Raw genomic sequence first — 243793 nt, 5'->3', positions numbered from 1 at the left:
TGGACTTTTGGAATGACTTCTCTTTAGGATATAGCTCAACAAATGGAGCAGTACACTGAAGTGTACTCTATTTCTGGAAGAGACCAAGAGACCAAGGAAAAATTCGTATTTCAAGAAACTATAGGTCATTTCCAACATCACCATATGAAAGAAAGCCTCAACGAATCCACCAAAAAGAGAAAAAGGAAGAAAAAGTCCTAGCACATGGAAATACTTTTTAAGCCAAATTCTAATATGGAAAGCTCAATTGAACATCGTTTTCACAATACAAAAACTAAAGAAATTGCTTTCTGAAGCTAGAGAGACCACAAATATCGCGGTCCCACTAAGGAAAATAACCAAATTTTAGATTGGGCTGCTATCAAAATACTCATATCAAGTCTATACATATCGGAGTGCCGCAGGGATCAATTCTGGGCCCTAACTTATGGAATGTGCTATAAAAAAAGTAACTATTGAAAAGGTTGATCACAAAAAGAAATACCATAAATGGTAGTAATGATTTATTTTATTCATGGTGTATTACAAATAAGAACTTAATATTCTTTCTCTTCCAGTGGATATTTCTTGAGATCCGGAGGACATGAATTAGCTTTATCTCTAACTAGTTGTTGAAAACTACCTTTTATTGTATCTATTTGCGAAACCATTCTTAAATTTACATTGAATCGTTTTAGGACATTCTTGAAAATAGGATAAAGGTGCTCCAATTGTCCATGGTCTAGAGTAGGGAAAAAGTGATGCAAAGCATGATCACCAAAATTAGTTAAGACTAAGAAATGAGAACCAGTCACCTCCTTACGATCCATCAAAGCATCGAGTTGGCCTAGTCCCCAATCATATTTTTCAGATCTGAAAAGCGACAAGCGACAATATAAATTGTTTGTTCCATTAAAGTTTCTACCCAAGCAAGCACCAGATCATCAATGGTGATTCATTCACATTTAAAATTACCCTAATTGAACAAAAAACAGAGCTTTAATGTGAAGGTAAGGAATTATATATCCACAGTGTGATGTACTATCAATTTGGAAATCCTGTCTTCCTCCAAATTGCCTTCTCACCCTTACCCGAGCACTGTACACCCATAGTGTCTCTCAACCAGATCAGATCCTCCATACATTTTGTATCTTGGTGAAATCTTTCAACTTGTCCCTCACTAATGTCGCCTAAATTATCAGAAAATGTTGGACAACTGAAACAAATGAATTCCAGACTTTTTGTTCAATCTCAATCATTGAATTTATCAAGTCAGGGTCTTTGATCAGCTGTCTTATTTGTGGGCCATCAAATATTCCTGCTTCAATTTTTCAATATATGCAAAGCATGATCCATTCTTATCAAGAGCCTTTACAACCTGCTGCATTAGACCCAGCTTGATATGCAGTGGTGGAAAGATGATTTTCTCTCCCCAACATCCATGTTTTCTCTCCTAGGCCGCTATTTTCTAACCCAGTACTGCGTTTTGTCTCTGCTATCCCAGAGGCACAAGAAACAAGGATACTTGGTATGGTCACTTTGTTGTCCAAGGAGAAATCTACACAAATCACCCATTGGTGCTAAACCAAAGCTATTCATTTTCGTTGAGTGAGCTTAGCCTTATTTGTTCCCATTGTGTCGAAGAACACATTTCAAACTTCGCTTTGAGCTGTCAATAAATAGGCGCCAATCATCCGGAAAATATTCAGGAAGATCTACTTTTACCAGGAGTTCTCTAATAGCATGGCAAAATACAAGATTTTGTTCTTCAGAAAAAAAAGGTAGCAGATCTTTCTCCCTTGTGCGATCAAATGTAATTTTCGTTCCTGGTTCAAGTAAATTTTTTTCCTTCAACCTGAAAGCCAGTAATTCAGAAGCTTCTTTCGACAGTTTGAGATCTCTGGTGTTAACTCATCTTGGTTGAAACATTGAGGAATTGATGATATCGTTTAAAACTCACTGTCACCTTCAGTAGTCTCAGAATTCTGATCAGAGAAACAATTTGTGTCCTCACAGAGTTCTGGTAGCTGGTGAAAAGTTGGAATTGGCACTTCTTCTGAGTAAGGGGCGTCTTTTTCACCAGGAGTTCTCTAATAGCATGGAAAAATACAAGATTTTGTTCTTCAGAGTAAAAAGGTAGCAGATCTTACTCCCTTGTGCGATCAAATGTAATTTTCGTTCCTGGTTCAAGTAAATTTTTTTCCTTCAACCTGGAAGCCAGTAATTCAGGTTGAGATCTCTGGTGTTAACTCATCTTGGTTGAAACATTGAGGAATTGATGATATCGTTTAAAACTCACTGTCACCTTCAGTAGTCTCAGAATTCTGATCAGAGAAACAATTTGTGTCTTCACAGAGTTCTGGTAGCTGGTGAAAAGTTGGAATTGGCACTTCTTCTGAGTAAGGGGCGTCTTTTTCACCAGGAGTTCTCTAATAGCATGGCAAAATACAAGATTTTGTTCTTCAGAGTAAAAAGGTAGCAGATCTTACACCCTTGTGCGATCAAATGTAATTTTCGTTCCTGGTTCAAGTAAATTTTTTTCCTTCAACCTGAAAGCCAGTAATTCAGGTTGAGATCTCTGGTGTTAACTCATCTTGGTTGAAACATTGAGGAATTGATGATATCGTTTAAAACTCACTGTCACCTTCAGTAGTCTCAGAATTCTGATCAGAGAAACAATTTGTGTCTTCACAGAGTTCTGGTAGCTGGTGAAAAGTTGGAATTGGCACTTCTTCTGAGTAAGGGGCGTCTTTTTCACCAGGAGTTCTCTAATAGCATGGCAAAATACAAGATTTTGTTCTTCAGAGTAAAAAGGTAGCAGATCTTACACCCTTGTGCGATCAAATGTAATTTTCGTTCCTGGTTCAAGTAAATTTTTTTCCTTCAACCTGAAAGCCAGTAATTCAGGTTGAGATCTCTGGTGTTAACTCATCTTGGTTGAAACATTGAGGAATTGATGATATCGTTTAAAACTCACTGTCACCTTCAGTAGTGTCAGAATTCTGATCAGAGAAACAATTTGTGTCTTCACAGAGTTCTGGTAGCTGGTGAAAAGTTGGAATTGGCACTTCTTCTGAGTAAGGGGCGTCTTGCAGAGACTAAATCTGGTTCACTTGTTGTTAGGCAGAAATAACAGTCATCGAAGTGATGCTTTGTACAAGTTTTACAGACAATATGTGGTGCCCAGGTTTCATCCTGATCACCAAGCTTAACACCAAAATATCCAAGATAAGCAATCCCCCTTTACAAAGTCACTTAGCCGGTTAAATGTTATAAAAGTTTTGAATTTTGTGAAGCTCATGTTTTTTTCGTATCCATATACCCCTTAGGAACAACTAAACTTCAGGGAATTCGATTAATTTAAACGTTCCAAATCTTACTGGTTAATAATAACAGTGAAAGTGTTAAAATACCTAGGAGTGTCTCCATCATGAAACACCTCGGGATGATGATGTCCTGCATTGAGGCCTACAAAACCTAAATATGTCGAGCCACACGCAATAATAAAATTCCACATTACGAAGGTGTCCAGAAACGATTGTCTTCCAAAAAGATATATGACTAATGGTAAAATTAACCAACTCAAATCCGTAAATTTGAATGTTTTTCTTGACATATGTATCCACCTAAAACGTACGAAAGTATATATGTAGCATATTATATTGATATTCGACCTTGGCCTCAAATATAAATAAATAAACGGTTTCTTGTTGGGAACGTGGCAATGAAACACCACTAAAGTGGACTAACTTTAATATATTTTCCGAGCTTTCGAATACTTTCGAATGTATTCATCGTTTGGGAAGTTATATCCAAATATGCAAACAGGTTTGTGTAAGATTGATTAGCATCTAGGCAACGTTCCTGTCCATACTGGTACTGCTGTAAAAATTTTCTACTGAATATGAAGTTAAAATTCTTGTCTTTTGCCATTAAGGAAAAGCATTCACGATTCAGCAGTGACAATGGAATCTATGAAGATCCAAAGCAGTGCTGACCAGAATTTTTTGATGAATGGTTTTATGGAGTTTAACAAATTCAATTCTACTAAGCATATTTGTATAGTTTAGATTCTAGTACAGTTGTTGCGGTTTCAATTTTGCTTTTTCTTCAAATAAAATATTTAATAATAAAAATTATATATTGTAAACTACTTACGTTCGAAACAAGGACGAATGGAAAAGTGTGGCCCATACGATTGGAGCAGAAAGAACGGACAGAGCTTTCTTCAACGGAGTCTTTTTTATTGGCAAATATTGTAATATTGGCTCGAACATTATTATCTCCAAATCAATGATTGTATTTGTATAAAGGTGATGACTCAACGCATGGCTTATTCTCCAATCTCTGAATAAAACATTACATATAAGATCAGCCATCATAAAACTATTGGTCGTCCTAGATTTTCGTGAAAATCGATTCAAAAAATTGTTCTAAACATTCTAAACACGATCTACCATTTGTATAATATACCAATTTGGAACCAAAAAATTTAATGTTCAGCATTTATTTCATTTTAAACTTAAAACTATATGTTTGGGCGAGATGTATGACTCGATTCGCATCGTTTAATTGTTTTACAAAAACATTATTTGAGAAATTTAATAATTGAAACGCGAACTCAAATAATAATTAAGGTATCGAAACAATAGAAAGTTTCCATTTCTACGAAGACAAATATTTATACGATGCAGGAGTTTTAAGTGTAAAACTATGTCAACATTAACTCCCAAAGGTTGTTATAGACCGACCAACATAGTTTTGCCTCTGAGATGCGCAAACTATAAACAGAGAGGGTTATTGTGCGACGAAGACCGTACAGTACAATCGTTTAGTCGAAACCGTTGATTGAATGCAGTACCTGAATCAACGTCGAAACAAATTTGGTATCCTAGTCGAAATTCATTTAAATAAAAGTATTAAAACATATCGGATTATGAGCAAGTGTTTGGGATAAATGGATAACCTTTAAATTGATGATTATTTAACAATTTTGAAGAATTTTTTGAGTACTATTGCCTATAGATTATAATACGACTGTTGACACATTCTCAGATTGGTTTTCGTCAGGTAGTTCTTCGTTTCCGGATAGATTACAATCTTCATCTTCCTGTTCTGATTCAGTGTCGCTATCCTCACCATTTAAATTGGGTTCATTCCTCATGAAATCCTCCTCAAACTTCCTCGCTCTTTTGCTTACAGATTTCCACTGCTCTGGAGAAAAATCTTTGAAAAAATCGTCGCAATGTTCCATAACATCGTTGAAATTTGAGTACGGTTCACACCGATTCGATTGGATTCAAATCCGGATGATATTGTGGTAGTCGCACAACGTTAGGATTTCATACCGCTTATATTTCGGCTTACAGTTCTTTCAGAGGGCATTTAATCCTTTATCCTTTATAATCCTTTAGTCAACACACCTTTTGGTATGAACGTTTAATTAGCCCTTCTGCAGAACTCTAGTATATCGGTGTGATAGGTGTCACATCATTGGAAGGGCGTTTTTAATAAGCTCTGTCTTCTCCACGTTCGACAAAGCTACCATCTAGCTTTCTCAGTGCCATTGTTGTATTGATTGTGAAGTGTAGAGCAGAACTCTGATATATCCACCCCACTTCAAACTGTTCCAGCTAAGGCAGATCAAACGTAACCGTTTAACACGTGCTTAGCCATCGCTGCAGCTTCTATCGCTACTCTACTATGTCTCTCTTTTCTCTCCCTTTTTTTTGAGACCGGTGTGATAGGTGTCACATCATTGGAAGGGCGTGTCTTCTCCACGTTCGACAAAGCTACCATCTGGCTCAGTGCCAATGTTGTATTGATTCTTTATAAAGACTTTATGATGTCGCAAGTGTAGAATCAGTATCCCCACAGAATATCCTAAAACTTTGCCACTTTACTATTCTAATGTCTTTGTTTTAGGTAGTGAATAGCTCTGCCAGTCTCAAATACACTCTCCTCGTGTCTAGAATGTTAACTTCCAAGGAGTATCGCCACATTTTTCGGTTTTTTTGTATGAGGCAATCGTGTATCCAGATTCAGTTGGTGTCTAGCCGTTCTGGTCTGTTATTTGCACATTTCTTGATACATTTCTCAATCTCTCTAGTTTGAACATGATTATTACACGATATTAATATTTTCTTGAGCGCTGTAGGTATCCTGCGCCTTGAAGTTATCTGTAGTGGAATCAGGAATATCTTCCATTTCTTCATCTAGAAGATCTTCATCATTTTCCCAACCATCTACGTTTATGTCGCTCAAATGATCAGCCAGATCTTGAATTTCTCTGTCTAGAAGCGTTTTCTTGTTGCATATTTTTGTAACCAGCAAAAAATTAGTGTGAGGGAGTAGGAATGAGCCAAGGGGGAATTTTGCCTGCGTATCTTCCACGATTTTAACGGAATTGTAATTCTAGTAGAACTTAACTTAATAAATGAATCGATTTATCTACAGAATGATACTATTTTCTAAAAATTTATAACAATTGAACATACCTGACTAGCAAGGTCGAAAATTGGAAGTAGTACATCCTGATATTATCCTTCATGTGGAAATAATTATGTCCAGCTACAGTTAACATGCCAAGAAATAATCCAGCTAACATTCCCATGCCGAAACTCCACATTTTTACCGCTAATATTGATAATACAAATGTTAATACTAGTAATGAATCGGTGAAGAAATTCGTGTTGTTGTAAGACTGTTTAGGTAAACTTTTTAAAATTGGTTGAACTTCTCTTCTTAAAGTTCTATAAAAACCGTCGTCTTCGAATGTAAACGGCATATTTCTTTTAGTTTTCGCTTGCCTCACAAAAAACTTTTTCAGCATATCCTTTGGAAAGTCCGATAAATGATGAACTTCAAAAGCTTCAGTTATATCAGTACCCTGTGGATAACATGAATATCATCAATAGATTTTCTAAGTTTCGTACGTAAAGTTCTGTTTATATTTTAAGCATTTCTTCCCAGTAATTAATTAAAAGTTAAAACACAAGATTGAGTAATCTTTGGACATTATTTCTGTATTTAACATCTGTGCATATGTCCTCGAAGCAAAGCATCTGTGTAGATCTTCCTTAGCATTGTCGGTGTTGTGACAACATTGGTCTAAAGCTGGTAAAAAAACTTCAAAAAAGTTCAAAAAACCTCAGAAACCAACTAAGTTTATAAACGATCCACCATACATCCCTGTTTTGCAGGGCCGGATTAATCTAGGGGCTTGGGGGGCTGTAGCTCCGAGCCCCAGGTCCAAGAGGGCCCCATCATTTGGAAATCATTCTGTATTTTTTGATGTGTCGATACTACAAATCTAATATCTAGCGTATTGTAATTATTTTTTTAGTTTTTCCATACAAAAGTGGACCCCGTCATTATTTTAGCACCGGGTCTTGTAAATCTTACTCCGGCTCCGCTGTTTTGGGACCCAATACCTTCTCTTTGTTCGCTTACAGCAACAATAAATGAATTGGTTTTAAATACTGCTTAAAGCCATTTTTGGTTTCAATACACAAATAGATCCGTCAGAAATGGAAAAAGTGATTCGAAAACGGGTTTATACGCATAGAAAAAGTGTAATGCAACTAGAAAATTCATATTTGGGAATAGAAATATCTGGAAATGAAGGTAAAAGAGTGTCGACAGCAGTAGCATACCTAAACAGCACTTTCTGGTGTATTAAACCTACTCCGACTGACACGAATCAGACCAGATAAAAATCCTGCAGCAAAAGCTCGCCAGCATAACAGAATATCAGGTTTCAGTAATGGAAATAATTCGAAAGAAAGCAAATTTATGGCCGCCACGACTGCGCTTACAGGACCATATCCTTTTCATGAAATTTTTCGTAACCAAATTGCAAAGCGGCTGCCCTATGTCCTCGATAGTCTCACGAATTCCATCTTTGAGGTCTTGAATCGATGCTGGACCTCATCTTTCACGTGGCCCCAAAGCAAAAATTTTTCCCGTAAAAGATCGATGATTTCGTTGCTTGTGTGGCACGTAGCGCCGTCTTGTTGAAAGTAAACGTTGTCCAAATCAATACCATCCAATTCCGGCCATAAAAAATCATTAATCATCTCTCGATAGCGCAATCCATTCACCGTAACTGTTGCTCCAGCCTCATTTTCGAAAAAGTAAGGTCCAATGACACCATAAACCGCACCAAACAGTCCCGCGTTGAGGTGGGAGAGGATTTTCAACAATAACTCTTGGGTTTTCCGAGCCCCAGATTCGACAATTTTGTTTATTGACGTAACCACCAAGGTGGAAATGGGTCTCATCAGTTAAGATGATTTTCATGCTTTTCAAGGACCCAATCAGCAAAGACACGACGTTGTTGATGATCGGCCGGCTTGAGTTCTTGTATTAACTGAACTTTATAGGCCTTAAGACCCAAGTCTTTATCCAAAATACGGTGTAATGACGTTTGTGGAATGGCTAATTCCAAAGAACGACGAGGAATGAACAAATATGGGTTTTCTTCAACACTTTGGGCTACAGCAGCAATATTCTCAGTTGTTCTTGAGCGACGCGTGCACGGGTTTTATTCTTCGCGTCACTAACTTGCCCCAACAGCTCAAATTTTTCCACCAATTTCTGTATTGCGGTCCGAGAAGGTGCTTCACGTCGACCCAAAAATGTTTTAGTTTTACGAACCGTCTCTGCCAAACTTTCACCATTTTCATAGTGTATTTTAATAATTTCAATGCGTTGTTGAACGCATTTTCATTAATGGCGTAGTTTCTACTTGTCAAATGTCAAAAACTGACAACTTCAAAAGTGACATTTACCGAAATAGCGGGCTGTTCAAAATAACACCTCTTATTTGAAAACCCTGTAGAAGTAGCATGTAGAGAATGCAGCAGACAAGGCTGACTATGTTATGGGACGAAAAAGGTGGGGTCTAGCTATTCCATTTATCAGTTTCTGACTTATATATATTAGTATAAATGACGATGGTTAACTCTAGTCTGTCATCGTACCAGGTAATTTACTCTCAGAATATTGTATAACATTACAGTGGTCAAAAATCCTTGGAAATCTTCATTATAATGAGCTTTGATCAAACTTGAGCCAGAGATGCATCAGATAACTCACGTATAATCCTTTAGCCAGTATTTGGTATTTTTCAGTATTCTCCAGATTCATAATTCACATTATGTCCTTCATGGTAGATATGAGTCGCTAATAATCTGCTATCACTCTTGTGAGAAGTTATCTGACTGATCAGTGACCTTTTCGACTGACCAATGTACTTTTTGTCCCAATTTAAACAAGGTTTTAATATATTTTGTTAGGCAATTTATTGATTAGTGTTTGATGTTTTATTTTAGTAAAAAAATATTGAATATTAAGGTTTGGACTGTACGCCATTTGTGTTGTTTAAATATTCCAGAAAGTTTAGGATTTCATGTATAGTGATGCAATATAAATGACGTTTAAAAATAATGATTCAACGTTCGTGTCAATGTCAAATGAATTATACAAAATTCTTCTTCTTATAAATTTAAAATCAAGAAAAGGTAACGCAGGATCGAAACTATTGAAGTAAAATAATAAATAGAATAGAAAAAATCTTGACGTTTTGACATATTGGGTTTTTATGGAAATAAATTAAAAATTACCTTTGTTAAAGTCAGCCATTCAGATCCTCCAGGATGCTTGTGTACAAATTCAGTCAAATCATAAATCCCATCGTGGATTCTCCAATAGCCTTCCGCTCCATCAGTCTTTTTTCTTTCCTCCAACCATAAACCAGTACTCAAAGTCCCCCCTTTAGCCCTAGAAGCTATAGGATTAATACCTAACGTAGATTTAACGACAAAGTTTGTATTCGGTGGCATCGCTTACTATCTGTTATTGACTAAAGACTTCGTTATAAACAATTTTCGAAATCTATAATACGCAAAAAACGTGTAGTTATCTATGAGGTTCGTAGGTTATTATGAGCGATAGTATATTTTTAATTCACAACTTAGTTATCTCTTCTATTCTTTGCGATCTAATTTCTTATCTTGTTAAAATTATTTATAATTTGTTATTAACAATAATTCTTTATAAAGGAATTATTCTACAGATTCAAAATAATCGCAAGTTGGGTTCAACAACAAATGAAACTACACAAAACAACAATTAATCAAATATGGAGTATTTATTATGAAAATACCAGATATACAGAGGGAAACTCTGGATATCTCTGTATATCTTAACTCTTTTGAGTTAATTCAATACCTCGAATGAAGTTGTGAATGAATTATTCCCTAATAAAGTCATTTCGCGAAGGGGTAACATCAACCGGCCTCCCAGAAGCCCCGACCTTAGCCCGCTCGACTATTTTGTATGGGGATACCTTGCAAGTAAGGTTTATCAAAATAATCCAACGAACCTAACCCAATTGAAGGATAACATCAGGTCAGAAATGGCAGCAATACAGAGGGAAACCGGAGTTTGATGCCACTCCTTTAAGTTAATTCAATACCTCGAATGACTCGATGGAAGTTGTGAATGAATTATTCCCTAATAAAGTCATTTCGCGAAGGGGTAACATCAACCGGCCTCCCAGAAGCCCCGACCTTAGCCCGCTCGACTATTTTGTATGGGGATACCTTGCAAGTAAGGTTTATCAAAATAATCCAATTCCAATTCATATGGTATCAAAAAATACCCTTTCTGGACACCTTGTACTGGAATATATGCCATACAAATATACTATCATGAAATTAAATCAATTAAGATGCCAAATTCGCTTTGACTCACACTGTATACTATGATGCTAACTCATAATTTATGAATGATGCCTCTATTTTTGAAATAATATATTTAACAATACTAATGCAGGAATTTTTAAAAAATTTTTAAACTATCAGAGCAGATTTAATTAAACGTTATTTAAATTTATAATTTATTGTGTTTTGTAAAATAAAAATTGCTGACCTCATTGCTATAAATTGAAAACTAAAGATAGATAAATAATCTTATATCGTCATACAGTTTATTAAATTATTGCATATACAACAACAACATTGTTAAAAGCTTGATACCTATAGAATATTTTGAAAAGATGATTTCATTTAATATATTGTTAAGATTATTATTTTAAATTTAAATACCATCCACTTGCCATTCACAAAAATATTGAGTAATATCATACAAGATAAATAACTTAATTAACAGCATCTTAAATACAATTTATTACCATGATATATAAATGAATGAAGTGGTTTTATTAATCTGACTACTGTTCTCGATGGATGTCCAGACTATTAAGAACACACTATGCGTGTTTACGCTATCTTAAATACCAATATTATTGTATACATAACCTATAATTAATTTATGGTCGTTAGTGTCATGAGTAAATGAAACTACAAGTGTCTAAGGTACATATGGAACCGTTTAAGTAAGACGTTGAGGACAGTCATTTTACAATAACGAATCCAATAAGTTAACTAACTAAGTAAGTTAACTAGGTAGATTTATGCTTCTTCACAGTCACATTACTTAAAGAAATCTAGGATGGTAAGAATGTTTTGGCTCCTCATACTCAATGGGACAACGTTAAACATTTCAAAGTGTTTGGTCGCTTCGATAAGATGCTGATCTTCTAGAGAGTGGTAGAAATTTTTAGATCCCGTTCAATAAAACATACTGTGTACTCCAGGTTGCCCTCATGCTTTGAAGGAAATTTGGATAATAAAATCATATATTCTGGAAAGGTACCGGGTTGAGTTTTCGGCTTAAATAAATATTTCGAGCAAGGAAGAAAAGTATTGACATCAATAACTTCAATATTATTTTAAATGTTTGTGGAAGTTGCAGCATTATAGCTTTAGAAGTTTGGGTTATACATTTTTTATTTTTATTTCTTATTAAAGAGTTCAATTGGGTTCTAACCATAGAAAAAATAATGTTGAACACATTCTTTTCGAGGATATATTTCAAAGAGCACACCCCTTTTAGTCAACTTAATAAATATTTAAAGATTTCAAAAACTCAAATTGTTAGTTTGCATGCATTTTTTTGTGGTAATAACAAGATTGAAAATAGACAGTGTATAATTTTATAAAGTATATTCAAACATCTATACAAAAATAATTATCACAATTAATACATAAGCTCAGCATAATAAAATAATAAATGAAAGTGTCTTATATTGTACCGCCTGAAAAACTGCACCATCTTGATATCTGGAAACCTCTACATGGGGAGCTATGTCCAATCTAAAATACGGCGTACGGTCTATAATCAAGCAGACTGCAAGAGTTTTTGTGAAGTAGTGAAGTTAAAAAATATAAAAAAGTGAAGTTTTGCATGTTTCATATAAACTGTCTACAATAATTGAGTGGAATTCAGTGTTGGTTTGATTATTTTTAACCATGGATTGCTAAATTTGTACCATTCCAATGATATTATGTCTGCCAAAAAAATACAAACATTAGAGCCGAAGAAGAAGTTTGAATACAACCATGATTGTCTGTGCAAATGCTGTTGGATAGTATGTGGCACCAATGATCATATTTAGTAAAAAAATACCATGAACTCAACACGGCAGCCTCACCTGGTTTTTTCCTGGAGTTATCGAATACTGGTTATATATAAACATAAGAGATATTCGACAATAAAGTGCAGTTGGTCTCGAATGGCTGTTGCTGAGCAAACATACTAAGTATTCCTTGGTATTGGTAATGTAGTTAATACATTTAGAAAATGTACCAATGGATATTTCTGATACATTCGTTAGTATTAGTGGAATTCCACTATCTGAAGATAGTGAAGTGTCTTAAAAATAATACTTCCTACGCTTACTCGCAAAAGATTCCAGAAATAAATATAAAATGCTCAATACCTCAAGACGGGTCAATAAGGAATTGGAAGCCCCAAAACCTACTCTAACATAAATAAAGAAAAACACTAATCGAGTCATTGAACTAAACGAAAATGATTGGGTTACGGTGAAACATATATAGTTGAAAATATGATTCAATGTAGGACCTAGAATACTCAAATATCCATTCTCTGCAGTTATTGGTGGTGACTTTTAGATAAGGAAATATAACTAGAGCCAGTATAAGTGGATATATAATGAAGTGATTATCCCCCTTTAATGACTAGAAGTTTTGCAGATCAGATCATCCCTATCTGAAGACCAAATTAGGAACTGGTTATCTGAAATTGATCAATTCATAAAAGACAATCAATTGAATAAAATTTGTAGTACCAAAGACGAATATATAACTGTAATGAGTCTGGAATTTTTCCAATCGTCCTACTATAACAGGCCCGTTTGAGTTCCATTGGATTCAGCGGTTGACCACTCAGATTCAAGATGAATAGCAAGAAACTTCTTTTCCAAATATATACTCATGTTTTTTCTATCGTTGTAAATCGAATAGAATTGTCTGTAGTACTTTTTGTTGACGGCCATAGCTCCTACAAAACTTTACATTTTAGTGAATTTTTTTATCAATCTTGTTTATAATGAGAAACATGCAATCCCTCGTTGAAGTATTAATCAAACTCCTACAACGAAGGCTGTGTTAACAGAGAGAAAAGATTTTGCTTTCCACTTTTAGAAAAAGCTCTCAAATTTGAAACGACACCGTTCAGGCTAAGCTGCTTAGTTTTTAAATGTGTTATTTTGACAAGTGGTACAATTTATGAGACTAACCCTATAAAATAAGTGAGCAAATTACCCCTGTTTCCTTATAAATTGGATAGATATCCAATCATTTGTTTTCATTGTTAAAGAATTTCATGACACCGATAATAATTTGAATTCTGCTACTAAATTGATGATTGGATATATACCTTTTCGTCTTGAGTAAATATTTTTAATTATAACCATGACTTAGAAATCATTTAAAAAATTCCCCACATTGAACTAAGGTACAATCTAAAATATGAACTCATGGATACTTCGAAACTTTGGAGTACCAGATATAAATTGGTTCAATGGGGTACTGGAATATCTAAGATCTAAAGCACCTGTAAGTTTAGAAAAACCGAAATATTTGCCTTTGATAGAAACTAATTAATATGAAATCTGTAGAAACAAATTTCATATTTAACTGAAGGTATGAATATATCAGAGAACCACATGGCATTTTTTTTTTCAATTAATTTATATTTTATATTGTGAAAATTGTCTTTCAGATCCAATGAAAATTAATGGAACCCTTTCGTATTTTTCTAAACATGAGGAACTGTAGGCAATTCACATTATTTTTGAAATTGTTTTCCATCGAACAAAAAATAATGATCTGGCACAGTTTGAAACATTTCAATAAGCTTATAAATGCACAAATTAGGTACATGCTACATTCAAAGCTCCATTATTTTCTACATCATTATATTTAATCTGTAGGTCAATGGGGGTCAGCAAATATTTCTATACATAATTTTTGCGGTAATGAAACGATAGAAATTGAAATTAAGATAGTGTAACCAGTAGTATTACATGTAAATTATCACAGTTAGTAGTAACTATCACGTAAGCTAATAAGGACTGGGAAAGAGGACAAACACAACTTAGAAGTTAACCTTTGCTACAGGTTTGAAGTATCAAGAATATAAGCGGCAATACTGAAAAGTACATTAAAATTTAATTGGAATATCACTTCTTATCATCATGAAATACAGAAATCAAATCTCATATAATGTTAAACAACTGCTCTAGTAGAACTAAACTGATAAAAACAAAAAATCAAATTTTATTTGAAAGGATGTTTAAATGAAGGAGACCTGCGATACTACAATGTATCCAACCTGTTATTGGATCAAGTTGAATCCTGATGAGTTCAAGACAATATTGACATGTGGATAAAACCAAAGAATATTTGAATATTTGAAATGTGAGAAGAAAAAAAAAGGAAAATATTGTTTAAAGGGAGGGGGATTGTAGACAATGAAATATATGGAGGAGTTACAAAAGGTGAAGGATAATGGAGAATACGAAAATAATGAGAAAGCTTTTGTGAAAAGTATTTTTGGAAAAATAAATAATAGGAACAAAGATTATTTTATAACTTATATGATTTTACTCATATTAATTTGACGTAGAAAACAAAGGTCTTTGAACATTAATATATTTCTAAATAAACAATTATGGGTGGTGTCCTTAAACGGCAATGGCGTGGTCAATATTTAAAAACTGCAGCTTTTTCTAAGAACTGTTGTCTTCTATTAGCTTTCTCTTCTTCGAGGCGCTTTCTTTCTTCCTGTTCTAAGCGAATTTCGTCTTCAAATTTACTCTTTTTCGCCAGTTCGACAATCTAAACAAAAAAAAATTATGATCATTAGAAAATAGACAATGTATTGTAAAGAAGTGTTTGCCAGCTATATTATAATTGTTTTTTGATCTGATTCCATCTCAGTCATTATACTCAGTAATTGGTCTACCTTGTCTTCCTTTTATTTCTTCCTTCTTGCTGGCGATTTTACTACTTTTTCAAATTGATATTTTTTATGATTCTTTTGATGATCTTCTTTATCTTTTATCTGTTGAGTAATCATCGTCCGAATCCATTTGCTAACGGCATTCTGAGTTCAGTTATGTCAACCCAAATCTCAGACTGGTCCTTTTGTTTATGTGTGTGTGTGTACCTTAAACTGGTTAATGGAGTACAGTTATTGTACAAAATGTAACTCTTCCGTAACCAATTCTGTTGTTATCCTCCAAACTTAACAAAAATAAAGTTGAAACAGTAATTAACTCGCACTGTCCGATAGAGCTAAACATTATTAATAATGCCCGTATGAATCACTTGGTCCATAACATGTACAAATTTCAATGAATCAACTATTAAAAATTCTCCTCAGATTGCTTGTGTTTTACAAACAAAACAGCTAGAAATGGAGCTAAATGTGACTTACTTTAGCTTCAAAGAATTCTTTGGCACCATTAACGCCGACTTTTTCAACATCGATTTCCGTAAGTTTAGCTAACTGTGCTAAACCAGAGTCTTCTTCGAGTTCTCCTGCCCGAGCTTTGCGAAATACTAGCATGAACTCGTGGAAGGATAAACGACCATCTCCATCTTCATCTACTTCCTTAATCATCGCTTTCAGTCCTAAATGTGTTTGTGGAGCTCCCAAGACTTCCATCATACGTTTCAGCTCATCTATACTCAGGTAACCGTCTTTGTTTGTGTTAAACCTATAACAAAGATTTCTGTTATTTGTGGCTTTGCGCTCAGAATATTTTTTTCAATGTGATCATTATAGTTATCTATGTATCAAGGGTACAAAATAGAAGTCATACCAGTTCGTTTTGAATTCAATTTGATTCACCAATTTTTCATTTTCACCTTGACATTATTATGGTCTGCGTTTTTGTTACTGGGGAGATAAGTACTAAAATATTTCATGTGATGTCAAAAAAGATTTGAAATTCCCGACAAAATCGCAAGAACGGCTGAAAAGGCAAAACAACCAATGACCCATTTGTAAAATACATGTCGTAAAATAATAACGAAACTGCCTAACCTCTCTGTGACCTAAATACTCGATGATGTTTGATAATCAATAAGAATATTTGTATTTTCACAAATTAAATGAGTGTCTAAAGCAAATGTTATTAAAAGGGTAACAACAACCAAAAAATCCTAAAATTTATTTATGCGGCATCAAATGAAACATCATCTGGATTTCTTACAATGAATGACAATTAATGACAATGAATGATGAGTCATATGCTGCCGGAAAATAGCTTCCAGTAATACCAATTCTAAATTCATGTTGTGTTATTTGTGTTATAAATAGATTAATGTCAAGATTCTAAAGGCGTGTGATATTCAATACTAATCGTTATAATTTATTGATCAGATTAAAAAAATCTATTATAAATCATCCTGTATAGCGTTTCGCTAATTAACATCAGTCTAACGTCGCGTCGCACACAAGCGAAAAATCGAGAAAAGTCAAAAGACAAAACTCTAAATTGAAAAAGTCAATTAATTAAAATTGCTCTTAGTTTTTTCTATTTTTCAATGACTTCTCTCTATAAACGCGGCCCTTTTTGTGTTTTTTCCGACTTTGTATATAAAAACTATTTTCAACTATTGTGTATATAAAATGGATTGCCTTCCTGGAAGTGTGAATGTGTTTTTTTATTTGTATAAATTTAATTTTATGGTTGAAATAAATTATTGCAATGTTTTAATTTATTTTTTTATTATTTGTCTATGTATGTAGATAAAGTGAATGATCCTGTTAGATCTTGGCTTAAAGTTGTATTTCTACGTGAATTTGCACTTTTTACTTAATAAAAAAACAATAGAGTGCAAACTGTCCTACAGGTAGATGATTTGTCTGTTGAAAGCAAGCATTTGCTGAGTCGATTAATCTCGGAATAAAAATCCGGGTTATTAGCATCTCATAGGAATTTTGTACGTTTTAACGAAAAAAACAAAACTTGGATTGAACAAAACATCAGCTTTCCTATTGCAAAACCTATTCGGAAGAGCAGAGAATGTGGAGGACGCCCCTTGAAACCTTTTGAGGATTGCACTAATCACACTAAACGTCGAAATACGGAGGTTATCCGAAAAGAACTTTTAGTTTATATAATTTTTTTGCCCAAGTAACTTTACTACTGATATAAATAATCATAGAGAGAAAAAACCTACGTGACTGTCTTCAATTATGATACCCACTTTTTGATACAACGTGAAATCCATCACGTTTTGTTATTTACCTCCACTCCAATGATTCATCTTATTGATAAATTTGCGAAAATAATCATTTAAAGCATTTATCCCTTCCTTATTATTGGTCCACGTCAATTATGCTTATTCAGCTGACCACAAGTACACTCATTTTAAAAGAAAAATTGGCCCACATTCTCATATAGGTAAAAAATGAGAGTTTCTATCAGTGTTGTACAGATAGCAATTGGATAACATCTTGAATTCAATTGAAATGTACAAAAAAACAATCAGTTATTTCGATTCCTACAACACCGTTGTCAAGTTACCAAATTACATTACTTTGAAAACAATCAACGGCTTCGAAATAGTGGTATTACATTAGATAATGTAACTAGCCAAAGTTTCGATTTGTTTTCAAAAAAAAATTTCATTGAAAGTTCTTCCAATTAACTGATATTTTAAACATAATTATTATATTATAATTTTTTGATAGACATTTTTTATATTAAATTCAAACCAGTATTAGAAAATTAATAGATTATGAAGAACGGAAAATATACATAGAGTCGTACTATTTTAAAAAAATATGACAACAGGTTAATTGGGGATAAGTGTGAACCCTGTATACTTCTAATCAAATTATTCAAATAGCCTGAATTATTTGAAAACAATTCAAGTCAATATTTTCAGGTTACTTTATGAAACCGCTGTATGAAATATAATTAATTTATTATTTTCTAGTTGAGATAAGCGTTTAAAGCTTCAGTTATTTGATAATTCAGACATAAAAGTCGACTTTCCTTCAAGTTGTATCATTTATAAACTAAATCATAAAAAGATGTTTTCAAGTATTCAATTTACATCCGGCAACGTCGAATAAATAGATAAACAGAACGATGGATAGAATATCCGGCTTACTAAATGCGTCAGAGTATAAAGTTGAACTTGACACTTCACAGCTGATCATACGTGTACTTTATAGCAGTAAATATATGAATTAGTGTTTGTTGATTACCTCTGTTTTAGAATCGAAATAGTTTACTGAGAGTTTAGTCGCGATGATAATAAATAATGGTGATGAATAGTGTATATAGAGTAATTATTAGTACTTTAGTGTTGAATCAGTGCATAGCATACTTCAATGTTGATAATCATGATGAATGTTTTTGTCAATTATCCGGTAACATTGATGAATGTACATGTAACATTGATACAGTGGATCATTTTAATAATGTTAAAATCTACCCCAGGCTGAAAAGTTTACTTCTAAAAGACTATTTCAGATTGTATAAGGTAATCTTTTAAGCTATTTTAAATGTAATTTTGGAGAAAGTGTGTTACACTCATAACCCAAAAAAGATAATGTATGTCATGCCTACTAATTATTTTCATGTAAACGGCACTTACTATTCTTATTGGAGGGTATGAATATATAAATTATGCATTATGTTAAGTAAGTAAATAAGATATCTCACTATTGAATATTGAAAATTCAAAAAATTACTTATAACCTTTTAGTATACAATAAAAACAATATATTTAAGTCATATAAAATGAATAAAAAAACTGAAAGTTGGTCAAAAATGAGGATTTTAAGTGTTAAGTGTGAAAATATCTATGTCATTGTGAAAAATTGGCAACTTTTGTAATATTTGAAAAATTGAGAATACTTTCATACAATTCTATGTCAATTATTTATTCAAAACACTAACGTTTTTACTGGTTCTCAATCACAATTTTTTGTCATTAATTCTTTCCTAGATTGACACAGATATTATCTTAATTAGTTTTTATGTATATGTGTGTCTGGTACATTTAACACTTTTATCATTCTTCAACAATGGTTGTTACAGTTCGTTTCATTTTTTATATATTCATCAATGCCATTATTTTTCACAATTGTTGTGTACATTGTGTTCAAGCAAAAAACGGAAATACTTTTCATTGGAATATATTAGAAAAAGTAGAAGAATGTCAGTCAAAAATTGAAAATGTACATAACTTTAATAGTATTGAATTGTATCCTACCTTGAGAAAACTTCTTAGTAAAGATTTCTTCAGATTTTATGAAGTGAGTAGACAACATTTACACTTTTATTTATTTTCATGTCATTTATTGTCCAGTTATAAAATTCATAAACAAAAATCAAATTTGTCCCAAAATAATCAAACTTAAATCTTCATTATCAAATTGTGAGGTTTACAGAAAAAATATCAAATACCTTTTTCGTAGAGCATTGAATTTTGTTCGATTTGACTGGAAAAAAAAATAGAAAAAAAGGAATGCAAGGATCATCCTATCAATATTAAGAGCTCATATTTGGTGAGAAATATTTTAAGGTATCTAGCAACCCATTTTTTCTTGTCACTTGTTAAAAAAAAGTTATTGAAGTTTTTTTGACCCACCTAAGACAGCATGTTATTTTTGGCAATATTTTGTTCCTGTTTATTTTCCTGTTTCTGTAATTGAGGAATTTACAGAATTATTATAATATAAATAGAAAAGAATATAAAGAATGGGTGGAAGTGAAGATACCTAATCTGATGTCTGAAAAGGCCTCAAAAGAAGAGGTTTTTCAATTTCTTAATAAGAAATAATTTTGTACTCCAAATGTACTTCAATGATATAATTATATTTTTAGGTGAATTTAAAAAGGCCATGTCCATTTTGGTTAGACGATAGTAGATGTGCAATGAAAGACTGCCATGTGAAACCTTGCCCACCTGAGGAGATTCCTGAAGGACTCAAAGAAGATATGCAACCAAAAGTAGTACATGTAGGTAAGTAATAATACTATAATACCTTACTCATCACTAGTAATGATACAACATTTTTCCAACATTTTTTATAGAACAATTTTACTTTCACCACAAAATAATCTGTTGGAAATATGACTTTCTATAGCTCAAAACACAAAGTTCATAATCAATTCAAGATACAAGTTTCATCCATGCTCAGAAAGACACAAAATGTATTGTGAATGTATCTAAACAGCTCCAAGCTGCGCTCTGAATCATCAATGGTTTTTGTTTCGTACCATTGTGAGGAAATATAGCATACATTTGAAAAGAAGCTCTTTACGATACCTACTCTGTCATTTCCACTTTGCAGTTTTCCATCATGATTTTCAAGACTCTTTTTTGTTTCTGATGTAATCGCATTTTTTTTCTTCCTTATTGTTGAACATCAGCGGTGCTTGTGGCCAAGTTTTATGATATAAATTTATATTGAAGAACTAGGCATCATACAATAATAAATGCCTTAAACAACTTTATGGAAGGAAAATTTATGACAATATTTTTATTTGTCAAGAAAATATTAAACATGAAGACATATGGGGCAGAAGGGTACTAAGAGGAATCTACAGGGGAGATGTACCGAACAGGACTTAATAAGACCTAATCGAAAATTGGAGGAAATCTATAAACCTAAAATAAGTATGTTTATTAGAGAAAAAAATTATATGGCAGCTGGGACATGTCTATATAAAGATCAGATACCAAAATAGTGCTACAGATAGCAAGAGGAGACCAGAATTGGATAGAAAAGGTTGTAAAAAGTAAAGAATGGAGAAACATAGTTTGGATGGTTGAAAGCTAAGAATTTAGGTTGCCAATTTAAGAGAGGAAACTTTTTAGTATACATTTATTATTTTTTATAATATTGCCTTTTTGCCCTATGCCTTAACGACCTAAGGAGAATACTAAAAAAGACTAATGTTGCTGATTTATTCACTTTTTGTGTTGATTCTATGTTATATACTAGTTTCAATGACGATTGTGCCTATGCTGCGAGTCTTTATTACGATAACATTTGTCTTGTTTCTACTAATTAGGTATTGACCGCTTATAAATTTTTGTAACCTATAACTGTACCTTTTACATCAAATTTTTTTACTATCTAATTCACAACTAAAATGAATAGTGAGGTACGTGAAATTCCTTCTTGATTTATGCTTTTTTTTCATGAAATAGAAATTATTCTGTTTTATGCCTTTTTTCATAAAGTAAAAATTCTCATAAAATCTATGATTCAATGTCAAGTATTGAAAAATATTTCAGATCCCCAACCCAAAAGAAAATATTCAAAAATGGTAAATGAAGACTGCGCAACACATCACAACGATTTGGATTATTTGAATAAGACCATTTCTGAAAAACTACAAAAAGACTTGCAAATGTGGGAGGCACATGATGATGCTCTAGACAACTTTTGTGATATTGATGATGATGATGAAAATGCTGAATATGTGGATTTACTACTTAATCCGGAGAGGTATACAGGGTAAGTGAAGTCTTCGAGTGTAGTGCTTAACTTGGAAAAGAAAATAGTTATTTTTGTATTCAGTGCATAAAATTAATGTTTAATCGAATCTTGAATATATGAAATACAAACATTTTTTGGACAGGACATTATAGTGCCCATAAGAACACTCCAGATTATTTCATAACTACATAGACATGTAATCAATAGTGGAATTATATGGGAAAAAAGTATAACTTGACCAATAAAATAACCTGTCTAGCCTCTTTATATACTTTTATCAATTTTATATCATCTGTCCACTACAATTTGTAGGTTTTTTTGCGAACTGTGATCGGATTAACCCAATCATTATCTGAATGTGCGGAAACTAATCCAGTTCATGTCCAATGTTGTTTGGAAACCAATCGAAGTAATCGGGTTACGATCATATGACAGGATCCCTTGTACCTTAGTAAATAACCAAAAAAATCCTGGCTGATAATGACTAATTTTCTGGAAAAATCTAGCTACTTTTTTTATTTACAATACCAGAAAAATACTTCTTGCAAAAAATGGAAGCTTTTGATTGAATAAAGGAGTAAATAGCTTTATTTTAATTTGTACCATCTAATAATGCCAAATTTGCTATTTGAACCCCTCTAAAAACCGGTGAATAAGAGGGTAATAGTGATCAGCTCACGGGTTGTTGTTTGTTTATTGTTTTTAAATTGAAAATATTATTAACTCCCCTCATATGGTTATATATGATTGATTCTTGCGAACACCATAATGGATAAGTTGAGCTGTTCATACATTTTGGAATTTCAATATAAAAATAGCTCATTCTAAAATCTGTATGAGTGGGTAAATCTTTGATAATCGCTTATTAACAATTTGGAATCTATTATACAAATGAAAAAGTTTCATGGAAAAATGGAAGCACAAAAAAGTAATAAAAATTGAAGGTGTTTGTAGTTCAAGTTTCAAATTTCGTTCAGAAACTGTGATAAAAATTTCGTTCAAGGTTAGGATCCGCAATCAGCTGATAGTTGATCAGGACCGGATTAAGATTTATAATATAATTTTTGATAATTTTTTTTTCTTTATAAATATTGATCAAAGAATTAAAAAAAATTATAATAAAAGTTTTATATAAACTATCGAAAACTTTTTTTCTCAAACCATGTAAGTCCCCTATTGGGCAGTAGACTGGACCTAACCCAACAAATCCAAATTGTTCGTTTTGAATCTAAACATAGTTTCTGTCTAGAGACATTATATGATACTTGTTCACGCCAGAATTAATTCAAAACTCATGAAAACTGGCAACGCTGTCCGACCAACCGACTACTGAGCGAATGGAAGAAATGAGATATATAATAAGTTCTGTTGTTAAAGCTATGTAAAAAATTTTCTTACAAATAAATGTTAATGTGAACGTGTTAATAATAACTATAATACAAAACATGGTCCTTACGAGCGGATTATAAACAAAACCAGTGAAAATTCGCAATAAACAATATATTATTAACAACTATAACCCAAAAACAATTTACCACGTGCTGCAAGCAACTATCAACGAGTGCAAAGTGATCGACCAAACAAGTAGTCGATACAATATCACGGCGACCAAACATCAACTCAACTGGCCGACTAGTTCAATTGCAAGAATCAGGCAGTTCGACCGAAATCAGAGTGAGTTTGTTCCAAATTATTTATTCCCGAATTTTTCTTTCCATTTGCGATTTCAAAGCTTCTCTGTTTGTGCTTGAACAATTTGATAATATAAAATGGCAGAACTTGGCAAACTAATAAAGAAAAGAGGTGTAATTAAAGCTCAGTTAACTATTTTCACAAAAGCGGTAAATGAATTTGCAACTATATCTAATTTAAGCCAAACAGAAGTTACAAAATTAAAAGATAGGTTACGTGATGCCGAAAATTATCTTGACGAATTCAAATCATATCAATTAGAAATAGAGTTACAGGATGATATAAATTTAGATGAGCAATTAATCGAACGAGAGAGATTTGAAAATTCATATTATGATGCAATCGCTGTTGCTAAAAACATTTTACAAAGCTACAATAATCACGATAATGATACAAATCTTAGCGTGATTTCAGACAAAGCTTGTTGTAAAAACGAGGGTATAAAGCTTCCGGATATATCACTTCCTAAATTCAGTGGAAACTTTGAAGATTGGTTAGAATTCAGGGACACATATAAATGCCTTATTCATGATAGTAAAAAATTAGATAATATTCAAAAATTTTATTACTTGCGAAGTGCACTAGGAGGAACAGCAGCGGCGTCCATTTCCAAAATCAAATATACGGCCGACAATTATGAAGTGGCATGGGCCACAATTTCAAAAAGATTTGACAATACTAAAAAATTAATATATGAACATATTAGAGCTATTTTTTCATTAGAAAATATACAAAAACCGACAGCTGAAAAACTACAAAATTTAGCTGACGATATTCACAAACATTTGGGATCTATTGAACAATTGGGGCAAAATATAACTAATTGGGATCCTCTACTAATTTTTTGGATTACTAATAAATTAGATACTAGCTCAAACCTTGAATGGGAAAGGGAAAATAGAGATCAGGAAGAATTGCCAAAGTTAGATAAATTCCTACAATTTTTACAAAAACGTTCCAATTTTCTTAATATGTTAGAATCAAAGAACAGTCTCAGTTTAAATAAATCAGATTCAAAATTTAGTAATGAGGAAAATAAATTCAATAAACAAAGTAGAGTAAGGTCATTGACCTCAAGTACATATACATGCTCCTATTGCAAGAAAGAGCATTCAATATATCGTTGTGCAGAGTTTCTCGGATTAACAATAACACAAAAAAAAGATTTTGTCAAAAAATCAAATCTTTGCCATAACTGTTTGCGTTCGGGTCACTCTGTCAAACAGTGTAAATTAGGGCCTTGCAAAGTGTGTAAAGCTTGGCACAATACAATTTTGCATGAAAAACTCGAGATAGCGGACAACGCGAGCTCAAGTTCCGCAGCACTAAGCAGTGGCGTAGTGGTACCAGCGGCGGGGCAGGTGCTATTATCTACCGCCTGTTTACTCATTTCAGACAATTTCAATAATTTTCACAAAGCAAGAGCGTTATTAGATTGTGGTTCTCAAACTTCCTTTATAACGGAGGATTTGCAAAAGCGTTTGAATATTGCGACACATAAAACAGATCTTTCAATTTTCGGAATTTCAAACAATATTTCAAAGGTCAGTAAAAGGTGTAAGGTTTCATTTAAATCTATACATACCAATTTTAAAGCGCATGGCAATTGTTATATTCTAAAAGAGATTACAAGTGTGATGCCGTGTTGTCGAATCAACACGCAATCTTGGGCGATTCCAGGTGATCTAAAGCTAGCTGATCCACAATTCAACATTCCCGGACCAGTAGACATGCTCATTGGCGCGGACCTATTTTGGACAATTTTAAGCAATAACAAAATTTCGTTAGGAAAAAATATGCCGCTATTAATTGATACAGTGCTAGGTTGGGTTGTATCTGGGCAAATAAGTACTAACAACGTTGAAAAGGCTTCTTGTAATTTAAGTATAAACCAGGAATTATTAAATTCAATAGCCAAATTTTGGGAAATCGAGGAAATATCTAGCACGCGACAACTTTCTCCAGATGAACAATTTTGCGAGGACAATTTCATCAAAACTACTACCAGAGACGCGAACGGACGTTTTACAGTCACTATACCTTTGAAGCAACAACCTTCTAGTTTAGGTGAGTCGAAAGCTCAAGCCGAAAAACGTTTCTATGCATTAGAACGAAAATTCAGGAGAGATCCAATGCTGCACAGCAGATATATACAATTTATGAACGAGTATAAAGAGCTAGGCCATATGACAATTTGTAACGGCAATGATTCAAGCTTCGAATATTTCATGCCGCATCACGGAGTTTTGAGAGAAGAGAGTTTGACCACAAAACTACGGGTAGTTTTCGATGCATCAGCGCCCTCTAGCAACGGTCTATCCTTCAACAATATTCAAGTCATTGGACCCGTTTTACAAGACGATTTACTATCAATAGTCTTAAGGTTTAGGAAATATAACTATGTAGTTTCGGCAGACATAGTTAAAATGTACCGGCAAATTTCAATAACGCCCGAGCAAAGGCATTTGCAAAAAATTGTATGGCGCGAAAATCCGAGTGATAACCTGGAAGTCTACCAGCTAAATACCGTTACATACGGGCAAGCCTCTGCCAGTTATCTTGCAATACGCTGTTTAGCTAAACTCGCTGAGGATATTCAAGAAATGAACCCGGAAATAGCCGAAATCATTAAGCACGACTTTTATGTAGATGACCTGTTAACAGGTGCACCTACACTTGAGCATGCGCAATACATATGTAAAGCGATAAGTGACACTCTTAAATCGGGATGTTTCGCACTCCGAAAATGGTGCTCTAACGACACCAACGCGCTCAAAAATATAAGTTCAAATGATTTAAAATCCGATATACTAGAATTTGCGCATGATGGCAAAACAAAAACATTAGGCTTGATATGGGTTTGCAATAACGATAAGCTTCAATATAAAATTCATACCAATCCTATAGGTACAAAGGTCACAAAACGCACAATTTTATCTACTATATCAAAAATATTCGACATCCTTGGTTTACTAAGCCCATGTACTATTATCGCAAAAATGATAATGCAAAAATTATGGGAAAATAAATTAGCCTGGGATGACGCTATTCCAAAAGCTATATCTGAAAATTGGGTAAGGTTGGAGAAGGAGCTTCTTATTTTGAACGATCTTGAGTTAAACAGACAAGCTATTTGCAAGAATGCTGTTGAATTACAACTGCATGGTTTCGCTGACGCTTCGGAAAAGGCTTACGGAGCCTGTGTTTATTTGAGAAGTATTGATTCCGATCAAAAGGTTCATGTATCCCTGTTATGCGCCAAAGCAAAGGTGGCACCTATAAAAACAATACCAATCCCGCGGTTGGAATTATGCGCAGCATTGCTTCTAGCCCGCCTAACAGATAAAGCTAAAACTGCTTTAAAAATTCAATTCAAATCTTTCACACTTTGGTCGGACTCAACTATAACTCTAGCTTGGGTACGCACAAGCCCGAATCTGCTAAAAACATTCACGGCCCATAGAGTGGCAGAAATTCAGTCTCTCACTAAACACGCCGATTGGAGGCACATCCCCACCCACGATAATCCAGCAGATATTGCTTCAAGGGGAATATATCCTAGTCAAATTTTAAACTCTGATTTGTGGTGGCGCGGCCCTACTTGGCTAGCTAAGGACCCAAGTTTTTGGCCCAATGACAAGCTGGAGGTGGTTCATGATTTACCTGAACTTAAATCCAGTCTTCTGACCAATGTTGCGCCCCCTACTCTGAGTTTTCCCTTTGAACGTTTCTCAAATTTCTCAAGAATGCAACGAACAATGGCATACATTTTACGATTTAAGGATAATTGTCTTCAGAGAAATCGCAGAAGAGGCGGTTCTCTTACAGTACAGGAGTTAAGTGATTCTCTAAAATGTCTCATTCGAATTTGTCAATCTCAATCGTATTCTACCGAAATTGAAACATTGAAAAATAACAAGCCTTTGAGCTCCCATAGTAATCTATTAAGTCTTAGTCCCTTTCTAGAACCCGATGGTTTGCTACGCGTAGGAGGGCGACTAAAACATTCAAATTACTCCTTTGACAAAAGGCATCCAATTTTGATCAATTCAAAGCATCATTTTTCAAAGCTACTATTTTTACAAGAACATGAACGCCTATTGCATGGCGGCCCTCAGCTGCTCTTAAGCACTATAAGAGAAAATTACTGGGTTATATCCGGTAGAAATCTTGCACGAAAGACTGTTAAGAATTGTGTGAAATGCTTCAAATTCAATGCTAAAACCATACAGCCAATTATGGCCAACTTACCGCGCGATAGAACTAATCCTTCTAGTGCATTTTCAATAGTGGGAGTTGATTACGCGGGGCCATTTATGATTAACGATAAGAAAGGTAGAGGTTGTCGTTTAAGTAAATGTTATATTGGCGTATTTATTTGTTTATCAACTAAAGCAGTCCCTTTGGAATTGATTTCTAGCCTTTCTTCAGAATCATTCATTCAAGCGCTATATCGTTTTGTCTCTAGACGAGGCAAACCATCAAAAATATTGTCCGACAATGGAACAAGCTTCGTCGGGGCACAGCGAGAGCTAAAGGATTTTCTAAAACATGGCAGCAACACTATAATCGAGAAATGTAGCTCTCAGAATATAGAGTGGAGGTTTATACCACCCTACTCTCCTCATTTCGGAGGTTTGTGGGAAGCAGCTGTCAAAAGCGTAAAGCACCATTTAAGGCGCGTTTTGACCCAAGTTCATTTATCATTTGAAGAATTTGCCACAGTTCTCGCACAAATCGAGGCGATTTTGAATTCGCGTCCTTTATGCCCACTGAGCTCTGATCCCAACGATTTTGGACCTCTTACCCCAGCTCACTTCTTGATTGGAAGACCAATAATTGCAGCACCTGATCAAGATGTCACCGACATAAAAATGAATCGACTTTCCAGATTTCAGCTCGTACAACAATTAGCACAGCACTTCTGGAACAGATGGAAATCTGAGTACATTGCGGAGCTCCAAAGACGCACCAAATGTAAGTCCAACCAAGGCCATCTAGTAGAAGATTCTCTCGTTTTAGTGAAAGGCGAGAACACTATGCCCACTCAGTGGTTATTAGGTAGAATCAGCAAGCTCCATAGAGGCCCTGACGGTATCGCTAGGGTCGCTTCTATAAGAACTCCCTCTGGAGAAATCATCAAAAGAAGCTTTCAAAAAATCTGCCCCCTTCCAGTTGACCTTTGAAAGCCATCCTTATGCTTTCAACGCGGGGAGTATGTTCACGCCAGAATTAATTCAAAACTCATGAAAACTGGCAACGCTGTCCGACCAACCGACTACTGAGCGAATGGAAGAAATGAGATATATAATAAGTTCTGTTGTTAAAGCTATGTAAAAAATTTTCTTACAAATAAATGTTAATGTGAACGTGTTAATAATAACTATAATACAAAACAATACTACAACCGCTTCTTCGACTTATTCGTTTGTTCCGAAATTTTATGGGATCAGTAATGTATTAATGAAGCTCTATTTTTATTGTAGATATGCTGGACCCTCGGCTCATAGAGTATGGAAAAGTATTTATCTTGAAAACTGTTTCAGGCCGAAGAAATCATTTAATTTTAATCCATACATCCAGAGCAACAAATTAAATGAACTTTGTTTAGAAGGTAAATATTTTAATTGAATATTTAGTATCCTATTTAAACATAGTTTCATCTAACTTATTATTGCTCATCATATATTGATAAAATTTTGTATATATCTCAATATAAATCATTATTTTTCGACTTTATAAAAACTTTTTTGGTATTTGAACTTACAATTTTAAGGTATTTAATAATGTATGAAGCAGCTATTATTTATTGATTAAATTTTTCTTATCAGTGGCTTTGTCTACCAAAAAAAAGTCTCCTATCAGAATTGCTATCAGCTCCAATTAAATATTGTATTGTATTTTAAGATCATGTACAAATTCTGTATTTAGATGCTTTTGTCTTCATACTTTTACTCAGATCCGTATATTCATTAGATGAAAGTTCCGAAGGAACTTTTTGGAATAAGTCCAGGAAGAATTTACCAAAAATTCTATTCTAGATTCTCCATTCTCCTGAAACTTCTTGTCGGTGAATTTTTTAATGCACGATTTAATGGAGACAATGTAATTGATTAATTTTTGTAACTAATGAGAAAGTAGGGCCTTTGTGTATGAACCACATATTTCTTTAAGTGTATAAGTCATATAAAAGTGATGAAAGGTTATTTTGTAAATATTTTAAGTATATAAAACAACAACGTAATGGTTCTATCTCGATTTTAAAATACTATTATCACAATTAATAACTATTAAAAATTAAATTAAATTAATCAAATTTATTTTATATTAGAACGAGTCTTCTATAGATCAATTTCCGGTCTGCACGCCAGCATCAACACTCATTTGTCTGCTATTTATTTGTTATCAAAAAACAACGGGTTTGTTCTCGGAAAAGATGAGGAAAAGTGGGGACCAAATCTGGAAGAATTCCTAAAAAGGTTTTCTCCTGAAACTACCAACGGAGAAGGTCCAAATTGGTTGAGAAACTTATATTTTATTTATTTAGTTGAATTAAGAGCGCTTGCCAAAGCAGCACCCTATTTAGAAAACGAAGAATATTATACTGGTGAGTTTACAAGATATTTAATATTTATGAAACAGATAAGATACGATGTGTGTTCACAGAATATGGTGAATTATTTTATTAAAAATAAAATATGCAGGTACTATAAAATTTGAGTAAATTCACAGTTTTGATCTTGAAATGAGTTTATTTGTGTGGTCTTAGGGTTTCAATGTCAATTTGAATAAATATGATACTGTTGAATTGATTCCAGTTCTCTGAATCTGAAGAAGATAAGCTTGCACCAAGTACTTTAAAATAACTGGAAAACTAGCTACTCAATTGAATTAACAAGACCCATAAGAATCCTTACTAGTAGTACCTCATTTTACAGAAACTTATGTACTTTTCAATTTTCTATGCTTTAAATTGGTTACGAAAAATAAAAGCACTTAATAAAATCGTTTTACTAGAGGTATTTCTCTCAGAAAATCTCTTCGTAAGCTCCAGCACTAGCGAACCTTCATATGGTGATGCCATGTCATTTATATCGTTATAGTTTTTATATATCGGTGGAATTTGTTCTTCATTCCAATTTCCTAGGTTACCAGAATTTTGACTCTACTTTTAGAATCTTCCATAGCTTTCATATTTCATATAAAATTCTCAACAACTAAATTTTTCCATGAAAAATGCATGGTTTCAACTATGTATACAGAGACTAGGTATCAATATTAAGAAAATCTTGAGAACCAGTGTCAATTAAAAAAAAATGAATTATAGTCATTATATCTCATTATATCATTTGATCTTAGTTTCAACATGTACTAATTTTCTGTATTTTTTAGGTAATGATTCCAATGACTGGGATACACAAATGGCTATGAAAGATCTTCTGCATATCATCAGATCATTTCCGGATCACTTCGATGAAACATCTATGTTTAGAAATAGCGAACAAGCAGATAAACTCAAATACGAATTTAAACAACACTTTAGGAATATAACAAGAATCATGGACTGCGTGGGATGCGACAAATGTCGTTTATGGGGAAAGCTCCAAACTCAAGGTCTGGGTACAGCTTTAAAAATACTCTTCAGTGGAAAATTTGATGGTATAACGCAATTTGAAACATTAGATTCACACAACAAAAAAGAATTTCAATTGCAAAGGAATGAAATTGTATCATTAGTTAATGCGTTTGGTAGATTGTCAAATAGCCTGTACAAATTAGACGATTTTAGACAAATGATGAGAGAGCGCATGTGATGTATAGAGAAAATTAATATTTCATAATATTATTCACTATTTTATATCTATTTTTTAGTTGAAATCAATGTTGACATAACCATTTCGACAATTTTTACTTAAAAGGATGAAATTACTCAACTTTCAACAATTATGTCAAGAATACTGTATATTAACAGAAAAGTTTTAAATTGATTTTTAAAAATTTTAAATTATATCTGCATCTATTTTCTACTATTAATTAATATGTTTAAGTAAAACTTATTTATCTGTTGATATTGTTATCACCAAATATTTCCAATTAAATATTCATTATTTGATGTATAAGTACTAAAAAAACTTTGGTTAGAACTGAATTTTATCAATATATTGTATTAGTGTGACAGAAAGTTGATGTCTGGGTTCCAAACAAATATATTATAACCCTTAGCTACTGAATACATAATTTTGTCATGTAACGACTATTGACTGAGAACAGTGATCCCACAAACTGATTAAATAACAACAAATAAGTGGTTAAGAATAACTATTAAAGGTCAATTTTCTGGAACTGTTGGTGAAATTGAATATACACATATACACTGTCAGACATATGTTTTGCGACCACTTTTCTTCCCCTGGATGGCTCACCTTTTTGATGTAGGGACATTTTATTCAAATGTTGAAGGTATTTTAAGTAGAATTTTGAGCATATTGGCTATAGCACTTCTTAATCGATTCGTACATTTCTACTTATCAAGTTTCCAGGAATGACCACTCAAATTTAGCCCTGCAGAGTAATATTTCCTATATCTATGCCAAACCTAATAAATCCCTTTCTCCACATGAATAATGGCCTCATCCAAACCACAAAGAAACCAAGAATGTCTATCTCTTTCTCTCCTCTCAAATAATTGGTAAAGGAATATCCATGCTACAATGGTTTGTGATAATTTTCATATTCCTAGTTACATAGTTATGATGGGAGTTTTGTAATTCACTTTAACATTTATCGAGCAGATCTATATCCAGTTTCAGTGGGTCATTCAGACCGTTGTAGTTTAAGGTATACATTCATAATAAACTGAAAGTGTCATACAAGAACATTATTGAAATAAGCTTTATATAATATTAACTTTTTAATAAGTCACCTGATTACTAGAAATGTTATTTTGCTTCAGTATTTGTCTAAAAGATCCAACATTGTTTTGAATTTGTTTTTTGTACAATATCAAGCTAATAATAAGTTTACTTCTCATTTGTAAATCTAAAAATATTATTAACTTTTTTATCATCCCAGTGATTTTATTTATATCTGTTATTTCATATTATTCTTAATGGAAATTTAAATTGTATAATTTACTAATTTATTAAAATTATGTACTGTACTGTAATTTTGTACTTACAAATTTGTCAATACAAGATTGTTATATAATATTCTATTATTTGTATCTTCCACAACTTTTCCTTCATTTAAATTATGGCCTCTGAAATATTATTAACTTTTTTATCATCCCAGTGATTTTATTTATATCTGTTATTTCATATTATTCTTAATGGAAATTTAAATTGTATAATTTACTAATTTATTAAAATTATGTACTGTACTGTAATTTTGTACTTACAAATTTGTCAATACAAGATTGTTATATAATATTCTATTATTTGTATCTTCCACAACTTTTCCTTCATTTAAATTATGGCCTCTGAAATATACTTAAAAAAACTTACATGCAGATAAAAGGAGTTCTAAAATTTGTATAAAAAATTCAACGTTTTCAAATCAGTAGTTTTCATTACAATGAATCTCAAATGAATATAAACAGTTGCCACATAACATGTGTTAAAGCAATAGTCATCATAAACCATAACCCTAGTTTATTTTCAAATAAGGTCTTTGACTGATTTTAGCTTTTTTTGAAATTTCAACTTGAATCCTCAGGAAAAAATATTTCAGATACCGTCCTTGGTTACTTCATTGTTTGTTTACGGGAGTAAATAAGAAGAATTAAAAGTAAGCATTTCTTCAGAATATCCTGTGGAGGCAATCGCTGACAAACAAAAATGTTTATAAACACTCAGATGTTGCTTCATATCTATCAATATTTTTTTTATTCAATTCAAAAACATTGAGAAAATATGTTCAATATCACAAAAGAGATGAATAATTATTAGTTTGGATGATGTGCTATCCAACTATCGATTCCTGAATTTAGAAGCATAGCTATTAAAGAAAACCGAGAAAGTAATTATACTGAGAAAATTATAAATAAATTTAAAAGAAGGATAAACAAATCTATGATGATAATTAATAAGGAACAGAACAGAACCTTAACATCACTATATGTTAAGGTTCTATTAAGGTAAATGATAAAAAAATGATTCGATATCCTCGAACTGTTACGAAGGCAACAACGCTATGGACCTTGTACAAAGGTAGTTTTGTTCTTGCTCTGGGAAATCACCATGTTCGACCGAAGTTTGCCCTTGTAAATAAGCCAATTTAATACCGATACTGAGTTTTGTTTTTTTTATTGAATTTCTGAAATGAGAGATAAATTTCTGAGCGATTTCCGTTATGAATCGTCTATCTTTTTTTTTCATTAAAGAAAAGTTTAAGATCTGTAGAAGTTCAAGCTGCATAAACTGATGTTTTAAATATAAAAAGTTAAATTGTCTCAATAAAGATGATTCATTAATTTTGATTCATAAAAATAGTTGAGAGTTTTTTTCTTTATCAGCATTTAATTTATTATAAATAAATAACTTTTTAATGAATTTAGTTCATTCAATGAATTATAGTTAATTCGCTTGTGAAATTAATTTTGTTCATTCAACTCTATAAGATTATTGCAATTTTGAGTTTAATGATTTTATGGACTATCGTTTTAATAAGACATCTAAGTGGAAATTTTAATAAAAAAACTGACGATGGACAATGATAATAGAAACTAAGAAGAACAGCTTAACCAAAATAAATATGGGGAAATTTCAGATATTGGTTCTATATCCACAGAGCACACAAAAGTATTCAGTTAAAATTTGAATCATCCCAAGTCTATCCAAATCAATTTCATACACCCAAATTAAAAAAAAAATAATACTCATTTTAAAAAATTTTAATATTAATACCAACAAAACTAATTGTCACCGCTGTCGATTGGTTAAATATTTCTTGAGCAATTGGCTGTTACCTGATTCTGCCAGGCGTCGCAATCAGTCGTAGAAGCATGCACGATCTTATACACACACACACACACGTCTTTCGAAATGTTTTCAGCATTTCTTTGCATCAATCGACACGAGCTTTTTTGATCGATTTTCAAATTATTCAGTATCCAACGTGAACAAATCTTTTTGACAACCAAACGTTCATGCAATATTGAGTGGAATTAATGCCCAAGTTTGCCTTCATATGCCACATGACGATCTTGCAATATTTGGTTATGTTTGTCGTTTTCTGGTACAACAGCCGCTTTTGGACGACCTTCACGAAAATCATTCGGTAGTGGACGGTGACCTCGAGTGAATTCGGAAAACCAGCGAAACACGGTGGTTCGAAATGGTGCTTTATCACCAGATTTATCCGCACATTGGTGTTGGTTTAATCTCCGTCGAAAATCGCACGAAAATGTTCGCGATTTAATTCCGTTTTTTGACAAAGATTAATGTTTCAAGAGAACAACTCAAATAGCACTCGTACAACAACAATTTCTGGGTACGTTCACCATTAAAAATGTGCAATATCAGTGTTGCCATATTTCCAAACTAGAAAAAGATTCTATTTTTCAAATCAGTGGCTGTTAAACAAAAACTAAAAATTGCAAATATCTGATTGGTCCAATTATACGTACTTCGAAAAGATTTGTGTGCCATGTAACGATATTGTTGAGTTGCGCGCTTCAGTGTTCGAGAGATTTATGGTCATATCCCACACTCTACATTTAGGTCAGTAATTACATATGAAAAATCATCGAGTAAGTTTTCACGGCAGTTCGGACCTGTTATGTTTGTCTAAGGTTATCAATGTTATGTTTTATTTCTTAACACCATACATAGAACTATATAAACATATGGCGTTAATTTTACGAAGAAACTATTCATTACTCGGAATCTGACATCACACTCAATAAAACACGTGTTTACCACACGCTGCTAATTGATATACACATTTAATTTATACGCATAACTTCACAGGGTATTTATAGTATAGAATATTTCTGAAATTCCACGGGGATAATAATATGGGGGGTAGTCATTCAATTTTTAACTTATCTGTCACATAAAGTGGAAATCTACAATAATACTTGTGATTCGATTTTTGTTTTTTTTGCATTAGGTGGCCTCTAGATGGCATCTGAGTAATATTAATATTGTTGAAGAAAAAACGGACACCATCCGTTGTTCAGAACTGATAATTTTTAAAATGCATGTTTAACATGGAGTAAATTTGACACCTACAATATTTTTTCTAAGTAAAAAATAAAATCTGTCTGATTTTAATGACGAAATCGTATGTGGTACGGACATATTCTTTTTTTATAACAACTTTTACAAAACTACTTTTTTATGTAGGCGGGTTGACACTTTTTGCTAGTTGTCAGGCATCAACTAAATTGATTTGATAAAAAATTGTCGTAAATTTTATCAAAATGTATGAAAATAAAGGATTTCTACTACTAACCTATGATACAACTTCGAAATTCAATATTTAGAAAATGTATCCGATACAGATCTTATATATTAAAAAAATTGATGATTTCCATTCCGAGTCCGGAGTCAGGCGTTCTACCCAACCGATTTGCTTAATTTTTTTTTCAATGAAAGGTATTGATGCACAGATCAGCCATCAACCATCGGATTTCATCTAATTTTTACAATTCTCAAGTTATTTCCCACTGCACATTACTTATGGGAGTTTTTCACATACACACGTTCTATCCTCAATATCTCAGGTTCTATTCAAGATAGAGACTTCGTTTTGGTTTAAGAACACTCGCTGAAACATCCTCTTTCTTTTGAGTTTTTGAACACTTAAATCGGTTGAGTTGGAGAGGAGCTAGGCGCGGACATTCAATGTGGAGTTATGGATTTTTGTAGGTTTTTGGCATACACACGTTCTATCCTCAATATCTCAGGTTCTATTCAAGATGGAAACTTCGTTTTGGTTTAAGAACACTCGCTGAAACATCCTCTTTCTTTTGAGTTTTTGAACACTTAAATCGGTTGAGTCGGAGAGGAGCTAGGCGCGGACATTCAATGTGGAGTTATGGATTTTTGTAGGTTTTTGGCATACACACGTTCTATCCTCAATATCTCAGGTTCTATTCAAGATGGAAACTTCGTTTTGGTTTAAGAACACTCGCTGAAACATCCTCTTTCTTTTGAGTTTTTGAACACTTAAATCGGTCGAGTTGGAGAGGAGCTAGGCGCGGACATTCAATGTGGAGTTATGGATTTTCGTAGGTTTTTGGCATACACACGTTCTATCCTCAATATCTCAGGTTCTATTCAAGATGGAAACTTCGTTTTGGTTTAAGAACACTCCCTAAAACACCTTCTTTCTTTTGAGCTTTTCAACACTTAAATCGGTTGAGTTGAAGAGGAGCTAGGCGCGGACATTCAATGTGGAGTTATGGATTTTCGTAGGTTTTTGGCATACACACGTTCTATCCTCAATATCTCAGGTTCTATTCAAGATGGAAACTTCGTTTTGGTTTAAGAACACTCCCTAAAACACCTTCTTTCTTTTGAGCTTTTCAACACTTAAATCGGTTGAGTTGAAGAGGAGCTAGGCGCGGACATTCAATGTGGAGTTATGGATTTTCGTAGGTTTTTGGCAATTTTTCTACATTCAAAGATCTATATCTCAGGTTCTAATATAGCTACAGAGTTCGTTCTTTTCTATTATAATGATTTCTGATACTTTTTTAACGCATTAAAATATGAAGAGGTTTTAACTTCGGTAAACTAGAGATTCTCAATACGTCACCAAGGCTTTTAAGGGTTCAACCAAGGATAATATGTTGTCAAGCTACAGAGCTGCTTCTAATAGTTTTTCTACGTAGTTTACAACACACTCTACACACTTTCGCCACCTCCGCATTGATTTCGAATCCCAGTCCACCTCTTTCAATGGACCAAACAAGTATAAGTCTTGCAAAGTTTCCTTTATTAATAAAATACTGCCCGCTGGAATTAATTTTCGCGGGAGGTGGCTCATTGGTGGGAAAATTTAGTATAAAACAGGTAAATCAACTTATTAGATTTTACCTTCAGTCTCTGAAGACGATAACTTGGTTATCGAAACGCTTGATCTATTTAAAACCAAATATTGGAACCGATTTAAGTGATTAATGGGTGTTTTGAGGGATTGAATTTTTATAGATGTAAAAATTTATGCAATTTAATGCAAAATATTCGAAAAATCTGTCACTACTGACAAGCAATTCTCTCAGATTTTAACAATGTCGGGCGCCATAAGAAAGAAACTTTTTTGTCTATCTGTTTTTATTAAATAGTCACCGATTTAATAACTTAATTTAAAAAAAAAAACAATAATTAAACAAAATCGTACATAGGCGTTAACTATTTGTGTCATAACTATCTACTTGTTTATAAATAACTATAGCGGAATGTCCAAAAGACATAACAATGATAATGAGACTGATAAAAGTCAGTTTAACGATGAATATGGACTACAGGATGTCCGTTTGGAAACTATAGAGCTTGGCGTAATTATAAAAAAAATCAGGAAGTTAGACCAAAACCGACAATTCGAATAAAATAATCACTGCAATGAATTTAATATAATAATAACGTATCTGTAAAGCATTATTTTTAGTTTACAGTTTAGTTAAGTTATACGAGGGCCGTTCTTTAACTACCGATCGCTCGGTGCGGATGGGCATGCGCTGTAGGCGACTGCGAAGCCATTGTTGACATTCAGACGTCAGTCGGCGTTGTGCTACAGCCACGTAAACATGTCCGCCAAGTGTAATCTACCGATAGCAACTAAAATTATTTTGTATTATTATTATTGTATATTGAGTCGCATCGTGGATGTTGCCTAAGTGTCGATGAAGAAAATGGAAGCCTCCGAGATGCGGTGGGCGTTGAAGAAGGACAAAGTTGGTGTTTTTGGGTAACATAAAATATGAAATTCGATTTGACTCGGTGCAACTAATCCTTCAAGGCGAAATATTCGCATATAGAGGACCGGAACGGCGAAGAAACTTTTGTTTTCGAAACGTCACGCAATGATTGACCTCGCCGTGTTAGGGAAAACACACAGATCATCCCTCGTAAGTGTGCGTAACTTTAAATCAATCCTCCTGTTGGAAGGTGCAAAAAGTATGTTTCCAAGTATTTTTGTTCGAGTAATAGAGGGTCCGATCAGTTTATATAGAAAATATATGAGGTGTAAACCTGATCTGAAAACAAATAATTTTTCACGTATACAATGATTCAATTCGCGATGAAAACATGAATAATTAATATCCTGGTTTTGTTAATATTTAAAATAGAATATATTCAGTCATTTTTTTGTACTAAACAAACATCTGTTCAATCCAAGATGTTCTAATGAACTGCAGAAAAAGTAAGTGATTATTTTAAAGTTATTTTATTATTACAACCTGAGCCAAAGTTTTATGAAACTTCAGTTAAAGATTAATGAGTAACATTATTTCTAAATGTAGTTATGAATAATGTTGAGATAAAGTTTGAAAATGTTTGTTTAATTTTTTCAAACAACGAAAACAAATTCATCTTTCGTTTTTGTTTAGATTCAAATATAAAAACTTCTAAAATATATTTTCAATTTAAATTCCCAAAAAGTTTTTCCCATTTTTCTAGAAAACGGTAATTTTTAGGTTAAACCAAAATTGTACTGTACAAAAATCATTTTTTCCCATACGACTCGCCGTTCGTGAGTTATAGCGCCGTCCAAATTATACAGGGGGAAGTTCCCTTGAAACGGACAATTTAATTTGTTTGTGGATACATTTTTCCAAAAAAAAAAACTAGTCACTCGAAAAAATGAGTCTAAGTCGCCCATTTCATGGGATATTGCCCTTGTTATGGACAATAATTCCCATGAAGTGGACAATGGTACAAAAACATAAGAACAGGTAAAATAAAAGTGAATAAAAATTGAAAAACACTTCTTGCGGAAGAAATTTAAATTTCCAATTATACCGCAAGATTTGTGAGCCCACTGGTTACACAAACGGCACTGATAAATTATCTTTCTTCTCTTCGACAATTGAAGCATCAAGTTCTTGTTCCATTTGACTAAAATAGTCTTTAAGATCCCGTGGAGGTGGAGATTCAACATGGCGTTGGCCGTACCATAAGTTTATATATCGGACGGCCCGCGTCGCACGCACCGCGTTTACATAATTTGTCATTCTGTCAATTTTTTGAAAATTTATCTCTGTCGCCCCAAATCGCCCTCGTATATAAGAAACGTCAACCTTTTTTTCTGGTGTTTTAGCATCGGTTAATAACAGTATTTGATTAATTTACTGTTTTAATTACATTAAACTTTTGAATGATGAATGAAATTTTAATTAGTTCATTATTGTAGCAATTTGAGCGATTTCTTCTTTAAAATATTGCTTAATTAGATACGTATTTGCATGCGAAACTAATTATACGAAATAAAAATACAGAGTGACCCAAATATGTAGATAAGGGCAGTATTTGTATCAGTATATGTGGTCTACTGCAGGGGTTATCCAACCTACGGCCCGAGGGCCACATCCGGCCCGCGGAGAGCTAACGTACATAGCGAATTAAATTTAGTTTACTCAAGTATTCTAATTTTATGTTGAATGATTATTAAAAGAGATTTAAGATGAGTTAATTTAGATCTGTAAACATATTTTGTGAACTGAAGGTCTTCTCACACAAATGAGTAGTACCAAAAACAGAAAACAGCCCACGAGCAAATTTACAACGATGAGTTTTGATATTTGTTCTTAATTATATCGCCGCACTGTAGATCAATCATTTCCATTTGAAGTTCCGATTCTAGGGTTTCAATGTCACAATCAAGGATTTTGGAAAAGTTTAATTTGATTCGCAACGGCATCAAAGTCCGAGAAACTTGTATCAAAATTTATTTTCAAAGCACTCAAAGTTTCGATTGCAGGGTGTGGCTGAATATTTCACATGTTTTAAAATGCGAAAAACATTTTATTTCGTAGTTTCAATTTCTTCGGGAATGATTTGATATTAGTGTATAAATCAGGAAGATTTGTGGCTGGTTTTCTCCTTGCAATCTCAAAACCAGTGTCAATTCAGTAAGAGGGCGATGCTTTTCATTCAAAAAAATTTCGACCACTGCTCGAAGCTCAAAAAGCGCCGAAGGACTTTTCCACAACTAATCCAACGTACGGCAGTATGATAAGGTAAGTCTTTTTGATAAAATTAACAGTTGATATGACTGGTTTCAGAACTTCAGACTTATCCAAACATTTTCCGCAAAGATTGTTGATGAATGATACAATGTAAGACTGATGGTTTTGAACCACCGTCATTTTCTACAGCCTTTGACGCAAGAGCGACCGCTCCTTTATCTTTCCCACTCAGGTTTTCGTCTTCATCAGTTGTAATACATTTCAAGTCCTTTAAAAATATCTGTACCAGCAGTTGTGCAAGTTCTACAAGTTGGGGTTAAGAAAAATCTATTTCATTATATATCATTCTAAACGTACGTCCAATATAGTCTACAGATGCCCAATAAGAGCTCTAACTCTAACTTACAGGCTTCCATACGCAGACTGTTGGTGATGGAATTTCTTTCTGGCATTATATATTATGACTTATACTTTAATAGAATTTAGGGTAGGCCACATAGGGCTGCCAGAAGGGGCTTTTCGGCATCTGTAGGTACTAAATTTGACTGTGAAAAGTTTCCAGACTACCTAAAATTGGTCACCGGCTCTTGGTCTAGTAGATTCAACCACTTTATAGCGGTGGATGATTCCACAGGAAACTGACGACAATCATTTACTAATTAATGTTGCATTGAATCGTCTTAGAACCTTCAAAACACAATAAATTATTCACTAACTCTATTATATGAAAAACTGCGCTCAACATCAGCGTTGCTATGAAGCAAGACGATTTAAATTCTCAAAATACGGTGCATTTCTTCAGACACCTTTTCAATGATAAAAATTTCATGCAGGATAATATCCAGTCGATTTTTCTGTATATCAAAAGTTTTCAACACTGTCTCTTGATACTAATTTTTTTAATTTGTCAGCGTGCAAAGCATTCAGACGATTTTCTTCCACTGAATATGCGAGTGAGGTTTCTGCACGTCTTTTAGATTGGTTCCCGCGTAACATTACCAATGGTGAAAAACAAGCAGCTCCCTCCAATAATTTAGATGACGGAGGTGCTTTTTGTAGGAGCATTTGACGCATCGGCATTATTCAATGTCGAAAGTGTAGTTTTTGTTGCAATACCAACTCTTTCCATCATTGTTCCTTAAAAATGGAACCATCGGCTAATCCGCCTGATATTTTGTTAAAAAGGGCCCCAATTCAATAGTAAAAAACGAATTTTCGACCTGAGAAATACATTTTCCAAAGAAGCTTTTATCATTTTGATATTAATTAATTTATCAGTACAATTTGCCCCATCACCGTCTTCGTCATCTTTTACAGTTTCAAAGTATTTTGTTAAATCATCTAAAATATCATCAGCTCTTTAAAAGGCTTTCGAATTTTCCAAAAATCGAGTGGCACAATATTTTTCGGACTAAACTTTGAACTTAGTGCATTTTGTACCTCGTCGAGATGGAACGTTCTTGAAATTATTGTACGACTAATGTCGTTACCGATATGTAAAATGCAAGTACCTACGTCTAATAATTTTGTAGCGTCATCACTGACGTTCAAATAAACAGCGAAATCATTTTATTAACGCCTGGACCATCCAACGAACCCTGAAACAACTTTTTCATAACAAGCAGCAAACAAGTCGGCTGCTGCGACACGTTCCAAGAAATTCGAAGTCGAGTATCGCGTATCAGCTTTGTTTTCATGCCAGAAGCGTGCAACAACGTCCGTTTGTCCTTTTTGGGCAACTTTATTCAGACTCTAGTCGAAAGATGGCGTAAAAAATTCACAGTTTATAATTTCGTTCGCTAATTCGCTCCGAAAGTGAGGTCCTAATCCATACGTTATCGAGTAACGCAATTTATCTTTTTTCATCTGAAATTTCTTAGCAATATCACTATCAGGAAACATGTATCCAAATAATTCCCTTTTTTTACCGTCAGAAGTTTTTTCATGTGCCCAAATAATCTCCGCCTTTGACACACTTTCTTTCGACGCATAATTAATTATTTATCGGTTTGATTAAATCATTTTGACCGCACTTGTCATACAGGTTACAGTTTAATGAGTTTTCCGAGCTAAGAATAGCTTCTGCTGGCGCGTTTTGCGAGGGAGACGTCGTTGAAAGTAAAGTCTGAACATTCCGACTTGTATTTTTTGCGATTACACGTTCATCGTGTTCAAAGCACAAACACCCGTGTGAGGTATGTCAACAACCGTATTACATAGTCCACAGTCCGCTTCAGAATCAATTTTTGTCTTTTCTACCCAGAAAAATTCAGGATGTAACTCCTTACTGACACGAGACGCTTGATCCTCCTCGAATTCGAACGAGTATTGTGTTTGCATTTCGTTAGAATCAAGCCGACGCAAGTCCACCCGAATGTCACGTGTTTTGACACGTGTACGCTCGGCACATTTTCCGAGAATCGACAAAAAAACGTTGTTTACAGTTTTGTATTGTGAATTCTCCGAAATCGAACCGGAGTTTTTTCAAAATATTTTATGGAAAGAGATTTTCAAGGATGCTTCGAAGAAATCGAGGATATTTCCAGGTTTTCCAGGGTAAAATTGAAAATCAAAGACATTTCAAGGTTTTCAAGGTGCGCTAGAGACCCTGGTTCTGTTCTTCAATGTTTTTTTCTTCAATTCCTATTCTACTCAATCTTCCTACACTTTTTTTTAAGAATTTTTATCTGGACCTTCCCCTTCTTCTGTCTTCTGCGTTACTATGTTATCGACTGGCTTTCTACAAACGTCCCACTCATTTTTTCTTTGCGTTTTTCTTCTTCCAAATATATCTAAGCACACCCTCGCTTAGTAGTATTATTTTACCCTCATTAAACTGTATCAAGATCAACGTTACATTTTGATAATTAAGGTGGAACAAATGAATTATATTGATTAACGCGGATCTATACAATTATATAAAATGAAAGTTACAATTTACAGGAAATGAAAGAAAATCTATTATTGCTTATTGTAAACGGCAAATACAGTGTAAATAATTGCGATATAAAAATAAATTTTACGGAGAAAGTATTGCGTGTAGTACTTTTAATAGTCCGGTCAATTTAGATATTCGAAGTTACATTAATTCACAATAAGCTGAAAATCGGCGAAATCGTTCAAAATATGATTATTAACAAAATTGGAAAGTTCCCCATCCCTCCACTTCATGCAAAAAATTTTTATTCAAGGTCAAAGGTCGAAAAAATGAGTTTTTTGCGATTTTTAGCAAAACGGTGGGTTTTATCATAAAAATACCTCAGACATAAATTGTAGATCATAAAATTATCTATAAAAAATGTATAAATAATTTTTTCCTACCAGCCACCGTTTCTGAGATATAACGATTCAAAAAATTGTAAAAGTTGCAATTTACATGCACCTCGAATGAAAACGAAAAACACGAAAAAGAAGAACAAGAAGAAGAATTTGAAAGCTAAGAATCTGATAATTAAACTTCACTATTTTGTTTTAACTTACAACGCATTTATCTTTGCCAGTCTTTGTCGGATTTTCATTATTTTGCAATAGTTTCAAATTAAACTGACTCGTGGAATGGGCCTATTTTTGGAAACCACGTTGAAAAAAACGCGTTAAGTACACTACCTCATAGGTGGCGTGGAAACGAGTGTATATTATGACGATTACAACTTTTACAACTTTTTGAATCGTTATATCTCAGAAACGGTGGCTGGTAGGAAAAAATTATTTATACATTTTTTAAAGATAATTTTATGCTCTACAATTTATGTCTAAGGTATTTTTATGATAAAACCTACAGTTTTGCTGAAAATCGCAAAAAACTCATTTTTTCGACCTTTGACCTTGAATAAAAATTTTTTGCATGAAGTGGAGGGATGGGGAACTTTCCAATTTTGTTAATAATCATATTTTGAACGATTTCGCCGATTTTCAGCTTATTGTCAATTGATGTAACTTCACTCTTATTTTTTGGTCTAATTTGACCGGACTATAAGTATATAAACACAAGAATGTGACGTTTTATTGGAAACATTTTATTTGTCATGGCTGGGCCGCATTTATGTAGCAAAATTCTATTTATTAAGCCCACATATAAATTTGTAAATTTTATGAGGTATAGTAAAGTAAATAATTGCTCTAATATACAGAGATTGTTGAAATATTATTTTTTGATATGCCTGCATACAAGGACTAGGATTTCCAATCGCGATTTTTCATTCCGCGACCCATTTCAGTTGGCCCACTTAGAAAAATTCGAAATTATTAAACTTTATTTTGAAATGCCAAAAAGTAACTTTTAGTAAAATGTTTCAAACTTCCAGTTTTACGTCTAAAATATGTTTTGGATTAATCAAATATTTTGAATGATATTTTTTATGCATATACAAGGGTTCATTGTTTCCAAAATCATATTTTCACAAAATGTTTTTCTAAATGACGGATTAGGCCAAGGAAAAGCCACTATTGGGTTTAAATGGGCCAAAATGAGCCATAAAAATTGAAATTTTGAACAATGGACCTGTATACATACATATACATCCTTGACGATTCGGTTATTGCTATCCGTTTATTCAGTTTTTTGCGTTTAAAACCACATGCTGACAAAACTTGACGCAATGTTTCCAAACTGGTATAAATGTATTCCGGATAATCTGCTACCTTTTGCTGTATTATTTCTAATGTTGCAACAGTGTTTTTCTTATATAAACTATAAATTGTCGTACGTATAAAATCTTGAGTAGCTTTGTCAACCGATTCACGTTTTTCCCGTCTGCGAATGATACACAACAACCCCTTTCGTGACAACTCGATAAATGAAAAATTTATTTACTCCAGTCAATTCAGCAATTCTTATTATCAGATTTTCCTTTTTTAAACATTCGAATATATTCAAAATAACTTGCTTGTGTTTGTATACCTGAATCTTTATTAATTTCTTAGACCTTCCGATATTTTAATGCATCTAAATGATTTTGATTTTAGCTCTCTCTGTTTTAAAATTAGTTTTTTTTAATAATTTTTGGAAGATGCATTGCACTGTGTAATGTCATTGTCTTCATTCGCCCATGGTCTAGATCGGGTATGGGGAAACTACGGCCCGCGGGCCATCTCCGGCCCGCGAAGCGTTGAAATTCGGCCCGCGACCAGCAAACAAAAGTTAAGTACAATTTGAGGCAACTATATATAGTTTCCCACGTCCAGAAAATAATTGCTACGTTTGCTACAAGCTATTTGTGCGAACAAACGTTTTCAATAATGAAACTAAGCAAAAATTGTCTTCGTAATAGGCTTTTTTCATCGTTAAAAATTCCAGCATCACAAATTTTTCGGCTTATGATGAAGTCATGCAGAAACAAAAACAGTTCCACGTGTCACACATCCCTGATCTAAAGAATCGTTTTTTTATATTATTTATTATTATTTATACATTCATTTTTATATTTTTTTCAATCCGATCTTAAGTTTCATAATTTACAACTCAATATCTATGATCATTATTAAAAAAAATGGTACTGGAATTATCGAATTAATTCCAATTCATGGCAATAAAATACATTTTTATACACGTTAATAAACATTTCATTTTAAAATTTCGCTTCCTTATTATTTCCTCCCTAGAGTAAAAGTTTTATGAATCATCACGTGCGTCGCATGAATCAGGTGGCAGACCACAATTTAGTCATCGTTTTAAATCATTAGAGACCGGTAAAAAGATTAATGTAACATCAACGTTATCAAATAATGTTATTATTATCAATATTTGATTTAATACTACGTATGTTACGTTTTTATGTATTATACTGTGTGTTTATTCATGTTTAATTATATATTACGTACAATAGAACTAGTTGAGGTGTACCATGTGGTCGAAGGCTAAGGCCCCTTTCACACCAAACGAATCCGAATCAATCCGGATCACTCCGAATTAAGTTGAATCCGATTCGCCATCTCCACTCTTTCACACCAGCTGAATCAACCTGAATAATTCTTCGCCATCTGACAGGTTGAATAAGTACGACCTCGAATCAAACCTGATTGAACCAGATTCGTCCGGTCTGAAGGCGGGAAAAGAGCCGAATCTCGGTCAATCAGATTCAACTTGATTCGGGCCTAAACCCGGAAAAATTCACAAAATAATATCAATACGTTGGATTTGTGGTATCAACACATCAAAAAATACAGAATGATGGGCCCCTCTTGGACCTAGGGCCAGGGGCTATGGCTCCTTCCAAGCCGCTAGCTTAATCCGGCCCTGCACATTGCAATCTCAAAAAGTTTGTTGTTTGTTAAACTTGAACGCAACAGTTGAAACTTATGTTCAAAAAATTTAAGAACAAAACAGACTCCTAAATTTTGTAAATTGCTTGAAAGCTTACTTGCAGATTGGCTGAAAAAAAACTGGTTCAGCTGTATCAGTCTCACTGAAACAGACCCAGAAAGTATCTTTGGAGTCTTTTTAATACCAAGAAACAAAAAAAACACTACAAAACAACTCTCACTACCGGAAAAACCAAAAAAAGTTAACACTGATACATACGAGAAAATTGTTTACCCCACGGCCGCCATTATGTCGTAGATCAGATGTTTTCTTAAATGCCTGTTTTTTTTTGTTCTTATATTATTATTTAGTATGGTTTAAAATAGATTTTAATTTTGTCAAAAAATCGGGACAATGTAACAACAAAACCATAAAAAATGTTTAAGAAGACAAAAATAAAGATATGTATATATACATTTTAAAGTTTTTCAATAACTTAATTGCATACACAAAAAGTTTTGTAAAAAATGCAATCAAAAATAAATTATAAACGTCCACTATTATGATCATTAATTTTATACTTTCAAATACCCATAATTCTCAGTAATATTTAAATTAATCATTTGTTTGAAGTATGTATACAACAAGTAAACAGAATGTAAGTAAATACTGATATAATATACTAAAGTAAATGTCGACTTACTTTTTAAAAGTTGCCTCGTAACTTTTGATTTCTTTCCTAGTAAATTCATGAAATTCGGTGTACACATTCACCACTCTATATTTGATTTTCACCTTCTCACCATTGTCGAGGGCATCATTAATTTCTTGTCTTCTTACCAAAACTTGATTCAATTCTTGCTCGGCCGACATGTTTATGTTCAAAATGAATTTATTCTTTTCGTAATTAATGAAAAAATCGATCGAAAAAGATCACACAACACTAACAATTTTGATATGCGAAACGACAAAAAAAACGTATACACGTGAAAGGCGAATTAAAGACAGACGTCAACTTAGTTGCGATGCAACATAAACTGTGATTTCAAAACGAATAATACAAGTACGTTTCAAGTGATTGTGGTAGAACCATGCCGAGATTTAAAAATTGCGCACGCGCCAATATTAGCGGATCGCTGCATTCTCACGTGCTCACGTGCATTTGGAATTTTTGATAAACACGTTTTGGTTTCGTTTTCTAATCGACTCTCAGATCGGACTAGGGTGCGGGAATGCCGATTAAAGAGAAACTTATTATTATTGTCCAGGCGTGCAGGTGAGATGTTAGGTTAGGTTAGATACACAAAAAAAAAACAAAATTTCATATAGTCTTAAATGCATTTTTATTATTATTTAAACTACCTTTATTTGCTATTATTTGAAGAAATTTAATTTTTTACTTATTCATTCGTTGTTCAAAACTGTAAAAAGTTATATTCCTTTTTTAATACCTGATTATTTTTAGTTAAAAAACTAATAACTTTTTATGGAGATAAAATGAAACAATTATTCATAATCTCAATTTCAAACAAAAATGTATTACAATAATAACAAAATTGGCAAATTGGCAATGGAAATAAAAATAATATAACATTGAAAAACTTGTCTTTGAGAATAAATCTGGATGGGAATTGAATGATTTCTGCCTCAGCTTAAATTCTATTCGATTATTGTTTCGAATTCTAAGGATTTCATATTAAAAAATCGATAGGATTCAAAACAGGTGATCTAGGAGGCCAACAATTGGGTCCACCCCTATCAAGTAATTCCTTGCCGCTGCAGCAAAATGAACAGATGCCCCATCGCATTGAAACCACATGTGATGTCTAATATTTAACGGTACAATTCAACAACAACAATCCATCCAACATTTCTTCCAGAAAACGCGTATAAATTGCTCCATTTAATTCATTTGGTAAAATGTAAGGCCCTATTAACAGTGGCGGCGCTAGCTGGCGGATTTTCTTCAACACCGTTCATTTTAGCTTCATTAAAGGTTATTAGTTTTTCAACTAAAAATAATCGGGCAATTTAAAACAAAATTATAAAAGGTATTTGCTCCAGTGGTGTAAAAAATAGGGGGGTAAAAGTGACAACTAACCCTAACAGCGCGCCATTGGTTAAATATTTCCAAAGTTTGTTTTTGTCAGAATATTACTTTATCAAGGTCATCAAATTTGAAAATTTTAAACATCTTATTTATCAGCATCTAGGTTCTGTAAGGGTTTGTATTCCTATATCAAAATAATAAAAAAAAAACAACAATACAGGTAAAAAATGATAAATGGGGTTGATTTTTGTCTTCGACTCTATTAAGTTTACAACTTTAGATCGATTAAACTTACGAGCAGCGAGTTAAAGCGACACGAACGACAAGAGGCGCGTCTAGGAGTTTATGAATTACCTAAGTGAAAGAAACCGTCTGCCGACGTGCGCTTGCGGTGGCAACTACTTCAATCTCCGTCTGAAAATGTGTATAGGTATTATGTGGAATTGAAATAAACTTGCGTCTCGGGGCAAGAGCCAGGGAGTCTGAATCGGATGGCGCCGGCAGTTGTCGGTACCTGTCGGCTCAGATCTGTCTGGCGCGCACTAACTCAGATGAAAGGAGGTACGGCTGGTTGTCTGCGTGCAGGGGACTTTGACACTTTTTGACTTGAAAATTATTTCCCTTCACATTTTTTGTAGACTTAGGACTGCCATCCTGCTAAGTTGCGGTTGCCGTGGAGAGGTCTGTCTGTAGAAATGGAATAGCTAAGTCATTAGATACTTTAAAACAATCGATAATAGATCTCGAAGAAGCGACGAAGATTTCTATTCAAATCAGTCAGTAGACTTTCCACAACTGACGATCGGTATCCGAATTATAAATTTTAGGGAGGGTGACCAGATTATTACCTTGTAAACGCGGGACTTTTAAATAATACCTTTATTTATGAATGCTTCATGAATTGTGGAATAGCCTAAATGAAAATTGTGATAAGTACAAAATGCAGTTCAATTGTTCGATTAGAAATAAACATTTTAGAGTCAAATTTCATGAATGCAACGAATGTTTCATGGAATAATTCGTAAGTATTCTTAGAGTTCATGAGATGTTAAAATTTTCTGAATAAAGGCATTGTTTTCGCACTTCTTTTAACGGCAACTTTTCAAAAAGTAATTTCGCAGTAAAACTGGAGATAATAATGTCTAAAATCGATCAAATAAGTTCACAAACTTATTTGTTTATCCCGCGGTAACCATTAGTCAAATCTCGCACTTAATAAATCTTCTAGATAGTGTAGACTCTTCAGGATACCCTATAGAAGGAGATGGACAAATTGTGGAAAAAAGATTTTTCTCGGTAAAAAAGTATGTCCTATATTTAAAAACCAAAAATGTATGAATTTTTGACTGAATTATAGACACACTGCATCTAAAGGCCACTTCAATTTAACTCCCTCAAATACGGCTCTAATCCAAATACCAACGGCGTGTGCACCTGGATCCGGATAATTTTTATCTCGTTTCGTCATATTAACCGTTTCTTCACAACATTGCACTGCATTACCAAAAGCTACGAGGGGGTGGCTGCAATTTTCTAGTTCTTGCTTGGCGGTTTCACAAAATTTGCATATCGGGTCGTAAAGCGTACCGTCGCCATATTTTATGTTTCCATACCTGAAAATTATCATTTACAAGATTTGCCCGAAAGTATTCAATATATGCGCGTCGAAGTTTCAGGAGTCGGGACGTTTAGAACGCCAATGACCTTCGTTATTTACGTTCGTCCAATTTTTTGTAAGAAATTTCTTAGAAACGAAAACATAGACACGAAAAAACAAACTTTATGATAGAAAAGACGATTAAAAATTGAATATTGAGTTTTGAACAAAATTTTTTACAAAAATACGATTCAAAACCACCGAGAATCTTGATTCCCGGGCGATGAATACATAAATATCCGAAAACTCGGAAAATATATTAAAGTTAGTCCACTTTGGTGTTTCATTGCCACGTTCCCAGTAAGAAACCGCCGGTAATATAGCAGCTACAGTGTTTGAAGCGGAAAGTAAAATTTCCGGCATCTGTGATGGTGTGGGGCTCGATATCTGCAAGAGGAGTGGGAAAACTGCATTTCATAAACGGAATTGTCAGTACTGAAAAGTACCTGGATATTTTAGAAGAATTATTGTTGCCAACAAGAGAAGTTTAACCCCTGGGAAAGCCTTTACTTTTCATCGAGTAGTAGTAGTCCAGATTTATCACCAAATAGAAAGACTTTGGCATGAAATGAAAAAGCAGCTAGAACTGTCATGGAATTAAAAGAAATTTGGGATGATTTTACTCCCGATTACTGCTCAAAACCACCGAGAATCCTGATTCCCGGGCGATGAATACATAAATATCCGAAAACTCGGAAAATATATTAAAGTTAGTCCACTTTGGTGTTTCATTGCCACGTTCCCAATAAGAAACCGCCGGTAATATAGCAGCTACAGTGTTTGAAGCGGAAAGTGAAATTTCCGGCATCTGTGATGGTGTGGGGCTCGATATCTGCAAGAGGAGTGGGAAAACTGCATTCCATAAACGGAATTGTCAGTACTGAAAAGTACCTGGATATTTTAGAAGAATTATTGTTGCCAACAAGAGAAGTTTAACCCCTGGGAAAGCCTTTACTTTTCATCGAGTAGTAGTAGTCCAGATTTATCACCAAATAGAAAGACTTTGGCATGAAATGAAAAAGCAGCTAGAACTGTCATGGAATTAAAAGAAATTTGAGATGATTTTACTCCCGATTACTGCTCAAAACCACCGAGAATCCTGATTCCCGGGCGATGAATACATAAATATCCGAAAACTCGGAAAATATATTAAAGTTAGTCCACTTTGGTGTTTCATTGCCACGTTCCCAATGAGAAACCGCCGGTAATATAGCAGCTACAGTGTTTGAAGCGGAAAGTGAAATTTCCGGCATCTGTGATGGTGTGGGGCTCGATATCTGCAAGAGGAGTGGGAAAACTGCATTTCATAAACGGAATTGTCAGTACTGAAAAGTACCTGGATATTTTAGAAGAATTATTGTTGCCAACAAGAGAAGTTTAACCCCTGGGAAAGCCTTTACTTTTCATCGAGTAGTAGTAGTCCAGATTTATCACCAAATAGAAAGACTTTGGCATGAAATGAAAAAGCAGCTAGAACTGTCATGGAATTAAAAGAAATTTGGGTTGATTTTACTCCCGAATACTGCCAGAATTTAATAGACACCATGCCTCAAAGAATTACGGCTGTTATTAAAAATAAAGGGGATCCATGGAAATAAGAAAGGAACTAGTGGAACTTTTAGTAACCGCCCATAAACATAAAGACGATTTTGTTACCGAAACGTACGAGTCTAATGAAATTACTTTTTTAGTGCGGCTCCGGCTGCTTCGAATGATTCCAACCACATCTCCGGCGTTACATCCAAACTATTGTATTCTCCAAATTTATTGGCAGCCGCCTCGAATAAAATGCTATATACACAACCGCTCGTGCCGCCAAGACTTTTTTCCAAAAAGTTACTCATAGTCTCAAAAAATGTGAAGGGATATTTCAACAGTAACTTATCTTGTTTCATTCGCTTTACTAAAAGTTCTGCGACTGTTTTCATTCTTGTTCCGGTATCACCATCATCTGTAAATGACAAAGTAGATGACAACTAATCTAGGAGGTGTGCTACTCAAGTTTTGAATATTCTTCATTACTATCAACGCGTTTGAACTAATTATCGAAGCATTTTTTCCATTCGGATAAATTGAACGCGTCAAACAATCGTTGGGTGTTTTGAATGTTGACGACTGATCCATGGGAGCTCGCATTGCACCGCGATCGGTTTCCCTGATTCTTTCGAACGCATCTGGCAAACAAATGCTGGTGTGCCGTTCAGACTTAACCGTTCTACGTTGCTCTAAGGGAAATTTTTCAGCATTTCTTTGCTCCAAACGATTCGAGCCTCCGAGGATGCCTGGATCTCGGGGTATGTCATCATTCATCGTACGGCCAAGTGCGATCGCGACTGGATTAAGAAAACTAGCGAAATAGGGCGACTCAAGATGGTACTGCGTAATCAAAAGTCGAAGCGATTTGATCGGTACACTCTGTTGGATAATGGAGTATCCATAGCGACAGAAAAATTGTTCTTCCATTGCCAGAAAGTCTTCTTTGGTATCAGTCTATAATCTAAGGAGCAACAACGACGGTTCCAAATAGAGCATCGGTTCTAATATTGGAGAACTCGATGAAGATACATTTGGAAAATTGTCAGACAGGTTCTATTCGGCAATAGAACTAAATCCAGATTGTCCGTTCTTCTTTTCCTCCTCCAACTTGGTTTCAGATTATATGATTACGTAGTTTTCCGAAAAGTATTTTTAATCTACTAGGATACGGTTTTTGTAAAAGGGGATCCGTAAGGAAGACGGTATAAAAAATGGTAATGAATCGCTAAAAGAAAAACGAAGCGACCGAGCGCGCTCAAAAATTTTGACAAACCTCTTTCTGAATCAATAACGTTTAGTTGTTTCTCGCATGCAATCAACGCATCGCAAGCGAACTGTATTGCGAAATATAAAGTATTGGTAGCTCGCTCGCTCAGCTGCGGTCCTCGAATGGGCGGTTCCAAGCGATTTTTCCTCCTCAAATTGCCCGTTATGTTAGTTTCAGTCGTTAAGGAGGATCTTGAATTTTGATTCACATTCGGCCAACCTAAAGATATATAAAATCAAAGAATAATATTTTAATTAATAATTAACAACTTTTTTTTGAGATAAAGAGTTGAAAATTGAAGAATACATGAAGATATTTGAATCAGCTTGTAGATTTCGACACAGTAATGGAAAAAATAACTCGTGTAAAGTTCAGGATATTGTAGGCGTTTTAGGAAAGTTTGGAGCTTCACATAATTTTCCAGATGGATTTTATGGTGAATCAAGTATTGGAAATTAATGAAATTATCCCAGATTTTTTAATTGTGAACAGAACAGCGCGTAGTTAACATAGCAATCAAGATGAATTCATTACCTACAACTTCGCTATTTAACTTTTTCCATAGAACTTGTAATTTTCGACCTCAGATTATTTTCCCTTCATTTTTTATTATATCCTCCTCCTTTACCAATGGATTTCATCCTACTATTATTTTTATTCTATTCATTTTATCATTTTTAAAGGCTTCTACCCTGGGAAAGTGGTGAATCAAACCGACATTCAACAATATTACGAGGCAATCTTCTGAATTCATGACACTGAAGTGAACCTGGACCCTATAGGACAGGAATCCAAGTCAAACATCAGGAGTTATGGTCCGACAGAAATGATTGCGCGAAACACTCAATCCAGAAGACCAATGGAGTAATCTCTGAACATGGTACTGCTGGAACAACACTTCAGAAAGGTGTGACGGAGAAGAAGAGCCGGTTTGGCATCTTATAAACCTTGCCCGTACTAACCTAACCTAACAAAAATGAATTTTTGGGAAAACAAAGAAACAAGAAACAAACAGATACATGATATTAATTTATTCGATACTAACGGTTACAAAACTATGTATAATCAATACAACTAGTTAGAGTAACCTCTTTAGGCTGTTAATAATAAATTCTTTTTGTAGATCCTGTGCTAGTGATGAAAATGGGGTTATCGATGAGTGAAAGACGATAAAAATATTAATGGAAGATATAACTACAAGTTCTTTTAGAAATTTTAGAAAAAATAAAGGTGAAAAATATTTCAGACCATCTATTTTTCCACACAAATAATTAAGACATCTATAACTGACAAAATGTATGATAGTCCATCATAGATTATTGCCTACAACACGATCTCAGTGCCAAAATGAAAAGAAATAACTTTGATATTACATATAATGATTAAATTAAGAACCAAGTAGATAAATCGATACATATTATAAATACAACAATCTATTATTCGCTCCTCAAAATGAACAAAGTATTTCCAAAAAAAGAATTCACCTTAGCCTGCATTCTCCAATCAAAGTAACTCAAATTTTTATTTTGATGTAAATGGTAGCAAATGATTACACACATCAGGTGCTTGCGTCGTAAACATCAATCTTAATACATAAAAATTCAGTGTCCGTGTGTACGTTCCGAATGAATTCAAAAACGAGTCAACTGATATCCATAAAAGTTGGCATTTATATGTTATTAATCGTAGTTTCCATAAGTCTGGAACAGATGGCGACTTAAGCGAATTTCTCTACAGAGAACTGTAGGTCTCTATGAGGTCCTTTGCACCTCATAGATAGCGCCACACTTTAATGTGATAAATTTTGTTAGACTACACACTACACATTTGTCTTATTTTGCTTAAACGTCGCTTCTTTCAAATCATTCTTCATTTTGCCATCGTAGCGTACATTACTTCGAATATATTTTTTTTACTTCTATAGTTTTACGAACCGTCTCTGCCAAACTTTTAACCATTTTCATAGTGAATTTTAATAATTTCAGTACGTTGTTGAAGCGTGTATCGTTCCATTTTCATTAATGGCGTAGTTTCTACTTGTCAAATGTCAAAAACTGACAGCTTCAAAAGTGACATTTACCAAAATAGCGGGCTGTTTAAAATAACACCTCTTATTGGAAAACCCTTTAAGTTATTGTTCGTTGCTATGGTAACTCAATATTTTGTTTATGCATGTTACTGATCTAGGCTAACTAGATATCAATACCTCATGGTATATTTGTTTTTCCAGATGAGGTACCGCAGATAGCCAGAGATTCTTGGGACCTTATTTACTTGGGTTCGTACCTATTGTGATAAGTGTCTGACGATTGTAATCTCGACTTCTAAGTATGTACATTGTATACACTGGTGAATGGGGTTATCGTCCACAGCTATTTCAAATTCTCTACTAGCTCTTTTGGTAAACTGACATGTAGTGGGACCAAACCTTTTTCTGGATGATAATCTTTATGATTAGAGAGATAGGTATGTCATTTAGCCTACCATAGAGTGGCTCTACTTAAACAATTACCTAAATGAAATATTGAATAAAAAACTGGAAAGGGAAATGTTATTATTTTAAAGGTTTAGATGGGCGCCTGATCATTATGGAAGCATCTTGACTGGACTCACCTGGTATACTTCCGTAATGAGCATCCAAATACGTCAAAACATTTTTATCTTCAATTTTCATTAGGGTGATAGTTAACAATGCATTCTCATGGCATTTTATAAAATTTCCCACGTAAAATCTCACAACGTTTATATTCAATGCTATTAAATAATCTAAAATATCTTTAACGCAAATATTTTCTTCAGTTTTAGAGATAACTGCGTTATTGTTCAATAAAATAACCAATTTATCCCCACGTTGAAGTTCCAATTTTGTATCATCGATACCCTTCCTATAGTCGATTCTGTAGTTACTCTCGTTCACAATTATGCTTATTAAATTTGCCAAGGGTACCTACAAACAACGATATTTTAATAAATGTTTTACAAACCAATAAGAATCAACTAAAAAGAGAAAATTTTCGGCAACCCCCACGCATTCAACATTCTAAACAGTTAGAATGGATTTCGTACTGCCACCTCTTTTGCCCCCTGTTTCATCGATATTTTCACTTATTTATTAAAATTACACCAGCCACAGGCCGATTGTAAAATCTAATAACTTGACTTACCTGTTTTATACTAAATTTTCCCACCAATAAGCCATAAGTGGTAATTGTAAGCCATAAGTATATTGGGCAGACTAAGTGATCCGTTGTTGTCCGGTTTAAAGAGCACATAGATCATTTGAAATACGGACGGACCGGAAAATAAGGTATTGCCAGTCACAATCATTGCATAAGAGTAGCTTAAATAAGGACAAAGGGCCAATTCCTTACAACCCATTCTTTAGTTTAGTAGCCAAAGAATAAACACGAATATTCCCGCCGGAATTAATTTTTTCGCGGGAGGTGGCTTATTGGGGGGAAAATTTAGTATAAAACAGGTAAATCATTAGATTTTAGTTTACATTCAGTCTCTGAAGACGATAACTTGGTTATGGAAACGCGCGTCAGACAGTATAAGTGTTAGTATTAGTGTAAACAGTATATTCAGTATGAATATCGCCAAATGGTTCCAGAAATTTCAACTTAGTATTAGGTCTTGTCGTTCAAATTAACATATGAAAAGCCCACATTCATCCAAGGGTGCAATCACCCCCAAAGAGCTTCGAAACTACCCCAATAGGCACATTTTCTTGAATATGGTTGGGTTTTTGCAAATAAATAGCTATGTAAATGAAAAATAATAAAATTATCTACAAACTGATGTATGTTTGTAATTAAAATAACTCTAATTAATTTTAAGGGGCCTTGTAGTCGGTCAAATTTGTTTGTCAAACTTCATATTTTCATCAAACCAATAGATTAAATGGATTTGTTAAACTTGCCCCACGCTCGTATGTTGTTATCATCTTCTGTCGTTATTAATACAGATAAGGCGTTTTTGGCATTGACACTAGCCCTGTGTATGAAGAAAAAGGTCGTCAATGGTCTAGAGTGTGGTCGAAATTACGGGATAAATATACGCACAAAAATTTGTCACGGGAAATAGTGCGATCAGAACCAAATGACTATGCAAACTTCCTGCTTATGGACCATAAAACATTTGAAGATTTATTAACATTGCCAAGTCCTCGCATAGCAAAGCAGGATACCGTTACGCATAAATCTATACCAGCTTCTCAAAGATTATCCATAACCTTGAGGTACCTGGCTAGTGGCGCCGATTTTGAAGACCTAAAATTTCAAGCCAGCATTACACCACGTACCCTCAGCGGCATTATCATTTCAAAATTACAAAATATATAATTTAAAGTGAATAAAAGCTGTTAACAAATTGTAGGAGTGTTGGCTGAGACGGATCAATAAAGGTTTCCATCTTCTTCTCCTTCAAAGAGTATTTCGTTGCCAGTCTTCTTTGTTCTACAGACATGGGCTCTAGTTTAAAGGCACAGTTTCTTGCCATCACTTGATATTCATTTTCAGGTTTTCTGAAATGGTCCCTGGCTAATTATTATCATTAAGTCATGTTGCAAGTCCTCCTTTTTCTTCTTTTTTATTCGTACAGGAATAATAGATGCTGAAGGTGTCAAAGGTGATTGTGTTGATGTTGGTAGTTTTGATGACGATTCCTACAAACCAAAACAATAAATATAAACATATTACATAATAATAATGAGTATTTTTATGTTTCAGATACCCGAAACACAAGAAAGTTGGAAAATATTGGGACGACAATTTGGAAATTCGTGAAACTTTGATAATTGCATTGGAGCTGTAGATGGAAAGCATATCACAAATATTTGACAAATAATTTGACCGTGTACAGGGCCCTTAAGAAATAAGAAATTAAAGAAATTTATATATATAATTAAGTCAGTGTCCAATTAAGTCGGAACCATATGGGAAACGTTTTTATTCTTAGTTTTATTTAAGAATAGTTATTCTTCATAAAAAGTTGTGCATGGTTCAAAACCTCGAATGCACTCATCAGATATAAAAATTTGTTAGTTGTATACGAGGTATGTAAAAATATAAATTTTTTCTCAAGAGTAAAATTTCTTCATTTAGTCCACTTTGGTGTTTCCTTGCCACGTTCCCAATAAAAAACTACTCATAATATAGATACGTCCTCATTAATCGAACTATATTATTACATACTTAATGTTAGGAGGTTATTTGTAGACCGAATTCGACTTACCTTAATTGTTTCATGTGAATGGTCTGATCTTACCGTAGTTGGTTGATCACTACCAAATGGGTCATCAATACAAATACACGTTGCATTGGGCGTGATATTAGGATGAGGTAACTCTATTTCCATACTTTGCACATATTGACATATCTTATTACAATAGTCATATATTTCGCACAAGGACTTTTTAGCTGCCGCCATCGCTCCTGCTATTTTATATATCAAAACTACCGCAGATAATGTTCTTTGCGACATCTTCGATTGCTGGTTATTAAAAAAATCATCGGAAACCGTCAACATTTTGACTACTATGTCGTCATTTAGTGCTCTTTCAATTGCCAAACCGAAGTTTAAAGTACATCCCGAAGAAGCTGGTACTATCACTAGACTTCCCATAATATGGTTATTGGAGAGTTCTCGTAGAGTGCGTAATATAATGCTAGATGCTGGAGCTGTGAAATTGTCACCTATAGCAAATTAGAAAGACATAGGTCTTCTCAATGACCTCAGAGAATAGGTAACTGCATTTAGTGGTGATTATAACAAACTATATAGTATACGTTAGACTAATAAAAATATAAAAATAATAAATTCTTTTGAAATTTAACTTTACTTCTCGCCTCCCTCTACTTTTTCGATTGACTTCTTTTTTTCAACTATCGCAAAGCGTTTATATTTTTTAGGACTCATGACTTATAACTAATACAAACTTTTATTTAATCTGTATTCAACAATTGACGCTGATAAGTTCGAATAAACCAGCCGTTTTGTTGTGTTGTGTTGATCTTTTTGTTCAAATTACCAAGTGCATAAAAATGTATTGATTTGGTTCGAAATATAAAATACCACATGTTGGTGTATGGATGAAAATGTTTTTAGAAAGTCATTGTTACTTATGAGGCAGTCTATTATTTTTTTTTGTCGTTTTCATAACTGTCAAATGTTAATTTTATGTACAAGACTGTCTGGAAAAATTGCGAAAATTTTCAGCTCTGTAACTTAATAACCAAATTTTTTATAGCAAAATTCCGGTTTATATTTGATCCTCCCTGGTATATTAATTTTTTCTCCAAAAAAATTGCTGAGGATATCCAAATATATTATATGAAACTTTCAAATCTACAATCCCTAGAGAGCCTCAAAAAAGCTCATCCTAAATACAAGTTTAAAAGATTATTCTGAAAAATTGCTTTTTGAAATTAAAATAACTCTCAACTAAATCATACCTTGAAAACTCCAAAAAAATAGAATAACTATGAAGATGTTAAAATCTGAAGAAAACATTTCTAAAAAAATGATACTATTTTTATTAACTTAGCTTGGAATAGAAATGGACTAAAAACTTATGACTTGTATCAATATAGTACTGATAAGTACAGACAAAAATGAATTAAAATCAAATTATTAATTTTGTCAGAACAAAGGACAAGAAAAGAATAATGCTAATTGGTGTAACATTTTGGCAAAATGTCCAAAACTGATATATGTAAAAGTACCACAGTAAATAACATCATAGATAAAATAGCAAAGCTTAAATGGCAGTGGTGGCACACATGGCATGGTAAAATGCTACTTACAGCACCAATTTGGAGCCCTTGATAAATTAAAAAATCAGAAAAATCATAAAGAAATTGGAATACTGTATTGTCACTGCACTCAAACACAAAAAAGAATAAGAAGCACTACTCCAGTTATTCTTTTAGAATGATTGCTCAGGGTACACAATGATTCTAGTGATAGTATTTATAATAAACTTCAAAAAATTTCAAGATGAAATTAATTGATAAATTTGGTCGAGTTATATATTAAATTTCAAGTTATTGATGATTTGGATTATTGCATATAATAGATCATTTACCTTGAATTGCAGCAGTTAACATTCCTTTCCCAACAAAGTCGCCAATATAATAAGGACCTCCTGAAATAATGCGTACACAATCGTTATCTGTGTAGTCTTTTTGAACAATTACATTTCCAAAGTTAAATAATCCTACTTCCTGATTTAAACTCGTTGCTCCAACTAGACTATTTCTTATTTTTAAAGATGCTCCGTGACTGCTAAGAACTTTAAAATCCATATTTGAATGAAGAAATTTTGCCGTATATTTTGATTAGTTTAAAATTTGAATTATAAGATGTCTTCTTCTTTTTCTATTTTGAAAAAGTTGGGTAGTTCATACGTGTTTATCACAGATATGTAAGACTGTGCTCACGGATCACCGAAAGTAGGTGGTTTGTTTATTGAAATTGGTTTGATCCAGTATTATATATAAACCACGATCTTACATATAGGTTTGTCTTAAAGAGAGACCAATCTCTATAGAGTGGTGTGGTTCTCATTTTGTCTGAGTTTTAAGTGTTTGAAATAATCATGACGCGGCCCTGCTATCTAGGAATGGACGTGGGTAGAGTCTCAGAGCAACTAACTAACAAAACATATCTTAGATTATGTTCTATGTACAACCTAAAATCGACGAGCGCTTTATACAGTGTCCCTTATCTCTCTTTACACTATTCTGAATAAGAGCTGCGAAGGAGGGTATTGATAAGTTTTAATAGAGAATAGAAAGATATATATATATATATATATATATATATATATATATATATATATATATATATATATATATATATATATATAGGTAAACCTATATATGTAATACAAATGTCTAATACGATTACAAAAATAGGTAAACAGATGTCTTTCACTCTCTTTCATTCCACTTTATATTTTCAATATTAAGTCTATGGGCAATACATAATCATATATTTGACATATGTCATCTGATTTGCAAATCACAGAATTTGTTTAAAAATTTTCATACAGATTGAGTTTGAGTTTATGATTTAACTTTCAATTAACTATATTTAATTAGTGGTTAAATTAGTAAAAAAGATTGAGACAATTGTATAACCATTTATACAATAGAAACAACAGAAAATATGTGCAGTAAAGCTATAAATTTGCGTGTGCAGTTACAAGGAATAATAGCTTCAGGAGGATCTCACAAAGATCAGGCTGAAAAGTATGTACACAATATAATTGTAAGGTTTTCATGTGTATACTTTTATTAATTTATATTTCAGGTACAGAGCAACTCTGGATACAATTTTCAAAGAAAGTGATGATGACTTAGTTGATTGTTTACAAACTTTTATAGAAGCTAGTATGTACAGTTTTTATACAGTAAATTAAGAGCTTAGAAATTATTAATTCTGTGCGGTTACTTTGAATATAGATGTAATATATATTTTAGTTGTCAATGAGAATGTGAGCTTGGTAATATCCCGCCAGATTCTGACAGAAATTAGTATGCATTTGATGAAACTTCCTGATGATGTATCAAAACCAGTGTCACATTTTATGTTAGAAAAGGTACAGCCTAGAGTAATATCTTTTGAAGAACAGGTAGCTAGTATTAGACAACACTTAGCACATATATATGAAAGGAATCAAATGTGGAAGGAGGCTGCAATTGTTTTGGGTAAGTTTCATTAAGATTCTTACATAATACACCACACCACAGTGGGCCTGAAACATAAATAAATAGTTCAAAATTTGGGAGACTTTGTTACTAGTTACTTACCAAAAAATGTATTTTTGTGTTATTAGCATCCTAGACTCTGCCCGTTGATCCCATAGCTTTAAGGACCGTTTACTATAAACTTCATGGTTTTTACGGCATATGCTCAGCTGAAGGGGATGATCACATCGGAATGAATAATTCGCCAACAACCAATTAGAAAGAGTAATAGCCATTATTTTACTGCTGATTCATCTAGGAGAAATTTTTAGATATTTGGACGCCTAGGGGAACTAGAATTATCACCATGTATTTTTATGACGTGTATCTCAGAACTGAAATCTATATATTTTCCAATAAAATAGACAATGATATATCTTTTTTTTTTTAGTTGGCATACCTTTGGAAACAGGGCAGAAGCAGTATCCAATTGATTATAAACTTGAAACATACTTAAAAATTGCCAGACTGTATTTAGAAAATGATGATCCAGTACAAGCTGAAGCATTTATAAATAGAGCTTCACTTCTTCAAGCCGAATCTCGTAATGAGCAACTTCAAATTTATTATAAAGTATGCTATGCTCGAGTTTTGGATTACCGTAGAAAATTTATAGAAGCTGCACAAAGATATAATGAATTATCTTATAGGACCATTGTTCATGAAGATGAAAGAATGACTGCTCTAAGAAATGCTTTGGTATGCACCGTTTTGGCATCTGCAGGTCAACAAAGATCTAGAATGTTGGCTACATTGTTTAAAGATGAAAGATGTCAACAATTGCCAGCGGTCGCTATTTTAGAAAAAATGTATCTGGAACGAATAATCAGAAGGTAAAGTTATCAATATTGTTAGTATATTTATGTCATATATATCATAATGAATGTAAAAATATAGTATAGTACTAGACAAAAAGCATTTTCTAATATATATGAGTCCAAATTATTTCACCCCAAATCATAATTTTTGAACTGAATATACAAATAATTTTTTTTAGATCTGAACTCAGAGATTTTGAAGCTTTACTTCAACCGCATCAAAAAGCTTCTACCATTGACGGTTCTACAATACTGGATAGAGCTGTTATTGAACATAATTTACTGTCGGCTAGCAAATTATACAATAATATAAGTTTTGAGGAATTGGGAGCACTATTAGAAATTGTTCCTTCTAAAGCCGAAAAAATTGCTAGTCAGATGATTACAGAAGGAAGAATGAATGGTTACATAGATCAGATAGATTCAATTGTTCATTTTGAAAGTAAGTATTCAAAGTTGATTATTCCACTCATTTCATTTTTCCTGTAATTTTCACACAAACTATTGACAAACAACCATTTATGTGCAATTGCGAAACTTAAAAGCAGTAGCGATGAAGTCGTGTAGACGCAAATTATTAATTTTATTTATTTTTTACAATTCTTTTATTTCCATATAAAGCCATAGCAACAAAAACATAAACATACCTATAACTCCCTAGGTAGAATTTCTAACTTCCTCTGATAATAATTATTGATTGATGAATTGCACACAATAATGATGCAGTTATCAACTTGTCCCAAAACGAATTCCTAACCCATTCAAAAAGCAGTATTCTAAATCCATATTTAAAACATCAGTTGTTTCAATTATATGTTCTATAATCAAGTCTTTCTTTCTGCTTCATGATTTCCACGCCTAAAAATTTGAAATTCTCCACTTGTTCCAACTGTATTTCATTTTTATTTTGAGGTCTTTTTTCCGAACTTTTTGTCTTCTATGAATAATTATTTTTCTTCGCCTGGTTCCTCCCCTCATATATACATTTGATATTGATTATCAATCTGTTTCAAACTCCTCTTTGTTATGAGCTTTAGATATTTGATTTATGCAAGTATGAAAACTGGTACATTAAATCATTCATTTTTTTTGTTTCAATAAAAAGTAAATCTTTGTTCCTTTAACTTTTGTCAGTAAAAATAATTTTTAAAAAAGTATATATTTTTACTCTTTACATTAACTTGCGCATCAGAAAGTCTTGATTGTTTTTGTCACCATGAATTATGAAATTCTAAATCAGCCTTAATAATATATCTATTTTCTTTTATAGCACGCGAGACGCTTCCTCAATGGGATAAACAGATTCAATCTTTGTGCTATCAAGTAAATTCTATCATTGAAAGTATATCAAAACATCATCCAGAATGGATGTTGAAAGTCATGGATGAACAAATGGTGTCTTAATTATTGTTATTTTCGATTGTGGATGTATGAAACTTATTTAAATGCTACTCTATTTGTAAATTAAAATACTGCACTTTAATATGGAGCTTAAAATGATTGTAATTTTATTTTTTTTTTCTCTTATAATTAAACTTGTAATTTCTAGATAGAAAAATTGTAAAATACCTCAAGTACTTACTTGTAACTCTAGAGGTGTTGGTCTACTACAGTGATGAAATTAGAAGATTATTTAATATTTGGGAAACTTTACAAAAGTTTTTTATTAGGTGTATTCTAAATGATGGATATTTTGACCTTTGAAGACTTCTTATTGATTTGTTTCGATTTTTATTTATTTACTATTGTAACTTGAGCAAATTATCATAAATTCAGAAGCATTGAGGTTTTTAAAAGCAAATAACTTGAGATCTTATCTAATCAGGTGAGGCAAAGTTTTTCTGGGTGTATCAGCTAAATAGACATGATTTTGGTGACAGTTCAAACAATTACCACTTTTAAATATGTTCTTTTTTATTCGCAAATAGTAAATGATTAGCGTTAAATTGGTCTGTATTTATAAACAGAATGATTTATAGCAAGTTCAGTATAATTACTGACAAAAATTGGCAAGTCACACGCACGGAAGTTGCTTCATTTTTCCTAGCAGGTTTTGTTATATTTGTGGAGAATTGATGGTAAGTGTTCCTTGTGAGTTCCTAAGATGATGCAGGGTTTTAAGAGTGTACTGGGGTAACCAAGAAAGACGTCGAAGATTTTTTATGTTCAGAATGCAACTAAAGGCCTACTAAAAATTATTGGACTTCTACTAATTGCATGTTGAACCTAATTTTTGTTAATAGGTAGTTTCGTTATTTAGATTTAAGTTTTGCTAGGTCTAAGATGGTCCACAGTACAATTTATGACAAAAAAAGGAAGTGTAACAGACTGATTAGCTAGTATGTAAGTATGTTTATTGTTTTGATAGCAATAATAAATTACTAACATCTGGCCATGATAAGCACTTATGTTCCCAAAAAGGCCCACCTAGAATGAAAGAAATATGGAACATGTTCATTTAAATGTTGATTTTATTCATAAATTAATTAGGAATATTATGATATTGATTATGATACTTGTATTAAAAAAATAAATATCTCATTTTGATATAATTATTTTATTACCAAAACAAGAAATGTCAATTAGAAATCACAAATCTAATTAACATATAACAATTACATATATGTTTTTGATATAGTGCCAAATGTTCTGGCACTAATTTTTCTCGATGTTAACAACTGGATGATTCTAAAAGTTTTTTATCCTGTCCTTCATCCCCTAGTTTATTTGTAAAATTATCAGGTTTATCTTTTACATTTTCTAATGCATGTTTTTCTTGTCCACCATCTTCTAATTTATTTGGCATATTGTCTTGTTCAACAATAGACATCAAATTATATTTTTTATATTTAATAAAGTCAGGAATAACACCAATTAATGCAATCCCTCTTATAACCTCAATAATTATGGATACATTCGCATTCTTCAAGTCTACTTTATTTTCAGAATTTGTTTCAGTCACTATTGCACCTACTGCCTGTACTAACTCAATCCTATTTATATTGTCGTTATTTCGGTGATTATAGACTATGGAGTATGTAGTGGGCTCATCTTTGAAATATTTTTGTGAAAGAGGTTTGAATGCAATACTAATGTCTTTTACATATGCTTTACATGTCACTTCTATAGGAATAAGTCTTATTAAAAAACGTGTCTGATTAGCGCCACTAGATTTAATATCTGCCATAATTTTCTGTGCCAATTCCACGGGATTTTCTAATGTCGTCTTTATAAATAAAAAATTTTTTGCACCAGATTCCACTTGTTGAAATCTCTTTTCAGATTTCAATCCAGATATTTCCATCTGCAATTCATCTTCTATTGACAATTCTGCATTATTTAATACTTTGGAATTGTTAGAATAAAGTAATTCTGCGTATTTGTTTAATAAATTGTAAGCTTCTCGTACACATTCTTTTTCTCTGTTGTTGCAACTGCATAGAAAGCCTTTCAAGTTAACATCTATACTAGCCTTACTATTTTTACGATAAAACTTCTTATATTTTGATTTTTGAATTGAACTCATATCTCTGAACAACTTTTAAAGCTGTTTATTGTCAATAACCTCAACTTTTCTCTTCTACTTCTTTTTTTTGGGTAAATTCTTAAAGGAAAGAGATAATTTATCGATCCTTCCAGTGCAAATATACTAATCTCTGAATACGTATTTTTAAGAAATTTATCTTATTATTTGTTAAAAAATTCTAGATCACTAGTGAGTTTTTATTTTATTTCATTGTTATATTTCTTGAACCTTAACACTAGCATAGAATCTAGAATCTTCAGCTTCTCGCTTTAACCTTTTTTAACCTTCAAAACCCTAGTACATTATTTTTCTGTGCTGCTATCTATTATCAGGTGTCACAACTGTCTTCATCTTTATTTTATATTTATATAAATTTTTATTTTCTAACAACTGCAGAAATTTGGGAAATTAGCATGTACGGATTCTTTAAACTCATGAACCACTCCGAATTTAAATTTTATATTGGCTCCATTAAGAGTTCACGGCGTATGGGGAAATACATTTTTGGGCGTTCCATATAGTGACGACGAACGTTGTGATCGCGGTGAGAACGTCACTCATGACTAACGTTCACGACGACTTTCGTCGTGTATGTTGTGCGTTTTTATCTATATACTAAGAAATGGCAAAACAGAAAAACTCAAGCAACGCTTATTGCGAGCATGAGAATCTATTCACACAATTTAAAACACGTGAAACATTTAGCCACACCACAGATACTAAATTTCCCGTAGTCGAAACTTCGAGTGCTTTAAGATAAATTTCGATACTCGTTTTTCAGACTTCGCTGTAATGGCGAATAAAATTAAACTTTTCCAAAATCCTTTTGATTGTGACATTGAAATCCTGGCAAAGGAACTCCAAATGGAAATTTTCGATTCACATAGCAGATACATGTTTAAAAACAGATATTAAAATTCATTTTGGTTGGAATTTTATAAAATTTGCTCGTGGGTTATTTTCAGTTTTTGATACAACGTATTTGCGCGAGAAAACGTTTTCCAAGATGATTTTCTCAAAGACTGTTTACAGGTCTAAATTGACCGATGAGCATCTTAAATCTTTTAATAAGTACAAGTAAAATTAATCCACAAATACAAACATAAATGTCATTAGTTTTTTTTTTGGTTTTTTGATTTTGTTTTATTCGTTGGGATTAATTTCATATTTGTTTTTTATTAGTTATAAATATATTCAGGCTTAGATACTTTAGTTGAGTTTTCTGCGTCATCGAAATTTTACCTTGTAAGTAAATAAAACTGGGTAATTATCATTGGGTTTTTATTTTCTTCCATTAAACTTACCACAGCAATAGTAACAGCAGTAAAATATTGGATGTCACGGGCCAGATTGATGACATTAATTTTATACCGTCGCGGGCCAGATTGATGGCACTGTCGGGCTGTAGTTTGGAGACCCCTGTTCTAGAATAGCTTCTCAGGATACTATCTGGACAAGTTAAAATGGCTTCCTCGTTCGGAGTCTGTAATAAACAGAAGATGACCCTACACACACCTTCGTTTAACCCGTAACTCCAACAATGCGCCACAATATTTCGGAAAGAAAAGTCTTCTCTTCACTTTAGGTCTATCTGTCTTCCTTTTAGCTGCTTATAGGTTCAAATAGAAATAATATACTATTTAATGCAAAACAGTAAACATTAAATTTTTCCATCAAATATAATAAAAACAAAATGGTGGTTTAAAAGTATATATTGAAGGTGTAATAATTCAGTATTACAATTCGTATTTTCTGGTACATTCAATTTGAAACAAAACTCTCACAAAATGAAAACAGCCAATGAGGTGACATATAGTAAATTTGCCAAAACTACTCCCACGGACCAACAATGACGCGCACCAGGAGCAAAAAAAAAATAAAAATTTGTTTTTATTATTAAATAGACATATTTTATTGTGAGTCATTAAAAAATGATAAAAGGTATGTTCCATAATGTAATTTACACCCGTGAAAATTTATCAACTAGAATAATCTAAAATGTTATGTATATATCAGGATAAAAAGAAAATAAAAATTTTTACTCGATATACAAGAACATTAAAGACTACACTATCCACAATGTTATTTTTTTTTGTTGAGTTTAATAATAAAAACAATGTATTTTTTCTATATCGACATAAATTGTTCCAAATTGTTTCCGATGTAGGTAAAAAAGTGTGTGAGTTGGATGAAACTGATAAAAATCAACGAGAGTACAGAATACAACACTAGTCTCGTTTAAATAATTATTATCTACAATATAGCATTCTTAAATATATTTATTGGGCGCTAATATGTATTATGGAACAGGATTTAATACATTTAAGCCTCCAAGTCCAAGGCCAATCCAATTTTGTGACCTCCTTGGTTAAAGTTCTTTCCATCGATGAGTGTAGACAAAGTGAGGGTGACTCCTGAAATAGATTAATTATTTTATGTTTAATCATAATTTTCCTGAACGCAAAGCATTATAACAAAAATTGTATTTTATTTCAAATAAAAAGAATACAATCTTATGTGACTTATCCCAAGAAAAAAACTCGACCAATAACTACTTACTGCCCTAAATCAAACTACAATTTTTACATAAAAAAAGGAGCTTCAAGTAAATTTGTACTCCACATCCTCCGTATTTGGTCATTAGACCTTTTTTCCAAACATTTTGTAATCTTGGCATCGGGTTTGGCAATTTCTCGAGTGTTTCATTAAATAAGCCGTGCATGAGCTTGCAAGAATTCCTTGGAATCGATGGGTTAGCGTTTTTTCAAACCCATTCCCAAATCAAGAATGAACTTCCTATTATTATTTTTCTCTGTTTGAAGTTTGATGAGCGTGTTATCTCAAGAAATGGACCAGTAGATTGGCCGCTTCGTTCGTGCGATTTAACGCCACTAGATTTTTTTCTTTAGGGCTATGTCATGTCATTGGTCTATGGTCTTATTACTTCAAAAATCTATCTGTCATTTGAAAAAAAACATTTTGTGAAAATATGATTTTGGAAACAATGAACCCTTGTATATGCATAAAAAATTATTATCCGCAACACCTATTTCCATCATATTAAATACCATTCAAAATATTTGACAATATTTCATCACAAACCTATTTTAGAGGTAAAACTAAAAATTTGAAACATTTTACTAATGGAACGGCTACTTTTTGTCAACTGAAATGGGACGGGGCTCGTATATTATTATATATATAAATAACCAACTTACCGTCACGCAGTTTTTGTTGATAACCTAAGCCGATCTGGCTGGCATTATTGATTTTGGCGCGAACTGAAGCATCGCTGTCCAACTCGTATCTACATCCCAATCCAAAGTCGGTTTTTTCTCCACTGGCAGCCCAATTTAAATTAACTGCAGTTTCCAATTTTGGATTGATTTTTTGGTAAATGGAACCTCCAAATGTTTGACCGTCGTCACTGTCATGTTCACTAAATATTAGAATAAATTACTTTAAAATGTGCCTAATAAATATGATTTTGTCACTTAGGAGCTCTAAATATATATTATATTTTATGTAGTATTCTACAGAATGTAATTTTAAAAGTCTAAAGGACTGTCAATATTATTTGTTTAAGTGTAATTTAGGAGCAACAATCTTTGTATGCAATTCTCGTAGCATTTCCATATCCCCTATTACTCTAGTAGGTTGCGGTAGGCTGTCTATCATATTTTGGATTATTCATTGGCCAAGGTATGAGTATTGTGCATTATTCCTCCCCTGGAAGGGTGCAACAACATTTTTTAGTTTATGTCCACACCCTGGCTCTCCCGAAACCCTTATTCAGTAGTTACTCTTAGTAAACCAATCCTCGTGACATTATAAAAACCAAATTCCTTCCTGTATTGTGTATTTTAATGCGAAAATGCTTTATTGATCTTGACAAAGTTTTTTGTTGCCCCTTTTTGTGGTATCTACTTTCTTAACAGTATAAATATTGAAAGGAACAAATACATATTCAGTTTATAATCTTAATTCGCCAATTTGTTGGGGTATTAATAAATTTATACTTTCATATTTCTGTTTACTGGTGTTATACTTACACACATGTATGAAGAACAAAATCTGAAGTTGAGAATCCTAAAGCAAAATTGCTCTTGGCCAATTTGGAATTCTGAACATCAAAGGCTGCTTGGTAACCGGCCAGCCAGCCTTGATAGGCCACAACAGCAGACCCTTTGACAATAGGACCATTAGAATTTAGATCAAAATCAGCATTGAGAGCGACTCTTTCATTGGCGAACGCAGTCTTTATGAGCCCAGCTTGGTATCTAAAAATTGATAAAATAATATTTAGCGGGTTTTTGTAACTACCAGAGATACAAACAATGTTTTTATAAATAATACGTCCAAAATCAACTATTTTTTTTTATATTCACAAAATTAAATATATACAAAGATAGAAATCAATGCTTCTCAGTGTTTGTAGCTCTTTTTCTCCTGAAAAAAATCAATGTATTTAAAAAAAGGGAGACTACCATATGTAGAAGTTAAATTTTTGAAATTTGGAGCTCAAATAGTATGATATTTCAATTTTATATTGAAGACATTTGATGGGGAAATATTGTTAGACCCGTCACAGTATTTTTATATAAAGAAAAAACTTGAATATATTGAAGTATTGAGATTCTTAGTTTAGACAGGTGTAGTAGTAAATTCACTAGAGATATAAACAATCTCTAGGATTCTTCACCTTCAATTCAAACAGTATCCAACATTATCCACATGAAGAACGTCAAAAAAGACATCGATGCCAGAAAACATAATATGATTATCTCATTGGACATTGGACAATATTTTGGCTCAAGTCTTCGGTTATAGAAAAATCTTCGCAAAATGGGTTCTGCTTTTGTTACCCGGAACAATAACACACTCGTATTTGGAGCTTTTTAGAAAATATAAAATTTATTACTACCACCAAAACACCGAATTAGTGGCCAAGGAGTGGTTCTAAATATTTGGCATATATCAGGTAGTCTTAATTGGGATTCAAACGAAAGTTTTATTTTGGATTACCTCTATACTGGTGAAAAAACAAACTCTGGATGTAAAAATTGGTGAAAAAACTTTGGTTCGCACAAGAAAAATAGCATTTTTCGTCAAGATAACGCACAGCATAGCTCAAAAATCTCTCACGAAAATCATTGAAGAATTAAACTGTTGTAACTTCTGCTATTTTCCATGTATCAAAAAATTACAATTGACAATCTTACAATTTGGGGATAAAATTCACAAATTAGAACACAATATTTTTCAAAGCGTAAAATTGAGGTTCTTAACGAACGACAAAAAATAAAATAAACCAAAGGCTTAGTATGAATCTATTGATATAATAACAAAAGGTTTATAAAACATAATTTCATTCTATTTATTGACAAAACTAGCTGAAAAAACGTGTTACAAATGCCATTCTCAAGCTTTAGTAAAGAGAAAAAAAAAGCATAATACTATTATAAGTAAACTTACCCTTCTTGCGGAGAGAAATCAACATTAGCAGACAATTTAAGGCCTTGAATACCTTGATCGGCTACGGCGATCTCAGTTCCCAAAGTATTGTTGGTATTCCATTTTTCGGTAAATGTGAGACCGTAATCTTTGACATTGTATTTACTTTCCAAAGAACCAGAAACTTTGCCCGATTCTTGGTCAGACGTTCCACCGGTGCTGAATTGTACACCACTAGCTGTTTGTGTTTTACAATTTAATTTAATCAAGCCGAAGTGGTAACCGTTGCCGAATACATCTCTAGCCCTTTTGCCGAGATCAGAATATGGAGGTGGAGCCATTTCCTAAAAAAATCAAAAATATTGCTTACTACGGACGTATAATTATGCTCTCGACATCGATAGTTTGGAGAATGTTGCCAAATGTAAAATTACTTAAATAAATAAAATGTTTTCGCCTAGGTAGTCATTAGATTGATGGAAATGAAAAATGATATTTAGCATGAATACTTCAAGATTCCCAACAAAAATTTGACCAAACTCAAAATACCCAAATTTGTGTGAACAAAACTTTATTATGGCCTCAAAAGGATACAGCTGGACGGTAATTTCAATAATCATTTTTAACACATCATTCAAGTGATAACTTCCATTATCAATGCACTTAAAGTCGATGGTAATACAAAGATTGTTCTCCACAAATTATACCATCTTGAAGTACAGATGCATGCTTGCTGGCAGAATGCTGAAGAGACTTAAAGGTCGATTTTCGGATACGGTCAATGTTTTCTCGAAGTAGGGATATTGCTCTGTCCAAGCCAGTAGGTAAGTCTCGTCTCTTATTTAATATTTTATTAAAACTGTTGAATTATTTATTCGAATTTATTTTATTTGCAATTCGTTATGGCCAAAATAGTTGTTCTAATGAAATTTACACACAAGCTGGGATTAAGTGGGTTAGAGATTTTCCACCGAGACTTCTAAGTTCCGCGATAATTTTCCAATAATTTTTTCGGAACCACCGTATAAAAAACAAAATATTAAAGTTCTTAATCAAACTCTATTGAGTTTAAAACACTTACTTTTGTAAGAAAATTTACAGGATAATGAGCCAAAACTTTACGAGTATTATGAATTTTAAGCAATTCATAGATGCAACTGAATAGAAACACAGCTTCCGAGAGTTGTAACATTGGTTCTCACTCTTTTGAGTTCGAGCACAAACGATTGTTGTTTATCAATATTTCGATACAAAACTGACAGCTTTCATTCAAAGTCATTTATTTGACAAGTATCAAATAATAGTTTCAAGAAATCCCTTTGGATCTCAGTCGAGACAAATCAATTCTAATCAGAAAAATCAACATCATCTATCATCTATATTTTTTAAACATGACAAATACAATGTAAATCTAATAGCATAAGATGTTGAATTGGAATGGACGAATATAATTACCCCCAAGAAACAATTTTAATTTTAGTTCTCGGATAGTCCCCAAGCTCGAAATGTTAAAAGTAGAATGAAACTTGAAACATTCGTCAAAAAAGAGAAAGGTAACTGTAATGCCAGTTTCTATTTTTAAAACAAATATTTCGATGGAGCAAGATGGATACAAATTAAGAAATTAGCATAACAATTTAGTCATCGTGAGTTTGGTACTGAGCTCTAAGCTCTATAAGTTACTTTTTTTGAATTGGTCTTGAGATTTGCTGTTATATTGAAGAAAAAAAAAAGATTTTTTGTGGTGAATTGTCTTGATTTCAAGCCTCTTGATAAAAAATCGATTTCAAAATAAAATAAAAGTTTGACGTTTCGAGTTATTTCGGTCTTTCATCAAAATATGACTTGATATTGACAATTTGCGTAGTTACATTAATCAAAAGATCACCTACAATATGTTGTTGCCACAACTCAAAATTGTAGCAGCCATCAAGTTTAAATTATACGTAGTAGTAGTACTAATAAACTGAGATGTATACTCAAAGTAAATTGGTCAAAACACAATTTGTTACTTTAAACTGATTTTTTATCAAAAGAGACCTAAAATCAAGACAATCCATCACGAAAAAGCCGAAGAAAAAAACAGTACACCGCCTAATTTGCAATGGTACGAAAACTAGCACTAAGATTATATTTTCAAAAGCCCATAAGTATTGGGATTAAGCTAATTTTCGAATTAGGTTAACAATTTTTCAACGGTGTCATAATTTATGAGGTAATTAGTGGTTTGTGATAAAAATATTTCTTAAATATATAAAATAAACAGAATCTCAATAAAGTGAGCCATATTTCAGTAGAATCTATTGATCTGTAATGATTTTATTCAATGTACCTATTTGAATTCCCCGTCGTTCTTAATTTACTTTAGTAATCGTTTTTGTTGAAAAAAATTTCGTGAAATAAACCGCCAAATTAACAATTTAAACATTTCAAATATAATAATTTGATAGAGTTTAGAAGAAAAAGTTTGTAACATAGCCATAAATTTTATTGAATTAAACAAAGAGTAGTTTTTTGTTAAAAATTGATTTAAAAATTAAAAAGACTCCAGGTCGGAAACAATTGACAAGATTTTTTTCCTATTCACCAACTGGTCTGAAAAGGCCCTTTTGTTGGACAAAAACTAGCTGAGGAGTACTGATGTGCTTACTGAACACAGCTACCACCTAAAGAACATTGGAGATAGCTCTTGTCGCTTCTGTATAGAACTAATGGACCTAGGACCTTACGTCCCAGTTAATCGAATCTAATTTGTGTTCGATTTATTTAAAATTAAATGTTTAAATAGATTTTATTGAAATTATTATACTTCTGTAACAATAAAACTAATCTCTATTCAAGCAGTCACCTAAAAATAATAATCCCAATATCTTAAAGCACTCCCCAATTATACATTTTCTTAATTTACTCCTTCCAATGATTATCATAACTTCCCTATTATTCAGTTTTAGGAAAACATGTACATGAAGATATATCATTAATTTTGGACATAGTATGATCTCTAGGAATTACTGCACATAATTCGGAACAACTTTGTTATAATGAATACAATATTGAAAAGAATTTCTGTAACCAATATTTTTCAGTAGTATGCTGAAAATTACGATGAGGAAAGCAGCACTTATATTTGCAAAAAAGATTACAGCTAGGGGAATCTACACAGAAAATTTTGTTTCAAGAAAACAAAGAGCAAAACAAGAATGATTACATGGAGCGAACACAAAATTAATAAAAAAACCGAATCATCTAATAATAACAAATGGAAAAACTCGTAAACTTGCAGTTGAAGAATTATATATTTTTTTAGGAGTTGAAAAATCTAGTAAAAATAATTCAAACAAAAGAAAAAATATTTTAGACCTATAGCAGCAAGTGCCAGATTAACACAAAAAATAGTGTAAATAAGTAGAATGATATTAAAAAAATGATCAAGATAGTAGAAGAAATGCAACTCAGAAAACTCGATATAATAGCAGTAATATTTCATCAAAAAGTAGATTAAAAGGTTATAGAATGTGGACCAGAATAACAGTGTTATCCATTAATATAGAAACTAACAAAAAAAGGAAAACATTTACCTGAATACTTAAATAGAAAGAAGTGATTAAAATTACAAAGTCGCAAAGGCAATGCTAACTTTTAATAAAGTTTAGGTTATTTTCACCACAAATAAATTTTTACCAAAAATATTGAATGTCACATAGGACTTTATAACTATTCTTATCAGTCTGCTAGTAATTCATTAGTAAGTGAAAATACCTAGTCTAAAAATACCGAGGAACAAGGTTCCACCTATTCTAGTTTATAATCTTGGGGTCACGCCATGTCACAAGTTACGGCAACATGGCTGCAATGTCTTACGAAATAATTCTTTAATTTCTTTTATGAAATATAAAATTTCGATATATTGGACTGTAATGTGAATAAGAAATATACACAAATACCATAGGTACATAGTCAAGCTTCAAACTATAAATCAATGCAACATCGAAAAATTACATAACACCATTACGAAGATCTTTCCATTATTTTTAAAAAATGGATTTTTTACAGAAACAAAGAAGATATGGCAATTTTTATAACTATTAAAATCACAGTTAGTCTTGAAAACAAAAGCCTCAACTCAATTTTTAACCAATGTTAAATTCAAGGAGCCGGTTCCTATGATTATTCTATTATATATTATCGAAAATATGTAGTACTTACGATTTAAAAAAAGTATCAATATAATTAAAAATGAAGTACGATTTCTCTTCAGTTCTCTACTCACACGAGAATTTAGGGCTTTTCCGTCCGATTTCGTTAATGACGAATTACGTGACGAAATACGAATGAATGAAACGTGTACTCTCGAGAATTTTGTTCCATGAACACCTTAATTTTACATTGTTGTCAAATCGTAAAATTGTAGCTGTACTTAGAACCAATAATATGTCCAAAGTGAAGTATCAGTGAAAATGAAAACGAACGAACCTCTGGTAAATAGTTTACAATCGACAAGTCCTTCTTACCGAAGTACCTATACGTTTTTTCCATTTATTGTTTTGAATTAAAATTTTTCAAAATATGGTTTGAGTATACCTATACCTGGTATGTTACGCTTCAAATGCAAGACACAAAATTAAGAAATAATGCAGAATTCACTAAAAATTATGTACTATTGACGTATATTAGAAGAGAAACAGTGCCTATCCCACTTAAGACAAGTTCTGAACACATTGCTTACTACCGCTACATCACTCACAATTACACTGATTCTTACTACGTGACGTCAGCACGAAATAGCATCTTCAGTGATATTAACTACCATACACTCACACCCACTATTACACTAAAAATGCAATATCGTAATGTGGTACGAACCAGGTGGTTGATCTGGGATACGAACAACACCAGAATGCCATCTGACGTCAAATTTAAAGAGCATCAAGCGTTAAAAATAAACATCACCGTCACTTTTTCACCTTTTTTCCTTTTAAAATAATTTTCAATTCGTCAAAATTGTGCCCAGTTTTTTTTTTGTAAATGTAAAATTTTTGATACTTTTGATGCACTACCGTCATAATTCTTTAAGTCAAATAATTTAAACGTGAAAAGTACAGAATTAAATGAAAATCCACCAAATTTAATTTTTTCCTAAGGCACATATAAGCTGACAACACTGTTCAATTCCATTATAACTTTCTTTGGCGACATCTGTTATTGATTTTAAACAATGCTAAATCGCAAAACTAAAGCTAGTTTTAGTTCTGAGACATAAAGACGAGAATAAAGATGAAAGAATATGATAGAGGGTGACGTTATGTCGGAAGCATATTTTCACTCACGATCTATTTTATTAGTTTTTAGTTTCAAGTGCTTGAAAATACAAATTATAGCAGTTTTTATATTAGATAAAATAGATAATTAGAACTGTTAGACTCCAATTACTATCTTACTAACTATTTTGGGGAGTAATTATTTTGACATAACCAATTTTTTATCGAATATTTTTAATATGAGGCTTACCAATAATTCCGGTTCCAGTGGATCCACTTTCTTGAAAAAGCCTCCCAATCCATTTTTCTTAGCACAATCAATTTGTTTTAAATCTGTCTTACCACTTCCATCAGAAACATCATTTGCGGTGCGCGGATAACTATATACCTTTTCTTGTATTTGAATTTTACACGGATTTTCCATCTTTCATGAAATAAACGTTTCTTTTATGGACTTTTCCTTGACAAATTAAAAAACACTTTTTAATAATTGTATAAAATACCTATGATTTGACATTCCATTTCAGTGACAAAATTTGTCGTATTATTCAATTGTTTAAATAAAGCAAATAATTTCTTCGAACACAAAATAATTATGAATTCAAAATATGAAATTCAAATTGTATATAATAGACAAATATTTAAAAGAAGTCTTTTCACTACACACAGTTTATATCACGCGCGATTTCTTCACGTAGAGATTTTGAAAAGAGCCGATAGTTGGTAGATTTGATGCGCTTTTAAGGTCACGTGATCTGTCAAAATTTGACTATGGTGTTTTGAAATAGTTCCATCTTCATACTAAAACATTATTAAGTTTTGAACTAACTATGTCATTTTCGGATAAAGGTTTGTAGAAAACTATTCACGTTATATGACGATAAGTATAACTCAATAAAATATAATTCCTCTTAGCTTTACTAAGCATAATTTGAAATAGGCGTCTGTTTGTGTAGGCGAAATTATTTTTTTTGAATATAATGTAGAGTTTAATTTAAAAATAGGATATTTTAAAATTTGTTTGTTTTTTTTGTTGAATTACTATGATTATTACTTTAATTCAGGGAATGGAGAAGACACTGAGAGCATGGAAACTATGAATGTCGAAAATGCCAATCTTGATAATAGTTTGTCTAGCTTAATCAGTAATGATATACAGAATTTAAGTGAATTATCGCAAGAACTTACATTGACCACTGATATGGAGACTGAAGGTAATTTAAAGTTCTTCTATTATATGTTAACCATTATTAGATATGATAATTATTTACTACAAATATTTTTCCACTTATGGAATATTATTTCATTATTTTTTTATTTGTGTCGTGGCATTCAGAAACTTGAAGTATTTAATAAATTTTAATGAAATGTATAGATTAAAGTATAATAATTTCAATTGCTAACGATTAGAAGTTTTGCAAAAACTTGAAAGTATAATAAAATTTAGAATTGATTTTTTAAACTTTATATTTTGCCACCTACTTAAGTAACTTCTTCTGGGAAAGGAATGGCATGAATATCTTCCTTAAGAACTAGGTATTAGTGAATAGCCTACATTCAAACAATTATAACTGGGGTTCTTTTCTACTAATTACCAAGGAACTAATAACAAATGTATCAAATGAATCCAATTATAATAGACAGCCACAACGAAGTAGTAGTTTTTTCTTGAATTGATTTGTGTTTTAGTTTAGTATAGTTTTTCTATAACATAATCATTTTACTTGAAGCTAATCTATATTCTTTACTAAAATACTTCTAGAAAGTTAACTCCGTATATCACCTATTTCTATACTCAAGTTAAGATTTGTAATTGAAAATTTATAGAAGACATAACTAATTAGTATAGTGTTACATTACAACTAGCAAATATTCTATCCCCAAACTTCTCATGTGTTTAAAAGTTTGTTCTTTCATTTGCAAGAGATTTTATTATGTCTTTTAAATTCAAACCTCAGCAAAAATTTGTACATTTGGATCTTAAATGACTCATTACCATTAAGAGGAAGGAAAACTTTTTTCTACTTTGAAATTGAACCAATGGTTTAGAAATTAAGAAATCCTTGCAGTTCAAAAGGTGTAAATTAAAAAATTTAAACATTATTTATCATTTCTCAATTTGGTATGAGTGCCATGCATATTTATAATACATTGATTGATTGATGAAATAATGTCTGTGATTTTCTTAGGCTTTCGATTGTTTTAATCATAATTTTTTAATTAATAAATTGCAGTGCTACGGTTCCGAGGAATACCTCTTGCATGGTTTAAGTCATACCTTACCAACAGAAGTAAGGGTTGATACAACGATGTCTTCTTGCAAGTCAATAGAATGTGTAGTGCTCCAAGGCTCAGTAGTAGGCCCTATTTTGTTTCCTCGGTTTTTAGACGACATTGTTGCAGACGACACTAGTTTCTCTTGGAGCAACCCTGATTTCACGGCACACTTAACGTTTCTCTTGGAGCAACCCTGATTTCACGGCACACTTAACGTTTCTAAAACTAAAGTTTTATCATATAAAAATACGTTAGTGCCTTTTTTATTATAAAACACCACCATTGACGTCGTTGAATCTGTAAAATTCTTACGGTTTGTTGTGGACAATTCATTGAAATGGTTGTTACATATTGCCGGTTTATCTAAAAAATTAATTCCTACTCCACGATCAGAATTGCACAATCACATGACAATTGAAATCAAACCGATATCATATTTTCCAGTATTCCGCAATAATTTGAGGGCATATTTACTGGAAAGTATCTTTTACTCCGTAAACGACTTCTATTTTAATAATAATATTCAATTCCGGGCATGCTGTATCCTGGTTTAATTTTTGCTATGGACTTATATACTAATTATTACCTATAAGGAACGAAACATCAAAACATAAAACATTTTTCCTTACCATATGTATAAGGACTATCAAATTATTTTAATAAATATGATATTAGTATAAGTCATAAAAGACATAATACGTTATCCAAATATTTCACTAAATGAAAATCTAAAACACCAAAAAACAAAAGAAGTTATATTATATCAAATGCCTTGTACTAATTGTGATGCTGTCTACATAGGGCAAACATCTCAGTATTTAGAAAATAGACTAAAAGGTCATCAATATGATAAAAGAGAATAAAACTGCGTTAACGAACCATGAAGAAATATATAAAAGACATAAATTCAATTATAAAGATTCAAAAATTCTTGAAACGGAATCTAATACATGAAAATGAGAATTTTTATTTAATTTTTAATTTTTAATATTGAATTGCGCTATACTGCTCCAGACGAGTATAGTTGCAAACGCCGGGAAAATCGTGCGCTGCAAAAACAACCGTTGAGATAGCTGGTCTTGACAGATCTCAATTATGTCACATGAAGATCTTGCAATATCAGTTTATGCACAGCATCGATGTTTTCTGGCACAACAGCCGATTTTGGATGACCTTCACGAAATACATCCTGTAGCAAAGTGCGGTAGCTTGAGATGGTTCTTCATCACCAAAAGTCGAAGCGAGTTGATCGGCACACAGCTGTTGATTTAATCCACGTCGAAAGTCATAGAAAATAATCGCCCGAAAATGTATTTAATTCCAACCCTCGTAGTACAAAAATAAACTTTTTGCGCAGTCCTCGAAAAGATTTATACGAAAAATGACTGGATACTTTCTTTCTTTCCATCTTCTTATTCATGATATTCGGCCTATAGACCTGACGATAGATTTCAATTGACATAATGGATTCGACTTTAGTAACTTTATCATCGACCGAAACTCAGCAGGTCAGCTGTAGAATTAATAAGAGCTGACATATAATTGATACGTTAAGCATGCGCAACTGACATGTTTACGTTGAAGGGAAAATTACTTTTGGATGTGTTAGTCTTTTCAAAAAAAACCCGGAAAGGGTCAGCGAATTTGTATTAGTGATGAATTTCAAAATGAAATTACTGTAAAATAAATGAATTTTAATGAAATTTGACTTGTTTACAGGTATTATAATTATTATTATTATTATAGTATTATATTATAATCACGATTTTATTCATCTTTGATTTTTAGTGAGTGCTTTTCGAATATTCTCTTGGAAAACTGCAATTTTTACCAAAACTTTTTGTATATCTCTTAAACTGTTAGACTGGTAAAAATGTTTATAACATTATTGATATTATTGACCTTTCTAGTACGAAATTTCGTATGGTGTTGTAGGTTGAGAACTCGAAATAAAACTCTCTAAGAGTTTTTCAAATTGCCAACGTTTCGATCCTTTATTTAATCTTTATCAAGGCTTAAAATATGTGGTACAAAATAATTCAAATTCCTTCTTCATCTTCCTCAAAGTTTGATTTATAATGTACCATATATTTTTATCCTTGATAAAGATCAAATAAAGGATCAAAGCTTTATCTTTTGAATTAAACATAAAACAACATAAAATCTGTTTAAATATTTATCTTCGATGAATATTTAAATAAATGAAAAACTAAAAAATGTTACATTAGAAATAAAATTTCAATTTATTTTGAAATACATTTATAAATATCATGCTTTGGGGAGTTGGGTCAACTTCACTGAGATAGGGAACGTTTTTGAGCTGCAATAAATAAATTAAATTTGCAACAAAGTAGTTTTATATCTTATTTATCAGTCCCTTGAAAAAATATTACCAAAAATATATTTATTAGAACAGGAAATAGTGGTAGAAAATCAAGAAATAGTGGGACATGAAGAAGAAGTAGAAATGGAAGAAGTAGTGACTGAAGATGTCGAAGTTAGTTTAGATATATCCAATAAATCAGATGATCAGATATTTGACAATAGAACCACTAAAATGACTGTGGTACCTCCATTAAGACCATTAACTATTGCTCCAAAACCAACGAAAATGCCTCTTACCGTCAAGTCTGTTGGGGGTCAACCGTTACTACTATTGCAGGGTATGTACCAAATTATTTATTTGCATTTAGATCCAGTATGAAAACATACATTTGTTGATGTAGAAAATTTCAATTCAGTATTAACTTGAAATTGAATAAAATGTCTTTTAAATGATTAGCTTTATCATTTTATATTTTTATTTTTTAGGAACTGGGGCGAATCAAGCAATCAAATTGGTAGCATCTCCAGGACAAGAAATCAATTTCGCCAATCTAATTTCTCGACCTGTAACTTTGAAACCCACATTCAAAACAATCTCTTCACAAAACAGCAATATTTCCCTTATTCAACAAAAACCAGTACTGATGAAAAAAGTACTGACGACTTCACAAAAAAACGTTACAAAACCTTTAACAGCAATAACAAAACCAGCTCAGCATTTCATGGTAGTACAAAAAGCCGATCAACAACAAATTAATGTATTGCAAACGCCTACCAAAACATTGACGTTACAGCAAGCGCAAGAAATGGGGTTGTTAACGAATGCTAAAATAACTCAACCCAGCCAATCGAGTGGAAAACAAACGGTTTTGCTAACAAAAAATCCTCAAAAGTCCATTAAAATCATACCACAAGTTAGTTCTCAACAAATTATTACAACAGGAGTCGGTACAAAAACTGTAACTTTGAATCAGTTAAAAGTACCGACCAAAATATTGCCGGCTGGTTCGAACTCTACTAATAAAAGTACACAAAGAATCATATTTAAATCTGCATCGGGAAATCAGACTATTTTACCGCAAGCACAAATTTTACAGGTGTCTGCTGCTCAAACTTTAAATACAGGACAATTGCATCAAATCAACATACCCGGTAGAGGGGTAAGTTTCTGCTATCTACCTGGCTGCTCAATAAATTTTGTCAATCAATAAGAAAAACACAATTTTGTAGTTTTAAAGTTATTTTATCAGACAATATTGTTACGAACCATTGGATTGTGGAGTCCACGATTCAGTACGACCTGAAATGATGCGCTAGAGTCCTAAGTGGTTATCACCAAATATTTCAAGACCAAAATAAGTTCTCATAAGAAAGTGAAAACGACATTTATCTGCTTCTTTGACATCCGCAAGGTCTTCTATAAAGGGTTCAAACAACTTAGACAGACCATGATTCAAATATTATATTACAAAATATATTTCTGTTGACTGAAAAAGCATACACTTGCCTGCGTGAATCAGAGTTCCCACACAATTTTACTGTCATTGTAAGTGGAAAATAACTCTATAACTAATTTGAGTTCAGTTGAAGTAAAAGTTCAATTCTCAAGCTTACCTTGTAATGAACAAATGAGTTTAAATGATTTCCTCAAGTTGGCTGTACTGGAAGGGTTAATAATTATGATATAGTGAATTTGTAAGAATATACCTGATTACTTAATATTGGTTAAAATGGCAATGAATGCCAAATAAGTTTTTAACAACTAAAAAATTACAAAAATCTGTCCCAAGATGTATATGCTATTTCAATAAACAGATGATAGCCTTCGAAAAAGGGTCAATAAGGTAGGCTCATATTACCACTTCGTTTGATGAAAATCGTTTTTCAATCATGCATTTTTTGGGATGAGAAAGCAGCCATAAATCTAAGGAAGAAAATCTGGCAGCAAATGGGGTGGATATTGTGTTTTATCATTATATTAATATTCGCCATGTAATATTCCTTTTCATTGCTGAAAACTTATACATTTTCATGTCCCTTATCTGTCCTTAACTCTTCTTAGCTTTTAGTTAATAATGGTAGACCCACATCTCATCTACATTTATAAAACGACGCGAAAAATCCTTTTTATCCTTCCTGAAATGCTCCAAGTATGGTTTTGAACATACCTTTCTGCAAACATACCTTAAATCTCTTTTTGTTAATCTTGCATAATCATTTTTTCGTATGTTTTCTAGCGTTAATGCATTTCTAGATGTCTTCAAGATCTGTATGGCTACTTTTAAATGCAACACTATCTACTGTTCAAAAATAGGTTTTGGTACTACACCTTCCAAAACAAAGAATGAGTTAACTGATCTACATGAAACTTCATTTGTGCTCTTAAAACGTAGTACAGCTTTGAGAAAACTGAAACGACAAACCTAAACGCATATTTCATATTACAAAATGTAAATATGTGAACGATTTTCCAAAATAATCACTATACATTTTTGCTTTGTGCTAAATTAAAAGTACTCATTAAAAGAAAAAGTCTGACGTATAGTACTAAAATAGTATTTATCTTTTATATCTCGATCTGTCTGCAGTTGTTGTTGTTGATGTTTCTCTTTCTTCATTATCTGGTGAGGACATCGTTCATAGCAGTTCTCAGTTAATAGAATAACACATTTTCAGTGGTATTTCGACTTCGTGAAGCATTCATGGAAGTTAATTTTCAGAATTACTTTCAGACTATTTGTCGCATTAGTTTCAACCATCTCTTTATCATCTTTTGAATGGCAAAGAGCCAAAAGTCTCCAAAAACTACATCTGGACTGTACAAAGGCTGAGTAAGCTGTGCCATTTGATTTGATGAATGGTGAAGTAGATGCCTTGTGAAAAGCTGGTACCGTTTTATCGTTTTCAATACTTCAACATAGTATCATACTAATAACGCGAACATTCAATGCATATTCGTAGTATACAACAACTTTATAATCAAAGAAAACAATCGACGAGGGAGGATGACCGCATAATTGTGAAATCTCCAAATAATAACTTTTCACCAAAAGACTTTTTTTAGTATTTTCATTGTACATACATATACTTTATAGCCCAAGTGCCCACGAGGGCCAGATGTTTGTTATTTTATAAAATATGAAAGTTTATGTCTGTATGTCCCCAACATATGTAAGAATGATCAGCAAAGACACATAAAATAATACTTCAAATTCGTTACATTCAATTTTTTGTATTATCTTCACAATAACACTTAGTACAGATGCCAGGCACCCTTCTTTAACAAATTATAGTTATAGTTTAGTTTCTAAAAGACCAAACGGTCTACCTCCATAGTATCTGTTGAACAGTTGTTCCCATACTAGCTGATTGTTCTTACCCGTATTGGCAACATGCACCGATAAAGTTTCATCTCAATTCAGCCTTTATTAATCACTCTATTCGTGTTTTTAGATGCAGTATATTAAATTTATTACGACAAATACATCCGATTCCAATACCACTACTACCACTGGAACTACAATCAAAACAACACCAGTAGTAACACCAACCAATATTGTTTTATCTGAAGTTAAGGTAATTGAACTTTCGTATTATATGGTAACTAGAATAGATTGACTAAAAGATAATTGGTTTGTAACACTCAGTTATGGGCACCCCTGTCTGATATTTTAAATATGTTGCAGCCAGTATCGCCGTTAAACAGAATCATCCCAAAAATCCACCCCAAAGACAAACTTCCAATTTCTCCTATAAGTAAGCCTTTAAATACCACTCCTTTAATGGTTATTCCCGCTCACATTCCCGTTACTCAACAGGTTCCAGTTTCCAAGGTTACTGTTCCACCTGCAGCACCGCCTCCGAAAAATACACCAACCCTGAAGACAAATGCTGTATCTGAAAATACCTCACCGGTTTCAACGAAAGAAGAAGTCGATGCTAATGGCATGAGACCGAGAAAACCTTGCAACTGTAATAAATCACAGTGCTTAAAATTATATTGTGATTGTTTTGCAAATGGTGAGTTTTGTTACATGTGCAACTGTATGAACTGTTATAACAATTTGGAAAATGAAGAACATAGGAATAGGTGAGTTTTTTTTATTTATCTCACATGTTTGTAGAAATAATGTACCAAGTGTTCCAATAAGAATGGCACATTTCCATAATATATCAGAGACTGTTTACTTAGTAATGTAAAGCAAAGTGACTTTCCAAACCCAACAAACTTTCCCCTGCATTTTTCATTTGTCGCGCCGACAGTTTTTCCACATTCAGTTCGTATATTATCTCTTTGTGACAGGGCGATCTTGCAATACGAGATCATGGACTTTTTTCAAATTTTGCTTAATTTACATCTTCGTCTCTACACTGCTATCAGCTACATGCTACACCATATTCATAAACTTGAAGTTGCCGTCGTTAACCTAAAAATTTTGTTAGTCTTTTTGTGTTTGTGTGTGTGTACTTGTCTTTTGATTTCGGGATATTTTTGTGTTTTTGATTGTTACCCAGTATTTATGGACGATATTATGGAAAATAAAGAAGAGTTGTTTTTATTGGGGTGAAGGTGACAAACGTTGAAAATCACCAACAGCAGACCGATCGGCAAACAGTGAGGGCAACTATGAATGATCTTATGCATTTCAATGTTATGTTATGCAACGGCAAACCGAAAGTCAAGTTTATGAATCTGAGATTACACTAATAACCTTTTCATTACGTCTTATGGTACTGAAGATGTATTCACATCTTTGTGAATTCGCATTGGGGAATTGACAAGTTGGATACTTGTTGTTGATTTGTGAATGGGTTAAGGGGGAAGCAAATCATCTTTGGTAAAATAACAATCAGTCTAACAAATAGGAACAGTAGAACTATATGATAAGGCAAAAAGAAAGAAACATATAATCTCACAATAAATCATGAAATTGTAATGAAAAATGGCATAAGTCATAATGCTATACACGAATATAGATGATAGCTATCTTGAAGATAATATTGTATTAATAATTTTTATGTCTATTTGTTTTTATGAAATATTACATAGGAATAAAGTTTACCGGACCACTAAAAAATATAGAAATTAATTTTTAGAGCAATTAAAGCTTGCCTTGAAAGAAATCCCAACGCGTTTAGGCCGAAAATTGGAAAGGCAAAAGATGTAGCAGGAGATATTTCAATAAGGAAACACACGAAAGGTTGCAATTGCAAGAGATCAGGTTGTTTGAAAAATTATTGTGAATGTTACGAGGTAAGTTTTATGTTATAATACTTTTTTAATTCTGAATATGCATTCAAACATTTTAAATAACCCTCACCGTATCTTTGATACGATACGAATTTGAATGAATTGTGTGGTTATAACTGAATTTTGCTAATATAAGACTTTTCAATAAACAAATTTCATTACTGTGAGAATATCTCCTCCTTTTTACAAAGCACCTATCCACCGAGTTTTCAACAACAAACAATACTCGGTTGCCTCATTAGTAGTAGTAATTAAATATTTCTGGAGTAATTATAGTAAAAGATGGTCCCAAGCATTGAGCATCATCCATATTATAATTTTAAAAGCAGAGAATCACAAATCTATTTGTCATATATATTTGAAAGTTTGACAGACATTAGAATCGTGGAGAATATAAATGTGGCAAAAGTGGTGTTTCGTGTACTATTAAATGTGAAATTCATCAACAATTATGGTGAATGACTCGACAACAGTTTATCTTTTTTCCAATGACGTTTATATATGAATATTTTTTTTAATTATTTCATCAAAATGTCAGTTATCGAATATATTATTTGTCTAAGAAGTGAAAAGTTCAAGAACATTTTATTATATTAACACTTAAATTGGCAAGATATCAACCAATGACTTTTTTTCTTGTTTCCATGATTTCCTATCATTTAGACTTCAAGCGAGATGTCAGAAAAAATTTTTGAACCATAAGTTTCAATAAGGTATCATATATGATATCTTGGAGGTTTAGGGAGCCCTGGGATTTATTATTATTTAGCTAAAATTTCTAGAATTTAGCTGAAATCACATTTTTGGCTTCCTTTTTTACATTTATATTGTCTTTTTATTATTTTTTTCTTCAAATTAAATATTTATAATTTTTGCACAAGCCATTAAATTTAGATAGTAATTAGTTTTAATTGCTTTTGTCATATATAACAGAATTTTTGTTTAAATAATGGTAAAACAAGCCCCATGGCCATCAATAATATCAGTTAGATGGGAACAATAAATTAAGACAACAACGCATCTCAGCTCAAAATAATTTTATTAAAAATAATATAAAAATACAAAAAATAATATAATAAATATCAATAATCAATTTAGTTATAAAAAGCGTATTAATTTTGTTTAAAAAAAAGTCGTTTTAGCTTTTACTGTAAACGGGCAAAGTATCAAATATGATACGTTCACAAAATGCATTTTCTTTAACAGAAAATCAGTTATCACTATTTTTCTTTTCCATAATTGCATTCAATATTGTTTGTACAATAACAAAAAACAATTTACATTTTTAGGAAGAGACGCCATTTCACTGACGAGATGTGAGCTATTGAAGGTTTTTGTTGATAAATGTTGTTATAACTTTCGTTGGACGTAAAACAGTGTGACCAACACATTCACAATGAAATTCCCTTGTCCTGAGAGAAAGAACCAGGTCCAAAGGTTTACCGCCGATTTTTAAAAAAATTGTTGAACAGATGGTATCATATATGATACCATGCCCGTTTATGGGTTAAATGAATTCAATCATAACCACACAAATTATTTTCTACAGGCGTTATTAACAATAAGGAGAATAATTTATATCGGGTAACCTTGTACAAGTTGATTCATTAAGTATGAGACTATCCAATACCATGCAATTACTAATTTTAAGGAATAAATGATCAAATAAAATCTTCTCACGGACTCTCAGTGGTTACAGCTCATTGGAAAAATCTAACATAGATTTAGTACAATGTATGTATATAGGTACCATAAATTCAAGTAGAAACATTAATATATTTTATATTATTATTTTGGTTATTAAATCCGCCTCTTTAATTTAGCATAATTTGTGAAAATCAGTTCAAACATTGATACATTTGGCCATTGCCTTTTACCTCAAACTATTTGCACTCAGTACAGCTCTCGAAACTATAACATTAAGTCTATCGAAGCCTCTTCTTATCCCCTTATAGGACCTTTGAAGGTGCCTGACCTGAAAACCTGTCCAGCTACATTTTTACCTGGTTTGTACATACTAGAACTAATGATTCCTATTCGAATAGTCGACGTGATAGCTCTTCTTCCTTAAACCAATGGCCTCCTCCACTGTCTTTAATGATTTTATTGCTCTTCTTTTCTGAGAGCGTTGCCACTGTTGCTCCTCATGAACATTCACATCCATCCTCAACCTAAAGGAACTTCATCCTTCATATCACCTCTAAATATATATTGCTTAGAGATATCTCAAAGTTTAATTGAATTCCTATTCGCCTTGGGTTCAATTAGCTCAGCTATCAGCTCTGAAATTTTTACCTTTCTCTGTCAATAACTATCCATTTCCTTTTCCCTCGTGTTGTGTGCTATTTTTAAAGGTTAAAAACATTCCGGAATATTCGGTAACTGCATAACCTCAAATTGTAAAGAACCCAATTATATTTTGTAGATGATATAATATCGCTTATAAATTTGACAACAAACTGATAGCAGCGGTAACAAGAACTTGTTATATAATAGTCAAAAAACTATTTTCCTGTGGAAATGATGATACCTTGAAGACATTTATTCCTTATCATATCCTATCACATTTCCGAAACTGTGCTTGTTTAAGCATATTATGTTATGGATAATAATGTGCGATAAATTCAAGTCTTGCACTAAGTGAATTAAACTGATTGTTTGGAATCTACTTAAATTGAATAATTTAGTCTCTTCGCTTTAGATGTTTAGCAAGATTTGCATTCTGTAATTACATTTTTTATTTCTGTTAGTTATTTTAATAATTTTAATAAATTCCATCGTCATTTCAGCTCTATAAATTTTTAGAGATTTTTTATTATACATAATTGTATTGTAGGTCTATTTAAAATATGCAATTGTGAATATCTTGTCTACTGTTGATCTGACTGATCTAAATCCTTTCCAATTATTGTTTTCAATGCTTATAAATTTGGAAATTATTTTATATGTTACGTCTAGTAATGCTAACTTTGTTTTGACAACATGTTTTGTTACTTTCCTCGATTATGTATACAGTGTGTCCAAGTAAGTTGGCGGTAGATGGGAAACTTTTTTATTATTAATTTTACGAAAAAAAGTTATTCTTTATAAAAAGTCCTGCATGGTCCAAAACCCAAGATTCAATCATCAGATGCTAAATTTTTTCAGTCGTATACGAGGTTTGTCAAAAAATGTGATTTTTAATCTAGAGTAAAGTACCTTTCTTTTCGACAATATCGAAAATTGTTATAAAGAAAAGAAGTTTAGAATTAAAAATAGCTTTCAAATATTCAATTTTGTTTATTTACATCGAAAAAATTTTTTTTCCTACATTTTCTCTGTTATTACTTGGGAAATTAAAGTTTGCACATTAATGCATTGCATTTATTAATTATAAATTTGATTATACAATTCTAAATAAACTTTCAAAAACAATTATCATCCAGTGCATCCTAGATTAATTATGCATTAATGTGCAAACTTAAATTTCTAACATAATAAACAATTTGAAAGCTATTTTTAATTCTAAACATCTTTTCTTTATAAAAATTTTCGAAATTGTCAAAAAGAAAGGTACTCTAGATTAAAAATCACATTTTGTGACAAACCCTGTTGTCGACTGAAAAAATTTAACATCTGATGATTGAATTTTAGATTTTGGACTATGCAGAACTTTTTCCCACATGCCGCCAACTTACGTGGACACACTGTATACAATTATTAAATTCTTCCGTTGCTTTGATTCTTCCTATTTGTAATAACAGCTTCTAAAGTTTCTCTTGAAATTGTTTTCTCTATTTTTTCTAAATTTTTACCAACATACCATCTTCACGATGACTTTTATCTTTCCTAAGTTGTATTTATACATTTTATATTTGTCATAACGGTCAGTTTATAAACAGTGGTGTGTCATTTAAATCTTGATGATATCTACTTGGTATTAACAACTCATTTTCGTATATGTTGTATTAGATTTTTATGCACATATTTATCGTTATTCTTGTAGACATCGTATGCTTGACAGGCTCATGTATTCCCATTTTTAGTTTGATTTCCTTTTTTCAGAAACAAAGTTTCTTATATGTAGATCCCAGTTATAGTATAATCAAAACCGTAGATGATCCCTATCATGTTTCCAATACCCTAAAGATTGGTCTAGTAAGTAAACACCTGCCACATACAGTAATATTTCCGAATATAAAAGAACATTTGTTATACAGGTCTGGACAAATTCAAACTTCGCTAACACAAGTTGGTAAATTCACGTCAACGGGTATCAGATATATATATATGGATGGAATCACGGAGTATTTCCAATTATTTTCACGATATTAAAATATATTATTTATCAATAACAGGACATCGGAAGAAAAATGAAGAAATAAGGGACATGTGCGATATTCAGGATGTAGTAAGATGGGCAGAAGAGAATGGAGAGACCATGTTGACAGAATGCCAAATGAACGGTTAGCAAAAATTGCAAAGGAAAAGAAACCAGACACAACTCGACCTCCTGGACGACCACCTATAAGATAGAATGAAAGCTAGTCCTCAGCATCCCAACTACTCCTGGCAAACCCTTGATGAAAATACAGGACCTAGTCCTAACGTAAGAAGAAGAAGAAAATATATTGTGATTTTTCAATTAAACACTATGAATGAGTAAAAATCATCAGCACAACAAAGCTAAATAGGAATAACAGGAATAACTGATCGAGCTGGAAGTGATCAGCTATCAACCGCTGAGAGCAGAAAATTATTTAAGTACTAATATCGCTTTTTGAAAATAGTGGTGGACGGTGGAAAGATGAACATTCACCAATAGAAAAAATGGGGTGGATCACCTTTATCAACTAAAGCTATGAAAAATAGCTTACGTCCTATTCTCGATGACATTGCCCTATAAAATACTCAAAATGAAAAGCAGGGCTTCAACTCTTGATAATAATCATTACATTGAACTAATAGTTATAAAAGATATATCAAACAAAGGAGCAATTGAAACAGTCTAGTCGTGAATTAGAAATTGTTGTAACGATTGTTTGGAGAGTTTTAAGAAGATGCTTAACAATTATGTAGATAGTTTTTAGTTGTTACAGACTCGAAAACCTTTTGTCTCCTATCCCGGTGAAAAGTTAAGGAACTTTTTATATAATGTAACTGGTACTGACCTTAATGAAAGAGCTTCTAGGTCACCCGATCTAATACCGTGTGATGTATACATCTGATGGTTTATAAAAGATAGTGTGTGCGCCTCCACTACTAGTGTTGACCTCCTATTAACCAATGTTCTCATAGTTATTAGTATAATTAATATTAAATAACGCGACTGAGGTGTGAGGCTTGGGAAAATTCTGACCAACTTTATCCGGCTTGTATGAAATATCCAGACCTGTATACCTATCTCCTATAAAATGAGACAAAATGTGGAAATTACTTTGAAACTTGATATGTAACTATTGATTTTGTTTTCATGAACCTTTTTCAGGCAAAAATCGCTTGTTCGAATAACTGCAAATGCATTGGTTGTCGAAACATCGAAGATTCCGTCGAAAGGAAAAATATTAGACATGTTAATGAGAAATCTACCAATACTCCTGTATATACTGAAACCCTTAATGCTAATAATAACAAAATTGGTCAAATTCGACCTAGACGAACCTCCAGCTCGAGGTAAGTTACTGATATACCTGTAATAAAATATTTTGCATTAATTACTTTACTGAAATTATCATTACTAAAAAAATAATCAGCTAGTTAATTTGTCTTTAAGGAAAAATTGGAGTTTATAAGAAAAAAATATCAAATTTCTACATATTACTGTCTCTAAGTGATATTTGTATTATTATTTAAAATTTATACGGGTTGTTCCTGTCACCTGCTCACTTTTCTTAGTTGGTTTCTACTTTAATAAGTTTTAATTGGTATTGGCATTAATTTTATTAAATATCCTTTTTAGAAAACAAACCATCAATTTTATAACAGACGACGTTATAGAAGCCACCTGTCAGTGTTTGCTAACAATATCTGACAATGCCGACGAAAATGTACAAGACGAAGAAATGACTAAACACCTCATTATAGAAGAATTCGGAAGATGTCTTACAGAAATAATCGACTGTTCATCGAATCGTAGTATAAGTTAATTTTAATTGTATATACATTTAGACGCGTTGGAAATTTTTGTGTACATGATTTAAAATAATTCCCAATTGTTTTTTATCCTCCTCTCCGTAAATATTTTAAGGTTAAAAAAGGCCAACTGTGGCCTTAGTTGATTAGGATATAATTGATTTAACTTTATTTAAAAAAAAAAATAAAAACGAGAAGATATTTTTCAGTAATTTTATTTTCACACGGAAGTATGTAATTTAAACAACTTTCCAACATATTTTTCGCCACTTGTCATATCGTCCAATTACCATCTTCAAATAACCCTAATAGTTCTGTTACCAAATGCTTTGATGAGGTCTTGGGTTATCGTGAAGCAAAATGTCGCCTTTTTTAATAGAACAGCGGAGTTTTCTCAAAGTCTTACAATACGTCATTTTGTCACCTTAAAGCAAGAAGCAAACTACGATGCAAATGCTTCGTTGGACTGACAATGTTTATTATTTTGATATTGGTGTTTTATAAGTTACTCATGTCTCATCGCCAGGCACTGTCTCACTTGAAAAGTCATTACCTTCATTGTACTACAAAAGTGTCCCAAAAGCTTACTTTAAGAAACTATGACACAACACAACTATTGACTTGAACGTTAAGCCTCAATTTTGTATAGATCACTGTGGGAAACTGCAAAGATAATAACAAAACTGTAAAGCGTCTTGAATATTAGACATTTAGCACAAAGAGCTTACTTTGCAGTCAGTAGGACTCTCCATTGTTGGAATACCTTAAGCATTTCAAAAAATCAAACGCACCGACAAAAAATGCAGTACTTACATAGAACGTCGACTATCCTTTTTTCTAAAGAATTAATTATCTAAACGGTTGGGAGTCGGCTATGAGGTCATTAAAGTAAAGTTGAATTTTCAATTCTTGAGTTGAATTTACCTCTGTAGCATAAATATTTTCTTTAAGATACGACCAAACTATGTAATCTAAGGGATTAAAATCTAAAAACTACTTTTATTGCTTCTGAATAAAGTATTAGAAAGTATAACACAAGAAGGCTAGAGTCTTTGAAATATAGCGGAGCGCTTTTTATAAATTAAAGCATATTATATATTTTTGAAATTATCGACCAATGTAACTTAGTGTGGAAATCAAAAGAGATCATTGTAAACGTTCGTGAAGAGCATTCAAAGATCTTTTAAAAGATGTATCACTTGAACGTTCTTCCAATGGAATGAATTTGATGGACATTGAAATAACAAAAGTCGTTTAATAGCTACGTACTATTTTATTTTAGCACTATATATATATACATACAAATGTTTGATGTATTAAAAAAAACAGTACAGTTTTGATTTCATCGACAGAAATGAAAATAAAATACCTCTAATAAGCTCACAAATTCTAATGTATCGTTATAAAAAAAGTGATTAAAATAAACTCATTTCAGATACAAAAGATAATGGTGCTCCTAAAAAAATATTACCAAGCTTTAATTATACTCGACAATAATCACTTGAATTATTCATAACTTCGTTAAGAACAAATATTTTTTAATCCGTTCTGCTTAATAATTTGCAATGTCCTGTTTATCCATTGACTTAATTTGGCGATATAAAAATTGAATAGTCACAATACAATCCAGAATATTGCCGATGAGTGAAAATATTAAAAGCATACTAAAAGGAATTCTTCATGTTCCCAGCTTGACATCACTAGTTTAAATGTTATTTGTCATTCTGTCTATGTAACAGTAATGTACAAGGAGTGAAAGTTTGGATTACGTTAACGTCAAGAACGATATCAGGAGGCAGGGGAATTACATACAACAAATTCCATAAAAAACTATAGAAAATATCGAACATAACTTTCAATCAACTTTGGTCAATCAAAAAAAGATTGTGTAGTTCTATAGACTAGCTAACGTCCACTTTCATAGATCTGTCTGAATATCCCAGAATAATCGGCCCATGATTAATGTCTTTGAAATCTTAAATGTCATATATCAAAGATTCGATGAATAATAAGAAGGGCAGAAGAGACTAGTGCTAGAGAAGCACTGAAATAATTGAAATTAGTACAGAAATTTTTGAAAAACTTATTTATATGTTTCATTGACTACGAAAAATATTTTGATTATATTCGACTAACTATTTACATCGCTTTTAGAAAAAAATTACATAAATGGCAAGATATATAAATCATAAGAAATCTTATCTAAATGAAACAGTGATAATTGTAAATAATGTAGGAAATCTTGGCCACACAACTTTAAAAACAGAAAATCGAATTGATATGTTAGGAATGGAGATATTACTTGTTAGAATCTAATAAATTGACCAAGTGACGAATGTACAGGGGTTATGCAGAACTAGAGTTCAAAAATAAGTAAGAAAGTGTATCTGACATAGAACGCATTATACAAGAAGCGGATAAAGAAGCTTTTGTCGAATAGATGTTGCAAACTTGTGGCATATCAAGAAAAAAAGAGTGATTTTGTTGACTAATTCTGTGAATTACAATTTTTAAGGTAAATAGCGTCGAAAATGAAATTTTTTGAATATTTAATCACCTACAGTGAAATGTCTTTATCGGAAGTAGTGCTTACTATCATTGGTCTAACTTTGTTATTACTCGATACTCTAAAACACTACTTAATACCGAGCTAAATAGAGATTTAAAAAAAATGACATATTTTCAAGCTCATGATATAAAATACATGAAGTTTGAAAGTTGGACTAGTTCAAAGAAAAACTTCTGGTAAGAGCTGCAATGCGTCAATCTTCGGAATTTGATTGAACGTTGAAATTAGTAATATAGAGAAAAATGAAGAATATAAAAATATGGAACAGGAAAAACTAGATATTATTGTACAAAGTCTCACAATCGAATGACATAAGAAGAAATAGTAACTCAATGAGAAGGGAGATCTACGAATCATAAATTTTTGCTGTAAACGGAAGGAATGAATATGGGAAATATGTAAAATCAATAAGCAAACGATAGATTTTATAGATTTAATGGGAATACAACCATATATTCATATAATATCGACCGAATTCCGGTGTTTTTCTCAAAATATAATCTAACATTGACAACTGGGACAATTGCATGAATATAAAATTAAAATATGTTTTGACCACACAATTTTTTATTCTTAATTGGCACATTCCAAATGTCAGTATATGAAAAACAAGCAGTTACATTGAAATTTATAAAAAAGTATTTTAAATATTGACAAATTCATTTAGAAATACAGTCAGATATTTTTGTATTTATTGACATATCTAAAGTTAGGATTTGAGCTTTTTGACAATTCCGAAGCTCATGTTTTCGCATTTCATTCCTGTATAACTGTAGATGAACCAAAACGAAAGATATTTTGGCCATTATTAGGAAACAAATAATTAAATCAACCAAAATGTGATCATATTGGCCAAATGACCCAAAATGACATGAATCCACATCATAAGACATCAATCAAAAAGTCGATTGGTCCAAATGTTGTGATGTTGTGGCAATAAAATACCAAAGTGTACTATTTTTGATAAGTACTCCGAGCATTTGAATAACTGTGGTATTACAACTTTGCCATAAAGTATTAAATTCATAAGATTCAAAATGACAATAAGTTTTCATAGTATCACTTTGACGGTTGTAATACCACAATTATCGGTTAATTAATTCGAAAACTCGAAATACATATTAATTCAATTAATTCGAGAATACGGTATTCTTTTTAATCGTGAAAAAAGAATATTAAATGTATTCGAATCTTAAATTATTTCGACCAAATTCCAGCGTTTTTCAAAATACAATTTAACCCTGACAACTCGGTCAATTATATCAGTCTATAAATCACCCACCACATGAAAATAAAATGTTTTCACCATACATATAAAATAGTATGTTAAAGTCTAACAAATTTCTGTTTACGTGAACCCTTTCTGAAAATTCTAATTTTCTTGTAATTGATTGTTTCAAGTTTATTTATTTATTTTTGGTATCTGTATTTTCTCAACAAGATGGCTGTCCTAAGTAAACATTATCACATTTATTATCAAAAGTATTTTAAAGCGACTGTTGGTTCAACTGACACCCCTCAAGACAATAACAAGTGTCGATCAGATTCTAAATTTCATATAGTTGTTAAAAAATTGTACAGTAGTGGATCGATCACTTACATCACGATTGACAATAATACATCATGCGAATGTTGCTACTTAAGTTTTAAGATATTTGTTTTTATTTGTCTATTTCAAAACTTTAAGTAGCAACGTATACATAAATAGCTTACTACTACGTTCTTAAAATAATTATTAAATTCAATAATTTGATAAAAAAATACGGCAAAAAGCAAATTTACAACAAGAGAAATGAACGGAAGGTATTTCTGCTAAATTATCTTGTTTACCAATGGATCTACATTAGCAACTAGACTAACTGTAGCATCAATTAATACTCCAATTGAACATCTTATTCTTGGGTTAACTGATACTTTGACAAACATTTTATATCTTCATCAACAGCACATTAAAAAATCCTTTACTTTTAACAGAACTGTTAAAGATATGGTACTGCCACACAATTATGTTCTCCTGGGTTTAGATATAATATCACATAACATTTCTAACATTTTCTTCCAATAGCACATATTTTTTACATAATAATAAAAAATTAACAATAATACATTAAAAAAAATATTGGTCCATTCCAAGAATATATTATTAGAATTTGGAAAAGCGGTTGTTATGAAATTAGCTTTAATAATTGTTGTGACAATAATTATGTTGGGCAAACTAAGATGTCTGGTTATGTCCAGTTCAAAGATCCAATATGAATGGAATCATAATAATGTAAATTTGTTAAAAAACAAATTGTTCGATACATTTGAAAGTTTTAAGGTTCTTAAATGTAAAAATAGTTTAAATAGGGACAGTTCATTCTATATGAACTATATTCTATATAAATTGAGGAGAAAAACTATACAAACCCTTCAGAAGGCAACGGGAAACGACTGAAGTAATTTACCCCAAGAAAATTACTTGGAATTAGGTGCGAAGAAATGATAAACTAACAACAGGTAACAGCAATTAGCAGAGGGATCAGACAAGGATGCATCCTGTTTCGACTTTCAGTTAATCTCTACTCTGGGGCCATCTTTAATGAAGCACTTGAAAGTGTAGATAGAGGAGTGAAAGTTAACGGGGTGTATGTAAACAATATTAGAAACGCAGACGACTCAGTTCTAATAACAGACACTATTGAGAATATGCAGCACTTGATCGAACGAATAAACTGTGTTGGGAAAAAGTACGGATTAAAAATGTTAAAACACTAATCGAAATACCAATGAAATAAATTGACTGTAATTTTTTTAAATTCTTGGTTAATAATTGAGTGGCAAAAGTGACACAAAAGTTCACTTGTTGAACAAGTATCTTATGGTGGGCATTTTCTATGGATTACAATTCTGTAATGTTCGAAAAAAATCAGAAAAACCAACCGCAGAAGACATTTTTAGTTCTCACACATTGGTTCAAACAAAAACGTTTTTGAACAGTCAAAACATCGAATTGATCACTCAAATATTAAGACCCAGTCATCTTAGACTTAAAGGCATTAGTAGAAAATGAAGCAGTAAAGCGCTGACGACATAGCTGGGCATCTAAGCGCTATAGAACAATGTAAGTTGCCCATTGAAATGGTCAAGGACGCCATGTCTTTCAAATGATGCTTCATGGGCAATTATGAACAAGCACAGCTATGGACTAATGTTGATAATGGGATCCTACGAAGCTCGCTAATTTCAACGGGCTCAGAAGCTTATTTTCCATTCGGAAATATAAGGCATCCATACATTACCCACAATTCAACTACCGAGATACATAAATATTAGCAAAGAACAAAGTTAATTGCAGAGAATTGTTTGTTAAACTAACTGAACCTAAAAAGTTGTTTCATTAAACTAAGAGGGGCTAAAAAGAGTTACTGGTATGTTTACTGGACACTGTTTGGTGACGAACATCGGAGAAGATTTCAACAGCTCTTGTCGATTCTGCGCAGAACCAAGGGAAACAGTCGTCTGAGATTGCGAGAATGTCCATCGAGAAAGACTACGTCCAGTTTTATTTATTAAAAAACGACATTTTTCTCACTCTTGTATTTGTGGAATCCTTCAGCATCATACTACAACCAGGTTGACAATAATAAAAAATATTTTGATAAACGCTAAAATTTGGCCTAAATTTAAAAAAAAAGTTATTTATTGAAACCTAGCAAAGTCAATAAATCAAGATTCAATCATTACTAGACATTATTCAAAAAATATAAAACACAGTTTTGCCTATGTACTTTCTATATCAATATTTTCTATATTTATTTTAGAAAATACAATTATAATAAAACAAACAAGTAATCTTTTAATTTAAGTAATTCTTGCTCCACTACTGCAAGTTGTTTTTGAAAGTCTTTAAGCATTTTTTCTTTTTGTTTCCAGTTTTTTAGTTTTTCTAGTTTTCTTTTCTCAGTTTCTAGAAAATCTCGTGATTTTTTGTCTTTTTGTGCTACAACCATTCCTCATAGAGAGTATAATAGATTTTGGAATATCTAAATTTTTTTGTCCACCGATTTTTTGTAGATAATCGTACACCAATCTTTGGCCTATAAAGTGAATATCCTTTCAAATTTTCAATCAAATTCTTCTTATTGACAGAAAATCCTCTCCTTGCTTTTGCAATGCCATGAGAAATTATTTGAAGAAATAGCGTCACCTTTTTTAAACTATTAGATAATTTCCATCCAAAAATCATCTACTCTATCATGTCTGGAATAGTTTTCCATCTTATTTAGAGGGATCTTATATCTCTAAATGCCCCATCTGCTTCTACTAACGTAGTGGCGTTACATCTGTTGGCAGTAAACAAAATATCAATTGCTTCAGACATGAGTTGCGTGGATTGTTCTAGATTATTGCTAGTCTTATTGGGATTAAGGAAACTTATTGCTTTAGTTAATTAGAATGCTAACGGGCATTTCCCCAAAAGTTTGCAAACCATATACATCAAAGAATTTCTACAATCCTTGCGAAAGATATTTGACTGAATGCATTTTTCCAAAACCGCTTTTGTGGCCTACTCTAAATCGATATCTTGCACTCTTTTGAGGTTGCCAGATAGACCTTTTTGAAAACGTCTATTTCATACATAGGAAAGCTTTGAAGAATTTCACCTGCAACGAACCACCTCATTAAGTTAATTGGAATGGAAATCGGGTCTTCTTAAAGAAATAAAGTTAGGAAGCAACCACTTTTGATGAATGGCTCTAGTTCTTTTTATAAGGAGTGAAAGAAAGTTAGTTCAATCAAGAATAGTTTGTTATCAAAAGTCTATAGACGGTTTTAAAAATTCTACATGATGACTTCTGATCAGGGTTGCAAACTCCCGGTAACAGAAATCCCGCACATACAGAATTAATCAAGCCCTCATCTTGTTTAAAATTAGACAAGAAATCAGTACAATTCATTTCTAAATTCAAAATTATGAGAGCTTCGGCTCTTATCGAATCACTCACACACGGCTAAATTCATGATTAAAAAACAATATCAAATTTGTGTAATCGAGCTGAAAAGAGACTTGTTTATTCACTATCCACAATTTTTAGTTTCAGTACTAGTTCGTTTTCTCATTTTTCCCAAATACAATTCCATCATTTAAGTAATTGTTTATATTTTTCATATTTATTATGACCAATGTAAAAATAAAGTAACTGGAATAAATTATATTCTCTAAGATTTACTAGAAACTGCTAAATTGTCGAGCTTAAGTTATTCAGTTGAATATGAAAATCAATTCTAAAATTCTCATAAATATATGTATAATACACAACACACACACACAATTTGTTTATCTACATTATAAAGTAATACCTAACCGGTTGAAATGTCATTTATTATTTTATTGTTGTGCATCCTACTTTTATGTCTAATCAAAAACGGTTCTTTTGCAAAAATTTTACGACAAATATCACAACTGAACACCGATGAGTTATGTGTTTGCATATGTAACATATAATGACTTTTATTGTTAAAAGTTGTGTGGCAGATATTACAAGCTATACCATTAGATGCCGCATGACTCCACTTGTGGGCTTCTAAATATGATTTAACTGAAAATCGTTTGAAACAAATATCACATGAGAATGGTCGGACGCCAGTATGACTTCTTTTGTGAGTATTTAGACTAGATTTTTGGGTGAAGCGTTTTTGACATACATCACATTCAAATGGTTTTTCTCCAGTATGTGTTCGCATGTGAACCTAAAAAAAATTCATATTATTAATAGAATAATACAGATTTGTTACAAATACTGTTGGATGGTTATACACAATAAATAATCATACAGGCCTATTACACTCATACTTTCAGAAAAAAAATTATTAATAATTGTTTAACCTATGAAATTGAGATTCATGAACTTATTTAACCAGAACAAACTGGATTTAGGAAAAAGTACTATTGACAATATTATTGATCTGGGAAGTACGTATACTGCAAATAAACAGTAATTTTAACTATATTTATTGATATTAACAAAGCATTCCGTACTGTGTCTATAATAAACATTAAAGAGATAGAAAATATATGGTTCACTAATATGATTACCAGTGCGGTTTGAGGAAGAATGTTTTTTCAATGAAAACGTTACTTCACTGTAAAAATATATTCTATTAATTTATTTTACCTTGCTTTGTTGTTGAACTTTGAGGTACTTGAAAACTTTTTCAAACTTAAAACACCTACTTAATCTGAAGGTAGGAAAGTAATCTGGAGAATGAATAATGAAACCATCATCCAGTAACTAACTGATCATGCCAAATCTTATTAAAATGATAAGCCATTTTGAATTCGTAATGAAAAAATATTTAAAAATTATAAATATCCATATTTTGGCTTGAGGTGATTTTTTTAAATCGATCTGTTTTGGTCTGAGAAATATGTGGTAGGACTGTATCAAAATTTTATACATTTCAATTCCTCTATACTATTACTCCAAAATAATGACAAATAAAAGAAGCTTATGAGTTTTATATTTTTGGAAGATTTGATTTTCAAGTATTTATCTTATTTTTATACCATTTAAAAGCAGAGTTATTTAAGGATGGTTTCACATATTTCACGCTGATACAGATGTTTTTCATACTAGGAATTTATTTCTAGAATAGATTAATTAAATCTAATGATCATTAGTTCTTAGAAAAAATAGAAAAAGGATAGTATTTGATTGCTAATTCCCTTGAGGAATACATTTGCCCTATATTGCCAGCACTACAATTCTAAATGAATGCCGGCTGGGCTGGACAGCTGGGAAAAAATTATTGAAAAGCTGTATTATTAGGTTTTGTAGAAAAAATCTGAGGAAATTCTATATGAAATCTATTTGAATTAATTACTACTAAAGTTAATACAGAAATAGAGCAAATTGTTGTATTAAATATATTTAATGAGAATATTATCTTATTAAAACCACCAATATATTGTTTTTCAGTGTACTTTGAAATTATGTTTAGGAAAATTTTGTATGATTAAAAAAAACAACTATATGCTACTGTTTTACCTCTAAATACGGTTTTCTGCAAAATGAAGCATCGCAGTGGGTACATTGATATGGTTTATTATTAGAATGTTTTTTCATATGCACATAGTAGCTTGAAGCCGAAGATAAAACTTTATCACATACATTACATTTCTGTTGCTTTAATTTTTTGTATTCATTCGAAGTTTCACTATCCAGATCATGAATCTAAAACACGAACAGGGGAGTTATTACCTGAATGGATTCTCATATACAAATAACTAACTATTGGTTTAGTGTCTTCTTGAAAACTATCATCAGATATCTGAATCGGAATTAACGAACAGCGCTCTGGCTCATGCTGATTTCTCATGTCGGTAAAAATACTGTGACAAAAGAATTCAGGTCTATACATGTTTATACCTGTGATTTATTCATGTAAGAAATATTTATAGATTTATTTTTAGTTTTGTTGTGCATTTAAAAGTTGTTTTGACACTAATGACAGTTGACAAAAGTTCGTTCCGGCTTGGAATCCTGAACAAATCCACGAATACGAATTACACTCTGATTTGGGAATGAGAGCGAGATCAATCAAATGATGATATCAAAAATCCCAAAAAATAAACACTCAACACAAACAAATTAACTTGAAATTTAACAAAGACAAAGGTTACTACTCAAGTTTTGAGATGTAGCAGCACTGATTTGAAATGTCGAATCTGACATTGCCAACATAAAGTTTGACATATTTATTGGTGAAACATATTGTCATACGAGTGCAGTTTGAGTTGTTTTCAGATAATTGAAACATTATTCAAACATTCATTTTGGTCAAAAAATGGAATAAAATTTTCGTGGGTTGATTTTCTATGTCTTTCAACGGATGCTACAGAATAAATTTCGTGAAGGCGACCAAAATCGGCTGTTGTGCTAGAAAACATTGATGATGTGCGGTAACTGAGGTTGCAATATCGTCATGTGACATACCGTAAGATTTAGATATACTTGGGCATAAGTTCCATTCTCATACATTCAATATTTTATGAAGATTTGTTCGTGTTGGATACCGCATAATTTGACAATCGCTGATAAAAAAAACTGTTGATTGGTACAAACAAGTGCTGAAACAGTTCAATTGTGGTGCTTTAAAAGACTTCTAAAAGATTGTAATAGGTGACGAATCATGGGTCTATGCATACGAGCCCGAAACTAAACAAAAATCGACTGTATGGGTTTTTCAAGATGAGCAAATCCAACAAAAGTTGTTCTTGCATGAAGTACTTCAAAGCAAGTGGTCATCTGTTTTGTTTGAAACAACTGAACATGGCGCTATCGTTCCATTAAAGCAACATATAATGGTCAGTTAAAAATGGTACACCAGCACTTGTCTGCAAGAAGTGTTAAAAGAATTAGAAAAACCAGCCTCAGAAAATAAATCATTCTCCTCCACGACAATGTGAGCTCAGTTCAAACAAAAACTTTTTTGAACAGTCAAAACATCAAATTGTTGGGTCATTTGTCATACAGTCCTAATTTGGCACCTAATGATTTCCTCTCATTCCTGCAGATCAAAAATAAATTGTGATATCAACGATTTTCAAACCTGAAGAAGCAGTTGATACTTTCAAATCACCTGTTTTACCTTAATCGGAATAGAAAAAATGCTTTGACAATAGGAGAATATTTTGGAAAACAATAAAGCCATATCTAATTATAAATATTTGTTTTTATTTGTCTATCTAAAAACTTCAGTAGCAACCTTTGTGTTAACAATGGTAATTTTCTGATGGTCTTTAACTTTGTAGACAGTAGACAAGATTAAAAAGTGTATACAAAGGGTATGGTATGACTGTAGCTATAGTAGATTAATTGAATTGTACAGAGTTAAAACTTGCATTGTACAAAATATTGTAGTAAATATAACCTAAAAGAAATTTGCCATGATGCTAATGTGGCGCCACACTTATTCAAGGCATTTTGAAGGACAATTTTTCGTAAATATAGGTTGTTCTTTTTCTCCCTACCCTCCATATTAATGATAAGAATGTTGTAATCAGAATGCTATAAAATGACAATATTTTTACTTTCATCATTAAACTAATTTATAAATTTGACTATATTTTTTTCTTAAGCACATTGAAAATATTGTTCAAAATGATGAAATAAAGTCCTATGAAAGTCACAGCCCTTGATATTAATATTAAGATATCCTCCATGACAAATTTCAATTTCCCATATGATTAACAAACCTTCCCGGTTAATCATATAGGAAATTGAAATTTATCACATTTGTCGTCATTTCCAAAAATATTTCGATGCATTTAAGAAAAAAAAAATCGATTTTTTTTAATCTGTCTTATAAACATTCATATTGAAACAGCAACAATAAGTAAGTAAAATATAGTAAAAATAATAGAAGTGATAATTTTATAAAAAACAGTTCTTTTTGGGGTATAAGTTCTAGCAGTTTGTGAGTTTTAACGAGTAATGGTGGTTTCAATCAGCAGTACCCATCTTCCTGAAGAATATGCATTGTAATGTGTAAAATAACTAAGTATACTTAAAATATAATTTGTAATTTATCTTGGTACGATGTCCGAAACAACTAAGTATTGGGGAATGATATGTAAATTTCATGTATGTGTATGTATAAATGGCTAGTTTGTTGAACGTAAGTATCTCAACTTCATAGTTTAAAAAGAAATTATAATTTAAAATAACACAAACTGTAGAACTTACTTGTATATAGAAGTCCAGTTTGATACTTCCCGTCGACATAACAATTTTTTAAGTTATGACCAAAACTATACGCTCGTTAAAAAAGGTATTTTATCATAAATAAGCTCCACCTGAATACATTTTAAATGAAAACATAACCATAGTAACTATTTACAGATTTGTTTAATTAGCTTCTTCTTTTTCACCTATATTTTTGGCCTTCACTTTGGTAGTATTAGTTATACAAAGCTTAAAGAAATATTTCATGATTTTAAAATTTAGTATATTTTTAATATTGTTATCTCATGTTTGAGATATGAGCAATGAAGAAATCACGAATTTTAAATTGTGGCACTTGTGAAATCAAGGAATATGGCACACTAAATCCCCAAATAAGGATTTCTCAGTATGTAAAGCATATACTATTGTCTTCCTGGGAAAAAACGAGTTACTATAGCTCGGAAGGATTCAATAAAGGGTCATAAGTATTTAATATAAAGAGGATTCATGCGATTATGTACACACGTTCTCAATTCATATTAAAACTACTACGGAACTTTCTTTTATTTTTTGTGCCAGAGGCTCTATTTTTAAAGAATTTCTAACTTTTTCTTCATTTTTTATCATCATTAAAAACTATAGAGTGTCAACTCTAACAATCACAGCATGCCCAATTTTTCAAAGTTATACTTATATATATATAAATTCATCTAAATGTTCTTGATTTTAGGTCTCTTCTGTTTTAAAATTAGTCCTTTTTGATAATTTTTAAAAGATATTTTGATAAAGGCTTAAAAAAGGCGAATCATCAAAATTTATCTTTCTTTTAAAAATTATCAAAAAAAAAACAATTTTAAAACAGAAGAGGCCTTAATTTCACTATTTTCAATTTTTATAGGGTGAATTACTGAATATAAACAAAAGCTCTAAAAACAAAGCATTAAGGATTCAAAATAATTACACATGAATGGGATTGACAAATTTAAACTAACAAATAGAAGAAAGAGGTTATGTTATTTTCTTGTTATTATTTAAACCTTAGAACTAGCATTTTTTTATTTTTGCAATTGAAATGTTATGGTATAAACTTAATAAGTATTTAAATCGTTATCCTGCGAGAACCTTGTACTCTACGAAATCTGACACTATATTTGCACTGTCTTCTGGTAAATATTACACTGTATGTTACAAAAAACTTTTATAAAGCATAATATATATACTTACAAGTCTTGAATTGAAATGTGGCAAAAACTTCTAAAGAATAACAAGGGATTATAAAGACATTGCCATAGTGAGAATAAATTCATATAACTAAAAAAAAAATGCCAAAGACTATTTTGCAATTATTAGGATTTTCAACTATTTTTACACAATGCATGATACTACATCATCTGTTTCATTACATGTTTTCTCGATACTATAAGATCACAGATTTGTTTTGACAGTTGCAAAAGAACTACTTCCCAGTGGGTTCTTGCTACTATTTCAATTCCCTGGTAAAACCTGACACTTCCACCTATTAAATAATTGATAAAAGTTCAAAAGATTGAATTAGTGTAAATCCGAATAGAATGTTGATGCGGCTTAAGAAATACTACCCACTTATTAGACAATTGTTATTTTCTACAGCACTAGCATCTGTTGAAGCGTTTTTGACATTTATTTTGGTACATTCTATACCTTAAAATTGTCTGGGAACCAAAAAAGCCACAACATTAGTTTTTCCTGTATTACAATTGACTTCCTAAACATATTTTGTAATGTTATCGCTAGGTTAACCTGATCAAAGTTTTTGTTCACTATGCTTACACAATATAATAGTATTTTTGACTTTGATTAAAATTTTTGATTATCATTTATACATAGATCTAGTTCAATGACATTTTTACAGCAATATTCATGATTTCATTTAAATCACTATTGAAATAGGAAAAATGAGTTGATTTAAATCGCTGCCATCCTGTTAATATTGAAAACATCTAGCAAATCACATATGTGATTTTAAAATTTTCCTCACGGAATTTTTCTTGGAAATATTGTTTTATTTCTTTGTGATCTAACATTAAAACTTATAGGTTATGGAAAATGTGGAGTAGCTGTAATTCGAATATCTGGTTCAACTTCTGGAACAGCTTTTAAGTTAATGACTGGCTTGAGTGTATTACCCAAACCTCGAGTGGCAACTTTGAGAAGCATTAAACATCCCGTCAGTGGAGAAACAATCGACAAGGGTTTAATTCTGTGGTTTCCAGGTAAATACCCAATCATTAATAATCACTTCATCTGTGTGGAAATTTATTCCAGAATAAACAGCTACCATCCCATTGGTCATATTTATATTTAATTGCAATTTGTATGCACTGTTCTTCCAAAATTCTCTTTAAGAATTGTCCATGGTATGTTTGTACTATGAATACCATTAGTCTTTTTTGCATCTAATGAATTTTCTCTTCATTCCTTTATTATCGTCATAGTTTTTAATAATTTGTATTTTTTATATGCATTGTAATCTTTTCACTAAGCAAGAAACTTTAATAGAGTGAATGTTATAATAATTTTGTAGGTCCAAAAAGTTTTACCGGAGAAGATAGCTTAGAATTTCAAGTCCATGGTGGTATAGCTGTAATCAATTCAGTTTTGAAAGCATTAGGAACTATTCGAAATTTAAGATTAGCTGAACCTGGAGAATTTACACGTAGAGCGTTTTTCAATGGTAAATTAGATCTAACTGAAGTAGAAGGCTTAGCAGATTTATTGCAAGCTGAAACTGAAGCCCAAAGAAAACAAGTAAGTATAATAGGAAAAAAAGACCATACAATATCTAAAAACAGAAATGTCTGATTTTAGTCTTCTGTTTTTGAAAAGTTTGTTGTGAAACTTTTATATAATTCTGATTTCTGGGGCATTGTTCTATCTCAAAATGTTTATTAGTCACTTTCGTGGTATGATATTAGGATAATAATTTTCTGTTAGGGACTCATCCTCAATATCAGCATTAAATAAATCCAGTGCTATAAAATTGTTTTGTCTTTGATAATTTTGAAAATGATTTTGATTTTAAGGACCTCAGTATAATTTTATAGTAGATAAATTCATTGGGCGGTTGTTGTATTTGTTGAAGTTTAAAGACTTTGTCATTTGTAATAAATTGTTGGGGAATAGGTATTGGTTGATATGGAAATAGCCTTTGTGCTCTCATAACATTATTAAGCAAATGAGTGTTGAATTGAACTGGATTATTTTTACAATTTTTTTTATTTTAGGAGAGATTATGTTTGCTACATATTCCGGATATAGTCCTGATAGAAATGTCACAAAACTAGTTTTTTTAACTAACATCAAACTTTAAATACCGAGTCCCTGTAATATATTGATACTTTTGTAGTTATCTAATCGTGCTAGGCATACCGATTGTGGAAAAATGTTAAAGGAATCTATCTTTTACTATCCAATTTTGCGCTTTATAAAATTATTGTGATATTTTTTAGGCATTTTTACAGTCTCAAGGGGCTTTGAGCAACCTATACAACAAATGGAAACATATTTTGATTCAATCTGTAGCTCATATAGAAGCTCACATTGATTTTGAAGAAACTGAAACACTAGAGGTTAATATTCTGACTTCTGTAAGGCAAAATATTGTAAGTTTAGCTGAAGACATTGAAAAACATTTATTAGATGGGAGAAAGGGAGAAATTTTGAGGAATGGTGTTAGAACAATTATTCTGGGCGAACCCAATGTGGGAAAGAGCAGTCTCTTGAATTTATTGTGTAAGTTATATAATTCCAATAGTCTTATAGTTGTTACTTATTATCTTTATAAAAGTAACACACTTAAATCGGTCCGGTCCCAAGGAAAATCGCTCGTGAACAAAGACCAAGAAAAATGGAATAGCACCATACTTTTTTTTCCTTTACTCATGTGGTTATAATGAAAATACCCTTCACCCTTTAAAAGAAAAAGGATGAATGCTCAGCTTATGAAAGACAGTTATAGCAACATGGTAACTTGTGTTTCAGACTCTGGTTGGATCAATGAATCGATATTTGTTGATTGGCTCCAGCATTTTAGGAACAAAAGAAATTAGACAAGAAAAAATAGATAAAACTACATCTAATAAGCTACAAAAGCCAAAACTTTTTACAGGAAAAGAATCAAAGGGTGTAAGAAATCTGAATAATTTTGAAAATGAAGATGTTGTTTTGCATTTATTGTCAGGAAAAGTACAGTGATCCACCCGCCGAAGACTGGATTATGTGTTCAAAGTGTAACAAGTGGGCTCATGAGAACTGCACTGCAGGAAGTTCTTCTAAAGGCTTTACTTGAGATTTTTGTCTATGATGTGGACCTAGTCCGTAAATACTCCATCATATTGTCCATAATTAACCCAGGGTCAGTCCGAATTTACCCCGAGCGCTACGGGTAATTACGGACAGACAAGGTTTTGTTTTTGACAAAAATATTCTATTTGTTGATTGATCTCGTTTAATTGTATAATTGTTTTTGTAGATGTATAAGTAAAGATTAATAATTAATAAAGACAGACTGATTATTACTGATGGTACAAATGTAGTGCGTTATTTCCCATCATCCCCTATTTCTACCACCTTGAGATTTAATCAGAACAAATTATTTCGATATTTGTCATCCGCTTATGACATAGAAGGGAGATGAGATTTGGAAATCATCTAAAATGGAGTTTCTACTATCTTAAAACTCTCACGTTGTGAATTTCCAAGTTCCACGTCTATATTGACCTGTTTATATTGTCGAGAAGCACTGGAGCACTGTCAGTTGCGTTATTTAATAAATATACTTCTTAAATAGTATTGTGGAAGTTGTATATCTTGAAGACGATACAAGAACAAAAATTTTGTTTCAGGTCAACGTCCAGCGGCTATTGTAACTCCTATTGAAGGTACCACTCGAGATGTTTTGGAAGTAACCTTAAACATAGGAGGATACCCATTGGTATTGGCAGATACTGCTGGATTGAGAGCAAATACTTTAGACCTTGTCGAAAAAGAAGGTATAAATAGAGCTTTACAACTTTATGAAAAATCGGATTTTGTAATCTTAGTTTTGGACGCGAAAAAGTATAGCGAATGGAAGGAGAAAGCCGCTGATGGAAATTTTAATAGATATATTATAGATAACGTACATAAATTAAAGTTGAAAAAACTAATAGAACCAAGATATGTTGACAATAATGTAGACATTGTTTTCAATAAACCTTGTTTAATAGTATTAAATAAGTCTGATCTTTGGACGGAAAATAATATTGCCAACAATGAAAACTGTATAAAAATATCGTGCATTACTGAAAATGGAATTGATGAGTTGATAGAAGCCGTTACACACAAATTGAAAGAATTGTAAGTATCACAATAACATAAGTAATAATAATACAAATTAACTGAAATTTTTTGACCTCATTAATTTTGTAATTAATTATCACTGATTCTCAATATTAACCATTATATAGAAGAACAAGGAGGTTGCAACACCTAATTTGCAGTAACTGGAAAATTATCTCTTCGGTTGCATTGACAAAAAAAAACGTGAAGATCGGAAATCAAATATTCCTAAAATTATGCTTTCAACAATTTTCCACAAGTCTCATAGTTTATATGATGTTCAGAAATAATCCTTGTTCTAATTTTCGAGTCGAAAGATCCGAAACTGAGACCTTTGAAACCCAAACGATCCTTTTACCTAAACTGTATTCATTTATTATCAAACTATTCTTTCTGCAATAAATTACACCGAACGATTACATTTTGACTTTGAATTTTCTATAATCTTATAATTTATAATCGGAGATGCAAAGACGAGTTACCTCATTTTATCAAAAATTTATATATGAAATATGCAAAAAGGATAGAGAAGAAAAAAAATTTCAATGGAAAAAATTAATATGCCGAAAGTATACCAGAGAAAAACGTTGCTAAAACCCTGTATGTATCTAAGAAAAAACACCGCGCAAACAAGTTCTTTATACAACTTTACACAGGAAAAAACAAAAACCATTGGATAAAAAGGAAACCAAAAAGATACTACCATCCATAGATATACTTTCCAGATCGAAAACATTCCGAATAACTGGTTTAATGCCGAAGAAATATGGATATCTGCAGAAATTACACATTACCATTGACACCTATTACACAGACACAAGTTATTGATGACCTTCATAAGATAACGCGAAAGCACTTTTAATTTTCTTGATACTAAACAATATATTATGGAAAATTCCTATGATACAGATTTAAACTTATTAAAACTCAGAAACAGCCATAGAATTGAAAGGAAAGAGAACATGAAATCATAAATAAAGTTAACAATCAAATTTCGTTTGGATAATCTTTACATACTAAATTTAATAAATTATTAATGAAAATAAATAATAAAATTATCGCACATGTATCTGCAATGAAGAAATTATCTGTTGATTTAGACGATTACAATGTCAATGAATTCGTCATTAAAATAATTAGAATAATCACACTCTTTCATTTAGATATAAGTAATTCTCCATTTAAAGGAACAGTTCATCCTATTAAACTTCGAGATCAATGGAACCAATCAACTAGTGTCCTGTAAACTGAGGCATCAATTGTTATTGAAGGTGTTCTCTGCACCTTCAAGTAATTTCTGTTCCAGAAGCCGTACCCATAAAACTCACACCAAACCTTGAAATCAAACTAGAAAATACAAGAAACCCACAGTCAAATCCAACCAATAGAACAATTAGAAAATCTACCCCAAAATAGTAGTTTCATTAATTATAAACACTCTTTTGGTTTTAGGTGTGGAGAACCATCTTCAGAGCATCCTAGTATGAATCAAATTAGGCATCGTCAACATTTGACTAATTGTTTGAAACATCTGAAGTTATTTCTGGCAAAAAATAATAGTCAAAATCACGATCTTGTACTTATGGCAGAATATTTAAGGAAAGCATTGAGATATTTAGGAAAATTAGTAGGAAGCGTAACGACGGATGATTTATTAGACGTTATATTCAAAGATTTCTGCATTGGAAAATAAATATATACATTTAATATTTGTTTTATTAGTTGAACGCCCACCGAAAATAATCGATTCTACAAAAGTAAAAAAGTCGTCGCATGAGAAGAAAGAGGCTATGAAAAAGCTGAGGAAGATCTCTGCAAAAAAGAAGGCGCGAAACAAAAAAGGACTGTGAATGCGGTACTAATAGAGAAAGGAGACAAGACCTACGCAGACCTTTAACTTAGACTTTTAAAGGAAGAAGTTGAGGCAAAGCAGCTGAGCGGTATCAATTCAGTGAGGAAAACTAAAGATGGAAATCTGATACTGATAAAATTAATTAATTGATTAAATTATATTTTGCAAACACGAACAAAAAGAAAAACATGAAATATGCGGGCTTAGTCTAGGAGAGAACTAATGTAGTGAAGTTTGTTCTCAAAAATAGTAACTTTGTTGAATGTCGAATATAAAAATTTTCAGTGTTCTTGGAGCCTTGGTATATAATTTTTCATACAAATTACTAAGACAATCAAGAAAATTATCTTCATAAAACACTGCATTACTCCATAAACTCCGAACTCATGAACTAATTGTCAATACTTATTATTCTTTTTAAACGTTGTATCCCCTAAGTTTTTAATTTTTTCAAATCCCGCAAAATTTCTATAATTTCCGCCAAAACAATATCCTCCATTTCAACATTTTAAATCACTTACAGACTGGTTTTTGCGGTTCAAACCACCATTACAGAAATTACTAGATGTTTACAAGATGTCCAGATATTGATCTTGCTATTCATAATTTTACAATTTTCAAAATAAATTGTCTTTTTGATTCATTTTTTCTTTCAATAGTTCACATCACATAATTTGTTCATTTAATACATATAAAATTGATATATAGTCTAAATAAGTTCAAATTTATTCTAATAATTATTAAATTTCTACGACCTAAGTTTTACATATGAACTCTTCTTATATTTTTACACATTGAACATAACTTATTTCAAAAAAACACCTTTCTAATTCTTCCTTTTAAAATTATAAAACTAAAATTTACTATCAAAATCGTGACTTTTTATTTAAGTCCATTCAATTCTATGATAATATTTCTATCTAGGAAATATGAATTACTTATTAATTATTGAATATTTTTATTATTTATAGTTATTTCTGTATAATATATGTGGAAATAAAGTAAATGCCTATTATATTGTATAATGTTAACTAAATAGAATTATTAAAATATAATGTCATGATACATCATATACAAATACATTTATATATAGGAAAATACGGTTAATGAAAGTCTCAACAAGATATTTAGTTTATATTTAACCAATTCCAAGTAAAAATTATTGCGCAAAAAAAACCAGCAATAGGTTATTTTGATCAAGGTTTTTATCCCCTAAAAACTTATTCTAAACAATATCAAAAACAAGTCTTTAAAAATGTTTATTCATTCAAAATAAGTCAACAAGTGTCTAGAATCACCTCATTCTTTCATTATTTATTAGTAGTAAAAAACAAAACTCGTACATACACAAATCCAGCAATCTAGTTTCAAATCGAAAAAGGTGGTTCTAAAATTGGCTGGTAATCAAAATTAAAAAAAAAAAAGAAAAAAATGTTACATATTAAAATTAAATTAGTTTTATTGAATGAAAATGTAGCTGTTTGCATTTAATTTTTCAACAAATACAAAAGATGTAAATTACACCACATCGACGTCGTTTTGCCGGTTGACAGGGCGTCGAGCATTTTGGATAAGCTTTTTATAATTTTTTAAACTGATGGTCCAATATGATAGATAGATTCATGAAACGTTTTAAGCGGGGGGAGTCCAAAGGGCAAATGTGACTTCTTTTTAATATCGACCCCGCTGTCGTACAACCGGCCTTTATTATTTATCGAGTGCAGTATTTGTTTTTACGGCAATTACGACCTGAAACAATAATAAAATTTCAAAACAAGTTCTGTGAACTTTCGTTTCAGTAAACAAATTATGTGCAGTGTAAACCAAAAATAAAATAATGTTATTTCGGTTTCTGGGAGGTTGCAAAAAACTATATGAAATAAATCATGCTTAAACGTTAATGTACAAAATTACTTTAACAAAGTTTTCTCAGATATCAAGAAAAGGCGTGTTGGAGCGAAATTTATATAAATGAGTTTTTTGTTACATAATTCACGATATAAAGCACATATTTAATCTGAGATTGAAACTTCAGATTATAAATTTATCAGTAATCGATTATACAATAAATAAATGAAAATAATCCAAAATAGATTAAAAACATTTTTTTAGCATTAAAAATAATGTTCCCAATCATTAGTAAACATAAAACAATTAGAAATGTATAAATGTTCGTGGAATAATTGGAAATTAATGTGTGTCTCTTTTGACACCCAAATTCAGATGGATGCTGAAATCAGGTAACACAGAGACCAATTCAATAATATAAACTATATCAATTTATTTTCCAGTATCTAACAAATATATTTCCACAGTACACATACTTAATTCATTATTAAGAGTTTTTGTTTTCAAAATATTGACTTTTATTAATTTTCTCAAAAACCTATACCTAAAACAACAAATCAAATAGATGACAATTATTACAGCAAGTATTTGGGTCGACCAATATATAACACAGAGAATTAATTATCCTCCCTAAAGCAGTATAAAATAACAACTCTAGCAAGGGTAAATTCCAACCCCATAACAATGGTAAGAACGGGCTCTGCAAAGGGTAACTGCAATTCGAATAAGGACAAAAAAAGTTACTTTCTACAATCCTCAAACTGTGATTGCAGTGGAAGTCCAGTTTTGTAACAAGGGTAACCATAATCTGGCGAGTATCCCACGTTGAATTAAATTTTAGCATATGCAAAATATTTTTGCCAAACCCCACTAGTTCACCAAATGGCCTATAGCGCGCAAGATGTGTTCCATCTATAACTTACCTACAACGCTCACGTTATTTCTAATTTGAGCAATGTTGCAAAACTTTAAAGGTAAAGGAGATATTAAACCATTAGGTTATGTTAATAAATTTCCATCAATTTCAGTTACTAGATATTATATATACGACTACTAGTACATTTTGGTGTTTAATTTTGCCACAACGCGTATACAAAAACTCTGTATAATGTAAAAATAGGTATGAAAGTATAACAATAAAAAAAATTACACAATTGAGAATTGTGGTGTCCTCAATTTTATTTTTTCTTCAAAAAAAAAAAAAAATCTAAATTTGTTGCTTGAAATAAATATCAAGTTTATTGATTATAGTTGCTATTCAAATTGTTCAGAATTTTCATTGGTTAGATAATGAATGACATGAGTTTTTATAGGGTAGATCAGGTTAGGTCTTATAGTAAAGTTGAATATTGGTTAAATTATGAATATTAAATGTTTATATAATTTAAATTAGGTTTTGTCTTTATACATGAAGTATAAAATTGAATTTGTTATAAAAGTTGTTTTTCAAATTTTAAAAGATATGCATAGATTATATGGAGGTTATTTAAATCAATTTTTTTTATTAATAGACTGATCGTTTTGAGCAATATATGACAAACAGGCGTTTTTAAGTTGCTTTCAGTTGTCAAATCTTTGGCAGATTAAAATCTATAGAATGACTTCCATACAAAACATGAGAGGCAACCCATCTGTATATAATTTGCTATCACTTTTCTGAGAGGTTATCCGATTGGCAATTGACCTCTTAAATTGACCAATGTACTTCTTATCACAACTTAACGAATTTCATAAACAACGTTAGCAAATTTATTGGTTGGTTTTCTATCTTTGATTTTAGTAAATGCGCATTGAAGTGTAAATTTTTTTTGTAAATTAGCTGCAAATTATATTGTTTACAAACTTTAGGAGTAACTGATTTTATATATGGTAAGGTTGTATAAATAGGTACAGCACTGTCAGAAATACTACTGTTATTTAGTCTTATGTCCAAGTCAGTGTCAGATGTTTTATATAGAATTCGTTTCAAAAGATATGAAGGATATGAGTTTTCATAAAAAAGCTTGTTCGGTATTTTGAGGTTCTTTTATATAATATTAAATGATGAAAATTCTCAATTCAAGTAGTTTTGAATATTGTTATACAAATTTTTAAATTATACTTTGATAATAATTTCAGTCCTTCACTTTATCGTTTGACTTGCCACACTCTCACAACTCAGACGTTCATAAACTTGTTGGCAAAGACTTCCACCAATTACAAGTTCATGAAGGAGTGGATGATATGTGATGAGTTTTCATATTTGAGCTCCTATCTCTCCCTTGGCGATAGTAACGACCCACATTCTCATTAAAAATAGTGAATTAACAATTCAACGAGTTATTTGCATACACTATTTAGTTGTTTTAGCAAACAATTAATGTGAATGTCACAACCAATTTGTTTTGAAAAAAACAGGTACTGAACGAAAAGTCGAAATTGTAAATGTGTACATTCTCTACTGGAACATCCAAGGTATTAAAACATAAAACAGTTGTGTAAACTCTTTGTATCAATTTTTGAATTATATTTACAGGTAAACATGGGGCTTCAATATCACTTGTGTGAATCTGGAAAGTATTCTAGTGTGATTTATTTCCCATCATGATATTGCAATTAATAAACATTTAAAACATTGTAGTTTGTTGTTTGATATCAATATCACTAAATACAATTTAAATCATAACTCTATCCAATTAACCTAGAATACAACTTAAAAGGTGCTTTGGTATAAAGGCTATGGTCTGAAATAAACTTTTAAACACACAGAGAATAAAGGGTAAAAAATGAAATTAGAATAGATTTAAAAAAATAATAAGTCAATACCAATATAAACAAAAACTGTTTCTAACAAATGTTCAAAATTAAAAATATTTATAGATGATTAACCATTAAATAGAAAGAGTTTTCATATAACTACACAAAGTTAAATCTTATAAAAATTTTTGTTACCTCTTCTCCACACGATTTGAGTACAGTACATAATATATCCTTGCCAGCGGCATGTTCTGCACGTACTTGAGCTCCAACTTCCCCATCTGGAACCTTAAGATCTTCACGCAATTCTCCATTATCAGACATAAGGGATAAGTAATCGTCATCAGAAATATCTGTTAATTGATAGTCTTCACGTTTGACATGAGGTACATCCATATTGTGTGTTGAAGGACAAATATCTTCATATTTTTTTCCTGGATAAATCAAAGTACATGTATTTTGTTAATAATAGAGTCTTCACTTAATTTTATTAAAAACTATAAAGTAGAAAAACTGTTTCCAAATTTTATTAAGCATACTATGATGTTAACCATACATGTTTGTAGAAATATGGATTTGCTGTGTGCCTCTCTTGACGCCCAAAATCAAATTAATATTGATATTCAGGTAACACAGAGACAATCAGTGATTTAAGTTTAGACCAAAGTCATAAAATTATTAGATACTATTTGTGCTGGACAAAATGTTACATTATCTAATATAATCTAATATGTATGGTATGCCATAGGTCAGCAGATACCTTAATTGTATTTTTACAAACAAAATTGATAAGAAACAAAAAACAAAAATACTGAACATTCATGACTAACCCATACTTGTTTGTTATATATAGTATAAAATTCGTAAGTATTATTCATATAGTAATAAATATAATATACTTTACTAATTTCGTCGGTATTCAAGGTACGGCTATTAAATAACGAGAATAACAGTAATACAGAAGTGTGCTTGTCAACAACCAACAGCTGGTAACGTAAAACTAGTTACAAATGTAGTGCCTCTCGCTACTGTAAAGATATCAGTAGAACTGTAGCCTTTATTCACATCAGATTTGTTTTGCCTGATAAATGTTAAGTGTAAAAATAGAACAACAAATTGTTGTTAAACTTGAGAAAACCACAACTGAAACATAACCATAAGTTTATGGTGATGATCGCGAGTACGTGTTTTTGAATGATTTAAGCATGTTCAATGTATAAAATAGTTGACATATTAGATAATGATTCAACATTACAATTCCATATTCTTAATGAACTTTGTGAAGGAATAAGGATCCAAACTATAGAATGACAAGTCAAATTTATGTCAAAATTCATATTGAAAAGAGCCGTTAGAGCTATGAAATAGAAATCACAAGTTAGAGCATTTTAGAAATAAAGGAAGTACACCAATTGAAATAAGAATGTATTAAATCAAATTAAAATATTTCTCAGCGTCAGTCATAAAAATATAAAAATACTTGAATAGTATTCTGAAACTAGAAGATGAGCTGTAGGTCACAAAAACAGTTTTGATAACTTTGATTGTCATAGATGACAGTGTCAGATTTAACTACATAACCCTGAGATACACACACCTTAGGCACCAATTGGTTTTATTACATCTTTGTTGATACAAAACTTTTTTTAATATGTTTATTATCAAATTGTAAACTATTCTGTTGCACCGAATCATTATGAAAATTACTTACACATTGTTCACAAAACCAGTGTCTTTTACAATCAATTTGCTATATCACCAGTGTACTAGTAAATGAGTTCACATGATAAAGGACGAAAAAATTTGTATCAGAAAATATTAGAATCAAGTGTAAATCTTTGTTTGAGTTATATTACAATTTTGTAAAATGAATCTACACTTTTTGAAGTTACAATATATCAATATAACAAAAGAAATATATATATCTGATATAATTTTTGTAAACTTATCTCCATGTAATACAAATATTTTAATCCAAAAAAGAAATAATACATTGGATTATTTTACAAGAATCTTTTTTTATACAAAAATTAAAATGACTTACCGGAAAAGATATCAATACCAACCAAGTGAACTTTAGCATGTCCATGTTTTCCTGTTTTAGAAGTGGACATTTCTACAATCTTACATGGTCTAGATTTTAACATGACAAAACCGTTTTTACGCAATGCTGAGCATTGCATAGGATAGGTAGCAGATGCTCCGGAATCTCCAGTTTCAAAATGTGAATCATCTAAATTATCTGCCATTGTTTATACAGTTGTTTCTACCTTGTAAGCTGCAATAATAATACCAAAACATAAAGAATATAAATAAAAAGTATATTAAAATTATTACTTGTGAAAACGTTAACTTTGTATTTTGAATTGTAACATCGATATCTAGCTCTTTGAAATAAGGTGTGTAAAATTTTTAATAAACATACAACTGTACATTTTTATTCGATCAAACGGTTTATATAAGAAATAAATAATTACCTTGATTTAACAATTTGTCTACTAAAGCGAAAAAATTGCTTGTACAAACTAAAAATTATATATGAAAGCAACTACAGTGAACTAACTTTAAAATATGATATACGGCAATCTCTATAAAATGTCTTACAATATTGAATTATCGGCACACTCAACTTGTACAATGTTCAAAGAATGAAAACAAATCATATTAAAGTGTCCACGCGGCATAGAACCATGTGGAGTTCTACACTGACTTGGACAAATAAATACAATGGAAACCAGTGAATTAGAAGTTTTCCCTTTAAGTACTGACTATCAGGGTTCTAAACTTATGGATTCACAAATAAGAAATAGAAAATTTTACTGAACTATTCAAGATTTGTTAATAATCAAATGCAACATGGCGCGAATATAGCCAAATCATGCACTGTCAAACAATTTGAATAAATATATTTTTTGTGAATGTACATAATAAAAATACACTCTAATGTTATTATTGTTACTACAATATTTACACTATTCAAAAACATTGAGATAATCAACTTTTATTCATTTATTCCCAAAATAAATACAGAAAAATGTACTACTCACATGTGATCAAGATGGAAACTAATCCAAAAGGAGTAATTTGGGCATGCGTTTCAACAAATAAACTGTTCCGCTCAGGGAAATCGACAACTAGTTCCCCGCGAAATTTGAAATGTATAGTATGCGTTTTTATTTTTTGTGAAAATTCTTGCTTCATCGTATTAATTAATCATCAAAATACGATATTAGCAGCTGATAATATTGATCTTCATTTATTGTATGCGCCGAATAAATCAAAAATTATGGTTTAATAAAATAATGTATCTGCATTAAAGTTGGTGAGCCTGACCTATAGCCAGCATCAAACCATGAAATATTACTAAAATAGCTAGATTATATACACATCTATGTTTTTTGGTGTAATCAGGGGTCTATGGTATTTGGTAATATCTACCAAATTACTAATTTATATTAATGAATTTTATGTCAATAACAGCTTTTTTCCATAGATAAATTCTACCAAATCACTAAACTATTACGTAGCTTGATTTTTCAGTTTTTTTAATATTAAAGTATTTTTTGGCAGATGGAAATACTCAAAACTTTCAGAATTTAAGGTAACCTTTCCCATAAACAATGGCTTTTCTTTTGGTACTATTTCAAAATATTCAGTGGAACTAAGAACATTTTACTATTATTTGAATAATTTTTATTTTTCATCTTATGTTTAAATTAAATGAGAATAATGGAAAAATATAATAATATTACAGTAATACACTTCCTGTGGCATTTCTATTTTTGGAAATGGAATGTTATTGATATCATGGTGCAAAAATATATTAAAATCAAAGAAAGTACATTAGCTGAACTGTATTTTATCAATGAGTACATAGACCTTAGAACATAGAGTACTTTATGTTCTAATACGAAAATTTAAAAAAGCACACCCATTTTTCCATAGATAAACTACAGGCTAGTGACATAACCTAAGATTATATACTGGACATAACTATAGACATATTGTTGTTAAAGCCGATATAGCTGTAGACAAGCATGCTCTAAATGGCTCACATTCCAGACCAATCAGAATGAGATTTCGACTTTACTGAACATTTCAAACGCCAACGACGGCGACTAAATTGAAATAAATTTCTCAACTGTGTCTTTGACTTTTTTAGATTTTTTCTTGCGATTGCGATTTTCGGCATATTTTAGCCGCTTAAAATGTTTATGTAATTTTATTTAGGTTTTAATAATTTTCTCAAGCTCCTAGACACATTTTGAAAGAATTTTAAATAATTTTTTTGTGATAGTATGTGGTTTTTGTTTATCATATCATAAAGAAAGCAAAATCATGGATCCAGAGAGGTTTGTAAAGGTTACATTATTATGGAGGTGGTGGGAACGTTTAATTATTGTTAAAAAATAATTAAGATTCGGTAACCAGGTGATAATAGATGTGTATTTTCTTGTGCAATTTTAATAAATACAACTATCTTAAAAATTTGCAAAAGAAAATGCACAATTATTATTACTTGGTTAAGTAACTCCACAAATATGCATACAGCCAATTAAAGATTTATTTAATTGAGTTTATTTTTAGGAAAAATAAAACATGTGAATATTCAACAAAGAATTTTTGACTATCAACAATTCGCTCGATAAGCATTTAACAAATATGCATAACATAATAATCAAACTGTTTTTAATTTTAGGAACTTCAAAGAATTTGGAACATGGAAATCACAGGTAAGTAGAGGATTAGATTATGCATATCAAAGGAAAAACAAATTACTCATTGGAAATGACAATATCTATTGAAATATGCATTCAAAGTAATTATAAATAAAGATCATTATTTTTGCACAACTAATCATTAATTAATTATTAGGGTCACTTAAGGTGATAATGAAACACATTTGGAAATTATAATAGAGCAAGGGTTTAGGAAGATCAAGGCAGATAATTTTTTAGCAGATACTACTATAATGCATGAACCAATATTACGTGTGAAGAAGAAAAACCCAGAATATTACCTTATATATAGCATATAATTAAGAATTGGAATATTCAGAGGAGGTGCGTGAATACACAAAATAATAAAAGAATTGATGAAATAAAGGTAATGAAAACAATGATAAGAAGCTTATTAAAAGAAACAAATGTTAAGAAATTTAAGGAAACCAGCGACAATTATTTTAAATATTTAGAAGACCAAGATGAACTCATAATTTTAAGGTCTTTACAAAAGTAAGTATTTAAATATATATGTATTATAGTATTTACCAACCTCTTTTAAAGATGACATTAATAATCTACATGTTTTACTAGTTATTTTCAGTTTAAATATTTTAATAATTTATGTATATATCTTGTGATTTGTAATAATTGAAGTTTTGAATCAAAAACTCATAAATGTGCAAGTCGAGAATTTTAATCGTTTTATCGAACATATTAAAAATTTTGAATGAGTTTCTTCTCATAATACCCAACCCACTAAAAAAGAGAAAAAGATAAACAAACGTATTACCACAGTAAAAAATTACATCGTTAGGGTTAAAATACAATATATATTTTAAATAAAACATAGTCAAATATATTTTTTAGAATCCACTTAGTATAAACATAATCACTGAACAAGTGTTATTTTTTCTTTTTTGTCAGACCTAAGCCTGAAAAAGTGTAAAGGAAAATGAATTATTTTAAAATATTACAAGAAAATATTGTAACGTGTGTGAATTTTTAATGTGAATTAATTACAATTTTGATTTATTTTCAGTCTTTCATTAACCTCATTTAGCATTGAGAATATATTGATTTTTATCAATATTCATCTCCATGCAACACTTGAGCTGTTATAGCAACCACCTAAAATATTTTTTATTCATTTTTTTGTTGCTCACTGTATAAATTTATCGGAAAATAAAAAAAAGTAAAAAAGTACTCTGACAGTTAATTTTAAATAGCCACTACATTCTATTTATCTGTTTAAATTTGGCGGGTTCTGCCTACAATAGCTGAGACTTTCTGATTGGCCTGGAATGTGTGCCTTATAGCGTATGTTCCTCAAAGGTAGTATGTTCCATCTAACATCAGTGAGCATTGGAACACCATCTGGATTGTTCAACCTCTCAGTATTTACAATCATGAAACTAACGTTGCAGTCAATTTTGTCACTACAACAACCAATGAATTTACGAAAATCATTCTTAACCCAGTCCAAATTCTTCCACGTTGCACAGTTTTGAAAGGCTGTCATATGATAACATGCTTCAACTCATTTAATCTCATCGACAACACCTACAGTATATTTCTAATGCAATTCACGGGCGAAGTGGCACATACATACAACTTTGCGAACAGAGTTTGCACATACGCTTTTTTTTGAGGTTAAGTTTAATGTCGCCATCTTTTGATTTAATGTGGATACAAAAATAAACGATGAATTTTCTCATGAGAAACACTACAGATTATTTGTAATCAAAATGCGTAATAGGACAATTCGACATAATGCGCAAGTGTCATGTACGGCACGAAATACAAAGCTTGGAACTTGCATATATGTAATACTTCTTTATGGACAGTGGAATCTGTTCCGACTAAGGAAGACTGAATGGCAACGATTTCTCTATCCTCCGAGATTCTAGCTCGGTTTTACGCATTCTCAATCATGCGCAATATAGAAAAAGTGTCACGAGAGAAAATGAATATTGCCGGCACCGTAACATAGGGACGTTTTTTCCCAAACTAACTGTCAGATAGGAGTATTATATATATATATATATATATATATATATATATATATATATATATATATATATATATATATATATATATATATATATATATATATATATATATATGTGAGGTTGTATGCTCCGGGTCACCACGGTTTTTGTTTTTAGCCTTGAATGGCATTAGAAATTCTAACATTGTTTTTCGTATGTGTGTTTTCACTTCGCCCGCGAATTGCATAAAATGTCATTAATGGAGCTAAGTGGAACGTACCCAATGATTCACTTGTCATCTATCTTTTACAGCTAGGGTGAGTGTATGCTAAGCACGTGGAAAGATATGGAAAATACACTCAGAAAATAAATTAATATTTATATAATTTATAGGAATAGCAACAAGTACTTCAAATTTCAAGATGTCGATGTATAACTTCAAAAAAATAGCTGTAGTCCCTACAGCAAAAGTAAGACATATTAATTTTTATTTAAGTCCTGCTAATGATTTCTAAATTTTAGGACTTTATAGATATTATTCTATCAAAGACACAGCGGAAGACGCCAACAGTTGTTCACAAACAATATAAAATCACGAGAATAAGAGCTTTTTATATGCGTAAAGTGAAATTTTCCCAACAAAGTTTTCATGACAGATTAACTCAAATTTTAACGGAATTTCCAAAACTCGATGATGTACATCCATTTTATGCCGATCTTATGAATGTTTTATACGATAAAGATCATTACAAATTAGCTTTGGGTCAAATAAATACTGCAAGACATTTAATAGATAATGTGGCAAAAGATTATGTAAGGTTATTAAAGTATGGAGATTCACTTTACAGATGTAAACAACTCAAAAGGGCTGCTTTGGGGCGAATGGCCACTATCATGAGAAGGCAGGCCTCTAATTTAACATATTTGGAACAAGTTAGACAGCATTTGGCCAGATTGCCTTCCATAGATCCATACACAAGAACAATAATAATATGTGGTACGTTTTTCATATCTTATAGTTTTATCAGTTACGACAGAACATTTTTTGATCTGAGGGAACAGTTTACAAGTTCCCAGAATTTGGAAAACTAAGCCTACATTCAAACATTTAAATTCTTATGCATTTGCTTCAATGATAAGGTAATTAACTTAAGTCATCAAGTATCTGGATCATTGTTACAAATGAGGGTGTATTTTATAGTAAGAAAAATTTTTAAACTTCTGATTTTCAAAACCATCAAATTTTTGTTTCAAAAACTAATTATTTAGATATTTACATCAAATACATAGACAATTTATTTGATGAATTGACTTTTCACAACCATACAAAATAGGAAAGGTGCACAGTTTCTCAAAATAAGTCTTTTTGATTATCAACTAGAACTAGTTACTAGAAATGAAAGTGGTGAAGGGCTGTAAAAAAGATTCTTTTTTTCGAAATTTGCAGTAAAGTGAAACATTAATGCCAATTGGTCAAAAGAAATCGGCAGTGAAATCACTCAAGTAATAGATTTGCTTGCAGATTTTTAAAAAATAAACATATTTAGCTGTGTAACTAAATGCAGTACTCATAACCTATTCTGCTCACCTCAATTTCAAATATTTTCACAAGTATTTTTGAAACTGGGTGATTTTGAAAAAAATCTAATATGTAACACGGCATTCAAGTCTCTTTGTCACTTGTCTGGTTAGTTGCATCAGCTAAACAAAAAGTATGAGTTCAGTGCCTTGATACATAAATAACTATTATCTGAGTCTTTGTATTAGAAATATCATGATGGACAGTTTGAGTACACTGAAATCTTCTATTGGGTTCTAAATAAACTTTATGTCTTAATATTAGGTTTTCCAAATGTTGGGAAGTCTTCATTTATAAACAAGATTACTAGAGCTGACGTGGAAGTTCAACCATATGCATTTACCACAAAATCATTGTATGTTGGTCACACTGATTATAAATATTTACGTTGGCAAGTTATTGATACTCCTGGTATATTGGATCATTCATTAGAAGAAAGAAATGTTATTGAAATGCAGGCAGTGACTGCTTTAGCTCATCTTAGAGCTTGTGTTTTATATTTTCTAGATCTTTCTGAACAGTGTGGACATGCTATAGATGAACAGGTAAATTTTAGATCACTCATAAAACTAATAGCACATTGAACTGTAAATGCTGAATACCTTGTTTACTACTACTATACCAACCAGGATTGCCAACTCCAGGCAACCAAAATTGGAACATTAAATCAATAAATAAGATTTTATAAACACAAAAAATTAACAAATTAACAAAAAAAAACTAGAAGACCTGCATTATTTTAACTAAACTAAACTTTTACTAAACAATGTATTCAGTAGAATAATCAACAAGGGCTCTACAAAATTCAACTTTTTTAAACTGTTATAGGTCAAACTATTTGAATCGATAAAACCTTTGTTTGCAAACAAACCTCTTTTGATAGTAGCTAATAAATGCGATATAATTAAAATGGATGAATTGCCAAAAGATAAAAGAAAAGCTGTTAAAACTATAGAGGAAGATAAAGATTTAACAATAATAGAAATGTCAACAGTTGATGAAACGGGTGTAATGGAAGTAAAAACTGAAGCTTGTGAGAAACTGTTAAGTTTCAGAGTAGACCAAAAAATGAGAACTAAAAAGGTACTATTAACTTTTTTCTAAAGAAATCTGTTTAAAAAACTACAGTTAATGATTACTATCACATTATATTAATTTAGGTGGATGGAGTATTAAACAGACTTCATGTAGCTGTGCCAAAACCCAGGGATGATAAGGCTCGTCCACCTTGTATTCCAGAAAGTGTATTAGTCAAGAAGCAGTTAGCAGAAGAAAAACGTAAACGTAAATTAGAGAGAGATATAGAACTAGAAGAAGGAGATGACTATGTTCTAGACCTTAAGAAACATTATGTTGATATTCCAGAAGAAGAAAGATATGATATTATACCTGGTAATTTAAATGATTAAATTATTAATAAAATTTACTAACATACTTTTTTTTAGAAATTTGGGAAGGGCACAATATAGCAGACTACATTGATCCGGATATCTTCGATAAACTGGCAGAATTGGAGAAAGATGAAGAATTTAGGGAAGAAACAGGAATGTATGTTGTTCCTAAAATAGAATTGGATGATACAATGAGGGAAATTAAGAAATTGGCTTTACAAATCAGGCACAAAAAAGCAATTATTAAGGATGAAGCTAGGATTAATAAACAAAGTAGAAAACCAGTTATGCCTAGGACAGCTGGTGCTAAAGTATATTCAATAAAATAATATTGAGTTATACATAATTTTTCAAATAATGTGGTTTTAGGTAAGGGATCGTTCAGTGTCGAAATTACGTGATAGTATGGCAGAACTTGGTGTTGATTTATCTGATAATGAAGATGCTCACTTCATGAACACTAAACAGCGAAGCAGATCAATGGGCCCTCCTGTTAAAAAAATGAGAATGGAAGTTAGCGAAAGTACTTCACTAAATAGAAGCAGGTAAATATATGTAACTAGGTAGAAAATTTTTAAAAATTACACTAATAATCAGTTTTTTTTAAATATTTCAAAACTATACAAAAATATGAAGAACATTTCCAACAAAAATGGAAGAGTGTTCTACCCCCATTTATACTAGTTACTTATATTTTTTTATTATCATTTGTGGTTGTAACCTTCATTTTCTCTTTTTGGATCCAATTAGGATTTTTGTCTTAAGTAAATGGTGAGAGATGAAAGATGATGAAAAAAATGTAAACAAAGAAATATTACTAGATAATCCTCCATTTCCATACAGGACTGAAAATTGAACCATTGAGGTACATCATGTAACATATTTTGCATCAAACGAACCCAAAGATTGATTATCTTTCTAAAAAGTAATATTCGTTCCAAATTTTATGATCACCATTTTTCAATAAAAATGAGCTAAAGTAACATTTTTAGCAGTATAGGGAGATTTGAATTTTGTTTAGAACCTCAAAAGGAAAGTTCATGCAAAAATACAGCTTTCTCCAAATTACACCAAATTTCAGTCTTAGTTGCTCCCTGAACTATATATTGAGTTAACCTTTTGGACTTGATAGATTTTTACCTTTTATCACTTTCATGTGTAATCCCTCTATTTTTAAAATAGTCAATACAGACCTACACTGCAGGAACAAGTTTAAGACCACCTTAATTAAAGAAGAAAAATTAAATAAAAATCCAATAAAATATTGAGTGTTTAATTGAACTGATAAATCGTCCAGTAAAACACTTTTTTACAATCAATATACTTGATAAGCGTAAAGAAATATTAATAATCCTTGCTAAAAATGGCTATGGTTAGCTAAGCTGAGATTTTTCATCGAAAAATCCTTTACATTCTATGACTGTTCAAACTCTCTCCACAACAGTTCAATGAGATTGTGATTCGGGCTCTGAGGAGGTCAAACCATATTTATCAACACCTCTTGTGCCTCTTTCCCTTCCAAATATCCTCTATTTTTCATTGGACATATCGTTATTTGCCGATGAATGATCTATCTAATATTAAAAACAATCATTCAAACCAGAACCAGAGTTTAGCGTGTTTGGAAAGAGAAAAAACTGTGCAGCTTTTAATACATACAAAGTATTTTTCTTTTCCACCTAAGATACTCCTGTTAGCATCATTCAACTTTTTCTTATCATATAAGTTTCATAGACACATGTTCGTACATTTCATACAAATGTTCTAAGGGTAATGGAGGACGTGAACATTTTAGTATTATTTGATTATTGTTATAGGTCTTTGTCTAAACCACCAAGGAATGAGATGGGTATTAAAGATATAGCTATGAAGAAGAAATTGGCTAAAATAGCACATAGAGCTATCAGCAAGAAAGTCAAGAAAATGGGATTGAAGGGAGAGGCTGACAGATTTATTGGAAATAAGATGCCAAAACATTTGTTCTCTGGAAAGAGGGGTGTTGGAAAAACCGACAGGAGATAATTTGTAGTATTTTTAATTGGTACTAGTTTGAAGTTTCGAATGGGTTTGTTAAGTTTTAAATGTGTTACCCAATAATTGTCTTTGAGATCAAGTAAAGTTTATTACATCTATATCTTTTTTAGTATTATTTAGGTTTAAATGGTTAACGTCCAGTATTTGATAAGACAAAATACTCATTTAATTAGGTATATAAAAAATACCACAGTGTTCTAATACACTAAAAAAATAGGTGATTTCTACGAGATGTAACCAAATTTCATTATACCATATCGAAATCATGAAGTTGGCTTTAAGGCTATTAGGGTATATGGTTTAACACGTTAAGTGTTTTGTTGGTTCATGGCTATCGTCAAAGTGTCAATCCAGGCGATAGAACGTAAAATCTAAAGGGATTGTCAGTTACTTGTAAGTAGCGTTGTAATTAGTGTGATAATATAATTTTACATGTAAATGGAATTTATACAATTTAGCGAACGTTGTTTCGAAAAACGTTACAATATATTCAAATTATTTGTTACAAAATACTCAAAAATATCTTTTTACGAAGTTTTTCTGTCAGTCGCGAGTTTCCATAGTAAATTTTACGATAGTCCTGTTTTGTAGTGCTTTTAGGGCTCAGTAAATTGAGAGTCTTGACAATAATGGTAATCATTCAAACATGTTTATCAAAATTTTACCAACATTTTTTCTTTCTTCTAATAATTTTGCAGCTTTGATGATTTCGGACATTTTCCATTCGGAATGTATAATCGGATTCAACTTTTGTTCTTTTACCATAAGGAATATTCTATCTAAGGTATTTTTCACTTTTTCTGGATCAGTTGCTAAAAGTGTACCTAAATGTAAACCGGAAACTGCCCGGTTATTTACCAAAAGAGAAAGTAGAGGTACATTTTCTTGATTTTCGGTATTTTTAGTAGTTTTTATCAATGCATTTTCTGTCTGCAATAAGTTGTTCGCACCTGGAATAAGAAAAATTATAAAACACGTTTTAAAACTTCAGAAGGCTGTCGTACCAATAGTGCGACGTTCCTGTTTCTCAGACCTTCTTTGGATATATATTAATGCATCTAAATGTTCTTAATTTTAGGACTCTTCTGTTTTAAAATTAGTTTTTTTTGTTGATAATTTTTAAAAGATAAATTTTGACGTTTCGACTTTTCTTTAAGTCTTTATCAAAATATGATATTGACACTGACAATTTGCTTATTTATAATGATCTATAGATCATGAATATCAAAATGAGGATGAAATCAACTTAGAACTTTGTTCTAATAAGAAAAATTAATTTTTTCTTGTCCTTACATCTCTAAATATATAGCAGTAGTCAATTGAATTATTTCTAGTTTTATTAGAATTTACAAAATAGTAATATAAGTTTTACTTAAATTATTTAGGTCTTTTTTTATCATTTATAGCTTTTCCGTTCTTATGAATGTGAACCATTTCTAAAAATTCTCTTTTTTGTGTCCCAAGAACTTACTGTAATTGAATTTATGTATTTTTGATATTTCGTGGTTTGTTAATGCAGTTCTATTCTCTTAATCGTATTGATGATCTCTTAGTCTATTTTCTAAATACTGAGATGTTTGCCCTATGTAGACAGCATCACAATGAGTACAAGGCACTTGATATATAATATTATTTCTTTTGTTTTTTGGTGTTTTAGATTTCAATTTAGTGAAATATTTGGATGATGTATTATGTCCTTTATGACTTAAACTAATGTATTTATTGAAATAATTCGATAATTGTAGGGAAAGTCTATTTGCATATGGTAAGGAAATATGTTTTGATGTTTTGTTTTTAAATGGATTTTAATATCTGTTTATGCTTTATTAATGAAAAAATGGAACAAAATTGAAGAATATACAGAAATACCTCGAAACGAATTTATAAAAGCTATAGAACTCACACTTATAACAACATATTTCAAATATGAAAATGAAATATCAAACAAACTGATGGTTGTGCTATGGGGGCTACCATTTCAAGTGTTATAGCACAATTGGTAATAGTAGATCTTGAAGAAACTGTCCTAAGCAAACTTGAAATAAATATTGTATAAGAGCCCTAAAATTAAGAACATTTAGATGTATTAATATATATCAAAAGGTCTAAGAAATTAAAGTGATTTTTTCTGATGAGATTCGTATTTTATTGGTGGTGATTAGTTAAAGCATTACCATGTTTTAAATCAGAGAATGGATAAATAGAATTTAATTCAAGTTAACCTTTTGTACAATTTTCACAAATAAATCTGAAGGGAAAATTGGACTACATTTGAGTTAACGATGTTCATATTTGAAAAATATCACCGTTTGCCTACTAGAGATCGTATGAATGAATACAGGTCTTTTGGTCATATTTTGTCAATGATGATAAACCATATAGCATCTTACCTATCAAAATTATTCTTCCTAAAGGTTTCAAACAACCCTGTAGGAACGAAAAAGTTGGTCCACTCTCGTTGCATAAAATTACATCAAATTTTTGATCTTTCACATTTTCAACGAAAGTTTCATTACAAAAGAAATTTTCTACTCCATTTTCTCTTGCGCGCGCTTCTTTTATTGCGGATCCTGAACCCGAAATGTGCACTCCGGCTATAGTTTTGGATATCTGAACAGCTGCGGATCCAACACCACCTTCAAATAAATTAATACTTATTATTGGGTAATATCAAAATGCATTTATAGAAGCAAGAAACCGTTGGTGATATTACACTGTCTGACGTCCGTTTCGATAACCAAGTTATAGTCTTCAGAGACTTAACCGTCAGTATCTGAAGACGCACGTCAGACTTCAGTGTAATTGTGAGTGTTGGTGTAGTTGCGGTGTAAACAGTGTGTTCAGTAAGCACGTATAATGATTATAATTGACTTTGATTAAGTTTAGTTTAAATAATATTCTAACATTCCGAATTTCTGAACTTAACAGAGACCAAGATATCAAAGTTGACAACTTTATACATTTTGACACTTAAGAACATCCGATAACTTTGTAATCTGATTGTAAACCGGATTCTTCTCAGAAAAAACCTCCTAGATTAAACTTCGCTCGATGGATGAAATGTATTAATTTAAAACGGTGGTAAAATAACAGAATATTGGCGTGGTTTTTGTCGCCTTGAATTTTTTGCTAAATTTATCAATAATGGCTACAAGATATTGTGGTGAATCTTCCATTGCAAAATCAAAAGATAATTGCTAGAATTGGGGAACGCCTACGAGGAAACAGGAGATTCAAACAATTTATGTAATTTTTTGACACTTGACACTTTGACATTTTCAATTGTTGTCATACGTCATACGAGTTGTTTACAGATACTATAAACATTCAGCTTGGTCAAAAAATAGAATTGCAAGAACATTTGGCTGTCAAAAAGATTTGTTCGCTTTGGATACTGCATAATTATTGGAAAAGACTTCTTTAAGATCTTGACAGGTGACGAATCATGGATCTATGCATATGAAACCGAAACAATCGACTGTATGGGGTTTTCAAGACTATCCAAATCCAACAAAAGTTATTAGCGCCCGAAGTACTTTGAATCAAATAGTCTCCTGTTTTTTTTGGAATAACTGGACATGTCGCAACCGTAGAACACTCAATTCGAACTGGTAGAGTAGCCTTTGTTTGCCAGAAGTGTTCATCAGTGGGAGATCAACGTTTTTCTACACCTGAAGATTGATGGTTGATGCGTTCAAATCAAATATTTTGGAGGTACCTCAATCGGAATGGAAAAAATGCTTCGAGAATTAGTTCAAATGCATAAAAAGGTGTATAGGAGAATAATTTGGAAAACAATAAAAGCATTGTCTAATTATAAACATTTAATCGTTAATCTGATAGCTTTCGTTGTTACCAGGTCGAACAGATGAATGAGTTTTATCCAAGACTCATCAAACGGCTTATAAACGAAATAAATAATTTTCTTTTGCTAATATCAAGTTTTTCGCCGTTATTTGTTATCAAGTGGTTAGTAAATGACATTTTAAAAATATATTAGTTACTTTCAGCATTCATTTTTACCTGCACATGATAGAATAAGTATCGACTCATTTTCTCTAAGGTTTCCTAAATGAATTAAAGAGAAATATGCCGTTAGATAGTTAACAAAAATAGCTGCACCTAATTTAGAGTCAATATATTCTGGTAGTGAAAAACAATTAGTAGGTGGTAGTCTTAAAGTGTTTCGATATAAACCGCCAGTGTAATCATAGCAAACAACTCTTTCACCCACCTAAAAATAGAATAACGTATTTTAACTTATTATTTTTTCGTAATTTGGTTACAAATATGTAATTTCTAGGGAGGTTTTTTATTTATTTGTTTTTCCTTTATGTCTACTTTCTAAAATTCTAGAAATGTCCATTCTGATGTATATTCGAGCTTGTTTAACAGCGACAGTTAGTTTATATTAAAAAGTCATAGTGAACAGAAAAGTAATCAGTGAATTTACATAAATTAGGAAAGTAGTTGTATAAGTAGTGATAAGTTAATTATTATATAAGTTAGTTAAGTCTAGTGTAAGTGTTGAAATAAGTTAAGTGAGTCAAAGACAGTGTATGAATTCACTCCACCGAAAAAAAGAGTATACATAAATGAGAAAAACATTATATTGATGTCAAGTGTAGGGTATCGTAAATAAATAGTGATATATACATGGCTAAGAGACTTGGTGACTTGTAAGTGACGAAACTGAAAACCAAACTGGAGAATCATGAGTTGGTAACGTCCAGTAAGAAAAGAGAACTAGCAGAAAGACTCTGCCACTGGTAAGTGAAAGATTCGATCCAGAAACATTTTTATTCAAAGACGAGACGTCCACCTTGATTTGACTTTGAAAAATGATATTACTGCCAATATCGACTAGAAGATTTCAACCATGGAGGACAATATTCCGACTTTTTCATCAACATACTCTTCAGCGGCCGTTGATGACTTCCAGTCGCCATGTTTCTTTAGTGTAATCAGGTCTCCTCCGGATTCACCAAGTGTAACAGACGATTTTTTTACCCACAACCTGATTGTCGAAGGGCTATGTACATTCAGTAAAATTTAACATATTTTTCAGTAGCTACAAATCTCCTGTTTGCATTATCCTTTGTTTCCTTGAGTTTCAAAATTGATAAAGTTTCCCAATCTTCATTATCATCTAATGTTACCTGGCTTATTCCACAAATTCGACAAGCTTCTGCAATCTCAAATAAAACAACAACCTTGACCATTAAATAAACGTCATCAGAAGCTTTATTTAAATAATCACTAATTTGTGTACTCCCAAAAATCGCAGCTGTCTTGGGCTTGTAACCTTTCTCCATTTTATTTCTCCATTATTATTGGATAGTAGCACACTTTTAATCATTGAATAATTCAACCACATTGTTAATGGCTTTTGTGACCCTATTTTGGCTACTTCTACTAAATCCAATATAGTGAAAAAACACTCGGAATCAGACATCTTTTACTTTATAATAACTTCTAATCAACCAATAAATTCACAATATTTAAATCAAATCAAAAAATTAAATTGACTGCTATTTGAATACTAAAAGTTTCCTTAGCAACTCAGGTCTAATTCTCTCTATAAGTAGAACATAGCAACTAATTTTAAATTTCATATCAATAATTTTCTGACTTAAATTCTGCAGATTTTAGCTTAAGATTTCATTCTTTCAATCTTTTGCCTTTTCATTCTATTATCCTATGATCCCTTTTGGTTATATCTAGCTTGTTGTGTCCAATTGATCTTTGTGCAACCTGGAGTTTTTTAGTTAATTTCAGTCTTGAGTTTTGAAGTTGCACCTTCTTATATCATGAATGATAATATGCATTGGTTAAAGACTCTTTTCTTTGGATAAAGTGGCATTCTAGATTTGAATATTTATGAGTTTCTCCCATATGCACTGCATACAAATTTCAGTATTTGATTAATTCCTGGTAGTAGTGATCAGGAGCTGTTTATTAGTTGGCCCAGGTATTAGCATTATTTATTAAGATGTCTTGTCTATCCATCAGATCATTATACATTACCTTGGTTTTTGCTAGGTTCATTTGTAGTTCTACTTTCTTGCTAGATGTATTCAGTTCATTTAATTGTCCTAAAAGGTCTTCTCCACCTACTTTCAGACCTTTGTGCCATTCTAATTTACAAAATATTTCTTCCATGTTGCTATGAAAAGTTTTCGGGATATAGAGTCTTCTTGCCTTACACCTCTGCTGGTTGGGAATTCAGGAGTTTCATTATATATCATGACACTCGGTTTTGCTTCCTCATATGTGCTGGCTATAATTGCTTTGGGATATATATCGAGTCAAAGGCTTTCTCTAAATTTATGAAGGCCATGGCTAGTGGTATTCCATATTCTTTTGTTTGACCAATAACTCATTATCATTAATAATGTTTATTAAATGATTTTGGATTATATTGATCTGCAACATTTTAAGGTAACTCAAGCTATTTCAACAATTATTTTTTAATTTTAAAAGGCTTATTTTATTATATTTCATGAATTATAGATATAGTATAAAATGTTTACTTGCCTTGAAATTGTTATTTTTCACATTATCTCCTATAGCAGTTATTACTCCTGAACATTCTATACCTAAAATAAATGGAAGCTTTTTATCTGCCACTAGTCCTTTTATTGTGTATATATCAGCAAAATTCACACCACCATATTCAACTTTGACTTCCAGATTTCCTTCCAATGAGGGTAATTCACAGTCTTCAACCTACGAAAACTCTTAAATGAATAAATATATATATATATATGTATATATATTAAAATTCTACTGACCAACAAAAAACAAATTAGAAAATAATCAAATATCTTACTGTTATAAAATTCAAGTCTCCAAATTTGTTTAAAAGAACCGATTTACTAGATTTCATATTCATTTTTTTGTGTTTACCATTAGAAAAAAATTTAATTAGAATAAATTTGAGCAAACCCCTTTTCACTGGATGTTTCCTCAATATATGCCTATAACATACAATATAATACCATAATTATACCATAGATGAACTAATGTTAAATAATCGATTTATTAAAGGTTATGGACTAACTCGATCGATTTTAAATCGATACCATTCTGTGCAATAGAGAAAACATAAGAAGGATAGAGCTCAAGAGGACAAAATAAAAGAAATTTATATCTGGAGTTTATTTCGTTTGCCTATGGTTGATTACGATAATTCATCTTTGAGTTCCTAAAGAATCTTTAAGTGTCCTTTGTTCATTAGTGTCTCATCACCTACCACTCATTCTATTTTAGGATATTGATTATTATAGTGACGTTTTGAGTGATTTTTTAAAAAATATTGTTTTTTTAGTTCAAGTTTGTGGTTTAGCGATGCTTCAATTTTGCTGTGCCATAAACAGCTAGAAAGAAAAAAGATGTAAATAAAATGTGAGTAGCTTCCAAAGTTATAAGCAGAAAATGAGAAACGGGCCCAGAAAACTGAAGCGGAGTAATACATCCATTCAAAATATTGAAGAAATATTAACTGGACTCAATATGACAATTGCTCTTGTCAATATCACCAGAATAAAGCTGTGAAATTTTTGACGTCACAAAATTGGATTGTGTTTGGTTAATGAAAGTAGATCGTCTATTCTTTGTGAAAGAGAGCTTAAAATTTCGGCCCTGTTAATTTTAATGACAATTGACAATTGCGATGTTTCCAAATCTATTTTCTAAATTTCACTATATAAGTTTTTCCTTTGAAAAAATAGCACTTTATATAACATTGCAGAAATGAAAATATGTTCTTGAATAACAATAATTCACACATTCAATAATATCTTCTCATATCGTCTGATCAACTAGATTTACTACCATAGAATGTATCAAATTTGGAGTTTAATAATGATTTAGTCCCTGCTTTTCATTATGTTTTCTTTATGTAACATGGATTAGATATGGTAAAACTCTAAAAAAAAATAATATGTGGAGGTAATATTCAAATTCTCAATTTGATTTGTTTTATGAGAATATATTATTTCCATCAAAAATTAGTAATTACTGGAGGGAAAATTACTTCGAAAAATTTGGCAACGTTGTGTTATTCCCATTAGTTTTGTTTAATATATTCAATTTCAATTCAAGATAATAGACAAATAGACTAATATTCCTGAAGTTAGAGGGTTAGGTATTATATGTTCATTGGTATGTCAATAATATAATGTTCATTGTTCGTATAAATGTTTTTAAGTTATGATTAATTGAGTTCAAAGATTATCTGTTACAGTTTAAGAATTAATTATCAAAAATCTTCAGAGTTTATACAATGCCTGTTCCAAATAATGAGAAAAATACATTAGAACCTGAAGCTAATCAAGGTATTCACTACGGTGGTTATTAATACTTCAATCCTAGGATGCATGATACATCCAAAGCTATGTTTTTAATAAATTTACTCGAGGAATATTTTAGCTTCAACTTCAGACGATAACGCTGACGGTGCCGCTTTAGGGGGTGAAACTGGTCCTACTGTTAATGAAATAGTAATTATAGATCCTGAATGTTTAGAGTTAGATTTGAACCATGGTCGTATAGATAAACTGCAAAATTTAGAGCCTTTGACACGCATTGAAAACCTGTATTTGAGATGGAATTTAATTACAAAAATTGAAAATTTGGATACTTTAACCACTCTTGTAGAATTGGAGCTATATGATAATCAAATAACCAAAATTGAAAACCTTGGATGCTTGGTCAACTTGGAGTAAGTTTTGAAAGTTATTTATAAATTAGCACTAACTAGAAATAGGAGTTAATTATTGTTCTTTTTCATTGACAATAATTTATTAGTTTTCGTAATAATAATACAACAACTCAGAATATGAAAATCGTTGAAATCCAATGTTTGTACTTTTATAAGAATTTATAAGAATATGTTACATCAAAATGTCAACAGACAATATCAAATATAAAAAAAAATTCCAAGGCAGCAAATTCAATCAATATTAAAAAATTAGTATCCGGGTAAAAATGGTAAACAGACCACTAACATATTTTATGGATTATAGTAAAGAAAATATTATATTACTAAGATCTTCTCTTAAGTTGTAGCTAGGTAAACAGTAGACTGCTAAACACCTCATACTAACTCTTATAACTATGGCTTGCAAACTATTTTTAGCATATTTTGGAAGTTCTACTTATATTTTATAGTATTTTTTATTAATATAGCTAATCCAGCATGAGCTGTATTATTTATTTGGCTGGCTTAACAAATAAGTTGTGTACTGTGAAGTGAAGTATTAGTGAAGTAAGTTTGGCTTGAGAAGTGGATTTTATTTAATAGAATTTCTATATCATTTTGGTAAAGAAACTACTTTGTTTTTATGTTGTGGAGTTTTATCGGCATTCCACTATTGGCTATTTTAATGAAATGAAATTTTTATAATAAATGTTGTTAGTATGTTTAATACCATGCTATTTTTTAGATAGTTTTTAAATTCTTCTATAAATTTGTTAATTATGCCATTGATATTGGTCTGTTGCCCACTACTATTTTTTACTACATTACAAAGATTATTAGACTTTTATACTTCATTACTCTCATATATTTAATTTCTTTTCTATGAGTGTGTCATAGTTTATCTTTACCGTGTCTTCAGCTTTGGTGGAAAAAATTATTTATTGTGTACAAATTTTTGTTATAAAATCATTTGAATACCACAATTCTAGATTTTATTAATTATTATGTTCACATAAATTGACCAAAAATATTGAAAAAACAAATATTAGTGTTTCTAGTAGGTAGTTATCAGACTCATTCAAATGACTATAGTTAATATAGTGTAACTGAACATATTTTTTTATTTTCGGTTTAACTTTTAGGATATTGGATTTGTCATTTAACAGGATACGTTCAATAGAAGGACTAGAGAATTTATCAAAGCTAAAAAAGTTGTTTCTTTCATCAAACAAGATTAGTAAGATAGAAAACTTGAATAATTTGGACAATTTAACATTATTGGAACTTGGTGACAACAAAATAAGGGTAATACTATTATTACTTAATTTGAGTGATTTTTCATTAATTACATCGTATACAGAGTTGTTCGTTATTGGCTATTGTAATTATTGCCTATAAAAAAGTGTTAAATGTAAGTTGTGCGATTACGACTCAATCTAGTTGTCATTGACAAATGTTAGCTTCTACTATTTATTTAACTTTTTTTTATTTTAGGAAATTGAAAATATGGAAGGCTTAACTTCCTTACAGTATCTTTATTTGGGAAAAAATAAAATATCCAAAATTACAAATTTGGACCCTCTTATAAATTTGACGTGCCTAAGTCTTCAAAGTAATAGACTAACAGTTATAGAAAATTTGGAAAACTTGAAACAGTTAAATGAGTTATATTTATCAGAAAATGGAATTGAAAAGATAGAAAATCTTACGGAGAATAAAAAATTGGAAACTTTAGATTTGGCCCACAATAAAATTAAGATTGTCGAAAATATTTCACATCTGGCCGAACTCTCCGAATTTTGGGTAAATTTGTTTCTTTTTCTATTAATTTAGTATCAACATTTTTAGAATTATAACAAATATAACAAATTTTACCACCCTGATGATCTCTAATCAGTCAGAACTTAAGGTGAGGTCTTAAATTCATCCAACAATTGATATTATTAACCTAACTCTTCGTATACTTACAATAGAAAGTAATTCCACATTATTTGGACATCCTTAAAACCATTTTCTGGGTTTTGTATAGTTGTTTGTTTTTATTACAATAATCATGATGGGACGGCTTTACAGCTGGGGAACAACGAACGTCAGAGATTCTGAAGTTGACATACTGTTGACTCATTTCGTCATCCCCCCTTTTTAATATTGACAAAGAAGATGACGGCTGTAAACATCAATAGAGTAATTTTCCAATCTTTCTGTCAGGATTGATTGAACGTTTCCACTAACCTATTATTTTGCATAATAAATAATAAAAAGAACAAATTTTCATCAAACTCCCTCTCCATACACTAACTTATGAATATTCCCTGTATACGAGTTTTCAAATCTATTCTAAATTAGTTGGCAACACATCAAAATAATATTTGTTTTTTATGAAATTCCTCAAAACAGAAAAAAATATATGTAATACTTTGATAAAAGTAGCATCATTTTCGTAGAGGGAATGTGGCAAAATTAAACACCAAAGTGTAATAAATTTAATATATTTCGAGCTTTCGAATCCTTATGTATTCAGCGCCTGGGTCTGAAATTATGGTCAAGAACAATATAAAAATTTCAAAATTAGATAATATAGATATATAGATAAGATAGAATTAATTGATTGAAACATTGATTCAGGTTACTATAGAAATCGTTAATAATTTTGATTGGTTAGATTATGAGTGGCGTTAATTTTTTATAGGTTAGATAAAGTTAGGTTGTTGTGCGTGATGTTGAATATGGATTGGCTAGTTTATGAATGACATTAAATTTTATAGGTTAGGTCGTTATGAGTAAAGTTGAATTTTATTGGTTATGTGAGGTTAGTTGGTTTGTCAATAGCGTTGAATTTTGATAGAATTTGTTTTTAAAAAAAACTAAAACATATGAAAAGATTACACTAAGCTTCTTTATTAATGCATTGATCATTTTGGGCAATATATAGTGTTTCGAAAAATGGACGTTTCTTGTAGATCTTGTAGATAATTCATATAATGTCCTTCATGGAAGACATGCGTCGCTAATGACCATCTGTCAGGATATAATTTGCTATATATATATATATATATATATATATATATATATATATATATATATATATATATATATATTTTTTTGCAGATGAACAATAATGAAATTTCTGATTGGTCTACCATCGAGAATTTGTCAAATTTAAAAAATCTTGCTACGGTTTACTTTGAGAAGAATCCTTTCGCAGAAGATCCCATGTACCGAAGGAAACTAAAATTAATTTCACCTTCTTTGACTCAAATTGATGCCACTTTATGTCGTTAAAGAATCTTTTTCACAATAAAAAGACTTGTTGGTGATTTAAAGAATAAGTACAGTATTCTATTTGATGTAATTTTTTGTTTATTAACTGAACTAATTGTAAGATGATGTGTTAAGACAAAATTAAGAAAGCTTCCTCATGTTTGTAAATAAATAAAATATGTTACTAAGTTTCCGATATTCCTTCAAGAGTGAGGTTTATGTCTAGTTCTTTCTAAACCAGCTAATATTTTTCGATCAAAAAATAAAAAAACTTTTAGGACAAAGTGATATTGGATGAAAGAACGAGAAGAATCTCTCTTCATTGGCATGATAACTGAAGATGAAATTGCCACTGAGAAGTTATCAATCAGGATTTCTATTTTATTTTGATTATTTCATGCATCTTTTATTGGCTTTGGTGTATTATGGCTGAGCTATGCGCTTCATAAACTGAACATTAACAAATCTCCTTGTTAGACGAAATTATGTTGTCAATACATTTGTGCATAAGTAATACCCACAAGGTTGTTTCAATTAATTAATTATTTATGAATTTCAAGCGCCCCACGTGCATTTTGTTGTATGTTAGTGTTAATAGTATCAATATTAAAAAGTTTTTATGATAAATAAAACAAACAGTTCTAAGTACAATTTTAATTTGAATAAAAATATCATGTATCGATTTTCTTCCTTTTTTTATTGTAATACTCTTCAGGGTGACGATATGAAACATGTTTTCGCAGAGCATCTCTACTCCTAGATACGTGTGGGCAAGATTGACAGGCATGATATGCTTCTTCGTGCGTTTCCATATGCACCCGAAGATTGTATTGATTACTCAGATACTTTCCACAAAGAAAGCACTTGCACGTTTCTGATGAATCCTTGGAAGAATGTTTTCGAGGAAATAAGTAAGAGTCGTTAACTTTCATGGGAATGGGTTCGATGGAATCTTTTATCACTAAAAGAAAACAAAAATTAAAATGTCTAAATCAGGATTATTATATAACGGCTTCATATATTGCTGAGTTATTTAAATTTCCGAAATCTTATTCTATACATAATTTTCTTCCTCAAAGTTGAATAGACCAAGTCTTTTATTATTTCAGATTATTGAATTCTGAAGCAGGTTATATTGAAATTTATATTGGCTCTAACTCCAGTTTGAGGTTCTTTTCAAGAAAAGAACGTCCTATGTGACAAGCAAATACTAAAAACACTCTAATACCACAAAGAGTTGTACTTAGTGCCTTTACTCTTCAAGTTAACCGTGCTACCATGAATTAGGGCCTTCTTTCGTAAGACACAGTTGCATGGTTTCCTGTAGCTAGGGCCTTCCTGGCGGCTGAGTCATCAAACAACTCCATTGTTTCTCTATATTGTACACTGCTGCAGCAGTTCAGTTCTATTTTGTTAAGTGTGTTCAACAATCAAACTCAGGAAAAGTAAATACCAAAGAACTTGGTGTTGGGATCTTTTTGCATGGAAAGACTTCACATCAAAACAAAAACTCAAGTGTCGAGGTGACGTTGTCAACTCCATACCTTATCTCACAGATGTTGTTAAAGTAACTGCTAAAAGAGGAGATACCTACAAGTCTTTTGTATTCTACCAAATATGAAGAATCTAGTTCAAAAGTGCTAAATGCATTAAGAACTTTTCCATGCCTGAAAAGTACGAGGATTCAATAAAGCAAAGAAAAAAGAACTAGTTGAAAAACTTTGCCCCCTTATGCCATCTAACCGGCGTGGATTTTGGTTGAGCATCCGAGTCAGAAGTGCCAGATTTGGTAAACGCTGACTCATGAAAGACTGAAAAGCACGATCTTCATATATGTAAACTGATTTTATGTTAATAAAATTATTGCAAATTTTTTAAATGTTTTATGTAAATCTATTATTTATTTTAGGGTTTGTAAACATTATAATCATGATCATAAAAAGCCCCAACTCCCATATGGGGAGTTAGGGCTTTTGTTGTGTTGTTTTACCAGCCTATCGCGACGTATTAGTTGTATTTTTAGATATGCCATTGGAGTCAGTATCGACAAATGTTCGTTATAAATATTGTAGTGTACCAAAATGTACCAACATCACTATTTCTGCACCAAATAAAGTATTTTTATGTATCCCTAAGGGAGCAAAATTACAATAAAATGGTGTGATGCAATGAAAAGGGACAGTAAAAGAAATACTGTTTTATTAAGTATAAGTAATCGGTTTGGTTATGGTAAATGGGTACTTTCGTTGTTTAAATAGCATATCCAAAATTTAAAACTTACGATACAGAGTAGCTTGAAGCATTATAATGTATGTAATAGCTCAATTTGTTACTTGTAATTAGATTTTTTTGTTTTTTGCACTCTAGCGAATTTCACCGCTAGAGTAAGTTAAAAATTGAATCAGTTTAATTTTCTTTTTTTATAGAAAGCTTTATAAAACTACATTTCTTATTTTTTACTCGATCACCATTTGTTTAAACTTAACTGCTTGGTATATCAAAGTTAAGAGGTTCCGTGCACATAAAATCTTTTTGTTTTTGCCTCATAAATATGCCAATCTATTTGTGACAAAATAAGTAGTCATTCCAAGGGAATCTATTTGGCTCAAGAACCATGAGAAAACCCAGCTCCATTTTTATTTTGTTAAAATAAAACTAATCTGTTAATGTAACACCACGTGTATTTATTAGAACCTGTTAACAAAAGCCGCGTATTGGAATCGTCTTTTCTCAAGTCCAAAACACTGGCCTCAACCCCCCATGCCTGTTGAGCCAATTAATTTTTAACTTATAATTGACTCGTACAAAGGTGGCGGGATAGCTATGAAATAAATATATAATTGATAACCTATATAATACACTTTGTCGTCGACATAGCACTTTAGCCAGTAGTATTTTGTCAAACAGGCCGGCCGGTCTCGTATACAGTCGGCGCTGATGACGTAGTCCTTATTTGGAACGGACATCGGGTGGTATAAAATATATACAGACTTCTAAGCTTTGTTAGTTTGTTGATACTAATCTTATCGACGTGAAATAAACACCATTATATTTGTACAATTAATTTGTATTTATTTTAGTTAAAAAAGAATATACTTCAACAAAATTACCAAGCCAATTCATGTAATCGTTTTTAAAAACTTACTTGGTATAACATTGTCATCGTAGTAGTTTGACGGTTTGTGATTACGAATATCACTATATTCTTGCCTTTGAGGACAATGTCTTTTGTAATTATTATTTTCAGTTAGATTTGAATCTTGTAATTTGTTGTCATTATCGTGCCCATGATAATTTTCGTCGTTGACTTTGTTAGTCACTGGTAGAAACTGGTCGTTTGATATAATCTCACTTCGTAGTCGATTATTAGGTACCTAAAAAATAAGTATTGTATACTAAATTATGTACAGTAACTAAAACAGGATTTTTTAATAAACATACGGAGTAAGCAACAGAAAATATTTGGTAGACGGTAAATAAATAAAAAAATTATCCTAATAGGAATACAAATTAGTGAGAATCGTTGGAAATCTCAAATAAAATTAGTGCAAATCAAATTTCAATCGACAAATTCAAAATAAACACAATCAAAGTTAAAAGTAATGTTAGAGCCAACAAAACTTTAGCCTAACTAACCTAACATAACCCAACTTATGTCGGGGTGCAGTTTTACTTCTGTTTGCCTGAGTCGTGTGAACTTATTCATAAGGAAAATGACTCTTTGCTTTAATTCATTTGTTTCAATACACTGCGTCGCAAAATATCGGCGTAAAAACTCACTTTTAACAACACCAATATGTTTTTATTTGAAATGAGTCCGTTCAGGTTGCAGGTTTTCTGCGGTTTTCCTGTAACCAGGTAAACTTGGTCGAATGGTCAAAGACAAGGTATGATCCGGCCGCAGCTGAACCCGTCTAACCTCTCCCTGCATGATCTAATTGTACACTTGTACAATTACTGTAGTACAAAGATTTTAAATAGTCCGGATTCCCTGCTGGTCACTCTATAACAGCAATTCCTGCCTCGTTCAAGTACAGGAAAACATCTTCTATACAAAGGAAGTATGGCATTACATGTTACAGTACGTCTTGGATGTATCGTAGTGCATGAATACTCTTTAGACAAGACAGTGATAAGATCTGAGATCAGTTTTCTTTTTAAAGTAACACCTCTCGAAATATTTGTCAAATTTTGTCCAAAAGTCACTCAATTTTCAGAACGAGCCTATGAAAATTGCTTTTCCTGTTTTCAGTATACTTTACTACGCGCAGAGTTTCCGAAAAGATTGATTTCACGTTGTTTGAAAATATTACGAACCCGCAATGATCAAGTGTCTAATAATCAACATGAGTATGGAATAAATATTGATTTGTAGAATTCTAATTATAATAATATGTACTTTTCTTTACCTTCATATCACAAAGTCCTTGAATTTTCAAAAGTTTGGCAACGGAAAGTAAACTCGGTAATTGGTCCTGCGCAACCACACACTGACCTCTATACATAAAAGACAATATTGCTTTCAATTCATCGAAACTAACATCATGTAAAATTACTACTGGATGTGCTGATTTCATCTCCTAGAACAAAAATGGATAGTTTGAAAACTATGAAGAGAAATAAGTTGTAAAAACTAATAATAAAATAGATAAAACAGTTTTCTATTGTTCTGCTGGCCAGATATGGTTTCCATGTGTCTTTTTTTATTATTTCCTCATTTATTTCAGTCGACCAGCACGATGTCAAGTTTTTATCGGTAGTTGTTTTGTATATTCTTACACATACTTGTTTCCTACGATTGTCTGTGCATATCGTGCTGGTATTTCTACCTGTTTCAATTGATATATTCTTATAGTTTCAAAATTAACTTTTCCACAGTTATCTTTTTGACTTTTGGTTATTATTTCCTGTTCCTTCACCGTCGATATTAGTAGGAAGTGATCACTAGCAGTTTCAGCTCCGCGTTTGCCTCTAGTCTCGACATTTTGAAAACTATGAAGAGAAATAAGTTGTAAAAACTAATAATAAAATAGATAAAACAGTTTTCTATTGTTCTGTTTGCTTATTTCCTCATTTATTTCAGTCGACCAGCACGATGTCAAGTTTTTATCGGTAGTTGTTTTGTATATTCTTACACCTACTTGTTTCCTACGATTGTCTGTGCATATCGTGCTGGTATTTCTACCTGCTTCAATTGATATATTCTTATAGTTTCAAAATTAACTTTTCCACAGTTATCTTTTTGACTTTTGGTTATTATTTCCTGTTCCTTCACCGTCGATATTAGTAGGAAGTGATCACTAGCAGTTTCAGCTCCGCGTTTGCCTCTAGTCTCGACAGTTTGAAAACTATGAAGAGAAATAAGTTGTAAAAACTAATAATAAAATAGATAAAACAGTTTTCTATTGTTCTGTTTGCTTATTTCCTCATTTATTTCAGTCGACCAGCACGATGTCAAGTTTTTATCGGTAGTTGTTTTGTATATTCTTACACCTACTTGTTTCCTACGATTGTCTGTGCATATCGTGCTGGTATTTCTACCTGTTTCAATTGATATATTCTTATAGTTTCAAAATTAACTTTTCCACAGTTATCTTTTTGACTTTTGTTTATTATTTCCTGTTCCTTCACCGTCGATATTAGTAGGAAGTGATCACTAGCAGTTTCAGCTCCGTGTTTGCCTCTAGTCTCGACATTTTGAAAACTATGAAGAGAAATAAGTTGTAAAAACTAATAATAAAATAGATAAAACAGTTTTCTATTGTTCTGTTTGCTTATTTCCTCATTTATTTCAGTCGACCAGCACGATGTCAAGTTTTTATCGGTAGTTGTTTTGTATATTCTTACACATACTTGTTTCCTACGATTGTCTGTGCATATCGTGCTGGTATTTCTACCTGTTTCAATTGATATATTCTTATAGTTTCAAAATTAACTTTTCCACAGTTATCTTTTTGACTTTTGGTTATTATTTCCTGTTCCTTCACCGTCGATATTAGTAGGAAGTGATCACTAGCAGTTTCAGCTCCGCGTTTGCCTCTAGTCTCGACATTTTGAAAACTATGAAGAGAAATAAGTTGTAAAAACTAATAATAAAATAGATAAAACAGTTTTCTATTGTTCTGCTGGCCAGATATGGTTTCCATGTGTCTTTTTTTATTATTTCCTCATTTATTTCAGTCGACCAGCACGATGTCAAGTTTTTATCGGTAGTTGTTTTGTATATTCTTACACATACTTGTTTCCTACGATTGTCTGTGCATATCGTGCTGGTATTTCTACCTGTTTCAATTGATATATTCTTATAGTTTCAAAATTAACTTTTCCACAGTTATCTTTTTGACTTTTGGTTATTATTTCCTGTTCCTTCACCGTCGATATTAGTAGGAAGTGATCACTAGCAGTTTCAGCTCCGCGTTTGCCTCTAGTCTCGACAGTTTGAAAACTATGAAGAGAAATAAGTTGTAAAAACTAATAATAAAATAGATAAAACAGTTTTCTATTGTTCTGCTGGCCAGATATGGTTTCCATGTGTCTTTTTTTATTATTTCCTCATTTATTTCAGTCGACCAGCACGATGTCAAGTTTTTATCGGTAGTTGTTTTGTATATTCTTACACATACTTGTTTCCTACGATTGTCTGTGCATATCGTGCTGGTATTTCTACCTGTTTCAATTGATATATTCTTATAGTTTCAAAATTAACTTTTCCACAGTTATCTTTTTGACTTTTGGTTATTATTTCCTGTTCCTTCACCGTCGATATTAGTAGGAAGTGATCACTAGCAGTTTCAGCTCCGCGTTTGCCTCTAGTCTCGACAGTTTGAAAACTATGAAGAGAAATAAGTTGTAAAAACTAATAATAAAATAGATAAAACAGTTTTCTATTGTTCTGCTGGCCAGATATGGTTTCCATGTGTCTTTTTTTATTATTTCCTCATTTATTTCAGTCGACCAGCACGATGTCAAGTTTTTATCGGTAGTTGTTTTGTATATTCTTACACATACTTGTTTCCTACGATTGTCTGTGCATATCGTGCTGGTATTTCTACCTGTTTCAATTGATATATTCTTATAGTTTCAAAATTAACTTTTCCACAGTTATCTTTTTGACTTTTGGTTATTATTTCCTGTTCCTTCACCGTCGATATTAGTAGGAAGTGATCACTAGCAGTTTCAGCTCCGCGTTTGCCTCTAGTCTCGACAGTTTGAAAACTATGAAGAGAAATAAGTTGTAAAAACTAATAATAAAATAGATAAAACAGTTTTCTATTGTTCTGCTGGCCAGATATGGTTTCCATGTGTCTTTTTTTATTATTTCCTCATTTATTTCAGTCGACCAGCACGATGTCAAGTTTTTATCGGTAGTTGTTTTGTATATTCTTACACATACTTGTTTCCTACGATTGTCTGTGCATATCGTGCTGGTATTTCTACCTGTTTCAATTGATATATTCTTATAGTTTCAAAATTAACTTTTCCACAGTTATCTTTTTGACTTTTGGTTATTATTTCCTGTTCCTTCACCGTCGATATTAGTAGGAAGTGATCACTAGCAGTTTCAGCTCCGCGTTTGCCTCTAGTCTCGACATTTTGAAAACTATGAAGAGAAATAAGTTGTAAAAACTAATAATAAAATAGATAAAACAGTTTTCTATTGTTCTGTTTGCTTATTTCCTCATTTATTTCAGTCGACCAGCACGATGTCAAGTTTTTATCGGTAGTTGTTTTGTATATTCTTACACATACTTGTTTCCTACGATTGTCTGTGCATATCGTGCTGGTATTTCTACCTGTTTCAATTGATATATTCTTATAGTTTCAAAATTAACTTTTCCACAGTTATCTTTTTGACTTTTGTTTATTATTTCCTGTTCCTTCACCGTCGATATTAGTAGGAAGTGATCACTAGCAAATTCAGCTCTAGTCTCAGTTATGGCTAATCTGTTTATTTTCTTCTGCCTCTCTGCTCTTCAATTCTATTGTGTACTAGTGTAAATTCTTGTTATTTTCATCATCTGTTGTTTAACAGGTTTTGTAAAAGGCAAACAGCCTGTTTCCCATTTTTGTTTCCTCCCCATATTCACCAATTACTGTCTTATAGATATTTCATCCTGCATTCACACTCGTCCGTGGAAATTCTTCTTCATTTGGCCTACGTGCCACAACAATACCAGATGTTTTTTGTTCCTTACGCACTTATAGTGTCGTCCTTTCTGATTGAGGAAGGTATTACGAAATCAGAACATTATGAAAATAAAGTAATGAGATTATTGAACGATAGACAACTTACAAACAGACATAATGCCAAAATCTAACATCTAATAGACCCAAAATACAAAATATAAAAGTAATATTATATGTTATGTACGTTTTAATTATTTTGACGACTAAAAGGTCATCAATACGATACAAAAAATTAAAACTGTATAAAAAAACCACGGAATAATTTCTCGGAGAAGAATCAAATACTTGAAAAATTGAGAAATTTTAGAATTCAGGTTCACTTACATAGGAACGTGAAATAAACGATAAGACATAAACAATTTAAGTAAAATTTTTATAAATTTTAATTCGACTACGAATTAATAGCTGCTACATACTTTTTAAATGTAACAGCAGAGGAATAATTAATTTTTCTTGTTTAAACATATTTATTTCTTGATTTTATTTGTATTTTGGTATTGATGATGTGGATGATCTTTTGATTAATATAATTAATTAATAAAGACCCTACGAATTCTTATCAAAAACAAAATAATTATCTAATTCGATCTTGGGAAGATGTTTTTATAGATTTTAATATTGACTGCGATCTGTTCCACTCACTTTGCCTCTGGCACTGTACTTTTGTTTTTATTGTCTCTTTATAGTCGTTTTTGACGATGGATGCGTCATCATTCTAATGCTTGGAATATATATATTAAGAAGAGTACACTCTGGGTTTGATTGCCTAAATCCCACTTCTAAATGGCTATTAAACCAAATACCAAAGTATAAAAAGACACAAATTATCACATCCCAAACCACTTTCATACAAAACGTTGCATTAGATTTACAAAATATAATTCGATCTATTACTCTTCAAAATTTTTTGAATTTCACAATAAACAGAAAAGTAAACTCAATACAATTTGAAATACAAATGTTTTTGTTCCTTATGATAGAAACCGGCCAAAAAACGTCAATTTCAATAATTGTATATCAAGAAAAAATTATATCTACACCACTGGAATGTTGGGTTAGGAAAAATGCTACTATTTAATTTAATCATAGAGAATCATTAGTCTCTAAACCAATACTATGTTTCCGTGTTGATTTTGATAACAATTGATAAATATTTAGTTAAATTACCACAAACCAAATGTAAAAAATTCAACTTTAACGCTTATGTCTAATTCCAAAGAAATATTTTATTTAGTTATATTTGGATAAAAATAATGTGCTTATAGAATATGATCTAATACCTATTCATGTAGTATAATTATTTTAGATATTAATATTTTTTAATTCTATTTATTTCAAAGTGGACACATTCTACCAAACATAATTATTTTTAAAGGTAGTTTATGTAATAATGTCGGAATAGGAAATATTTCTAATTTTAACCAGCTATAAATGAAACGAACGTAATTCTATATATACATAGTACATACAGTCGCATTCATTCAAATAAATAAAAGATTACCTGGAACAATTGAAGAAAATATACACTGCACATGGCCAGAATAATTTTATGTGCCTTAACATGGTGGCTTCCAACCGAGAGAGTGACATCCGTCAGAATATCTCCATCCAAAAAACACGGGAAATTGTGAACCAACGTATTTTCGTGGTAATGCCATCTGAGAACGAATTGTTGGTCAGACATGTCAGTGGTCAGTGTGTGATAATAAGAAAAAAACATTGTACGCCAAGTGGCCCAGAATTGTCCAGCTATCTCTATTTTTAAGTATTCCTGGAGAAAGAAATAGGTGCCAGAAAATTCAGTTGGCTTTATTTAATTCCTCCAAACATAGAATCAAAATAAACCCGGTGATGAAACAAATAAGCCGCAGAAATTTTAACAATAGATTTGCTGGATCGTGCGTGCTGCGGATTTGTGTAAAAATTCAATTTTTTATTGTCAAGTTTAGTAACAGATTGTTTTTAATATCATTGGGTTGAAAATATCTTCCTCAAAACAAAAACTTGAATGTACGGTAAGAAAAAGAATTTCTTATAAAAATTACAGACCATTTGTGACTTCTCAATATCAAATTGTGGTATATACTTTTTGACTCTTGATAAATAATACTTTCAATATACAGTACGGCGCGAAAGAAAAGAATAAATTTGTTATTTCCTAAGCCGGCGACTTTAAGGAAAAATCCCGAAACCCGTCGATTTTTATTTTTAAACAGGCTATTCATAAGGATATCTTTTTATTTTTGACGTCATCTAAAGAGCGTGATGACGTCATCGCTAAAATTATTAAATGGAAATGTGGGTGTTGTAATACATTATTTGAAAGGTCTTTTAAATACAATAAATGTACGTAATGCTTGGGCGGGAATATTACATAATAGGATTATTAGGCCATACTTTTTCGAAGAAACCTTGATATTTAGAATTTCTTCAAAACTTTTTGCTACCTGTTTCCAAACAGAAATGATTTAAGGCTGCAGCAAGATGGTGCGCCTCCACATTATGCTGTATCGGTACGCAACTATTTGAACAACGTCTATAGGATATAGAGCCTAGGTCGGGGTTTTTAGCTGATTTTCGATTGTAGTTGGTGAAGGTGTATTGAGACTTCGTTGTGATTGGGATGAAAATAGCACGTCATCGATATCTAAATCGCAATGTAAAATATCATCAATTTTTTCCCAAAATTCAGTCCTAGGAATCCTTTTATTTTGTTTTGTGGTCTTGGGTATAGGATAATTTTTAATGGCTTTTATTTTATCTGGGTTGCATTTCATTCCATCAGGGGTGACTACATGCCCAAGATAAGCAATTCTGATTTATCCAACTGGATTTTGGATTCTCTGAGTCGATCAAATACACATTTTAGTCCCTCTATCTGCTCTTGCAGTGAAGTGGAGAAAACGATTATATCATCAAGTTAGACAAGGCGTTTTTCGTTTTATATACCTCGCAGTATATTCTCCATAGCCCTCTGGATAGTTGCTGGGGCATTTTTCAATCCGAATGGCATTCTGAGAAACTCCCAGTGTCCGGATTCGGTACTAAAAGCTGTTTTATCTATATCCTTTTCGGCCATTTCGAGCTGATGGAATCCTGAGGCTAGATCCAAAGTTGTAAAATATTGGCATCTGTTTAACTTGTCTAATAAGTCTGTTACATTAGGTAGAGGGTATTTGTCGTTAATATTTTTTTCTTTAAGGCGTCTATAGTCAATTACTACACGAAATTTAGCTTTTGGAACTACCCAGATGGGTGCATTCCAAGCACTTGTCGATCTGAAATTCTTGGGACAAAGGTTCATACGCAAAAAGTGAAAATGGTTGTCTAAAATTTTCACAACAAGCTCACAAGAATGTTTATATTAATATCTAGAGTTTCATTGAAAAACTTAACTTAAAAATGATAACATGAGTCGAATTGTGATGTTTAACTTTTTGACACAGTAAAAGAGAAAACGGCCTCCTGATGAACAAAATACTTTGGCACTGTTTGTTAAAAGAAAAAGCGTTATTTCCTGCTTGAAAGTAAAAAAAAAACATTAAAAATACTTTTAGAGGTAAGAAATTTATGCTAATCGTACGTAGTCCGTAAATAATTGCTCTAGTTAAAAGTAATAGAATGTTTGCAGGTCTTCTAAATACTGAATCTAATAGAATTTTATCCCAGTCTTACTGAAGTGATGCTAAAAATAAAATATATAAATATATGTCAACCTGCTAATTACTATACACACACACACACAACCTAGAAAAAGAAAATACAGCACAACTAATGTTTAGTTATTCTGAAAAACAATTTTTAATAAATTAAGACGTTTATTGACCTGAAACACAGTATTTGATTTTAAGAATGAAATTACTTCAATAATTTTCATTCATATTAAATTATTAGTAGTTTATGATTTTTCAATTTTCTAAGTAAGTAATTATTCTTCAATTTTAATTGATGTTCTCAATTCGATGGTTTCTGCTGATTAGTTTGGTTGAATTTTTGTTTGCGATTGTTTTCCAAATGTCACTGATTTTGATGTTTCTATGTTAATTTTTGTTGATTAATTAATTAATATGATTTTTATAATTAATGAATTCAAAAGACTTGAATTTTTATTTTTCTTCTTCTTCTTCTTAAGGTTGGACAAGCCTCAGTTGCCAGTGCTACTCGGTCTGTTTTTTATTGACTATCCATTTATGGTTCATGCTTGGTTTTATTTACACTGCAGACATGCTAATACTGAGCAAGTTCTAGGATTATAATTTGATGCTTGAAGCACTTAAAAATTTTGATATAAGTTTTATGTTTTCACCACTTGGAAATTTGAAAACTATATCTTGAATTGGGAATGGATCTTAAGCTCTATTCATAGTCTTCAGAGAACTGTGGAGAGAGTTAATATTATTGGAGTTATTCAAGGAGCAGTTATATTTATATAGGTCTCTCTTTTCACCGCATGGGCATAACCGAGGACACTTTGTTAATAGTATGCAAGAAGGTCAATGTAGCCCAGTAGTAAGAAAGTATTCTTGAGATCATAAATCTCTTTTTTGGATAAATTAGCTCCCACGGATAACTAGAGGTTTCTTCTCGGAGTTAAGTGCAACTTTTCTATTATATTCTGAATGGGATCTGATGTTTTACCCTAGATTTGCGAGATTATCTGCTCTGTTATTTCCTTTGATATGAGTGTCTATAGCGGCGTACTTTTAGGGGGAGTATGTCAGCTCCTTGGATGAGAGATGAAGATTGAGGTTGATTAGGGTGTTATTTAGGGAAGTTATGAACTTTTCAATGATATTTACGAGAAATATCAATTCAAAACCATTGAAGTCTATTAATTATGGTTTCAAGGACTTTCCAGTTATGTTTAAGAGGATAATGGGAGGTATTTATTCGATAGTATACCCATATCTTGGGTTGTGAAAATACGTTTTTTTTTAAACATTTTGAATATTACTATTAACTTGTATAGTAAATTTTCCCGCTAATAACTCTTGAATTAGTTTTCGATAAAATGAAAAATTTCATATTCACTTTCAAATGTGAAAATGTTTGTTCATAAATTCTTGAAATATTAAATTTTGAAAACATAATTGGCTCCAATGAAATAATTCATAGTCAAGCCCGACAAATTATATACTGTCTATATCAATTCATGAAACTAGAATAAGAACAGCCATAAAAATCCCGCTGAGCAGTTTGCAGGAGAGATTAGTCAAAGCGTGAAATGTTTCTGTCACGTTGGTGAAACGTATTGTTAGTGAGGGTAATAGAAAATCCCCCGATCAACGCTTTAAATCACTTTAACTTCCACAAGATCTGCTAATGAGTTTGAGGAAGAAATAATAAGAGCCTGATGACTTTTTATGAAAATAAATATAAATATATAAATAGTACTTACCTAAATTGAGATTTAATTTTATTAGGAGTGAGTTTCATTTGTTATTTTAAATATATCTATTCCAAAGTCATATCTTTTTATGTTCTTTTTCATGACATTTACAAAAGAATATAATGTTTGAATACTACCATGGATATGAATAACGTCAACCCGTCAGCTAACTTGGCTAAAAAATCGTGCTAGCTGAATTATTCTCTTGTGTATAGTCCTCTAATATATAAGTTGATGATATGATCAATGTTCATTTTTTTATATAATGATGTTCATTTGCCAGAAATATTACAAATTATTTCAATATACAATATTCAAATATTAGGAATATTTTGATTGTGATATAACTTTTTAATATTCAATAATACAAAATCTAATCCCATAAATAAAAACCTAACAGCATTAACATTGAAAATTATTTTTTCTTCCTTCCCACCCTTTATGAAGTTCACTTTGATCCGTATTTAAGAGAAGTTTTTTAAACATACTTTCCATATAATCTACGAAATAAATCATTTTTAAATAATCTTATACATTTGAGGCAAGTAATTATATAGGTTTGCTGCAAAATAGTGATGACATCTTTGACTGAAAGACTTATTTGATCGGATAGTTTGTACATTAGAACTACTTTTTGACTTCGTATTATAGTTATGGTCAATATTACGTAGTATGAGTTTATTTTTGTAAATATAGATTATTAAATTATATATATGAATAATAGATTAGATGAATAAAGTTGGGTTTATTATACATAATTTCCAAGATATTTTTTCAACTCATCAAGTTGTCTTAGATGCGTATAGTACATTCCATCCCAGTCCAAGAAGCCATATTGGATTCTAGATTCTACAAGAGAGTAGTAAATGGTTTTGAGGTAATTTTTGTCTAGGATATTAAAGAGATATTTAAACTTGAAAAGTATCCCCTTTAAAGTTTTCGTGATGTTATCAATATATGTCCCAATTTAAATTTTCATCTATAATTACATCTAGGTACTTTAAACATTTTGTCGTTTTTATTTCAATTATTATATCTTGATATGTATGTTGCTATTTTATTGCGAGACTACATACATACCCACCTATTTACTGTTTTTAGAAAGTTTTCCTTTTCTTCATGAAATACTTCGCTACCTCCATTGATATACCCACAATCATATACTAACAGATAATAATCTAACCTTAGCTAACCAAACCTTTAGCTGTTCAAAAACCTACCCAGATTTTACATTTCTACGGTATAGATAGGTTTAACTGGTATATAAGAACAAAATGAGGCTATGTGTAGGATAAACTGTTAAAATTTCCAGGTATAGAAGAAATACAATTTTATTTATAGATTTATAAAGCTTTTATAATTAATTCATGGACACTCCTAATAAAACATACATTCGTTTAGCGAATATTCACATCTTATTCGATATTTAATACATTCCATTGTTAATAAAAAGTATTCTCAACTACTTTAAAAATTGACCGGAAATAAGATGTTACTTTTTCAAATAATTACACTGGCACAATTTTTAAAAATCAAACTTTAATATGAAATTAAAAATAATAAATTAGATATGGATTAACAGTAAACTTTTCGTCACCTATTATAATAGTACAAATTGCATTTTTCCAATTATAAAGAGAAAAAGAAGTTCTTTTCTTAAGAAAACTTCGTAGAAAAATATTTTTAAAATTCAACATTAAAATCCCAATGGAAAACTGTAGAAAATTAGGTTTCATCTTGCGCTGTTTTGATAATACGAGTTTTGGTACTAGCTTATCCATATATTGTAAATTGTTTTTGAAATATAATAATTAATTGTGCAAAGTCTCGAAACTATTAAAATAGATAACAAAAAAGCGTCAATAAATGCAATAAAGCGGAAGTATAAATAAAATAATAAGATAATTTTTAATTAGTAAATACACATCACTCGCGAGCTCTTGAGGCATTGCAAAAATACTAGAATGGTGTGATAGTCCACAGTTTGGTATTACAGTCTTGTCCTACAGAAACGAGGGTGGTGTTGTCTACCCAGGCAAGTCTCGTCACTTGATTTTGAGCATGAGCATCTAAAATAAAAACAGTTTGGGGCTAAGTTGAAATTTTTGGAATCGTATTTCTAAATTCACACGACAAAATTCAGGAGGTGGTTGCTCGTATTAAATTAAAATGGGTGTTTCCTATAACAAAGTTTCCTTAGCCCATCCCTTTGCGAGATATCATTCTTAAAAGGTGGTGACTAAGATTGAGTTTTCCTATAAATATAAAATGTAATAAGAGTCATAATAAATGCTGGAAATAACCACCTCTAGCCAAAATACATGAATGTATAGCCTACTTGTTATAGATTGCTGTACACGTTCAAAGATTTGAGGTGTATTTCTTAAGGTGTCACACGTTATTTGAATATGATTCTTCAAATAGTTGATATTAACTATGGGTGTTATGCAAACTAATGATTTAAGGCCAATGCTGGGGCCCTCCTTGACCAATCCAACGCCAACGGTTGGGATATGTCTGCCCATAAGTGATTAATGTGAAAATTTATGATAGATATTCTAGGATAATGTACCTTGTCCGGAAACTATTCATTAATTAAAAATTGAGGATTTTGTCACATTTCGTGTGTTAATTATTCTCAAAATCTAACTCGTTGAGGAAAATCTCTAGATAAAAGAGCTTCAACCCGCTGAATGTGGTGAGGATATAACTGCTACTCTTTTAAAACTCACACAACAGATGACTAGTTGATATTTAGGGTGATGGTGGCAATTTTTCTAGTGCTTGTTTTATATCAATTTCATTTGAAATTACTTGTTCTACCATTATATTTCAAACTATCCGGAAACGACCAGAATTACTTTTCAACTTTTGGATACGTGTTTGTGAATACGTGCAAATACGGAATTATGAAGCGTCATTCGTTGAGGATATTTTTCATCACAAAGACGTGTAGCATGTCGAGAATTACCATTTGCCAATCCATACACAATATGCATGTCGGCCATTTGAGCGTTTGTATACATGTTACAATACAAAGATAACGCAAAAATAGCAATCTAGAGGTGGGCATTTCCAACTTTTATTAGGAATCGTATAACATTTTATACCTATAATGTTTTCCAACAAATTTATTAAAAAAATTAATAATCATAATGTTTAATTTTTTCTTGCATCTATTCGTTTTGGGAATAAAATTTAATAGTTTTAAATATTTTTTTGTTCTTTTGAATATCCATTACTTAATTCTCGGCCAATTCCACTTTCGTTTACTTGGAATGCACTGCAACTCACTGTTTGGATCTAAAAACTCATAACATACTTACTTTTAATAACAATATGTTTGGTAGGCTTCTCTACATGCCATATGATAATACTTGTATCTAAACTACCACTGGCTACTAACTCAGAATCTGGTGACCATGCTACACAGTTCACTCGAGCGTTATGGAATCCCCATTCTTTATTATTGGCAAGCTGAAAAAATATATAAACATATAAGGTAGTGGAAAATATTTTGTGTAATATAGAAATATAAAATCGCTACACATTTTAATTACAAACTTCCAGTGGAAGACCAATGTACAAATCTCCACTCTTTAATTATCCCACGTGTCTGTACTTTTAGCAGCACAGAAATCTTCTATAAGTATCAAAATACGAGAAAGATGTATGAAGAAATATCACAAAAAATGATTTATTTATTTCATTGAAAAGATTATTTGCAACAAAATGTGTCAGAAATAACTTTTATGCCGTAATGATTTGGAAATCAAGTAGATTCTAAAGAATAACGAAATAAGTCCCATAAATAAATAGTATTCTAAGTACATGTTAGTAAAATTTAGTGATCAGAGATATACAAATATCATTAAATAAACAATTTATTTACTTACAGACTATGTAATCCAATAGAAGCATTAAAAATATAATAATTATCAATAATGAAACATAATTACAACAATTATTGTATCAATTTTATATTCATAAACTTGTAGTTTTAAGAGACTGAAAGCAGCTTACTCTTACATGATTTAAAAATCATTAAATTATTAAAATCATAAATAAGTACGATTAATGGAGATCCAGAACAGTTAGAAACGTACGCTAACATTCTTGATCATGATGGAACATACCAAAGCACGCTCTAGAACATTGCTAAACATTGGAAGCCCTATTAATATCGGGATATAAAAACGAGACCCATCGTGGGTTCGAATGTCAGATTCTCAACGTGAAGGGACGTGAATAAAAAAAAAACAAACCAGTGAAGTGTGAAGTCATGCTGAGCTGAATAAAAATCCTAAGTGTGAAAAGTGTACTTAGTGTATTTCTCAATGGTCAATGGTTTATTATCTCAATGAGATGATAAACTCACAGAAGATGACGAACAGATTTGAAATAAAGCAACAAGGATAAAAATAATTCTCCTAGCCAGAAGAATATTCTGAGTGTGAAGAACAGTACATCAATTTTTAACCTTAGAATGCGTGAGGGATTAACTACCAGAATCTTAAACTTAAAACCTGTCGATTGTCAAGTACATACTTTCGACAAACATTGGAGGTTAGTTTATTAAACGATTTGTGACATTGCAAACAGTTTGTGGAATAAAAAACTTTAACAAAAAAGACAAAAAGTAATAAGTACTACAATCTTGGAGACAATTTCTGCACCTACATAATCTTATTTAAATATCAACTTTATCCACCAACGCTAGAGTTTTAGGTTTATCCACTTTTATTTCTATAAACTGTGTAGTCAACACAAAAAAAAATTGAGATTCCACACATATTTACGGAGCTATTAATATAGAGGGCTGAAAGTGGTTTAAAAATAATACGCAAACATACCTTATAATCTTCAGTACTATATAGTACCACTTTCCTATGACCATCACTTGCAACTAGATACTTATCATTAGGAGAGTAAGCTACATCAATAACTGGTCCTAGATGACTCAATTCAGTCAGGGGTTCCAATTTATTGTCTTTTAGTTCGTATATATGGACTTTATTATCCATGTTTCCTCCTACAGCTACGTGACCTATTAAATCAAGATTAATTATTTTAACAGTATCTGTTGAGAGCATTGGTTAAATTCGCAAAAAATCAGATAGGATGTAATTGTAATATTGTAAACTGGTATTATTTTACTTCTATGCACTTCCTTTTATTACTGGCAGCACCACACACATAAATCAAAGTCGTTATAATTCTCACAATCATGTAAGATGAAAATTCACTGAACAATGAAGTTTTAAATAAAGATTTACTTTAAAGCAATCCACAAGACATGGTCAAGATGCGAGAAATTGCTAGCTGAGCGTATACAGAACAAGAAGTTGTGACTCAATACATCATAAATGGTATACAAGACGATTCTTCGAGTGAAATAGAACTTTATGGCGCAAAAGACTAATAAATTTAAAGGAAAACTGAAACTTTATGAACGGATAAAGAAGAGTAAAACAACCATCGAATATATTTGGGCTGACAGTACACAACTTTCCACAGAATTGCTTTCATAATGCCAGTGAAAAAAAGATTGAAAATAAGATTTTACTAACCTCTGGGTGAGCAACTAACACTGGAAGGTTCATAATCAACTTTCAATGCACTAAGTTTTTGATTATCTTTTGATACAGTAATTTCATTAACACTACCAACTACAACAATGTTTTCTTCTTTCAATATGTCCATTCCCCTTGGTTGAGAAGCTAATTTCAGATGTTCGGGTTTGTATGTATTACCTATAAAAAATGAATTTGACCAATATCAGTAGAGCTCATTTCACAAATCTAATAAAATCAAACCTTCAAGATCAATTTGTTTCAAGCTATCATCAATTCCACATGTATATAGTGTTCCTTCACAAACTCTCATACCGTTGATTTGATTTCCATGACCAGTACCTTCTACCCTGTCATTTTCTCCAGTTTCGGCGTTCCAATTTGTAACGTTGCCGTCATGCGAAGCAGTGTACATCGTTGTTCTGTCCTCACTAAGTGTTAGTGCGGTAATAGGTTTATTGTGTCCCTTGACTATTCTATAAAATCAATAGAAACAACTATTTTAAGTCTGTAGACTATTTCATTATGAAAGAATTGATTGTGTTCTTCAAGAAATTCAATTAAGTTAAGAAATAAAGGGTATATATATATGAGATAAATTAAATCACTAGTGATTTTTTACTAGACTATTTAATTAACAAGGCGAGGTTGAGAACTTTATATTCGACAGAATCAGTGGAAAATATTTAAAAATATTGAATTTAATATCTGAAGGTAAATCAAATCTGTTAAATAGACTTAATTTTATTAATTAATTAATAATTTAATAGACAATTTGCTACACTTTTTTGCATTCAAAACAATAAAAAATTACTTATTCTCTACTATAATTATTATAATTCTGCAACTGTGAAAATTTTGAATTGTACGATTGGTATTAGGGGAATGGTTATTATCATTGACTTAATTTCACTTTGTGGTTTTTCATCTCTATTTTCGGCACTCTGTTGTAGCCGCTCGTTTGGATATCCAGATCGTTATTGGTACTTGAATATCCACGCTTAAACTCCACAAACCCGTCAAATATGGACGATTTTTCTAGAGAAGTCATCATGATACTCTAAAACCGACCTCAAAAATATTTTGTCCACTTAAAAAACAATGCAACACAGACAGTTTTTTGTACTGTTTATAAACCTCAGTGGTTGTTGTACAAGGAGAATTGTGCAGAATTCCAAGGTGAAAATCTTACATTACCTCCTAGTAAAAAAAACTATGAATGCTTTTTTTCTCTTTGAATGCCTGTTTTTTCGGTTTTCTGGCTTAGTTAAAAGGAGCCATTTCAAAGTTTGTGATGAGGACATCCAGCAGAATGTGAAAATGAGTCAGAACCTTTTAGCATACAGTTGTCATAATGAATTTTCTTTTATATATTTTTTATTCTTGTCATTATATTAGCTATTTTTCTTACCTTAATGGTTTGTTTGGATCGTTAACATCTAAGTAGTTGATGAATCCTCTCAAAGACACTGTAAGAAGATAATTTCCTTGCCACAAACAAGAAACCTGAAATCCCCAAATTATCAATGACATAACAAAATATTCGTTTTTAATAAAAATACATATCTTACATTTATGAGAGTGTGAAAACTTTGGATATGTACAACAAGAGGATTTGTTTTAAGTGGAAAAAATATACTTAGAGTAGTTCTACTAGCACTTTTTCCAGAAGAAAACAAATAATATAAATTTAAAACGGAACGGAAGTGAGATTTAAGAGAAAACCGCGACAAAAAGTTTAGTTGCGATATTAAGTGACACTTTTACTAGAAAATGCAATGCGTTATGAGGGATGCTATTTAAGTTTTGAGATAGACAAATAAAAACAAATATTTATAATTGGATATTGCTCTATTGATCTTCAAAATATTCTCCATTAAGATCAATAATCTTTTGTATATGCATGAACCAATTTTTCCACTCGGATTGAGGTACCTCCAAAACATGTGATTTGAATGCATCAACAGTTTCTTCAGCTGTAGAAAAACATTGACCTTGCAGTTTATTTGTGACTTGAAGAACTATCTATTCGATATTTTCACTGTTCAAAAACGTGTTTGTTTGAACTAATGTGTGAGAGCTCACATTGTCACTGATTTTCTCGAACACTTCTGGCAAACCTTATGTACCATTCAGAATTGACCGTTCTACGTTGCTATAATGGAACATGTCCACGTTCAGCATTAAAAATGTCAAACTTTATGATGGCAATGTTATATTTAACATATTCACATCGATGTTGCCATATCTCAAAACCTTCGCATGAGATTTTTCAATAGCATGTAGATCTGGGCTTGTTCAGTGTGTTATAAAAACATTGTGAACAAACATGAAATAAACATTTTAAACTTACTTGTTGATCGTCAACTGTACTACCTAATACAAATTGAGATACGACTTGTCTAGTTTCTACATCCCAAAGTTTTGCTGTCTTGTCACCACTCGCAGTCAGTAACTGTTTGCCATCAGGACTCCAAGCTACTCCGTAGACTCCTCCAGAATGGGCTGGAGCTCCTACTTCTCCGACTAGATCTGAAGAAGCACCATCATAGAGATAAACTTTACCATCGAATCCTGCTGAAGCAAACAAATTGCCTGAAGGTGAATACCTAACAGCTTGAACGAATCGTGTATGTTCCTAAAAAAATAGAGTTTAATCATATATAATATGTAGGAATCGAAATCATATTTTCATATTATTCTTTGAAATAACATACTATTTCCAAGAGCTTCTAAAACTTTTTGTATGAGAAAAACAAATCTATTACCTGTTTTGTCATTTTAAATTTGAATGGTGGCCCCTCAAAAACTGCAACAGTGTTATCTTCGGATCCAGTGATAAGCCTAAAAGGTCTTGATGGTCGAAAATCACAGGAATTGATTGGTTTAGACTGACCAGAAATTTCACCAACAGATGTTCCAGTTTCAGACATAAAGACATGTCCAAATCGTTCACGTCCTTCTCCAACTACCACCATTCTCTGATTATCCGGAGACCAAGCAATGTCCTTAATAGGTCCCCCGATCGGATGAAATTCATTTTTGAGAATGTGTTCTTTATTGACTGTATCCCAAATTCTTATTTTACCAGATTGATCTAAACAAATATATAAAAAGATTTACTACTTCTACCTACTTATAAAACAGAATGTACTGAAAATGTGTGCGGGGATTACTAAAAACGCAAAATATACAGGGTGATCCATTCAAAATAACAAAGCTCATTACTTTTCTGGAAAAGGGAAAGATCTGACAACAATGTAGATACTACCATAATACCGGCCGTATCTCAAGATTCTTAAGCACAAAAATTAATATTACGTTTCTAAGATATTATATTAATTTTACAAATTACATACACTAAAAATTATATTTATTGATGTTACTACATTCAATATTCTTACAAAAACTGACACAAGACCCAAATCAGTGTTAATTTGAGAAAGATTATCATCGTTCGACAAAATTATATAATTTGTATTAAACATTTGATGGTAACTATTAAAGTTTTAAGATAATTAGCAAATTTTACTTACCCCCTGAAGCTATGTAAAAACCACTAGGAGAGTATTTAGCAACATTTACTTGGCAAGAATGTTCAGTGTAAACGTCGGCAATTGATGGATTCTGAAAAAATAGTCTGTACTAATACATTGGGCAGTGTGTTATATTAGATATAATCCATGAATATAGTAATAAACTATTTTTTGTGTGCCCCTTGAAAACAAGCTCCTTACATACAAAACCGTATAAAAGCCTATATGGACAACCAGCTATGGGGCTCAGCTAGTAACTCAAACCAAGAGATCTTACAGCGCTTTCAAAACAGTGGGTTGAGGACCTTAGTAACTACTCCATGGTACATCCCCAACAGAATAATAAAGAGAGAATTGAAAGTTACCAGCATCACAGCATATCAGCAAATATAGACATAAATACGAAAAAAGACTAAGGTGTACCCAAACCTTTTTGCTATGGAAATGTTCGATTCCCTTGGTGAAGTGCTCAAATTGAAACCCATCGACCTTTTAGATTCTAAATGTTTTTGTATAAACTTTTTCATTAATAAATTAGGAGTTTGAAAAAAAAAATTGGGTGTCTCATTAGAATAAAGTATCACAAAAATAATTGTTATTGTATATTTTATAGAACTCTGCAAGTGGCTACATAAAGAAATATTTCTTATTTAGTTACATTCCTTGAACTTCACAAGTTAATCTGAATCATGGATCGTTTCGTTCCTTCCTTCAAATTTTTCAGGAAAAATAGAACACTAAGTACTTACCTCAATATTTCTAATAATAACAGAGTTTCCATTGGTATATAAAAAGTTTTTCCCTTTAGGATCCCCACCCAACACAAGTGGTTGGCCCCGCTGAGTTCTTGGAAGAGCAGCATAAATACTTTCTGAAATGATAAATACGAATGTAATAAATTTACTTACTAATCTCATAAATTATAATAAAATTTAACAAAAAAAATACTTACTTGAGGCATAAGACATTTTCCAATTGTTTTGCTTTTTGAATTTAAAAGGTGTGCAAAATTAGAGGTTGTTTTATCACTGATATTACCCACTTCTTAGGATTTTAGTATGAAAGTTCTTTTATTATTCCTTTCTAATCTAATCTGTGAACAACCGCTTAGCGGTTATGTTTGCCATAAAAGGGTATGTAGAATATGAACCAGAAATCTCGACTTGTCATTTTTCAGGTCTGACGTTTCTTATTTCTTCTTTTTTAACTTTCCTTGTTGCCTTCTGAAACAATTTACCTAAATCCGATGATTTGACAGGTTCGTTTTCTCTTTTTGCTCAATTTTAGAAATCAGTATTCACCTTACATGTTTATCTATGCTTAATTTTCAAAAATTACTTAATTGGCCTATTAATGTGACTTATGGTTTTTAGTACTTTTGTTAATTAATATAATTAATTAACTATATGTAATAATAATCAAACACCTAGAATCTATTAGACAACGGAATTAAAGTCTAGAACACAGAGAAAAACAGATCGAAGCACGAAGCTAAAGTAATAAAAATATAAGTTGTAGGTCCCGTTTTTGGTAATTTCCACAATAAATTAGCGCGATGTGCGGAAAATATAATAAAAATCTCGTTCTGGGTTAGGATTCGCAATCAACTGATAAGGATAGGTGATACGGTTGATCCCTGATTATAATTTCCGAAACGCCCCAATATTTGTAATACAATCACTGTATTTCGAATCAATAAATAAGAGTCTAGCGTTATGTATAAACAAGGTTAGTGCCTATAAACAAGGGCATAAGTATAATAATATACTAATTAATTATTCTTTTATCTATGGTCCAGTAGGTCCAGTACTCGCCATTTTATAAATTGGCACAACTTTTTTCATTCGAATATTATCGATGGTTTTAAGCTATGAATTGAATATTGGGTTAATGCAGGTAATTACTAGATAAACTTCATTCAACTAGGATATGAACAATTATTCAATTTCTAGAGATGCGACGTTGGTTACAGTTATTTATAATACTTTATTATATATTTTTTAAAGGAATTGTTGCCCATAATAATATAGAAACTCCAAAAAATATAACTAAGCACCCACCATGTAAAGCATGTAGGATTTTTATAGAAAGTTTTAGAAAGGTAAGTATAATGCATAATATATATAATCATTTTATTCAACATTATCAGGGTTTTAATGTGGTAGTGCATAATTCATTATTCACATAATACTTTTACAATAATACATTATTGTAAAGTATGGAACTACTGTGACAAATGGTTTTTTTCTAGAGCCTTTCTTAATCCGCGGGTTAATATTTTTATCTGTAAAAAACCAATTTCAACTGAAAGAGACCCAATAATACATAAATGTATTTTGTTAAAGACACAGAAAGGTCGTCTAAACTTCAAATTTATTACTCGCTTTAACTTTGCCATGTATACCTGAGTATACACACGGCGTTGTTCTAAACAGCCGCATGTATCTGCGTATACACACTTTATTCTCTACATAAGACCACATATATGCCAAGCAAGCACACTTTGCATTATTTTGTTATGGAACTTATATAGCTAGGACCTGTCTGGACTTGAAAATTTGCTTTATTGAAAAATTTAAAGTATTTTCTTTGAGAATAGAATACACATGAACAAATAAAAAATCGATTATTGGAAATAAAAAAAAAATAAACTGATGGCGAAATGAAAATATCTAAATGTTCAGAACCTACCCCGGATCATGTTCATTGTTGTTCAGAAACTGTTGGGGTCATAGTCATATGATAGGATCTTTTCTACCGTGGTAGGTCAGTGGGTAAATGAGTTGATTCAATTATCCATGATTTTATCAGCATTAAAATGCTCTCTCTGAACCCAACTGACTATACAACCGACAAACAACATTCAAATGAAACCATTTCTACTTTTTCTCATAGAATCTATGCTGCTGATTAACATGTCTGACCAGTCAACAGCCCCCATATTTTTATTGTAGTCCACTACACAATGGTTTTTCTTATATTTTGTCCTGTTTTTCTATCCAGTTCACATGGGGTTATTTTGTTTTCAGAGTTACATCTTGGTAGTCTTTCCATTTCAAAGCTAATAGACTTCCACTAATTTTTCAAGATATGTCCCCTTTATGTAGTTTTTCTTTATGGCCTGGCATATCTTTCCGATTCTGGCGCACTGTCACACAGGTGTTAGTTTTTCTGTCGAGTAAAAAAAGAGATAATGAAGGGCTTTTATAAAAATTACCTTTGTAGTACTGTATCTAGATATGGCGTCATTAATTTAGTGACAACTTCTTTAATTCCCAGAAGATTTTTTGTTATCAATATCTGTTTCCTTTCAAATGTATACTTTAAAATCCAGAATATAGCCCGTCTCACAATCTCATAATGGATCAGTGGAACAATATTCATTGTAAGATAATTTTTTATTCCTTGGCATAAGTAAATTAAATGTTAAAAATTACATAAAACTCTGACCTGTCAAGATCCTTCCAGCTTTTTGTTTTTTCTGCTACACAACGATTGGTCTCACGCATAATTATATCAGCAATGTAATCTGTAAAAAAATTTAAAAAGTAATCTATTTAAGTTTAATTTTGATCGAGGTTCATATCTGGATATATTCCTCTATAAATACATGTTTCTGTGACTTACATTCGTTGTCCAGTCTATTTGTACCCCTTCTGATGACTGTGCTTTCACAATTCCAATGTTTTTCTAAGACTATAAAAGGCAGGGGAAAATAGGTTTTTACAAAAAACAAATGAAAAATACTATTATCAATGAAGGAACAAGACAAAAACTAAACATCAAAACGTAAAACACTTTCACTTGCCATATGTACAACAACTGTCGAATTATTTCAATAAATATTTCACTAAACTAAAATCTGAAGCACTCATAGTAAGTAATATTATTTAACAAGTACGTTGTAATTAGTTTGACGCTGGGTACATAGGGAAGACATTTCAGTATTTAAAAAATGGATTAAAAGGTCATCAATGGGACAAAAATATAAAACTGCATTATCAAACCATGAAATATCAAGAAAACATACATTCAATTATATAAATTCAATAATTCTTGAAACTGAATGAAATACAAGAAGATAATTTTTTGAAATGGTTCACATACAAAGGAACGAGAAAGCTCTCAATGATAAAAAAGACCTACACAAATTATAGTTGTATTCATCTACTTTTATTATACTACTGAAATGCTTAGATCAATGGGTTTTGTACAGAAATATATCGTATTTAAATAGTGATAAGGTAATATGATATTAAGAAGCTTTCAAAAATATGTGCTCTAAATTCTTATCTTTCGCAGTGGTACTAATTTTTTTATCAACTATTTTTTAAATAGGGCATAGATCGTACAACAAATTACAAATTTGAAGGTGGTGATACTGCTTGGGAAGAAGAAAAATTGGGCAGCTACGCTACCAGCGAAGTGCGTTTTATAGAAATTCTTGAGAAATTGTGCTCCGAACTTAAAGACGACAAAGATCAATGTTATCAACTTTTAGAAGAATTGGAAGAAAGTCTAGAAGAATGGTGGTTTACAAAACAATTCACAGAGCCGGATTTATTCAAAGCCATATGTATAGAAGATTCCAAGGTTTACGTTTTTTCATTTATAAAATACGTCAATATTATTTCAATAATTCAAAACTTCGCAATTTATAAAACTTTTATTTAAGGTTTGTTGCCCAAGCTTACATTATGGAAAAGACTGTACTCCATGTCCTGGTTTCCCAGATAACATTTGTAACAAAAATGGTAAATGTAAAGGTTCTGGAACTAGAAAGGGGGACGGTAAATGTCATTGTGACATTGGTTATGGCGGAGATTTTTGCGATAGTTGCGCAAATGATTATTATAAATCATACAAGGATGAAAATAAATTATTATGTTCCCCTTGCCACGAATCCTGTCTAGAAGGATGTAAAGAAGCCGGACCTGCAGGTCAATTTTATGCTCTAATAATATATATTTCATATAATTTGATTTTATTGTTTTAGGATGCAAATTTTGCAAATCTGGTTGGATAAAAGATGAGGAAAGAGGTTGTATAGATATTAACGAATGCGAAGCTAAAAAAAGTCCTTGTTCACCTCTACAATTTTGTGTTAATACAAATGGAGGTTACAAATGTTTAGATTGTGATGTATCCTGCGCTGGTTGCACTGGAGATGGTCCTGATATGTGCATTGAGTGTGCTAGTCAATATTTTAGGAAGGATAATTTTTGCATAGGTAAAAAATACTTTTATACTTGGCCAAAATATTTGATAAAGACCGTAATTAGGTCGATATGTCAATAGTATTAAGAAAATCATTACAATTAAAATAAGATACATATAAAGAAAGGTCTAAAAATCGAGGCATTTATATTTAAGATAAAGTAATGCACAAAATTCATTAAACACACTGCCTTGTCGCGTAACAGTGGCCTCGTCCGTGAAAAGAATACATTTTCAAAAATTTGTATTGAAGGCGGTCCTTTTTTGTAATGTTTGACAAAAATCCACTCTAAGCGGTATATCGTCTGGCAAGAGCTCTTCGACTTGTCCGTAATGATAAGGATGTATCTGTTGCTCTTTAAGTATCCTCCAAGTGCTTGGAGAAGACGTCTTGCCACATTCCTTACGCTAACTGTTGGATTTTCATCAACTTCATTTAAAATAATATGTTCTTCATTAATGGTTCTTGTTGTTCTTTATCTACCAGAATTAATTTTTTTAAGTCTCATATTCTCAATTTCTCGACAACTTCGAAGAAACTTTTCTGCATAACTAGTCACATCTGCACTAGAGTTTCCCAAACACTCCTTAAGGTTAATAACTTGTATTCATGTATTCACAATTTGAGCACAATTTGATAAACAATATCTAATTTAACAAATAACAAGGTTTCAGAAATGTGATTATTATTGACCCAACGTCATAACTACCAATAAATGACATTTGTCCAAGGCAAACTTAGAGAAAATACTATTGCCGTGTAAAATGTAAAGTTGAATAATTATGGGTGTCTTAGTATGAAACAAGCAACAGTTTGAGTCCCAAAAACGCAATACACTATCATCAAATTGTTGTTTCTTTCATACTATTGCATCCAATAGCTTAGTACCCATACTGATTAGACCTGAAAATTTTAGAATAAACGGAAGCCGTCAGTCTCAATTTTTTCAAATGTATCAGTCTTATCGATGGGGTCTAATTTACGTGTACCATATATTTTTAGCCCTGATAAATATCAATTGAAAGATCGAAACGTTTGCATTTTAAAAAACTCCTGGACAGCTTTATTTTGAGTCCTCAACCCGGAACACCACTCGATACTAGGAAGGACAATAATATCAACAATGACATTAACATTAATTATTGAATTATCGGTATTTTCTACAATAGTGATTAAAATTAATGGTTTAATAATGGAAATAGTGCGTTAATTTGGGTGAACGGTGTATAATATTTATAGAGTTTCAGCCTATATTTCGTTGTATGTTTGCCAGTTGTATATATATTTTTTACTCTTGGATTACCATAATTCCAATGAAAAATAACTTCTAACAAGATGTCAAACAATGAAATTATACGTTATTTATTTAATCAATTTTTTCATTTTTAGATTCATCCGAAGAAAATCGTAAAAAAGTGGCTTTTTTCACTAGATATTTAACGTATTTGGGTTTATGTATAGCAACGTATATAATACTAAACAAAAACACATATATTGCAGCCATTGTCGGCTCTTGTGTAGCTATTTATATATCAATATCTGAATACACATTAAACTGGAAAGTTGTTCCAAATGCCAATTTAGAGAAACAATTATCTGATCACGTTATGAAGGCGTTCAGTAACCACTAATTATTGAAAATATTCTTTGGACAAAACTTCAATTCAAATTGGGTCTTTTACTTTCAATTTTTTGGTCACTTATTTTTAAATAAATATATAATAAAATCTTCTGGTGTTGATTTAGATGTTTGTAACCCAGACACGATTATCCAAATTATCCTCAAATATTCTCTTTCCACCGGATTAAGTTTATAATTATAACTCTAAAATTATTGATTATATGGCCAAAAAACAAAACTATTTTACGATTACCACCCTACCATTGTGACTCAATCCCATTGAGTTGATCTGGCCAGATGTGAAACAATTTGTTGCATCAGAAAATGAAACATTTAAATTTTCTGACGTTCAAAATATTTTTCACGAAGCTATTCACAGAATTACACCTGAAAAATGGAAAAAGTGTATTCAGCATGTCCAGGAAAAGGTTGAAACCAAAATGTGGAATACAGACATTGTCATTGATTTTAAAATGTGTTTATTGAGGTAAAAAATATTCTAATGTTTTAATACACATGGTTTTAAATGTTTAAATGAATATGCTCCATATGTTGGTTGTTACATGCTCGGCTCGGCTAAACATCACGTTTAAACAATGTACGTTTTTTTCTAAACCTAAAACTTGACAAATTCTTAATTCATTGCAAACGTGTTTGGCCAACGAGCATCTGTCAGGTTTATGTGCTGTCAATTATGTTGTTTCAAGATTTCGGAAAGGAACAAATGATTTTATTATGGTAAAGGTGTATAAATAGATCAGATAATTCTTCAGGTTTATTATTATTTTCACGTCTGTCAGATGCATTATGTAGAATTCGTTTCAAACGACATGAAGAATAAGATGGAAATAAACAATTTGATTAGCAATTGGAATGAATAAACTCAATATATATGTCAAGTTTCATATTGATTTTTGATTCCTATGAATTCCTATCAATTAATTATTTAATGTATGTTAACATTTTTGTAAGCACAAAGTTTTTTTAAGCAATCACTTATTCAAAATATTAGAAGATTTAATGCTAAACGAGCCAAGATCTCTATTTTTATTGCTCACTAAAACTTTACCGCACTTTGAGAGAAGGTGGCGTAATTGTTGGGTAACCATTTCTGGAATCGATGGATTGGTAGAGGTGCAGAAGGTCTGATTCATTGGCTTCCTCGGTCATGCCAGTTTAATCCATTGGATTCCATAGTTTGGTCGTATATTAGAGACAAAGTTTTTGCTACAAAGGTATATTAACCTCAACAATTCAACGTCACTTTAATGACCTCATAGTTGACTATCAACCGTTTAATGTTGTGTATTCGTGAAAACGGGGGATATTTTGAACAACTATTTTAATTGAATTCTATTTTATGTTATCAACTTTTTGTTATATTTTTATCATCGGTTATTACTTCATAATTTTCAAATCAGAATATCCCGAAGTATCGAGTTTTATCTAAAGTACCTTTTTGATGTGAAATTAAATGATGTTTAATTTCATTTGATTAATAAATCTAATATTGAGAAAGCTTCCAAAAAAATATTCGCATGAAATTTCAATACATTGTTGTTAGTAGTTGCATCAAAATAAAAAATGGGTATATTTATATTTTTTTCTTCAATGTCCATTATCTTGAATACGGATGGCCTTACAAAAATTTTTTACTGAGCAAACTGCAACCATATTTCAATTTTTCATCTATCCTACAGATGGGATCACCTTTTTTTGAAACACCCCATAGAAACGAATCGATAAATCAGAGAGATCAGATCAGAATAGCGAAAACTCAATCAAACGGTGTATTTAAATAAATTATTTATTCAAGTGTTTAGTAATAACTTGCATAATAAGTTTTAGTGGATAGTTTAATGATTAATGACTATTTTAGTGTATAGATTCAATCCTTCCAAACACCTAGTAGACCAAAGTGTTTCAATTAGAATGTTTAGCGACAATATCTTCAATCCATTTTCTATATTTCCCAACTTTAACATAAACACCAGGTTTATTAGCGTAACCGCAATGTTGTCCCCACGAAGTTATACCATAAAGCGTAAATACACCTGGAATTAATAAAAAAATCTTTGATCAATCCACAAACCTTGCTCATTTTGGCAACAAAGGATTTGTAGTACCTTGATCTAAACAAGCTAAAGGTCCTCCACTATCTCCATCACAAGCATCTAAACTACCATCCATAGAACCAGCACATACCATACCATCTGTCAATATATCACCATATACGTGAGGCATGGTACAAATATCTTGAGAATGAACGGGAATCCAAGCAGCCAAAAGGTTATGAGAATAACCTAAATTTGAATGATAAATATGAATATTTTTGAACGATATGATAGAAATATTTTTTCTCACTTGAACTACCGCTTTTTGTTGAACCAAATCCTGATATAGTACAATTCAAAGGCCTGTTATAATCAGTATCATCATCGGCTAAGCAAATCGGTTGCACATTATCGTTCAATTCGAATCCAATACCTTTCACTTTGATCAACGCTATGTCGTTATTCATCTTATGACCCTTCCTGAATTTTTCGTGTATAAAAAATTCGTCGATATATTTTTTCTGTTCGGTACCTTCGTCTTCGTTGGTATTATAATCTCCAGCAACGATTATGTAAGCACCTTTCGTGTAACCTTGCAGGCAATGAGCCGCGGTAAGTACCCATCTGCTGGATATTATAATAGCTCCACACCAATGAGCGGATTTGTCTTTAACTCGAACTTTCAACGCGGCCTGTAAGAGTTTTCATCGATTAGAACTTGGAAGGTGTATTGTCCAAAAAGTTGATGGTGTCCATAAAAATGATACCCTTTGTAATTTGGAAGTACTTGGTGAAATTATATAGTGAGTAGTTTGGATTATCAAATTACCAAAAGAAAAGGAAAAGAGACGGCTACCAACCGTCCGATTGCTTTAGGCCAAGGTCATGGAGAAAGTCGTTAACCTTCAAATCTTGATATACCTTAAGTCTGCCAACATAACACTATCAGCGACGGCTTCCTTAAACATAAACCGGGGATATGTGAAATTCCGAGCAATCGCACTGAACATATAGAAGGCTTTTGACAGATTTTGTCATGCCAACCTTCTAAATAAATTAAAATCGCACGGTTTGTCGTCCTCACTCATCGATTGGCTTCGTAGTTTTCTCAAAGACCCATCCAACCAGGTCACATTCGTTGGGCATAAGTCAGAAAGGTTAACAGGGACACAGTTTGTCGCCGACGATAGCACATTGATGTCGTCGAATCGAATCAACTGCCCCAATAAACTCGGCTTATACCGAAATCCGTAGGCAGCAACAGATCACCATCATCAATACCATTATCTTGGAAACATTCTAGAGTGTGATGGAAAGAATCTGAATTATTTTAATGCTGCAAAGACCCAGACTGCTGTTTTTACAAAGAAGACTATCATTGCGGCTCAGGATTTGGTCCTGAGGGCCTCTTTAAGACCAAAAAAGCTATACACTCCGCAATATCTTTCAATTCTCTACAAAACCTTGAAGAGAGTATTTCGACTTATTGGCGACCCAGATTTGACCAAATAGCTGACCAGTTGACAGCTTAGAGCATAGAAGAAAGGTCTTTGACTTGATTTTTTTTTACCGATACTACTACTACAGAAACTCTTCCGAGCTGTCCAACATAATACCACCCGAGCAGTAGTTGCAAGACCTACTCGACACCGATGTCGCCTGCAGTCGCACAGAATGTCAACTTTTCGAGACTTTGGAGTTTTTTGGAGTCTCCAAGGCACTACAATCTTCAATCTCTGAAGACGATAACTTGTTTATCGACACGCACACCAGATAGTGTGGTTGCGAGTGTACGTGTAGTGGTAGTGTGAATTGTGTGCTTGTAATAGCTGTCAAATTGGATAACTTCCGTAGGGTCAAATTTCAATACGCACCTGCCATGGATAATCTCCTTTCTTGGCGACTCCTCCTCCGATGACCCTAGCGTGTATCAAATCATTTATAGCGAATTGATTATCTTTTCTGAAACCGCAATTCCTCGGAAGTCCTTCTTCTATATGCGCCGGTAGATTCGAATGTCGTTCGATCTACGAATTATATTTAAAAAGATAAAAATGAAAGTCGATATTTATGGTAAATGTACCTTAACTTCACCGGCATCTTGGGAACAAATAATTCCGACATCTTCGTTATGTTCGCAGTTGTGTTCGCCCCAATTCCAATGAGTACATTTGTTCAACTCGGTTTCATTACCATAACAAGACACTTGATCCAACCAAATCGGCCCGTATCCTTGAAACAATATCAGTTGTCAATTATAGACAGGTAATTGAATTTTGAGGTCGAACTCTCAATTTTCGGGGAACTTTAAAGGAAATTAAACGTGAAAAAGTACTTGACTAGTGAGCTGAACAACCACAATTTATTCCTGAACATGGTAGTTGAAATATTTATAAATGGTTAAGATTTGAATCCCTCTTCTTACCAATATTAGTTGATGTTACCTAAGGAATCCACTTCGGTGGATGAACAACGACTATCGGGGTGTTATTAGTCATGATACATTCAAGAAATTCTTAGGAAACTCATTTGAAGCCACTTCTATCAGGTTCAATTTCATTCCCTATCTTGGTTCTCGACATATTGTCGCTACAAGGTTAAAAAATTCATAGCATTCTTCGAAAAATTAATATTTTCTCCATCATAGCTCGTGGGTGTTAAGGATAATTCAATCTGTTGACCAAAAAGACCACGGCAAAAGATTAGTTCCAGCTTCTTGGGAACATTTCATAATGCAATATGAGGACGCAGTTTATATCGTTGAAAAAAGTGGATAAACAAGTGAGACAGTTTAACAACGTGACTCTCAATTGTTGTACTGCCTTCATAAGCTCCTAAATAGAATTAAAATGGATAATTTAGTCTCCAAATTGGTCTATCTTGACGCTCGGTGGTGCGGTTGGTTGACCAGTTAGTGTTCTTGTTTGCAAACATCATAATCCAAACATCTAAATATTGTTATCATGTGTCTTTGTTATAATAGTGATTATTTGAGAAAATATTTGTATGTCAAACAAAGGAAAACAAAAAAGCATTCGAAAGTAACTGACCTGCACCATAATAGCCATCTTTTTTAACGGAACTCATTCCTTTATAACCTAAAATTTTACAAACAACTTTAGCAGCATCTTCGTTAAAATCATCATCGCAAACAGTCCCCCAAATTCCATTATGCTTTATCTCCAACCTTCCTTCCCCTGGATAACTTCCTCCAACCAAACGCAGCTCTGTTGGAGCCTAAGAACGACACAAATTAAAAACTTATACCAGCAAAACAATAACTAGAAAAACAATAATAAAAGAAAACAGATTTTTTCGAGCTAAAAAAATTAGAGTGCGTTTCTATTATTTATATAATAATTACTTCGCAATGTTTGATATCTTCATCTGAATCATCAGCGCAATCTTCCACACCATCGCAAACGAAATCGAACGGGATGCACTCGTTACCGGAATCACACTTCCAGGCGTCATTTCCGCATTTTTCTTGAGGCGTTTTACATACCACCCCGGCGATTTCTTGATCTCTACAATTGTGGATCCCCCATCCGGGGAAACTACAATCGATCAACGAAGTTTCGTTTCCGAGACAATTGAGATCGTCGATCATATACAGAGTATTACTTTCTTTTAAATCCTTGGCGAAATATGATTGACTTTTGATTTCGGCTGCTCCCAAAGTGAATCCTAGTTCCCTGCAGATTACGTTAGCGTCGATTATGCTAAAATCGTCGTCGCAGATATAACCGGTGGTATTGAAAGCTGAAATATAGAAAAAAAAAGTGTTTTTTGATATGAATATACTTCAATTTTTTCGTTATTTGGAAAAATCAGTTGAAATTTTGAATACTTACTTGGAGTACTGTTACATGGCAAAATTATTTCAACAAATATAAATAAAAATTAAGTTTTTTTCTTAATGAATAAAAAATTGTTTAATTTCAAGTGAATTTTTATTTTATATTCATCATTTATATACTTAAATAAAATTCTACAAAGTTCTACAACAAAAATAAATAAATAGACTTTAGTAAAAATTATTTAGAAGAAATACTGCAAATAAATCGCTTGCTACTAAAAAAAAAAGACATCGCCCGGAAAGCGCCGCGCAAATCCGCCGAATTTCTAAAATTCTTTAGCAATATATTCAAATTCTGAATACAACTAAATAAGGTGAAAGCTTATGTAAACTAATTTCAAACTAGACTCTACACAGATGTCCATCATAAAATCTGGTAGAAATCTGATAAAAATGTAGCATCAACCAATAATATTATGAAATTTGGCTACAAACAAACAAGTTTGGGAGCCTCTGCCTCACATATTACTTCAAACGTTTCTATGTGGGAGCTTCTCCAAACTAGCCGATCAAAGCACAGGTAGCTTCGAGAAGGTAGCAATATTTGTATTATTAATACTCAACTAACTAGATATTTTTATTAATGACACCGTTTTGGATAGAGAAATCCCACATGCAAGATCTAAGTCATATTTCATTAGGGAATCAATCTCAAGCTGAAGAATGGTCTAATGATTTTTATAGCGGTACTCCTCGCTACTTTTTCAATATACTAGCAAAGTTTGACGAATCTGGAGTCGTCTTTTCCGCCAGTTTGACCTCGATATGTCCAGTAGGTGAAAATCTATTAAAACTCTTAGTATAGATCCTCGTGGTGTCTTGTCTTAGCGATTAATCCAATTTTCTCTCGATAATGATGATTCAATAAATAAACTTTGATTCTTTAGGACTTATTTTGCTAGTTTATTAACTATTTCACTTGCTTTTACTCCAGTGGATTTTATAACCCACAATAGAATCACCTCTGAGTATACCTAAGCATTGCCAAGCTTTTATGGAGTTGATTTGAGCATTATCTCGAGCCTTCCTTTCATTTATTGATATTGAACAGTCAGCTTAATTGTTTATTTGAGATTTTTCCTAAGGCGTACTACTCCTTGTCAGAAATCGTTCACTTTAGAAACAGAAATATGGAGAAACAACAACAGCACTAAAATTTCTTTCTGCGGTGGCAAAAATATAATTATTGTGAAGACATTGTTGTACAAAATTGAGTCAAAAGAGTGATTAAGCGATTGTATACGAAAGATATTATTTCAGATATTCGTAAACTTACCAGTGACTTCAACACGCCCCTCGTTTTTCTCACCGGATCCCGCTAATCTAATTGTGTAACCAAACTTATCAGCCCCGCAATATTTTTCATCTTCTCTATCTTCACAATCAGTATATCCGTCGCATAAATGATCTTTTACCAAACATTTTTTGTTATTACATTCGAAATATTTGGTAGTATCCGAACAATCTATAGAACCGGCGCTTAATTCATAATAATCACTTGAATGGTGGGCCTGCAAAGCTCCTGACATGCCTATATTTTGATCCGATAAGAAGCAGGTCCTGTCTGGTCTTCGGTACGTGAATGATCTACAAACGAATTTTTGATTTTGAATGCATAGTACCGCGCACGTCGAGTGGGTTATGTTGATATAACGTTGCTTTTCAGGTACGACTAATTTTGAATTTTTCGTTATTATGAATCTCTCTGTATATTCCTGGCAGTTAAGTTCGTCTTTACCATCAGAGCAATCCTGAAATTGGAGCAAAATTCAATCAAATTTTCTATCAATGAAAAAGAGATCAACTATTTTTTTAAAGCTGGTATTCCTACCCGTCTTTTCGGAATTAGTAGAGATCAAAACTAAAAAGGAAACTGCCAAATCCTCCTATCGGAAATTAGAAGCTCCTGATAATCACCTTAATGATTCCCCTGTTGCCATAAGGTGAAAGTAGCATTCCTAAACTTGTCGGTGTTGGAGATTTTCTGTCGGTGAATTATTTCCTCGGTGTTTATGATTTTAGTTTAGGATCAATTAGACTTGTAAGTTTTAAATTGAGTGAAACCAAGGAACCATCGTTTGAAACGATAGCAGCTCAGATCAATGCATCTAAGGATCTGCCTTAGCATCCTTTAACAGTGGAAAGGATATAAAGAGATGCTGGTTTGATGTTTTTGGGTCTAAGAGAAGAGTGTTTGTGCGCAGGTCAAAGAAAGAACGGTGCTAGATCCATGTGTAATCCCGACTGTACAATACGGCAGAGGCTTGGTGATGGTTTGGGAATGTTTGAATATATTATGTGAAAATTTCACACAATAAATTTTACATATCTCAGTTTTGAACGTCTATCTGAATCATTATATGCAAAAAAACTTTCTTTACGGCACCAGTCTAGCTCATAGTAGGTCTCGTTTAAGAGTTTCGGTTAGGATATACATTATTAAATATAAATTTTTCTAATATCAAGGTACAGCTGCCAAATGAGTGTATGGGAAACTTTATATGAGCATTATAAAAAAATATAACCATAAACAATCTATTTGTCATTTACATAATGGAGAAGCCTTCTTAACTACCCGAATAGGATGTTACCGTTGTTGTTGCTGTTGCTAATAAACCTGATTTTCTCTCATAAATTGTCATATAATAAATAATATAATGTTTGTATGTTCAATTTGGTCAAAAAATAACTTTTCTTAGAGAATAGTTCTTTGAAAAAAGGAATTTTCTTAGTTGGATTTGAAGAAAATCGGTTTTTCTGAGGTCAATTAGTACAATTTGGTAAAAGAACGGCCTTTTCAACGGTAATTTGACCAAAAATTGGTGTAAATTCATAAAAAATGGTTTTTCTTGAAATCAAATATGAACAAAAAACGGATTTTCCAAGCCGAATTTAGTGAAAATTGCTCAGTATGTTCAATTCGATGTAAAAATTACTTCTCTTGAATTGAATTTGGAGAAAACTGCTTCTAATTTGGTTAAAAAATGACTTCCTAGAGAATAATTTTATAAAAAAAGAATTTTCTCAGTTGGATTTGGAAAAAATTGAATTTTCCAATGTCAATTAGGCTTTTTTCAATGTAATTTGGTAAAAGAACGGCCTTTTCAACGGTAATTTGACCAAAAATTTGTGTAAATTCATAAAAAATGGTTTTTCTTGAAATCAAATATGAACAAAAAACGGATTTTCCAAGCCGAATTTAGTGAAAATTGCTCAGTATGTTCAATTCGATGTAAAAATTACTTCTCTTGAATTGAATTTGGAGAAAACTGCTTCTAATTTGGTTAAAAAATGACTTCCTAGAGAATAATTTTATGAAAAAAGAATTTTCTCAGTTGGATTTGGAGAAAATTGGATTTTCCAATGTCAATTAGTACAATTTGGTAAAAAACGGCCTTTTCAACGGTAATTTGACCAAAAATTTGTGTAAATTCACAACAAATGGTTTTTCTTAGAATCGAATTCGAACAAAAAACGGATTTTCCAAGCCACACATATCTGCAATCACCAGCTCTTATCATCAAAGATCAACTTTTCTAGGTAAATAATATTTGAAGTGGTGAAAAAGTGGGCAAACGTATCAAGATTTCACACCTTATAAAATATGAATTTACCTTCACACCATCACAGAGCATTGTCAAAGATATACACATCTGAGACGTACAATGGAAATCATCATCTTCATCATCACACGTTTTCGACAGCCTCTGCTTAACTTTGATCACATTTTCGGGTTCTAAATCGACTGGCTCTCCGTTATCGTAAGTGAAAACATAATCAACATATTCTAAATCATTGGAATCTTTCGTTTTAAAAGGTGGGGGCCAAGCACTTCTCGGCGTTGTTGCTGTTATGTGATTATCCGGGCTATAAACATCATCGTAATCTAAAGATGTTTGTTTGAGAGTTGGTCTTTGAAGAAACCCAGAGTTACCTACGATGCAAGTTAATTGGTATTTAATTGTTTGACAAATCACAATTAGACACTTTTCTGGTTACTTTACGACGAACTTAATGCTAATTCAACTTTTATGCGCCATTTGACAATGATTATTGGATTGGTATTTCAAAAAATTATAATTATAACATAGCCTATGATTATTCCATCGACACAACATTCTTAGTTTCAATTTCTGGTGCATTTATGATTAGTTTCATTGTTATTCCCACACGGAAGTAGGCAACATACATTTGGTAATGCGACTAACATGGATTAGTTCCAGTAAAAAGTATATCCATTTAAAGTCCAATGGAATTGTTAAAGAACGAGGAATCGAAACATCTTCATCTTTATACGTGCCTTTCACGGCTTATTAGTCTGTATTATGAATGTTTTCTTGCCTCTGCTTTCCCTCTTGATTTCATTTTGCAGTTTTTCTTCACGATTTCGTCTTGATTATTGAGCATCATCGGTGCATAAATCCCATTAATCTCCAGGTCTGATTTTTTTTGGAAGAATGATCACCATAATATTAGCAGCTACTAGATGTCGAGGTCTTTGGAAAATCTGGTCAGACATTTAAACTTTTAAGAACGCTGGACAAACTGTGGAATTTTTTCATGAGTGGTCTACCTCCTCCTAGCCCCAATGACATTCCACATCATTCGTGATGGCTATAGCATGGAATAACCGTGTTCGATTGAAAGATCAGTCATCATTCCTAATTACCAAGTGTTTCCAGTCATACCCGTAGTACCTGCCTTGTGAATAGACTTCTCAGCTACTTCTTTGAACCTACTGATGGTTTTGCTGATCTCAGACTGACAATCGAATCAGTTCCGATTTTGATCGAGTCTCGTTGTTCAGTTTGAGATTTTGGATCAAAAATCTTTTTTTTTTTTACTCTAATAACTAAACATGAAAAGAAAAATATGATTTAAAGTGAACTCCGTCAGCCATCGAAAGGTCTAAAACTTTAATCCACCGAAAAATAGATTTAAATCACAACGTAAATCAAAAAAATGTTTTTTAATTGAAAAAAACATTTAATGCTTGTCTCACCTCTATTACTATCTGTAATAATTTGTTGATCCTTGTTATCACTGGATTCTTGATTATAAACCTCTGTTGTATACCTAAAGTTACCTTGAATCGAATAAAATAAACATATATAAGTACAATGTTAATTAGTTAATGATTTCACTTACCATGACCAGAATTTTGACCAAATTCACGAGCATTATTTTTATACTGAGTTTGCCAATGATCATTATCAACAGTTTCACTGGGGTCTGTAGCATCTTCATCAGTTGTAACCTCACATTTCACGTTTGATGGGAAGTCACACATTCCTGTTTTTTCGTTGAAAAGCGTACCGGGGGCACAGTCCATCACATATGTTTGACCACTAGCACAACTCAAATACTTCTTACAGTCTGTAGGATGGTTGTGTAAACCGACAGAACCGTTAGGACAAACAGGCTCCGTATTTGTTATTGGTTTTTTCGTTTGTCGACAATTTGGATCGTTCACATTACATACTTTAACATAATTTGGTTGTTGATCTTGTCCGCAATTTGGTTTTGATAGATCGCAATTGAATTGGCCACCATTTTGTCCCGACTGAGTAGAATCGGAATGATGTATATTTTGTCCGGTACTTGGTTGATACGCGCAGTTTTGCATTGAAGGATTACATCGTTGTGAGTGTCCGAAATATTGATTTTGTCTTTGACCACAATTTTTATCACCTGGAGAACATCTATGACTAACTATCTGTGTTTGACCTCTACTTAAATCAGTACCTGTTTCTCCCTGATACTGAAATTGATAGTGTCCACAATTTTGTGTTTTTGGATCACATCTCTGTGTATGTACTTCGTGAGCTGGATTTTGAAATCGACTACAATCCTCAATTGCTGGGTTGCATCTTTGAGCTACCATATAGGATTGACCACCAGTCTCTCTATTACTTCCTGAGCTTCCGTGAGCTGAATCTAAGTACTGATTTTGATCTTGATTATGAGTAGGTTTGTATAGAGTGAATTGTCCACAATTCTGAGTTGCTGGATCACATCCTTGTGTTGTATAATGTGTTTGATTCCTTCTCACATCACTTCTCGAGCCCCCATAAACTGAATTTATGTACTGATTTTGTTCTTGGTCATAAGTCGGTTTATATAGACTAAATTGTCCACAATTTTGGGTTGCTGGATCACATCCTTGTGTTGTATAATGTGTTTGGTTCCTTCTTACATCACTTCTCGAGCCGCCATAAGCTGAATTTGCGTACTGACCTCCTTGATCATAAGTAGGGTTGTATTGACTGAATTGTCCACAATTTTGGGTTGCTGGATCACATCCTTGTGTTGTATAATGTGTTTGGTTCCTTCTTACATCACTTCTCGAGCCGCCATAAGCTGAATTTGCGTACTGACCTCCTTGATCATAAGTAGGGTTGTATTGACTGAATTGTCCACAATTTTGGGTTGCTGGATCACATCCTTGTGTTGTATAATGTGTTTGGTTCCTTCTTACATCACTTCTCGAGCCCCCATAAGCGTACTTATGTCCTTGATGATAAGTAGGGTTGTATTGACTGAATTGTCCACAATTTTGGGTTGCTGGTTCACATCCTTGTGCTCGTCCATTTTTTATACCAGAGTCTTGACGACTTGAGCTTGAATCCTGGTAAATCTGATTAACAGCTGAAGTTTGTCCATGTCCCAAGTGATTATAGCTCACATCGTTTATATTGTGATTATTTTTAGTCTTCTGATCATATTGTCCATTGATATTACTGTAAAATTGTTTAGTTCTAACATCAAGGGAATTTTCTCCATTAAAACAAGCGGCTTGATCAGGATAATCGCACATATTCTTATTCATATCGAATAGAGTACCAGGAGCACAATCCATTCTGTTTTCCTGTCCGTTATTACAATTAATAAATTTAGAGCAATCAAAATAGTCGGGTATTATTCCTGAAAATCCCTCAGGACAAGTTGCTTGTTGAACTGATTTTTCAACTCTAATATTCCCTATAGTATTGGCTTGTGGACCTGGAAGTAATGGAGTAAATTATCGAAATAAGTTAATTAATATTATTTACCTGTCACGCATTCAACCTTATCGGGAAAATCGCATTCTAATGATTTTGGATTGAATAATGTACCTGGTGAACAATTTTGGACAGTTCCTCTACCTTTCCAGCAATTTAAAAACTGATTACAAGAAGCCGAATAGATAAATTGTCCTGTAGCACCTGACGGACATTTTGTATAAATATCCAAAGTTTTAGCTCCTATTTTCCTTTTTATAATAGTTCTATTTGTTCTTGACAATTCTCCAGAATCGATTTCTAAATGTATTAAATTAGTAATAAGATTTATTATAATATATAATAGTGAGCAACAAAAACGGCTTAGACAACACCTTCGCAATCGCAAGTCACTGGCAAACTGAACATGAAATTGTATTTGTACAACAAACAAGAACTTTTCTGGATAATTGATATAACAAGTGATAAAGCTGCTCAAGCGGCCATAGTAAATGAAAAGTGGTCAGTGCGCTGGACCTGAGATTTTCAGAGTTCACCGTCGTTACCAAAACACTGGTAACTTTCATCGAAGACGCGGTTACGGAAGAAAAAGGTGTACATCCTAGAAGGATGACCGACTCATTGTCTGCACATCGCTAAGAAAACGGGCCCTCACTGGTGTTCAAGTCAAACAAGAGCTCAGATAAACGCGAAGAGTGGCTGTGAGTAGATGGACAGTTAGAAGAAGACTTGAGGCAGCTAACCTTGGGCTAAAAAGGTCAGCTACTGGCCTCAAATCAAACCTAGCTCACCGAGCAGCCCATCTATGATTTGCTAGAGATCACGTTAATTGTACTGATGACCAAGACGTCAAACGCTGCAAGTGTAGCGATAGATGAGATAGAAGTCCTTGAGAAATATTCGCGCAGTGTTGCTTAAAAGAAAACGTGGCTTTTGGAAGAGGTTCCTGGATGGTTTAAGCGGGCATTTCAGTGGAAGCAAAAATCGACCTCACAACGACGTTCACTGAAGAATAGGATAGCTTCGAACAAGATCCAGTGAAGAAGCTTATTCGATCCATGAAAAAGCGATTGCAAGCTGTTGCCAGGGCCATATTGAAAGGTTGATTTCAAATCAATTACAACGATCTACAACATTTTTGCGCACGGGTTACACGTTATTTATTTTTATTAGTTTAATACCTAGAAATAAGAATTTGTTTCTAAATTTTCTCGATTTTAGATCTCTTCTGTTTCAAAATTAGTTTTTTCTAATAATTTCTAAAATATTGATAAAAAATTGACGTTTGACATAATGCTTCCAGTATATTGGCCTTGGGAACGTCTCTCAATTTGCACTGTCTTGATGGAAGGGTTCCCCTTGTTCTTCCGAATATGCTCCCATATTTTCTTCAAATTTATCTAGATGAGAATTTAATATGCATTTTTAGAGACATTCTACATCCCACGATAGAAAAACTCGTGATCGTGTCAGTGATCAGCTCTTCGTACTTTTCACCTCAATCGTTTCCAAGAAAACCATGAACTACTGCCTTAAAACTGATCCAGGCTTCTTTATCTTTATTATTGAGTAACTCTACAAAAATATCCCGATTCATAATTATTTGACGACCAACAAAGATTCCAGCTTTAATTTTCGCTGAGAGCTTTGGAAAAAAATTTTTGAAAGCTTTAGACTCACGATTAAAAGCTTTTACAAATTGTTTAATAAGACCCAATTTAATACGATAGTTTTGAGATCAACAATTGCTTCCCGTTTAACATTGTATTTTCCTACTTGGTGCTCAGTACGTGCAGGCCAATGTTTTCGTCAGTAGTGAGCGGCATCATTTCTACTATCTCACAGGCATACATAACAGGAGTGTTTAGTATAATCACCTTGCATTCCTGATAAAAATCACACCATCTTGAAATCACCAATAACTTCCCACTGTCGTAATTTTCTTTGCGATGTACGGAATGTGCAAATGGAATCGATGGTAATTTTTTCCCATTGTAGTGGACCAGCTTTCAGACTTTTAAATGACCTGTCAATAAAAAGACTCCATTCAGATGTATAACATGGAATACCGATTTCCTCAAATAGACCTTTTACGTCATGGCAAAAACAGAGACCATCTTCCTTACTGAAGAGAATTTTTCATGACGTTTCCTTTGACGGGATATTCAAGATCAGATTTAATTGAATTCCATTGTTTTAACCGCGATCACGAATTCGGAATGTCCGGATGAACTTCGTGATTGCGGGCTGCCTTGAGATAGTAGTTGCTTTTTCAACAATGGCGGAGCAGGTACAGGATTTTCTCTATATTTGGTATTGGAGCAGATGTGGATGGTAGGTCAGGATTGGATTTTTCAATCTCTGAGTGGATTCACAATACAAAAATAACAATCAGTGTAATGATTACTAAGCTCCCTCCAAATTCTCGGTACTGCAAACTAAAAAAAAAGAAACTTACCGTCTCAAGATTGTATCTGTTCCATGATACATGTGGAGCCCATTTTTTGTTTTAATGTTAATCTTAATCTTAATTTTACCACTAAATTAAAAAAACGCAATAAAATATGGGGTGTACCATTTAAAATTTCAATGTTGATGTCGATACTGAAGAATTGGGACATCGTTTAGAAAGAAATTTTGTAATTAAAGTTTCTTGATAATTCTTACAGGTTTTGTGAAAAGTATATGTATGTAAAATTAGTTTACTTACGTGTATTATTTTGTGTTTGTAAGATATTATGGTAACGAGGGCGTTGTCCATAAGTCTGAGCGTTAAACACCGGATACACATTTTTAATTTGATCTGTGTGGGTAACTACATATTGAGCACCTGGAGTTCCAGGTCTATTATGAACAACTACTTTGCTATAATTTTGTAGCGTATAGGGAGCGTCATTTTTCTTGATTACTGTTTTTAGTCCAGAAGTATAAGCGGGACGTGGTAATTCTTCTAGTGGTATAATTATCTTCAACCAATAAATGAGTTTAATGTATAGAAATTAAGTTTTCAAATTGATTAAAAAAAAATTCATACGAAGTGGGCCTCAAACTTTTGATTTGTGATGATTTTGTGGTTGAATATATTCAAATTTTGAGATATATTGCCCAAATATTGATAAAAACTAATAAAATTGGGTGCAGAGTGTGCCTAGAATATGGAAATTTCATTTAGCTCAGAAAAAGCTTCTAAAAGTTTCATAAATTTTGTCGTGTGATGATTTTGTGGTTGAATATATTCAAATTTTGAGATTTATTGCCCAAATATTGATAAAAACTAATAAAATTGGGTGCGGAGTGTGCCTAGAATATGGAAATTTCATTTAGCTCAGAAAAAGCTTCTAAAAGTTTCCTAAATTTTGTTGTGTGATGATTTTGTGGTTGAATATATTCAAATTTTGAGATATATTGCCCAAATATTGATAAAAACTAATAAAATTGGGTGCAAAGTATGCCTAGAATATGGAAATTTCATTTAGCTCAGCAAAAGCTTCTTAAAGTTTCATAAATTTTGTTATGTGATGATTTTGTGGTTGAATATATTCAAATTTTGAGATATATTGCCCAAATATTGATAAAAACTAATAAAATTGGGTGCAGAGTGTGCCTAGAATATGGAAATTTCATTTAGCTCAAAAAAAGCTTCTTAAAGTTTCATAAATTTTGTCGTGTGATGATTTTGTGGTTGAATATATTCAAATTTTGAGATTTATTGCCCAAATATTGATAAAAACTAATAAAATTGGGTGCGGAGTGTGCCTAGAATATGGAAATTTCATTTAGCTCAGAAAAAGCTTCTAAAAGTTTCCTAAATTTTGTTGTGTGATGATTTTGTGGTTGAATATATTCAAATTTTGAGATATATTGCCCAAATATTGATAAAAACTAATAAAATTGGGTGCAAAGTATGCCTAGAATATGGAAATTTCATTTAGCTCAGCAAAAGCTTCTTAAAGTTTCATAAATTTTGTTATGTGATGATTTTGTGGTTGAATATATTCAAATTTTGAGATATATTGCCCAAATATTGATAAAAACTAATAAAATTGGGTGCGGAGTGTGCCTAGAATATGGAAATTTCATTTAGCTCAGCAAAAGCTTCTTAAAGTTTCATAAATTTTGTTATGTGATGATTTTGTGGTTGAATATATTCAAATTTTGAGATATATTGCCCAAATATTGATAAAAACTAATAAGATAGGGTGCAGAGTGTGCCTAGAATATGGAAATTTCATTTAGCTCAGAAAAAGCTTCTAAAAGTTTCATAAATTTTGTTGTGTGATGATTTTGTGGTTGAATATATTCAAATTTTGAAATATATTGCCCAAATATTGATAAAAACTAATAAAATTGGGTGCAAAGTGTGCCTAGAATATGGAAATTTCATTTAGCTCAGAAAAAGCTTCTAAAAGTTTCATAAATTTTGTTGTGTGATGATTTTGTGGTTGAATATATTCAAATTTTGAGATATATTGCCCAAATATTGATAAAAACTAATAAAATTGGGTGCAAAGTGTGCCTAGAATATGGAAATTTCATTTAGCTCAGAAAAAACTTCTAAAAGTTTCCTAAATTTTGTTGTGTGATGATTTTGTGGTTGAATATATTCAAATTTTGAGATATATTGCCCAAATATTGATAAAAACTAATAAAATTGGGTGCAAAGTATGCCTAGAATATGGAAATTTCATTTAGCTCAGAAAAACCTTCTAAAAGTTTCATAAATTTTGTTGTGTGATGATTTTGTGGTTGAATATATTCAAATTTTGAGATATATTGCCCAAATATTGATAAAAACTAATAAAATTGGGTGCAAAGTATGCCTAGAATATGGAAATTTCATTTAGCTCAGAAAAACCTTCTAAAAGTTTCATAAATTTTGTTGTGTGATGATTTTGTGGTTGAATATATTCAAATTTTGAGATATATTGCCCAAATATTGATAAAAACTAATAAGATAGGGTGCAGAGTGTGCCTAGAATATGGAAATTTCATTTAGCTCAGAAAAAGCTTCTAAAAGTTTCATAAATTTTGTTGTGTGATGATTTTGTGGTTGAATATATTCAAATTTTGAGATATATTGCCCAAATATTGATAAAAACTAATAAAATTGGGTGCAAAGTGTGCCTAGAATATGGAAATTTCATTTAGCTCAGAAAAAGCTTCTTAAAGTTTCATAAATTTTGTCGTGTGATGATTTTGTGGTTGAATATATTCAAATTTTGAGATTTATTGCCCAAATATTGATAAAAACTAATAAAATTGGGTGCGGAGTGTGCCTAGAATATGGAAATTTCATTTAGCTCAGAAAAAGCTTCTAAAAGTTTCCTAAATTTTGTCGTGTGATGATTTTGTGGTTGAATATATTCAAATTTTGAGTCATATTGCTCAAATATTTATAAAAACCAATAAAAAATGGAAAATATCAATTATACCAGAAATGGCTTGTGAGATTTCCATAAATTTTAGTTTGTAAATGTTCTCTTAAGCAAATGTTTTCTAATTTTGGATTATATTTCTCAAATATTGATAGAAAAATGAAAAAAGTGGACACTGAATAGCTTAATCATAAAAAATATCAAATATTTCGAAATCGAGCAGTAAAATTTTCATTATCTTTGGTTGATGTTTATTGTATGAATAGATATTTGACAATTTTCACTTATATTGCCAAACATCGATAAAAAACAATAAAATTTGATATATAGTCCCCTATAGGCTATAGCCCCCCAAGCCCCTAGCTTAATCCGGCCCTGGAATAAATACAACAAAATGTACAGTTCCATACATTTTTCTTTGTATAAGTATATAGAGAAAGTAATTTCTTCAAACTTACAAACGTAAATTTTATTGTATGAAACTTTGTTGAGTAATCATTATTAAAAACCAAAAAATAAAACTGTAACTTCGTATTTTCTAGATACTTACGGCGTCAGTTATTTGGAATAGAACGAAAATACAAAAAATATCTGAAACAACATTTCTTCGGACTTTATTGGGCATATTTTTCGAATCTGTTAATACTACTGACACGGTATGTAATGTTTGTTTGGAAGATGTGGCAATCTTATCAAATTAGAGTGAATAAAAGGTCAGGATATATAGATTCTTAAAGAAAGATAAATCAATTTTTTTTCTTAGAAACCGTCTCATCTACTTTTAATAACAAAAATTATTTATTAGTCCAACTGATCGATAATAATACTAAGTACAAACATACTTATCCAAATGAAAACATACAAAAAAGCTTATTTTCAAAATATTTAGGGTCACTAATCAACCAAAATTATTATTAGACATTTTGGTTACATCTAGAAGTTCGTATTTTTAAATAGAAATTTTTGAGGAATGATAACTTTTAACTGACTCTCATTCTGAATTGGTATGTGATACAAATGATACAGCTCAAAATCAAAAGGATAATACAGGTACATGTGAAATGTATGTAATCTTGTTATTTGTTATATGATAAGGAACTTTTATTAAATTTAAAAATAAATATGGAATATTATTTATTTTTAGTTTTCCAGGCATTCAATCTTTATTGACATTACTGTATAAAGTTTAACAATTCAATAGGTTTTATTATCATGTAGAGGTGCGTGATCCCAGCTTTTCAAAATGATAATGAATTTTCTACATCTTGTATTATTGAACCAAGCAATTCGTACAAGTTCAAGATTTCAAAGATTACTTTATGCAGGTATTGGTCTCAAAATTAGATTGATTTCCTATATATGAATCGATTGATACCAGAGATAATAAAATATCACAGCACTTTAGTAGTAAAATATACTATATCATTTTAATATTTACCACAGTTGAAATAAAAGGTTGTAGAGACTTCTTTTGTACAAAGAATAATTCATTAATTCCTAATGTAATTAATGAATTCTTTTGTTACATTATTTAAACTTTCTTCTATGCACTCAGATGTTCCAATTTCTCACATTTTCTTCAATGTCTTCAAACTGTTTGTCAATTTTGATATTTTGACTGTTGTATTCTGATGAACTTGATACATTACCATTTCCCTACAGTTGAAACAACCGATTTTTGTTTGTCAAATCTACTAATTTTCTTTGCAACAATGGAGTCTAAGAATTCGCTTGAAAACTCCAATAGACACGAACTCTCAACTTGTTCTTCGTCTACTATTACTGTCTTTACAGCATATGAATCTTTTTGGTTTATTATACAATCATTAACTTTGGCGTAACTGTTATCTTCATAAATGAAAGTAGACAATGAAGGCAGGTGAGAGGTAGGAATAGACGGGATAGCTTTACACTTCAAATATTTTCGATTATAGTTTGCAAAATTACTTTCCTGAAAATGATTTTCACACAAGCTATAATTTGATGTTGATCATTGAATTCTTTAGATTTAGAGCACCCATCCACGTTTAGTGGAATGCAACGATGGTGGATCTGTGAAATATGCGTTTATGCATACCAGAGGAGCGCATTCTATGTTTGATATTAGTAATTAACATCTTAACCTTACTTTTTCATGGATATATACTTAAAATGTTTACTTTAAGGAATCTATTTCTAAGAACGAATTTGAAAACTTTAAGGTATTCAATCATATTTTTATATCATTATAAGTTAGGATATATCAACATAAATTTTTCAGTAATATAGTTCAACAAAATGGCATGTCTCAATATCCCAGTTACTATATTAAACCTGTTTACATTAAAGAAGCTCAGGAAGAATTGATAAAAAGTGGAGAATTTCAAAAATTATCTCATTTGCCAACACGAGCAGCTTTATCGGATCAAACCTGCTCATTGGCTCACGATCCATTAGTAAAGTGAGTAAAATTATAGGTTAACTTTTAGATTTCCTATATTATCCAGAAGGCCCCATTTTTCTGTTGATTATGTTATGATATGAAGATTTTTTTATAATTGTTTTTAGGTTTGTCTGTTCTAATTTCAATATATTTTTTAGCTTAATGATAAATTATTGTATGAAAGAGGGAAACAAAGTTCTTGCTAGAAGTTTATTAGAGCAATGCTTTGAAGATATAAAAAGATTGCAGTTGGAAAAATATCATAAAGCCAAAAGTGAAGAAGAAAAATTACAGATCAATTTAAATCCCAGAGATATTTTTCATAAAGCTGTAGAAAATTGTAAACCACTATTACAGCTTACACCAATCAAAAGAGGCGGAATAAAATATCAAGTATGTAAGAATTATTTAAAACTGCTTATAACAGGGTCATTCTAAGTTGAGAGGTAACTAAAGGCAACAGGGTAATTTCAAGAATAAACTTTATCTATTCATTTCTTTTTTATTATGATTTATAATTAGGCTTTCCATTCATTTGCAGTTTTTGTTTATAACATTATATATTTCTTACGCACAATGTATAGAACATGAAAATGTTATTCAAATATAACAATATATAAAAAATAATAGAAGTAATGTTATATATCAAGTATCTTGTACTAATTGTGATGCTGTCTACATAGGACAGCCTCTGTATTTAGAAAATAGACTAAAAATTCATCAATGCGATAAAAAAATTAGAACTGCATTAACAAATCATGAAATATCGATAAAACATAAATTCAATTATAAAGATTCAAAAATTCTTGGAATGGAATCTAATACACGAAAAAGAGAATTTTTTGAAATGGTTCACATTTATAAAAACGAAAAAGCTATAAATGATAAAAAAGACCTAAATAAAATTTATAGCTCTATTTTGTAAATTCTAATAAAATTACAAATAATTTAATTGATTAAGTACTTCTACATATTTGAGATGTGAGGAATGAGGAAAAATTAATTTTTCTTATTAGAACATTTCTGCTATACTAATTATTACCTATTACTTTTGTTACTCAGTATGGTTTCCTTCTGTTTATTGAAATTTTATGTTATTTGTATCCTTGATTTAGTTATTTTTACGGTTGTTTTGTAGTTTTTACAAGCTTTTGTCTACAAATTGTAACAATTTTTTGATAATAAAGCATTTCTCTCTCTTACACTTCTGATTACAGTCTGATTAAATTTTGCAACAATTCTGCTGACCGCGCTTTTTGTAATGAAAAGTATTTCAAAATGTGTTTCTTTAAATAAAGCACACTCTTCTTTACAACTTCGTATAGTATATCACCGTAACCTACCATAATTAGAATTTCAATCCTTTCTCTTTCGGTTTAAACAGCTGTAATAATAAAATTAGTATGACACTAGTTGTAAGACTGATACTGAAATCAGTTGTTTTATTGAAACACTTTATGTTTCTTTCTAATTTTGTGTTTTATGATAAATTCAAAATCAAGTTTAATATGTTTTTCATTAATTCTCTCAGTTTCTTCTTATGTGACATGTGTTTGTATTTTTTTTCAAGGATGAAAGTTGTACACTAAAATAAAATATATATGTGCCCCCGTCACACGCATGTTTTTAATAAGAAGTATGGGCCCAATTCCACTTGTTGTGAAAAAACCATAAACATCTAAATAGAATGGTATTCACCAGTCTGTTGGATATGATCTCATCTCACCAGTCCAAGATCTTTGTTTTGGCCCATACTAAGTCTTCTGAATTATAAATTAGTTTTTCTTGCTTATTATCTTCCCCTTCACTTTTAAAACCTTTGCCCGCACAGTTGTCACTTGAAAACCATAATTCTGTAAAGCCCTTAGAAGGAATGATAAATAAACACTAGCAACTATTTTAGCTCTCTTCTTCACAACTGAAATAAATTCAAAGTTAATTCTGCACGCTACTTCCAGGCAGATATAACTGGATCATGTCTGGGCTTAACCAGCAATCGCAACATATCACAGAGCAGACAAAAACATATTTATCCCAAATAATTTGAATAGTGTTTTATGTAGGTAATAAAAGATTCAGATATAAAATATCTTGGTCGTGGATTCATACTTTGTTTGTAGTTTTTTCTTACAGACTTATTAAATAACTCCCAAAGAGATAACTCATACAGTGTTGAAACAGATAGGTCAGTCAACATGTCTTACTTTAGTAAATTGATTATTTGGTACTATACCCTATTTTTAAATTAGGAGAACCATTTTAGGAAACCTGAATCACACCTCTAGAAATCATTAGAAAAGCTATGACATAAAATACTAGTCATACTAAAATTATACAGTCTGGAAATAATGAACCTTAAACTAAATAATAATTAACCTAATAATCACAAGGTGTTTTATTTTTTTTTAAACAAACAAAAAAACTATGAACAATGCAATTGAATTATATTTTTTATTGTACCGTCGAAGGTTTCTACAATTCCTAGACGACCTCCACAATGGTTAGAAGAGACGATTATTCCAGTGTTTCTGCATTTTTAATACTTTGAAACACAGTGGATCTAGTAACTCCTAAAAATAAAATGTATATCCGTTCTTTCATACAAAAGGGCTATTTTCGATAACTTACCCAACGTTTTTACAATTTTAAACACAATGACATTCACCATTATCTCTTGTTTATCATCTAAGATTTGTTTATACAAAATCACAATGTATCACTTCTCCATACACGATAAGTGGCCTAAAAGTACAGAGTTCCTTTTTTGGGGGGCGAATGATGTTTGCTAGTATTAGCAATAATACTTGATTCTATTTTCAAATTAGTCCTTACTTGAACTGTTTTTATATTTCAGTAAAACAATAACAAGAACGTAAGAAAGAACAAAATGTATACTATTTGTTTACAATTTATACAATTGTCAATCATAACATATGTCAAAAGTTCTGAGTAAAACCGGCTGCTATTTGACCAATCAGGAATCTACAGAATTGCCAACTTAAATTCAAATTAGTCTTTCTACTTTTGGAAACATTGTTTATATAAAATAGAAAAATTTTCGTAAGACTATTGTGAATATGTTGTAGGTGCCTGTACCAATCACAGAAAAAAGAGCACAATTTCTATCTATGAAATGGTTAATAGCAGCAGCGAATGACAAAGATAGACCAGTGAGGTTCCATTTGCAATTGGCTCGAGAATTGATAGATGCTTCTAATAATACAGGGAGAGTTATAAAAAGAAAACAGGATCTTCACAAGCAATGCGAAGCGAATAGAGCGTATGCTCATTATAGATGGAGTTAATTTTTACATTTGTGTGTGTGTATATGAGTAAAGTATGATTTCAAATTAAATGTTCATACTAAGTATACCATCTCTTTATCTATTGTTTGTTATATACCGTCAACAATCACTTATCTCCACAGTAATAATTACAGTCAAACCGTAAATGATTCAGAGTCCAATACTTACTTCTAAGACACCAAAGTCATTTGTATATTACAACAGATTTGAAAAACTTGTTAATTATTTTTATTTAATAAAAATTTTACACTTTTGAAGGTTGCTAAGAACAGTAAAAGTTATCGGCGAGCTTTTTCATAAAGTTGTATTTAAATTTTAACTTTAGTCAATAGCAATTTGTCAGCTAAATAATTTGGAAGTAATATTTAGTAACCTCCAACAGGTTCTCTATGTGGTTCATATTAGGTAGAAACGGAATATGAAACCTTTCGTAATATTTAGATATAAGCCTTACATAGTGGTTAACATATTTGGTTTGCAAGGAATACGGGAACCAAAGGAGGTGCTGTTGCATTATCAAGGACGTTAGAGCATATTAGAGGGCGACATGATTTGGGGGATGAAAACGACCCTTTCCAAAATCATAAGCGCACCAAACCAAAAATATTTTGGGATATTGCTATTATTCTAATATTCTAACTATAATTCTAAAAATATGTGAAATAGAGGAGTTGGTGAAAAAGATTTAGTGAAGATAAGCACTTTATTGAAGTGGAACGTCTCGAAGTTGTAAGGAAGTACAATCAACTCATGAGTCACTATAGGACGTTTATAAAATCAACGCATGATATTCCATGCATCAGATTTAGTAGTAGTTCAAGCGTACCGAGAATACCAAGTCGACAACGAGGCGCTTAGCATACCTAAAAACAAACAACTGACGTTGCTTCACTTTCGACGTCAGTTGGCTGAAAGTCTGGTGTTGCAAAATAAAATTTCGATGGGTAAAAGAGGCCGTCCAAGTGGCAGAAGCCCAACTCTTCAAATTGTACCTAGGAGACCAGGAGAGACACACCCAGAAGCTGAAATAACTCGTCCTAAATACCTCTACAGTAATAAGAAGACGCCATAAAATTATTTTTTTAAATGCCTCCGTCTTTTCTTAGAAATTAGTTAAAACGGTAACTTATAAAAGAGGTTTGAAAATACTCAAATCTGTCATAATTGTGATTTCAAAAAACTAAATTCTAACCAATCTACTTGAAAAAAATCCAATTGTTACAAATAATATTTCATAATTATTTTTAAAAAGTACTTTTCCTTAAACCCTGCCACTGCATAGTTACCCTCGAAATATCTCGTATTAAGGGCTGGCCTCCTGGGTCAACCGAAGTCGGAAGAAGCTCACGCTTTAGGGGGTGTACTTTAAGGGTTGTAATCTGAAAGTCTATGATAATATTTACATTGCTTCCTGCTGACATTCATTCTAGGACTATTTGAATTGAAAATTATTTCTCATAAAGTTTTTTGCTTGGATATAAAATTAGAAAATTAATTAATGACTGCAAACACGAATTTTCACGGGAAAATTTTAAGAATTTCATAGAAACTGATCTTAATAGTTCCTGTCGATTTGTTGCCAACTTTTTTGAATTGATTTTTAAACTCGTATACGAGAGGTAATCAGAATTTAATGTAACGGAGTGGGAGTTTGATAAAAAATTGTTTTTTCCTTTTCTTTTAAATTATTGAAGATTTGAATTAATGGAATAATAAAAACGTCCATTCAACCCAAACAAAAAGCTTGTAAAATAATTACTATATTGTCATTCATATTTTATTATCGACAACTGCCCCCTGTCACTTTTGAAAAATTAAAAAAGGGATGACGAAATGAGTCAAAAGAGGTAAAAGTAATTGAAGCGAACATGTGTGTGCAAAACTCAGCAACTGGTTCTGAGGATGCTCAAATGGTCTGGAATTGGTTGTTATTGTGAATATATGATGGAGAGCAAAAATTGTGAACACAAAATCAGATGAATTTAATCCCTCACCTTAAGTTCTTTATAGTGTAGTAAATAGTGGTATAGTGTAGAGTAATCAATCCCCCTTCTGGCCACCATAGCCATAGTCACATTTAAGAACAAGTTGTTATTTTATTTTATTAAACCTTAGCAAATGAATCCAACATTTATTTCCTAAGAAATTTATTGCAACAAGTTCAAATTTCCAACTATGTTTACTTTTATCGGCCAAAACAATTCCTTTGGGGTATTTTAAGAAAGGAATGATGGTGACAGGTAAATATTCCACGCCCTTTATAGTATATACCTATACCAGACAGGTTAAATCAAATCAAAATCAAAAATATCAGTACCCTTCAGTTTGTGTGGATGATCGAACAAGTATGTGTTCGAAGATGACAGGTCTAGGAAAATCAACGGTCTACAAACTTCTTAAGGAAAGGAAAACAAGTGGATGTTCCAAAGTCTCGGTCAGGAAGGCCAAAGGTTTACATCGATGTAGATTACAAATATGCAATCCGCTGAAAAGTCCACTCATTTTACTTGAAAAAGAAAATTCCTACCAGGAAGGTTCTACATGAACTAAATTTTTGTTGGGAAAAACAACGTAAATATTCATATTTAAAAGATTCTGAATAAATCGTGTGTGAAGGAAAAACTATTTTTTATTTGATAAGACGGTTAACAATTTTAGACAAGCTTTCTTGGAGGGACTATCAACAGGATTGAGAGCTCCATCAGGGAAAGGCAGACGATTAATAGTAACACAAATTGGCAGTGACAGTGGTTTTGTTGATGGTGGCCTATTGCTATTTAAATAAAAGAAAACCGGTGACTATCACGAGGATATGAATGCAGATGTGTTCGAGGAATACTTTATACAAATGCTAGATCTTATTCCATCCGGATCTGTAATTGTTCTTGACAACGCCAGTTACCACTCGAGAAAGTTGAAAGTCTACCTACGACGTCATGGAGAAAACAAGACATTATTAACTAGTTGATACAAAAAAATATTAGATTCAACATTGACTTGGTGAAAAACGAACTTTTGTCAATTGTCAATATAAATAAAAATCCCCACAAGAGATATAATACTGATGAAGTGGCAAGAAATCGCCAATCCAAGGCGAAGTAGCTCGGAAAAACACAACATTTAATTAAAGGACATTAGAATATTACTGAACGAAGCTTTAAAAAACGTTACTTGTTGAAAACTGGCAAAAATGCATTCAGCACGTTATCAAAGAGGAAGAAAAAATGTGGGGATTAGACAACATTATTGATCAAACTGTTGAACCTCTCATGATTAATTTAAACAATTAAATATGTTACAGGAAATATTTGTAGACTGTTGAATATAATATAGTAATGTGTAGTTTAGTATATTAATTACGAAAAACCCATCGCAACGGTTATGATGGTAAAGGTCTTCTTACTTTTGGGAAGATACGGAGGTTGGTGTGAAAGTATTAAAATAGAGAGAGAATTAAAGATATCCTTCAACTTTGGACAGAAAAGGATAGCTAAGTTCAAGTAAGAGCGGTAAAGCAGTGGCAGAAATGTAGCCGTTCGGAAAACCTCCGGCAGAAGCGATAAAGACTGTCGGAAAACTCATGTGAAAAAACCGATGGGGTACACGTGCTTTTAGGGATCTCAACTAAGGTTTATATGATAATGGCAGAAATTTAGCCAGCCGGAAAATCTTCGGAAAAATTCAAAAAATGTCGACGTACATGTAAAATTATATACATTCGCAGTTGTTGCATTCAAAACCTGTTTTTTATGATGCCATTTCAAATATCTTTTTGTTCTACCCCAAATTGAAAAAAAAAAATCACCTTGATACGCTGAAAACTCGCTGAAACATCATCATTTATAACACATCGCTCGATTTGAAGCAGGTTTCTCCGTTTCTAGCGCGCTTGTAAATAAAAAATGTAAATAAAATAAAATATACGTATATCACAGAACGTGAAAAGGAAAGAATCGAGTGTATTGCTTCATGAACAACAACAGAAACGTATATTTAAATAAGATTTATTAATAAAGTATTAAAATTTGAACGCAAATCATTAAATGCTTTATTGTAATAATGGTCAAAAACAAAAAACAAAGAAAAACTGAATGAGTAGTTTTTCTCGCTTTCTCTCTTTCAACTTTAACTACATTTAATTTATTCATTCGAGAAAATATATTATATGAGTTCACTAATTATCATCTTCATCGATCTCGGTTTTTTCACATGAGTTTTCCGACAGTCTTTATCGCTTCTGCTGGAGGTTTTCCGAACGGCTACATTTCTGCCACTGCTTTACCGCTCTTACTTGAACTCTATAAAAACCTATAAAAACATTTTCACGCTTGTACCCCATCGGTTTTTTAGGCACATTTGTTCGACGTGGAAACTCGGCTGGCGTTTTCATATGCTTCCTGTCCGAACAGGCAGAACAGCCATTTGGTAACGTCACAACTATTTTCTAGGGGTTTACGTACTCAAACGTCGTGTACTTTATCGGTACAGTTTAATGTAGCCAGCTCCCCGACTAAATTCTAGTTAATAATTCTACAAAATTATGATTTGTAGACTCTATTTATGTATATATTTATTATTTAACCACATTATGTGGATTTGAAATGAATACCAGATGAAGTGTCGAACTTTTTACTTGATATTAGTGCCAAGTGTCATCGCTAATAATGTATAATTATTTGTTTATACTATTTCTATTGGTGGGGCAATTCTATGCACTGTCTTTTACTCAATTTATTTAAACACTAACACTAGACTTGACTAACGTATACAATAAATAATTATTCACTAATACTCAACTAGCTTTATATAATTTATTTAAATTCACTGGTTGGTTTTTTATTTCGTTCCGTTTACTATGACTATTTATCATAATTTAAATCCGCTAAACAAACTCCTTTATATACCCAAAACGAATTTCTCAAAAATTCTATAAAATAAACAAAAAAAATTGTGTGTGTCAGCTCCGACGCACGACTGGAGTTTACTCCTTAAGTTCGATAGTCTAACCAGACGCAAAAAGAGTTTATTTGACTTAAAAAAGATTGGTTGATTGCCAGAATATTTTGGGCTTCCTTCATTAATTTTTTTTTAATCTGTAAGCTCGCTGTCTCTCGGCTGGAGTTTTTGGAGGTTTAGATTTTGTCCTAGTCAAAAAATATAAAAAAAAAAAATTAGAAAATTTATAAATGCATAATTATAAAAATTTTAACCGACTTTAAGAAAATTGATAAAAAAAGGTTTTTATGAACATTTTTTTTAAATTATTATAATTAATTTTTTATTTAAAATATAATATTATCTTAATAATTAACAAAAATGGTTATAAAAAGATAATTATGTCACTAAATCTTTTACATACAATAATAAATAGTACATGAAAATTATTTAAATAAGCTAAAAAATAACTTTTCGAAAGAAAATTATATAAAAACATTATTATAATGAAAAAATATTGTCGATTTTTCTGATAATATTATCGAATTATTGACTACAGTTGTTAATATTTAAAAATTATTTATAAAATAAATCATAATAACGTGGAAGAATTTATAGACATCGACAAAAAAATTAATTTTTGTTAGGTTAGAAATTTTCTATTTTATGTGGATGCGCTCGATAATTCATATTGGGTTGATTATCTAATTTTATGTGTTGTTTTCAAATATATATTTATATGAACTACATCGATAATTATTAAAATATTTAATAAATACAAATTGCACATGCTCATACATATAATACATGAATTATAACGTACCTTGCAACCACGTGTTTGTTAGATGTTCCGGCAATATCATCTACAACTCTTTCTGCCATAGTTATTTGAAAATACTTTCAGTTCACTTTAGCGGAACACAATGATAATAAAACTTCACAATGACAGCAATATAAATTAGACAAATTAGAAAGTTGCGCATCATAGGGTGCGCACTAAAAACGTAACGAGGTCATTCATCGATTGATTTTACTCCTCACATTTTTCTCATACCGGGCCCCTTATATATGCAAATCGATTCTTAAGGAGTAAACTCCAAAAAATTTATAAATAAAATTAGAAATTAGTTCTATAAAAAATAACATAAATTACTCGTCGCTGTTTATAAAAACCGTCAAAGGCAATATCAGAGGCGCCGACAAACACCAAACGATTCGACGTACTAGCTAAATTTTAGGTGTCGTGGACGAGGTCGTAACAATACGATATCAAAGATGTAGCAATATAATTGTGTTGATATTTCACATGAAAACTGTTACTTAATGCACTGGATGATCATGGATCATGGATATCTATATATTTAAATCTTTTTCTTGAGGATTTTTTTATTTGAAGTTCGAAAAGGAATCGTTTTTTTTTTGAAAACTCATAATAACGAAACAAAAAAAAATAATTAGTTCCAACAGTATATAACTGGTGTTGGTATTTGGCATATAAAGTTGTAACAGGTCCCAAAACTCTTTCCTTTTTGAAGTATTAATCGAAATGAATATATAAATTTTCTAAAAGGAAAATTGACTGTGAAAACAAAGAACATTGATCATAATTTTGGCACTCAACACGGTTTTCATTTCAAGTCTCCATATACACAAACCGATTATTGCTAATTTTGCTCCAGGCAACTGACACAAAAAAATTACCTTTTCATACGCTCGTCGATGAAATACATCAGCGCCAACTAGATTCACACTTCCGGTGAGTATTTTCACCGGAATAATCCGGGACTCCGGTCACATTCGTCGACCCAACGGTGGCGTAATTTGGTGATGGCACAGCATCAGTAAGAGGGGAAATTGCCAACGTGCAGCTTCCGCGACTTAATGAGACGTAGCGCCTCAGGGCAGGACTATGCTGTCCTATGTTCCCCACACCCAGTCATTAGCTTTTAGAATGACCCACACCTGATGCTACCCAAGTTTCCCCAGAGCCGCCCGGCATTGCATCGTGGCCTACCAAAGCCTCTGGTCCGGAACTTATACTAAACGAAGAGGAATTATGTTCGAATGGAAATTACAAATTTCATACTACGTTGAAATTCATTAGAAATGGCTTCAATTTTTTTCAAATTGAATGTACGGTCTTAATACGAATTCGTACATTGAAATTAATTCGTAGGTACTAACAACAAATTATTCATAGCTAAATGATAGAAAAATTAAATTGTAAATGTTTTTAAAACCACACAAAAAATAAAGAATAAAATTAGCTGAAGGTATCTCAATGAAATTAAAAAACATTGTCTTGAATAGTAACTGTTAATTAATTGGGTGTTTCAAAAAAGGGTGACTTCGTCTCTATGACAAGCAGAAAAGTGAAAAATTGAGGTTTGATTTCGTACTTTTTCGAGGATTTATTAATCAAAATTACAGGTGAAACTGAACATCATTCCATTTTACACCACGAAGGATAATCCGGTCAAATTAGACCAAAAAATTAGAGCAAATCTATATAAATTCTCACCAAGTTGACAATCAGTAAAATTGTTTGAAATATAATTAATAATAAAAGTTCCTCATTATTCCTGTGTATGAAAAAATTTTTATGCAAGGTCAAAGGTTACAAAAAAAGGTTTTTCGCAATTTTCAGCAAGAAGTTTTATCATAAAAAATTGTAGATTATACAATTATCTACAAAAAATGTATGAATACTTTTTACCTACGAGCCACCGTTTCTGGGATATAACAATTCAAAAATTTGTAATCGTCGTAATATGCATGATTTAATATATAAAATATAGAAATATTTTTCTATCGGCCATTGTACCATAATAATACAAGCAAAATAACAGTTTTCTAAATGTTTCAATAACAAGATGTCCTGAAGTTTTTAGAAACAATATTTCAACTCGACAAGAAGTTATTACCAACAGACCCCCCCGACACGGCAACTCCGCATTTCATAAGCAAGTGTAGAGTTATACATCGGGGACAGCTATAGAGAAGGCGAAGGACCACTCGGTCCACCAGATCAAGAAGCCAAGAGTGTATAGCCAACAGGCTAATCTCTTAACAAAAAAAGATAAGACATCCCAGAATCTCCCATAGAACTCAAGGGAGAGGAAGGAAGGCGCGAAACTGCGACGCGGAAGAGGATGAGGACCTGTCGAAATGACAGGGGGTGGTGGAATGTTCTTCTTCGCACCCACTCGTGGATTTATCCGCGGGTGGATGCCTAGAGGGACGGGCTTTTCTCACGAGAAAACGTGTGTGTGTGTGTGTGTTACCAGGTTTCGCTAATAATACTAAAAGTAAAAAACAATTTCAATTGGCTTGTTTTCTTCCAGCCTCAGCTACTGCTCGTAAACATCTTTTTCGGGTTTATTACCATGTTCAAGTGTGCCTTGGTTATCGGCTAGACCCTACAGACTGGAGTTGGAAGCTGGTCAACAATACATAGAACCACAATATAACTGCTGAATACAAAATGTGGTTGCAAAAAAGTTGGACTGTTTTGTTCTCTGGCATGTACATCTTACCAAGGCCGGTCGTGCTCTAATATTGAATCACCAACAGTGGAGGATCCGTTTGATTCCAATGGAGCGACAGTGACGCAATTTACACGCATTCAAAATTAAGATGAAGATGAAGAAAAAAAGTATTGATACGTTTTTTGTAGATAATTTTATGATATAATGCAATAATACTATAATATTGTATAAACTTCTATCTTCAGACATATCTAGAATTATGGTGAATCAATAATAGATGGAGACACCCGCCATTTGTTAGATTCTACTACATTGAATATTGACCGTAGCCGTTTGAAAGCGTGCGACTGTGTACCCTGGACACTAAAGTTATGAATGATCGGAGTCATTATTTGCCGTGCGGGTTTATACATCTTTAACGCAATATAATAACTTCCCGACGATGGAAATATAAGTATTGAAAAGCCATTTGTTTCTTCAATATAACGCGAGGATTACCCAAGTTATATTTCTGGAAAGCAAAATTTGAAATTTGACAATTTTGCATAAGTTTATACATTGTGTTATTGAAACGAATTAAATAATTTCAATCAATTTTGCTTTTTATTACAAATAAATATTTTTACTCGGCTTAGTGGAAATCGAAATCAATAACAACTCCACCACTTTACTTAATACTATTTTATTATAATTATCAATAGGCCTGGTGGGTGAGTTCCTCAACAATTGAGAGTATATGTGACTATGTAATTTTTATATTCAATAAACAATATCAACCGTCTTCATAAGCTCCATATAATAGGTATAGAAATGCCTTCCTTTTTTCAAGTATCTCATCCCGATGGGGCGTCTAAGAAATGTATTAAATGGCTATTAAGGGTACCCATAAATAAACACATTGTCAAATTTTGTGGATCCTTTCATGTCACGACTATACGCGCACTTACATAATCAACCGGAAGCCAAAAGGTGTTGCTAAAGAACGTGTGAAAGAAATCATTTGATGCTCTGTCAAAGGGACTGTTAATCCATCTTAACAATATCTCTGATACAACTTTAACAGTTGAGGTTATTTTCATTTGAAATCAAATAGAAAAAATGATATACAAGTAGCTAATAAATTAAGGTGGTTTAGTTTACCTTCAGTATCTGAAGACGATAATTTGGTTATCGAAACGCGCGTCAGACAGTGTAATAGTGAGTGTTGGTGTAGTGGTAGTGTAAACAGTGTCTTCAGTATGAATATCGACAACGTTTCCAGAACCTAACCTAACCCAATGATACTAATTCGTTTAAAAACTTTGCACTTGGTGAAGCGACTAAACTTGACATCTTATTCTCATCAAAATACTTCAGTTCAATAATGATACTACTGAGCTTTGGTTGAAATACTGTTTGAGGTTCTTATCTGTATTGATAATGATCAACTGTTACTGTTTTAATACATTGGCTTTTTCTATGGTTCATGGTTGTGTTGTTGTTGTTGTGCGTCGTTTATCCATCGACTAATTTTACTTCTAAGATATTTCCAAACCTACTAGTAAAATCCTTGTGAAATGCGTGGACGTGATTATTAAAACGAAAACAAAGAAAACAGATTGTATAATTTAAGGCAACTACTTTCTAAAACTAATCCAAAAAAAATATTGAAATCTTTCTCACTTGAAGACAAAATGAAGAATGATTTGAAAGAAGCGACGTGGTATAGGCAAAATAAGACATGTATAGTGTGTAGTCTTAAAAAATATATCACATTAAAGTGTGGCGACATCTATGAGGTGCAAAGGACAAAATTTCACAGTTCTCTGTAAAGAAATTCGCTTAAGGCGCCATCTGTTCCAGACTTATGGAAAGTACGATTAATAACAACAATCAACGTTGAGGATCAGTTTATTATTAATTATTGAGACCATTAATTTAATTTAATCATTTAATCAAATTACATATATATGCCAACTTTCATGAATATCAGTTGACTCCTTTTGAGTTCATTCGGAGCATACACACGGATACAGAATTTTCTTTTACATCAGTAATGATTATCTTCGTACACAATAACGAGTTACTTTATTTTCAAGACCGCACAACTAAAATCCATAAAATCTCTAATCACTAGAGGATATACCTCTCGCTTTAAGACAAAACATGTGGTTTTAGCACGACGGAGCACCACCACATTATTTTTAGCAAGTTCGTCAATACTTAAACGAACAGTTTTCGCATCGATGGATTGGTCGTGGAAGTGAGTTCGCTTGGCCGCCAAGAGGCCCTGATTTAAATCCTTTGGGTTTTTCAATTTGGTCGCAAATGAAGGCATTAGTTTACAAAGAAAAAATTACTTCTCTTCCACAACTGCGACGGAAAATGGTGGGTATTTTGAGCATTTGCTTTTATTTTTGTTTAGAAATTTGTTATTGTTACATATTTAAGGAATAATAAAATTTTTTTATGAAAAAATTAAAATTTATTGAACTTTTTAGAAGCAAATAACCGATTGAGTTACACGAATCAAATAAAAGTAACTTTTTTTTGTAAAATTTAACGCTTTTTCATATTTTTTGCCAATTTTCAAAGAAAAATTGTGAAAACACGAAAAATTATTGCGGAAATCAAAATTTAAATTTGTTTAAAAGTTTGAACACCCCATATCTCGGAAACTAGGCATGTTGAGCAGAATCATCATATTTTGAGGTCTAGAATCTACAGTTCAGAAATTGGACATTATTAATGAATCACCCTGTATAAAAAAATAGACTTCGATCGTTTATGTATGAAATAGGTTCTGATATGTTCTGGTCTTCATAGTAATGCCGCTTTATAATTCCCAATTTCACATCTGCTAACAATTCTGTAACTAAAATTAGTTCGAACACAATAAAACTATTAGTATGTCTTTTCTGAAAATAGTGAAGGGATGTAAAGCCTGTTAAACCAAAAACGAATAAAACCAGAAAATGTTGAAATTTGAAATCTATGGTTAACAACTGGTTAAAAGAACACAAATAGTGCTTCTATACTCCGTATGCTTAAGTTGGCGAGCAATCTTCCACCAAGTGTAAATAATAGTTTCTTGTCTCTTTGTAGTTACGGTTTCCTGTACCACCCACCGACTCATGACATGATGGATGATCTACTTAACATCTTCATCTATAAATCTCACTGTATTACGAGGGGTGAATAGTTTTTAATGTATACAGAAATGGTTTTCAATATAAGAAATAAAAGAATTAGAAAAAGTATGTAATAATTTATAAAAAGCAAATGGGAACTGATAATAAGCAGTAAAATAAGCTAAAAAAGAAACGCATTGTAATTCTACTCATTGGAATCAGTATCTAATGAGTTATTATTGCCTCCAAAAGAAAACTGCTAATGTTGCTGATTAACGTGAAAATATGACGCAAGATTTGTTTGAAAATTAGTTTAGAGACCATTTACTGCGGAATATTCCACGGCAGTTGGTAATCAAATCACTCAAGGCATCTTCGTAAGATACCAAAAAGTAACGCGTGATTTCTGGTTATTTCTTAACCTGAAGAAACATTTAGGTGTCGACGGTTCACGACGGAGGAATAGATAGATAAAGCAATTCATCCATTTTTTGAAAAAAGATAACCGACTTCAAGCCTTTATGTTGTGGAAGCTCAGTACAAAATTGCATTGTGTTGTGATCACATAAATGAAATCAGTTAACTAAAAAGACTTGTAGTTTGCGTTGTAGTATAACACTGGGTCTTTTCCAAAAGTTACGAATATTTGTATTTAGTGCTGCGTTCTCTGCATATCATCGTTACTAAATTTTTCCACCAATGTATGCATACTTTATTTCTGCCAACCCTGTACCCCGAAAAACTAGCTCATCTATAAAATCAGACTAGAATCCATACATATTATCTTCTTCTTCTTTTAATGCTTATCCATTAATGGATGTTTGCGACCACATTTTTCATGGCTTCTCTATCTCTAGAGGTATGGATCAATGTCTGAATATCTTGTATACCCGTCCACTGCCTCACGTTCCGCAACCATGACATCCTCTTCCGTCCCAATCCTCTCTTACCTTCAATCTTGCCCTCGACTATCAGCTGAAGGAATTGATATTTATGGCCTCGCATTATATGGCCAAGATATGCAATCTTTCGTTTCTTTACGATATTAAAGAGTTCACGGTCTTTATTGATACGCCTGAGAATATCCTCATTCCTCACTTTGGCAGTCCATGGTATCTTCAGGATTCTACGGTATACCCACATTTCGAATGCCTCTAATTTGTTGATGTTTTTCACCTTAAGGGTCCAACCCTCCATCCCGTATATAAAATTGTTGAAAAATGTATTCAACATTAAGTTTTTGAGTGCATGGGACAAAGAGCTTATTCCCAAAGGTCCGTTTTATAGTTTATTAGTTCGGGAATGAATGTGAAACCGCCGAAGTGGTTTTCCTGCTGGAATTGTTGCTCGCGATAAGAGGTTCATTGAAGGGAAAATTCACTAAATGTGGGTAGGTCAAGTTTCGGTTTACCTTCACCAGAAGGTCACGTTACTTCCTTTTATATATAAGAATTTGAAAATATTACAATACAATTAGCAAACCAAACATCACTATTCTTCATAGGGACATTATTAGAACAGGAAATTGTCCTAACAGCTAAAGCAATAGTTCGAGAACACGCATTTGATTCATTATTGAAATCTATCTTGACAAAAGTAAGCCCGAAGAAAAGCATGGAGAATCGAAGTTAGAACATGTCAATATGTGAGGTACTATAAGTAAAGAAGAAATAATAAACGTAGAAGCTGCCGGTCAAGGAAGCAATTCGCCAAACTTTAGATTCTTCTGTCAAAACCGAACAGGATCGGCTTCACGGTCCATGTCGTGGACAAGTTTGTTAAAATATATACAGGGTGAGTCGGGAGGAGCGCACCAAACTCTAGTTTTCAAGTTATGGAGTAATTAAAAATGTTCATTTAGCTTTCCACTTATATCTAAATTTTAACATTATCAAAATATGCCATGTTCGAGGATCAAAGGCATTTGATAATTCTGACGTTTTGATGAACTGTCAGTGTCCAGTGAACAGTAACTGAACGTTTAATTTCGAATTTATGTGATTGTTAGTGTTGCAAAATGCCAGATACTTATTCAAATTTAGAATATGCAAATATGGTGTTTGTTTATGGTTTCTGTAATGGAAATGCTACAGCTGCTGCTGAAGAATATCGTCAACGTTTTCCACACCAAAGATATCTTGATAAAAACGTATTTATTAGAGCGTTTAACAAATTCTGCGAGACTGGTAAGCTTCCCAGTGGTAATATATCATCTGAACGCGTTACTCGACAAGGTTTGGTTGAAATAAAAAATATTTTGCATCTAGTAGAAGAAGATGAAACTACTAGCTCACGGAGAATTGCCACTCAATTGGAAATTCCACAAAAAAGGGTGATAAACATACAGATAGTACAGCACCTACAACCAGAGGATTACGCTAACCGTATAGAGTTTTGTCGGTGGATAAATAATAATCACCGTGTTGTATCGAATATACTCAGGCCTACTAGAGGATGTTCCTGTAAATATTATAATGCAGATGTACTATCAGCACGATGGAGCTCCTGCACATGTCGCTCGTAATGGTCAAGCAACATTTGGACGAACGCTTTCTATGGCGTTGGATTGATCGTGGAGGCCTGCAAGATCTCCATACCTCACACCACTAGATTTTTGTTTATGGGGCTGGATGAGAAAAGAAGTCTACAGAATAAAAGTGGACACACGGAATGCACTAATTGGACGAATTGCGAATACTGCACCCCATATTAAAGAAGAAATAAATGAATCAATTGGCTTCGTAGACGAAGCAGAAAATGTTTAGTTTAGTGAATGGCGGTATTTTTGAACATTTATTGACAGAACGCTATAATTAAGATAATTTGTTTATTTGTTGATATGCTATAAAACAAATTGAAAACATTATTTTCACGTGTACAATACACTCCTAGAGTTTGGTGCACTCTGTATATGCTATAGTAGTAATATGATCAAGTATATTTTCTCTATTCTTTTCGAATATGCATGTCCATCATTTTTTCCAATTGATACGTATAAAAGTGTTTTAAATTTTGAATTTTGTCTTATAAATGAAAAACACATAAGCTATATTCATTCTGAGAAAGATAAAATTGAAAATAGTTTCTTAGATGTAGTAAACTATGAAATTAAACATCTTGAAGAAAGTTCTTGGTTATATTATACGGATAATTACACAATTCGTTTCAATGTCCGCCGCCGCTATTATTCGTTCAGGCAACCATAATGGACGGATTAAGTTTCGGACAAAGTTCTGGTTTTATTTTATTCTGTTTCCTATTTTATTTGGCGGAAGAACTTGAGTGTCGGGTATATGGGGTATAAGAAAGGTCCACAAAGGGTTTCATGTGGCCGATCGGGCAAGTAATTGAGAGTTTAAGAACATATAAAAAGAATAGGGAATTGATAAGGGAACGGGACATTTTCAAACTGATATTTCTTTTTACGACTTTAAGAAGCAATAATAGTTGTTATCAAGTAGAAGAAAAATTTTCTTATCTTTAATATTATAATGGAAAAACGGCTGTCAGAGGCGATAGAAGTGAAAATAAGCGAGAACGTTTTTAATTGTCGCGTTGACCGGCGCTGAAATATTTTCTCCACCACACAATTAATTGTCATAATATGTTATTAAACCCGAATTATTTGCTCATTAACTCAACTTCTGCACATCTGGTATCACGTATCGGATGATCTTGTGATGCTCCTAGAGGACAAAAATGGAAAATATTGACAAGTAATGACAGTTCTTACTGTTGTCCATTTAATGATATTTGCGGCAATCACGCCATGTGCACTCACATTTAAAAATACATAATACAGGTACATACACTCTCACTTACGACATTTTCCATCCTTCGACCGTTTTCCGGACAACTTTCTCAATAAAACAATAATCATTCGATCCTTTACTGACTAACTGATGTCTGACCCAGGGAATTCCAAGTCGTTTATAGAGTAAAAGACACTTTCCAGTAAATGTGCCCTCAAATTATTGCGGAATGCGGGAAAAGATAATATCGATTTGATTTCAATTGGCAAGTGATTGTGCATTTTTTCTACATTGTAAAATATTGAGCCCTTGACTAATTCTGAACGTGGAGAAGGTAGATAAAGGTCGTGCTTTGCGTTCCTAAGTGGATAACCGAGCAACGACCTTTTTGAAATTGGAGCAGTGTGCTTACGAATTAGGCAAACAAACAAATAAAATAAAATTTCAATATACAGAAGAAAACCACAATGAGTAACAAATTATAGGTAATAGTAATGATGTCAATTGGTAAGTGATTGTGCACATTTTTTGCACTGTGAAATATTGAGCCTTTAACTAATTCTGAATGTGGAGTAGAGAGGTGAAGGTCCTTTGGAGGAGTGTGCTTACGAATTAGGCAAACGGATTCAAAGATAAATAAGGAAGGAAGAGTCAGAATTTTTAATCTTTTAAAGAAGTCCCTACAGTGAGCCCTTTTGTTTGGTCCGAGTAAATATCCAACAGTTCTGTTTTGTAGTTTGAAGGTTCCCTCCAATCGAGTCGCACCACACGTACTCCAGAAGGGAAGGGTATATGGGAGATGCGACTCTATAAAGGTATAATAGACTGTTAAGGAGATGGATAAGTTCAGTGATTAGGTCACTAGATGTATTTTTATATAATAGTTTTAGAAACGTTGATACAGAGAAGATTAGAATCGCACCATGATTTAAGGGTGATTAGGTTACTAGATATAAGGGCTATTCCAAGAGAAACATCAACCCTCACAAGCTGATACCTACGGTACCATACAAGACGTTTTAGATCAAAATATTAAGGTCAATTTTCCTTGAGACAGCGGAGCGAGCAGATCTCGAACACCTAGTACTCTAGTGGAGCTATTCTGCTCCTAGAGATAAGGCACCCGCGACTAAGCTTCATTCTACATATTGTATATATTTATATACACAAACCTATATGTATATATACAGTAAGTTTTAAATAGATCAAACTTGATTATAGTGCCACATTTTCGCCATCCGTTACGCTGAGACTAGCGCCCATATATTAACTATTTGATGAAATAATATCATCAATCGTCATGTCAAAAGTCACCTCAAAATTAAATTATAATCATACGCTTCCAGGTGTAGTGCTCTTGAATAAAGTAGGGTATCACACTTCGAGAGATTGTAAATAGAGGTTTCGTCCTCTACGCAACAGAATCTGCAGGCTGCATTATCTGCTAAGTCTACCTCTTTCAGGTGTTTATTGAGGCGATAGTTCTCTAGATAAATAAATAATTACGCTGGCCGATAAGATTTTCGTACCAAAGGCGAGAACTTTATTTTTAAAATGGAAATACCCGTCCAATAATAGAAAAAAATATTTATCAAGCCCTAACACGTACCACTTTTCAATAGCTTAATTATCCTTGTTTACATTAGCAGGTAGGTAATTTTATAAAGGGGCGGTTAATATCTGTAAATTTTATGGCCGAAAAAATATCTGAAGTGTATTATTCAGAATAATAAACATAAAAATAATATTAAAAATAAATATTCTGTTGTGTTTCACAGTAAATGGTTCTGTGTTCGTAGTGAAAATGTTGAGTCAAACGCGCCGCAGTTGCAAAACTTCTCTTGACAAATTTTGCTATATTTGTGGAGAATTTATGGTGAAATCACAAGCCAGGCCATTTTTCGAAAATGTGAAAAAAGCTTATTTCAAATATTTTGGTACTTTCATTGGAGACCAAGACAAATAGTGGGCCCCCCATGCGTGCTGAGTTAGTTGTAGCGTGTCATTGATGCAGTGTATGAATGGGAAGAAAAAAAACAATGCCTTTTGTAATTCCAATGGTATGACGGGAACCTACTAACCATTTTGACGACTGATATTTTTCTCTAACAAAGACTAAAGGTTATTCTAAGAAAGGAAAGCACGAGTATCCAAATTTGCCGTCTTCTATACGATCTGTTCCCCACAACGAAGATTTACCAGTACCGATTACATCTATAGATCCGTAAAATATTATTTTAGAAGATACTGGAGACAACGTATCATTAGGAACAAAGCACCGACCCTATTTTTACTCCAAGTACCAGTTCCGGCGACCCACATTTGATTGTTCATTGTGGGTTGAATGATTTAGCACGTGATTTGGGATTATCAAAGCAATAGTCTGAACTTCTTGCTTCCAGTCTTATAGAATGGAATTTGCTAGCCAAAGAGACAAAAATTACGACCTTTAGAAAAAGAAATGCTACTTTTTCTACATTCTACAGTATGGAAAATTCGTTGTGTGAGTGTACAGACATTGATGGCCTAATGAAGGAACTTGATATTGAGCATAATTCCAGTGAGTGGCGCTTATTTATTGACTCGTCTAAATACAGTTTAAAAACAGTGTTATTACATAATGGAAATTTAAAACCGTCTATACCAGTTGCTTATTCTGTGAAGATGAAAGAAACTTATGAAAATATTCGTTTGCTTTTAGACAAAATGAACTACAACAAGTATAAATGGAAGATTTGTGGGGACCTGAAGATGATTGGAATTTCAATGGAAGTTCAGGGAGGGTTTACGAGACATTGCTGTTTTTTTTGTCTATGGGACAGTCTGTCAGTAGATCAACACTATGTAGAAAAAAATTGGCAAGCAAGAAGTGAGTTTCAACCAAGATCTCAAAATGTTAATTTCATACCCCTTGTAGATCCCAAAAATGTCCTTCTGCCCCCTCTTCACATTGATGAAAAACTTTATAAATGTTATGGATAAAGAGGGTGATGGATTCAATTACTTTAGAGAAGTCTTTCACCAATTGACTGATGTCAAATTAAAGGAAGGCCACAAATAAGAAAATAGCTGGACGATGACAATTTTGGAGAAAGCTCACCAGGCAGTAACTTAGAGCATGGAAGGCATATAGTTTCCGAAACATATTCGCATAAAATTTCATTAAAATGTTGTCAATAGTTTCAGCGAAACGTGTAAAATATGTTCAAGTTCACTTAATATTTTGCTTAAAAAATCTAATATTGAAAAAGTTGTGTTCAATAATACTTGGTTCGAACCGTGTAACTAGCGCCCTCTATGAGAGTAAGACAAATTCATTGGACGTATCAGCTTCCAAAACAAATTCGTATAAAATTTCAACACAATGTTGCCCGTATTCGCGGCAAAATCGTAAAAAAAGTGTTAAACTTTTTACTGGGCAAACCCCAAACCTTTTTTGTAACACCTAGTAGAAATTTGAAGAAAATCTTTAAAGTACAATTGGAGAAATTTCTAGTAGTCAGCCTTTGAGAATCCTGTACATCGTTCAGTCATAAAAAACTAACTAAATTGCCTGAAACACTGTGAATTTTCAATGTTTTTCTCTTCAAATTTATTCTGCAGTGTAACTAATCGTTTTTCGGTTATTTCAAGTTCTGTTTTTGATAATTTGCAAGGATCAACAGGATCCATATTCAATTCTTTCATTCGTTTTTTCACACACTTTATATACAACAGCGTGTGGATTAAATGGATAAAATCCACACTACAAACCATTAATGATGGAATTCGGCAATGGGTTTCTTCAAAGTACTTCTTTTAATAAAGGACAAAATTTTGTCTTCTCCCCGATTATTTTTCAGATTTCTACCTATCCTAGAGACTGAGTTACCGCTTTTCGTTGCTACTGTTACTGTTTCATTTTTGTATGTACTTTATAATAAATTTCTTACCGGTCCTGGCTGTATGGTGTCACTTCCCTTCTCTCAATATCACTCATCAAAAAAGATACGATCAAATTTCTCTTTTCCACATAGAGAACAGTAAGGAACATGAGAAAAGGACTAGTTTTAATCCGCATTTTCGCATTAGGTGTTCATTATGCAACAAGAGAAGAGACTCGAGAGATTCTTTGATAAATGTTCAAACGAGATCATATTAGGGACGTAAGTACCTTATAATATAGGGTCTTGTTTCTGCTACCTAGTATCAGTTCTCTTATACTTAAAATTAATGGGAATTAAGGTAGAGGGTTGTATGTTTAACTAATTTTTACTATGAACAGTGGTTTAATCAAATTAAGTGAAAAAAAAAACGATTAATTCATTTTTACTCTTTTTCACTACATTTTAAATATTATAATAAAATTGTTTTTGACCCAAAAGCGACTCGAGAATTTAAAAATTTGATGTAGTGTGTACTGAAAAGTTTAACAGGAGTTGGGTCACTTTTAATGGTGTATTTTCATAATTATTTCTTATAAAAAATTCAACATATTTTACGAGAGTAAGCAAAAAGTTACAGTACTAAATTTTCAAATATTCTCAATGCCTTTTCATATTTATCTATGTCTTTCCTGTTTGTAATTGATTACTCATACTGTTTTCAGTTATTTTCTTTTATTCATTCTCAATGTTCGAGTTTTTCGATTATCTACTTCATGTGTTTCTGTCAACTGCCCATCAAATTGTCTTCTTGTTCTTTCTTTTGAAAATATTATACAAGCTTTCTTCTTTTCCTTTTTACGCTACCAGTACAACAACACTCATAATTACACTGCATATTTAAACAGTTTATTTTCATTCTTTAAAGATAAAATTTCACCAGTTCTTTTGAAGTATTGTCTTCTCGAATATCTTTTATGCGGTTTTTTTTATGCCCTCTTCTAAGGCCAATTCTATGTGAAATGTGCCTGAAATATTTTTACATGGTATAGAAAATGGTGACAAAAATAATAGTTTGCAGTACAGGCGAATATGTATCCCTCATGTTAACATTTTTTTGTTCAAATCTAAACCTCTACGAAGGAATTTAGTACAACTGGTTGAATATTGTATCTAACAAAAGAGGATAATTTACTGACAGTATGTTTGAATACCCACATATTGTATCTTATTTTGCTTAATCCCCTGTAATCCTAAACAAACTGAGTAGTCAACAAACAACCATGAAACCATTTATTTAGTTTGAAGAATAATGAATACAAAGATAAAGCAAAGATATTGTATATATTGTTATAAAAGATGCTTACACGCTAACCAGTTTTCAAAAAGCCTTTCGGCCATTTCCATCCTATTCAGATGAATTTAAGTACCACTAATACATCGTTTTGAAAATCCTTCTTTTGCTAAACACGAGTAGCTTCTTTCAAAGAGATTAAAAGAACTACATTCTTACTGTCCATTGTGTATTACTGTTAAATTGGATTACTCGAAGGTGGTATAAAAAAAGTGTTTTGGAGTATGTCATACATATTTTTTGTTTGTTGTAAATGTTGTAAATATTCACGTCATTTCAAAAATTATACAGTTTCCAAGTAAAAATCAATATACAGGATGTCGCACTATTGACGACTATAATTCAAAAAAGGTTTTTGGTTATCGTAAACTGGTGTTTACCATAACCATGTCAGTTTCACCAAAAACATTTTTTAATTAGTTAAAGATTTGACGATGCTGTTTTTGATATTGATGATCGAGCGGAAGCTACTTTAACTTTAAAATTTCAGTTCATTAAAAATAGCTGTTCTCGGAATTTCATATTTTTCTGCGTTTCTATACGAGATTCTATTCCTTTTGCTTAGTCTCCTCATCATAATCCCTATTACTCTCTGATTTTTACTATGCTTACTAGGCAATGAATTGAAAAAGATTACTTTACACATTTTTGTAAATTTGGGCACAGAAAGTGATCGGAGGGAACCAGAATTGATGAATATGCTATCAAAACCTTTGGAATCTTAAAGTCCGTGGTACATGGAGGGTTTGCGAAGTAGTTGGTTATTCTGGTTTCAACGTTTATCTACTAATTCATTAACTAAAAATATTCTGATAACTCATATAAATATGAAAAAATAGTAATTCGGTAATTGTGATCCGTTTAATTCCGATCAGACTAGCAACTTATGTGACTATATAATATGAATATCGAGGCTGTTAAATGCTGTTTCTAAGAAATGATATTCCATTTTTCGAAAAATAATTAAAACATTAACTTTAGTTCCAGTATTTGTTTGGACCATAAAATATATTTAAAATTTAAAATTATTTTGGAATATAGAAATCTCTGGTTACTAAATAACTTTGTCGAGAAGTATACGACAAGAACACCAGTGATCAGTTCTGGTATGTAAAAGACTGATAGCAATCTGAAACTTTATGAATTCCTAGATACGAGGGCTGTTACCTAAGTTTTGAGATAGACAAATGAAAACAAATATTTATAATTGGATATGGCTTTATTGTTTTCCAAAATATTTTTCATTAAGATCAATACACTTTTGAATGTGTTTGAACTAATTGTCGAAGCATTTTTTCCATTCCTCCAATCAACGCATCAACCGTTTCTTCGGATAAAAAAACGTTGATCTCGCAATTTATGTTTGGTCTGTAGGAATGAAGGACTGTACGGCTAATAACCCATCAATTCGATGTTTTGGCTGTTCAAAAACGTTTTTGTTATGATGGAGGACGATTCGTCTTCTGCGATCGGTTTTCCTGATTTTTTCGAACATTTCTGGCAAACAAATGGTAGTGTACCATTTAGGATTGACCATTCTACGTTGCTCTAAGGGAACGGTAGCGACATGTTTCGTTATCCCAAAACAACTGACAACCATTTGCAACTTTTAATGGATTTGGCTCATCTTAAAAAACCCATACAGTCGATTGATCTCTAGTTGGGGTTCGTATGCATAGATCCTTGATTCGTCGACTGTCACGATCTTATAGACTTCTTTTGAAGCACCGAGATTGATGTCATATGACGATCTTGCCATATCTTGTACAGCTTCGAAGTATTCTGACACAACATCCGATTTTGGACGACCTTCACAAAATTAATCCTGTAGCGAAGTGCGGCCACCATTGAATTCGGAAAATCAGCGAAACATGCTGATTCGATATGGTGCTTTATCTCCAAATTTCGAAGCGAGTTGTTCGGCACGCTACTGTTGGTTTAATCCACGTCAAAAGTTGTAGAATATGTAAAATCCTAATAATATCAAGTTTCATCACATCAAACTAATATACTCTATAAATATCTAAGGAGTATTTGTAACCCTTTTGGTTTTTCACAAAATATCCTTTATATATCCAAATAAAAAAATATTTTTCCAATTTTCTGTTTCAACAACGCCTTTTCTCTTCAATAATTGACGAGAAAATTATAACTACGTGATCTGACAATCAAATGAAGAGGCTCTACCGATTTATTTTAGCCATACTAGAAGTATTTGATTTGTACGTCCGACACCTCCTTCATTTTAGTTGTTCAGAAGTCGCAAGAGAATAGAGGCTGTAGTACCACTGGAATCTCTCGAATAGTAATTTCCAGTTATTGTTCTACCCTTATCCAAAAAATCAAATCATGATTACTCCATGGCAATCCCAAAAAACTGAAGCAAGAACTTTTCCAGCGGATTTTTGGACACGAAACTTCTTAGGTCTGGGAGAACCGGAGTGTCGCTATTTAATCGATTTTTGCTTTGTTTCTGGATCGTAGAAATGTACCCAAGTCTCATCCATAGTAACAATTCGGTTTAAAAAGTCTACATCGTTTTCAAATCGAGCACAGATCGAACGCGATGCTTCTACCCTTGAACGCTTTTGGTCAACATTCAAACATTTTGCAGGAATTTTTCTCATGTCCACATTGATTTGAACTATATCATGAACGCGTTCGTATGGAATATCCAGTGTTTCAGATATCCGTTTTAGCCCAATTCGATAGTCTGATAAAATCATGTCATGAACTGCATCGATATATTCGGGGACTGACACAGAAACTGGTCTTCCCGATCGGTCATCATCTTCAATGGAAAATTTAACACTTTTGAAGCTTGCAGTCCAATTTTTCACGGTCGAATACGATGAACATTGATCACCAAGGGTATTAAGCATATCTTCTAAAATCTACTTACCTCTCAACCCTTTTAAATACAGGTACTTGATGACGGCTCGATACTCCAATTTTTCGATTTTCACAATTTCGGTGGACATGGTGTTTTTTTCGTTTTTTTGAAGAGCATAATTAACTTTCACCTATATAGAGCACACAAAATATGTATATATAGAGCAAGGTTTTCGCATTATGCTATAGTAATTCCAAAAAGGCATAAAAAAATTAATTTCTTTACTTAATTATCAGAGTATATCCAGAGGCTACATATTACGAAAGTTTTCTTAGATGTTATCAAATTGAGAGATATAATTTTTCTTGTCAAATTTGAAGCTGATATGAATAATATGATGCTGAACAGCCTAGCAAAATAATTTGATAAATAGTGATTTCTAAGTTAACAAAAAATGAATTGAAACAGTATGTTTATGTATTTTGAATAATTAAATAACTCATTATTTATGAACGTGTACATATCAAAACATTCTGATTTATAAATGTATATTGTTTCATGTAACTAAACAGTGTGCCTATAGTTGCCAATTACATTTTGTCTAGTTTCATTGTTAAAATAACACCTCGTGTCATTCAGGCACTATGGTGTGCTCTATTACATATTAAATAATTATTTTACACGATAAAATTCTATTTCAAATCAAATTTGATATATCGGAAGTTATAATAGACGCAATAATTTTAAATATGTTTGTTATTTTTTCGACTATTTCGAATTTAATTATTGTGCTACGTCACGACAACCAAGCCCGTTCACGAATACTGGAAATAAATTTGAAACATGCTGAATTAAATTGAAAAAATACTAAAGTTTCTAGAATGAGGTCGCTCCGTCAACATCTGCCTAGCCTTGCAGAGGTCAGATTTACTTAATACCAAATCTAGCCAAAAATACAAAACTTTTTACAAATTGCATTTTGTCTTTGAGTGGGTGAAACAGTTCAAAGAGGGGCGTTAATCAGAAGAGGATGAATCAATCGGTAACTATTCAAACCGAAGCGAAAGTCAACTGTTTGCGTACGCTAATCACCTAAACATCCTTGCGTTATCGGAAGAATTGAATATTAACGAAGAAGCCGTATGCAATAAGCTGCCCAAGGACTTAAACATTTGGAAGATTTCCACAAAACTGGTGCAAATAAAAGTGATAACAAACGATTTGTTGCATCGCGACGACAAAAAAAGAATAAACACATACATATTTCGTCACTATTTTAAACTTTAATAACAATTTCATAATTTTTAAAACATGGTTTTTGATTTTTTATGAAATCACCGCAAGACATCGAAATTGGAAACTACCTACATAATCCATTTTATCTACTAATGTCGTAACTGTGGAAATTATCCAAATAATTGGATGTATTTCAGATTTAGCTTTATCTAATTGAACTAATATAAACTTTATGAATATCTAAGGAACATTTGTAACTATATTTTCTGTAATGTATTCGCGATCTGATAATCTAGTGAAGAGGCTCCACTGATTTTTCCAGGTATATTAGAAGTATTTAACTTGAATTTCCGACACCACCCTCTTCTCAGTTGTACAGAAGTCTTAAGGGAATAGATCTGGTAGTGGTGGCTGGTAGTACCACTGGAATCTCTCTAGGACTTGCAATCTACGCTTCACTACATTACAAGTATGTCGCCGTAGAATACTTGGATCACGATCTTCCCAGGTGGATCAACCCGCAGCTGTTAAAGAAGTAGATAAGCATAGTGTTTTTTGATCGTGGATTATTTGGAGATCGGTACCATTTCTGTACATTGCACATCTTTTGAATGAATAGCTGCCTAACGATATCGGGGTTCATATTGACGTCTACTAACATTCACACTTGTCGGATTAGGGCAGGATCGTGTCTTCCTCCTCGCACTTAGTTTTCCATGTGATCATTGCTCTTGAGTATCTTATGCCAACACTGAATAATTTTTCATAAGTCCCATCAAATAGCCCAAGTTGGGAACTTGTGCTTTGGTAATCAGGCAAATTTCGTGGCTATTTTGAATTTGAAATAATTTTTAAAATATGTTTATTAATCTTTCTTGTTAATATAATAGAGGAATAAACTATTTTTCTCTAATATAAAATCGACAAAAACGTGTCAGTAGGCTACAGAACCAAATCTAAAATAATCCTAAAAGTAATAATTAATTTCTCTTCTTGTCTAACATTAAATTTCAATTATCTTTCTAGCATTTTGTGCTAAACAAACATTCTTTTTTCTTGACATGAAGCTTCAAACTAGGAACAAACTAAAATTTGAATAATTTTTTGTTACAAATTAAAGAGGAGTTTCCTACAAATTGAAAAAAAAAATTGATTATAAAATATCGAAATTAAATTAAACCATTTCTTCTCCAATTATTGAACGTGGACAAAATAATGAAAAATTTCAGAGCCGATATGTAGGGGGAGTGAAAGAAATTTGAAAAATCGATTATTATACCAAAAGGGGCATTTGAGAAGCTTTTAAGACGGTAGATAATGAATCGGAGTTGTTGAATATATTATGTTATTTATACTATTATCGTACATATTAATATTATTATCACCTCTTCCTTCGGTTGGTGTTAGCTTATGAGGTCCTTCTAATAGTACATTACAACCTTTTGTACAATTTCTGACTCTGCAAGTGGGTCATTGATTAATATTTGATTTGATGTCAATTGTTTTCTAGTGAATTTAATTTTAATAAATACAGGGTTTGTCCGAAAAGTAATAGGACTTATTTTCTTCCGCCGCGATTGTACTTCAGAGCGTGCGCGCACCGACTGGATTCGGTAGAGGGCGTTCCTAGCCGGCTGGTCAGTTGTCTCCGAGCACCTGGAGAGTCAGGACAGGCATTTTCGCGCGACGTGTTTCTGTGAGTTGTGCAAGCCGAAAATGCAGCCTTCATTAGAGCAGAGGTACGCGATTAAATTCTGTATGAAACTCGGAAAATCTGGGACAGAGACGTTTGATATGATCAAGCAGGCTTACCCAGATGTTGCTTTAGCAAGAAGTGGTGTGTTTCGGAAGCACCAGCCTTTTTTGGAGGGCCGGGAAGAGGTCGCCGATGAAGACCGTGCTGGAAGACCTTCGACTTCGACAAACACCGACAATGTGACTCGTGTGCACAAAGTTTTGAGCACAGACCGTCGACTGTGTCGAAGTGCTCAAGAGACTCAAACGAAGGGTCAATCGGGTCCGACAAGACATCGCAGCAGACTGGAAGTTGCACCACGACAACGCCCAGGCTCACACCGCCTTTCTTGTGAACAGCTACCTGACTAAGGCCGGCATTCCAACGCTTCCGCAGCCGCCCTACAGCCCAGATATGGCCCCCCCGGACTTTTTTTGTTTCCTCGCCTGAAAAGGCCGATGAAAGGCAAGCATTTCGAGACGACAGAGGGGATCCAAGCAGCATGCACCGCGGCTCTCAAGGCTATTCGGGAGAATGCTTTCCGTGACGCCTTCAATGCTTGGAAATCGCGCTGGCAGCGCTGTATCGACGCAGAAGGAGCCTATTTTGAAAGTTTTTAAAGAATTGTAACGATTGGCTCAATAAATTTTTTTAAATCGACTCAGTCCTATTACTTTCCGGACAAACCCCGTAGAAAGTAAAATCAAATTCTAATGTATCCATCATGACAGAATGAAGCTTGGGCAGCCCAAACTAAAAACAGTAAAAAGACGTAACCAAAAATAACAATGAAAGAACGTTTACAACATAAAAAGATTTTAGAAAAATTAAAATAGGATCTAGTTAGCTAAAGCACAAAAATACGGTTGAATGTACATACCTATTAATTATTTAACTTTCCATAGGTAAGTGGACGTTTCAACTGATGGACTAAGATAAATGTACCACTAGGGAATCATGGTTTTAAGTGATTACTGTATGTATTGGTGTTTAGAATGATGTCGAGTGATTTTACTCAGGTTTCGAATTTTGGTCGCTTCAATCCTTTTTCCTAGTTATAGGCGTTTATTTTTGCTCTACACTGGTAAGAGAAGTTTTATTAATTATTGGTACAGAAGAGAGAAAGAGCATCGGTTAACCACTCTCCATATCTCTCTACTCGTCATTCAAATCAAAACTTATTAATCTCCTTTTCTGCCATTTCCAACTTTAGAAATTTCGACGTCAAGGCTATCCAACTAGAATAGAGTAGAGAGGGATAGACAGTGGTAAACCGATTTTCTGTCTCTCTCTCTATCAACTCATTTGAACAAGCTTCCAAACTTTGGTATTACCTTAAAATCACTAGTATGAACGCAACGAAAATCTTTGGATTCAATTAGAAATAATCTAATCAGAAAATTTTTGGACTAGAAGCGCAGTTGACTACGTTTTCGCTCAATTGTTAGTTTTTGATATGTCATATTATGTGAAAATTTCACATAAATATGACCGATAAATTAGTTGTACTTATTAAGGTAGTGTACCTAAAGATGGACAAGAAATAAAATCAACCGGCCTCCAAATATATCGAGAGTATCTCTAAATTCATTAATTTTTTCTTTCTATCGTCGCCAATGTCCTTAGGAAGAAATATGAGGAACAAACGTATAAAAACTTTCTATTTTCATTACAATCTACTATTTTCCATGTCTTTTCTGCCCTTTTAATCCAATTAAAACGAGTCAACCGCTGAATTTTAATAGGATTTTGTCCCGAATGAGAAGCGTTGATGTTGATAATTATTAACCTTCTCATTGTTCTACTAACTAGAATGGGATGAGAGATTATTCCTTGAGCCGTGCTCACATTTATTGTATTTTGTGGTGAATAAATGCAAAAATCAGAAACAAGACTTTCTCAATTACTCCTATTTTCAACCAATTTTGACATCAAAACTATTTTTAGAGACTATTGCACCAATATTGCTAGAGAATCTTTCAGCGCTATGAAGACCTTAAGTGGTGTGTTTATTTATAAATATATTATTTATGCCAAGTTTACGGATATTTTAAGAACGTACTTAAACATGTCCTTAAGTTATATTTCTGATATATTGTCAAAAATAGAGTATCGAGAATATTGCTCAGCCTTCCAGATTATACTGAAAACACTGTTTACGTTATCATCTTCAGAGACTGAAGGTAAGCCCAACGTTTCGTTAACCAAGTTATCGTGTTCAGAAACTGAAGTGAGTTTACCTCTGAAGATGAATACCTGCTTATTCAAACGCATATTAGGCAGTCTAACAATTTTCTGGAAATGGATCCACGGGGATTTTTTGAGCGCTTTAAAATCCACGAAGAGATGTTCCATGAGATTCAAATAGAAGATCAGCTTGAATATCCTAGAAAGAGCTGAGTCTTCTCTAGGAATTTCTCACAGGCAAGTAACTTTACACTTGTGGTTAAAATCTTTACAACTTCAGTCGAGAATCTTGAATAAATATTCACGAAAAATTCCCAGGTATACCTATGTTTGAAAGGTCATCGCAAACAAGCTGTAATTGTAGCTGCCTAGAGCAAAGTTAAGATCTCTTGACATTTTTCCGTATAATACATGCAATAACTTTCGATATTAATAACTTCTGACCAACTGAAGATTTTTTCAAATAGAAAAATCCTACTTGTTGTTTGAACTTTACTTTACAAATTGGAATACTTCGTTACCAAGCCAAATTCGCAAGTGTACTACAGTATATAGGTTAGTAGTTCTCAATGAATAAATGTTTTCCTAGAAAATTATTTGGGTTTTTTTTCACCCTTATGTGCAAAGAGGTAAAGTCATGTCAATTTTTCAACTAAACTTCAAAGGAATAAGTTTTTATTTTCAATCAATAATGTTATTACAAACAGTTCACTGTGATGAAAAAAGTAATTTATAATGGTGCGCCGCTGTGTTAAGGGCAACTTTGAATCAATTAACTATACCTCAGAAATGTAAATCTATTTTTGTTTAAAACTTTCCGCTTATGAAACAAATCCAAAAACCGAAAGTTTTTACGCTTCACCTTGAACAGCTTTTTCACCCCATACTATTTATGAAATAATTCGGAAGTTTGTTTAATATAAATGCATTCACACATTGTGTTCAGTTCTCGACACTGCAATTAAGTTTGGAAATTTTTCAAAAATTATAAAACAACTCAAAGTTACATGCAAATATTAAAAATAATGATTTAGGAGCAATAATGCTGTGACAGGACCGACTAAATCGGGTTTTAATCATTGTCACTAAAAATCAGAACAGTTGATCGGTAGGGCGGCTGATGGCAGTCGTCACATGTGTGCCCCCTGTTACATTTCATCGAATTTAACGGCCTACTGCATCTTTTGTTATCGATTTGAAATACTACAGGGGTAACATTATTGTCAATATGACAATGCTTATTTTAATCGAAAGATATCACTCATTTTGTTGAATGACAGGGTGATAAGGTAGGATAATCCAAAAATAAGCGGTAAATTAAAGTAATCTTAGTTGTAGAATTAAATGAAAGGTTCTATTAATGCTTCTTAAATGGAATGTTAACTCTAATTTTCATCGATGATTCCAAATTGTGGTATGCGCCGTATTTATTTGACATAAATATTAGAATTTCTCCTTCACGAAGTTGTTTCCTTCCACGTCAAGTCATCTAAATGTAATGAACAAAACAGTGTCTTTATCCTGATAGATAAGCCAATTCTGACTGTGTAGTTTACTTTTTTAATTATTCAGTTAAGCTATGTTTGCTATTTGAAAATGTTACCTAACATGGTTTTCGTGTACTAGTTCTTCCTATCTACATCTGAGAAGTGCAAAATACCGAAGTACAATTCGATTCTGGTTAATTCCTTGAAACATAATGTGTAAAGTTGAAATAGAATTCTCGATTAATCGAAGTTGATACAATTTGAAACTTATATACTAGAATTCATCTCAACGCAATTTTCAGTGACACAACTTGAACAGTTACAAAAGAAAATCTAACAAAATACTGCAAGACCTTAGAATACCTATAAAACTGATGAAGTTCACGAAAATGAGACTTGAAAACACTCAAACAAACAGAAAACTAAGTTGTTACCATCAGAAACAATACAATTGCTAGCCTATGCAGATGATGAATAAAAATGAAAAAGCCTTGCCGGGCTTCCATAGAAATGGTAGAGTCGTCGCTACCTCTACCTACGAGAAAATGGGGAGCAATTCAAGTTCATGAAAATGATGCTTCACAAAACTAATGAAACAAAGTCAATAGATACGTTAACCGTGGAACACTTATCAAAGACAATGGCGATAAGGATGATAACATAAAAGCAAGGTTAATTCGAGTAAGCAAACAGGCAGGAACAATAAACAAGACACTTATCTCCAAGAAAATATCCCAAAAAGTCAAGTTATATCTAAACTAAACACTTAACAGACCGACAGTATTGTATCCAAACGAAACGTGGGTACTGAATAAAACGGAAGGACACCTATTAGATATATGGATAGGAAATTATATCGACGATATCAGGAGGGAGACATAAGAATGAAAAACAATCCAGAAAATACAATACGATGAACAAGAAATTAGCAAGATTATAAAATACAAAAGAAATAAGACAGAGGATAATACTAACATAAAAAAATACAACCGATACCATTTAAAACTCCATATAATCATGTGATTGCTAGTATCAATGCATTTGAGTTACAAATTCAAAACCAATCTACTTGGTCAGTGTATAAAAAATGTAGTACTTTGATATATTTAATATCTTGTATCTCAGATGGTTGCATGAAGCTCTTTCTACCAAAATCTCTAATTTCTTCTACTGCAGTCGTTGTACATGTTTTAACGACTTCAGTTATATGTATATACGTTTCTTTGAGATTGATTCTCGTGGTGTCAAGCTCCTCAAACCATTGCTTCATATGTGAAGATCGGTGTCACACATCATGTTCTGTGTATTAAAGAGTTTACTATACAACATTTCATGGCAGTTTTGATACTTGATGCTATTTATTTTTATATGTCCCGTTGTAATTATTTGTCTTCAATATCAACGTTCTGATACTCTTCTCCGTCTATGAAACCTTCCCATCCTTTCGACAATGTAGTTCATAATACCAAATAAAAGTTTTCGCGAATTCGAAGGCGTACTCCAATATTGAAGATGGAAAAATGGAAAACCCAAAGGTAATAAAATTTTCACTACTTCGACAAATTGGCACTTCTCTTTTGAGTTTAATAAAAAAGCACTCTCAGAACGCAAAATATAAATATAATCCAACAAAGTTACCTACGACCCTCTGATTTCGTGGTCTGAGCAGATTCGAAAGTAAGCTGAAAATTTACATATCAAAAGTAGCTGAAAGATGTCATTAAAAATAATTACTCAAAAATGCAGACCGTAGAACATAAATTGATCACTCCTCTCATATACATTATACAGTGTATTCGTAAAGTAGTTTTTTCACAAAACTAATATTTATACATGAGGTAGACTTAATAAAACTTAATTCTTTGTTTTCAAATACCATGGTGTTAACAACTCCGTGAAACTACTTCTGATTGCCTCCTTCCGCTGTCGCATTCCAACTGGATAATTGTAATTCCCAATATACATCAAGCGTTGAACTAACTAGGTTATATTTGTTCGTTACTAGCCAATTCAGTGAAATTTTTCGCTTTCGCAATTCCAAATACAGAAATCCAAAATGAAGTGAATAAAACAATGTCAAACTGGGGCGGCTTCATTAGTGCATCCACCTCTGCATGCATTTTACGTGACCCTGTTTCTACCTCCCGATTTTATCTATTTGCATTATACGACAAAGCGGCCCGACCAACTGTAAACCCTATAAATTTTTAGTACTATGGAAAAATAAAACATAAAACTTTGTTTTTTCCACGTTCACCGTTGGAAATAATATTAAAATGAAATAGCAATGACAGATGGAATATTTGCTATCCAAATGTTGCTACAATTTTATTATGTCATAGTTTTTCTTCACTTTGTTCCGTTTTTTAGGAGTGAATCCACAATCTCTAGTCACAATTTCAATTTTGGGGCACTGAAACGACTCTTTCCAAACGTGAAATTGTTACTAATCAATCAAAATAAGCACTATGATTTCCGTGAAAATCAATATTTTTAATATTAGACATTCGAACATACAGGGCATTCTTATAACATTATTGCAAGAGATAAAAAAAGTTATAGAGAAGAATACCTTCAAAGTATAGATCTTAAAATTATATAATATTATAATTATTTTGGATTGCTGACACGTTTATGCGATAATCGTCGCTAAATCAACGCTTTATCTACCACTGCGTTAACCGATGATTTTCAAAATTTAAGTACATCAGTACAGACTTATTTTCAAACTTATTTTCTCATTTGCGATCGCAATTTGTCAAAAATATCAATATATGATCACCACGTGCACCTCCTAAATTTTCATGTCATTATCAAAAGAAGAAAACACTTTTTCTATTGACTCTATTGACTTTTTTTTTTTTCGATATTAACGTCTCTAATAGCTCGCAGTTACGTGGAGAAAGGCGTACTAACATACTTGTATCTAATCAGAGCGATCTGATTCCCTCTCGTTTGGGGTCTCTAGTCTCAACTGAAGACAAAACAAACTAGCGCTGCTACTCTACAGCAGACGCTTTGTGGCACTATCCACATTTTCAATTTGGAACCATCGGTCAGTTTAAATCAAGGCGAAGTCACCGATAATTAGTAATCAAATTTCGGGATGCATGTAATATATCAAAATTAGATTTCTACTTTCATTTCTACGTTCAAAAAGCTAATGCTGCAACGTATTTTACTAATAATATCCCTTTGAAACATGCATCCAAGACAGGAAAAACCGTTTTGTCATCTATTACAATCAAGACCACAGTTTGAATTCCAAAGATTTCTATTGATTGTTTAGAGAAAATGAATGCTGATTTGCTAATAGTTTTGAAGGCAAACCTTAGAATACTAAAATGACCGACTACGTTGAATAGAATTTTGTCTCCTTGGTTAGGATAAGCTCTTTCGCGCTCCCTCCTAGGATAATCTTCTTGAACAACCCGGAGAGGAGCGCAGTTGAACAACTCATAGAATTGAGTTTCTTTTCCACCTTTTCATCTTTAAAATCGAGATTCCTGTATGATGCTCAACGTCTTGAGTACTTGGAGGGCCCTCTGAAGAGACCGGGAATGTACTCGCTAGTCAGGGGAATGAAGAGGTAGCATAATAAACATAGTTTATTACTTTGAACTAACTTTAATACATCAACAAACTGATATCTCGTCGCTATCTCAGGAATTTCTCCTCGTTTCCAAACGTCTCGCTGCGTTTCGTGTAAGTATGGAACAATGAGCAATTTCCTGGGTCGGTATCAGTAAGACAGGGGTGGACGGATTATCGTTTTATTCAGCAGTTTGTTCTGGAAAATGTGTACCTGTGTTAAGTATTTTAAACGCCAGGGTACAAGGCATAGTCACCACACTCGTAACTGCACTTTTTATCAATTCGTCTACCCTTTCATTTCCTCGCATACCATAATACCCAGTAATCAATAGAAGTGCCTCATAGTTATTCGTTGATAGTTTTTGAAGCCGCTCGATAGAGCTTTGTTCCACCTTAGAGGTGATAACCACGACCACGAGAAACTCGACAGCTTGTCGGCTGTCGAAGTAGATGTAGGTGTGCCTTTTTGGTGTTTGAAATATTTTTTCTAGAGGGCCAAGTCTTAAAGTCTCCTTCATCCTCGTCTGGCTGCTACAAAAAACTATTATTAAAGCACCACATGAGCCCTTTTTGAGTTTATGAAATTTTTGAGAGTATTACATATTATCGCTTGATAAGAGGAAGGGAAAAGTTGTTAATATCGACAGAATTTGAAGAGAAAGAAAGCGATTTTTCATCAGGACAATGCACGTTCTCACAATTCGGTTATCCTCATGGCTAAAATTCACAAATTGCACCTGGAGTTGATTGACCACTTTGCATTTAAGTTTCTTTTGCCATATAGAGATTTTCATCTTACGAGGACGTTGTCGTATAAAAAAATGCCTATTCCGAAAGACAGGAAATACTATTTGGAAGGGTTGAAAAGGCTGAAATCTCGCTGGAATGTAAAGTGTATTTATTTGAAAGGGGACGATGTTGACAAATGAAAATGATTATGGAAGAAAATGTCTTGTTTCTTTGTGACGTCGGGAATTTTCCTGACAACCCTCGTAATCAGCACACAAAGAAACTCAAGAGAACTTTGGATTAATTATAGACGTATTTCTGTACCTTTGTACTACACTCTACTTCATACGGTAAACTAGAAGAGAATAATGGAAATTAGAGCAATTTCGTTCTTCCTTCTGCGGTCTTGAGAATTTGAAATAAAAATTTCGAAAAATAATGAAATTAATTCCATCCGTTACTACTTTATGAATTCATACCACAAGTTGTGTGTGCCGTATATACATGAATGAATAATGACGAAATCGATTCAAATATAAATCTATTTTTTTTTCTAATAGGTTTTCTAACAAAAGCATTTTAAAATAAAAATTCCACCTTATACGTTTCAGGATTACGAAAAGTGAAATCGCTGTAAACATTAAAAAGCGCTCTCAGTGGTTTGAGATTTGTGCATTTTTTAACAAGATGCCGCAAAAAAATTCTATGAAATAACGGCGGGGTTTAATAGCACCAATAAACATTAAAACGTTCAAAAAACGGTAACCTAACCATAAAAAACTGTATTTTTTAAACATATCCTTCAAATTATATTCTAGACCTTATACAACTTGATGTAGGTATCGACTCGAAACCCTTTTTTAGTATTTTTAGTTTTATTGCGTCAATTGGGGTTTTACGTTTTATTACTTAACCAGAAAATATAAAAACGTCGACAAAAAATTCATAAAAAACTAATGCAGCTGCTCAGTAACAAGCTTATTTCAATCCTTTTAGGATATCGACCCTCAGTCCACATATAAAAAATGAAAATGAGGAGAAATTGGGACGGTTTAAATTGACGTCTTACTACCAGTGGTGTTCTAAACATGATTTCGAAATAATGATTTCGATTTGAATTTATTTCCAACATATTAAAAGTACTTTAATAGTTAATTGGGAAAGTACAAGAAGCGATAGATCATAACCGCCTAGTACAGGACGAAACCTGTTTTAAACAACTAAAATTAGAAATGCGATTTAGTTGAAATACTTGTATTAAAAATGTAAATATAAAATGCAGCATATCTATTTTGTAATTTGTATTCAAATACCATTCAACGGAAAACATTTTGTATTTTATTTGAAATACCAATTGCCCAATCAGAAGAAACATGCAATCCATATTTGACACGAGATGCTAGCACGCTACATTGATGAAGCCACACGTAACACATACTGGCAACTCCATTATGTGGCCATAGCAGACTGTTTGTAATTTATGTGTTACTTTACCGAAATAATCTTTTATTAACTAGAAGTAATTGGTAATTATCCAACGAGCCCCTGCCCAAGTCGATATATTTCTTAAAAGTCCAAAAAACCATAAATGAAGCACCAAGAAAACTGGGACAGGTAGTCCTGAGATAAATTGAGAGTCAATTTTTGGTTAAATATAATGAAAGCTCTAAACCCATAGCTAAGGAAATCAAGAGCTTAAATGTCTGCAAACTGATAACCTTAATAAAAATTCCGTTCCGTGTTCCAGGATGCAGAGACCTCAGCAACCAGTGAAAGTGGTTGTGACAATACTAGACATGGAATATTATGGCGATACTAAACTAAAAAATTATTTTGAAATCTCTTTTAATTGTGGAACGCAAAATCACTGAAATCGATATAGATCGTAAAATTGAAAACATATGGAATACAACATGAACAACTTTAATTCATCTTTAAACAACAACTTCAGAAAAAAATCAACTGCACTGCTACTTCTTTAGTAAAATTGATATCCTTTTAACGTCACGTCTGTTTGCTTTTTCTCATTTGTTGAGCATTCAATGTATCAAATTCTGAGGCGTAGATCACCTTCAAACAGTTCGCCATTCCACATTCTGGTCTTGACGGATTCACTGTGACTACAGCATCTCCCATTCTAATATATCCTACGAAAATCATTATTATTAGAGTGAATGTTCCGATACGTAATTAGTAATGATACAAAAAAAATTTCAAGAAAGAGCTTTTAATTTGAGAGGTGTACAAATGAAAAATAGGAAACGTCTTAACAACAAAACCTGTTAAAATTGTGATATGCCGTTTTAGAGAAAAGCAGAAAAAAATGCAGTTGTGTGCATTAAAATCTTTTTTCTCATAGCTATATGAATATATATCACTACTATCATATGAAAACTAGCTATACAGGACGTCCCAAAAGTTGTTGAGCGAATCAAACTTACCATTTTATAAATGGAACGTCCTATATTTGATTACATTTTTGAATGAGGTTAATTGAATGAAGTTTTTTATAATTAGGCTCTGCTCTTTTTCAGACATCCGTTTTTTTGGGCAAATTGTCCTTATTTTGTAATCAAATTCTGAATATTGAGTATACTCGAATTACTAATTATTCATAATGATCTGATATCTCGGAATGTAATCACCTTCTATAAGATATCAAAGAAAATAGGAACTAAATTTGATGAATATAGAATTAGATAGCGATAGTCCAGGGAATTAAGCATTTTGGCCCGCTATTTTTACCTCCTGCCTGGATTTACCTGAAATTTTCACAGGACACGAACCGAGGTACGGCATAAATTGGAAGATTTAAAGCCAAACTTTGCATTTTTTGGAAAATTCATAAAATCTTTCTGAAAGTATACTAGAATAATGAGAGCTTCAAAATGAAAATCATCAAGCATGAAAATTCAGCAACTTTGAAGTTTGACCAAATATAAATGCGTGATTTTAGAAAAATTGGGGTTTAAGGGGCAAACGATTTTTCTGAAATTTCGTATTTTTCACCGTTAACTTAAAAGAATATCTCCGAAAATACTGGAGATACAAAAAAATAATGAAATACTAAATTCTAGCTTTTTGATGACTAAAATTTTCCTGTGTGTAGAGATTTTGTACACAGTGGATATTTGGCGAGATATAGCTGTTGAAAACCTCTATTTACGAGTGAAAACCACCTTATTCGAGCCTTTTAATCTCACCCTATTTAAAAATTGAGGAATATTTAGGAATTTAATCTACGTAGTTTTGTAGATCTTGAAAAGCCCTACAAAATCATGTTTGTAAAATCACTAAAAATTGAGGAGCTGTTTATGAAACCAATCAATTTTTTTTTTTCAAAAAATTCTAATAGTCCGTTTCGGAGCGTAGTTATTTACATAACCGCTGAATTTGGCAATAATGTATTCTACTTTTTTTACTTAAATCGAAAATCGGAGAAGAACAAACATCTGCCCATGTAATTGCGTGTGTGAGTGTTGATTCCTCGCCATTGTGTTTTAAAGTTCGAAAAAAAAAATAGGAATTACTGTGATGATTTCTTGCCAATGCAAAAGAGAGTACGGTACTTTATGCGGGTACAGAAAACTTGTATTGTAAAGGGTTTTCCAATAAGAGGTGTTATTTTGAACAGCCCGCTAATTCGGTAAATGTCACTTTTGAAGCTGTCATTTTTTGACATTTGACAAGTAGAAACTATGCCATTAATGAAAATGGAACGATACACGCTTCAACAACGCATTGAAATTATTAAAATTCACTACAAAAATGGTGTAAGTTTGGCAGAGACGGTTCGTAAAACTAAAACATTTTTGGGTCGACGTGAAGCACCTTCTCGGACCGCAATACAGAAATTGGTGGAAAAATTTGAGCTGTTGGGACAAATTAGTGATGTGAAGAATAAAACCCGTGCACGTCCCTCAAGAACAACTGAGAATATTGCTGCTGTAGCCCAAAGTGTTGAAGAAAACCCAGGTTTGTCCATTCCTCGTCGTTCCTTGGAATTAGCCATTCCACAAATGTCATTACACCGTATTTTGCATAAAGACTTGGGTCTTAAGGCCTATAAAGTTCAGTTAATACAAGAACTCAAGCCGGCCGATCATCAATAACGTCGTGTCTTTGCTGATTGGGTCCTTGAAATGCATGAAAATGATCTGGAATTTTATCGAAAAATCATCTTAACTGATGAGGCCCATTTCCACCTTGGTGATTACGTCAATAAACAAAATTGTCGAATCTGGGGCTCGGAAAACCCAAGAGTTATTGTTGAAAATCCTCTCCCACCTCAACGCGTGACTGTTTGGTGCGGTTTATGGTGTCATTGGACCTTACTTTTTCGAAAATGAGGCTGGAGCAACAGTTACGGTGAATGGATTGCGCTATCGAGAGATGATTAATGATTTTTTATGGCCGGAATTGGATGGTATTGATTTGGACAACGTTTACTTTCAACAAGACGGCGCTACGTGCCACACAAGCAACGAAATCATCGATCTTTTACGGGAAAAATTTTTGCTTTGGGGCCACGTGAAAGATGAGGTCAACGCCAACAGTCCAGCATCGATTCAAGACCTCAAAGATGGAATTCGTGAGGCTATCGAGGACATAGGGCAGCCGCTTTGCAATTTGGTTCCGTAAAATTTCATGAAAAGGATATGGTCCTGTAAGCGCAGTCGTGGCGGCCATTTGGCTGATGTTGTGATGGAAATGTAGATCGCAAGAGAATTTGTTAATAATTTACAGTTGACATTTGTCGATATGAATAATGATTTTGTGATATTTTACTTGCAGATAAATTAAAATTATCAACAACAGAGCTAGAGTTCGAAGGAACGAATTTTTTTCACAAATTACTCATCTTTGAGGATCATTTCTGCAAATTTTTCAAATATCACTATCACTAAATATAATACCTATTAATTTCCCATATGTTACTCCCAACTGTATTCTATTATCGACATCTCTGTTCCATTCCCCACAAAATGATCGTAAATAAATCAATGGTTCAACTCCTCTGAAGACACAGAGTTGTCGTGACACTCTCGGATACCTCGTAACTACAATTATTGGACATCTTGGCTTGAATCTGTAAATAAACTGATATTTAGTTAAGTTTATGTCTTATATATAATTTGATAAGTGATTACTCATGGACATTTGTTTAAACTACCACTATACCAAGACTCTCAATGTATAACGCGCGCTTCGATAACCGAGTTATTGACTTCAGAATTGACTACTGAAGGTAAACTGAAACTTTCTAACTTGACCCAAATTTTTCCGACCAATGAATTTCTTACTTCGAGAAAATCACTACAGCGGGAACCTTTCCATTAATTCCTTCAATAATAGACAAAAGTGTGGGATGTAAGGAGTAGACCTTTTGCACCTATCTAAACTATTCTTACATTTAATAATCTCAAAACTTCCCCCTACTATCTTTTGTTGGGTGCATTTATTAATAATTCTACATTAACCGACCTCTAGTATGCCCATTTCTCGTCGTAATTATTACGATTAATTTCGTAAATACCACTTTATCTTTGGGATTACCCAATAATTGTTTCAATGTATTGATGGATTTATAAATCAAGTTCATGATAGTTTCTAATCCTGTTGCATAAACCGATTTGGAATACCATCTTTAACTCTTTAAAGGCAAATTGTATGATATGCAGATGAAGTTTGGCAGTTATGCAACTTCCAGATTCTGTTAGCTATTTTTTATTTCAAAATATGAGAATTCTTAGCAAAAAAACCCTTTTGCGTGATGGGACATTGGTATCACAAAGAGAAGTGTGTAATATGACACTTTCCAACCTCTAATGACGTTGGTAATGACAGCATTGCATAATCATGGAATAAATAAGGACAAACGGCTTATTCTCTACAGCCCACATATAATACATTAGCTAGAAATTAATCTCAATTTTCCTGGAAGAGGCTCTTTGGTGTGAAAATTTAGTATATAAAAGTTAATCTGAAAAAATAACTCCCTTTTCAATATTTCTAGCTTTCTTTGCTCTATAGTTAACTGTGACTCTTTATCTCGATAGCGCGCCACACTAACTTGATTGGTCCATTAATTTTTGGGAGTAGTGTATATGTACTACTTCCATTGTATTGTTCATTGATATATCTTGGGGATATAGAAGTTCGACGTACATTATCTTTGTCTTTGCTAGATCCTAAGTTGGAATTATTCATAATGAACACACTGCTTACAAAACCACTACACCAATACATACAATTACACTGTCTGATACGCGTTTCGATCACCATGTTATCGTCTTCAGAGACTGAAGTTAAACTAAAATCTATTATCAATTGATTACTGCTATATATTTGAGATGTAGGGACCAAGGAAAAATTAATTTTTCTTATTAGAACAAAGTTCTAAGATGATTTTATCTTTATTTTGATATTCATTTTGAAGGTGATCTATAGACCAATATAAATAAGCAAATTGTCAGTGTCAATATCACATTTTGATAAAGACTTAAAGAAAAGTCGAAACGTCAAAATTTATCTTTCTTTGAAATTTATCAAAAAAAACTAATTTTAAAACAGAAGAGACCCAAAATCAAGAACAAACAAACAAATTTGATAGTTGTGCTATGGGGGCTTCCATTTCAAGTGTTATAGCACAATTGGAAATGGAAGATCTTGAGGAAACTGTCCTAAGCAAACTTGATATAAATATCCCATTCTCTTTCCGATATGTAGATGATTGCATTACTGTCGTACCAAAGAATCAAATCGAAAACATAAATAAAAAACTTCAATTCACAATCGAGGTCGTGCAAAATAATAGAATCAATTTGGTTGATGTCATATTATATAAAATTAACAATAACATAAAAACAGAATGGTATACGAAACCAACTTGGTTCTCAAGATATTTAAACTTCAATTCGTGCCTTCCTATGTCACAAAAAAGATAATAAGTGATAATAAGTTTGGCTGATAGATCTATCCAACTATCAGATGCTGAACTTAGATGCTTAGCTATTCAGAAAGCGAAAACTACATTAAAAATAATAATTATCCGGAAAAAATGATAAATAACGTATTCAAGAAAAGGATAAACAAATAATACAATCAATTGAAAAACAAAACATCAAAATATAAAACAGTTTTCCTTACCATATGTACAAAGACTTTCCCAACAATTATCAAATTATTTCAATAAATATGATATTAGTTTTAAGTCATAAAGGACATAATACATTATCCAAATTTTTCACTAAATTAAAATCTACAACACCAAAAAACAAAAGAAGTAATATTATATATCAAGTGCCTTGTACTAATTGTGACGATGTCTATATAGGACAGACATCTCAGTATTTAGAAATTAGACTAAGAGGTCATCAATACGATAAAAAAACTGCATCAACGAACTTATGAAATATCAAAAAAAACGAGTTTTTTAGCTTGTTAAAATCTGTTTCGATTATTTTGGGTTTTCTCACATGTTTTACTCTCACTAATGAGAACAATTTTCAATATGATCAATCTGTGACAAAATCTATTTCTTTTTTGGTAGTCTCATTTGGAGATTGTCCATTTTCTATTGTGGTTTTTCTTGAATAATGTATTGGGTATTGCTGTTTTTGTAGTAATGGAGCGCTAATTCCTATCCTCTTTGATTTCCATCACCAAATCAAAAGTTTGCTATAGCCAGTGCTTGATTACATTCCTTCCTCACTTAAAGTCACCTATTAGGTTCTAGACATTGCTGATGTTACCATCTAGTGCTTAGGTGATTTTGCTGAATAATTCCTATACTTTTATTGTTGGGGCGTAAGCTTTAATGACTTGTATAGTATATCTCTGGGATAATGGTAGACTTGAGCTGGTAACCGGTAATCTGATATACTTGTCTCATTTATTATCACCTCTTTTCAAGTCTCTCTGATTAGGAATCCTACCTTATTAATTTTACCACTTGGTGTACCTCTGTACCCATTTAAGTTCTAGTATCTCTTCTTTCTCCACTCTAACTTCCCAGACTCCAATGATGTCCCACTCAATCTTTTCTGCCTCTATTTCTAGCTATATGATTCTTAAATGGATCGAGACTGTTCGAAAGTTGTAGCTATTGATAAAATCTATATTTGCATTAAAAATAAATTTCATTTGCTCCACTTGCTCCGCTCTTTTCTCCAATTTCTCAATTAGACAATTGAACGATACTCTCAATACTTATATTAAAAATAATTTTCCCAGTTATAAGAAGCTCATGCACGTTGCTTCTTTTTCCTACAGACACATTTGTTGTGAAGCATAATAATTATATCGATCTATACAGGTATGTATACAAATTGACTGAGGAAACTGAAGCTAGACAAATCGTTTATAATTTATACCAATGGTAAATTGAGGTACCTTACCTAGAAATAATTTTAGCTGTTCTTCCTGACGTGGATAAACAAACAATAGCTGCGGCACTACTATTTGAAGCTGCTTCTACTACGGATATGGCTAAGGAATAAACAGCTTCCATGGGCGCGGGAAAATGATTCACCAAATCATTGAATAATTGTCTTTGGTGTACAGCTGGCTCTGCTTCTTTACATATCGTATCCAATAATTTCATGATTTTACCGTTATTCGCATTTTTAGGTAAAAGAAGAGCGTCCGACCCATCTAGTATAGCACTGGTGATATCTACGATTTCACTTTTGGATATCACGTTCGAATTGGCAAAGGAGATCGTACTAATAACTGGTTTACCTAAAAGAGAATAAGAGCAGAATTTTCCATAAATTGCGTGACTATATTGTATTGAAATGAACACAGAAAAAGATTTGACGTTTGTTGTTCACTCGCATAAGAACTCTACTAGATGCTGTGAATGGAAACTGTAAATGATTGTACTGTTTGAATAGTGCACATACTTCTGCAATACATGATTTGCATATTTTTCTAATTTGCTACAAATGTTCTTGGATGGACAACCAAGGAGTTTGAGAGGATCTAGATTGTCTGCTATGGTTCTGTTTCAACTTCTGTTGACACGATTTCTGATTCCAATGGATTTTTAGTCGAAAATATCAAAATTACTAGACCTTAACTTGAGAGTTATCTTAGGCATTCACGAACGTCGAACGCACCTGGATAAACATCGCAGATGCTTTTGTTTCCAAATGTTGCGATACTATTCTTCCGAAACACAGAAAGCATTGAATAACTTTATAATGTTCTTAGCAAGAAGTACACAATGGGCTGACAAATGTTAACAGAATTTACCTGCTAAATTGCATTTGGCTATAATAGATTTTTGTATGAGGAATACTTTTTCTTTGGGCAACTCTAATATCAATCTATCACAGTCTATTAATATGCCATCAGAAAATTTGATAATTTCATCAATATTCTCAACACAATTTTCATTTTCAACTTTAACGACGATCAAAATGGTTTCTCCACGTGGGCCCAGAAGATTCCTTATATCATAAATACCTGAAATTGAAGAAAGTGTTATTATTCGATATAATATAGTTGCTCAGTTTCTTCATTGTCATTATCCGATTTCTGTAAGGTCCTATAGTAAAGGATAAATTCATTTCTTTCGCAATAATGGATACAGTTGAATAACAGATCAATTCTTATTAAAAAAATAAAAACCAAAACCTGTCTCAGCTCCACAGGTATTATAACTTTAAGTTTAAGTGGGCTCACACATGTTTATTAAGCAATAAAGCTTTTTTTTTATAATAAGGCGTCAGTAATAAGGAAAATCAATTCATTTTGATTGATCTAGAATCAATCAACCCTTCGAGACACCTCAGTATGCCTTAAGAAGTGGACAGCCTGAAATTCCAAATCTGTCAATTAAGTAATAAGACTGATGCTGTAAAAATCATTCAGTATAAAACTATTTGGAGATAATATGGCTGTGGTAACACTGGATGCTCAAAACTGCATCACACTCAACGCGAAGTGGCAATATGCATTGTAGTGATGTATCACCCAATTGTTCGCGGGGCCTGGGTGCACTCTGTTCACACTTTTTTTAAGTATATCAAGTACTTCGTGATAAAATACTTCACGCTCTGTTTAGTTTCAAGCTTTTTCTAGTCGTTTTGATGATAGCTATTATGTCATCGTTTCCAATCTATAAACTTTTCTAGTGATTTGATGTGATTCAGGTTTCCTAAAATGATCCTTCCAGTTTAAAAACAGGGTATAGAAGGATATAGAAAACACAGTCTTCTCCTATTCGTCAGATTCTTGATGAATATGTTAGTTGCTACAAACCTACTTATAGCCATTCTGAAATAGTAACTATTTATGAGAAAATAGAGGTTTTGGAAGAAAATTGAGTTTCCAGTGATACAAAAAATCCGTAGTAAAATGTTGGAATACTCTATAAAAATCACTGTTTCACCCATCTCATCTTTAATCGTGAAACGTCGATCACTTGAATCCCTTTTGGTTGAAGAATAGCCAAAAAACACACATGGTAAAATCAGAATAATAGAGTGGATGTTCAATGACTGTTACATTATTGGCACATGTAAATTCAACTCTCTGTTGTGCTGTTCTCCTGATGTAACACTATCCTACGAATATTGACGGACGCCAAAAATGCAGGTGAACATTTTTTGATACACTAGTTTGCTTCAACTATACATTGATCTTCAAGCTTAATCTGTTATTCAGCATTACTAAAGTTTTAAGGCTTTCCTACTCGATCTAGCTTTTGGCAACTGAATTTACCGTTGCGAATCCAACTTGTGTGTGGCCTCAATCTTCATTAAAAGTAACAGATCCTTTCAGTACGTGCTTTCTCACCAAGAAGTATCCGCCGTCTTCTTAATTCGCTATACCAGCGAAACACAGTTGCTCGCGAAATACTTTTACCTCTGCTCCTTATGACAGAAAAAAATGTGGTACAATAGTGCCATGGAATATTATGTTCACCAGCATTGGATACAAACGTAGCATCACAAGGGATAATTGGTTTTCTATTTTTTTTCTTTGTGAAAAGTTTGATAAAATAACCAACCCTCACTAGCGCACACAGGAAAAACGAGAGAAAGCTCTCGATTGAACAGATAATTGAAGACCCGTTGTCTACAGTATGTTTGATTTTTAATCAGGTATATTTCACATACCAAAGAAAAGAATAAAGGTTTAATGACTCCCGACAATTCTCTTTCTGATACAAGAATTAAGAGACATTTAAGGCTCGCGTTCTTGCAGCTCATTTTCAGCAGTTCTTGCTGGAAATGAGTGGGATGGCAAAGGATAATTACAGGTTACCAAAATATACCTTTTTTTCAACTGAATTAATACGTTCTTATTAAGGTTCAACGACTCAAATTTCGAAATAGGTCTTTTAAAAAAGTACTATATGTTTTTTAACTGACATTACTCATGACGTATCTATTATTTATCCTACCTTCTGGATTTGAGAGAGACCTCTATTCAATGTTGGTATTTAAGTCTACCTCTAAACCTATTATCTTCCTGGTAAGCTTATCATCCGCAGTCTGACGTTCTCATTGACGAAATTTTTGTGAATAATAAAAAGACAAAGACCTACCTTGTTTATTTTGAATTCCACACGCAAAAAGATATTCAACACATTCACCAACAGCCATTTCCATAAGTTGCTTATCGCTTGCAGATATAGTGGGTAAATCAATCGTTGCATTTGGTATTGTCACAGAATCGTTACTGAAGAGATTGCCTATAAAATTATCTTAAATAATTATATAAAGAATAAATGTTAAAAATGTAAGTAATGTATATTCATGAATTTTGTTATTCCACATTTCTACAGCATGACAATGGAGATACATCTAGTTTGAACTCAATACCATACAAATAATTATGAATCGAAACAGAGAAGTGAAAAATAATATGAAGGCTGAAGGAAATAGGGAAGAATCAATATAAGAAGCTGGGAAATGAGTGACTAAAAGAGATAATGGAATAACAAGACATAATCAAGCCGATTCTGTAATAAGAAAAAGTAAAATATTGTAGACAAATAGGACGATGAAACATGGGATAGGCAGACAAAACGAGAAACGAATAAATATATTGAATATTCGAGATATTAGTTACAAGATCAAGGATGGGAGAGAATGGAGAGGAATAAGATGTGATTTATTGAAGAACGGCCTTGTAAATGGAGGCAAATGATGAATTAATTTGTCTTTACATTACCTGCTTTTTCAACTATGCACCTAACGATACTCTCCACACATTCTAATGCACTAAGAGTAACGGATCCTTGATCAAATATCAGTTTATCTCCTGGTTGGATTACTTCAGGAAGCTTCTCGTAATCGACGAATATCATATCTTCGTTAACAAATTCCTCAAACTCTGGCTTAGTTGTGAGTTTTGTTTCCTTTCCCTTTTCCAAGAATATTTGTTTGCTGTTGGATTTGAGGCTTCCTAAAATTTTAGGGTACAGAAGAAATAAATATTGAGTTATATAGGGGGATTTAATACAAATTTATGTTTTAATCTATCATTAACATCGTTAACATCATTAACATCGTTCTTTCAAACAGTTTATTCCTTCTTAAATTGGTTTTTACATGCTAATCGGCTTGTTTCGCTTTAGTTTATTTTGACGTATAGCGATTTGCAGTATCAGTATCAGTATCATACTCTGTTTGATTCAATTTTAAGTAGAAACATCAACTATGTTGATATTTCCGCTGTTGTTGATGATGTTAAAAATTTAAGTCATTCAACTAAGCTGGAATTTCTGGTGAAAGAAAGAAATTTTGGGCATTATTAGAAATTATTAGGATTTGAAACTGTTTGTTGATATTTACTGATTGCTGATCAGTGAAAAATACAGATGAATTTACTATAATAATTCTCTCTGTAAATAATTTCCAGGTTTTTCTCGGGGTCACTTTTTTTATAAATTTTTCTTTCCCGAAGCTGTACTATAAACGGTACACCCGGTACAGTGAGGCTTTAGTGAATAGTTCAATTTTCAAATTTTTTTGTCGAACGAAAATAGTTGGCGGATAGTAATCATCAGTTATTGGGAGAATCAACTGTATGTTTTCAGAAGTTTTAGTATGAGTAAATAACGACTAACAGAAAAATCCTTTTATGGCATATTTTTCTTCTAGCCACTAATATGACCCAGGAGAAGCACAATAGAAAATTAACCATCTTCAAATCGGTACAGAAGAACTGATTTGAAGCTTCAGTACTATTGTACTGAAAACCCATAAAACTCACAATTTTTTTCTGGTAATCTTGACGCTAGTAATTCAGTACATTCATTAGAAAAGTCTGGGTTCGGTTGAATTGAACTCCATTCTGTGACAACCTTGGGAAGAGATATGCTTTGTAATTTCATCTTAAGAGGGAATATTGGGACATTTCCATGCAAGGTGATTGTATTTGTTGAGGCCCACGATATTAGTCATACAGAAGTCATAATAATTTTTTTGTTCTCGCCATATCATATGCATATTTTGCATACACTTGTACGTACACTTATACGTTGATTCAAGAACTCACCCTCTAAATTTATTGAGTCGAAATGAACCCGATAATAAAGGAAGCTATTAACAGCAAAGGATTAATATTAATATTAGTTACCGGTGCGAATTTCTGGGCCTCTTAGATCTAACCCAATTGCCAAGGGATACACTCTTCCAATTCTTCTGCTGTAAATATCAACCATAGTCCTCACACGGGACAATATTTCTTTGAGTTTTTCAATTGTGGGCGCAACTAGTCTAGCTACTCGCATACCATTAGCCAGTAACTCGTCTATAGAGGCTATAATAGATTTATTTACAAGTTATGTCATAATATATTTATACTTTGAGATTAATCATCACGTATGTGACCGTTGTCTGCGGGATTAGAACTGATCCGAAAATCAGAATGGGGAGAGGTCAAATCTACGATGTATCTAAGGATTAGGAATCTCTCGACTTCTTCCCAATCGGGATGAAACTGAGCGAAAGGAGGATCATCCCAAGGTAGCCAAATTATTCACTGATAGTCTTAGAACTTTGCTCTTCAATAAACAGAACACCAAGACAGCCTCCAGAAGGTTGGTACAACTAGGGACGAGACACCATTCCAATTACTGCTAACGGAGGATATCGCATCCCCACTTATGTGGAGCTTAGTAGTTGACGAACTCTTATGAGGGCTGATTGAAATCTTGTCAAGGATAAACTGATCTACGCAAGAAGATTATTTGATAATACACTTTGTGACATAGTTCATAGAGGACCTAAAGTTAGTGTCGATAGGTGATACTGAATCTCAATCCGAATAAGACCTAGCTAATTTCCTTCACTAGCAAGAAATATTTCAACGTCAACCCCACCAAGCTGGACGAGCAAGAAATATCTAGATAGAGAACTTCTCTGGAACAAACACGAAAAGGAGGTAACTACAAAAGCCCTGGTGGTGTGCAGAAAGTTCAGAGGTAGGAATTGTAGCTCAAAGATCCTAATGTGATGGTACATGGTAATTGTGAGATCAATCATCACATATGGGGCAGTGGTTTAGCGTACTACAGCTAGTCTGAATATCACAAGGAACAATCTCTTGAAGGTACAAACACTGGCTTGAGTATGTGCAACCGGGGCCATCACATCATGCCCACGGAATCCCTAAAACAATGACCTAACCTGGGACATGCCTCAGGATGATGTACCAAAAAAGTTTGGCTTCCAAATATTTTGAATTTCACACGATTAGCATTTGGCCAATTAATGAACGACTGGATTACGTTTCTATATATTCAAATACATATGTGAAAGACATTTAGTTTCAGTATTAGTATTCTCTTCAAATTTCCTTTAAACATTCGTCCAATAATACGAACTATCCACGCCATATTTCATTAAAATTGCATCATCTGTGCGTGTGTTAAGACACATTGTAAAATAAGTCAAAAAATGAAATTATACAATTGAATGTGGTTTT

The 243793-nt window shown here is 32.1% G+C and overlaps 20 protein-coding genes, 2 long non-coding RNA genes and 1 other non-coding gene across 38 annotated transcripts in view; 10 read left to right on the top strand and 13 right to left on the bottom strand.

Annotated features, from left to right (window-relative positions):
• Positions 1-490: 490 nt before the first annotated feature.
• On the bottom strand, positions 491-10108 carry LOC130898568 (cytochrome b5-related protein-like). The gene is made up of 5 exons (XM_057807955.1): positions 9606-10108; positions 6477-6868; positions 4138-4326; positions 3393-3605; positions 491-852 (listed from the first exon to the last, which is right to left on the bottom strand). Exons 1-5 carry the CDS (start codon positions 9822-9824, stop codon positions 537-539), a joined length of 1329 nt encoding a protein of 442 aa, XP_057663938.1. The 5' UTR covers positions 9825-10108; the 3' UTR covers positions 491-536.
• A 1927-nt stretch (positions 10109-12035) lies between these two features.
• Positions 12036-48139, bottom strand: LOC130899083 (EF-hand domain-containing protein D2 homolog). 2 transcript variants are annotated; one of them, XM_057808827.1, is made up of 3 exons: positions 47668-48139; positions 15853-16135; positions 12036-15251 (listed from the first exon to the last, which is right to left on the bottom strand). In XM_057808827.1, exons 1-3 carry the CDS (start codon positions 47835-47837, stop codon positions 15117-15119), a joined length of 588 nt encoding a protein of 195 aa, XP_057664810.1. In that variant the 5' UTR covers positions 47838-48139; the 3' UTR covers positions 12036-15116. The 2 variants fall into 2 exon arrangements, with proteins under 2 accessions (XP_057664810.1, XP_057664811.1); XM_057808828.1 differs by lacking the exon at positions 47668-48139 and adding an exon at positions 34553-35069.
• LOC130899082 (ero1-like protein) lies at positions 18547-32795 on the top strand. The gene is made up of 7 exons (XM_057808826.1): positions 18547-18920; positions 20270-20408; positions 21690-21912; positions 29073-29200; positions 29918-30193; positions 30979-31401; positions 31459-32795. Exons 1-6 carry the CDS (start codon positions 18699-18701, stop codon positions 31398-31400), a joined length of 1410 nt encoding a protein of 469 aa, XP_057664809.1. The 5' UTR covers positions 18547-18698; the 3' UTR covers position 31401; positions 31459-32795.
• Positions 48140-50301: 2162 nt separating the features above from the next.
• Positions 50302-60840, bottom strand: LOC130899081 (triokinase/FMN cyclase-like). Of its 2 annotated transcripts, XM_057808825.1 has the most exons (7): positions 60698-60802; positions 60562-60621; positions 58710-59170; positions 56088-56421; positions 53481-53693; positions 52355-52622; positions 50302-50627 (listed from the first exon to the last, which is right to left on the bottom strand). In XM_057808825.1, the coding sequence occupies exons 2-7, from the start codon at positions 60581-60583 to the stop codon at positions 50366-50368; spliced, it is 1560 nt and encodes a 519-aa protein (XP_057664808.1). In that variant the 5' UTR covers positions 60584-60621; positions 60698-60802; the 3' UTR covers positions 50302-50365. The 2 variants fall into 2 exon arrangements, with proteins under 2 accessions (XP_057664808.1, XP_057664807.1); XM_057808824.1 differs by having other exon boundaries at positions 60562-60840.
• Positions 60841-61400: 560 nt separating this feature from the next.
• Positions 61401-64528, top strand: LOC130898524 (COP9 signalosome complex subunit 4). The gene is made up of 6 exons (XM_057807887.1): positions 61401-61729; positions 61791-61870; positions 61961-62188; positions 62619-63060; positions 63225-63487; positions 64316-64528. Exons 1-6 carry the CDS (start codon positions 61647-61649, stop codon positions 64447-64449), a joined length of 1230 nt encoding a protein of 409 aa, XP_057663870.1. The 5' UTR covers positions 61401-61646; the 3' UTR covers positions 64450-64528.
• Positions 64529-65586: 1058 nt separating this feature from the next.
• Positions 65587-66861, bottom strand: LOC130898526 (THUMP domain-containing protein 1 homolog). Its single transcript, XM_057807892.1, has one exon. It carries the CDS (start codon positions 66569-66571, stop codon positions 65717-65719), a length of 855 nt encoding a protein of 284 aa, XP_057663875.1. The 5' UTR covers positions 66572-66861; the 3' UTR covers positions 65587-65716.
• Positions 66862-68268: 1407 nt separating this feature from the next.
• On the bottom strand, positions 68269-77832 carry LOC130898525 (voltage-dependent anion-selective channel-like). Of its 3 annotated transcripts, none has more exons than XM_057807888.1 (5): positions 77534-77832; positions 72047-72369; positions 70624-70851; positions 69790-70010; positions 68269-68985 (listed from the first exon to the last, which is right to left on the bottom strand). In XM_057807888.1, exons 1-5 carry the CDS (start codon positions 77705-77707, stop codon positions 68894-68896), a joined length of 1038 nt encoding a protein of 345 aa, XP_057663871.1. In that variant the 5' UTR covers positions 77708-77832; the 3' UTR covers positions 68269-68893. The 3 variants fall into 3 exon arrangements, with proteins under 3 accessions (XP_057663871.1, XP_057663872.1, XP_057663874.1); XM_057807889.1 differs by having other exon boundaries at positions 69790-69998; positions 77534-77828; XM_057807891.1 differs by lacking the exon at positions 77534-77832 and adding an exon at positions 76232-76403.
• Positions 77833-78001: 169 nt separating this feature from the next.
• LOC130898521 (protein lin-54 homolog) lies at positions 78002-93448 on the top strand. Of its 5 annotated transcripts, XM_057807881.1 has the most exons (10): positions 78026-78132; positions 78348-78497; positions 81972-82223; positions 82372-83045; positions 85339-85461; positions 85572-85975; positions 86983-87139; positions 91181-91273; positions 92604-92788; positions 93075-93448. In XM_057807881.1, exons 1-10 carry the CDS (start codon positions 78114-78116, stop codon positions 93259-93261), a joined length of 2244 nt encoding a protein of 747 aa, XP_057663864.1. In that variant the 5' UTR covers positions 78026-78113; the 3' UTR covers positions 93262-93448. The 5 variants fall into 5 exon arrangements, with proteins under 5 accessions (XP_057663865.1, XP_057663864.1, XP_057663868.1 ...); XM_057807882.1 differs by lacking the exon at positions 91181-91273 and having other exon boundaries at positions 78002-78132; XM_057807883.1 differs by lacking the exons at positions 78026-78132; positions 78348-78497 and adding an exon at positions 81150-81279.
• Positions 93449-94500: 1052 nt separating this feature from the next.
• LOC130898527 (zinc finger protein 182-like) lies at positions 94501-105692 on the bottom strand. 4 transcript variants are annotated; one of them, XM_057807896.1, is made up of 4 exons: positions 103092-103305; positions 102848-103033; positions 101351-101549; positions 94501-100141 (listed from the first exon to the last, which is right to left on the bottom strand). In XM_057807896.1, the coding sequence occupies exons 1-4, from the start codon at positions 103218-103220 to the stop codon at positions 100122-100124; spliced, it is 534 nt and encodes a 177-aa protein (XP_057663879.1). In that variant the 5' UTR covers positions 103221-103305; the 3' UTR covers positions 94501-100121. The 4 variants fall into 4 exon arrangements, with proteins under 4 accessions (XP_057663879.1, XP_057663878.1, XP_057663876.1 ...); XM_057807895.1 differs by lacking the exon at positions 103092-103305 and adding an exon at positions 105548-105692 and having other exon boundaries at positions 94501-101549; XM_057807893.1 differs by having other exon boundaries at positions 94501-101549; positions 103092-103509.
• An 822-nt stretch (positions 105693-106514) lies between these two features.
• LOC130898522 (tRNA modification GTPase GTPBP3, mitochondrial) lies at positions 106515-113850 on the top strand. Its single transcript, XM_057807886.1, has 6 exons — positions 106515-106692; positions 107602-107778; positions 108090-108313; positions 109015-109297; positions 110410-110902; positions 112337-113850. Exons 1-6 carry the CDS (start codon positions 106599-106601, stop codon positions 112575-112577), a joined length of 1512 nt encoding a protein of 503 aa, XP_057663869.1. The 5' UTR covers positions 106515-106598; the 3' UTR covers positions 112578-113850.
• Positions 113851-114177: 327 nt separating this feature from the next.
• LOC130898528 (eukaryotic translation initiation factor 5A) lies at positions 114178-120460 on the bottom strand. 2 transcript variants are annotated; one of them, XM_057807897.1, is made up of 4 exons: positions 120368-120460; positions 119365-119598; positions 117516-117754; positions 114178-114485 (listed from the first exon to the last, which is right to left on the bottom strand). In XM_057807897.1, exons 2-4 carry the CDS (start codon positions 119567-119569, stop codon positions 114444-114446), a joined length of 486 nt encoding a protein of 161 aa, XP_057663880.1. In that variant the 5' UTR covers positions 119570-119598; positions 120368-120460; the 3' UTR covers positions 114178-114443. The 2 variants fall into 2 exon arrangements, with proteins under 2 accessions (XP_057663880.1, XP_057663881.1); XM_057807898.1 differs by having other exon boundaries at positions 119798-120369.
• On the bottom strand, positions 114858-114990 carry LOC130899156 (small nucleolar RNA SNORA13). The gene has a single exon (XR_009059979.1). It is a non-coding gene; the product is annotated as a small nucleolar RNA SNORA13 (small nucleolar RNA).
• Positions 116365-117199, top strand: LOC130898529 (uncharacterized). The gene is made up of 3 exons (XR_009059905.1): positions 116365-116453; positions 116703-117038; positions 117100-117199. It is a non-coding gene; the product is annotated as an uncharacterized LOC130898529 (long non-coding RNA).
• An 894-nt stretch (positions 120461-121354) lies between the features above and the next one.
• Positions 121355-123237, top strand: LOC130899121 (uncharacterized). Of its 2 annotated transcripts, none has more exons than XR_009059972.1 (3): positions 121355-121672; positions 122020-122053; positions 122196-123237. It is a non-coding gene; the product is annotated as an uncharacterized LOC130899121 (long non-coding RNA). The 2 variants fall into 2 exon arrangements; XR_009059973.1 differs by having other exon boundaries at positions 121908-122053.
• A 1080-nt stretch (positions 123238-124317) lies between these two features.
• On the top strand, positions 124318-129136 carry LOC130899119 (nucleolar GTP-binding protein 1). Its single transcript, XM_057808895.1, has 8 exons — positions 124318-124502; positions 124555-125029; positions 125876-126156; positions 126440-126694; positions 126772-127003; positions 127057-127313; positions 127372-127547; positions 128820-129136. The coding sequence occupies exons 1-8, from the start codon at positions 124455-124457 to the stop codon at positions 129022-129024; spliced, it is 1929 nt and encodes a 642-aa protein (XP_057664878.1). The 5' UTR covers positions 124318-124454; the 3' UTR covers positions 129025-129136.
• A 364-nt stretch (positions 129137-129500) lies between these two features.
• Positions 129501-136070, bottom strand: LOC130899120 (synaptic vesicle membrane protein VAT-1 homolog). The gene is made up of 5 exons (XM_057808896.1): positions 135869-136070; positions 135574-135765; positions 133060-133270; positions 131427-131672; positions 129501-129986 (listed from the first exon to the last, which is right to left on the bottom strand). Exons 1-5 carry the CDS (start codon positions 135929-135931, stop codon positions 129673-129675), a joined length of 1026 nt encoding a protein of 341 aa, XP_057664879.1. The 5' UTR covers positions 135932-136070; the 3' UTR covers positions 129501-129672.
• Positions 136071-137071: 1001 nt separating this feature from the next.
• Positions 137072-141208, top strand: LOC130898650 (protein phosphatase 1 regulatory subunit 7-like). 2 transcript variants are annotated; one of them, XM_057808080.1, is made up of 6 exons: positions 137072-137202; positions 137285-137375; positions 137470-137761; positions 138883-139045; positions 139235-139543; positions 140849-141208. In XM_057808080.1, the coding sequence occupies exons 2-6, from the start codon at positions 137324-137326 to the stop codon at positions 141020-141022; spliced, it is 990 nt and encodes a 329-aa protein (XP_057664063.1). In that variant the 5' UTR covers positions 137072-137202; positions 137285-137323; the 3' UTR covers positions 141023-141208. The 2 variants fall into 2 exon arrangements, with proteins under 2 accessions (XP_057664063.1, XP_057664062.1); XM_057808079.1 differs by having other exon boundaries at positions 137083-137375.
• Positions 141209-141640: 432 nt separating this feature from the next.
• LOC130898651 (protein bric-a-brac 1-like) lies at positions 141641-153539 on the bottom strand. The gene is made up of 4 exons (XM_057808081.1): positions 150690-153539; positions 145411-145581; positions 144147-144375; positions 141641-141962 (listed from the first exon to the last, which is right to left on the bottom strand). Exons 1-4 carry the CDS (start codon positions 150906-150908, stop codon positions 141673-141675), a joined length of 909 nt encoding a protein of 302 aa, XP_057664064.1. The 5' UTR covers positions 150909-153539; the 3' UTR covers positions 141641-141672.
• Positions 153540-155892: 2353 nt separating this feature from the next.
• Positions 155893-164899, bottom strand: LOC130899049 (actin-interacting protein 1). Its single transcript, XM_057808728.1, has 11 exons — positions 164639-164899; positions 164436-164557; positions 163687-163777; positions 162919-163247; positions 162504-162788; positions 161562-161656; positions 160394-160626; positions 160148-160330; positions 159431-159624; positions 157904-158054; positions 155893-156646 (listed from the first exon to the last, which is right to left on the bottom strand). The coding sequence occupies exons 1-11, from the start codon at positions 164652-164654 to the stop codon at positions 156537-156539; spliced, it is 1809 nt and encodes a 602-aa protein (XP_057664711.1). The 5' UTR covers positions 164655-164899; the 3' UTR covers positions 155893-156536.
• Positions 164900-165154: 255 nt separating this feature from the next.
• Positions 165155-170645, top strand: LOC130899047 (cysteine-rich with EGF-like domain protein 2). Of its 2 annotated transcripts, none has more exons than XM_057808726.1 (7): positions 165155-165414; positions 165485-165582; positions 165639-165787; positions 168025-168279; positions 168362-168626; positions 168683-168916; positions 170294-170645. In XM_057808726.1, the coding sequence occupies exons 3-7, from the start codon at positions 165641-165643 to the stop codon at positions 170533-170535; spliced, it is 1143 nt and encodes a 380-aa protein (XP_057664709.1). In that variant the 5' UTR covers positions 165155-165414; positions 165485-165582; positions 165639-165640; the 3' UTR covers positions 170536-170645. The 2 variants fall into 2 exon arrangements, with proteins under 2 accessions (XP_057664709.1, XP_057664708.1); XM_057808725.1 differs by having other exon boundaries at positions 165360-165414; positions 165488-165582.
• Positions 170646-172318: 1673 nt separating this feature from the next.
• On the bottom strand, positions 172319-189829 carry LOC130899046 (uncharacterized). The gene is made up of 14 exons (XM_057808724.1): positions 189365-189829; positions 186150-186405; positions 183491-183739; positions 181587-183440; positions 181441-181524; positions 180053-180372; positions 177715-178189; positions 175944-176341; positions 175630-175816; positions 174663-174811; positions 174454-174606; positions 172890-173271; positions 172652-172828; positions 172319-172579 (listed from the first exon to the last, which is right to left on the bottom strand). The coding sequence occupies exons 1-14, from the start codon at positions 189437-189439 to the stop codon at positions 172449-172451; spliced, it is 4890 nt and encodes a 1629-aa protein (XP_057664707.1). The 5' UTR covers positions 189440-189829; the 3' UTR covers positions 172319-172448.
• Positions 189830-190820: 991 nt separating this feature from the next.
• On the top strand, positions 190821-194621 carry LOC130899048 (28S ribosomal protein S7, mitochondrial). Its single transcript, XM_057808727.1, has 4 exons — positions 190821-191015; positions 191075-191254; positions 191395-191629; positions 194323-194621. Exons 1-4 carry the CDS (start codon positions 190876-190878, stop codon positions 194539-194541), a joined length of 774 nt encoding a protein of 257 aa, XP_057664710.1. The 5' UTR covers positions 190821-190875; the 3' UTR covers positions 194542-194621.
• Positions 194622-230672: 36051 nt separating this feature from the next.
• Positions 230673-243793, bottom strand: part of LOC130898562 (pyruvate kinase-like) — a 13430-nt gene continuing 309 nt past the window's right edge. The window contains exons 2-8 of the mRNA XM_057807948.1: positions 242444-242626; positions 241034-241267; positions 240405-240551; positions 238103-238315; positions 237244-237586; positions 233761-233933; positions 230673-230991 (exon numbers count right to left, since the gene is read on the bottom strand). Coding sequence (XP_057663931.1) covers positions 230849-230991; positions 233761-233933; positions 237244-237586; positions 238103-238315; positions 240405-240551; positions 241034-241267; positions 242444-242626 — 1436 coding nt within the window. The 3' untranslated portion in view covers positions 230673-230848. The remainder of the gene's footprint in view (positions 230992-233760; positions 233934-237243; positions 237587-238102; positions 238316-240404; positions 240552-241033; positions 241268-242443; positions 242627-243793) is intronic.

The sequence above is a fragment of the Diorhabda carinulata genome, chromosome 10, assembly GCF_026250575.1.
Source record: "Diorhabda carinulata isolate Delta chromosome 10, icDioCari1.1, whole genome shotgun sequence".
Classification (NCBI taxonomy): domain Eukaryota; kingdom Metazoa; phylum Arthropoda; class Insecta; order Coleoptera; family Chrysomelidae; genus Diorhabda; species Diorhabda carinulata.
Note: the sequence above shows the minus strand (reverse complement) of the source record. Positions and strands in the feature narration are given on the sequence as shown.

Coding starts and splice junctions, on each gene's coding strand:
- LOC130898568 (XM_057807955.1), bottom strand. CDS start 9,824: ATGCCACCGAATACAAACTTTGTCGTTAAATCTACGTTAGGTATTAAT. Junction 4,327..6,476: donor TTTTCGACCTTGCTAGTCAG/GTATGTTCAATT, acceptor TGTTTTATTCAG/AGATTGGAGAATAAGCCATG. Junction 853..3,392: donor CATGATGGAGACACTCCTAG/GTATTTTAACAC, acceptor GTCGCTTTTCAG/ATCTGAAAAATATGATTGGG.
- LOC130899082 (XM_057808826.1), top strand. CDS start 18,699: ATGGTGATGAATAGTGTATATAGAGTAATTATTAGTACTTTAGTGTTG. Junction 20,409..21,689: donor ACCAAAAGTAGTACATGTAG/GTAAGTAATAAT, acceptor AAAATATTTCAG/ATCCCCAACCCAAAAGAAAA. Junction 21,913..29,072: donor AATCCGGAGAGGTATACAGG/GTAAGTGAAGTC, acceptor TTTTTATTGTAG/ATATGCTGGACCCTCGGCTC.
- LOC130899083 (XM_057808827.1), bottom strand. CDS start 47,837: ATGTCGGCCGAGCAAGAATTGAATCAAGTTTTGGTAAGAAGACAAGAA. Junction 16,136..47,667: donor TACGAGGCAACTTTTAAAAA/GTAAGTCGACAT, acceptor TCTTTGTTATAG/GTTTAACACAAACAAAGACG. Junction 15,252..15,852: donor AAGAATTCTTTGAAGCTAAA/GTAAGTCACATT, acceptor TTTTTTGTTTAG/ATTGTCGAACTGGCGAAAAA.
- LOC130899081 (XM_057808824.1), bottom strand. CDS start 60,781: ATGGATTTTAAAGTTCTTAGCAGTCACGGAGCATCTTTAAAAATAAGA. Junction 59,171..60,561: donor GTTAACTGCTGCAATTCAAG/GTAAATGATCTA, acceptor AATTTGCTATAG/GTGACAATTTCACAGCTCCA. Junction 56,422..58,709: donor ATTCACATGAAACAATTAAG/GTAAGTCGAATT, acceptor CGTTGTTTGTAG/GTACCCTTGGCAAATTTAAT.
- LOC130898524 (XM_057807887.1), top strand. CDS start 61,647: ATGTGCAGTAAAGCTATAAATTTGCGTGTGCAGTTACAAGGAATAATA. Junction 62,189..62,618: donor GGAGGCTGCAATTGTTTTGG/GTAAGTTTCATT, acceptor TTTTTTTTTTAG/TTGGCATACCTTTGGAAACA. Junction 63,488..64,315: donor TTCAATTGTTCATTTTGAAA/GTAAGTATTCAA, acceptor TTTCTTTTATAG/CACGCGAGACGCTTCCTCAA.
- LOC130898526 (XM_057807892.1), bottom strand. CDS start 66,571: ATGAGTTCAATTCAAAAATCAAAATATAAGAAGTTTTATCGTAAAAAT.
- LOC130898525 (XM_057807888.1), bottom strand. CDS start 77,707: ATGGAAAATCCGTGTAAAATTCAAATACAAGAAAAGGTATATAGTTAT. Junction 70,852..72,046: donor GATTTCTCTCCGCAAGAAGG/GTAAGTTTACTT, acceptor ATCAATTTTTAG/ATACCAAGCTGGGCTCATAA. Junction 68,986..69,789: donor TCAACAAAAACTGCGTGACG/GTAAGTTGGTTA, acceptor AATCTATTTCAG/GAGTCACCCTCACTTTGTCT.
- LOC130898521 (XM_057807881.1), top strand. Junction 87,140..91,180: donor ATTATTGTGAATGTTACGAG/GTAAGTTTTATG, acceptor TCCTTTTTTCAG/AAACAAAGTTTCTTATATGT. Junction 92,789..93,074: donor AGACGAACCTCCAGCTCGAG/GTAAGTTACTGA, acceptor TATCCTTTTTAG/AAAACAAACCATCAATTTTA.
- LOC130898527 (XM_057807893.1), bottom strand. CDS start 103,220: ATGTATAGACCTGAATTCTTTTGTCACAGTATTTTTACCGACATGAGA. Junction 103,034..103,091: donor AAGAAGACACTAAACCAATA/GTTAGTTATTTG, acceptor TTCGTGTTTTAG/ATTCATGATCTGGATAGTGA. Junction 101,550..102,847: donor GCAGAAAACCGTATTTAGAG/GTAAAACAGTAG, acceptor AATTTTTTTTAG/GTTCACATGCGAACACATAC.
- LOC130898522 (XM_057807886.1), top strand. CDS start 106,599: ATGTTATGGTATAAACTTAATAAGTATTTAAATCGTTATCCTGCGAGA. Junction 106,693..107,601: donor TATATTTGCACTGTCTTCTG/GTAAATATTACA, acceptor TAAAACTTATAG/GTTATGGAAAATGTGGAGTA. Junction 109,298..110,409: donor CAGTCTCTTGAATTTATTGT/GTAAGTTATATA, acceptor ATTTTGTTTCAG/GTCAACGTCCAGCGGCTATT.
- LOC130898528 (XM_057807897.1), bottom strand. CDS start 119,569: ATGGCAGATAATTTAGATGATTCACATTTTGAAACTGGAGATTCCGGA. Junction 117,755..119,364: donor TGGTATTGATATCTTTTCCG/GTAAGTCATTTT, acceptor TGATTTATCCAG/GAAAAAAATATGAAGATATT. Junction 114,486..117,515: donor TCAAATCGTGTGGAGAAGAG/GTAACAAAAATT, acceptor TTATTGTTTCAG/GTCGTAATTGCCGTAAAAAC.
- LOC130899119 (XM_057808895.1), top strand. CDS start 124,455: ATGTCGATGTATAACTTCAAAAAAATAGCTGTAGTCCCTACAGCAAAA. Junction 126,695..126,771: donor AAAAAATGAGAACTAAAAAG/GTACTATTAACT, acceptor ATATTAATTTAG/GTGGATGGAGTATTAAACAG. Junction 127,314..127,371: donor CTAGGACAGCTGGTGCTAAA/GTATATTCAATA, acceptor ATGTGGTTTTAG/GTAAGGGATCGTTCAGTGTC.
- LOC130899120 (XM_057808896.1), bottom strand. CDS start 135,931: ATGAATATGAAATCTAGTAAATCGGTTCTTTTAAACAAATTTGGAGAC. Junction 135,766..135,868: donor GAGACTTGAATTTTATAACA/GTAAGATATTTG, acceptor GAGTTTTCGTAG/GTTGAAGACTGTGAATTACC. Junction 133,271..135,573: donor TGAAAAATAACAATTTCAAG/GCAAGTAAACAT, acceptor TTCTATTTTTAG/GTGGGTGAAAGAGTTGTTTG.
- LOC130898650 (XM_057808080.1), top strand. CDS start 137,324: ATGCCTGTTCCAAATAATGAGAAAAATACATTAGAACCTGAAGCTAAT. Junction 139,046..139,234: donor TTGGTGACAACAAAATAAGG/GTAATACTATTA, acceptor TTTTTATTTTAG/GAAATTGAAAATATGGAAGG. Junction 139,544..140,848: donor CCGAACTCTCCGAATTTTGG/GTAAATTTGTTT, acceptor ATTTTTTTGCAG/ATGAACAATAATGAAATTTC.
- LOC130898651 (XM_057808081.1), bottom strand. CDS start 150,908: ATGTTTTTTTCTTATTATCACACACTGACCACTGACATGTCTGACCAA. Junction 145,582..150,689: donor ATTTTCTTCAATTGTTCCAG/GTAATCTTTTAT, acceptor TTTTTGTTCTAG/GAGATGAAATCAGCACATCC. Junction 144,376..145,410: donor AAGGACTTTGTGATATGAAG/GTAAAGAAAAGT, acceptor CTTATTTTTTAG/GTACCTAATAATCGACTACG.
- LOC130899049 (XM_057808728.1), bottom strand. Junction 162,789..162,918: donor AATTTAAAATGACAAAACAG/GTAATAGATTTG, acceptor CTATTTTTTTAG/GAACATACACGATTCGTTCA. Junction 161,657..162,503: donor GTACAGTTGACGATCAACAA/GTAAGTTTAAAA, acceptor TGGGGATTTCAG/GTTTCTTGTTTGTGGCAAGG.
- LOC130899047 (XM_057808726.1), top strand. CDS start 165,641: ATGCGACGTTGGTTACAGTTATTTATAATACTTTATTATATATTTTTT. Junction 168,280..168,361: donor TATGTATAGAAGATTCCAAG/GTTTACGTTTTT, acceptor CTTTTATTTAAG/GTTTGTTGCCCAAGCTTACA. Junction 168,627..168,682: donor TAAAGAAGCCGGACCTGCAG/GTCAATTTTATG, acceptor TTATTGTTTTAG/GATGCAAATTTTGCAAATCT.
- LOC130899046 (XM_057808724.1), bottom strand. CDS start 189,439: ATGCCCAATAAAGTCCGAAGAAATGTTGTTTCAGATATTTTTTGTATT. Junction 181,525..181,586: donor TGGTCAAAATTCTGGTCATG/GTAAGTGAAATC, acceptor ATTCGATTCAAG/GTAACTTTAGGTATACAACA. Junction 175,817..175,943: donor AAGATATCAAACATTGCGAA/GTAATTATTATA, acceptor TGTCGTTCTTAG/GCTCCAACAGAGCTGCGTTT.
- LOC130899048 (XM_057808727.1), top strand. CDS start 190,876: ATGCGTTTATGCATACCAGAGGAGCGCATTCTATGTTTGATATTAGTA. Junction 191,255..191,394: donor GCTCACGATCCATTAGTAAA/GTGAGTAAAATT, acceptor TATATTTTTTAG/CTTAATGATAAATTATTGTA. Junction 191,630..194,322: donor GAGGCGGAATAAAATATCAA/GTATGTAAGAAT, acceptor AATATGTTGTAG/GTGCCTGTACCAATCACAGA.